A 260,860-nucleotide genomic window follows, 5' to 3' on the forward strand; every position below is an offset into this window, starting at 1 on the left:
GGCGATTTTCTATGAATGCATGATTTTAGTTTTGGGTTTACTTCCATTGTTTTTGAGTTTTGTCCTCGGGAGACCAATGAGGTGGCGCATAAGATAGCTAGGCATAGTTTTGATTTAAAGATATCTTGTATTTGGGACCATAATTCTATAACTTTATTTTACCTGCTCTGATAAAAGATGTACAGTAACTATTTTTGATAATCAATAAAGCTTGCCACGGTGGTTTTCCGTAAAAAAAAAACTGAGTCTCAATTCTCAAGGAAGGCGGATTTCACGGTCCAGACTACTGCCACATCTCCAACGCGGAAGGCAAGGCAAGGCAAAGCCGCCCACGTTGACTCGTTGAGCGAGACAAGACAGGTGGCCGAGCGAACACTACCCGGCCGTAGAGAGTGGACTAAAGTACGGTCCAAGACCTGGACCCGACACCCGAGTGCAGAGCACAAGTAGAAAGCGTGTGCGATTCATGTGTGGGGTTGGACCCCCCCCGCTTCCTCTTCTAGCTCCCCAATTTCTCCCATCTCCTGAATTATCAATCGTTCGAAACCTATCGGATCTGAGTACTGAAGCGGGAGCTAGCGTCACACATTTGTCCGTAGACAACCAGTCCCGTACCATACCGCATAACTTGAATCGTCGAGAGATTAAATATGTAGCCACGTGCGCACAGACATTGGGAGTGCTTGCCTCCCTACCCTGGTTGGTGCACGCACGATCGCCCGCGCGCACGCGCCAGTGATTGGATTCAACTAACACACAGCACTAAGCTAACACTAGAGCTACGTGGAATGCATGTGGCATGCAGTTATTGCAGCAGGTATAGCATCCATGCATCCAACAACACGACCTCCGTACCAGACTACCAGTGCGCGCGCCTGGCTTATCAGACACACAGGCATGTAGCCACAGGAACGAAGATAATGCTTCAAGTCTTACCTTGCGAGAAAATAAGACATTCCTTTGAAGAAAATGAAAACGTCCGAATCCATTGATTCTGTGCACTTGTTTTGCTTACATTATACGCTAACGTTATTAAGAAATTATTATTACGGCAGTACGTACATCCTTTAAAACAGAGAAAGTTCATACCGTGTCAATTTAAATCATCACCCAAGCTAGAATTTCAAAAAAGAGAAAAAGTTTTGCTTTTGCGCATGTTACCTAGGCCGGCCGGGTAAAGGAGCACTAGCTAGCACAAACCTTTAGAGCACCATGGCATATGGCATGCATGAGTGTGTTGGATAGAATAAACAATCAAATCCAACATCACAACTCATGGATCCCACATCTCAGATATCAGCCATACGGCCCTTAATTAGCTAGCTAGCCTCAAGTACAACCCGTGGCCGATCGATCGACGAGCACACGATGAATCTAGTGTCGGTCCTCCTCCTCTTAACGACAATCACCATTACCGTCCCGGCAGGCGATCACCGTCATCATGGAGTCAGCGCGAGCCCCCCACCGGACCCCGTGCAGTGCGGCACGTCCGGCTGCACCGTGTCGAGCGCCTACGGCGTGTTCCCGGACCGCTCGACGACGTGCCGGGCGGCCGCCGTGGCGTACCCTTCCACGGAGGCAGAGCTCGTCCGCGCCGTGGCCAACGCCACGGCCACCAAGACCAAGATGAAGGTGACCACCAGGTACTCCCACAGCATGCCGCCCCTGGCGTGCCCCGGCGACGGGAACGGCAACGGCATCGCCATCAGCACCAGGTGGCTGGACCGCGTGGTGTCGGTGGACGCGGCCAGGACGGAGATCACCGTGGAGAGCGGCATCACGCTGCGGGAGCTCGTCGCGGCGGCGGCCGGGGCCGGGATGGCGCTGCCTTACGCGCCATACTGGTGGGGGCTCACCGTGGGCGGCATGCTCGGCACGGGCGCGCACGGCAGCTCGCTCTGGGGCAGAGGGGGCGCCGTGCACGAGTACGTCGTGGGGATGCGGATCGTGACGCCGGCTCCGGCCAACCAGGGGTACGCCAGGGTGCGCGTGCTCACGGCTGGCGACCCGGACCTGGACGCCGCCAAGGTCTCCCTCGGTGTCCTAGGGGTCATTTCTCAGGTAAACATACATCATTTGAATTGATCATTAGTCTGCCATTCAGCCCATTCTTACTCCTGCCACCCAGCCACATATTGTTACGATACATACAGCGACACTCTTTCTTTTGTTTGTGCGAATCGCAAAACATAGGCACTTTGACGAGTCTATTAGTAACCAAAGTAGATAATAAATTGAGGAAATCGATCCTACTCATAAGCACACTGCTCATAAGGCTAAATCTGTGCTTCAGTTTTGGTGTTTGTAGGTGTTGGAAGGAAAACAGTACTGTACTGGGTGATTTACGTACCGTAACAAAATCACTTCCTCCGATCCATATTAATTGTCTGAAATTTGCCCAAATATGTATGTATCTATGCCTAAAAAACATCTAAATACATATACATGTAATATTTCAACAATTAATATGGATCGGAGAGAGTATAAAATAATAAACTGTGTAACAAAAACAAAATTGCAAGAAAGGCAGCATTTCAAACTGTTGGAGTACAATATTTTTCTTTTGCTCTACGAGAGGCCAATTAAGTGCATCTCTTCTTTTGAAAGTTCTGCACATATAAATGCTGGGCCAGTAGGGATTCCTTTCAAGACGCGTGCAAATCCAGATGCCCCAAGACACCAGGCTAGTAATTTCCATGTGAAAAGGAGCTGCCAAAGCTTGCTTGAGATTCTAGATGTTTTCGTAAGTATTTTTTTAATGAAACCTTTTATTATCCCTGGCCTCTGCGTGCAGTGCAAGAGGCATATAGTTTTTGTCACGCCATTTTACAATCGAGATACGCAACGACCAAATCCAAAAAAACGTAAAATATTATTTCATTCAATCCTAAATTTCTGTCGTGGCTTGGTCCAATTTGAACCAAAATCACAACAAAATTTTAGTATGGGAGCGAGTACGCCTCAAGCTACCTAGCTAAGGAGTCTAGCACTGACATGCCATTTAGGGCCTAATTTTTCTTAGAGCTTCTTAGAAATGCTGCATCCTACGTATGGTTAGGCTTCCAAACTAGTTAACATAAGCTAGTTCGAGGGGACGTTTTCTCTAGGACTCTAGAGAAAGACAGCTTTTCGGAAAAGCCGGTTCTGGAAGCAAAAAAAAATGCAACCTAAATCGGGACAAGCTCTCTTGTAATTCACTATAGTTTCTTCACGCCAAACTTCATCTGAACCTTGTGGTGCACCGAATATAACAAAGTACATGATCGCAACAAGCTGGTACATGAAAACAGCACCAGGGCACAAGAATGCACTCTCTTGTCAAACAAAATATAGTTAGAAATAACCAGATAGACCAAAAAAAACACAGTAACCCCAACAAAAAGAAGAGATCGCAAGGATTTTTCTAGCCCCCAAAATGTGTATTATACTAGTTGGGGGGTGATATTAAAAGCCAAATGTACCGCTATCTACACCACTCATGCCATCGCAAAATCGAAAGATTTTTTTTTTGGATCGATGGTATCCTGTTCCAAGCAAAAGATGCGGTGTTTGTCACCCGACCATCTATGTTTTGCCAAATTATCTTTCGTGGGTATGACATCTTTACAAACAAGTCAAAGGAAGACCTAAACTTTTTGCGGTAGGGGAAACCGGTACTATGTAAGTCCCATTTAAATAATCTTGTTTAGGAGATAGTTGCACAATAATTGCCATTTTATTGTTAATCTTATTCCATGCATATTTCCACATGGTGACCAATGATTAAGTATGCCTAGACTTATCCTAGACTATGCATCTGAGTGATGCGTGATGCCATAATTTATACATTTAGACTGCAAGACGTTTTTTGACGGGCTAGACTGCAAGATAACAATATTCTAGGGCTAATTTTTTTTAAATAATACGATTTTTTTAATCATTTTCAAAAAATAATACGCGTTTTTAAATGTTTTTAAAAATAATACGGCCTCGGCCTGGGCGAGACCGATTGGGCCCAGTCAGCCTGGCCCAAGCCAGTTGGCCTCGGCCAGGCCGACTGCAGGCCGCCCGTCTAGCCCGTGGGGCCCCCCACGCGCCAGTCGGCCTGGCCCAGGCCGACTGAAGCCCAGTTGGCTTCGCCCAGGCCGACTGGCCCAGTTGGTTTGGGCCAGGCCGACTGGATTCAATTCATTTTTTCCTGTTTCAAAGTAATTCCATATTTTTTTCTTCGGATCCTTCCGGTCTTTTGAACTAAAATACTCGACAACATGGATAAAAGTAACACGCCGAATCCGATTGGAAGTAATTAGTCTTCGCCGCTAGTTCGTTGCATGATCAACGCATACACGGCCGATGCCCATTTTTGTCTCGAATCCTTGCGGTTTTTTGAACTTAAAGACTTGACAACTTGGATAAAGAGTAACATATATCGAGAAATTGCTGGACAATTTCTATGTCGATTCTTGCGGTTTGTTTGAACTGAAAGACTTGATATTTGGATAAATTAACATACATCGATAATGTGCTGGTTACGGAACCAAGGCACGAGTAAATTAACATACATTGGTAATACCGCAATTGGACATAATTAAAGATAGCAAATACATAAAAACACAAGCACTACTGAGTCCACTTAGGCCATTTTCCGCTCGTATCGCCACGTTCTTCTGCAGCTTTTGCCACGGCGGCCCTTTCTCTTTGCCTCTCCCTTTCTGCCTCACGAGCATCCTTGCGCCTTCGTTCCTCCTCTTGCATCTCAAGCGCTTTCTCCCTGTTTTTCCTTAGTGCTTCGTCAATCCAACGACGTTGTTCCTTCCTATGCTCTTTCATCTCTCTCTCTTGCTCTTCTTTCTCTTGGGCTGCAGCTTTTTCCGCACGCTCCTCCACGTGGAAACGCTGCCATGCATTTTGGGACCTTGTTTTGATCTCTTCCACCGCCCAATCCGGCATCTCTGTGTCAATCCAACGATACCACATGCATAGGGGCGGAGGAGACTACAAAAAAGCCTACTGTTACAAATCTGATATGACACAAAAAACATGTTTTAGAACACCTAAATGTGCTTACCGGAGGCTTGTCGTACGGCGAAACCGGGTGGTTCATACTCATAGTTCGCGCACATGAAAAACCTCATGCCCAGCTTATCTGAAAAATCTGTCACCTCCTTCACCTTGCATAGATTGCCGCACCAACACCTGAGATGTTCCACCCCCCGAGGCAACATCGCATCTTTCATCCTCCTCGGCCTCTCGCCCTGGTCCGAGCAAGGCAAACTTATTTGGGGACACTGAAACAGTAGTGGGAAGGATGCTTGGATGACTACCGGAGATGAGGTATTTATAGGCTCTCAAACTCATTCTCCTGCCACCGTTTCCCTCCTCTTTTTCCCGCCTGGTTTTCCCGCCTCCTTTTCGTGCCACCGTTTCCCACCTCGTTTTCCCGCCATCGTTTCCCGCCTCGTTTTTGCGCCACCATTTACCGCCTCCTTTTACCGCCACCGTTTTCCGTTTATTTTAAGTTGTCGGTTTTAATTTCAGTCTTTCTATTGCATATGTATTTAAGTCCTGCCGTTATTTATATGCAAATGTAACTTGAATAAGAATGCGAAAATTAGTAACATGTCTCTCTCATACATAGGTAGAAATATGTCTCATACATAGGACCTACATCCAAATATCAGGCACGACGTCTGGGACGGCGTTCCGGGGGTGCCTGTGGCGTGGTCCAGCCATACCTATGAGGTGGCACTACGTTGCTCTAAGGAATCACGGACCCATCCTCATGATACTATGTATCCTCCTGTGTGGGGTCTGGTGGCGGAGTACTGAACATCCAGCTGTGTTGGACAGAATAGTCCTCTCCTTGAGCGTGATCCTGCTCACTACCCCACGAGGGTTCGGACAACGATGACTGATCCCCGTAGGCTCCTGCATGTGTGAAAGTACTTAGCATTTCAATTGCGTAGCAATCATGGTAACGAACACAATAGATAGAAATATACATACCCTGTGGCTGGGTCTGTGGACGAAACTCGAAGTTCCTCCTGGGACTCTGCTGGTGCTGCCACGACGAACCTCCAGCCTCAAAAGAGGGCTGCTGCTGGTGCCAATCGTCGAAAGAAGACTGCGGCTGGTGCCACGACGAACCTCCAGCCTTCTCAGGAGGAGGTCGCCTGGGCGTCGACTGCTCTGGTAGACGTGGACGCGGGTGGTGTCGGGGGTGCGGTGCTTCCTGCTGACGTGGCCGCTGCTGGTGCGTGGAGTGACGAGGGGGTCGTACGGACGCCTGGTGGTGAACAACGTCGGAAGTGTGGGTGCATGTGATAGCCGCGTAAACAGAGCGTAGCTTCTCCTCCATTCGTCTAAGCCAGGACTGGTGCGGCTCCCGTGGTAGTAGAAGTGGACCGGTCGAAAGCGAACGTCCATACGCAGCGAACTCGGCCTGTAAATCCTGTGTCAACTGAGCCTGCAATTGGCACGAAGAGTATTACATATATATGGCAAAGTACGTAACAAACACATGCATTATGTTAGGAGAAGATACTTACCGCGTGCTGTCTAGAGCCTGAAGTAGACTGGCTAGGGTACATATCTTGCAAACTCGGCTCGGCTATCTCCTAGGGGTGAGAGTGCTGAATGATGGTCAATCGGATAGCTGTCATGTACCTCTGCAAATATCCGTTGAATAGATCGAGATCAAAGGCTGCCAATGGCCCAAACCCGTGTCGTCACAGTCTCCCATTCTGTGACGTACGACTGAACCCTCTGCAGCCACTGAGTCTGGGTCCTGGTACTTCCCCTTCTTGGTAAACCTGAGATCGCAATAGAAAGTTGAACAATAAATTCTGGACAATTCTGGATGACAATCATAAATTGGAGAACTGCAGATACCTGTGGACGACCTGTGGAAGTGGATCCTCCGTCGATGGAGGAATGACCAATTGGCGTGCCCCAAACTGCCTCATGACCCTCTGCTGGGCCATCTCCTCCACGCAGACGTCGAAGATGATCTTTGATTTTGTCATCCAGTAAGCGTAATCTCTCGTGCAGACCGTGGACATCCTGCCAGGGTATCTATCCTTGATGGCGTCCTGTGTGTACGGCTCCCAGACAACCGCCTCAGAGTGCAACACGTCGAACTGCTCGTCGAATGATGGGTAGCAATTCCTGACCTGATCATGTGCAAAGCGTCTCTGTAAAAAAAAGAAGTTAGCTTCATTCATGGTTTATGTAAACTAATGTATGAATTTCACATTCGACGTACCTTGCTACGTGTCCAAATTGTCGCAAAAGTAGGCAGGTCGATGTGTTCTAAGTCAAACAACTCCTGCTCAGAGTTAGGATGATCACCCGTAACGTCTGGTCGGCCGATAGAAAACCTCTCCCACGACCAGAGCTGCAACAATAAAGGACATCCAAGTAGGGCTGACTTGGGCGACGCAAGCTGGCAAGCGTTGCACATACCTCGGTACGTAGCCGCTAAGACGGCCGAACCCCAACTCCTCTGTGTGATGTCGTCACCACAAGTTGCATTCGCGATCTCCACTGCAATAGGGATGTAGCGTGCGCTAATGGTGGTGACGTGGTTCTCGGTGAACATCACCTTCCTGAGAAGCCACATTATATATGCCTCAAGGCTCCGAGTGATCTGAGGCTCGGTCATTTGGGTCTCTGGATACCTAAACTTCTGAATCTGCATGCAACAAAAACCAAGTGTTAGTAAACCCATGCAAGTATATGAGTTAGATATATTAACTTAAAACACATCGATCTAACCTGGTAATTGAGCAACCAATCTAGCTTAGGTCCGTGAGCCTCCGAGGTGAGTGGCCCAGCTCCGGCAAGAATACCTTGAAAACGTAGGGCACAAATTAACACATAGTTCCACATAGAGTACAAACAAATTAAAACACAGGGCACGAATTAACACATACCTTGAAAGCGTAGTGCCATACCCTCCTGCCAATCAGCTGGTGCCTGCAACGGTCTTATGGGATCACCCACCAATGGTAGTCCCAACAGCATTGACACATCCTGGAGAGTAGGAGCCATCTCTCCCCAGCGAAAGTGAAACGTGTGTGTCTCGGGCCTCCATCTGTCCACGAAGTAGCTCAGCAGCGAGTGGTCAATTTGTACCCGTGCAGAGTTGAAGCCTCGTCGCTCGCCCTCTACCATTTCCGCACGAGTTGCCTCAACAAGTCGTGCGAAAGGTAAAAGGCCCTCTAACAATGTTGTTCTGATGATATTGCCATGCAGAGTCATGCCCATCGTTCATGGTCATAGCTGAAGAGAAGTGCTGATTCCATGATGCAGGAATCGGCACGTCCTCTTCGTCCGACTCATGAGACTCATCGTCATAAGAGCTACGACCATCTGTATCTTCATCCTCCATCTCGTTCTGCAAGTGACTATCTTCTTCGTCCGCATCTGTCTCGCCAGTGTACTCATCCTCTCCTACTACCCCGGAGCTCTGGCCTGATTCATAACCACCACCTCCAGCATTCGACAAGTCATAACTTGATTCACCCTCGCCTTCAGCTGGATTGGTCTCATGAGCGACAACCTGGATTAAGGCGACATGTGTAGTTCCCCTTTTCTCGCAACTTTCTAACCAGCGCACCCACTTTGATGTCCGGTCTATCGGCCTCAAAACCCAGAAAATATTTGAACTTGACTTGGTCCACAATGCTTGCACACGGACATCCTTCCAACCATTCCTGCAGCTGACTAAACGTTCATGTTTGAGGGGCCGTTAGATCCAACTCCACGTACTTAAACTGACTCAGATCAGCTCCGTGCTCGGTTGTTAAGACAGTACCGGAACCGTAGTAAAAAACAAACTTCACTACACCGGACATCTCTGATGCCTAAAAAAATGTTTAGACGCGTCAATTAGTAAGCAGTACGGCATATAAAAAATATTAATACGCGTCAAATACTAAGCAGTACGGCATATTAAAAATATTAATACGCGTCAAATACTAACTAGTACGGCATATAAAAAATATTAATACGCGTCAAATACTAACTAGTACGGCATATTAAAAATATTAATACGTGTCAAATACTAACCAGTACGGCATATTAAAAATATTAATACACGTCAAATACTAACCAGTACGGCATATTAAAAATGTTTAGACGCGTCAAATACTAAGCAGTACGGCATATTAAAAATATTAATACGCGTCAAATACTAACCAGTACGGCATATTAAAAATATTAATACGCGTCAAATACTAACCAGTACGGCATATAAAAATATTAATAGGCGTCAAATACTAACCAGTACGGCATATAAAAAATATTAATACGTGTCAAATACTAACCAGTACGGCATATAAAAAATATTATGACGCGTCAAATACTTAGCAGTACGGCATATTAAAAATGTTTAGATGCGTCAAATACTAAACAGTACGGCATATTAAAAATATTAGTACGCGTCAAATAATCACAAGTACGGCATATTAAAAATATTAATACGCCTCAAATACTAAGCAGTACGGGATAAAAAAAATCTATTCTATCAAAACATATTACTCCCAGCCATAATATTTAGATGCATCAGATACTAAGCAGTACGACATTAACAGTTGTCCAAAATAATGAGCACTACCAAACGCTAAAACATACTTCTATATATACGTACACACATATCCTCATAAACATATGCATTATAGGATAAATACGTGAGAGATTAGGATTTACCCTTGAAGCGTGCGAACCTCAACCTCGAGCAGCCTCACGGTCACCGGATGAGCACCACCACCACCACCACCTCCAAACTCCTCCAAACCACCACCATTGCCCAAACTTAGGAACACGAAATTAGCTCAAAATGTTCAACGAAAAGAGTAGATCAAGGTGTCATTGGGTGCTAAATAGTAAGGGGATGCAGTTTTGTGGGTTAAACGGGAACAAATCTCACTAATTTTGGCTAGAAATTGGGGGCATTTTTGAGGAGAAAGAAGAGAACGGCAACAACAGAAGGGAAGGGCAGGGAAGGGCGAGCTGGGCACTGGGCTGCTCGGGCTCGACCTGGGGAGGAAGAAGGGAAGGAATAAAGGGAAAAAGAGAAAAGGCGCGCGGGCCCGCGCGGTCGTCTCCAGTCGGCCCAGGCGAAGCCGACAGCCCAGTCGGCCTGGCCCAAGCCGACTGGCGCCAGTCGGGCAGCCCAGGCGCAAGCGGCCTGCAGTCGGCCTGGCCGAGGCTAACTAGGCCCAATCGGCCTAGGCCTGGCCGAGGCTGTATTATTTTTAAAAAAAATTAAAAACGCGTATTATTTTTGAAAATGATTTAAAAAATCGTATTATTTAAAAAAAATTGTGTCCTTCCATTTGAGGTAGCTCCATTTTTACATGTCTAAACTATTTTTGCATATGTATGGACTAAGAGACTAAAACAGATTTAGAGTGCAAGATGTTTTTTGACGGGCTAGACTGCAAGATGGGACAAAATTATCGGCAAACTAACAAAATTCTAGGTGTTCTTCCATTTGAGGAGCTCCATTTTTACACGTCTAAAATATTTTTTGCATATGTATCTAAACAGAACTAAGAGAGTAAAACAGATTTAGACTGCAAGATGTTTTCTGACGGGCTAGACTGCAGGATGGGAGTATGGGAGAAATACTCAGGGAAATACTATCGGCAAACTAACAAAATTCTAGGTGTCTTTCCATTTAAGGTAGCTCCACTTTTACACGTCTTGAGTATTTTTGCATATGACATTTTTTTTCTCGAAAAGGGGAAGAATCCCGGCTTCTACATCAAGCAATGTACACATCCATTTTTGCATATGTATCTAAACAGAACTGATAGAGTACTAGACACTGTTTTAATCGTTAAGCCATACTGTAGTAATGACTGATTTAGTCTTTGACATGCATGCACGTGAATGATACTATTATTGGTAAATAATGTATATCTATTAAAGGTACTATATTTATGCACACAGTGCACAACTGTGCAACGTTTATGATCAATAGACACGTACACCGGCCAGCTGGGCCTTCAGAATTAAAGCAACAATCGATGATACTTGGAGTACAAAACATGGTTCGTCAAGTGCAAAACACACAGCTAGCTGGAGCATGTAGTAATCATGGCACTTTAATTCCTTTGATATTATTTATATTTAAACGGGCAACCTTCTGAACCATTTAGACAAAGGACTGTTTTCGCTCCTTTTCTTCACATGCTTCCATGATGCAAGTATCTTTTACTTTTAGTTTATATACATATATAACTAAAGCACAGGGAAAAAAAGAACTACCTTGGACGTACGATAAACAGGCTGGTCCAATTACAAAAGTTGGTATCTTTGGCTCTTTGTCGACAATAAAAAATAACATGGGGATTTACATTAAGCAACCGATGTTTTTGTTTTCCTTTACAAAATTTGACCGCAGACGGTTGTATTTATACTTGGAAGAAGTCGTTACAGCTTGACTTCAATTTCTTAACTTGCTGTGTGGATATTAACTTGTTTGGTAAAGTTATTATGGAGCATCAAAACAAATGCTCAAAAAAAATATTGAAAATTCCTTTAGTTGTGGATTAAAACTAATTATTTTTTATACAAACGAGTCTGGGAACAAACGCACTTCATTAGAATCCTCTAATTTTAATTTTCATCTAATTTTGAGCTTAATCAAAGCAATTTTGAACCGAGCCTAAGTTTGTTAACAAGCTTTTTTGTAAACCTTACATATGTGTGCAATGGCATCATGCGGCAGAATTCAACATAATTTGATACACCGGCCCAATGATTATGCGTCCGTCTTGTCTATCAAGTTAGCTACTGGAGTACATCATCTTGAAATTTTGGTCCAGCTTTGTCATTTAACAGGAAGTAATAAAATAAGATAAAAGCGGTCATAAAAGTCACAATTAAATGGTAGAATGTGTCAAAACAAATAAATAAACGGAGATAAAAATTGTCACAAAGTGACACATTCAGTAGAAGGTTAAAAAAGAGAGGCTGAATTCACCCTTAGAAATTCAAGCGATATTCAGCATGTTTGATCTGATCTGCAGGTGACTCTGAAGCTACAGCCCCTGTTCAAGCGTTCGACGACGTTCGCGGAGCGGGACGACTCGGACCTGGCGGATCAGGTGACCAAGTTCGGGTACGAGCACGAGTTCGCGGACATCGCCTGGTACCCGGGCCTGGGGCGCGCCGTGTACCGCATGGACGACCGGATGCCCATGAACGCCTCGGGCGACGGCGTGCTGGACTTCATCGGCTTCCGCGCCACCTCCACGCTGCTCATCCGCGCCAACCGCCTGGCCGAGGAGCTCTCGGAGCGCGCGGGCAACGGCAAGTGCCTGGCGTCCAGGGTCACCCACGCGGCGCTCTCGGCGGCCGGCTACGGGCTGGCACGGAAGGCCGGCTTGCTCTTCACGGGTTACCCCGTGGTCGGCCCGCAGCACCGGATGCAGGCGTCGGGGGGCTGCCTGAGCGGGCCCGAGGACTCGCTGCAGACCGCCTGCGCGTGGGACCCGCGCGTCAGGGGCGCCAGCTTCTTCCACCAGACGACCTTCAGCCTGCCGGTCAGCCGCGCCGGGGCGTTCGTGGCCGAGGTCCAGCGGCTCCGTGACCTGAACCCGAAGTCCCTCTGCGGCGTGGAGCTCTACGACGGGATCCTGATGCGCTACGTGAAGTCCTCCTCGGCGCACCTCGGGAAACCCCCGGCCCGCGGGGAGATCTCGACCGACATGGTGGACTTCGACATGACGTACTACCGCAGCCGGGACCCGTCCAAGGCGCGGGTGCACGAGGACGTGATGGAGGAGATCGAGCAGATGGGGCTGTTCAAGTACGGCGGGCTGCCGCACTGGGGAAAGAACCGGAACCTCGCCTTCGCCGATGCCGCGGGCAAGTACCCCGGGATGCGCCGGTTCCTGCGTGTCAAGGACGCCTATGACCCCGACGGACTCTTCTCCAGCGATTGGAGCGACATGATGCTCGGCATTGGGGGTGTTGCCGCCGCGCTGACCAAGGACGCGCCCGGGTGCGCGCTGGAAGGGATGTGCGTTTGCTCGCAGGACGCGCATTGCGCGCCGGACCAGGGATACCTCTGCAGGCCGGGCAAAATCTACAAGGATGCTAGGGTCTGCACCAAAGTTTAGTCTTTTATCGTCTCGACGTCCATCTTAGAGAATATCGTAGAATGGGCTAGACTGACTCACATTGTGGTGGTCGATTGACACACTGAAACGTATGTATCTCAAGCTAGAAACCGCATGCCAAGAATATTTATACGTTCCGAACGCCGGCTTGAGTGATCCTAATTAACCATACCATCTGTTGCCATCCATCCTCCCCTATACTCATGTCATATGGAGTACCGTATCTTCCTTTTTTAGTCTGAACAATGAGAACTACCGAGTGTCTTGACTTCAGGTTTCGTCATGACATAGAACTTCTCTATGAACGCCGATGCATCCAGGCCGGGATTTTTACATGAATCCGAAACGTCAAGTGAGCATAGAAACTCTAGAAACGGAACATAATTGTTTTCTTTGCTGAAACTCCTAGCAGAAGTGGTTCAGTGGTGCCTGTGCAGGCTTCCACATCGACATCATTTTATCTTCAGACAACTCACCGTCTTTCACAACCAGTAACTAAGTGTCCCGAGGTGAGTTTACATAGTATTCTTACGAACAGAAAAGAAGTACCTGTACACCAGTTTGTTAAAGGGGGAATCCACTCGGGAGGATTACAATGTTGCCTAAACATATGTACTCCCTCTGATCCTAAATTCTTGACTCAAATTTGCCCAAATATGGATGTATCTATTCTTAAAAAGCGTCTAGATACATGTAATATTTCGACAACAATTTAGGATCGGAGGGAGTAGATGATATCTTACAACTTCTTATTATGCTTTAGGAAGAAAGAATCAATAGGTATATGTTTTCCTTCTTTGGATGACTTCAGTTTCTTCTTAGGTGTGGGTGTAGTAGACTGCCTTTCAGCCAACCTGCCAGATACAAGAATAAACTTTATACAAGCATAATGGAGACAGACAAATGTTACAACCTGTTCATCTCATTCTAAATGGTGTCAGAATAAAGGGATATAAAAAGCTATGTTTCATAGTCGTTCATTCAACTCATCTATTTTTCTTTCATATAATGGTTGGAGTTTAGGTTAAAAATTTAAGCATATAGCATATGCTTAAATTTAAGCATAATCTTTAGTATGTGTGCAAGCAAGACCCTAATGAACACATCAGTTGCTACAGCTAGTTAGATGATATTGTGGTAGCAGAAGCACAAAAGCAACAGGAAACAACATATCCGTGAGCATATGCAAACTGAGACATACCTTTCCTTTGTGAGGTGCCCGCTGCTGTCTAATGCTTCTTCCTGTTGCAACAGTTCAGCCAAGTGGAAGTCTGAATGTTCTTGCCTTTCCTCCTCAAAACACGGAGGTAGTTCGAATCCACAGAGGGAACAAATGTAGCCATCTACCCAAAATTGCTGGTTGGGTTTGCTCGATGAAGCAGAAGCTTTGCAGCTGGTGAAGTGGCTCAGATCATCAAACTTCTCACTCTGTGTAACCTGTATGAACAACAGGGTTCGATTATTTCTATCATCAAGCATCATGAACAATCTCGGTAGAAGAAATGGGTGGGGTGGGGCAATTGTCCTTTTCTCTTGGCTGCGAAAATGTCGAGCAAGATTTTAGATTAGATATTGAGGCACATACCTTCGAATTGGAAGTGTTGCCATCTAATTTTGTTCCACCTAAATCATCACAAGTAAGTAGGTTGCTTGAGACAACCTCATTATCATAATTGACCGAGCTCCTTTCTTCTGGAACAAATATGTTCTCATCATTTGAGAAGAATGTATGTTGATCACTGGAGATATCAGTAACAGCATCATGTATCAAACACTCATCCTTCGTTGTCGCACCAATATTACAGTCATCCCCTCCTGAGGCATCATTGGAACTTGCACCATTTGTTCGGTTGACATTCGAGTTATTATCTGACAAACGAAAAAACCGATCTAGTGTCTTTTGTGTTGGGATAGTTGGATCATCCTTCTCGCCACAAAGGTGAGACATGCGCAACCCTGTAAATGTATTAGCATGACAGTTAGACTGACTTCCCTGAGAAGCATGAGCAAAGACAAGCCATGTATGGATAATGCAATAAGTTCAATGCAAAACAAATTACATCGAATTACAGAGACACAAAAGACCAACATGCAGGCCTTCTGTGTTCATTGTATTTCAATTGCAAGGTAAAAAAAGTGAAACATGCACCAAGCCAGAATCACATGCCCTTGGCTGTCAGAGCAGCTAGACCAACTTGAGGATGACCCGGCCAACGTAAGTTTGTAATTATCACTTCACTGACAATGAGATTCCAGTACAGGTTTTTGTGATCTGATCTTTCTTAAAAGCTCAGAAGCCCAAAGTGGAACCGGTAGAAGCTCCTGTCAACTAGTAATCATCAAACTTGACTCGAAGAAAATATTTCAGATGCCCACACTTACCCATCAATCTTAAAGAAAGAGGCAGTTCAGCCTTAAGCAACTTCTTAGCACAAATCAGGATGTCTTCCTTGGAGCTGATGTAGCTTTGTGCAGTTGCTGCTCGCGTCCTAACCTGGTTTAGATGGTTGGTTAACTCAAAACCATCTCCTTTGGTAGACTCCGTCCAATAGTTACCACAAACTAGTCAATTTTATACACATGGAGATGAAAAACCTCAAAAGCTGCAGTCTTTAGTTTCAGTGTTAGCGTCCTTCCCTTCAAGCACTCCTTTTGCAGGTCATCAGCTAAATTTTCGGCGAGATTATCTAAGAATAGATAATAATGTGGTGAGACGAGCACTGAAGACACATTAACAAATTGTCACATCAGCTGCAGCAGCATAGGAAAAGTCCTAAACCACATTCTGTAATGTCCCTAGAGGGTTTATTCTCACAAAGATGGTTTTTATGTACTTTAAGGTATTTACAACATCAGACAAAATCATATTGTTGCCAATATTTTCCAAAGTCATGGCAACTACTCTATTCTTTTAGCCTGAAATTGCTGCAAAGACGGAACAGATTTAGTGATGCTTATTCTAGTAACAATTATAAGTGATCCATCATTAAGGAAAGTAAAAGGTACTTCCTCCGATCCTAAATTGTTGTCATTGTTTTAGTACAAATTTAAACTAAAACAACGACAAGAATTTAGGATCGGAGGGAGTACATAACATACACTTAAAAGGTTTAGGAGTTCAGGGTTGAAATTTGACGAACCAGAGAGTTCTAAGGGGGTAATATATACATTTTGCATTTAGGAAATAAATAAAACATATCATTCAAGTATGCCATTTCTAGTAGAGGATCATAAAGTATGCTATTTCTAGTAGAGGATTTTGTACACTGCATATAACCATTGAGCTAAAAGAGCAGAAAAAACTCTTATATAGCAAGAAATGGTCTTCTGTAACAAAACATAGTGATTAAGCACCAAGGATATGTGATGGTAACATGCGAAGTTGTTGAACTAGCTTCAACAATTGAAATCCAAAACAATTACATATTAAGGATATTTACCTAACTTCTCAAACTGCAAAGAATAGTCGTTTGTCGCAGAGAAAGTTCGCTCGCAACTCATGCTTTTTCTTAGCCTATGCTCAGGAGTTTCTGTACCTCCTAATCCAAGGCCAACCGAAAGAAAGAAATCTGAAATACATTGAAAGAACATATCAAGAAAGAAAATGACTTGTCTTGGTTCCAGAACATTGATTTCTGATATCCTGATTTTGATAGATATAAATACACAATATAGCTTGCTGAAAGCTTGAAACAGAACAATAAAAACTGTAGTTAGCATACGTACCAGTGGAGCCTTCAGAAAAAAGAGCACATAAGAAAGCAGCCTTTTGTAGCATCTGCTGGCATGTAGTAATTCCAAGAACCTGATGTAGCATCTGTTCTGTTACCTTACCTATACCACCTATCTGCATATAGAAATCTTCAAATAACATATCAGTTTTTGTCTTTTCATGAATTTCCAAAGAAGAACAGCACTTAGTAGCTGCTGCTAAATAATATTCCATCTTAACCAAAGATAAATAGGAATTCATAAATTTAAAGAAGTACAAATATTCTCAGGATCTATGTCATGAATTCAGGTGAGAAATTTTTGTATACTGGTTCAAGTATATCATGGGCTACCCAAGGTAAAACTGATAATATATAAAATATAAAAAGGAAAGGAAGAATACTATGCTAATAAAACACGTCCAGAACAAACAAGACCCCTTCTTGATATAGAAGTGTACCTTTCTTATAGGTAAGGTTGATACAAATGTCGTCACAGCATCCCGTTCATTTGGCAGAATAAATTGTCCATTAGGCTTGTTAATATCAGAGCAAACCTAGCAAAGAGACTCCAGAACAATTATAAGAACGTAAAAAAAATATTAAGACGAGTAAAGATGATGCGTTAGCCGAAGAAATATTCAGTCATGTGTGGTAAACAACCTTTCTGATTGTAACCTACAATGGCTACAAAAGGCAAACTCCTTGCCAGTACCAATCAATAAACCTCAGCTTATTACTTCCTTTAATTTTAACCCACTTGACACAGCATGACCAGTCCATTGCCCCTTCCAAGTTAAGCAAAAAAAGGTAGAAAAGAAACTCAGACTCTGACCTTTGCAATCATGCGGTTCGGAGCAACCCCAACACTACATGTTAGACCAGTTTCTTGGTGAATGGCACCCCTAAGCTCAGAGGCAACCTTTAAATGAAACACAGGCAATGTAATCAGCATACTTTGCTTACACGGTACTAGCATGTTAAAACAACAATGTGAATCATGGACTGCAAATCAGGTCATATGATCACATGCACTTGATAAATAAGCCACCAGGAAGTTGTGTTTATTGATAAAAGTTTAAGCTTACCTCCTCACCCGTAATGCCTCTCTCTATGCAGACTTCTGTAATATTGAGGTATGCTTCATCTAGACTTGTTGCAAAGAAGTTGGGATCATACCTCTGAAAAACTAGAAGGCAAAATAATGAATTCTGCTCAGCATATTGTATAGCACATATAACAAAGCTTGCTAAATGAACATTCTTTTGAACACCTTTTCTTGCTAATTCACTGTAATGAGTGTATCTCTCAAAATTTGGACGCACAAAAACCAAGTCAGGACACAGTTTACATCCAATAAAACCAGGCATTGCTGCACGAACTCCAAATTTCCGTGCCTGCACGAGTCAATTAATTACGCCACACATCAGATAACGGCGAACAGCCGAACATTACGTGCACTTTTGACAAATGCAGAAAAACAGCCTAGCTCAGTTTGGGATAATCAAGTACTCCCTCCGTCCCATAATTCTTGTCAAAATATTACATGTATTTAGACGCTTTTTAGGAATAGATACATCCATATTTGGGCAAATTTGAGACAAGAATTATGGGACGGAGGGAGTAGATAATACTCATTAGCATTAGACGATTCTTCATGAATCATATTCCACAGGAAAGTAAAGAAAATTTAATCAATTTGAAGTGATTACAAGAATTGTATTTATAAGAACCAAGTGTTCTAACCTCATAACTAGCGGTAGCTATCATAGACATGCTACCTACTGCCAACGGTTTCCCCTTTAAGGATGGATTTTCCAATATCTCAACAGCAGCATAGAAAGCATCCATGTCAGTGTGAAGCCAGATCTTTGAAAGATCTCGTGAAGCTTCCAACTCTAAAATTTTCTTTTCAGCAACCTGAATTGTGTTATTACATAGGAATAAATGCATAAAAGACCAAAGTAAAATCAATTGAATAAAAAACAAGCACATATAAATCATGCAGTCATGCTAGTTTATCAAACTGGCTTCAGTACAAATAAGTGATGCTAAGACAGTACATGCAATATACCATAGCTCAGACCAGATTAAGACCCCTGATCAAACAACTCATATGGACGTGCCAGGTCAAGATCAACAAACCTGGGGAAGATCATCAATGTGCCAATGCAAATATGAATATCTCTAGAGCACATAGGTATAGATGTAAATATTGATGAATTGATCATTTGATAGTACACTGCAGGAATCAAATATTTTTGCTGTATTTTAGATGATCTTTATCATCAATCGATCATCAACTAAGTTGTGGAGGAAAGAGCACAGAGGCACTCATGGCGGGGCATAGCAGGCAGTACAAGTCGGAATTCAAGCATAGTGTACAAACTAAGAACATAAGAACCAACAAACATAGTTGGCAGAAAACTGCTCCCTCGTACCTTCTGAAAATGTGATATGTCATTGTCATTTAGCTTTGCACACTGTGCACGCAGATGTTCAATTTTTTGTTTGGTAATTGCCTCCTTCTTCTGCTCATTTTCGAAATATTTTGAACCCTTGCTCATTTCATAAATTACCTTCTGCACCTTCTCTTTGTCAACTCCCTCCATTCCTAATGCGACATAACAAGAGAATAAGGACCAAAGATGTGTAACATGCTCAATCGTCAACTATTCTATGTTCCGGAAGTACAGCACGCCAACACCTTATATACTAGAAACACCACACCGTGGTCACTGCTAACAAAATGCCCGACAAAAAATGTAGATGATGCAACTCCAAATTTCCTTCACACTGCGTTTGGATGTCTGTATTCAGAGCCAGAATCGTGAATTGGTATTCGGATGGCCGAATTCAGCTGTTTGGGTGGCCTCGGTATTGACGGCTGGAAACGTTCCCGAATTCCGAGCTCCCCGCCCGCCCACCTACGCGAGCCAGCGCTCAATTCCGAGCCCTCCCGCTCTGTATTCGCAGAATTGCTCCGCTCGCTAGTTACCGGTTCGTTCTCCCCTGGAAAAGAAAATAGAGAAGCGCTCGTTGCTGCATCTGGGGAAGAGGAGGCGCGACCACCGGCAGACCTCGGGGCGGGCGGTTCTCGTGGTGCTACCTATCTCCGACGCCACGCTCCTCTCGCACTCGCCGGCGTTGCTCGCGCTCAGCCCCTCCTTCCTTCTCCTCCAGCCGCCTCCACCGGGTCCTCAACCGTCGCGGGCAACCCGCCGGCATCGCAGCTCCCCTTCCTCCTCCCCTCCCTGTCGTGCTCCTCGAGCTACCGGCAGGCCAACTGCGCGGCGCTGCTGCTGGCTACACATCGACCTTGTACAGAGGGAACTAGGGAAGGGGCTGTCGAGGTATGGGAAGGAGAGCGGCGGACACGGGCGCACGGCGGTGTGGGAAGTTGATGGATGCTTGCTGGGACTGGAAGGCGAAGAGGAGTGCCGGTGAAGGGAGGCCGGAGGCCACGCTCATTCGGTGGCAGCCGGTGATTTCAGATCGGGATAGGGATGGGGACGGGACGGGGACGAGACTCTGACATGAGAATGCAATTCAATACATTCACCATCCAAACACATCGTGGAATTGGTTGGTCTTCTCAGATTCCAACTACTGAATACATGTACATCCAAACAAAAGAATTGAATTGCAGTCCATTTCAATGCCCTGGTGGATTTGGTATTCCAGCCCAATTCAATTCCGTGGGTTGAATTCAGACATCCAAACAAAGCCTCAAGGATGTTGCTAACTGCCTAACCATGTGATAAGACAAAATGAAATTAAAACCACCAGGGTTAAATTTGTCTTTCCAAATGTGCACTTAATGGTCGCTACACATGATCGGAAAGGAAAAAAAAACTGAAACCAGGACAAATTTTGAGTAGTAGACCTGCTACAAATTTCCTAAGATAAACCGCAAAATTTAGTCCAGTGTTCTGTGGCGCAATGAGTAAATCAATACAGAGAAAACTACAAGACAGTTGAACTGATTCATGCCGTGAGATTCACACCAACGCGGCGACCAGCAAAATGGTCCAAACCCTACCGGCGCAATCTCAAGCAAAAAGAGCGGGGACGTGCATTTACCGGCTTTGCCGTTGGTGTACGCGGTGTGGTATGACTGCCACGGCCTATCTCCTCCGCCATCCGATGGCGCCCCCGCCGCGGACGACATCGCTGCGTCCCCCTAGGCGGTCTCACCCACCGCCGGCGTGAAACGAGCAAGAGATAGATAGAAACGGAGAGGCGAGCCGAGGTGTCCTTCGCCCGCGATTAGGGTGCTTTTGGGAGAGAATGGAGGGTGAGGGCCTGAGGGGATTAGGCTCCGGCGAGGCCAAAGCTCCGCGCGACCGCGCCGCCAGCAATATGGCGCGCGAGAGAAGAAAAAAGGGGCGGCGAGGATTTTCCGGGTTCTTTTTCAGAGTCAAAAGAGAACGAGATCCAGAGAGGCTAGCCGCTGGGGGTTCGACGACGGTCACTCATTTCACAGTCCACGCAAAAGCCTTCATCGGGAGGCCCATCACTGCGGAGAAAAGGCCCAGGAAGAACCACTAGATCACGCGAAACAAACAAGTTACCAGAGCGGAACGACCAGACAAAAAAGCCCAGCATTCTTTCCCTAAACCCAGAACCCGAAAATGGCGCAGTGTCTCCGCGGCAAGGGCGGCGCCGCCGCCGTCGAGGAGGCGCTCCGCAAGGCGGTCCCCTGGCGGCGCGCGGCCTCGGCGTCGTACCACCACACGATCCAGGCGGTGCCGCGCGAGACGACCGGCCCGCGCGCGGCGGCGCGCGAGCGCCGCAACGGCCATGTGCCGGCCGTGCTGCTCACGCTAGCTGGCGCCGGGCCCGGCGAAGGGGTCGCCCACCGGAAGCTCCTGACCACCGACAGGAAGCAGCTCAGTGAGATGCTGAAGCAGTCGCCCTACTTCCTCTCCACCCCGGTCCGTCTCCAGGTCCGCGCTGGCGAGCGATCCACCGCCGTCGTGCACTCTGGCACCGTCCTCCCAATCAAGGTATATCAAACACTTCTGCATTTCCATCAAATATTGAGCATGTATCCAGGATCTGATTCTTTGTGCTCTTTCATTGTGGCGATGTTCTTCGCTCAACCTGTGTTCGACGAAATGCACATTAGGGTAACCCCTCGTAGCAAATTGCTGATTGCTTCATGATAGAACAGCCATAGCCACTGTGCGGTCCCTGTACTAGCTTACAGAAATTCCCTGGACATGCCTATTATCCTGATCATAATCTCTTTTATTGATTGGTTAGTTCAAACGACTAATCTTTTGTCATGTATCTGTCTCCTGCTTATTTTGCAAGGTCTCTTATGGAAATTACTTTTAAGCTTTTATCTATTGCTTTTTCACGTCCCTGCTCATAATTTAATTCTGCACTTCCTCCGTCCGCGAAAGAGTGTACGTTTGATGTTTTCCAAGAAAATTAAGTATTGAGCTAGAAAATGCATTGGGAAGATGCCAACCACCAATGAGCTAAGTGTATGAAGAAATGTTATTGGGTTTGATTTTCTGTGTAATGAGAGAAGCATTTTTTTCTTAGTCTAAAGTGCTTTGGATAGTGAGAGATACACTCTTTTGTGGACAAATTTTAAACCCAAAAGTACACTTATTTGTGGACGGAGGGAGTATGTTTAAAGCACATTTGGAGAAATTGGTTGGATCAATAATGAGGCGAGGAGTTCCATACCATTTGGCATGCAGATCATCGTGGATGATATGTGTGCTCTTGTGTATGCAGGTGCATACAGATGAATCAACAGGGAATATATTGAACTTGGTGATGGTGCAAGCAGATGAGGGAACAATGATCAAGGTGAATTTGCCTGTGGTGTTCAAAGGAGAGGATGTCTGCCCTGGATTAAAGAAAGGTATCATCCCTCTTTATTGTTTTGGTAACATACCAACCTAAGCATGCCCATTTCTCAATATTGAAACACATGCAAAGAATTTCCATAGTATTAGCTAAATACCACACCTTTGTGGAACATATTAGCCATGGCAGTAAGCAATTGGTGTGGTTTTAAAAACAGGCAACCATTTTTTTGTGTGGTTACATTAATAAACTCTGCAATTTTTCATGTTTTCCTGCGGAGGATCAGCAAAGAGTAAGAACTTGGGAAATACCTAGTGTTGGTTGCATCTGATTGCCTAAAGGGGGCAATTCGGCTGGATAGATGAGGCAAGAAGAGAGAATTGGTGATGAGATATTGACTAACTTCTTGATTTCTTTGTTCAACTGAGAGGCCAAGCTAATGCAGCTGCTTACACAGGAGATAAGGATACCCTGAGGATCAAGCCTCATACTAACAAAAAAAATCTAGGAATTTACCTGCCAACTAACAAACTAACAAACTAAATCTATCTCTCTTTGCCGGTTGCATGTGCACCTGGCCCTTGCGCTGGTGCCAGCGGTGCCATGCTGCGGTGCTGATAAGCACGTCCCTACATGACAGACCCCCTTCTAAAGGCAACTTGTCTTCACGATGCTCAAATAATCTTTGGCATCTTCTCAGGCAACATTGCATGGAGCCATGCCCTCCCACTGGACCAATAGCTGCCATTGGTCCCTGGTAGGCTGGTTGCGAACGACACTTGCCAGGGTTGGCAACACCTTACCGCACGCGGGACATCATGAGTGCTGTATGGGCCATAGTTCTAAGGAGACAGATTGTCGTGAGGCACCTCCGGCAATGACAGCTTGTAGTGTGGTGAAGGAGTTGGAGCTATGCCCGCTTGCCAACCTTATAGGTGACACGGCGGTGGTTATTTTCGTAGTATAGCTTAGTGTAGCCTTGTGCTTCAAGTAGTCTTTCACGCATGTCATGAAGGAACTGGTCATGGTTCAACAGCGGCCACCCGACCGCCTACATTTGCGCCTCCCCTTTCCAAAGGAGCGAAGTGATGGAGACAAATGTCCATATATGTCCTTGATTGGCGCAGATGATGTTAAAGTGGTAAACTCGTAATCAGCCCATGGCAGCCAACGCATCCTTTGATGCAGCTCATCTCTGATGAGACTATGGCGGCTGACTGGCGGCCCATTTGAGGAAGGATGGAAGGCTGAACCTGTGCACACCGGCAAGCTTGAAGAGCTCCTTCCACAAACTTACTAGCAAAGACTGGTCTCTGTTGCGCCTCCTCGAAGAAAGTGTGAGCACTGACCTAGCCATGTTATGCATCGCAACTGTCCGGTTAGAGGATAATATCTTCATATATGGGATAAGATCCCAGTTGTTGCAAAAGATAAGATTAGTTTCCTAAGGTCCAAGTTTTTTATCTCTGATTCTCCGTATATAAGAGAGGACTTGCACCCCTTATCAATCAAGCAATAAGTCATGATTGTACACTGCCGAGAAGTCCAAGCCCATCAGTCTGTTGGCCCAGCAGTGTTGTGGATCGTCAGCAACCACTGGTACAACAAGAACTTGAGGCAGCAGCGGTCAGTCTTCATGACAACCAGGCGCCCCAACAGGCACAGCCCTGCTGTATGCATGAATCCGATCAAGCTTCTAGAGGCTTCAAGCTTATGCTGTTTGTTCTCTTCAAGCGAGTAGCGTACTGATGTATTTTATGTGTGGTTTTACTTATGTCCGCTGGTCTTAAGGTTACAGTTTCTTAGTGGGCCATTGTTAAATCATAAGTTAGACCTATTTCGTATGTCACCATAACTTGGCAAAGGTCAATTTGGTCATATTTAGCTTTACAAGTGAACTATCTCCAATTGTCTGAACAGATGTACGTGCAAGCTACTATTTCACTGTGAATTCCTGAAGTGTGGATAAGTCTACAAATGTCTGTTATCCTTTAATTTACCATTTATGTTTTGTTAAGATGTTGGCCTTTACATACGAAATTAGTCCCTCTGTTCCAATTAGATAGCGTTTAGGATACCGAGACATTCTCCATTAAGCACCTCATGCACCTATTCTTAGTATATAAAATTAAAAAATAATGGCACTGAAGTGTTCTGGATGAAAAAATATTTATGCCATTACTTGTTGAGAATTCTGAATTTTTGTGTGTATATTAGCAGTCAAAGTTCCAAAAGGTCGCCCATGTGCTTCTATTTGTCAGTTTATTTAAGCAGGGGGTATCTATTTCCCTACATAAGGTAAAAATAAACTCTGCAATGACAATTTCGAATAGTGAGGAATGCCTATGAGTTTGATAGTAACTACCAACCCCGTTCAGAAGTGGATGACGTTCTATAATGCATTAGTCAAACGTCTATTTGACTATAAACTATTTTGTTTGGTCAAGTGAACACATCATCATTAGATTTTTAATTATGTTTTCGTAATATCGTTTTATATGAAGAATAATTGCCAACGTTGCACGTGGAGTCCTGGGAAAACCCCAAAATGACATGTATTGTTTAAAAAATGGAGTACGTACAATTTACTGTGGGCATTCCAGCAGATCTTCCAGAATTTTGGAAAGATGAATGTTGAGCAATATGAAATTTCCGTAACAATGTACTACTTAGTTTGTAGGCATTCTAATACTGCAGTACACTAGGGTTGATGATTTTGAGATTTCCATTTGTTTTTGACTTTTTGTTACAGGGAGCACGTGTGTGTTCTCTATTATTTACTTTCACATCATCTGTGGGTATGTTGTCCTGACCTGTTATTTGTTGCTGGTTGTATCGAACCCTCTCGTCTAAAGAATCAACCACAACTTTGCTACTTCTGCAATGATAAATCCATTGATTAGGTGCCGAATATGCATCTGATCGAGGTCGATCAATGATAGGAACAAATTTGTGTTTACTGTCTAAATACCAACTTCAATTAGCTTATATTCCTCCAGAAGCCAAATAACTCAAAAAACTTGGTGAGTGTGGGATTGCATTCCTCAGTACAAATGCGGTTTGAAGTTTTCACAGAACCCATCCTGTAAGCACCATGTTTATGATATCATAAGCTTATAACAGCTTTCAAATTTAGCATATGCTCGAGATCCCCCAAGTTCTGTCTGTTAAGGTGACAAACTGACAGTAGTTTATGAAAACATGTCAGAAAGCATTCATCTCAGCGGAAAACAAATATAACAAACTACAGCAGAGTATTATGGCATGTTTAATATCTGCAGCACTCCTTACCTTTATGTATATCGCATAGCTCTTTAGTGTTATTTGATGTAATTATCTGGTTGCTGAATTATTCTCCTGCTAGGCTTGACCTAACCCTCAAATTCAATTGTAAATACAGGTGGGTTTTTGCAGAAAATAAGGACCAGCTTGGTGTATCTCTGCCCAGCTGAGCACATACCTCCGAAAATTGAGGTGGACCTGACAAATCTTGACATTGGAGATAGAGTATTAATGAATGACATCCCCGTCCATCCATCGCTCAAGTTACTGAGTAGAAACGAGACAATGCCTGTGTGCAAGCTCTTGGCCTCAAAGCCAGTGGAGTAGGAACCAATGCGAATGTTTAGAGTTGATGATGATGTACCTACCTTAGGTGGCACAGCTGCCTAAGAATTTCATTCCTCTCATTTTGCTAGTGAATGAACAGGGTGAAAACCAATCCCATGAGTAACCTTGGCTGTAACGTCATAAAATAATATATCTTGGCTTTCTCGCTTCAGTGACATACAAAGACAAATATTGGTTGGGGTGAGTCATGCATGGCTTAAATTGCTCACCAGTCCTGTTAGGCTGTTACAACTCTTTGTCGTGATCAATCTTTGGTCGTCGCACGTATTGAATGCACGAACTACTGGAATGAAAAGATCATTCTTTGGTTCTCTCATGGAAACATTCATGGCTGTGGTGGTTTTCTTCTTTTCCTGTACTACGTGCTACTGCTACGTGCAACCTTTTCATATTTATCTGGTCCTGGAATTTGAATTGAATGGGCCGTGTTAGGTTTCTCCAGCAGGCCAGGTCCGGTTTCACGATCTGTATCTCCAGTCACCGACCATCTGGACCTTTCTGGCCTGGCATTTGGACCACATGAATGATGTGACCATCGCGCAATTCTGCATTTCCTCACCTCAAGTTGATAGCATCTGCAAGAGTGCAACCGTTAGTCATGCTTATCTCTAGCTAGCTATAGCTTACTGAGGCGATCAACACTGCATTTTTTCCCTGAAAGGCAGATTTTTCTTCATCGATCGTTCTGGGGGAAATTGAACTGTTTCAGACTCAGAGAGTTGTAGGTGGCCCACGGAAGGACGACGCTGTGGTGTTAAAACGAGCCAGAGTGGAGAAAAGAGCGCTAACTTGTCTTTTTGGACGAGTCCAATGATTGAAATGGCACTGAAATCTTGGACGCTTGGAATTTACCATGCATCCATCTGCTGATCTGCACACACATACACACAAAGCCTCAAAATCGTACAGTAACAGACAAAGTGGGTGAGGAAAGCGAGACAATTCCGACTTTGCGCCTCGGCTGCAGACGCACAAGAACAAGACCGGTGTAGCTAGGAGTAAGTAGCTAAGCAATAACTCAAAACGCGCCCAGGAGCAACAACAATTCAGAGGTCCCCGGCCGGCCAGGCCTCTGCTGTTAGATAGCTAGAGCCTAGAGCTGCGCGGTGCCCCATCTGGATCTGCATTCAAGATTCATCGGATTTCTCCAGCCAGCGTACAGTACAGTACGTACGAACCACGTTTCTCACATATCTGTGCAAATTAATTAGTTACTCCCCATTGTGTAATGAACACGAATGTCCATTTGTCTACGTAAAAATGACAGTTATTGTCTTTGACAAAAAGAAAGTTTCAATATTCTATGCAGACTCTCAGTCTTGAGAACAAGGACTCTCGGTAGCGGCTGTCACGCGCAGCGAAGTTGGAGTTGGTTACTGTAGGAAAAACATGTGCCGTGGTTTGGGTGATGGCCTTCATCATACTAGAATACTACTACTCCAGTATGTACTTGCAGATTTCATTTCTCCTCTTATCTTGAGCCATAGTATATTTGGCTTTATGTACGTAGTTTGAGACCTTTTAAGTAAACTTTACCTGTGTGCGTTCATAACGAGGCCAGATCAAATGGAGCATATATTTATATGCCCTTGCTCTGTTGCCCAACGACGCGTCCCTTGCCAAAAGAGCATCTAGGGATCGATCTATCTTTGCTTATTCAGTCTCTGAACATGATTAGTCCTACTACTGATGAAGTCATGATCCTACTATATTGACGTGAGCCTGATCCTGTTCTACCACATATTGGCAATGACGTGGACATTAATTGATTGTGATACTGTGGATGCATGCATGCTAACATGCGTTGCGCCAGCCCCCCGTTTTTTAGCCTCTGAGCTCTCTGGGAATTTCTGATGTGTACGAACGCAACTAGCTATAGCCCAGCTACTCTATAATGGGTCAAACGAGGCTACTACGAACCATGGCCAGCGGGCGGAAGGCTAGCTTTACATGGGGACAACTGCGCGCTTTAATTCACTCGCACGTACACCAAGGAACCCTCTTGGTCGGCACGCGCACGCTAGATCAAATTGAAGCTTCATTGTCACACATGCCTGATGCGGTGATGCTCTACAGGGTCTGAGTCTGAGTGTCTGACTACATGAACCCAGTGGCCGGCTAGGTAGGTCATGTTTTTATCCATGCACGGGATCATTAATTAAAAAAGTAAATTTTAGAAAATTGCAGTTTTTAGGCAGTGGTACCACCGAGCCACACTTATCAAAGAACCATCCGCAGAATCACACATTTTGAGACCTGTCTCAAATAGTCTAAAACCGAGTGGTTTGATGGTTTCACGTGATTCCTTATAGGTGGGCCGGATGCCACGTCGGCATCGATCCGCCCCATTAACCCACGATTAAACCCCTCGCTCCTTCTCCTACCTGCGGGTTAACGGGTCGGGTTAGGTCGATCTCGATGTGGCATTTGACACTGGGCCCCACATGCAAAGAATCGTGTGGAACTGCCAACCACTCGGTTTTGGGCTACTTGAGACAATCTATTCAAAATGTGTGGTTCTGCGGACGATTTTACGATAAGTGTGGTTCGGTGGTGTACGACTGCCCCAAAAATTGAGGTTTTCTAAAATTTTCTCTTATTTAAACAATGATACGAGCCATAAACTATCACTGGCAAGAAACCAAGGACTCGCTCCCTTTTTTTGCGAAAACCAGGGACTCTCTCCGGATTCAACCATCATGGAGGAGGCAAATCTCTTACAAATAACTATATTTAATAAAATTCTATGTGAATTTTGCTAATTTTATAAGGGATGTGCAATTGGTTGGGAGGGACGAGTGCACTATGCACCCTCCCTTAAATTCGTCCCTGAGAGAAATTCTGCGAGTACTTCCTCTGCTCGTCATGCAACTCATATAGATTTTTTCTACTTTGTTCTATTGTAATTCCTCCGTTCCATATTTCGTGTCTCAAATTTGTTCAAAAAGGGATGTTTCTATTCTAAAAAGCATCTAAATATGTGTAATATTTCGACAAGAATTATGAAATGAAAGGAGTACTTCATAACTTTTTTTTGCTCATGTACTCGTCCAACAAATATGTATGTCCATTTATTTTTAAACTAATATGAGTGACAAGATAGAAAATGAAGAAAGTATTAAGTTAAGGCCCGCTTGGTTGGGGACATGGGAAGTCAGCCTGGGTGTTAGCAAACGCTCGCATCGGTTTCAGCACAATCCATGGCCACTGCTAATGGCAATCCCAACGAAAATACGTTGTTGTACCACATGCATTACTAGTGCTATCCGGAAAGCATAGGAAGTGGAAGGATTTCCGAACATACCAAGGGCCTCGTGAGAAAAGATGCCACGTAAGTCCAACCTTATGAATTTCATATACTCCGTAGAACATTTCGTATCATGTACAAATCCCTTAATTAGTTTCACCCTTAGCTCTCCCCTGAGCGAGATTGTGATGTGTTTGGGTGTGGGGTTCGAAAAGGGATGTGTTAGAGAGTGATGAGATGATCAGGATCAGCAGGCAATGTGTACGATTGGTGGATGATCAACATCGTTGGCAATGAAAGGGATCTGACCATGACTAGGCTGGATGTTGGTCATAGGGAGGGCCGGGGGCACAGCACACACACATGCATGGGAGAATGTGAAGCTGATCATGGAAGCGTACCGCTGCTTCCACTTTGCATGGTGATGATTTCAGCATCAGCATATGCATGCCTAGCTATAGCTAGAGTATATTGCTATTTGCTAGGAGTAGACACTATATATATCTCCGCATGCTGCTCCAGCTTGCATGGTTTGTATCTTTCTGAAGAAAGGACACACACCTATATAGAATCGTGACAGTGCATAGCACAACACTGTGCTTATGATACGTAAGGGACACTATAAAATATTTATAGATTTAAGTGAGCTCAGGTTTTGTCTCTTATTACTTATTACTGATCCAAAATCCAGGTCCTCTAAATTTTTTACCAACCAAACATGTCTAAGTTTGGCCATTAATTACCTCAAATTAATATTACTCAATTATAACGTATAACTATTTTCATGTGAGGCAATATGTTTGCATAGAAGTTGATGGTCAGATTAAGTACCATCTCAAAGTAACCATGTCTAACACTTAGTCTTGGATCTGGTCAAGTAATTAATTAATTGAGTAAAATACACCACTAGTCCATGAACTCGGCAAAAATGAACATTTTTTCCGTGAACTCGGAAAACGCACACTTAAACCCCTATATTGGGATTATTGTGTCACTTTAGTCCAAAAACGGTTCGGTGCGGCTTCAACACGCCATGTGGCCGCCACGTCGGCTTCGGCCAGGACCGCGCGTTGCTACTCTATATTCTCAGGGGAGGGGGAGGGGGAGGGGGGGGGGTTTGCAAAATTACCGCGGAATTATGCAAAAATTAACCCTAATCGATCCAAACACTCCGGTTCAGCCATGCCGCCGCCGTAGGAGCGGTGGTCCATCCTTGCCCGTATCCCCAAGGTTGTTAAGGATAAGAAGGCGAAGCACACCTTACCATCGGGCACCGATGTCTCTGTCGCCTACGCCGACCCCCTGCGTCCCTCCCTCCTTACCGTGTCGTTCCGCGCCTCCCGCCCCCCGCCCCCCGCCCTGCATCTTCAGGTACCCCTACGTCACTGCCACCGACTCCTCCGGCCTGCTCCTCTACACAACGGAGCCCGCGGGCGAGGTCACCTACCACCTCTACCACACGGGCACGGGCGAGGCCACTTGTCTCCATCCGCAGAACTGCCTCATGGTGCGCTGCCACGACGCCAATGTCGGCCTGATGGTGCTCAGCGGTTGCGTGGTGGTCGCTGAGCTCCAGCCCTTCAGCGATGGCTTTGGCCGCGCCACGGTCCTCTGCTACACGGTGGGGAACTACAACAAGTGGGTCGTCAAGGAGCTCGCCTACTCGCCCCCGCTGCTCCGACAATGGTTCTGCGAGGGGGGTCGTCTCCTACGGGGGATAGTTCCAGTGTGGAAGCCGAACGGTTCGTCTCATGTGAGTGTATGACCCACCAGCATGGTGATTTTGCAAAAAGAACCTTGAGAAAATAGAGTAGCAGCACGCGGTCCTGGCCAAAGCCGATGTGGCGGCCATGTGGCGAGTTGAAGCCCCGCCGAACCATTTTTGAACTAAAGTGACACAGTAATCCCAGTTTAGGGGTTTAGGTGTGCTTTCTTTGAGTTCATGAACTAAAGTGTTCATTTTTGCCGAATACAAGGACTAGTGGTGTATTTTACTCTAACTAATTTGCATAGCAACTATTATAAAGGAAAAGGGCTTTATTTGACCCTACTCTTTTGTTTAGAAATATATATCTACTATAACATTGCATACATCGCATAAGATCGAAGATGTATGTCATGGAGCGTCTTGAGATTGATGAAGTCGGCGACTCATTGTTGCAGGGCATACGTCACTTAGCATTGAAAGAAATCCATCTGAAATGATACACACATTGCGTCAAACCTCAGGTCCAATCTTTTGATTCGGTAATGGTTTAGACAAGCTCTATGTGTACAACAAATATTTATATTCTAACAAACAAACAATTTTAGAATAGATGGATGAAACAAGGAAAATAGGGGTGCAAACTAAATGGCACTAATAACTTTATGTTTTTTTCAAGTAATAATAACTTTATGTTTAATTACAATAGATCCAGAAGTGGACAAAAGATATGTTGTCAAACTGCACTAATTAAGTTTAAAATGATAATACAGAAAAATCAAAATCCGAAACCGTTGCTGCTTTTTCTCTCTCTCAACTTTCTAGTTTTATTTATGCTCATGCTGCTCCCTGACCGTGCACCAGCTGCATGCAAGCTGCTTCCTTCACCATTTGCCCGTCCCCCTATGACCAATACCACACTGTCTCGCTCTTCTGTCTACGGTCTACCTCTCTACTTTCTCTATCGATCTGCACCGGCTCCCTTCATATATTTCTTTTTGCTACTCGTACCTCTGTTTCTGGCCTGCATTTATTTGGCTCTCGCTCTTGTGAGGGATAAAGGCAGCTGATGAAGAGCCTGACAAAGCATATTTCCAGTAGTATGATGTGTCAGTGACTGAAATTGATAGGGTTCAGGAGTTATGCATATGCCCATGTCAAAATCGCTGGGATCTGCAGAGCAGCGGGGTCATAGCTACAGCTTGCCCGGCGAGAGACATATAGTAGCTAGATAGATGAATATATTAATGCATATGCACGTACATGTCCAAATATCATTGTTTAGTTCAATACTGCTAAGCCCAGTTCACTATCAACCTAAAGTACTATACGGTTGATTTGCACTCAATCATTTATTTAAGCCAGTGTACGTAGTGCAGAATGTATTACGTGCTAGCTATACTTGCAATTTCATTTATTATATTCTATCTACTTGTTGAAAGAAACCAATAAGTGCCTATCAGTCAAAACAACATATAAATTCGGCTTGATAACGAAAAAGAAAACAACTCAACGTTTTTTTTGTCTGTGTGTGGGAGGGTAAATGAAATTAATGTTAGCATATTGCGTATTTTAAACATGGCAGTATGCATGCTCTGCAGGTCCTGTCTTGATGCTGCCTTAAGCGTAATCTAAAACTTCTGCTGACTAGGCACATAGCTAAGCTGTAGCAAGCTGTGTATTACTCCGTAATGCTTGAGAGTCTGTAGCAAACCAGGCATGAGCCCAGCCAAGGAGTACTGCTTCTCGTGCAAAGAGTAATTTTATTATTTAAGCGTGAGAGTCGTTTAGAATCAGAGACTATCCAGTCCTTAGCATGCCCCAAAATCATCATTTGTAATGAAAATAGTGTATTATTGTCACAATCAAATGATCAACGTAGTAATGCTCAGAAGGTTTTTAGCAATACGTACACTTGAATAAAATGTACTCCTCCGATCCAAATTAATTGTCACAATTTTATCTAAATTTACATGTATCTAAACGCTTTTCAATCTACATGGGTATCTAAACAAAATTACGACAATTAACTTGAATAGGAGGAATTACTATTCTTACAACTTTTCTATACCCAGATCCCAAAATGGAGTTGATTCTTACAGTTTTTTTTAGACGATCAATATTTTCATCTTGAAATTTCTGTGATATTTGTGCACGTAAAGTTGACTAGTAGTCTTGTAAATGTACAGGTCAAAACAGTGATTAAGATATAAAGTGCCAGTATTGTTGGAGTTAGCAAACAACTATTTAAATAATTAACTGCTGGCACACACCCACACACAAACAAACAACTCGATCGGCTCTTGGAAGCTTCATTAGTACTGTAGTATACTTTCACTAACAAAATCACCAGTATAACACAAAAGCCATGAACATTGCATACTTTTGAGAATCAATAAACTCGTTTCAAGGAATCAATTAAACCAAAACATATATCTTTCTGCTATTTTTATGCACCATTGAATCGTTTCAAGGGAAAAGAAAAAGTGTTACAATCAGAAAACTACAAATGGAACGAAGAAATCGTCCGAGCACTACGAAGGATCGAAGAATACCTTGAGCAAGAATCACCAGCTTGTCCGCCTCCGGGAGCCATGGATGTGCTTTCCGGGAGCAATGTATGGACGCCAGTTCGATATCATATGATCAGCAAGAGCAAGACACACTCATGTCCAACAAATTAAGGAACAGCAAAGAAACCATGAAGAAGAAAACTAGAGGAAAAATTAAAGATGAGCATGGACACACGGCGAGAAGGGACTCGGATGCAGGACATAGATCAGGTCGGCGGTGGAGGTCCGCCGCTCCCGTCGTCGCTGCCGTCGGTGTGCTGCTGACGATGATGCGGCATGTCGACGTGGGAGTGTCCCGAGGACTGCGGCGGGGGTGAGGGCTCCATGCGGTACGACGTCATGGCGGAAGGATGCGGTTGCTGCTGCTGCTGCTGGATGAGGAACGGCTGCGCTCCACCCTCGTAAGCCGCGGCCTCCGGAGCCACGACCGCCACGGTGGGTCCGCCGGCTGCGGGCATGAAGCCGTGGTGCATTATCATGTCCTGGTTCCCTCGCGCGGCCACCTCCACCGCGGCCGCCATGTGTTGCGCGTCCACGATCTGCTGGTGGTGGTACGGCCCCTGCTGTTGTTGCTGCTGCTGCTGCTGCTGATGCATCGCCGCCATCAGCTGCTGCTGGTGCTGCTGCGGATGCTGCAGGAGCCCCATGCCGGGGACGAACTGAGCGGCGTGGTGGGGCTGCTGCGCGGGGAGGAAGGGCGCGTACGCCGCCTGGCCGACGTACCCGGCGAGCTCCTTGCGCGTGCTGACGATCTCCTCGCGCACCATCTTGATCCTGTGCTGGAGGATGGAGATGTAGGCCACGCAGCCGTAGACGGGGTCGCGGAGCCGGGCCTCGGCCTCGTAGGCCAGCGAGTTCACGGCGTCCTCGCGCTGCGCCTGCGGCAGGTCGTTGAGGAGCTTGGACACGTTGCTTGCGCCGAACACCTTGTGGACGTTGGCGAACCGGGCCGGCTGGTCCGGCGGGAAGTAGGGCGCGAACACGCACCCCTGCGTGCACTTGCGCCGCAGCAGCTTGCACGCCGCGCACGGCGAGCTCGACGACGACATCCCCTGGCTTTGTCCCCAAGATCGATCCACACAGATGAAACGAACCCTAACTGCCTCCGTCGGTCTCTATCTTCTCCTTCCTGTGACGCTGCTTAATAACAGAAAACAACAACAAACTCAGCACATATCCTAACAGAAAAATGCAAATTAATTAAGAGCCGAAAATAGATTGGCCTTGGCCGGCCACCCAATTATATGCAAGTGTGCACTACTCCTGCACACACGAACGGATTAGCGCGCGTTATTAATACCTACCATCGACATCGATGGCTTCACTCTTCAGTGGCTTAATTAGTGCATGACGAGATGACACAAGAACACACCTGATGTATCTGTCTGTGGCGCCGGACGGGATGGAGAGATCAGAATTAGATCCGGAAGGCGTCGATCGCGGCCGCGGGCGCACGGATCTCGCTGTCGCAAGGCGGCTGCGGCTGCATCAGAAAAAAGGAAGTCGCGGTCAGGATTATTCACGCAAACGTAGCACTCAGAACCACGGATGGAGGGCCGCCCTACCTTGATTTTGGCCTCAATCACGAATTGGGGGAAGATTAAGGATATGAAACGGGGATTCCGTTCGTGGGGTGATGGGAGGGAGAAAGGGCCGGGAGCGAGAGAATCGAAGGGGAGATCAACCTGCGGTGGTGGAGGCGCTCGCGCGAGGAGGAATCGAAGGCGAACTAGGGGACTGGGGCGCGAGGCAGCGGGATGGGGAGGGAGGGGTGGCAGCGCTCCCGCGAGGAGGAAGACGAGAGCCACGGAGCGAGGGGGCTCGGCCGCTCGATCGGCAGCGGGATGGGGAGGAAGGGGTGTATAGGTCGTCAATGGCCCACTCCGCTACTCAGGCGGAAGGAAGGCCCACCAGCCCAGCGGGGTCGGGCAGGCCCTGTTTAGCCCGACGCCCATAAAAATACAAAGGAACTGTAAAAAAAATGTTAACCGGGTGGGGCGGACATTTTTCAAAAAGCCCGGTCGGGTGGACAGCTACGGAGAGGTGTGAAGGAAAATAAATGAGGTCTGCTCCATGTAAAAAAAAGAAGATAGTAATCAGAATTCATCTGAGTAAACAAGAATTTGTCTTTTACTTGTAGACTCGTCTATTCTCCTAGTCCTTTTGAGCATGGCTCATGAATCGTTTCTTTTATAAATTCTTCAGGACCCAACACAGCTCTATTAAACTTAGTCGCAGCGAGTTGGACCTCTTATGGTGATGCAGTCGAAGAGCTCTCTGCATTCTGTACTCACAAGAGATGCAACTCTTTATTTTTCTGCAAATCTCGCTGAGTTGTGTCACATGTTAGTATGGTCACAGTCAATAAGGTCGGTCATGATCATCTCCTTGATCTAAGATGCAAATCCTCGGTACAACACAGCTGACTCCTCCGGATTTTCAATCACGTCTCACATGAGTACCAAGTTGGTTGGAACGTCAATTAGAGTAGCTAAGTTATTTCTAAATAGTACAGTCACATGCTTAAGAATACATGGATGAAGAAAGTATAAACTCGCGTTAGATGCCGCAATTGTTACGTAATTATTGGCTATTTAGAATAATTCTAAGACAAGTTAATACAATGTTGTTACATGTGCATTGGGCCTTTTGGGTTTCTATCCGGAGAAAAGTTCATTTTAACCCTTAACCTTGTAGACCTCGTCCGAATCGAACCCTAATCTTCTAATCCCGGGTTTCCGGATCCTAACCTAATAAATCCTGGTCATTTAAACCCTTGATCTTGAGAAAAGCTGTTTGGCCACGCGGGATCGATGACATGTCGGCGATTTGCTAAGTCAACAACGTGTGTGGGTCCCATGTAAAATCTCTTATACTGGTTCGTCCAAAAGCAAAAAAAAAATCAAAGTGGATCGGATTTCTGTAGGTATCCTGAGTTTTTTTTTTGCTTTTGCGGATAGATATCCCGAGTTTCTGCCGCACTCGTCCGAGAGTTTGCTGGAGTTGCGCTCCCCACGGTCAGAAAGCTTCGGTGTTGTGCATGGTGTGATGAAGATTAGGAGGGATAGAAACGAGAGAGATATCAAGGATGAAGATGTATATAACACATGGGTCTAGAATGTAAGTGAGAGTAGTGAGAAATTCTGATCAGGATTATCCTTTCCCCCGGTGTGCCAAACGACTCTAAGGTTAAGTTTGACCGGGATCAACAAAGTCAGTGTCTCAATTTCAGGGATTGTGAGGTTAGGGTTCATTTCAGACTTTCTTACAAGATCAGGGTTGAAAATAGACTTTTCTCTTGTATCTGCATCTTTGTATAAAATGAATCTGACAATCTAAGAAAACAATTTTTCAACTAATTTTAACTTTGAATCATGACAAGCAATCACGACGTGTCAAGCTATGCATTAATTTGGACGGGTCTGAGAAGGGCGTCATAGGAGAGGTAGGGACGACGATCAAGTGTAGCCTACTTCAGTGTCTACTTCTTTTTTTATGTCTTTTCAGCGTCTACTTCGAGATGGCGAGGCGGTGGCAACATCTTGCAGTCAGAATAAGGTCCTCCCCCTGTCCACGCTCCGGCGGTATGCCTAGCATTGGCAGAGAGCACGTGGAGCTGTGTGTCCAACAAATTCATTGGGATTCGATCGGTTTTTCGGGTTTTTCCGACGAATCCCTCGAGATCCGATTGGCTTTTGGGTTCTTCTGTGTGGTTTCGGGTCTGGCTCTTCCGCTCTATGGTTTTCATCTTTGGCGATGGTTGTTGCGCTGCTGCATTGATCCTATGGGGTTTTAGCACGACGACTTCGCCACCGTTTGGTACTGCAAGCGCTCCTTTGGCAAGCTTTGCCCGGCTCCGATGATGGAGGGGCGAGGATGGTGGCCCACTTTCAGCTCGTTTCATTGCTTGTTGCGTCGCGACGTGGTCCAAGCACATATTTGTTATTTTTTATTACTTCTATGGCTCTTTGTATTAATGTTGTTGACGGTTATTAGGGCATGTACAATGGTTAATAAGAATGTCTTCTCTTATGTCTTCCACGTCATTTGTATAAGACAACAAAACATGTTGTACAATAGCTCATCTCTTAGTGCCATATTTTACAATTAATGCCTAGATGCATAAACTTAATCAAATAAAAGGCGAAATCTAGTACAATGTGGAGTTTGCCTTTTCTTTGCCTTATACTTCTTGTGAAGAGATGATCTCTTAGCTAAGAGAAGGCTCATGCCTCTCTTCACCCTCTCTCCTCCACATCAGCAATTATCCTATGCAGCAGCCTTAAGAAAAGACCGACGCCACCTCATTGTATACGCCCTTAATAGATTGGCAGGACCTTTAAAAGAAGACGCTATAATTGGACCATTTTTTCTAAGGGAAGTCATCATGTTGTGCATTAGATAATTAATAAAATCCCAAACGGCGAAAGAACATACATTTATGCAGACGATCTGATTAGAGAGTACTCATTCCTTCTTGTAAGATATAAGATTTTAGCAGTGCCATGCAAGGTTTTCGCTACCGAGCAGCTTATTTTTACCGTTTGGGGGTGGTGGTGGTGGTGGTGGTGGTGGTGGGGGGGGGGGGGGGTTTCAATTGGACGAGTGACCATTGAAAAAAAAAGTTTGTCTTCTCTTAATTAAAACATAATCGATTTATTCATCAGAAAGATAATATTTTTTCTCATTATACAAGATTTCATGCTTTATTGATGAATTCTAATCATCATGTTGTTTTTGTATTCATATGGTAATTAACTGCAAGAGATTGTACCAAGAGATGCCACCTATTGTAGTTTTGTAGTAGGACATGTTGCATATTGTCTTCTCGAAGTGATGTGGTGCACATAAAAGAAGATAGTCTTCTCTGCCACTGTAAATGCTCTAAGTTTACATTCCCTACCTACATACATTGTTTCTTAAATTATTTATGCCTTTTTTGCTTTAGGTTTGACAAAATACCAGTGTTAACATCTAAAATGGCAGTTTTATGTATATATCTATCTAATCTTTTCTCGCTTCTGATGTGCATGATTCAACAAGACACAAATATCATGTTTCCAAAAAGGCCCGGGTTTCTCAAAAAAAGAAAGAGGCCCCGTGGCTTCCTTTTTACTTTTCCCCTGACAAAAGATCGAGTGTACATTCACAAAATTGCAGTATATTCAGGAATCATCTTTTTTACTTCGCCAATTTAATTATTTTAAATGTGATGGCCGATATGCTATATTTCGGAATTCGGATGTGTCGTCCAAGAAAGCTTCACTGCTATTTGTGTTTTTGTTGGCTCATGCTCAAGCATACATGCAGTATATCCTACACTACAAGGTTTTCACCCTTGTGCCACGCAAATGTTAGCCACAAGATGAATTCGGATGCAATAGATAGGGTATACTGCAACATTATTCGGTGTTGGTTGCGATATGGGGTCTGGTGGTTGCAATAGCGGGTAATGTTGCAACGGATTTGTATTGTTGTGTTTTCAATTATTGGGGTTGCGATAATTATCCTGATAGATGTTTGCGTTGCCTTAAGTTCTGCGTTATTGCCACTTGTTATGTAAGGGTTGCAAAAGAGCATTTGATACAGCAACAACTGTTGGGCGTTGCGAAGGACCTATTCGATATAACAACACCAACGGTACTTGCTGCAAAAGGATTTTCTATGGCAACCGATATTTCCTGGTTGCGAACGACCCATTAGAAATAGCAACGTAAAGCTGAATGGTGGCAAACGCTTATTGGATATAGCAACCAAAATCAGAATCGATGCAAACGTGCCATTGGAAATGGCAACATGACGTAGTCGTTGCAGAAACATGTTTTTTATAGCACGCAACCCTTAATGGATGCAAGAGAGTTTTCGATATAGCAATCAAAATCAGAATCGATGCAAACGTGCCATTGAAAATGGCAACATGACGTAGTCGTTGCAGAAACATATTTTTTATAGCAACGCAACCCTTAATGGATGCAAGAGAGTTTTCGATATAGCAACCATGCTCTTACTGGGTTGCAACAATCGAAGTTCTATTGCAACACATGTAAGCGGCCGCTATTTTGTAAGGCAAAAAAAGAAAAATTCGCAACCCTTTTTTTTATATGGGACCGAATCGAGTTCTGGTGTCCACCAAGTGGAGAAACGGCGGGAGATAACGGAGACAGGCGCAGTGTGCCGACGGAATTATGAATTAGTTGCACATTTGTGAACATGACATTAATTTGATCTGCGAAGGCACGTATTTATGAAGGTCATCCCGTTCGTGTTTGCCGGAAGCCCGCAACTGGCCCAGCCCAACTGACGCACAGCCCAGTTGAAACAAATGTTCAAGAACAGGCCCAACGATGTAAACAGGATAAAAGAGTTGTTTTCCCCTCAATAGCAAGCAAGAATTGATAGCTCAAGTGGCTAGCAGGTGCATCCTTGTGGGGAAGAGTTAGGTCGTGAGTTTGATCTGTGCTTCTCGCGAATTATTTAGTTGTGGGTCTTCATTTTTCCAGAACAGCAGCTGAACCGGCCAGTTTGGCCTAAACTGTCCGGTTCGCCGGTTTTCAGTAAAACCGCCCGATTCACCCGGTTTTCTCCGGTTCATTTTTAAAGAACAGCACTTACAAGGCACGCACACAGCCTTCTTGTCTAACCCTGACTATACAATGTGTGTCCAACACCTATTAGGATTGCTCATGTGAGTATACCTAGGTGCAGACTAGAATTTGTGTCCAACACCTATTAGGATTGCTCATGTATACCTAGGATGCAATTTGTGTCCAACACCTATTCGGATTGCTCATGGTACTGCATCTATATATATTGGACAAACTTGCTTGTAATTAAACAGCAACCCAGAAAATCGAGAGGAGAAGAAAAGCAGACGAACGTACGATACGTGAGACGACGCCTCTCGCAGGAATCGCGCGCCCAGGTATGAGATCGATTATCCATATATGTTCTTGAATATATGATTACAGCCCTCTTCGGTTTACAATTCATAGGAACAGGAACCGAATAGAATGCCCGGACCACTCAAATCCTATGGAAACGTACAGGACTTCACTAGCTGTTAGCACCTTTAATTAATTGCCTCAACTAGCAGTTAGCTTTGAACCCAGCTCACGAAGGAGTAATCGAAGGGGCTTCATGAATCGCTAGAAGGGCTTCACAGGTACCCACCGGACTAGATGTAGCCAGCTTAACTTTGAATTAGCACCTGAAACCGCCCCCAAAAAGAACATCTTGGTCAAAACTGGATGCTCCAAATATATTCACATCTCCCTTACTGAAAGTAAGTGGCAACTTAAAACTACTGCTACAATTTTGTCTAATTCAATTCCTACTGTAGCCAGGTAAATCTCAGCAACCAATTTTACATCCAATAGCATTTCGCCATGTTTGGAAAACACAAAGTTCAGATAAAAAAGCGGTCTGTCTAGTTGACAGGCGCCTGTTTTTGTGTTTGAAAACAGGGGCCTGTTTTCAGTGTAAAAACCAGGCGCCTGGTTTTGTTACTGAAAACAGGCAGATTCCCTGATCCATAGATTTATAATCTAATGGCCAAATACAAAAGACACTTCCTGTAAGTCCTCCCTCCAGCCTATTACTACAAAATAAGCAACACATACCCCCACGTGTAGCCCCAAGAAAATATAACTTCAAAATTTGTAATAACGGATCCCCAGCAGCATAATTATGTGTATGTTATCATAACAAAGACCCTCAATTCTGGTTCACCACATATGTCACAAAACAGAATAAAACTAAGTACCACATGACTGATAGAAAAAGAGACTACGGTGGTCTTGGAAGGATTAATTTTTCTGAAGGCATGTTGCCATGCTGATGTTGGGCTATGCAGGTAAAAACAGAGAAATCGATGCCAGATGAGCCTAACCAAGTTACCTCTTAAATCTCAGCTCAAAGAAACACTACATCACTCCCCTGCATTTGTTACCCAAGACACATTTTAGGCTTGGTGGGCATTCAGCAAAAAGAAACATCATTGGTTACATATACAAATTAAGTTATAGAAGGTATGAAAGTGTACTGCTCAAGCAGAAACATGCATGTATCATTAGCAATAAAAAAGCTTCCATGATCTATGAGATGGCAATATAAACAGCTTCCAAACAGACTATAAATGAATATACAAGCCACAGTTTCATAAAACTTGCAATCAGTAAAATATGGGCGCAATTTGAACTTAACGGTAGTGCAAAATTAAACAGATTACATAAAAATAAATTACATGCCACAAATTAGGACGGGTAGAACTTGAATTAAATGGCACTACATATTCAAACAATTTTTTTGCTTCTAAATTGAACAGATCAAGGTAAGAAACATAACTCTCTACAGAAATGAGTTATAATTCACAGGAAAAGAAAAGCTAGCACTAAGACAAGAAACTGACCAGGTCTATGAATTTGCTGGACTGATACATTTCTCTCAATGGTAAAGCAGGTTGTTCAGATAGTATCGCCCGTAAAGCTGGCTGTTGAGAGAGTGAATTAACAGAAACTCTGTCCATTTTTCTTTACCAGCACTATGAGTTTCAACCCAAATAAGTATCAACCCAAATAAGTTTGTCAATATATATATGGTTAATTTACATATTCACATTCATTAATTTGAGAAGAGGGAAACATTTGTTTGGCATGTGTTAAATCAGTTGGTCGCTCTTTTTCCATCGCTGCAGGAACTGTAAATTAAGATGTCACACGATGCTGATAGGAGTTGGATGCTATTGCCACATACAGATGAAGCGTGGCAAGCCGGTTTCCAGCAATTCATTGAGAAAGAACTTCAAGGGAACTATCCAGGCCAGACTGCGGCATGTCCATGTCGTAGGTGTCGTTGCCTACTGTACATAACAAAAACAGAGGTTGAACAGCACTTGCTGACGAAAGGGTTTGATAAGGATTTTATTAAACAGAAACGTCGCATTGCTGAACCTATGGATGATGATTGTGACTTCAATGAAGCCGAAGCACGAGACGATTCAGGCTCTACCAAAGATCTTCTTACATCACTAATCAGTGGTGCTATAGATGGAAAAATAACAGGAAGTGGTGATAAGGAGGAGCCAAATGAATCTGCAAAGAAATTCTTCAACTTAATGCAAGAAGCGAAGAAAGAATTGTACCCAGGTTGCAAGGAGGCTACCAAAATATCTTTCATTGTCAGGCTATTTCACATTTAAATTCAAATATTCTTTCACAACATGACCAAAATTATGAAACGCACTTGTTTCTTTCCCTCAGTTAAATGCACGCGAAAAGTTGGGTGCGACAAATTCAGAAGAGTTGCTGGAAGGAGAATCAAGAACGATGAGGCTCACAGCAGGTGAGGAAGACATTGTTTTGCAGTCTGCATACAATGAGACAACAGGAACCAAAACAACCAAGTTACATGGTCGTGGATATTTGTCAACCTATCCAACCAAAAACCAACTGCTTCAAGAAAGACTAGAACTACAAGCCCGTGAGGTTGAAATATTAAAAGAAAAGCTTGCAAAGGAAGCTGCTGAAAGGGAAGCAGAGAAGGAAGACCTAAAAAAATCCATTAGAGAAGAAATGATGCAAGAGGTTCATGCTTTGTTGGCTCAGCACGGGTTATCAACACTTTTCCAGAAGGTAATCAACTTTAATTTATTATGGCAATGAACATATTTAAATAGTTGTGATCCACTCCTATCCATACGAAAGCTATCTCACCTGCCCTTTTTTGTAAACATGTAGAGTGCCCCTGAAACCAACAATGCAGAACATGAAGCTGCAATCATTCATGAAACAGAACAACACACACAAGAACCATTGCCGAAGGTAATGAAATTGAAAAATGTTTGCAACAATCGTGGATTTATGCATTTCGTTAGAGCTAACAATCTGCACTGGCTATGTAATTTTGAAATCAGCATACGATTTTTAATAACTGCCATCTTGTTTTAAAGCGTAGAGTACCCCTGCAACCATTGAGGCAAGAGACCCTGCAACTATGAAGACAACAGATACCTATGATGCAACACAACTTGAAGTTACAAAGACTAAGGATATAAATGATGCAAAGACAACAGGAACACACCCTCAGGTAATGGCATATAACAATGCTTCCAAGCATCAAGGATATATGCATTTCAATATACAGTGCTAACATTGTTCCAACAACTTTAAAATGCCAGAAGCAGCCAGCAATCACTGCCAAGACACAAAAAGAAAATACGCCACCCACAAATCGCAATACTAAATCTTCCAAAGCTAAAGGTCTGGCGTTCTCTAAGGAAGCAGCTAAGGGGCCACATCAAACATACATTACTCCACAACATTTGGCGTTACAGCGTGCTAAAACACGATCAGCAAGCAAGTTAGATCAGGTAACTAGAACTGTGTTTTCTAATGCAAATCAAACTTTGCATTGCCACTTCAGTTTTAAATTTTGCTGCTACTTAATTGCAAGACATGTTCTATTTGGTTCATGTATCTCTTCAACAGGACAATGAAGACCTAACGGGGCTAGATGTTCCACAATCACAACACTCAAGATTGGTGATCCCATGAAGGCTGCCATGTTGTTCGATTGGATGAGTGGACAGTAATTGCTAGGTTCCATAGCTTCATATATACAATGTATTTATTATGGATATAGATCGTTGTGTCCATGAGATTGTAAGAGTGAATGCTGGATTTATTTCAACAGTGGAATATATATTTTTGCATCATTTCTATTATGGTCGTATAATTGCAGTTGAATTACCAGTTAAACATCCAAAACAATGCCGTTGCACCAGTCCTAGATCGTACAACGTCGTGCCATATTTCGTTGCGATGTAGAGCTTGTAGCAACGTCACATTTTTTTGATGTGCTATCGGTGATCATTTTTTGTTTGAACCTGTAGCCACTCCTATGATTTTGTTGCCATAGCCCTTAGGGGCCTGTTGCCTCGCATCCCTCAGTTTGTTGCCCTAGCCTTTGCGCCTGTAGCCACTCCTATAATTTCATTGCCGTAGCCCTTTGGGCCTGTTGCCTCGCATCCCGGAGTTCGTTGCCCTAGCCTTTGAGCCTGTAGCCACTACTATAATTTTGTGGCACTATCCTTTGAGCCTATAGCCAGACTCTTAGAACGTTGCGTTAGCCCTTCACCTGTAGCGACGCCATGTTCCTCGTGGTTATAGGCAGTCAGCCTACAGCAACGTGTCATATGACGTTGCGACGGCACATGGTCTATGGCAATACCCTTTAGGCTAGTTGCGATGTGCGATGTGTCGTTGCCATACTATGTAGGCATGTTGCTACCTCTTATGGGTCGTCGCGATATTCTTTATACCTCTAGCCACGAGTCTTATTTCGTTGTGATATCCTATACGACTATAGCCATGACTCTTGTTTAGTTGTGATATCCTATGGACTATAGCCATGCCTCTTATTTCGTCGTGATATCCTATACGACTATAGCAACACCCAAGAGGGTTTCGTCACACCCATATATCGTTGCAAATTACTGTATTGCTACCATACTCTGGCGTCGCAATAATGCTTTTTCACAACTAGCATGGGTTGTTGCCATTAGATCTATAGCAACTCCGCAATACAACTTATGCATCGCAAAGATCGTTGCATAAATACCCTATTGTCACGCCTCCCTTAGTTGCAATAAAGCATGTGGTATTTCGACACCCTAAATTCGGTTGCATTACCATATAGCATCGGTGTTTCTTGCCACGCCTACCAACGAAAATATTTAGTTGCGATTGCGCACTATTGCAACGAAAAACCACTTATGGCAACTAAAACCGGCCGTGGCTCCAGGGTGTACGCCTTGTAGTGCTACCTGCATGTCACTGTGCTGAAGCTGGGGGTCGGTGTCATGTATTCCGTATGATTGTTTGATGTAGCTTCGATTTATATCCCCATGTATCGTCTCATCATTGCCGGTCCCGGTATAACAGTTAGGTATATACGTGCAACACTTGAAAGTGACTCAACATTATATTTTTTGTTGTTGTCTCGATCGACTTGTTTGCATAATACTCCTTCTGATTTATATTAAGTTTTACAACTTTGTCTAGATACATATGTATTTAGATGATTTTTATTTTTATTGTGTAGGTACTTACATATCTAGACAAACTTGTGCACTTGAGGAAGTATTACAGAAATGTCGATTAGGTTTCAGATTTTGTAGCCTGGTTTCGTTGAGATTTAACTTCTTTAGATGTCACATTAACATTCATGTTTCTCTCGTGACTCCAACCTAAATAGCATAACCCGATAGAATAAAGTTATCCTGGTCACTCAAGTTATGGTAGCTTGGGACGATATGTTTTAAAAGTAACCCTATTTTTAGCAAAGCCAGGCTGGTGGAAAGCCTCATCTTCGATGGGGTTTGTCGAGAGCTAGTAGGTAGTCTGCTTATTTTTGTACTCTGCTTTTGTCCGAGTCTCGTGGGGGGTGATTCATTGATAATCTTGCACTGCTGGGCGTTGGCACGCAAGCTGATCGTTGTGTATCTGAGGCAAGCTTGGGCCTTGCAGCTAGTTTCTTCTGGTTTAAGACTCGTCCCTTCTAGGTCGTTAGTCCTTGGCAATAAGATGTCATGGAAACCATGGCATGTATGCTTCACTGTCCACTGCCTATGGTGACTGTACGGGCTGATCCGGAGCCAAAGTGTCCCTGATGCATTGCTTCAACATACCATTAAATTTTCAGGTTTGCGGCCCTCCGAACTGAAATCCTTATGCACTTTTCTTAGCCTAACCTGATGCCTTGGCCTTATTAAGCTCATAATCATTATTAAAACAAAATCTTCCACAGTGATGCCTGTGCATCAGGTATGCTACACCCAGCCCCGCCCGTCTGGGTGAGTATATGCATATGTAAACCCTGGATTGCTTCGGACGTCACCTTTGGACCTGGATGTATCACTGTGTAGACTCTCTACGTCCATATTTAAGAGAACACCATATGAATAGTTGCAATCATCTCCCGCAAAAATAAAAATAAAAATAGTTGCAATCTCATAGGTGTTTGAAGGAATCTGAAAACCGCTGCAGTTACACTTCCTCTACGGCTGCCACAGTTTCTTAATTTCTCCATAGAAAGACTAATCTGCATCTCTAGTCGGCTGCCAGAATTTCTTAATATCTCTATAGAAAGACTAATCTGCATCTCTAGTACTTTCTTCGTGTGGGGATCCATGGTCACACCCACACACGGGTCGGTGCTAGTACCCTGATGCATCTTGATGTACTTCTTCCGTATCGAATTAACCGACGTGGATTTGCATAAGAATCTATACAAATTCATGTCAGTTATTTCATGACCGAGGGAGTAGTAGTTTTGTACATGTGGCTGTGTATGTAAGCTTGTGGACCGAAAAAAACAGATGCATTATTAGTAAACTAATCCGATGCACTAAGCCATAGAAGTCAAAGCATTAGTAAAAAAAATCTCAGTCTTGTATGCCTGGGCATCAGGGTGCTCCCATTGAGCTCCGCCCTTGCGTCACACATGTCTGGATGTCGCCGGATCATGTGATTTGATGATCGATTTTGTATATCTTTATGGCCGGGTGAATCTATTTCTTCCAATATTATTATCCGATGAATATATGACGCCGATGGAAGCTGCTTGATCAGTGATACAAGATCAACGGAAGGTGTAATATTTATAGGGGTCTGGTTCTTTTACGGTACAAATTACTTGTCCGGCTGAGCAGTAGTATCGGCGTGGGTATTTTCGTCATTTCACATTATGGCATTTTAATTGTTTATTTTTCCCTCAGAAGCCCCAGCAGAAGCCCTCCCGTTCAGAAGCCGGACCAGAAGCCGTTCCCTGTCGTAATCTCGTCCACCCATCTCGTAGCATCGCACGCGCAAGACGCTGCCCCCGACCCAGAGTTCCTTCGAAGTAAACGGCGCCGTCAGCCCTTCCCGGCCGCCGCCGTCAGCCATCGCTGTTCCCGGCTGCCGCCGTCGCATCGCCGTTTCCGTCCGCCGCCGACCGTGCGGGCCGTCCGCCACGCTCACCCGTGACCCTACCTGGCCGTCCGTCCGCCGGCGCTTCTCCCTGCTCAGTCGTCGCCGTTGTTGTTCAGCCCAGCGGCCCGTCGATGGAGTCGTCCCTAGAAGTCACGCGCGCCTAACCCTATAAGCCACGCAGCAGCCGTGCGGCCGGCCGAATAAGCTCCGCTCGCTTCTCCTTCCATAAAAAAGGAAATACTTGGACCGTTCGGGATATGTTTGCCGATTCTGTCCCGCTCGATCGGTACTTTTACCGCCAAATACTACTCGTTTAGACTCGTAGTATTGGGTTACCTCAGCCCTTAGATCTGCTCAATGAAGGGCTCATATTTATTTGTCCCTGCCGTAAAAACCCCTATTTATATTGTTAGTAATCCATTTTAAGTACTCGTTCTGTTCCTAAATTGAATTGAACAACTAAAAAGCCGATCACGACAGTATTCCTCCGTGTAATTGCTTCGGTATGTCAAAAACACAGGATAAAATCTGCCTTGGTTATGCTATGCCGATTTGAGAGAACAACCCAATAAACCGAAACGGAGGGGGTACGTTTTTCTTTGAGAATTGAGCAAATGTTTACTTTACTCTTTTATCAATTTTTTAGCGAATTTTACTATTTTATCGAACAAAATGAAAAGTTGCGACTTGCGAGGAGGCCCAAATAAACCAAAAGGCCCACCAGGCTTCTCCAAGCAGAACCAGTATTCCTCACAGGCCGGGAAGATGCTGCCGCGATCCCTCGCGGCCGCGGCGCGCTTGCCGGCGGCGGCGCGCAGGCGTCTCCTCCACCGTGGCAGCGCCGGAGGCGGCGGCGCTGAGGAGCAGGTGGAGAGCATGGCGTACCGCATGTCGATGCTGCGGGCTCCTTCTGTTGTGAGGAAGAAGGGGATACTTTCCTGTAACTCTTGCAGCCTCATCGGCCGCCTCGACGCGCCGGTGCGCCCGTGCAAAGGCAGATCCGAAGAAGATCCGTTGGCTTACACTTTCCTCTCCGTTCGTCACTCTTCGTCCTCGTCGTCATCGAGGTCATCCGACTTCCAGTTACGTCTCCCTAACTCACCACAAACCCCCTAAATAGGTAGGTTGCAGCTTTCGTTGCTGCTTACTTGCTGGCTTGAAGCAGAATGTCTTCAACATTCATGGGGAAAAAGTAGATGCCTCGATTGCCCTGTTTGATCAGTTGGTTAGATTTGTGGTTCCTGTTCTGTAGAGCAAAGGCAACTGGGTTGCCAAGCTTGGCTAAATTTTCTAAGATTTGTTACAACACATTTGTGAAAGAATGGCTGGGAAACCAACTAGCTGGAGAAGTTTTTAAGGTTTACCCGCAAGCCAAACACGCCCAGTAACTAACAGGCAGAACACAAACTCAATACCCATCTCCAGCAGGATGAGACTCCAAGCTTCTAGGCTACAATTTTTTCAGTGCCTGGGCACGCATAATGCATGGCTAGTGATCTAGTCCGTCTCTCTTGTCCTTGTTGGTCAGCATCTGCAATTGCTCCCCATTTTGTAAGTCGCTCCAGTTAGGTGGCTGATGGAGATGTCGTAAGTACTTCCTCCGTTTCATAATTCTTGTTGAAATATTACATGTATCTAGACGTTTTTTAGGAATAGATACATCCATTTTTGGGCAAATTTGAGACAAGAATTATGGAACGGAGGGAGTACAAGCTTATTCCTGATGTTCATAAGATAGGATTCTGTTATTGAGGTAATACATGATGAATCATTTGATTGTGAGGTTTGTATCCTTTGATGCTAAACTAGGAATATTTATCTGCCTTCCTGAGTTAGCATGAATGTTTACTGTAGGAGCAAAGAAGTGTTTGTTATTTTGGGTTTCATTTCATTTTCAGTGTTTGAGATCGTTCAAGCTGTTACCCTAATTGTGGCTAAAATCGACCGAACATGGAATAGAAAATTTAGTAGCATCAAAACCAGCTTAACAAAGACCTGTTTATCTTCTGATCTAAAGAAGAGTTTGTCTTTCAAAGAAAAGTTTGTTTTTATAAAATGTGCAAGACAATCACAAGCCCACAAGGTACAATGTTTATAAAAGTTTCATTGTGTTCTTTTTCTAGAGTGTGAGTTATTACCTATATACCTTGCTCAAGTCATGATTATTTCAATTACAGTTAATCCAAATTGACATTTCACCATAACCATGCTTACAATATAAACAACTTAAACAGGGTGACATTGAATTTCAGTGGTGATCTCGCAAATGTAGGCCTCAAGTATTTGAAGCACGACGACCTTGTTTATGTATACGGTTTTCTGAGCTCTTATCATAAAGTCAGTCCACGGGGTGAACGGCATATTTTCTATAAGGTTAGACAGTAGTACCTTTTATTTTGTATGTGAAAAATATGCTTTATCACTCTGAATATACATGTGTCTTCATAAAATAGTTTTTATTACTCTATCTGAACGATCATATAATTCAATTTTCTTATTAGTCAGTGCCTCAATGGTGTGTACCGTAGACAGATAAATTTTTGCTAGTCAAACATTAATAACCAGAATAGTATCTTATCAATTGATCTTTTTTGGTTGCTATGTTGTTACTAAGCTTGAAAGTACATTTTTGTGATGTGCATCTTCAATAATATTATAATTTGAAATCCATCATTCACTAGATTCATGTCAAGGAGTTGAATTACGTTCTTGATCACAACAAGAAGTCCAGGAATTCTGATGACTCGGTAGATCCAGCATCAACACCATCTGCTGACAGTATGCATATCTCATTTGACTTTGTGCATCCTTTTCTGTCTTATATTTGTTATTAATATTTGCTAATCTTGTGCCATCTTTGTTGCATAATTAGCTCAAGTACTCGAAGAAGATAAGTACAAAGACCGGCTTCGTTTGTGGCAAGTCTTCTTTGCGAGCCCTTACGAGTGGTGGGACAACCGACAATCCAAACCACACGTCAAGTACGCTGATTTCAAGCACAGAGACACTCGTGAGAAGCTATGGCTTCATCCAGATGACCCTCCTTGGGTAAGAAGACAGCTTGAATTGCACGACCAGGAAACAGCAGTGAGTGGTCGCAGGGACGCCAGACGGCGTGTCGACCGTGGATGGAACACTCAAGATTTCAGCTACTCTGATGAGTGGCACAATGACGAGCAAGAAACACAGCGCCAGGCTAATGCATGACTGGATCCTGCAATAAATTTGGACTGATGATGTGGTTATCCTGCTGATTATTCTTTGCTTGACTGTAAATCTGACTGAAGTGTATAGATGGTAGAGAAGTTGATCACAGCGATGGTCGACTGCCTGGTTAGTATTGTGGGTTGCAATTTGTGTACATGTAGTGCTGACACAAATTTCTGGCGATGAAAAAAAAACTGCCAACGTGTTTGATCTTTATTATCTTTTCCATGCATTTTCCAACAGTATATCATTGTCTACGTCTGTAACGCGGACGGTGGATCCGTTCAGTAAACCTCCTAAAAGCCTTGCCTACCTGTACTCTGTTTTGTTCGTGAAGTTGCTGCTGATAAACAGAGAGAAGACCTCTGCAAATGTACCCTCCTGCCAAGTCCGAGATGCGCCAAATCATCAAATCCAATTTTGAACTAGCAAGTCAATTAACTGGGATAAATGAGATCCTGCTTAGCCGACCAAGGGCAGCTACAAGGAAGATACAGTTACTTTGCCATAGCATGTGCTATGTGAAATTGTGACTATTCTGAACTTGTCAACCAATGGAACATGAGTTCGGATGCAACCAGGGTTTACGGCAGTCAACACAGGAATTTCACAACAAACAGCTCTGTTCCCGGAGCAAACATTGGAACTCCTTTTTTTTGACAGCGCCCACTGGGAACTCCTTGTTTTTTATAGCACCCATTGGAAACTCCTTTGATCCGACAGCAAACTGTTTGCTGGGTTTTTGCATCTCCTGAGGATTGCTCTTTTCTCTATCAAAAAGCTAAAACACTAACTAGAGGACTGCTGGGTCTCTGTATCTCTTGAAAATGGTCTCGATGTCGTCGAGAACTTGCGCCGGCAGAGGCCGTGGAGCGCCGATAAACGCACCGATGTTTTCCTTCAGCTGGTCCATGGAGGTTGCGCCGATGATTGTGCTAGTCGTGAACGGGCGGTCACGCACAAAGCCGAGCGCAAGCTGGACCGGAGTTAGCCCATGCTTCTTTGCAAGCTTGACATATTCTGTGGTTGCTTCCTGTCAAATCAAGACAGCAAAAAAGTAAACGAGAATGCACTTAAATTTAGTTTTGAATGCTTGCTCTTAGTTTTCTGGCGTACTTTAGCCAATGGTGCTTTGTAACGCTGCATGTATCCAGGAAAGAGATTTAGCCTGAAACGGTCTGCATTGCCGGAGTTGGCATCAAGATACTTCCCGCTGAGAACACCGCTAGCCAAGGGGGAGTAGGCAAGCAGCCCAATATTGCAGTTGTTTGGGTGGCAGACTTCAACAAGATCAACTGTGACAAACACACACACACACACACACACACACACACATGTTGGCTAATAAATTACCAATTGAGTATAAGGCAATGGGAAATACTTTTCAGGTGCATATATATCTGAGATCAAGAAAGAAGGAAATTAGCTGGCAGCATATGGTTATCAGCAGTTATTGCTTGTTCGATTGCAAGTGAAAACAAAGATAATTGTCAATATTTCTCATTTAGTGAACAAGGAGCATTGGCTAATGGGAATGGAGATGAGAGTTCAGTGAATCAAGTGAATAGATCAAGGCCGTCTGTTTCACCTTCGAAGCTGCATCTCACAAGTAGACTATAGCCGTTCTGGATGCTCACGATCTTTGGAAGTCCATGAAGCTTTGCAGCCTGTACAAACTGCATTACTCCATATGAGGTTTCATTGGCAATACCGATATAGCGTACCTAGGACAGAGATCAAACATAAGTTAAACTGGTTAACAATCTGCTATCTCGTATTGTCATTTGTGCTCCAAAATACTTGTGTGCCTGCTATCGCAAGAAAATACACATCATTTAACAAAACGTACTCCCTCCGTCCCGAAATAAGTGATATGAATTTGTATAGATTCTTATACAAAGATTGCTCTATGTCAAGACCTAAAGACACAGAAGTATCTCACTTAATTCTAGCCCTCTCTGACAAAAAAAACTGTTATCACCATGTACTTTGCTTGTTTGGAATATCCTTATCGGCTATAGAACATACTACCTTTCCTTCATCAATTAGCTCCTGGAGAGCTTTCAGTTGATCCTCAATTGGGACGCTTGTCCTCCATTGGGTTGAATTATAGCTGAATTCGCCATATAGTGCTACATACCTATCTGGCCTGAAGACATCAAGAAAACCTTTGGAGCCAGTCTTTTTGTTGAATAGATAAGCAAGAATTTTAGTTGAATCAGATCAACCTTAGATAAGCAAATTATGTTCAGCAAGAACAACCTTCAAAATAAAAACACTAACCAGTGTATCTGAAGCAAATCAATGTAGTCTGTAGATAAGCGTGAAAGGCTCTTTTCTACACTTTCCTTTATATTGGCAGCATCAACACGCACTATTTCTGCATTGTCCCGAAGAAAAGTGCGATCTGAATAACCAGAAACTTTTGTGGCCAAAATTACCTGGTTGGAAAGAAACAAAGTGGTCGGACACGGTGTTTCCGTGACACCATTCGAACATGTCATCTCAACTGCGAAATTCAGATAATTGACCATAGTAAAGCCTGAGCTGTGCCCTATACGTATTCTTCGATATTGCTATTGTTATAGTGATGATGTCAACATACTAGACACTGATAACAACTTAAAGGAAATAAATCAGTGTAATTTTAGAATATATGGGCTAGGCCCGTTAACTTAATTCCCGTGAAATCTCAAAGACATATTTAATTGCATGGCATGTGTCTAACACTTTAGTCCCATACCGCCTGGGAGGATGAAAAAACCCACCGTATAGTGATGTGTTTGACCCCCTTGTCCCTTGAGGCACCGGGAGAGGGAACAACAACGCGCCCACACACTCACTCGCCACACTATGCCCGCCGCCAACCCGAGATTGAATCGGTTCGGATATGTTTTATCAACGCACCAATCACCATTCCAATTTGTTGCACTGCTTAGACTTCTCTACCCCCTTGATCGCATGAACGGTTGTTTAGAAGAGTAGGCCTCCAGAACCTCGTCCCTCGAGAAGCCACACTGCGGAGTGTCCTCGCGTGGCTGCTCGTACTCGATCGACTTTCTACAGCATCCTTTTGTTAGAGTTGAGTTTGTGTTGTATCGTTCATGAAAAAGAGATAGATATGCTAGCCTATTAGTTAACAATTGGGAGTGTCCATTTCTCAGTTGACTTATAAATAGTTATCTTTCGGTTGACGATCACAGCTATCCGATTGAGATTTTCTCATCATTTGTACTTGTATGAATCTCAGTGATTAGATCAGACGGTTGTTTGCATCGAGTTAGAAATAGTCATTTCTCAGTCGCCTTAGAAATACCAAAACGGTTAACAATACGCCGCAGTTTGCATTTGATGATTTGCTTTGGCACGCATGCATACCATGATAGATATGCTAGCCTATTAGTTCGAGAATTGCCAATATATTCAACATGTAATACATGCAAATCATTAAATCATTAATCATGTGCAAATAGCAAAAAGGTAACTAAACAGGGATGAGTCTCATGGCTGTACAGCACTATATGGATTTAGTATGAGATAATAAACTATATTGCCGGACTGGGGTACCTGATCTCGAGGCTTGGATTGCATCCACCTGCCTATATACAAATCACTCCTTCCCTGAGTCTCTTTCTTGGGTGGAATTGGGTACTAAAGGCATACAAAATAAGAAGGAGAGTTCAACAACGACAAACTATATCAATCACTAATGCTTGAGTTCAGTTAAAATTTGAATGGCCTTCGCGGCAAGATAAGAAAACGATTAATGAAGGGAAGGAAGGAATCTGTACTTACAATTTCCGCAGTGTCAAGCATGTTGATGCCCTGATCAAAAGAATAAGAGAGCATATCGTGTGCTTCCTTCTCTGTGTTTTGCTCCCCAAAAGTCATCTGGGAGAAAGACAATTAGCCTGGGTTATAAAAAAGGAAACGTAACAACAACATAACCATGTAGAATTCAGCTATGTACATACTGTTCCAAGAGTTATCTCGCTGATAAGGAGATCTGAGTCTCCCAGCTTCCTGTATTGCAACTTTGCTGGTTTCTGCACCGACCGAACTTGGCTGCTTATGCATGTTCTGTGCCATCTTCGAGACTGATGGGCATTCAACCCTGATAAGGTTTTTCTATAGGATGAGGAGGAAATTGCAGAGAACGCAGATACGACCATTTGTTGCATATAATTTTGTCTAACAATTTGTTGGCTATACTGAAATCCCTGTCCTTGCACATTCAGACAAACATATCAAGAAGTAAACATTGGCCCATAAGCAAACTAATTTTAGTTTCCGATTCATAGATACTCCTTTTAAGTTTAGTAGGCACATCTCAAAAATGCAAAAAAAAAAGTTTGTAAGCCCATTTGTTTTGGGAATAAGAAATTTAAATTAGTACATCCATATTAACTACTTTGTGATTTTGGTTTCCAATGTGAAAACAAGCCAATGCACGAAGGAGGAAGATAGACATGCATGCTACATTAATTCTTAGTCTAGCTTTTAACTAGGCACTTATTGGTTATTGTGATGTTGAGATAGGCCTAAAGACACTCCTCTCGTGCTCGCTGGAGATCGCTTCTGGAACAAGCATTGTTTTTTTGGCGAAGTATCCGGTTAAAACTCTATCGAAAAAAGTTCAAAAATTCTAGAAAAAATAAATTGTTAGAAAAGTGATATTTTATACATGTGTAAAATTTCAAGTCCAAACTCAATTTCATTTGGTAGCAGCAAAATAAATAAATTCTGCATGAATAGTGATTTTTTAGTGTTTGACATTATTCATTATAAATTTTTCTTTTTAATTCCTTCCAAATGCTTTTAATTTTGAACTTGAAATTTTGCAGGTTTGTAGAACATCACACTCCCAACATATGGTATTTTTGTAGAATTTTTTTGAAACTTTTAAACATGGTTTTTATGAGGTTTGCACCGAATGAGAATTTTCAGCGGATACGTCGCCTTGTTTTTTTGTGAAAACCGAAACAAGTATTGCTAATTGAGAAGCAGAACTAAACCTCGAAATACTTAGGCATCTTACAATCCAACGTATTCCCTTATATCCATAAAAAATGTCGCTCATTTTATATTAAGTTAGTACGCGTACTAATTAGGCGACACTTATTTTATGGATCGGAGGGAGTATTATTTGTTGCCAAGAAAGTCGAAACGAAATCAAGGAAGAGGTACAGAAACACGTAAACGGATACAAGAGCTAGGGAAAAGGGTTCAGACAAGGAAGAACGAAAATCGAGCATGGGGGAAACACGTAAACAGATACAAGAGCTGGGGGCAGAAGAAAAAACAGGTTGATCTGACAAGTCCAACCCAGTCAAATAATACTCCCCCCAGGATCTTAAACTTGTTGATCTGACAAGTCCAACCCAGTCAAATACTGGGGCATCGGAAAAGATAAAAGTGCATCGCTCCTGCAAGCTGCTATTTGGAGCACCCATGTCCCTAAAACCGGACCATGCGGTCATTTTAATCTGGCAAATGTTTGGAAACCTTGGCATGATCTGCTTCAGAAAGGGAACCGGAAAACCAAAGAGAAGAAACAGAAGGATACCTACCTGTGTCAATATTGTTTGGAAAAGAAAAGCGTTTCTGATCGATCCTTGTTCAGTGGACGTACGTACTCCCTGGCCAACACAATCTTCTTCAGTAACAGCGGCGAACGAAAAGAAGCACCTGCAGTGTCATGCGGCAGAGAGAAAGGGGGAGGGAGGGATCTGATATGATATGAGAAGAGAAGAGCTCTCACGACGAATGGTGGGAGGGGACACGTGGTTTGCGAGTTGCGACTGACGCCGATGGACAGCAGCAACCTGCGAGGCTGCGAACGAGACACAGCTGGGGCGAAAACTCGTGAAAGCGATAACTCTTGCGGAGAACCAGAAAATATTCAACGTACATCTCAAAAAGAAAAAGAAAAGAGAGGGAGATGGCGAAAATGTTCAACGTGCTTCTAAACCGTGAAAAGATATGTCGAAGGTTTTAGAACCGCACGTACGTAAGGGACTGTCGACAGACCAAATATGTCTTTCTCGTCGATGCATATATGCATCATGCGAGGATCTCCACAAAAATAAATTAATTTATCCAGAGCAAATTTGGCTTACTGGATAGTGAAATTCGCTAAATATGGAGAAACATGCTAGGACTTGTCCATCCCGTTGATTAGACCAGAGATATTCCGTGTACTAAAAAAATCTTGAAGGAATACTATTCACGCAGGGACTTCTTTTTTCCACGCTGCCGTTTGGATCACATGAAACGTTCACAGTATTTCAAAGGAATTCTTCACTAAATCACTAGTACTGATTCCATAGGATTGAAAAAAATCCACTCGAACCCCATGTCAAATCATTCGAACTACTCCCTCCGATCCTAAATTCTTGTCTCAAATTTGCCCAAATATGGATGTATCTACTCTTAAAAGGTGCCTAGATACATGTAATATTTCAACAACAATTTCAACAACAATTTAGGATCGGAGGGAGTACGTCCCAAGAACCACCCAGCCAATGATTTGTTCTTGATCTTCACCAAGCTATTTGATTTTAGTCTCAGACTTGGATGAATTTGTTTCAAACATTTGTGAGTTCTAAACACTCAGGACACATTAGATTTGACAAGCTCGTTAGAGCGGTCAAATGTCAGTCGCATTGTGCTGAAATTTTGATAGCGGACTCCATGTACATATCTGCCAAGTTTCCGAAAAGAAATCAAGAATACTACATATGCTGCACAAGAAAAATATATACTGCTCCATGCACGTCCAGGAAGTATCATCGTGGTGGCATTAAGCAGTAGAGAAGAGACAAAGCAAGCTGTCAAAAAAAAAGAGAGGAGAGACAAAGCAATGTGCCAAATTGCTGGGTATTTGTATGGAGATCTCTTTTGCATGTCTTGAGGATTGCTGCCCTTTGTATGAAAAAGGTGAATAAACACCTAGAGGATTGCCGGATCTTTGTACTTCTTGAAAAGAGTCTCAATGTCGTCGAGGACTTGCGGTGGCAGAGGCCGTGGAGCGCTGGTAAATGCTTCTATGTTCTCCTTTAACTGAACCATGGTGGTGGCTCCAATGATGGTGCTCGCCATGAAAGGACGGTCACGCACAAAGCCAAGGGCAAGCTGGACAGGGGTTAGCCCATGCTTCTTGGCAAGCTTGACATATTCGTTCGTTGCTTCCTGTGAAAACAAAAGCAAAGATAAGCCCTCATACAAGTGGGAAAGGACAAACTTAATTCTCAGTGGTTAGTTCATAGTGTTCAAAATCATACTTTAGCCAACGACGCGTTGTAGCGCTCCATGTATCCAGGGAAGAGATTTAGCCTGCTCCGCTTGGTATCCCCAGAGTTAGCATCAAGATATTTTCCACTGAGAACACCACCAGCCAATGGGGAGTAGGCAAGCAGCCCAACGTTGCAGTTATTTGGGTGACAGACCTCAACAAGATCAACTGTGACAAAACAAAACATGCAGTTCAAGTCCAGCATATCAGGCACACTGCTATACACTAAAGAATGAACACTCTGAAACCATCAACTAAAAAAAACACACAACATAATAACAATTAGGTAGAATGCAATGGTGGTGACACCTACTATTATTTTTAGTTATATCTGTGAGCAAAAAAGAAATGTCTAAGAAGTAAATTAGTTGGCAGCAAATATTTATCAGCAGTTTGTGTTTATTTGACATAAGAGGCAACTGATTTCAGAGGAAAAGAGAATATAAGATAATTCTCAAATGATCTTAGAACCAAACAGAATTCTGATGAATCAAGCACCTTCGAATCGGCATCTCACAAGTAGACTATAACTGTTCTGGATACTCACGATCTTCGGAAGTCCTTGAAGCTTCGCAGCCTGTACAAACTCCATTACTCCATATGAGGTTTCATTGGAAACACCGATGTAGCGTACCTAGAGCAGACACTAAAAGTGAGCTCAGTAATGATTAATAATCTGGCATTCTTTACTGCATTTCAAATATGCTGAGAGTGAATGACACAAATGTGCCTCTAAACACAAAACAATCACATGCTCATAAGTCATAAGCTACTTTTAGGAATAAGGCATTAAGCCCGGCTTTCATTGAAAGCCCCACAAGCAGTCTTACACACAGGTTCATACTGGGACACCAGCTTCCAAGAGGAGCTCAAACAGGTTATGTGCAGTGCAGCAAATATAATGACAGCATACATAAAAGACACAAGACCACTAACAAAACAATCTTCGCAACTCCAGTAAGAACGAGCATGCCTGACTTGCTCAAAAGCTATGAGCACTGCAACTCCACAGTAAGAATGAGCATTCCTGACTTGCTCATCAGCTATGAGCTCACGAATAATTCGATAGCTTACCCCAAGAAAATAACACATTAACAAATATAATTACCAAGTTCTTTTGCTAGATGGCTCCATACCAAAAGAAAATATGTTAAAATTAGCTTTCTCCAACAAAAAAAAACATACACCGAGTCCTTTTTAATAATATCAACTAAATAAAAATATTACCTTCCCTTCATCAATTAGCTCCTGGAAAGCTTTCAATTGATCCTCAAATGGAACGCTTGGCCTCCATTTGGTTGAGTCATAACCAAATGCACCGAATATTGCTACATACCTATCAGGCCTGAAGAAATAAAGCAAACCTTTGGAGGAAGAATTTGATAAAATTAAGTTGAGACAGTATGTTTATAAACAAGTAAACACCTGACAACGGAAATGTAATCTAATGAATATTAATACTTTCTGAAACTGATTGTCTGCCATTAAAGCTGGAAATGGGCAGATTATGCTGAGGAATAATAATCTTCAAAATACAACACTAACCAATGTATCTGAAGCAAATCAATGTAGTCTGTGGATAAGCGTGAAAGACTCTTTTCAACACTTTCCTTGATATTGGCGGCATCGACACGCACCACTTTTGCATTATCCCGAAGATAAGAAGATCGCTCCGAGTATCCAGAAGCTTTAGTGGCTAGAATTACCTGGATGCACATAATCAAAATGGGCAAGTGTCATTTTTCAGTGATACTACTCAAAGATGCCATTGCAAGTGGCAAATTTGTGGTCTGTTGATAGTAAAGACTGAGCCCTAGTTATCATCATTGTCAAACACTTTCGTTCTTATTATTACAACTATGCTCTCTAGATCCTAAAAATTATCATCAACTTGGACTGCGACTCAGCGTAACATATGCAAATCACAAAATCACGTACATGTAGCAACAATTTAATTAAACAAATATGAGTGCCATGCATATGTAGTTGTCCTTAACCTGAGCAAGCTGGCATGACTTGAACAAGTAATCACAAATGGTTTAGTATAAGATAATAACAATAGGGCCTGTTTAGGGTACCTTGTCTCTTGGCTTGGATTGCATCCACCTTCCTATGTACAGATCAGTCCTACCTTGTGTCTCTTGCTTGGGTGGAACAGGGTACTAAAAGGCATAAAAAGAGGAACATAAGTTAGTAACTGAAAAGTGAAAACTAGATCAATCACTCATGGAGTTTTTTAGATAATGAATCGTGCATGGATGGATTCATTGATACTTGAAATTATAAAGTGAACTTCAGAAAAAAGGGGAGGAAGAAACGTGTAGTTCTACCATTTCAGCGGTGTCAAGGATATTGATGCCGTGATCAAACGAATATGACAGCATATCATGGGCTTCCTTCTCTGTGTTTTGCTCTCCAAATGTCATCTGAAAGAATCAAGGAAAGAATAATTAGCCTGGAGTGTAAACAAAGTGTAACAACAACAGCAACATGATCAGCACTGTATACACATACTGTCCCAAGAGTGATCTCGCTGATAAGGAGGTCTGAGTCTCCCAGCTTCTGATACTGCAACTGTCCTTGTGCCTGCGCCTGAACTTGGCAGCAGTTGCGCCTCTTGTGCCAACGTTGGGACCGACGGGTACTCAACCCCGATAAGGTATTGCTACAGGATGAGGAGGGGGTTGCAACGAATGCAGATAGCGCCATCTGTTGCATACTGAATTCCTGTTCTCGAACATGCCAGAAAACAATTAAAGAAGTAAACTATAGGCAGTTTTTTTTTATATAGAAAAATAGGGTCTCCCCCCAGCCCCATTTTATAAATGAGACCAAGCATGTCATACAGATAAGTCTAGGACGAAAGGAAAACATCAAAAGCCAGCAATTCTGCCAACAGTGGCACAGGTTTGAAGCAAAGGCGCCCGAGGCCGGAAAAACGAACAGAAGCTAAACATTCAGACTGCAGAGACATCAAGCCGAGACGCATCTACGACTGAGAACCAATTAGTAGTTGCCAGCTGACTGTTCAGTTCCTCCACCGTCCGTGCCTCAGAGCGCGGCCACACTAGTCACTAGGTGCCCAATCTTTTGCGTTAGTAAAAGGAAAATCTGGCCACTGCAATCCGCACTACGTATACTCGAAGTCCCAAACCTTTGCTTTTAATGTTCTTTGATTTCGCGAGGTATTGGGAACCCCAAGAGATAAAATTCAGGACTCCTACAACGTATTTGGAATTCCTACCTCTAAAGAAGACCTACTAGAGGGTATTTCTAGACTTGCATTCTTGAGATTTTCCGGAGAAAAGACATAGTGGGAAACGAGAACCCAAGAGGATAAGAAACAGGAGCATTCTACCTGTTACTTGGTCGCCGTCGAATTGTCTCCCCAAGTTCACCGGCGAGCAGCACGCCAAACCCTTGCCAGCCTGAACTGGGCGAGAGCACGGAGTGGGGGGGTGAGGGCTCCGGGCAAAGCAGAGCGGCTTCGCAAAGGGCGACGAAGGCGAGGATGGATGAGGCGGCCGACCCGCGGCGGCGAAGATCAGTGGTGGCAGCGTGGTTGGGGCCCTGCAATGGTTCGTGGAAGCGGCACGCCCACCCGGCCCAGTTAGTCAGGATTTTCTATTTCTCTCGAGTATGGTTGGACAGTTTGCACCGGCCCGGCCCGGCCCCGCATTTATTACAACGCTAAACTAAAAAAAAGTTTAACGTTCTAGTGGACCGATTTTTTCTTAGCGAAGTTGGATTATGGAGCGAGACTCGCCGTCCGATACCTATGGAGCGGCCGATTCGACTTTCAACCCGTCGCGTTGCGCTTTCCAGTCCGAGCCTTTCACATACTCCCTTCATTTCACAAAGAATGGCGTCCACGTTTTTCGAGGTCGAACTTTGACCGATGATTAAACCAATTGTATGTAGATTATATGTTACAAATTTTATATCGTTGGAAAGGTTTTTGAAATACGAATCCAATGATATAATTTTTGTCACACATAAACCTCAAATTATTAGTCTAATTGTCGGTCAAAACAAAATCTTAAAATGCGTGCGTGCCATTTTTTGTGAAATGGAGGGAGTATTTTCCGCCTCCCCCTGTCCCCTAAACCACCGTCCTACCGCGCCACTGACATCCGGTCCCACGCGGATATTAACATACCGCCATTGACCCACGCTGTTTCCGGATGACATCTGACTTTTGTCCCCCCCAATGACCAGGCCGACGTGTGGGACCAGAATTCCGCGACCCACATGTCGGTTTCTTCCACCCCTCCATATGCTCGCTCGTCTTCTCCGGTGCACAAGAAGAGAGACAAAAGCAGTGAGTACTTGTTCCATTAAAAAACATCACGGGCATACTCAGAGCGGAAACCAGAGAGAAAATTTTATTAATAATAAAGGCAGCGGGCGAGGTGGGGGAAAGGCAGCGGGGCGAGGCAGATTGTGAGAGATATCACGAGGTGGGTTTCCTCCTCCGCCCAATCCCCAACCACACCGAATCCATTCCACCCTCTTGGGAGTTCGCTAAACGGGGAGGACTCGTTGGATCGCGAGGTCACGGGGAGGCGCGCGGTGTGTGTGGGGGCAGCGCGCTGAGCTCGGGGAAGCTTTCTTCGCCGGGCCGGCGAGGCGAGGGTGGGGGAAACTGAAGAGGGACGATGGACCGGGCGGCGCTGACGGTTGGGCCGGGGATGGACATGCCGATAATGCACGACGGCGACCGCTACGAGCTCGTCAAGGACATCGGCTCCGGCAACTTCGGCGTCGCGCGCCTCATGCGCAACCGCGCCGACGGACAGCTCGTCGCCGTCAAGTACATCGAGCGAGGGGAGAAGGTACAGTACTACTTTCTTTTTCTTCCTCTGTGGAATTAGAATTTAGTGGAACGCGTGCTGTTGCCTGCAGATTGACGAGAACGTGCAGCGGGAGATCATCAACCACCGGTCGCTGCGCCACCCCAACATCATCCGCTTCAAGGAGGTCATCCTCACCCCGACGCACCTCGCCATCGTCATGGAGTACGCCTCCGGCGGGGAGCTCTTCGAGCGCATCTGCAACGCCGGCAGGTTCAGCGAGGACGAGGTCGCCACCCTGCCTTCCTTCCTGCTTAAAATTGATTTTGTTTTCTCATCAATCACCACCACCATGACGTACGTCTTTCCGTTTCTGTATGTGCGGGCCAGTAACGGTAACGAATTGTCAACGCTTCTGCCTTTTCAGGCCCGTTTCTTTTTCCAGCAGCTGCTATCAGGAGTCAGCTACTGCCACTCCATGGTACTCTTTCCTTTTTCGTTCAGCTTCTTTGATTAGGAGTGCTAGAGCTGTACAAGGGGCTGCACGGTTACGGTAATTACTAAAATTGTCCCGTCTTCTGTTAAGCAAGTATGTCATCGTGACTTGAAGCTGGAGAACACCCTGTTGGACGGGAGCACAGCTCCTCGCCTCAAGATATGTGACTTTGGCTATTCAAAGGTAGTACTAAATGAACATACCTTTAGTGATGTTGCATTCTTATTTGGAATAGTTGTCAGCAATCAACATGTTTTTACTCTGTTTTCATGCCCATTTTGGAGTTAAAGTCTGTTGTCTTTGCACGCAATTGTAGTCTTCTAGATTCAGTGTGGGGAACTTGTCTTCCCTGGAATCTGTTACTTTATCCTGCTTATCGCGGTTATCTACATTTGCAGTCTTCGGTTCTTCATTCACAGCCAAAATCAACTGTTGGAACTCCAGCGTACATTGCTCCTGAGGTCCTGCTGAAGAAGGAATATGATGGAAAGGTATGCATATATATTGGGATTCTCTGTTCGATGCTACTGCTTTTCCTGATCACCTGATCCTATTGTGCTGCCTAATGTTCGCTCCATTTTTCTATGCTTGAGCAACCATATTTGCATTACGATGCTTTTCCATTTGTGTGAGATGCAGGCTGTATAATAACGTGGATACTGGACTTTGTTACTAATTCAGCTAAATTACTAATTCCTTTTTTCCTCTTTGAAGATTGCTGATGTGTGGTCGTGTGGAGTAACGCTTTATGTTATGTTAGTTGGTGCATATCCTTTTGAGGATCCTGACGAGCCAAAGAATTTCAGGAAGACAATTCAGGTTTCCGTTCCATCCATCTTAGCTGCATGTCCATGACCATTGTGATCAGAAAAACTAATGATTTTGATTTGCCAGAGGATATTGAGTGTGCAGTACTCTATTCCAGATTATGTCCACATATCAACCGAGTGCGGAGATCTTATTTCGAAGATCTTTGTTGGCAATCCAGCTACTGTGAGTACTACTTCCTTAGTTGTGTAGCATTTGAGTTGGTAGATATTTCCTTCGAGATAAATAACTACAGATAATAACATACAGAGAATCACAATCCCCGAGATAAGAAACCATCCATGGTTCTTGAAGAATCTCCCAGCTGATCTAATAGATGATAGCACAATGAGCAACCAGTATGAGGAGCCTGAACAGCCGATGCAGAGTATGGACGAGATCATGCAGATCCTGGCTGAGGCCACTATACCGGCAGCTGGTTCTCGAATCAACCAGTTCTTGAACGATGGTCTTGACCTTGACGATGACATGGAAGATCTTGATTCAGACCCTGACCTTGACGTGGAAAGCAGTGGGGAGATAGTATATGCTATGTGATGGTGTGAATACTCCTAGAGAAGCAGTGTTTTCCAGTGATGGTGTGAGGATGGCCAAGGTATTAAAGAGTGAAGACACTCGAAAGGGATACATTTCCAGGATACCGCGCTAGTTCGGCTGCTCATGCTTGATAAACTCCCAACTGTTCCCTTGTTATCACTGTTGGTTTCTGTAGTTTCTGTGTTGTGCTACGGTTAAGCCTTTTGGATGTAACCTGTATGGCTGTTCTCCTTAACTAAGGGACAGCAACGTCGTTGTGGTACTCTGTTGTATTTTTGTATATGTACTCTGTTCATCTGTGTGTTTGTATTGTGTGTTTGCGTTGTGGTTCAAATCAAAACTAGTTTTATTTAAAAATTCCATAGAAATCGACAAAGCTCAAATATTCCAACGATGTTGAAAACCTTGAAAAAATAATCATTTGTTTTGAGAAGTTACATGTGATACAGTGATTATTGTTACCTTTTCCGGTCTTCAAGGCTATGGAAGATGAACAAAACTTGTTTTTTTAGGTTGTGAGGCAAAACTGAAGAGACGTAAATAAAGGAAGGGATGGTACAAAAAAGAAAGAAAATAAGTAATATATGGAACTCCAATATATATAGTCTATGAATTGCATCAGAAAAGACTGATAAAGAATCAACATAATAAAGATAACAGAGAATTCGAAATCAAAACTTGAAACAAGAAGTTAAAATTTAAAGCAATAACTGAAGAACCACCTTGGTTAATAAAACCGAGAAAATTAACTCGGTATGAGGAAGTAGGAACCCGGGCAGCTAATGCAAAGTATGTACATGATCATGCAGATCCTGGCAGAGGTGAGATGAACATATATACTACTGTAGTAGCTGATTCTGAATAAGCCATTTCTTTGGACGATGTTTTGTATGATTCCGTTGCGTTTGTAGGCTCGCTCGCTCGGTTCTGTAAACTGTTTGTTACTTCTTGCAGCCAGTGATACATGCGTATATGCCAGGCAGGGACGGAGGCAGGATGCGTGTGATTTTGACCCCCTTGAATCCGTGGCTGATGCCGGGGGAACGTCCTCCTTTTTCGAAAGAAAAAAGGTGATCTATACATGCGCGCTAGATCACTTTTGGTTCAGATTAGTTATTTCTGCGTGTTAGTCTCTCCCTGATAATCAATGAACGCAGATCCATAATACAGTAGCTGGACAAGGTTAGGCACACATGACTGGAAACATAGGGCCACGCAGAAGATGACATTGCTATCAGCCACTTGTCAACCAAACCCAGTGAACACAATCAGGATCAACAAAACAACCCCGATTAACCACCCAACTCTCTAAGGGCCAATGCTCATACTTCATCAAGCCGCCTTTGAACCGGTATACAGCTCCACGGCAATTCTGGATTATTGTCATTTCATAATCTTACATACTTCAAAAACAAAACATTTATTCGATTTGTTGCACATGCAGCATGGTCAAACGGTCAAACCCTTCACTTACATACGACAGATGTGGTCGCTTGCATCAGGACACTGGTTCAAAGCAAAACACGTTACTGAGACAGGAGGGGATTTGCCACGTGACCAACAAACAGCACCACACCAGTCACGTCTTCACGTATCAGGAAGAGGAAAGGATGATCTGCAACGAAATCCAGTTTCGGAGGCTCTACTGGGATTGACCTAAGCGTGACCACTGCAGCAGTTGCTGCAGCAGCCTCGGTTCCTTCTTCATTCACTTCGACAAACGACTTGTGGAAAACGGACGAGACATACAGGCTATGTGCCATTGGCGAATCCACCATCTCTGAAAGATCTGCTTCTGCGCTGAATGGCAGCTGGAGGCCCAAACCTTTGAGCAAATTGGATGCTTCAAATCCAAACGATATCTTGAACTTGGGAAGCTTGAACTGTCCAACCGGAACCTTCTGCGTTGGGATATGCTTCTCCAGGAACTCTGGCTTGGAGGTCAACATTTCGGCCAAGCTCCAGAGACCATTCTGTGCTTCTGGAAGAAGAATGTACATGGAGAATTGCCTCTTGTCCCCTCCTTGCTGGTAAGGAAGCTTAAGTACCTTCAAGCCATCAGAAGACGAAAGGTATTGCTTCTTTGTACTGGACATGAATGGTGCTTGAACTGAGCTTCCATCAAGAAGGTGGAACTTGTCGACCTTCGTCTTAGATGCATCAAACTTCTCAGTCCAAGCTCCCTTGAAATAAAGGGCATTGCCAAGAACCAGTCTAGTGGTATTGTCAACAGATCCTGCAGGGAGGATCTCTTTGATGAGACCTGCTGTGACTCTGTCTACCCATGAGTTCACTTGACCCGCAACTTCAGCAGCCTGGACCAAGGGAACATACATCAAGACTTAGTACAACTGTCAAAAGCATAATGCATAATTTAATTGTAGTTTCTAGAATGACAACCAAACTTTTCACAAATCAGAAGAAAATTTCATCCAAACAAGATTCAAAAGGTAATGTAGTTAAAAAGTAGCATATAACTGATATTAAAAGACAGTTCACATGAGCTGATGAGCATACTCAAGTAAATGGTCATTACACCATCTAGACTCTAGAAGCAACGCTGTTCCATACTAACATTTCTACAGTTCTGATCACTAGTTGATTTTTTGTGACGAAATTTCCATGATGATATTAAGTGATATCCACATAAGGAACTAGGCCATCTCACCATCATATCAGATTCACAAATATCTTGTGTCAAAAAAAATCATGCTGATTAACAGATCAGCACACATCATTCACATGCAAGATCCAAGGTGTTTATCCACATGAAGGTATACTGTAAAGAGCAACTTTTACCATAATTTATAGTATGCCTATATGCTACCCCAAAATGACACCACAAAGAGTAATAAATCAAAAGTTCAATTCATTCATACTAGTCAGTGAACACCTACACTTCAATAATAAAGTTGGACAAAAATGGCGAGGTATTAATAAGCTTACCACAAGTTTAATCTAGAAATGGAATGAAATAAATTGCACAAGCTTGGATGCTATAACAGTGAAACATTCATAATTTATATGCATCCATTCCCTTGTACCAAAAATAACTGAAAGACTAGAAGTTTCAGGGCTGCTATATGGCTGCCTACGTATGTTGCAATAGAACAGTGCTTAAGGTCATAGTGCTACAAAAAATTGTATGACAATAACCACTGCATTGCAGTCTAGAATTGTTAAAGGATTTAGCCAAATCTAACCAGATTCGATATTCATCTCTATATTACTGCAGCAATCAGCACAAATCAATTACTTTTAAAGAAACGATGGCATGACATGTCAAATAACAAGTAAATAAACTAGTAGTACTAGCTAGTTATCTCCGCAGATAATTAGTACTCCGTATTTACATTCTTTTTTTCCCGGTGAAGAACCTTGCAGTGGTGACAAGAAGTAACTAGACAGGGAAGAGGGGGCACCTTAGTTTGGAAGTCTACGGAGTGGGTCTCGGCCTTGTACTTGCCCACGGCGACCTCCTTGAAGGAAGGCTTGAGCGAGAGCGACGCGTCCACGAAGACGCCATCGGCGAAGGCGACCCGCGGGCCGCCGACGCCGGAAGCGTCGGCGAGCACGACCTGCACCACCTGCTCCGCGAGCGCGTGGAGGCCCTCCGCACCGCCTGGTTCCTTGGCTCCGAGTGTAGCGGCGAGCTGGTCGCGGGTGGCGCCGCCCGCGCCGGCGGCGATGAGACTGAGCGCGACGTGGAGGGAGAGAGGGGAGAAGGCGGCGTTGCCCTTAGCACCGTCTGGGTTGGAGGGGGTGGATATGGCGGAGGCGAGGCGGAAGCCGAAGCGGGTTTGGTGGGAGATGGAGAGGCGGATGTCGGCCGTTGCCATGGCTGGGGACTGGGGTGGTAGTTCGTCGGAGTGCGGGTCTTCGGTACACTGAACAAGAAGAGGGGAATGAACGGGAAGGGCAAATTGAAGGGTTTTTAGGGTGTTTTGTGGTTACTAAGAAGAAAGATCAGGAATGGGAACGACCGAACGAAGTAGGCTTTGTTTTCTGCGAATTAAGAAGTTATTAAGGGGTACCTATGTAAAAACGGCGACGAAAAAACAGGAAACCGCGTGTGCGGTGTCGCGGGGCGTCCCACTTTCCCAGCCGATGACCGAGTGCTGTTGTGCCCAAGCCGACCTCTAAAAAGAATGCTTTCTCCTATTCAAATTACAAGATATCCGTAGTCTTATGCAAAATCAAAATTTAACCAAATTTGTAGAAAAAATTATCAATGTATCTACAACTGTAAATTACTTTTACCAAATAATGTGTAATGATATATATCTTCGTAATATACTTATTTGATAATGTAGGTATTGTATATTTTTCTATTACCTTGATCAAATTTTAAAACTAGTTTGAAACGGATGGAGTATTTCCTTATGAGACAGCGATGAAAACTATGCAAGAAAATGTTGTGTTGTGGATACTAGACTATTGGGGTTAAACACATGGATCATAATTCATAAAACATGTACTATGATATACACAGTATTCTTTTTCTCTATGATAGAAATAGTTCTCATTAAGTGAAAATTCATAGGTTCTGCAAAATATAACATAAATTATTTTCTAAAATGTACCGACATTGTCACGTCAAACACAACATCTGTTTGTTACAAATAGCAACGTTAGGAATCAGTCATTGAGGCCATCAACTGATGCAACCAACGGTTTTTTTTAAAGGTCATTGAGGCTAAATCTGCAAGTGACTTGAGCGACGTTCTATATTGTCTAGTTTGCAACTTTGTGTGCTGTATGCAAGTCAATTCAAAATTGCCCAACTAAGCACATGCAGGAGATCAACAATGTCCAGAAACTTTATCAAACCTTTTGGGGCTTGTTTGGCACTAGTGTGTTTTTACTTTCTCTGATTCTAAATTCTTGACTCAAATTTGTCAAAATATGGATGTATCTATTCTTAAAAAACGTCTTGATACATGTAATATTTCGACAACAATTTAGGATCGGAGGGAGTAGTTACTAATGTTTTGGTATTTGGGGGTGGTTTTTGTTGTTCACCCAAAACACTTAAACAAAACCCAAGAAGTGTTTTTAATCGGTACAAAAATGCGGTGTTTTGGAGGAAACTAGGGATAATCCCCTATAATCTCTCTCTAGCAAACAACCATTTGGAATGTTTAGTGTTTTCCAATTTGAGTGCATAATATCACAGAAAACACTACAAAAATACTGGAGTAGTACCAAACAAGACCTTAAGGCCTTGGTTTGAACCCAATCCGGTAATGGCACTGATTAAGAAGGATTATGGTTCATTTTTCACTCGGTCTCTCCCAGTCCTCGCCAATATAAAGGAAATGGGAGTGAACGGAACCAGCCCTAAGGATGGAACGAGGCTCGGTGACATGTAGCCTTTTATGTTCAAATCTGAATAAACTAAAATAAGCCGTTAATTTCTTCTAATCTAACGGACAGATTTTATCTGTACTCCAAGGTAGCAACCGGGGAGTACCATCGATCAAATATGGGGAGTACCATCGTTTGTGGGGCTAAAATCATAATTACGAAGTCAATTAACAGGGGATAACCGGGTAAGTGCTAGATGGACGGACTTAGCGCAGTTAATTACGGCGGCCAGTATTGAGGTGGCGAGATTTGGCTCCGATATCTAGGAAATTTAGTCCAAGCAGTAGCACGCCGGCCGGCCGAGCCTGTCGTCAGCCCAAGCCACTGATGGCAAACTTGATCGGTCCTGTACTCTCGTACATGGAGCATGGAGTTCGATCGATCAGGCGGCGGCATGGTGTGCAGTCAGGAGGCGCTTGTGAAAGTCCAAATCACCCTAGGCAAAAGGTCTAAACTACCCTAACAGATGGACGGACAGATTTGTTTGGTACTCCTGACCCCTTCTGAAAAGTACCAAGGTACCATAAAAATTCTCCAGATTTGAGGCTCAAAACCTTGGGTAACAAAGGACGAACTAATAAGAGATGGCACTCCTTTTAAAAAACAGAACAAAAACTAAGAGATGCCACGTGAGCAAGACTAGCACGATAACTGTGGAGCCAGAGACTAAAATTTACACTTCATTTTTAAGAAAAAATGGTGTATTACCATTTGTCCAGATATCAAATCATGCATGCCTGCTCTTTTCTTGATGGTTCAGGTCAACAAAAACACAACATGAAAGTAAACGGACCTCCGCCACATTATCGCACGGTCGAGTAAAGATCGCTGTGACTACGAGATTTTGTTTTGGTTGGTTGCACGGACGACGCATGCAGCTAAAAGTGTAGTTTGACCGGTTGATCTTGCTAGACAGCAGGCAGCACAGACAGAATCAAGAGCTGTTTTGTTTGCCCCTCTTCCGGCAGCAGGTGCCACGTGCAGCGCAAGGAACAGCACGGATCTGCGCGGGAAAAAAAAGAACACCACGGAAAATGCAACTACAGTTAAACAATTCAGATTAATCGGTGGTTATGCACAGGGCTGATTCACATACTTCGTCACGAATTTTAGAATTATGTTAAATATTGTGCATAGAGTTGTAGTCTGTCTTTGTGTAGCAGTGTAACAGTTAAGGTAAGTGTTTGAGGCACCGTGAACATTCGTGTCACAATTGGAAGAGGATCACTATAGTCAGAGTCGTGGGCTCGTGGCATATGAAATCTGACAAGATATTTGTACGAGATAAGAGCATGGTAGGATTATTTAAATTGTACTCTCTCGTTGTTTTAGTGCAAGTTTGCACTAAAACAACGACAAGCATTTAGAAATGAAGAGAGTATCTCCTGGCAGACCGGCCACACATAATTATACCACTACGCGGCAGCTCACCGGCGAGGCAAGCCATTATTGGAAAACATAAACATCATACGTCAAGCAAGGCCATATACTATGCACCAAGTAGAGGATTGACCACATGGCCAACGAACAGCACCACCCCGGTCATGTCTTCTCGGAGCACGAAGAGAAAAGGGTGATCCGCGATGAAATCCATTTTCATGGGCTCCAATGGCATCGAGAGAAGCACGAATCCAACAGCAGTTGCTGCAGCAGCCTCGGTTCCCTCTTCGTTCACTTCGACAAACGACTTGTGGAAAACCGACGAAACGCACAGATTCTGTCCCACGGGTGAATCCACCATCTCCGAGAAGTCTGCTTGTGCACTGAATGGCAGCTGGAGCCCCAATCCTTTGAGCACATCAGATGCTTCAAATCCAAATGTTATCTTGAATTTGGGAAGCTTCAACTGTCCGACTGGAACCTTCTGTGTTGGGAGATACTTCTCCAGGAACCCTGGTTTGGAGCTCAACTTTTCGGCCAAGCTCCAGAGACCATCCTGTGCTTCTGGAAGAAGAATGTACATGGAGAACTGCCTCTCGTCTTCGCCTTGCTGGTAAGGAAGCTTGAGTACATTAAAGCCGTCAGAAGAAGAAAGGTATTGCTTCTTTGTACTCGACATAAATGGTGCTTGAACTGAGCTCCCATCAAGAAGGTTGAACTTGTCGTCTTTCGTCTTGGATGCATCAAACTTCTCGATCCAAGCTCCTTTGAAATAAAGGGCATTACCAAGAATCATCTTAGTGGTATTGTCAACAGACCCTTCAGGGAGGATCTCTTTGATGAGACCTGATGTAACTTTGTCTACCCATGAATTCACCTGACCAGCAACTTCAGCAGCCTGGACCATTGCAAAGTACATACTTAGTACAGCTGACAAAAGTATCACATAATCAAGTTGCAGTTTCTAGAACTTCTGGCAAACCAGAAAATGTTTTCTTCCAAACAAGATTAAAAGACAGAATGGTGTCACTGATGACTGCTAAAGAGCATTACTGTTGTAAAATAAATCACCAACAACTGATGACTGAAAGACAGTTCACATGAGCTGATGAACACCGAAGTCAATGGTCATCACACCGTCTAGAAGCACCACTGTTCAATACTAGTACTCCCTCCGTCCAACAAAAAATGTCTCAACTTTGACAAAATTTGAATGCATCTATACATTAAGTTATGTCTAAATACATTCAAATTTTAACAAACTTGAGACATCTTTTGTTGGACGGATCGAGGGAGTACTAACCTTTCCACGGTTCTAATCACTAGTTGATTTTTGGTATAAATCTAAGATATTTCAAGGATGCTAATTGGTTCTAAAAGTGTGAAGTAGTAATGTCCCCAAATTCCCCAGGCTTGAAAACACTTGGATTGCATACTGTGAGAATTAGACATCCAAAAAGGTCCCTTCATTAACAAAAAAAAAATTGGCTAGCTATCAAATCATGCTCTGATTAACCGAACAACGCACATAATTCACAATGTAGATCCCAAGTGTTATTCGGACGGAGGTAAACTCTAAGGAGTAATTTTCACCATGATTTGACAGGAGCAGAAGTGTAGCACCTAGTGTTAGTGTTTAAACAAAATTGTATGAGAAATTTGCAATAAGACAATAAATTTAGACTGGTTAAGGGAATTAGGCAAATATGACAAGATATTCATCGGAACAAAACAACCACATGGTCAGCCAGCGAGGTATGCTGGCAGCCCACCAGAAATTATATATCTATATAAGGTTTTAACTTCAAAAAGAAAAGATCTACCTGACGACATGTACAAGGACAAGTAAAATAGTGTACAGTATTGTACTACAGTAGCTAGTTATGTGTAGCAGAATTTTACTCTATTTTTCTGGTGAAGAACCTTGCCGCCGTCTGAAGAACAAGCTAGAGAGGGAAGGGGATGATTACCTTAGTTTGAAAGTCCACGGAGTGGGTCTCGGCCTTGTACTTGCCTACGGCGACCTCCTTGAAGGAAGGCTTGAGCGAGAGCGATGCGTCGACGAAGACGCCATCGGCGAACGCGACCCGCGGGCCGCCGGCGCCGGACGCGTCGGCGAGCACGAGCTGCACGACCAGCTCCGCGAGCGCGTGGAGGCCCGCCTCGGCATCGCCTGGTCCCGCGGCCCCGATTGTGGCAGCGAGCTGGTCGCGGGTGGCGCCGCCCGCGCCCGCGGCGATGAGGCTGAGCGCGACGTGGAGGGAGAGCGGGGAGAAGGCGGCGTTACCGGCAGCAGCGTCGGCGTTGGAGGGGGAAGAGATGGCGGAGGCGAGGCGGAGGGCGAAGCGGGTCTGGTGGGCGATGGAAAGGCGGATGTCGGTGGTGGTTGCCATGCCGGTGCCGGGGTGGTGCACTGGTGCTCCGTTGGACTTTGACTAGACCGGAGAGTATGGAGTATGGAGTGCGAGTTTCGAGAGTTTCTGGGTGCTCTGAGGTTATTTGATGGGTAAAAGAAGAAAGAACAAGATAGATTCTGGCCGACTGATCCCGCGCACCGTTCCGCCTCCTTCCGTGCTCGACACATGGTACTTCCGTGGGGAAAGAAGCTGCCTAAGGCTGCTATATACACATGCCACGTTATCTATAGAGCCAATATAAATACCTAAAGTGCTTATGCACTTACAAGACGGGTGCACAGGCTTCATCGCCATCCGTTTTCTCCTGACACAGCTAACCCGTCCGATCCTTTTGTTTTTACCTGGTACACGTGACCACGTGGAAGCCTTATCCCGTCCTTCCTCCTACCTCATTTCTCCCCAGAAATTCTCCGCCTCAGCCCGTCTCTTCTCTGTCTCTGGCGACTTCCTCTTTGGCGGTGTGGTTCTCGGCGGCGCGGGTTGACGGAGAAGAGGGGCGCGGGCGAAGGGAGCGTGGTCGACGGGGTGGGTAGGTTGCCGAGGAGCTCGAGATGACCGTCGATTTCTTGCCGCGGCGTGGGGCACCCTGCGGCGATACAAGGGTTGCGGTCAGTCGGCACGGGGGAGGGCATCTGCATGCTGCACGACGCATTGCTGTGGGTTGAACGAACATGGTTCGACTGCTGATTCAAGAGCGGCGGCTGCATCAACCACGGTGGGTGCGAAACGAGCTCGACAGGCGCAACGAACACATCGTTTTCACCCAATTTCACAGTTAGTCCCCTCTCCCAACCTGCTATCTACGCATGCATATACGACACGGGGGCTTCTGCATGTTGCAGGGCAAGGTGGCGTGGGATGCGCGAAGGCGATATGATTGTTGAATCTGGGCACGGCAGGGCGCAACGAATTCGGCGGGCACATCACCGGGGAGCACGGCGGCGGATCGAGGACGGCGAGTGCATCGAGCATGGCGGGGAGCATCTGCTCCTTCATCAGAGTTATCATGGTTAGATCCTCTCATATCCTTCCCAAAACCAGCCTAATCTAAGCTATTTTTCTAGGAATTTTCTGTCATTTTGGGCTCTAGGTTTGCTCGCCGCAGCAGAGAGGCTAGGAGCTAATCTTGTCAGATTTGCTTTGCGATTTGTATCGAGTGAGACCCTGCAGATGCATAGGAATTAGACTAGTTTAATCTCATAGGATAAGCAATTTTGGGGGCTATAGGTTAGCTTGCACTTAGCATCAGTTGGCGCTAGAGAACTAATGCTAACTGCAGTATCAGTTAGCATCAGTTAGCGGAGGAAGCAGCCTCGTTCTCTTCCAGTATCAGTTAGCATCAGTTGTGTGCAGTTTCTGTTGCTTCTAGACAGCACTGTTGGTGCCAGCATCAATTAGCTTCAGTTAGCAATAGACAGCTTCAGACAGCAAGAATTAGAAGTACAACAGTTTTTGCCAGCATCAATTAGCATCAATCTTTGGCTAGCATCAATTAGAAGATTGCAGATTACAAAATAAGCCTAATCGCGATGATGATAATTTCTCACAGATTCATATACTATCTCACAAGCTTGCATTCACATTATAATGTCTCACCCAAACTGAGAAGAGTATAAAAACTGCATGGTTTGTAGACCTAAAAACTCACCTCTAATTGCAAGATAATATTTCTCTGACTTGACTATTTCTATGTCGATATGCACACTAAAAATCTGATTTGAACCAAAAAGGCAGGTCACCATCAAACAACATGAGCTGTTCCTAGTGTATCACGCAACCTGTCCATATCAACATCACTAGCCTCTAAGTAGATGAATCTGATGCATTTGGAGGGATGCCATAGCGTCGATACCTTGATGCGTTTGTGTGTGTGGCAGTAGGAGCATAGGACCGAACAGGTTCTATGTGTTCACGTGGTTAAATTCATTATTCATGCCGGGGAACTATTGATTTTAGGACTCGTTTTGAGGACTGTCATACTTGGTTGCACTTTTGCTAACCATCTAGGTTATTGTTTTGATCATAAGTAGCTTCGCATTTAGAAAATTAAGCTCATATAAGCTGGCATAGTTGCTTATTGTCCTATAGTTCCATATTTTCCAAAAATTTAAGCTCGCATAGATGCTTGATACAAGTGCATATCAGTCAATATAGTTGCTTTTCTCTCTTTTTCTGACACATCTGCCCATAATATAGTTGCTTTTTTTGTCTGATAGTAGTTGCTTTTTTTTTCTGATAATAGTTGGTTTTTTCACATATAGTTGCCTGTTATAGATGCATAGTAGTCGATATAGTTGCCTTTTGTTTTCTAATACATGTGCATGTTTTGGGAATTTTGCTAACCATCTAGGTTATGGTTTTGATCAGAAGTAGCTTCACATTTAGAAATTGCTTAGCGGTTCAGGTTTTTTGAATAGGAAGTTGTATGACCAATTTGGCAAACTATTGACTAGGAATTGCTTCACTGTCCACCTTTTGGATTATAACAGTTGCATGATTGATTGTGCGAATAATCGACTAGGAGTTGCCCCCACTATCCAATTTTTGGATTATAAGTTGCCTTAGCTAATCGATCTACTTTTGAATAGCATTGCATGACCGATTAGGGAAACTATTGATTAGTTGCTTCACTGTCCATTTTTTGGATTATAAGTTGCCTTGGCTAATTGAGCTCTCTTTGAATAGCCAAGTTGCCTTAGCTCATCGAGCTACTTTTGAGTAGCTACTCATTGCATGACTGATTAGGCAAACTATTGACTATGAGTTGTTTCATTGTCCATTTTTTTGGATTGTAAGTTGCCTTAGCTAATTGGGCTAGTTTTAATATCCAAGTTGCCTTAGCTAATCGAGCTACTTTTGAATAGCATTTCACGACTAGTTAGACAAATTATTGACTATGGGTTGCTTCACTATCCAATTTTTTGGATTATAAGTTGCCTTAGCTAATTGAGCTCTTTTGAATAGCCGTTACATGACTAGTTAGGCAAACTATCGACTAGTAGTTGCTTCACTAATTCATTTTTCTGACTATAACTTGTCTTCGCTAATCGACCTCTTCTTTAATAGAAGTTGCATGACTGATTAGGCAAATTATCGACTATGAGGTGCTTCACTGTTCTTTTTTCTGGATCATAAGTTGCCTTTCGACATATGAACTATTTTCTGGATAGGTATTGCATGACTAACTACGCAAATTAGCGACTAGCAGTTGTTTCACTTCATCTTTTTTTTTTATTACATCGCCCTTTTTTGCATGACCGGTTAGGCAAATTAGCGACTAGGTGTTGGTAGCAATGCATGACAACTATTTTGCAAATTACATCTCCCTTTTTTTGTATAGGTGTTTTTATCAGGGATTTTGTACAGATGATAAGAGTAACAAGAAGCAAGATGGACTACACGACAAGAAACAATGTTCGTAATAATACATCAGTATATGTGTTTTTGGGTGTTCTTTTTGCCAAGGAACAAAGTAGTGGGGGCACACAACATGTGGCAGCAAGTCCCCATTATGTAGTAATGTTTGTTCTTTGTAGCTTCCAGCAAAGGGAGAGGGTGGATGGACAGTCCAGAAAATGCCTTGGTTTTGTAGTAAACAATCAAAGCACCTTAATATGCATCTTTTATTTGCCCATCAAAGGGTTTGCAATACTTAATTTGCTCCTAATTTGCTTTTGTTGACACAAATTTCTCGTGAGCATAAATACTAGGAGTATGGCCACTTGTTGCCTGACCCAAATCTCAATGCTAGGGGTTTAGGAGTATGGATCCATCCCACATTTTTTCTAGGCATGTGATGGTTTATGAGTTGTCCTCCAGAAATTGAGTGCCAAAACAAAGCCCAAGTAATTTTGACTAGATTTTGTACAACAAAATCAAGGTGGGGATTTTTCAATACCTTCCCAAATCCTTTTGGGGAACCTTCTTTTTGTACTGGATCAGGATGCGACCCGAGGCAGATGGTGCTGTGATGGCACTGCAGGAACGGAGCAGCCCGGGCAGCCGGCCGGAGGTGCTACGTCGACCTGCGGCTCGCGCTGCTGATGGCGGGCAAGGCTGGTGCGACTGGCGGCCCGAAAACCTAAAAAAACCGAATCAATATAAAAGCTATGGTCCGCGTAATAACAGATGTGATGCATTATCCCTGTGGTTGTACTGAGCTTGTTGGCTTGCTTGTTTGCTTGTTGGTCGTGACTCGTGAGTTCGAGTGTCTCCGCATTTTTTATTTCATTTTTCCTGGCCAGTTGGGCCGGCTACAGGGCAATATGGGCCATCCTCTCTAGACTAGAATGCAATATGGGCCATCCTCTCTAGACTATAGTGCAACCAGCTATGCACTGTTGACAGTGCATTTTTTTTGGTTATAGGAAGGAAACATGTGTGTAAACAATTATTTGTTGTTCAAAAATTCGCGTCAACTTTGGTTAATTTTGTTATAACAGAAACCAACCCGAAAATAAATGGTTATAACCAAAACCGAACCGTATTGTTATACGTAACCATATTAACCGAAGTATGTAAACCGTATTAACCGAAAAACAGTATTAACCGGACCAAACTGAAAAACCGAACACACACCCTGACTCATCTTGTGCAAAACCGAACCGAAAACCAAACCAAAATTTTGGTTTTCCGGTTTCAGGAAAGCGGAACCGATTGACTTTCGGTTTTTTCGTTAGGAACCGAACCCTACCGCAGCAAAGGAAAAATATGCGTGCCTGGGAGTTGGACTCCAACCTCTGCCTCCCTGCTGCACCAAGGAACCATCCGGGCTGAGAAATGTTTGTTACTCTACAATGGAAAAATGGTTTTAAACTGGTTAATCGGTCGGGCTTCCAGTCTTGAGTCTATTTTCCCTTGGGCTGTTCTATTGGGCCTATGTTCAATTGGCAACTAAGCACAGAACGTGGCTCTTCCTCAAAACAAAAAAACAGAGAATGTGACCCATAATCTTTGAATGGTTGAACTGAACGTGCATTCACAATTTGTAAGTAGACTACCATTTGCTGGTGTACAACATTTCGTACTACCATGTGTGTACACAATTGAATGCTTGGTGATCTTTTCATAGACTAAATTAAACATTGAAACAAGTCTATAAAATTTATGCGTTGCTCAAAAATTCGTGTCAACTTTGGTTAATATGGTGATAACCGAAACCGAACCGAAATCACATGGTTATAACCAAAACCGAACCGTATTTTTATACTAACCATATTAACCGAAAGCAGTATAAACCGGACCGAACCGGAAATCCGAACGCAGACCCTGAGGCGCATGCATGTGCAAACAAGGATCCGCTCGCCTATTCCCGCTATCTTACGTATGGTTCTGCCCGGAAATTCGGAGACGATCGAGTTCCACGGTCAGCCATTGCTGGTACGAACATATGACTAGCTAGTTTACAGTGGTGATCTTTACCGGGCATGCATGGATTGCGCATAATCCGGCCGCCGTAAAGTGTAGCAGAGCAGGCCAACAGTTGCACGGCGCCACGGGCCAACCGCCACGAAGTCGATCTCTCGATCTTTTCTGCCTGACGGCACATTTCGATCCTTCGGTATTGCCGTATTGGTTTCCAAATCATAATTATCTGACAGCGCACTTGGGTCTAATATTTAGAATGGTCATAAGCATAAAAAAACACATGGACAGACGCCGGCGAGAAAAGTCGACCAGGCAAAATCAAGCAACGTGTACATACTTAGCATCGAACACGCTAATGAACGCACCTAAAAAAAAAGTACTGCAGAGACAAGCAAGACTCTATTTGTATTTGAGTTGCCCGGTGCCCCAGCTTAATCGAATTTTGCTTTACATGAAAAGTAGGCCTGCCTTTGAAAAGAAAAGAAAAAGGTAGCGCGTATATGTGCTTGCCTAGTTCCACTTTGTGTCTTTCAACGCATATGTCGATCCATGCACCAATCAATTTCCAAACGATGCAAGGGTATTGCTTAGCTACACGTCTACACCCGCCCGATCGGTTGGTACGTAGTAGCCGAACTTGGACGGGATAAGCAGGAAGAAAGAGAGAACTAGCACTGGCCGGTCTGATGACATACTAGTGGAATTTAGAATTGTGATCCAGCCGGTTTCAACGTACGTACAACGAGTTGCCGTATTAATCTGAAAACATGGACCAGGAGAAGGCATACGCGTGTGTGAAGAGATGTAAGCGGTGACATGTAACGTGCACCGCGAAGAAACGGTGGTGAGAGCACACGTGGCGCCACCGAATCCAGGTTGTTTCAATTCTAGAAAGTCTTCTCTACGTCCGGCTCCCAAATGGAAAGCCGTGGAAGCCGACACGGTTGCCATGTGAGAGCCCACCCCAGCCGATCGATCCGCCCTGAACTTTCGGGCCCTTTATTTTCTTCCGCGCGGCAGCTTCACAAACGCACAACACAAGCCGGCCGTCGGCCACCACAAACCAACGTATACTCCACTACTCGCTAGCTTGTCGATCACTTCCCAGTGGCCGACCTCGCAACATCGATCCCATGTAGCCGTGTGTGTACTTTACTTTTCCTCGGAGGAGGAGCACACAATAGAATTAGAAAGTTGGCAATGAGGCCTTTACATGTGAGTAGGAAAAGGGAAATACGCCGCACCCAACAGCTGTTGTGGCGAGAGATACTTAATGTTCTTTCACGGCAGTGAACTAGACTAGATCACTGGACAGCTTCGCATTATTGGTGCACCCAAAAGTTTATTCGAATACTATCGAGATTAGCCCAGACGGATCGAAATACAACGAAAATTAAGTTGTTTTAATAAGTGCAGGAGGCACCTCGTGGCCCAACGCACATATGCTAGCTGCTCATCCCATGACATCACGTACACATCCATTTGGCACATACGCATCCCACTCCATTTCCGGTACCGGCATTCATGATTGGTTCGAGCAATATTCTACCCTCCATGCGTATCATCCGTGGCGTGTGGACTGCAGAACAAGTCCCCACTTACTCTTCTTCAGTCCTCACTGACCATGCAATGCATGAGTCTTTACACTCCATCTGGACCGCCGGATATCCAATTGGAAGTCGCCTCCTCCCTTCTTTTCTCACCACTTGGAAGCATCCTCTCTCCCTGCTCTGTAGTTGACCAAATACAACTCCTCTTCCGTTGCTTAGCTTGGTCCCAAAGAACCAACCACCACTCGCTCAGTCAGTCTCCCACACACACAAACCACTACACCACCACCAACGACTTACTTCCCGGCTACTCGCTCACCTCTCTTCAGTTCCGGCCTTGTATAAAATCGCCACTCGCACTGTCTACTCGATCATTGTACACATCTCCCTCACTTCCTTCCTCAACCCACTAGCTAGCTAACTACCACTACTCCTGCTCTCTTGTAGCGAAGGACGTACAAGCAAGGCAAGACACGCGTTCTTTGGATCGATCGGCATGGCAGTGGAGGCAGTTCTCGACGCGGCGGCGATACCGTGGCCGGCGGCGAGCGATCAGCAGGAGGAGACCACGACGCAGCATGGTGGTCTGCAGTACTGCGCCGAGGGGTGGGGCAAGCGGAAGCGCACGAGGCGGCAACAACAGCAGCCACCCACAGAGGAGGAGCACCTCGCGCTCAGCCTGCTCATGCTGGCGCGCGGTCACCGCGACGGCACGTCCTCGTTGCAGGCGCAGTACACGTGCTCCGTGTGCGGCAAGGCGTTCCCGTCCTACCAGGCCCTCGGCGGCCACAAGGCCAGCCACCGCCCCAAGGCATCACCCCCCTTCATCGGCGCCGTCGACGAGCCCGCCGCTAATAATACGCCATCGCCCGCCGCGTCCTCGTCCACGTGCAGCGGCGCAGCTACAGCAGGGAAGGTGCACGAGTGCTCCGTGTGCAAGAAGACGTTCCCGACGGGGCAGGCGCTGGGCGGCCACAAGCGGTGCCACTACGAGGGGCCCCTTGGCGGCAGTGGCAGCGCCAGCCGCGGGTTCGACCTGAACCTGCCGGCGCTGCCGGACATCATCGTCGCCGAGCCGCGGTACTGCGTGCCGGCGGCCGAGGAGGAGGAGGTGCTCAGCCCGATGGCGTTCAAGAAGCCCAGGCTCATGATCCCGGCTTGAACTTATCGTCAATTGAAATTCTTGGGAAGAAGTTCATCTCCGGCCTCGTGTCGTTGTATTCTTGGATTGCTGCTTGGAGTGGTTGGTTTGTTCATACGTAGATACCTTTGCCAGCGATGTATGTAGAACGAGCTGGGTGTCTTCCATTCATGTAGTTTCGGTGTATATTTTGTATCAGTATATCTTTGTAGAATGTTTCTTTCATTAATTAATTTGTTTTCTGTATCACAATTGAACGACTTGGAGATATGGTAGTACAAAAGATTTTGTCACTTTAATTCGTCTCGTGCTCACACTTATCTGTTGGATTTATGTATGCCTGACTACACTGCTGTACTGCTAGTTGGGTAGTGACCAACTGTCAGCTGACCAAGGTGTTGTAGCTTGCCGTGTCGGTTACTCTCCGTGTGCCGTGTGTGCACCTAGCTAGTTAGCGTTGTCCAGGTAACTCCGGTCCCAACTTCCCAATTCAATGTAAGTGGCCAACTTATTAACACCAAAACTCTCTCCGTTTCATAATTTTTGTCTCAAATTTGATCAAAAATGGATGTATCTATTTCTAAAAGGTGTCTAGCTAGATACATGTAAGATTTCGATAAAAATTATGGAACGAAGGTAGGGAGGTATTTACACGTACTAGTAATTATTAGAATCGACGAGGGCTCTTCGGCAAGGAGAGAGAAATAAATTGGAAAAAGGAAGGAAATAAATTGGAAAATGATGTATACATGAACATAGCGTGCGCGATCCACAAAGCGGCAACCACCACGCACCGGCACCGGACGGCTGGTATACAAAGGGGAATGTTGATGGAAGATATGGAGATAGACTTGAATTGCTTCTCTCAGAAAGTTATATACGGAGAATAGACAGCGGAAGGTGCCACAACACACGTTGCGGCGATTAGGGTGACCGTCCGGGCTCCGGCCATGCAGTGCATGCATGCTTGCTTGCCTGGAAGAGTTATTCAAGGCTCAAAGCGTAGCGGTGATTTGATAAAGTCATATCGTCATATCCGGGGATCTATCACATGCATGCACCGATTGGAGTCCAACAGGCAACAGGTCGTGTTGAGTTGGAGCGGATTCCACTAGTCACGGCTGGTTGCCAATTCGCCATGTTCAAGAGTCGACCGCCAATCAAATCAAAGCGGGCGTTGTATTTTACTTCAACCGTTTTGGGGAGATAACATTTGACAAGCAATTTCCAATTTGTCAAGTCAAGTGGATCATACTCCCTTTCTAAATATAAAAGGTTCTAACTTTATCCTATAAAAATATTATAATGAAGAATTTAATAAAACTAATTTGAATTTATAAATTTTGATAATTTTTCTATAAACTTTATCAAACTTGAAGAAATTTGACTTAGGACAAAATTATGACTTATTGTATTTAAGAATGAGGTAGTAAAAAAACATATTTACAATTTTCTTTTATTTGCACTTCTTCTTAAATGAAAACTGGAAATTCATTTCTCATATTTTTTTAGATAAGTTCATATTACAACCCTAACCTAAACACAAAGTTCAAATTATCCCCCTCGACTCCAATATAGGTTAGAATACAACCTCCAACTACTCATATCATTTAAATAACCCTTTGATGCACCCAATAGATGGTTTTCTCATATGTGACATGTTCTGACCGAGTTGACTTAAAGGGCTGAAACGCAAAACTGCGGATTCCTATGTCCTGTTCAATTTGGGCCTTTCCTTTTTCATCCGACAGCTTAGGCGGATTGGGCGCACGGGTGCACCTGATATGCTCTCCGCCCCACAGTCCAGGGTATATGGGTCTACAGATGTCCACCCATTAGGACGGGGCTTGCCTGCCCCGCAGGCCTGCTCCCGTCGGTGCTCCCATCTTCATCCGACGGTCAATTTCTTTTCTGGCACTATTTTCTTTAATACTCGGGAGAAAAACCAGCTGGAAAAAAGAAACCGATCGCCTGCCCTCGCAAGGATAACTAACCGCCAGAGCCACACGCAGGAGCAGTACAGAGAAGTCACTGCCGGAGTTGGAGAATTGCTCCTCGACGGCGACTACCGTGACGAGGATCTGCGCCGGGAGGTCATTGGCTAGGTATCACATCAAAGTCATCTGCAAGTTATCCACAGAACCCGGCAAGACGAGGCGTGCTTTGCCTCATTGCCTGGAAGCAAATTCCTCTCGGTGGTTCCCTTGTTGATCCAATAGTCAATGGAGAAGTCCAAATGGGTCAATTCATGTGCAAATATAGAGCCATTGGAAGGAAATGTGAAGGCGGAGGAGATGATGGCGGCAGGGCCCCCGGCAGATGGGTCAATTCGTGGTGCGATGGCGGCAGGGTTCGGCAGCTCGAGCGTCTAGCAGGGCAGGGAGAGGAGATCGGAGCTGCCGGTTCTGCTGTAGCTCCAATCGAGTACACTTTTTGGGCTTTGATGTGTCACATATGGGCTTACTCTCCTCGCTCACTTCCCCAACAAACGCGTATTAAGCCCATCATCATCGCAGTAAAGCCCAATCAGCTGCTCCTGACTTCCTGAGGGACGGCGCCGCATTGTCAGAATCCTCGTCGCCGCGGAAAATGCTCCGCCGCGCCCGCCACTTCCTCCCTGCCAAATCCCGCCGCCGCCGCCAACCCCAACCCAAAGCCCCCGCCGATACCCCCACCCCGACCTACACCCGCGACATCGTCCGCCGCGTCAACACCATACTCCGCGACCACCCCTGGTCGGAGGCGCGGCCGCTCCTCCTCTCCCTCCCGGGCCTCATCTGGGACTCCCACACCGTCGCCCGCGTCCTCAAAACCCACCCGCCGCTCCAAAAGGCCTTCTTGTTCTTCCGCCTCGCCTCCTCCCCGGCCGCCAACCCCAGGGCCACCTTCCGGCATGACCGCTACACCTACACCTCCATGCTCCACCTCCTCGGCGAGGCCGGCCGTGTTCCCGCCATGCTCCGCCTCCTCGCCGAGATGCTCCGAGCCAGGGTGGACCCGGACGCCGCCACGTTCACGACGGTCATGCACTGGCTGGCGCGCGCCGGGGACGTTGACGCCGCGATGCGGGTGTGGGAGGAGATGCGCTCTCGGAGGGGGCGGTGCCGCCCCACGCTCGTCAGCTACACGGCGTGCGTGAAAATCCTGTTCGACGCCGGGAGGGCGGCCGAGGGCAGGAGGGTTTTCGAGGAGATGGTGGCCGAGGGGCTGCGGCCCAGCTGCACGACGTACACGGTTCTCATCGAGCATCTTGCCGACGCAGGTGAGGTGTTCGACAAAATATCCACGGCTTTCGTTTACCTGTAGGTTTTGCAGTGCGTTCTCGACGTAACCTGCTGGCTTGCTGTTCGATGGAATATGTAACGGATGCTCTTGTAGCTTACAAGTTTTTTTTAGGGTACACATAAGTGATCGTTAGCTGATATTCTTGCCCGATCTATTTAATTTCTTAGTGAAGTCCAGTTTCTTCAACTGCCTAGTGTTTGTGGGTTTTTGTTCGTTTTAGTTTAGGCAGAGCAGCAATGGGATCTAATTTAAATTGATAATCCCCATACTGGATTTGCATGCAGTGCTATGTTTATCATGTATTATGTAGCTTTTGTGTTCTGTTAGGGTGTGAAGTGAAATTAACTCAGTTTCGTCCACTTTTAAATCCATCACAGGCCCTGTATCTGCAACTGTTTCTTGGTTCAGGCATTGATCATACTATTCAATCGTGTTATATCCATTGAATTGTTAGCATGTGTTTTTGTTGACGCTAGTTAATTTCTATGATTATTTGTGTTCATTTGCACTGCATTTAGTTGTAATCTTTGTCATACACTGACATAAATCTAGTTGTGATCAGGAAAATTCAAGGCTACTCTAGAAATTATGAGTAACATGCGAGATGCTGGCGTAGAACCAGACAAACCACTCTGCAATATTCTAGTCCAAAAGTGTTCCAGGGCTCGCGAGATATCAGTATTGACCTTAATCCTTCAGTACATGAAACAGAAACTCATTGTTCTTCGTAGACCTATTTTTTTGGAAGCACTGGAAGCTCTAAGAGCTAGTGGTGAGAGTGATAGTCTTCTTCGGGAAGTGAATCCTCATCTTGCATTCGAAGGCATTGAATATGATCCAACATTTTCTCATCTAGGCTACATTACTGACAGAAGTGTGATTATATACTTTTTGGCTGCTAAAAACTGGTCTGCTATCGAGCACATGATAAACGAGTTGAACACAAGAAATGTGAAGTTTGAATCGCAAATCCTATCTGATATTATTCAGGCCAGCTGCGCAAATTGCAGACCATCATGTGGACTCACAGTTCTGTATTATAGTCTAAAAGTAGGCACTGAACTTGACAGATCTGCATATAGTTGCCTCCTTGGTCAATACATCAGAAACGATTCGTTCGATTTAGTGTTCAAGATTGTTGAAGGATTGATTAAATCTGGCTGTGATCTTGGATCATATCTGTTGTCTGTCTTAATACTCAGATTAGGTTGTGCTGGGCATTCTTCATACGCGACAAATATTTTTAGGTTATCATCTGCAGATCAGAATGTGATTACGTACACTGCACTTATGAGTGCCTATTTTCAAGTCGGTGAAGTTGATAAGGCTCTTGAACTATTCTCACAAATGATAACTAATGGAATATCTGCTTGTGCGGGTACATATGAAGTACTGATATATAGCTTACAAATGGCTGGACGGAAACGTGACTCTGAACATTACCGAAGAGAAAGAATGGAGATGCAATGGAAGCATCAGTATTGTGATGAGCATTCCCTTGAAGATAGCTTATGTAACCATCTTTTTTGTGGCTTTCATGGTTAGAAGATGGTTTATTCGGTGATATTCTATATCATGGTTTTCACTAGCTCAATCCATCCAGCTTCATGTTTTATCCCAGACTAAAGGTATTATACACATGGATCTCTTGATATTTGATTTGATATGTTGGTGACGCTCAAATGTGATTCATTTTCCATAGTATGAATCAAAAAAGTAGAACAGGTTGATCTAGCCTGCAATGAAATGATTAAGGATAGTAGGCACTGCCTGATTTTTCCCTTGGGTTCAGAAATGGTTTTGGTTTGAGAGGCCAAAATTATCACAACAAGATTTATGACAGCCAACTTCATGTTTTACTGATCTAGATCGTGCTAGGTTAATATGCAACTCCTTTACATACGAAATGTCTGTTGTTACAAAGGTAGCATATGTCACCTGAATTGCCTTCTGTAGTGCTGGGGCAAGCTGAACCATAAGGAGAAGTAGAACCAGACGAGGGGCAGTGGTTCTACTTCCTTAATGGTTGAGGTGGATGGGTTCAATTATATGTTTTGTTTACCCTCTCTTCCTCCTGTTCAGGATTGCGTGTGTCTAATCTGGTGTTCTTTGGCCTATGTTGTCTTTCGGTGCATCATTTAGCAATCTGCTCTTGGCCTCTTGCATTCCAGGGTGACTGATTATGGTCTCATCCACCTCATCTGATTGGTTGAGTTTAATTTTTATTTAATGTATCATTCATGCTCTGCTGGTTACTGTTGTAGTCATCGATTGGGCTATTGATTTTTTGTCCACATGTTCGCTTGGTAGCTAGAGATTTTGTCTACAATTTTATTACTCGCTCCATCACAAATTATAAGGTGCATAAGTTTTGTCCTAAGTCAAACGTCTTTAGGTTTGACCGAGTTTGTAGAAAAAATATAACATCTACAGTACGTCAGTACCAAATCAATATCAAATATATCCATCATGAATTATGTTGTCATATTATATTTATTTGGTATGGTAGTTGTGGATGTTGATATTTGTTTGTATAAACTTGGTCGAACATGAAAAAAAAATGATCTAAGTCAAAACTTATATGACTTATATTTTGGGAAGGAGGGAGTAGGAAGCTCAAGATAATGGGTGCGTTCTTTTTGGCTTCTTGGACCGGCTTCTCCTAGAAGCTGGCCTCACCTAGCTTCCTGGAGAAGCCGCGTCACAAATTTAGCTAGACTTTCAAAGTAGTTTAGGCCAAACTAGTTTGGTAGCCTAATCAAATTTAGGTGGCGGCTTTTCCAAAAAGCTAGGAGAGGACAGCTTCTCAGAGAAGCCAGTCCAGAAAGCCGAAAAGAACTGGCCCAATATGTCTCTTGTGCATGGTGCTTGCTCACTTTTCAGCGAATAACTGTACTGTATGTGGTTGCACTTTCTTTGATGTGTGTCAGCAATATACTTTATAGTTTATTTTCAGATAACTGCTACAGAAATCTTATACATTTTTATCTGTTTGGGAATTTCCAAATTGGTATCATGTGACCATGTAATTGGCTGTACTTCAAAAAAAGCATGATTGTAATATTGTTTGCTTTTAAAGCCCTTAATCTATGATAAAAAGTATCACAATTGAATCTTTATAATTGTCTTGAACTTTGTGTCCTTTGCAGCCTTGCCGAGCCTATCAGCGAGCTATGTTCAAAGATTTGCTTCAATTTGCCGGTTCCTGATTTGCTGTTGTTGAGCTTAGTGGTATTACACATGTGGTTAATTATGGTAATTCTGCTTGCTGTCGATTGGATCTTGTTGTCCTTGCGGTCTTAGACTCTTAGTTAGTCGTCATATATTTCTTATTGCTCTTGTTATCTTAGTTCTGATGATTGTAATCGTGTTGCAGAATAAACTATTCAGGTGCAAGATCAATATTAACAGCATAGCTCCTGACAAAAGCTGGTGGTATTTTTCATGCGATGGGTGTTCACATGGAAGTCTGTCCCGAATGGCACTATTTTGTAAATGTACTGAAGGTTGCCACAACAAGACTGCTGGTCTAATGTAATTTCTGAACTCTTGAAATGCTTTTCCTTTTGAAGCCATATTTTTTGGTAAAAAAATGAATAAATACTGTTGTTTTTGTACAGATATAAAGTGCCGATTATAAATTATTGGAGCCGTTGAGATGGTCTTCTTTTCTGGAACTGAATATCTTATTGGAAAACCAGCTGTTGTCGTCTGTGAATTGTTCACCTTGGAGGAATATGGTGGCAGATGTTACTGTGTGTCACGGATAATAGGCCAGGCTTCTCTAGAAAAGCTTTTAGTTTCTGTACCCATAGAAACTGCGGTGAGGACAATCCCATGAGGAACTGTATTCCAGCTCTTTTCGGTTGTAGTCTTTAAGCTTATTGTCTGTTTATAAAATGTCTGTAATACCCGTAGATTGAAATTCTAGCTGAAGTGGGTATTGTTTGCTACTCACTTGTCGAAGATAGATTCTCCTCGCTGCTATGACATTTATCATCCTATATTTCATCCATACACAAACGATAAATCCTCAAAAGAATAAGCGCATTGGTTTTTCACTACAACAACGTTACAGATAGATGGGTTGAGGCCCGGGCTTGGGAAAAAGAGATCGACCGAATCTGAATCTGTTTGGGAAACTCTTGGATGGCAATCTGCTCGTAATTAACTATATCTACCAGTACAATGTCTGTGCGTTGCAACGGATAAGCAGCTTAAATGAACTGAAGCCTCTTAGCTTGCCTTGCGCCATTCTATCCTTCACACCCCCTACAGTTGAAGGCTTGGGATCCATGTCGCGCATCGCCTTCTTGCTGCTGAGATATCAGTGGCCACATGTTCTAGAAGTCTTTGCCACTGATTGCAACAAATACTTAAGACGCCATAACTTAATAAGTGACAGTTACCTGTATCAGGATCAAGACATCCATTAGATCGGTGTCTTCACAAAGTGTCCTTAGAATGAAATCATAGTTATGAGGATAATTCAAGATACAACTGATGAGTACGTAATTCCGTAACATAACATAACATAATAGCACATCATGGCATAACATAATGGCATAACATAATAACACATTTGCATTATGATTTTTCAAAAAAAAAGGAAGCAAAATAAGCTCCAACAATGAGTACATGACGCAATCAAACTATCAAAATTATATAGCACAATAACATAAGTAAATTATGTTGGTGGATACTTTTCATTCATATGCAAGCACACTAAATAAATATTAAAGCAAGTCATGATCTTGAAACGAAAGTGATGACCAATTAGCAAGAGATCCTGTAGACATTACCCATACCGTTACTTCGCTTATTGTCAATCTTGTTTTCTTGCCAAGCTCATATTTTACTTTGCTTCCCTTTGTGTTTTCAACAACCTGTGGTGTGATAAACTGATAACATACAAAAGGCACAGTCAGGGATCAACTATGGATGAATCTGCAAGCATCATTGACAGAACAACCAAGATCACCTAATGTACTCCCCTGGAGTATTTGTTTGTTACTGGGTACTGACAAGCAGGTTTGAGGCCACCATAGTCAACATCGCAGCACTCCACATAGTCCACTGTCCCATTCAGAGCCGCCAATTTTAGGGCGAGCACTCTTCTTCGGCTCCGACGAGGCGAGCCTTCCTCTCCTTCTACCTACCACCGGACATCCCCTCTGTCCGAGAGATACACCACACAATCCACGACGTTTTGATCGTACTCTCCAACCCTCTTGTATGGTGCATCCCAGCAAACTCGAGCCGTGGACCCAGCCACCCGCCGACCACCGCCGCTCTGCTCTACCCCCACTGCCAACCCGACCGCCTGAAGGTCCGCGGCGACACCCTGTAGAGACCCCAGCCTCGTAGACCCGATTTGCGCCGCTTGTCGCCTACGTTGAGGACGCCGACCACCCTCCCCTGCCTCGGCTCACTGCAAGCCCGTTCCCCCCAGCCAACGGCGAGGAAGCATGCCACGGTCAGGAACCACGCGCCCTCTTCGGATTCAGCCGGAGTCACGGAGGAGCGTCGCCCCCTTCAGACCCTGCTGCCGGCTACCCCCTTCGAACTCAGGGCCACCACAGCCCCTCTCCCCCGCCATTATCCCCTGAATCTCCATGCGTTCGAGCGGACGCCGTGGTGACAATCAGGACGTTGTTCCAGCGACCGGAGTTCACCGTGTACGACACCTTGGGCTGGTCGCACTCTATGTACGGTGACGGTTGCTCGTGGCGGCAGCCATATATGGAGCTCGTCTGCACGGAGAGGGAGGTAGCACGTGAAGGATGGAGTTCGTGCAATGCGGAGAAGACACAGAAAATCGTTTCGGGTGAGGAGGTATTCCGTGACTCGGCGGTGGCAGTCGGTCGTAATTTTGACTAAGTGACATAGCCTGTACCATCACCACCAACTTCAATTTAATATATTGGTATAGATTGGGTAAAGATGGGATGTTTGAGAAGTACAGAAAGCTAGCTTTGAATTGAGGGTTGCAATGATCAAGGAAGTATTCTTTTCGGAATCGGCAGCGGTGGACCTAAAAGTTGTTGTAGAAGCCAAAAAGTATTAGGCCAAATATGTAGTCTGTGTACCACTAGGTTCAACTTTGACCAGTAGTTAGACCAATAATATGTAGTTTATATACCACAAAATCCATGTCAATGAGTTTGTATTTCTAAAAATGATTTGCCACATCATTGGAATAATTGATGTTCAAAGCAAAATTTTGAAATATGTGCACATCAACGTTGTGGGTGGGAGGGAGCATAAATTCACCATGTTATGAGGTGTCATAAAAAAAATCCCTATGTCATGACAAAAAATGGATGAAAAACATATATGATTTTTTTTTTCTGTTTGGGTATGTAAAGTCGTATGTTTCCGAGATTATCAATTGGATCAACAAATTACACGTTATACTGTAAATTTGCGCCCATTTTTTCAATGACAATATATAGCTGATAATTCATTAATCAAATTGATAATTAAAAAACGTGAGGTCTTATAAACCGATGGAGGAGTACCTCGTTCTGTCAACCTCACATATCACCTGCGGGAGACATGGAGAAATTAATCTCGGCCGTGGTGGTGCCGTTTATTGCATGCGATAAAAAGGGTCTTTGACTCTAGACCACTCGGTGTACACGAACGCGGACGCGGTTTGCCTGTTCTGCCGATATGCTCTCATCGGTGCCTACCTCCGTTAATTAGTCATCCAACGGCCGGGTGCATTTTTGTCTTAGGCCCACCGTTATCTCTTGTTTTCTTGCGTGCCCCCTTCATTCTCTATCCGAGCAACATGCCACGAACAACAGAAAACTTGGTGCCGCAGCTGCCCGCTAGAGAAGACACCGACGAGATCACGGTCGACATCTTAAATCAGAAAAAGTTCTAATTTGACATTTCAGCGCCATCAGTCTTGCTCCGTTGTTTGGTTACTAGTACTAGCTAAGGGCGGATCCAGTACTCAGTGTGATATCCATGGATCGGTCGATCGATGTATGCATTAACTTAGTTCATGGTGTGATGACATACTTGCTACCTATATATATGCAGAATTGAAGCCGAATCTTCTCTAAATTAATGACTTCAAGTCCATGCCAACATATAATTTGCAGGACTTTATTTTTGTAGATTCAACCGGTCCGGTCATAGTCGTAATCTACTAACTGCTCGAGTCGCAATTGTTGTCCTCGAAATCAAGTATCAGTTGTTGTCCTCGATCGATCAAATATATGATCGGTAAGGTGACCGGTACTCTCAGTCAAGAGAATCTCTGCATATTCTCAAAAAAATTATGTGCTTATACATTATATAAATTGTGCTGATATATTATCTACTATCTAATGAGTTAGTACAAATTAAAATTATGTGTTTCACGAGTTGTTTTAGTGATTATACATTACATAAATTGCTTAAGTGTTTGTGTTCAATATTAATTATCTCATATTATATGTTAAATCAAACATAATCGATAGATCGTGATATAAATATTTAAGATATAGAATATTTAAATATTTTTCAATTAATATGATTTGCCAACAGTTCTTCAGTGGAGTGAAAAGATGACCAACGACTCAAATCTTTATAAGTGTATAAAAATAAGCTTCCAAAAATATCTCCATATTTCCAGACCTAATAATATCATGTAGATATTTGGCATAATAGGCCCTTTTTGATATTGCGAGAGATATGCTATCCTATCAGCAAGAACTACACGATCTGAAACATGATCTGTCACAATCAGAACTCACTAAGAGAAAAATACACCATTGAGCATGATTATCATATCTATTGTCATTAAGTAAGATCTTGCGGATTTTGAGTTTGTGTCCTCGCGGATCCGTTCATATGGATTTCATGAGTTTATGCTAGTGTGTCATGCTGATTTTGTCATGTGGTCTTGTGTGGCTTTGGAGTTTTTTCGTGTTTTAGTGAATATCTTGTGGTTCAATGACCTGTACCTTTAGTGGATCATCTCCGGCCCAAGTACATTCAACGCTCATGTCTTCCCATCTCTTTGGATGGACGACTCTAGGCGCTTTTTTCTTTATTGAAGCATGGGCATAATTTCGTGTTGCAAAGATTGATATCATGGAGAAAATGTCTTCAAGATATTTCATTATAATTTCTAGTTATAATAGGAGTTACTTTGTAATTTGATCCAAAACATTGTAACTGTAACGATTATGAATTCTGAATAAAGATACATGTTATTCTAAAAAAATAGTAAGATGATTTCCATACCAACTTTCAATAAGAAAGAAATACATGTAAAGAAAGACAGTCTAGACAGCAGTGGGTAACCGTACATGGACATCAACAATAGATAGCCAAAATAACTAAGAGAGCGATAAGTTGCATCTCCCGAAGACTGGTCGATTGCATGAAGGCACGTTGGAACACTACGCGCACCGTCTCATGCGGGATCCGTCATCGCCGTCGAAGACTGGCCACCGAAGTAGACGACAATTGACCCGTCATCGCTGCCTCCTATGACTCCCTTCTTGGACCCTTTCCTAATTTATAACTTGGTAAATCATCGTCATCGCCGCCTCTAATAATTCAGAGTTAATTTAGTTAAAAATTTATAGATTTATTTTATACAGAGACACATGTACAAATCCTAAAGGTCCAAACAAATGTACATATAACCACGTTTATTGTCTTCAAATTAATCCAAATAGCCAACAATTTGTTGCAACAATTGCGACATCTAATATGAGTTTGTCCTTTCATCAATATATTCTTAAATAATATCACTCGTCCAGTTTAAGATTTTATTTGGGTGTTTTGTAAGTTTTTTGACTAAACTGTTAATACTCCCTCCATCCAACAAAGGATGTCTCAAATTTGATTAAATTTGAATGCATTTATACCCTAATTTATGTTTAGATATATCTAAATTTTGACAAGTTTGAGACATTTTTTGTTGAACTGAGGGAGCAGTAAATATTAGTCGCGTATTTTACTCGATCGTAAGACTAAGTTTTCTTTTTTCAGATGGACTCTAATTTATTTATTTTCATTTTCCTCGGCACTCTCGCCCTCGGCAGTTGGCCAGCTATACACTCCTCCCTCCCTCTGCGGCTCTGCCCCGTCTCGTTGCCGAGCGACCCAGCCTCCTCGCTCCGTGGATCGCCTTCCTCCTCGCGCGAGCGCCGCTACCCATCCCGCTGCCGAGCGCCCGAGCCCCCTAGCTCGTCTTCCTCCTCGCGCGAGCGCCTCCACCGCAGGTTGATCTCCCCTTCGATTCTCTCGCTCCCGACCGTTTCTCCTCTCATCACCCCACGGACGGATTCCGCCCTTTAGCTCCCGGTTTCATAATCTTCCCCAATTCGTAACTGAGGCAAAAATCAAGGTAGGGCGGCCGCCCTACCTTTCCCTACTGGGTCCTCCGCCCGTAGTGCCAACCAAGAGGAAAAGAAATCCATGAGGTCTCTGGATTGCAATTCTATAATCACAGTTTGACTGCCTGCATGTGCTAGATCCTTAAAAAATTATCATCTTGTAACCTGTCTTGCCATTCATGTTGCTTGCTTGCGATTTTAACCAAGATAAGATTCCTCCCCTCACTGGTGCTTGTTCCCATGGTCTCCCAACATTGCATCACCGATTATTCCCACTGTCCCCTCACCTCAAGATGCTGCCCTTGTGCTTTGCAGGTTCTGCCCCTTCCTCTGCGTGTGTGATCCAGCTTGGAGGAGGAGTTCTTGGTCTTGTCCTGTTGGCACTGTGCTTTCCCGGACCCAGATCTTGATGCAACTGCCGACTAGTTTACTGATCTAGAGGGTGGTCTGCTTGTGTTCTTGACCTGATTTGGTGGGGCTCTGGGCCTCTGGCACGGTGCAAGGGGGACAGTTCGGCGTGGATCTTTATCGCTAGTTGTTGGCCATGTCCTTTCACATGCCAGTGGCTACCGGTTTGGTACTTTCTTGATGAGTCAAGTGTTGTGGGTTTGTTGAGGTGTTTCTTCCTGGCTCCTATTTGGTGGTGACCGGTGACCACGAAGGGGAAGCAGAGGGGCCAGATAGAACAGAAAAGAGAGAGAAATTTTGCAGGTTATTTTTAGTTGTGGCACAATGAAGCATATGAAGCTTGGGTCCAAGGCGGATGTCTTTCAGACAGAGGGCAGCAATATCAGGTCAGTTAAGTTTCTGTTCTTGCTCAGAGGTTTTCTCAGATTTTATAGACATTATTACTTAGGGTGCTTGTGTTGGATATTGCTCTTGTTGGTTTTTTACTCCAGTTTACTACCTGGCTTTCCGCACAAAATGGAAGTTCAGAAATTAGTCTAAATTTTGTGGTTGGAATTGTGAGATCTATTTCACTCGATAGAAATTGGGCTTCAAGCAATTTTGCCAAGTTTGAGGGCACCTTCTTTTGATTGTTTCTTGAAATAAATTCCAGATCAATGAAGTTGCTAAAGGGGGCAATCATACCGGTTACTATTCATATAAGATCAGCAATTAATTTGGTCTGTGGTGGGGAAGGGGGTCTTGTTCTGTAATTTCCTGGGCTCCAGTTCTTAAATCGGGAGAAAAGGTAGTGGACATATAACATTGGTGCCATTTCTCTCTTTTTTTAGTTGCTAGTATGAGTTTAGGAGTCTGTATAAGACGTCTAATCATTCCGAAGTATACTATTACAAGCTTGCATTATCAAATGTTTTATTTTTGGACAATAAATTGCCAACAAAGATTTTCAATTTATTCATTGTTATAAACATATGGTTGATTAGTTTGATCATCTCAAAACTGCACAAGTACATAGCTATGTAATAGCCTCTACTTTTTTATCTGTATCATGTGTACCAACTAATTTTAAAACATATGCATATTCGGCAGGAGTTAGAATTCTTTCTCATTATAACAATCGTTACAAAATTGGTTGCCTAGCATGCCAAGCAGTGCATCGTATCATGACATCCAGATGGCTAACTATCCAACTGACGATCTTTATAGGTTAATTTGTCCTTGATTCTTGCTAGCAGCATATGTTCTTAAGTTTCCTCTGTACTTTGAGGGCATGTGCAAATTTAATGATAGGAATGCCTTTCCCAATTTGTTTAGTGTTCGTTTTTATATGAGTGAATTGGTTGTTGTCATTGTGGTCCATCATGTAGATTAAATCTTTAAGTTCTTCTTGCCTTGCTACGTCCAATTGGTTATTTAATGATTGATACATCACCAGTTATCAGTTTAATTAGTTATACTTGTCATACACACAGTACTACTTGATGTGAAGTTGCTTTCCGCACCCTTTTCTAGCATTGCTTTTGCTTGTGGTACTTTACTTAGGTACATGGTGTGTCACTCGCTGTCTCACTTTTAGCTGATTCGGTGGGTGAGGATTTTGTTTTAATTTTCATTTCAGCTCTCTTTTCTTTTGGATAATGTGATTTTACCTTGCCATCTTTGTGATCTATAACAAATATTTTGTGAAGTTGAACATCTTAATCAACCATTATTTTGGGCCCACTTCTATGAACTGTGCCACCTCAACACAGTGTGTGATAAACTTCACCATCCAATATCTCCACATACTGTCACCTTTGCTATTCTCTTGCAAGGATGTACATGTGTCTTCATGTCATGGTGGCATACTGTTCATTAAATCTGCTATCATCCGAATACCCTTGTATGGTTCAACCCCAGGAAATTTGCTAGTTGCATATTCCAGTTATGACATGTGCACACATCAGAAGAGGGATGGAGGTCATGAAAAAAAATTGTACAAATGGTCATATATCGATAATGTGGCCTGGAATTTGTTTATTACTGGGGGTGGGGGGAGTTAAGTAAAGCTGACCACCTTTTCAGATATTGCACCCGTTTTAGCTAGAAAATTGATTTGTGTGTTTTCACATCTTGCTCACTTCTTTATTGTGTTTTGCCTTTATTTTACTAAATTATGATGCTAATATTGTGCTAACATGCTATCAGGTTTGTTGCAACGGAGCTGGTAACAGACATCATTATCTCCATAGGAGATGTCAAGTTTTATCTTCACAAGGTATCAACTTCATTGTCTGTACACATTAGATTTTCAACACTGGAAATGCCTTGCCAAAAAAATTAAAAAGAATCTTGGAAGTGCTTACAGTTTATACATATGCTTTATGGTGTATGAGTATTGTTTATTTGCTCGGCGGCTCATTATTTTCTAATGCAGCTTTGCTCTATGTTACTTAACTAATTAAGTTGTGCACATCATTGGCAGTTCCCTCTTCTGTCAAAGAGTTCACGCTTGCAAAGATTAGTAGCTTCAAGTAATGAGGAAAACAACGACGAAGTGGATATATCTGACATTCCTGGTGGACCTTCAGCATTTGAAATTTGTGCTAAATTCTGCTATGGCATGATTGTAACACTCAATGCATATAATGTTCTCTCTGCTCGTTGCGCAGCCGAATACCTAGAAATGTTTGAGACCATTGACAAAGGAAATCTTATCTACAAAATTGATGTGTTCTTGACATCGAGCGTATTTCACGCCTGGAAGGACTCAATTGTAGTTCTACAAAGTACAAAGTCGTTACAGCCATGGACTGAGAATTCGAAGGTAATAAACCACTGTATCGACTCTATTGCGTCGAAGGCATCAATTGATTCGTCGGAGGTTGAGTGGTCATACACCTACAACAGAAAAAAACTTCTATCTGAGAATGGTGTCGGTTCTCATTGGAATGGAGTCAGGATGCAACAGATCGTGCCCAAGGACTGGTGGGTTGAGGACCTATGTGAACTCGAGATAGATTTGTACAAGCGTGTGATCCTAACAATCAAGGCAAAGGGAAGAACACCTGCTATAGTATTTGGAGAAGCATTGAGAGCCTATGCATTCCGATGGCTTCTTGGTTCACTAGAAGATGCTGTGAGCAATGGAATTGATTGTGCAAAACGTCGTGCAGCTCTTGAAAGCATTGTATTTCTGCTGCCTACTGAGAAAGGTTCAGTGTCATGTGGTTTTCTTCTTAAGCTACTAAGGGCTGCATGCTTGCTGGGATCTGGGGAATCTTATCGCGATAACTTGGTCAAGAGAATAGGCATGCAACTGGATGGTGCTTCAGTTGCAGAGCTTCTTATGCCAGCAACTAGCGGTGAAAACACTGTGTATAACGTCGATCTGATCATGGTAATAGTAGAGGAGTTCATGTCATATCATAGGGAGAATGGTAAGATGACTTTTCAAGATGATGATGAAGAAATCATGGAGGTTAAGAACTTTGCTTCTGTTTCTAGCATGTCAATGCTGGCAGTTGCAAAGCTGATCGATGAGTATCTTGGTGAGATTGCTAAGGACCCTAGTTTACCTCTTTCAAAGTTCATTGCACTTGCTGAAATGGTCTCTGCCTCATCCCGGCAAATGCATGACGAACTATATCATGCCATTGACTTGTATCTTAAGGTAATATTCACTTATGCATGTCTTGCTATTTCCACTTAGCATTTCCATTTGTTAAAGTTTGAAACTTACAGCCCATTCCACATTTACAGGAGCACCCCAGCCTATCAAAGAGTGAAAAAAAGAGATTATGCGGATTGATGGACTGCAAGAAGCTGTCCCAAGATGCGTGCATGCATGCTGTCCAGAATGAGCGCCTTCCCCTGCGTGTGGTTGTGCAAGTTCTCTTCTTTGAGCAAGTCCGAGCATCGGCTGCTTCTGCAAGGGGCGGCTCTGCAGCTGAGCTTTCATCTGCTGTTCAGTCACTTCTTCCCAGAGAGAATGGCAACTCCTATGGCAGCTCCAGGTCAGCTGCCACAACGACAACCGATGAGGAAGGTAGTGGAATCCCAACATCGAGTGACATCAACTCTTTCAGGTCGATGAGGCTTGCCAACAACTGCGGTGGCAGTGATAGCAGTCTCAGCAGCGACATCAACAAGAATGGCGAAGACAAGAGCACCGCTGGTAAGGCGAAGGCAATGTTGATGCCAAAGAAGATACTAAGCAAGCTCTGGTCCGGGAAGACAAACGTTGGCGAGAACAGCAGCTCAGACACATCGGAGAGCCCCGGTTCAGCCAATCCAGAGGAGTTGAAATCGACACCGTCACGGAACATGAGGCGTTCAATGCCCTAGTGGCCGGTGTTAACAGTTTCTTTTTGTTCTTGCTTTGATTTTCCTTTACACATGAGAGTAGTTATCCTAGAATGTGGAATACTACTTACTGACTTGTCCGATCGCCAATGATGTTTTTTGTAGCACTTGTGCTAGTAGTTATTTCCGTAGCCCGTAGAGGCTCAGTCATTGGTGTTGAGGAACACGTTTCATGAGATAAACCTGTAATTGTTTTGGTTGCAATATATATAAAGGAAGCCTCTTCTGGAGGTGCAGTAAAAAGGAAGATCAGAGCTTGATCACTCATGTCAAAATGTTTCATATCTCAGGTACACTAGCAGGAGCAGATGGATAGCACTTGAATTTTTGTAAGTTGGTTACTTTTCTTAACCTGAAGATACAAATCTAACCATTCACATCACCTACCCCTCTTTTTACATGATTCACCCACAGGATGAAGGAATTATTCAAAGACAGATACAATAAATTTAAAGTTCAGTAAAATACAAAAGCAACAATTTTCTTTGAAAAAAAAACAAATACGGTTTTGCTATTGAAAAGTTGACTGATTTGTTAGAGAGCAGTTGACGTGGAAGAGTAAGGATGACCCTCAGATCTTAATCCAACGGTTCTAATTCATCAACTTCGATTTAAGACATTTTTTTTAAAAATCACGCAACTGAGAAATACCACGCCCAAACAAATGTACATATCCAAGGTAGACTAAATGTACACCTTTGTATGACCTGCACATCACATGTGAATGCAAATTTATGCTCATATCTACTGTACAATTTGGTGAATAAAAATTCAGGAAACGAAGAATTAACACTGGTACCATGAAATTTGCACGGGCTCAATTACTCGTCCGAGCATACAATTCGTCGACGCTGTGACCCAGCTGGGCCTTGCCTTGTGCCAGGCCGGAAATGAATGCAGAGCCCACGAAGTCACGAGCCCCCCTCGAGAAAAAGGAATATCAAGTCCCAAGTCTGCCCACGACACGTACTGTGGTCAAACCGAATCCAGTTCTTGTGCGGCTCGCGTGGTCCATTTGCCACGGACACGCCTCTGCGGCGCAGTCAGGCGGGGATGTGATTGATCGATGTATCATCGCCTACCTGACGGGCCTGGAAACCTCCCATATATAAATCCCATTTTCCATTGCCCGACGGCGCACGTCACGCCGCATTTGCTTGACCACCACCAACAAGAACCACACCACGCACAGGCAGGACAGGCCCACTACTCCAAACCAGCTATAAAGGCATCTGAATTAACAAAATCCTCCACTTGTACCAGTATCACAGAAGAAATAGCCCGGCCGAAAGGAAAAGCTCCATCTCTTTGTATATCTAGCTAGTTGTACCTTGGCCAGATACGTGAGAAGAATGTACGAATGAATCAGGTCGAAGGGCCAGGCATACTCGCTGGAGCCGGGGTTGGTTTTGCCGGGGATGTTGGAGGACCAAGAAAAGACGCCTTGGATGCCGGAGCGACCTCGGCCCTTGGCGGCAACCAAAGGACAGGGCCAAACAAAACGAGTTCACGACGGCCACCCGCCCCCGGCCGTAGCTTTCGCTCGACCCTCTCTTTCTGCTTTGCCTCCCCCCTGTAGTCTCTAGCTTGTTCCTATCCACACACAACCCTTCTTCCTTGGCTTAAATTAATCAAGAACCCGCATTGAACTCCGCTGCTGCTAGGATTCTCTCTGCCTCCGCTGAGACATGTGTTTCAGTGGAAGCCTCCATCCCATTCATGCATGTGATCGACGCATAACATATGCATCAACGCTCGTTCTCTATCTGTTACACACGTTTTATTCGTTCCTTAAATGCAACGATAAGTAAAAGTGGACGGAGAACACATGCTGCTAACATGTTAATGTTAAAGAGGGGGGAGAACACAAGATCTACCAATCACATGGAAAATTGCAGCAATGAGTTCATAATCAAAACTATTTCCCTGCCATTTATTTTTAGTTGTTTTGCAATAAAGTAATAACCAACTCCACTGGTATTCAAGACAGCAATGGTGGAGTGTAAACAAAGGGTTTCTCAAGCTCAATTAGCAGAGTACCGCAATTAATTACTGATACCGCAGGAGGCCACCAGACTCCATATTGAACTGCATGCGCTAGTCATCTGAACCAAAAGTCCGAACTGATGAAAAGAGGCTAGACAATTAATCTTCTTTGGCTATTTTGACGTTTATTTTGGGGAGCCGCAAATATTTGTTTAAAATACTGCGTTGGTCAGAAGTCGAACTTAAGAGCTCCTGCTCTGATACCATATTGAACTGCACGTGCTAACCATTTGAACCAAAAGCCCGAGCTTATGAAAAGAGGTTAGACAATTTACTCCAGATCTTAACTGCGAGACAGAGACAAGAACAAGGGAACGAAGATGGCAAGCAGGCATCGATCAAGAAGCAAGACAGCAAGTAAAAGGCACTGTTGTGTGCGCGCGTAGAGGATCCCGGGGAAGCGAGACTGTTGCGGAACAGAGGCTATTGCGGCAACACGGAAGCGCCAACCGCCCATGTCATTGGAACCCCAGTACCAACCAAATACTCCTGCGGCCCCCATCCCCAGCCACTTGGGAGTCCCCACTGCCCCCGCCCGGACACATCATCGCTGCATCACCCCTCCCGTACCTCTGCCTGCATATAAGCGCCTCGCCCGCTCCAGCTCTCCAGCTAGCTAGCCAGCCCCCTCTCTGCCGCATATCCACCGACGACCTCCAGCCCCAGCACGTACTACTGCCAATCTCCGTCCCCAGCACCTACACACATCATAGGGATCGATTGAGCCGGCTGGCCGGGCGTTTTGGGTTGAAATCGACCGAGATGAGCTGCAACGGGTGCCGGGTGCTGCGAAAGGGGTGCAGCGACGCGTGCGTGCTGCGGCCGAGCATCGAGTGGATCGACGGCGCGCAGCCGCAGGCCAACGCCACCGTCTTCGTCGCCAAGTTCTTCGGCCGCGCCGGCCTCGTCGCCTCCCTCGCCGCCGTCCCGCTGCACCACCGCCCAGGTGCATACATATCTTACTTTAATTAAGCATCCGCAATTCCATTCCTTCACGCGTGGCAGGTAAGCTGTCAGTTACAGATTTTATTAGAATGTCAAAAACGCAAGGCAGCTCTTCAAGCTCTGCAAGGGACGGCCGGCCTAGCTTTGTTGATCACAGTACAGTGATCGTCAGCAGTTATCTTATCTTGTGCTAGCTAGCTTTACCAAGGTGGCCACTGGCCAGTAGTAATATACTACGGAGTACAAGCGTCAGGGCGCCACCTGTACGAAAGGTTAAAAATTTGCTAACATTGGTTTCGTCTAGACGAACAATGTTACCGGCCTGATGACACGAGACCTGACCGTTCCACGTCGGCCACTACAAACGGGAGTATTTTCAAATATTCTTTTGGACGGTACGCGGCCTTCCGACGCACCCATGGGACAAACAACAGAGAGAGAGGAATCTTCCGCCCATGCCCAATTGCACCTTGCCAAACACACCCTTTTGTTTAACTAAACTTAATTAGTACTAAGAGATATGCTAATTAATCATGACGACAACTGCCTTCCGACCTTTGTTACAGAGGTCAATTAATATCTTTAGTTTGGCCCCTCCGATGTTGAACAAGTAACCCATATTCGTGCTTGCCCCCATGCATTCCCACTGTGCCTAGTATTCGAAGATCATTTAATTTGGGCTATTATTCTCTAGAAACTTCTATAGATTATTAACCCAATCTTAATTACTAGTCCATCTTGAAAGTTGAAACTAAATAACTAACGTGTTTACGATGGGTTATAATATCTGCAGCGTTGTTCCGGTCGCTGCTGTACGAGGCGTGTGGGCGGACGATCAACCCGGTGAGCGGCGGCATCGGGCTCATGTGGACGGGCAACTGGGACCTCTGCCAGGCGGCCGCCGACGCCGTCCTGCGCGGCGACTCCCTGAGCGCGCTCTCCGCGGTGCCGGCCGCATTTACCGACCGCGACATGGCCGGCCTCTACGGCTGCGCCAACAACAACAACAACAACACCGGCAGCTCCTCCTCGCTCCTCCACCACGCTTCATCCTCGCCCGAGAACTCATCCTCCTCCAAGCCCTCCAGGAAGCGGATCAAGCCCAGCTTTGGCGGAGCACAGCAGATGAAGCCGCCGCGGGCGCTGATGCAGGCCTGCGAGCTGGACCTGTGCCTGACGCCCGTGTCGCCGATGGGCGGCGGGAGGCGGCAGCAGGGTGCAGGCGGCGGCGCGTCGGACGAGTACTCGACGACGACGTGCGACGAAGCCAGCGGCGACGCCGAGGCTGGGGCGCCGGCGCTGCTCAACCTCTTCAACTGATCTGATTGTGTAGGGGCGCCGATTGTGTAAGGTGTAATTGTACACGACGTCTCCAGAGGCAGGGTTTAAGGGTCATCTGGGGGTGGAGGTTAATTAGCTGCGTGAAGTTAATGAGGCTCTTTGGGACGTTTAACCTGGTTTTGAAGTAATTAATCCGTGCTAAATGTTCGGTTTCGGTGAATCAATTGACAAGTTGGTTTTGTAGAGCAAAATATGGTGGTGATCGCAGTGAGTGACACAAAGATCCCGCAATTCATTTAAGATGAATAGATTGGTCCGGTTTATGAGAAAAATTAGGCCGAAAACCATGCAAGAAAGGATCAACCTGCATAGCTCAACTAGGTCCAAAGCCCGACACACCCACAACATAAAACTGTCCCGTCATCCACATAACACAAGAACAGTAACGGTAGTACAACAAACACATCTTTGGGGCTGCTGCCCCGGCATCCAACCGCCCAAAAGCGCCCCGCGCAAACCACCTTCACCCCCTTCCAGGGCCGCCGTCTTGACATCCACCGCTCGCACAGGAGCTGCAATGCCGCACAAGAGGGGCTCTCCGTAGCCCTAGCCGTGCAAAAGCAACCGCTCGCAGACCTCGGCCGTCGCACCAAACCCGGGGCCGCCACCCCGACATCCAAGACAACCAATTCCCAAGGAGATCGCATTGACCGGGCCGACAATCTCACTGACCCAACAGCACAAGATCCACACCCTCGCCGTGGCAAACCGCAGCCCCACACCATAGAGCTACAGAAGCAACGGTTTCCGGGGCCGCCGCCCCGACATACACTGTAACCAAACCCGAGGCTGCTGCCCCGACGTCCGCCATCCACGACGACCAAGCAAAACCACATAGCATCCTGAAGCTCATACATGTCAACGATCTTGGCCTGCAAGGAGGAAGCGACGTAACCGCCGCCATCGCCCGCTTCGGACAAACCGGAGCTTGGGTTTTCACCCGGAAAGCCAAAAACCCGCTTTTGGAAGGGAAGAAATCTACGACGACGCCTCCAAGGAGGGATCCGACGCCAAAGAGCGCCGCCGCCGTCGGCTCTGAGCACATCGGAGCAAGTCTTTCGCCTAGCACAGCCCATCCACCAAAAGGAACAACCAAGTAGGCTGCTGCCGACCAGGGCACAAGACCCAGCACGCCACGCAAAAATTGCATTTGTCATCACCACCACCACGCCCAGCAACCACTGCGGCACCCCAGCCACGATGCAAGTCAGGCCTGGCGCCCTGAACGGCCGCCGGGTCCCCTGTCACGACCCTGCCGCGCCGCCGTCCCAGATCTACGGCACACCGTCACCACCGTAGATTAGCAGCCGGGGCTCCACCAGGACCAGAGTCCACGTCGACCCACCACCTCGAGCTCCCCGTGAGGCAGCAGCAGCAGCTCACCGAGGTGCTGCCACCGTCAGATCCGAGCGCAGGCTCAAGACCGACGGCCGCCCGTCCACGGCGCCGCTCCCTGCACGAATCCTCGCCGAGAGCCCAAGCCAACGCCGCCATCTTGCCGTCAAGTGCAAGCGTGCATCTATGGTGATGCCATTTGACGGTTCTTCCCTTCCAATGACATATTTAGAAATTAGAACACGTTTTTTCTTTCGTGCACTTTTCATCATTATAAGTAGAAAAATAACCGACCAGTTTATAGTAAGAAAAGCTAGCCAAAAACTATGCATCCACGACACACATAAACCAACCCTTTGGCACAACTTTCAAACTGCTTCATCTCGCATATCGGCCAAGGCCGGCGAGCCAACATTCAGGACGAAGGCAGCCTACGTGGCCAAGTCACGGGCAAAACCGACCTGATTGGCGGCAATAATGCTTCAAGCAGGACGAAGGGCCAAGATTATCAATTTTATACTTAAGTGCCAATTGGAGACGAAAATATACTTTTCTCTACAAAATATAATATAAAAAAAGATACAGCTAAACATATCAATACGGATCTAGTTTCAAAGATCAGTTTCAAAGATCTTGTCACGACAAACACAACAGTTATACTAAGGTACCTAAACAAATTTTTATTGCATACGACGGCATGGCCTTTTTTTTGTAAAAGATATCATGGCCTTACTACCAAATACTTACCTCCCAATGCACTAAAACAGCTGTGTGGCAAGTGGCAACAACAGAAAATAAAAACAATACCGGTTAACAAGAACAGACGCAACAGTACTTTTTATGCTTTCAAGGCCTTTGTCACACCGGAAGACTATGTCTACATAACCTATCAATCCTATTATGGAACCCATTTTCCTTACTAGGGTGCGACAACAATTAGTATGCCAAAATATAGTACGATTTCATGAAGACAGTAATATGAGACCATTCTTCTAACTGCATCAAACTAATTGGCATCCAACCTTAACAGCTTATTTTCTTGCATAAAGATCAAATCAGGCAGCACAACATGACTGATACAGAACAAAGACAATGTCGTGGCCATAGCTTCTTGCTTACTGCATCAGTTAGAAAATGGTCTTTTGCGCCTCTGAACATCAAACTCTACATCAATGAGGTCAGTTATACCAGCTTTGATCTTCTGTCCCACTCGGACGGGACCTACACCATCAGGAGGAGTACCTGCAGAGGATTGCATGAATGAAGCACAAACTTACCTCCCAATGCACTAAAACAGCTGTGTGGCAAGTGGCAACAACAGAAAATAAAACAATACCGGTTAATATCACATCGCCCTCCATTAATGTCATGAAGGAACTGATATAACTGATTAGGGAAGGAATCTTGAATATCATATCACTTGTGAGTCCCTTCTGCCTAAGTTCATCATCTACCTGGATATTGTTCCTCAATGCTTGTTAGTGGTATGCCATTAATTCAGGCTGCAACAAATAAGACTCGGTATATATTTGCATAAATTACCTTCAGCCAGAGTTCTAGATCATAGGGATCAGGGACAGCTGATTTCGGAACCTATTTACAGAGAAACCGTCATCGATGGTAGTGAAAATCGTTGATCATGACAATGGAATTAAATATAACATGTTCAGGCATAGGAATTGTTAAGTATATGATATCTCCTCTTATCAGATCGGTCTTTTAGGCTAGATGGTTGGTTGCTATATCTTAACAGGGATGACACAGTCAACATTCAAAGGTCAGCATGAAAGCCATAAGCCCACAACAAACGGAGGAAACAATTCGTTACCACTACCTATATTTTTTCATCCCCCAACTTATTTCCATATTCCTGACTTTTCAAATTCCATGCATTTTCATCGAGAATGAAAATGAAGTAGATATCAAGAAACAAATATTTACAGATCAAACAAAAAATGATCCGATCTCAGCGTAAGAGAAATCATGGCTTACCACTGCACTAATTGGAGTAAAGGTGTCCTGTACTTTACCCAAAGTCCAAGGAAGACCTGCACGCTACAAATTTTCATTGGTTATAAGTACCAGAAAGTTCTAGAAGAAAAATATTTTACATTACAGAACTGTGCTTTTACTTATAAGGTCATGCTGATCAGTAGTTACTACAAGTTTCGCACAAAGCTAGTACCAAAATCAGTATGCCATACTTATCAGATAAGAAATTGTAGGAAGTAACAATGTGCCAAAACAAGAAGTACCTGGTTTGGTATATTCACGTGATTGTAGAAACGATGAAACATTTTAGGATCGATACAACATCATGTTTGTTGGTGAATTTCTTTACGCTGGTCAAATGTTCATATCCATATTTTTCAACTACTATTCGACCTGGTAACTAGGAGTCTAGGAGAAACTTCTGAGAGCACAATGACAGTTTTTTTTGCTAATTTTAGTTTTGGAAGTTGAATGTCCTATCCACATTTTTGAGTTTAAACAATCACCATTAATGGCGTATGGCATGTAGCAACAATAAAGAACAGGTCAAGATCTAGAACAACTGAACAAGACCAAAGAAATCTACAACTGCTAATGCAAACCTTAGCAGTGGATTGGAGATCATCTGATGACATGTCCAAAGCAAGCGCATAACCTGGGAAATGAGACGATGTAAGCAGTTAGAATAAAGTTTATTATGTCCCAGCTGGAAAAAAAAATGAAAGGCTTCACATTGACTCATCTAGTTGATGCCTGCAACGTTAACAGAACACACATATAATAACCCCAAAAGAAGTTGTTTTCCTTGGGAGTACTAGAAGAAATAGGGAAACCTGCCAAACAAGACCAGAAATAGCTAAATACTAAACGCTCATCAACACAGATAGTCAAACATTGAAAGCTTTTCACTGAAGTTCCACTCTAATAAAAAACACATATTCCAAATAGATGTGAATTCAGGCCATTCGCCACAACGAGTCTCCTATAAAGATGTCAATAGGTGGCGGCAGTCCGTTGACCTCCTCCCCTCTTAATCGGAGCCATTAGATCTGTTGAAAAAGGCTGAGATGGTAGTCTATTTTGCTATTAAAGTTGGAATAAAATTACCCACACGTGCCACTAATATAAAATAGTGAATTATGCGCATGTCAGATAGGCTAAGCTTGGATCACCATTCACCAGTATCTCTCTCTGATGGGTTGTCTAATTAGTTTTATCAAAGAAACATATTACACTGCATGTTAGTTAGTCTAATTTGTTTCATTCGTAGCAAATCACATATTTTAGATATTGTTGAGAAGAGAACACATCCAACACCCAACAACAAGACAATAAAATGTCATTTAGTTCAGCACAACAGGCATTTAAGATTGAACAATAATGATAACCAAGAACTTGTTTATTGTAGAATCCCTATTTGCATTTTTTTTCCTGGAGGCTTGTTAAATATCAAAAGATTAATACCTAATCGGAATTGCTAACAGATATTGCTCTTATTTTGTCAAACTGATGCCCACATCTTGCCGAATCAAAATTCTCACGGTTTGTTTCTATATCCTAGTAGGTTTTGCAGGAATTTTTTTAACAAACATACATTGCTCTTATTTTGTAAAACTAATGCCCAAATCATTTGCAATTGCTGAATCAAAGTTCTCCCGGTTTGTTTTTATATCCTAGTAGGTTTTGCAGGACAATGAGTAAAAAACTTTGCAATTGCACTAGTTTACCTCCACGGACACGAACGCAAATCTCTCGTGTCGCACAATTCTTCAGATTACTTGTTGCAATAAAATTCTTAAGAGCAGTACCAGTAAGCGCAGGGAAAAAATCTCACTGATCTCAGAACTCTGGCTCTTAATTACCTCCGACGAAATCCATGGCGGAGGCCTCGGGGACGTCGCGCGCGCGCCGGGAGATGACGACGGCGAGCTCGACCTCGTGGTGCAGCGACTCGAGCGGCTCGGGCACCTCAATGGCGCCGGCGTTCGGGCCCGCGTGGAGGAATGACGACGTCGGCTTCAGGAACAGCACCGGTTCCTGCAATCAGAGGAATAGGGCCGCGGCCGGCACCGAATCAGAGACCGCGTACGAAGAAGGGTGCCAAGTGTCTTGCCCTCTTGGGATCGGAGGGGGTCGTAGGGGCATGGACCTTGAGGACAGGGTTGGCGAGATCCTTGGCGTGGGCTACGTAGTTGCGCCCAGCTCCGACGATCTTCGTGCTAGCAGCGAGGAGCCTCTGCGCCGCCGCCGCCGCCGCCATGGCCGGCGGGAGAGCTGCGACTCCGTAGTTGAGTGGGCGTGCAGGTGCAGGTGGTGCGGTGGGTGAGTGGTGACCGGAAAGAGCAAACAGAGGACGAAAGGTTTTCTGTTTTTCCCAGCGAGCTATAGACCTGCCAGGCGGCTGTTTGGACTGATAGATATGACAAGGCTTTAAGGCCCAGACTACAGAGCTACTGGGCCATTACCTTTCTTTGCGACAGAGGACTAAAGGCACATATTGGCCCAATCTGTAGCAGTGTAAGCTAGCACTACAAAATTGATTATGCTAAATCCCCTCAAATTTTTTTTTTGATTATGCTAAAAAAAACAACGAAAAATTGAATAGTACAATTAACATGTATTTTTCCTTTTTTCATGGAAAACGCAAAACTTCTGTCTCGTTCAAAATAACCATTGTTCCAAGTTCCAACTATAAGCATGCATAGTTGAAACTTGGAACAATGATTATTTTTTCCTATTTTTTCCCTGAAAAAAAAAACTATAAGCATGCATGCGCTGCTTCGAAATATCGGACAATTGTGGCTCACAGAGTTGATCGTACTGGGTGCTACGTATCCAGGAATTAACAGGACGTTCGTATAAACTTAGTGGAGGTGCACGTTGCACATGATCTCGGTGTACATGCGGTGCATGTATGTGTTAGTCAACCAAACGTGCAACAGAGGACGGGAGCTGCCTGCGAATCGGAAGCCGGAGCTGGCAAAAAGACCAAACAAAATACAGTTGACTTTGACTACTGGGATGCATGTACACCATACATTCATGCACCGACATGTATGACGACGACACCACACGTACGAGGGGCGTGGTATACGATCACTACGACTCGATCGGGCTATATAAATAGACTGCAGCTTATGGGGTAGCTCATCAAGATCAGAGCTAGGCTCAGAGCATCACGAGTTCACGACACTATATTTACAGGCACGCAAAGCAAAACTCCTGCACGTACACGACAGAAGGGAATAATCGAAATGGCTGCTGCTTCTGTCCCGTCCTCGAGGAGTCTGGCCACCACCTGCCTCCTGGCCCTGCTCCTCACCGGCTGGATGGCCGTCGCCGACGCGCGCCGTCTCCTCGACACGCACACGGCGATGCCGATGCCACCGGCGGCGTCCCCGGGGCTCGCGCCGGCGCCGGAATCGGGCGCCGATTACTACGGCGGCAGGATGCTTTTCGAAGGCCGTGGGCTGCTCGCCGGTGGCTTCCGTCTCGCGGGAAGGTTGCTTCTTGGAGTCGGATTCTGAGGGCAAAAAATGCTTATTCTGAATGCATCCACAGCGCGCGACGATTCGGTTGCCCGGCCTATTTTGCCTTGTTTGTTGCATTGACCAATGGATGTGGTTTTCGATCTACTTTCATATTGCATTATTTCATTTTGAAATTTTTGAATTCGTTTTCCTTTTGGGGAGCAATTGCGTGGATGTTCACGCGAACAAATCGATCTTGTTGAAGAGTTTGTTGCTGTGTCACCGTGTCTATGTAAGCATGTATTGGCTATTCCGTATTTTTTTTCTTTGAGATACATTTAATTTAATTGGTCAGTACTACCTCCGTTCCACAATTCTTGTCTCAAATTTGTCCAAAAATGAATGTCTGTATTCCTAAAAAGCGTATAAATACATGTAATATTTCGACAAGAATTATGGAACGGATGATGTAAGTTGCTATCTTTTTAATATAAATATCATTGAACCACGACTGTCACGGCCTTAATATTTTTTTTTGCGAAAGGCCCACCAATTTATTAATAATCATCAGTAGCAGTACAAAGAAGTCTAAAAGTAATAAAAATTACAAGTAGGTTTTTGGAACAGGGGCGGAGCTATTGTACTGGTGTCAGCTGACACCGATGGCCTGGTGTAATCCCTTTGTAAATTAGCAAAGTGTCTTATTAAATTGTAATAAATGACATCCGTCCACCAAAGATGACACCAGTAGTTTTACGTGCTAGCTCCACCCTTACTTGGACCACCTAGCGATGCCAACAAGCACTAGAACGAGCCGAAGGCGGGCCACCGTCCTTACCTGAGGCGACCCAGACCCGTAAGGATCCGGACCTCTGTGTAATCTGTGCTAGTCCCTGGATCAAATGCTAGCACACATAGTTTCATTGATGAAATATCATACATATGTCTATTACATCGGTTCGAAATACAAATCCAGAGTACTTAATACAAGCCAAGCGGAAGTCCAAATAAAACAAACTGATAAAGAGGGAGTCACATCAACGCCACAGGCAAGTTGAGTGTAGACTAGCGCCCCTGCGTCTTCTTCTTAAGCGTCACTCTCTGCACATGATAGGTGCAGGTCAGTACATTGAATGTACTTGCAAGTCACACCTGTGTGGTTAGGAGGAATGCATGGAAATGATGAAGGATTTCCTAGTTTGGCTACTAGGGTTGTTTTTTGCAAAATGCTGCTTTTGGGGTTTTGAATTACTCATAGTACTTTCCTTTAAAAATCTCTAATCCTGGAGTTTTGATAAAACAGGGTTTGATCAATAGTATGGTCATTCTGTGGATGTTCACTCCACGACCTAGCTATGCACTCTGGGTCAACTGACACTCACATAACATCCCTTTTACCTGACTCATCCTGTGGAATCTTCCATCGAGTCAAAACAGTTTTGAGGTTTTTGAAAACAAAACTTGAAGATCTCCACTTCTCCTGACTTAATGACTCAAGGTCGCCCATAACCAGGGGCATGGCTAATCGATTAGATTGACACTCTCGAGAGGTTTGTACACTTTACCCACTTGACACAATCAGTCCAAAGTGTTGCCTGACGACAAGCGTGCGCAACAGGTAAAGATTGTGACGAAGTCTTTCACTAGAAGCCCCCTGATACCTAATTCTGGCACCGCCCGCCCCATATGAGCACATTGACCCCTCTCCGGATGGCGATACCCAGGTAAGGGTTTCCCGCTAGTTAATCGACCAAGCCAGAGCCCATAACAGCAAGTGGTCACACAACAAGCCTTTGGGTACATGAGAAGGTTTGAACTCTTGGATTTCTGGACGGCGGTCCCCACCTTCTCCTGAGCGTGTACCCGTTACGGGGTTACAACACTTGCCGACAGCCAACTGGCCTCTATCATACCACTCCATCCAGATTAAACATTTTGGTTTTATTTCGAAAACATTTTTCCAAAAACATACTCGCTCATAAAGAGCACTTAATACTTTTCAATATAGTTTGGGTCCCGGCCCGTTATAATAGTATAGCATATTTTGGAAAATGTAAATACATAACCTATGGTATTTGGTGGCATGGCAATAAATCCTATAAGCAATCTACTAGGAATAACTAAACATGTTGAAAACGCATTTGATAAATACTTCATAAAGAAATAAATCTAACATGCGTCCCTATGACATTGTAAACAAAATAGCATAAGCAAAAATATAGGTACTACATGATCAATAAGTGTAACTTGCCTGGATCAGAAAAGTTGTTGCGGTCGTCAACTCCCTGGCACTCGTCGCAATCACAGTCCGAATAATCTAACGCGAAGAACGAAGCAACAATAAATGCATAGTTCCAAACATATATCCAAATCCAAATATAACTCCAAAAGAATTTCGAATAAAAGAATGTATCACAAGCAATCAAAAACAGAACCTCAACTTCATACAAATAATACTATAGTACCAACAAACAATGTTCTAAAACCTACAGCCAACCCTAGAGTGGCCAAGTCTGAAAATCAATAATCTGCTACTGTTAACAGGTTGCAACTAAGCTTAACAGGTAAAAGGTGCTAAAGTACAGAACATGGCATGCAACGTTTGCTACAGTACACTACTAAGATTGTACTAACTAACGCAACAGGTTTCAGGTCAATTGGATAAACAGATCAAAAGTTACTGGCTTGCAAAGGTGGCTAGTCAGATTCTGACAGATATAGGATACTAACTTCTACTGAAAAGCTACTGGTGCTAAACTATTCCAATGACAGAGAACTAAACATACGAATCCAAGAATATAGTCTACTCTTCCAAATGTAACTGGTTTTACGAACTAAGGGGATATGAGGCAGTAGCTATGAACAGATGAATGTGGCTACTCTAAACAGAACAGTACAGGATGCGAACTTCTACTGTCGTGCTACTAGTGAAGATAAATTTGAAATGGTCCAACTAGGTAACTACTGTGTAGGCGAGTACCTAAGGTTCGAACTACAGGAAGACTCAACTCAAATGATGCTACGGACAACAAGAAGAACTACTGCGAATTAGGCCACTCGGTAAGAATGGTGCTACAACTTCCTGCCGCGGCAGAGATACGGCAGAGAGGCTGCTAAGAATTCAGTTTTGCAACGACGATGCAGTTCTCAAGATGAACCATCTACGGCTACTATCTACAGAACAATTATAGATAAACATACACTCTACAAAATGGTGAAACCTAGAGCACATAATGATCAGTGGTTTGATAGAAATCGATGCCTAAACATGGCTACCCAAAAAACATTCGATGCAGAGGGAAGATGACATGTTCATACCCAAATCTCTCTAGAGATGAACGGAATTGAAGAAGGAAGGCTCGGGAAGGTCGAAGAAGAGGTGGATGAGGTTCGCAGCTTCACGGGAAGTCGAACGGTGCAGGCGTCGAGGTCCGGCGTGGTCTCCAGCGGTGGGCGCGTCGTGGTTCCGACGACGACGGCCTCGGTCGTCGATGTCGAGGGTCCTCCGGCGCTCTAAGGCTTCGCTGCAGTGGCGTCCGAGGTTCGCGGCGGCACGGGGATCGAGAAGGTGTCACACCAGTGGCACCTGGGGTACCACCGCTGCGCGACGTGTGGGCCTCTCCCCCGGGTTCCTGGGAAGGTCTCATCCCGGGGAGCGCCGACGAGCTTCCCGACAAGCTACCAGCCCGAAAGGGGCTAGCGGGGCTTCGGGGAATATTCCCGCTTGGGCACCTCCCGGGAAGCTGCTTCCCGGGAGGAGGTTCCCGGGTGCTTCCCAGGGTCGACTTGCGGGGACTGGAGGTTCCCGGGTGCGTGCCCCCGCCTCGCGCGTGGGGTCCGGTGGACAGCGCCGCGGGCGCGTGGCGAGCGCGGGACGCATGGTCCCACCAAGGCAAGGAGTAAGGCGCGCGGCTCAGTATACGAGCCGACCGACGGGTAGTTACCCGTACGATCCAAGGAACAATGGTTGTCTAATCCTACCCTAGGGTCTTAGGCCCCTAGCAGCGGAGGTGGCACCCATGCACGCCACCAGCTCACCGGGGGGAGTTGCATGCCTCCCCGTTGAACACTTGTAGCCCATGCACCGTGGCGCATGTGGCATCCCCTTGTGTATAAAAGGAGGACCCATGCCAACGGTCAAGGGGGTTAGATGGTTGGCGGGTTAGGCAATTGGTAAGTTAGTGAGTTGGTCAGTTGGTTCCGGTAGACAGCCAACAGAGAGTAGTAAGGAGTACTTAGACATTGAGAGGAAGCCCGAGAACTGCCCCGGCAAACTTGTAAACACTTGATCCGCAATGAATATCAGTTCAGACCGGCAGGACATAGGGTTTTACACCCCCGGGTGGCCCGAACCTGGGTAAAAAACGGGTGTGCATTTGTTCTAGTACTAGCGCGCACCCTTAGCACTTTGTCTCACCGGCCCCGTAGGGTCTCATCGGCCGTGCCGACGATAACCGGGTCTTCGCCCCAGACGCCCCTACCGAACCTAAAAGGGGGACGTGGCTGCACGCCCCCGGTGTCGGAGTACCGAGCGATGACATCTGGCGCGCCAGGTAGGGGGCGCGGGAGTGGAGAAGTGCGCCATGGCCGAGGAGGGGCGCCTAGCGCCCGAGCTGGCAGCCCAGGCTGCCGTGAGCCCTGGTGAGGGCTCGCAGAAGAAGGGTTCCCGTAAGCGCAGCGGGAAGCAAGTCCTCGCTGCGGACTCGGGGGTTCCTGCTGCGAGGCCCACGAAGAAGGGCTCACCGAGTGGAGAGTCTGGCAGGAAGCAGGGCGACGCGCCCCGCTGCCCTATTCAGAACAACTCCAACCACGATGCGCAGAGTTGCCGCGTCCTGCAAGGGATCAAGCAGCGGCGGGAGCAACGCCACGAGGAGCGCCGCGCCGCCGGCGCCTGCTACAATTGTGGCGACATCGGGCATCTCTCCCGAGATTTCCCGAACGACCCCAGAGCGGGTCCGAGGCCGACCGGCGGTGGTGCCGGCAGGGTTGAACCCCAAGGGGGGCGCAGCCAGCCCCTCGCTGCACGGGAACGCCCTCCTCTGGGGCGTGACAGGGCGAGCGCCGAGGAGCAGCGCGAGTCCGACTATACCGGCGGCGACGAACCAGGCTTCCAGGAGTCTCGTGGCGTTGCCTGCATCCATGGGGGAGCTTACGCTCTCCCATCCCATGCCACGGTGAAGCGCCTCACCTACGCCGTGTGCGCGCTATTGCCGGATGCGGAGCCGCAACAGCCGCTGAGGTGGTCGCACGTGCTGATCACCTTCAGCGCCAACGATCACCCAGCGCGACAGTTGGGTTCCGGGGTAATATCCTTCGTCGTCTCACCGATCATTAGCAATATGACGGTGACCAAGGTGTTGGTGGACAACGGAGCGGGGCTTAACCTCCTGTCCGCCAGGCTGGTGGAAAAGCTCCAGCTGCCGATGGAGCAGCTGAAGGCCACCGAACCGTTCCGGGGGGTGAACCCCGGGATCGTGCGCCCGCTGGGACGCATCACGCTGCCGGTCACCTTCGGGTCCCGGGAAGCGTTCAGGACCGAGCACATAGTGTTCGACGTGGCGCATACCCCGTTGCCCTACAACGAGATCCTTGGTCGGCCGGCGCTGATCAAGTTTATGGCGGCTACGCATTGCGCCTATGGCGTGATGAAGATGCCGTCCGTCTATGGAGTCCTCTCCATCAGGTGTGATCTCAAAGACGCAGCTTGGTGCGTTGGCGAGGTCGTCCGGGCCGTTGCTGCAGCTGGCGCTGGCGATGAGGGTGTCGTCGAGGACGACGCCTTGCCGGGTGACGCCCCGACGGTGAAGAAGGCCCGCGCCACCCTGCAAGGGCTAGCCGGGGGAGGCGCAGGCTCGAGCTCGCGCCCCGGCAAGGGGCAGGGGCTTCGGGAGGAGGCCGCCAAAGTGAAGAAGCTGCCCCTCCAAGCCGGCGACAAGGAGCGCACCGTTACCGTCGGTGCGAACCTGACCGCCGAATAGGAAAGCGCCCTCGTCACCTTCCTCCGGGAAAACGCCGACGTGTTCGCCTGGAAACCGTTGGACCTTCCTGGAGTCCCCAGGGAGGTGATTGAGCATCGGCTCGCGGTGCGCCCGGATGCGCACCCTGTCAAGCAGAAGATCCGGCGGCTTTCGGGTTGAAGAACGCAGGCTCCACATTCCAGCGCGCCCTGCGCGAATGTTTGGGGCCTCAGCTAGGCCGCAACGCGGAGGCCTACATGGATGACATCGTCATCAAATTGAAGCGTAGGGACTCGCTGATTGATGACCTGCGGGAGACATTTGACAACCTCCGCAGGATCAAGCTCAAGCTGAACCCTGATAAGTGCACCTTCGGTGTCAACTCCGGGCAGCTCCTGGGTTTCTTGGTTTCACACCGGGGGATACAGGCCAACCCGACCAAAATAGAAGCCATCGAGAAGATGGAGGCCCCCCGCTAGGTGAAAGATGTCCAGCGCCTCAACGGCTGCGTTGCCGCACTGGGACGTTTCATCTCCAGGCTGGGCGAGCGTGCCTTGCCTTTCTTCCGGGTAATGAAGAAGAAGGGTCCAGTCGACTGGACTCCCGAGGCCGAGGCGGCACTCCAGGAACTCAAGCGATACCTGAGGTCACGGCCCATCCTCGTCGCCCCCAAGTTGGGCGAGCCGTTGCTACTCTACTTAACGGCGACTGACCAGGTGGTCAGCTCGGTGTTGGTTGCCGAGAGGGAGGAAGATGTCCCGAGGACTGGGGCTGCGGGGCAGGGGGCTGAGCGGCCTCTGGCAACCGCCTCAAACCCGGGGACCACCCCCGAGCCGGCGACCTCAGCGCCGCGGAAGCGGTTGGTCCAGCGCCTGGTGTACTTTGTTAGTACGGTGCTGCGCGACGTGCGGACAAGGTACCCGCAAGTACATAAGCTACTTCTGGGGATTCTCCTTGCGTCCCTCAAGCTGTGCCACTGCTTCCAGGCGCACCACGTCACGGTGGTGTCCGGGTTCTGCCTCGAGCGGTCCCTCACCAACCGTGAAGCCACCAGGAGGGTGGCCGAATGGAGCATGGAGATGTCGGAGTTTGACCTCCACTTCACCAACTCCAAAAGCATCAAAAGCAAGGCCCTGGCGAACTTCGTCGCGGAGTGGACGTCCACGGGCATAGAAGAAAGTGAGTCGGAGACCGACCTTCCCGGCAAGTTGGACGAGGGCCACTGGGTCCTCTACTTCGACGGTGCGTTCAGTCTCCAGGGAGCGGGGGCCGGGGTCGTCATCGAGTCACCAACAGGGGACCAGTTGCGGTTCCCCGTTCAACTCGGCTTCGCTAACTCCACCAACAACACGACGGAGTACGAGGGCCTGCTTGCCGGGTTGCGGGCAGCGGTCGCCTTCGACATTAAGCGCCTGGTTGTTCGCGGCGATTCCCAGCTTGTGATCAAACAGGTGAACAAGGACTACGATTGCCCTCAAATGGCGCCGTACGTGGAAGAGGTCCGCAAGCTGGAATGAAAGTTCAAGGGTTTGCGCTACGAGCACGTCAAGCGGAAGGACAACTTTGCTGCTGACGAGCTGGCCAAGATGGCAGCAGAGCGCCGGAAGCCTCCGGCGGGGGTCTTCTGTCAGAAGCAACTGGCTCCTTCAGTCGCCCCCAGCCGGCTGCCGGGGACGCCCCCCGGCACCCGAAGGAACCCCTGCAGCAGCAGGGGTCCATGCCGCTGATACGACGGCATGCGTTGGCAGGGAGATTTCTCCCTTGGCGGAAGAAATCGCCCGCTATTTGAAAGGGGAGGCTCTCCCGGAGGATGACGTCGCCGCGGAGCGTGTAGCGCGGCAAGCCAAAATGTACACTGTGATAGATGGTAACATCTACCGCAGGCGTGCGAATGGTGTCAAACTCATCTGCGTGCCGCAGGAAGAAGGGTGTGCACTGTTGGAGGACATACATCGAGGCACATGTTCACACCATGTGGCCTCCCGGGCTCTAGCCGGCAAGGTTTGTCGGCATGGCTTCTACTGGCCCGCGGCCCTGGCTGACGCAGAGCGGCTGGTGAGGACGTGCGAAGCGTGCCAGTTCCACTCAAAAAAGAGCAACTAACCAGCCCAGGCCCTGCATGTCATCCCGTCCTCATGGCCGTTCGCGGTCTGGGGACTGGACATCGTCGGCAAGCTACCAAGGGCGGTTGGCGGTTATGAATATTTGTTTGTGGCCATCGACAAGTTCTCCAAATGGGTGGAGGTGGAACCAGTGCGCAAGGTGATCGCCCAGGCGGCCATCAAGTTCTTCAAGGGCATTGTGTGCCGGTTTGGTGTTCCTAACAGCATCATCACCGACAACGGCACGCAATTCACGAGCGCGGCATTTCAAGCCTACTGCGAAGACATGGGCACTAAGCTGCGCTTCGCGTCCGTCGCTCACCCAAGGAGCAACGAACAGGCGGAGCGAGCCAACGCAGAGGTTTTGCGGGGGCTCAAGACGAGAACCTTTGATAAGCTCAAAGGCCACGGGAAGCACTGGATCGAAAAACTCCAGCCCGTGTTGTGGTCCGTCCGGACCACACCTAGTCGGGCAACGGGCGAAACTCCTTTCGCCCTTGTCTACGGGACAGAAGCGGTGCTGCCCCTCGAGCTCAAGCATGGATCTCCCCGAGTACGCGCGTACGGCGACACCAGCCAACACGAGCAAAGGGTCGACGAGCTAAACTTCATCGAAGAGCTTTGATGCCGGGCTGCTGTGCGAGCCGCACGCTACCAGCAGGGACTCCGTCGTTATCACGACAGACGAGTCCGTCCCCGGGGGCTCGAGAACGGAGACCTTGTCCTGCGCCGGATACAAGGAACGAAGGTCGGGAACAAGTTGACTCCGGAATGGGAGGGCCCCTTCCGGGTAGTGCAGGTGACCAGGCCAGGGGCTGTCCGCCTGGAAACCGAAGACGGCTTGCCGGTGCCCAATAGCTAGAATATTGAGCACTTGCGCAAGTTCTACCCGTGAAACGGCGGAGCCCGACCCTCAGGTGATGCCTCCGATGCATACCTCTCGAACTAGTGTAACCGGGCAGCCCCCGTGTGTAAACCGCTGGTTAACCGTGAATAAAGATAAGTGTTTCACCCCTGAGCTTTGGTTTTGCCTTGTTCATTCGCGTGTTTTCCCCCCTCTTGCCTCCTGCTTTAAGTGCACAAAGGTGTCTTTACATACTTGGTTGTGAGCAAGGGGCTGCCGTGGCCCCGAAACGAAAACCCGTTGCCGGATCGTTCCGGCACGGGTCATGCTGTTGGCGGGCTTCCCGCAACGTGCATCACTGGGCATGCCATTGTCGGGCTTCCCGCAACGTGCATCACTGGTCGTGCCGTTGGCGGGCTTCCCGCAACGTGTATCACTGGTCGTGCCGTTGGCGGGCTTCCCGGCCTCCTGCAGCCTGCACCGCGCAGTCGCTGCGCCTGGGAAAGGAAATGCTCACACCCAAGTTTGGCATCGACCCCTTTGTGCCGGGGGCTGGGAAGCAGGAGAGATTTATCTGATTTACCTGTGTTACTTGTTTTCCTAAGTTTCGAATTTTTTTTGCAGCACCTTGGATCTGGTAAGAGTCTAACCTGCAGGAAAGGGAGGAATCTTGTACACTGTGGTGCCCGTGAGCTGCCCATGGGTCGCACCATACACCGGTGCCTTGTGGTGCGGGAGGACCGCAACACAAGGAGCTCACCGCACTCGAAGGCTTCTGAGTTGACAGGTTGCCGCCACGTGTACCACGGTTGCCTGGTAAACATGGCGGCGGAAACTGCGCCGCGTTCGAGGGTAGGGTGCCACGGTGCTGCGCGGGTCCGTCGCGCGCGGTGGCAAACCCCCCTCCCGCGTCTATAAAAGGCACGCCCCAACCATGGAACGGCTCAGAGCGAAGCCGGGTTCGGGGCCGTGAAGGCAGGTGGTGCAACGGAGGCGCGGAGGTGGTGCTTCCTCAAGGGGGGCGGCTCTGCTGCATCACCCCATCGAGCCCACCCCGAGGGGCGCCACAGAGGCACGATGGTAGTGCATGCCATCGGCGTCCTGCGCCGACGGGTGCACTGCCGTTGTGCCCCTGCTGCGCTTCCTCAAGGGGGGCGGCTCCTGGGCGAGGGTCGCCGCAGAGGCACTGTGGTGGTGCATCCCATCAGTGTCCGGCGCCGACGGGGTGCATTGCCATAGTGCCCTTGTCGCCCCCCTCCGTAGGACACCTCCGCAAGGAGCAGGGGCTGCCGCGGAGACTCTATGGTAGTGCATGCCATCCGTGCCTTGTGCCGACGGGTGCACTATCATAGAGACCCGGCCGCATTCCCTTTGAGAGAGCCTTTTTCGGGCGCGGGTCGTTGCGAGGACGCTGTGATGGCGCTGGTGCCGGCGCTCATCGCCCGTTCCGGCCCATCACCGCGTCCCTGCCGCGGCCCTCGAGCAGTTTTGCTTCCGGGTAACAAGGGCCGTCACCTCCCTTGGGACGAGTTCCCCAGAAAAAACCCAGGTCTCCCTAGTTGCGGGGGCTGTCGCTGGGAGGTTATAACTTCCTCGCCACCCGTGCCCACCGTTCGGGGTGGGGCGAAGCCGGCAGCGAGGACGTTATAGCCGTCTCGCGGCTGCTCCCGTGGTGGAGTCCTCCTAAGCCAGGGTTCGTCCCTGAAAGCCAGGGTCCGCCCCTGAAGGCGAGGGTTGCCGCGTGAGCGTGGTGGTAGCATCGTCGTCGGCGGTTGCCGCTGGCGGCGATCCTGCCCCCGCGCTCCTGCCGCATCCCTCCGAGATCGTTTCCCTTGAACAGGTACCCAAGATGGTTTCCTACTGAGGCAGTGCCCCGTCTGCACTCTACTGCAGAGCGTTGCGAGACATTGGACCGAACGGAAAAGCTAAGTATCTGAACATGAACGCTGAATTCGCTAAGAGCTGAAAGAAACTGAGCACTGTCCTGCTGGGTGCGGCCCCGGATCCCGCGCGTAGCCGGAGTGTTAAAAGGGACGCTTGCGGGGGGAGTGCGCTCCCTGTGTGGCTCCCGGGTCCGCCCCGGGAGGACACGGCCCGGAGTGGTTACCCCGCAATCGGAGTGGCTCCCCGCTACCGCTTGGCCCCAGGTCGGCACCGCGGGTCCGTCCCGGGTCCCTGGTCAGGTCAAGGGTGAAGCGTGCGCGAGTCCCCCGCAAGACAAGGCAAGATACGCAAAGGCTAAGGGAACCACCTCGCGAGGCGGCCTCGGGAATAAGGGACAAAAATTGAGCAAACTAACAAGCTTGATTGACCAAGTGTCGAATGGTTACATGGACTAATCAAGAGGTCATTGTTCAAACGGTGCTAAGCGCCATACTTGCAGGGAAAGCAAACAAGAAGATGGTACAGTGGAAGCAACGAGTATAGCTGGGGGCGGGGGCAACTAGCTGGCGCCGTCTTCGGCCGGGGGGTCGACGGGGGGATCAGGCTCCGGCTTCATCTGCATCCGCTCGACGACCTCGTCAACGAACTCGCGCACTGCTTGGGTGTGCGTGGGCTCATCCTCACTGTCGGACCAGGCGTCCAGCAGGGACTCGAAGGGAAATTCCGGGTACCGGAGATGAATCCGCGGGAGGATTGTCCCGGCAACCTCCCGAGCGTAGTTGGCGACTTCGTTGGCGCCATACTTTGCGATCCAAACATCGAGCGCCCCGAGCTTCCCCAACAAGTCGGAGAAGAAGGGGATCAGCGTCGTGACGTCCGTGCCGTCCACCTCCACCGCCTGCAGCTCGAACTTGGGCAGCAGGTCGCGCAGCTACTGGGCGATCTTTGCCAGCTTCTCCGTCTCGAGCTGCGGCTGCCCGATCAGCGTGCCGTGATGAAGTCGGGCATCTTGCGCGGCCTTCTTGGCCTTGCTGACGCGACCCTCCAGCTTCGCGAGCTCTAAGGCCTAGGTCGCGTTGGCCTCGCCGGCCTTGGCAAGCTCTTCCCGGACGGCGGCCAACTCGTCCTCAAGCCCGGCCGCTCTGCCCTTGGCGGAGTTGAGCTCGGCCTCCTGCTGAGCCGCCGCTCTCGCCGCATCCTCGGCAGCCTTGACCTGCACCTCTAACAGGACACGGAGGCCTTGGATTTCGCCGCGGTAGTTGGCGATCAGCTCGCTCTTCTCGTCCAGCCGCGCCTGGGCCGTCGCGAGCACCTCGGCATGCTCCTTCCGGGACGCTTCGAGAGTTGCCGCCATCGTGTCAAGCCTTCCCTGGAGCTCCGCGCGCTGGACCTCCAGTTGCCGACGGAGTTCGGCCTCCGGGACTACCGGCTCCCGGGCAGCCTCCAAGGCTTGCCGGGCCAGCCGCGTCTCCTCTTCGGCGAGACGCGCCTCCTCGCGCAGCAGGGAGAGTTTGCGCCGCTCTCTCTCCACGGCCTCCCGCAACTCGCCGAGCTGATTCTTCGCGGCGGTATGGCGCTCCCTCACCTCGTTGTAGGAGGTGACGAAGGCAAACTGTTGGTCCCGGACGGCGTCCAGGAACCGGTGCCCCCGCTCGAAGACGCTCGGATACCAGGTAAGAGGGTTCCAAGCGACCCCGGCGAGGGTGCCGAGGTCGGTGCCGGGGAGAGCCCCCGAGGATGACGAAGCCCCTGCTGCCGAAGTGGGGCTAGGCGCAGGATCGCTGACTTGCTCCCGGGGGCCTTGCCGTCTTTCCCCGACAGCCTCCCCCGCGCCTGCGCTCGGGGACACCGGGGTTGGAGAAGGCTCCCTGCTCCCGGCAGGCGTTGCCTCCTGTCGGGCGACAGGTGAGCCCGAGCCTGCCAAGCCTGCGGCTTCGGGCGCGTCTCCAGTAGCCGTCGCGGCGCCGACGGTATCCCCTGCTGCCGCAGCATCCGTCACAGCGGGGCCGGACGTGAGAGCCGGTTCCGCCTCCACCTCCGCCCCCGCGGCCTTGACGAACGAGTCGGGGTCGACCACGGCCGCACTTGTTCTGGGCGCGGGCGCACTTGTGCCTGCAACCATGAAGAAGCATGAGGGTCGACGATGGCTGGTGCTATCGAAGGCGAACAAGGGTGACCGGGGCGATTACCTTGTGCGGCCGTCGGGCTTGCCGGGGCAGCCTCCCCTACCTCGCCTGCCCGACGAGAGCGTCCAAGGGTCTTGCCGCGGGCAAGCTGCCGCTGGCTGCAGAAAGAGAAGGTATGTTCGTGAGTTTGGCTAACAGGAATTGCAGTTGCAGAGAATCAACGAAGACATACCCGATGCCAGCCCTGTCTCCGTTGGGGGTGGGTCGCCAGGGGACGCGCCCGCGCCACTGCTGGCCCCCGCGGCAGCAGGATCGGTGGCGCCGCCGGCGTTAGCGCGCGTCCTCTTGCTTGGCGTGCCGGGCGGAGAATCGTTCCTTGCCCTCTTGCTGGCGCCCGCCGGCGAGGAGGACTTCGGAGGGTTGCGCCGGAGCGCGAAGCCCGGAAGACCCCCCGAGCGGGCAATGCCGTGGGCGCCCGCGGTGTCGTCGTGACCCGGAGAGCTCCGGGTGTCGATGGCGATGCCGCCGCGGCGCCGGGGGCCAAGCTCGCGGAGGCCCCCGCTACCGGGGCGAAGGCCGTCGCCGGGGCGCCGGTGACCCCCGCGGGTGCTGGCGTTGCCAGGGTACCGGCGGGCACCCCGGGACCGGTTCCCGCCACGAAGCTGGCGGCCGCCGCCAAGGCAGGGGCCGCCATCGAGGCACTTGTGGCCCCTGTTGCCGCGGCTGCCGTCGGGGTACCGACGGCCGCCCCAGGAGCGGCGGCGGCCGCTAGATTGGTGGGCGTTGCCGGGGCGGACGTCGCTATCGAGGAGGTGGCTGCGGCCGTCGCGAACGCCCTCGACCTTCTCACGATCAGGGGCGCGCTATCGCTGCTTTCCTCGTCGTCGTCCTCCACGGCGACGACTTCCGGGGACGCAGCCACCTGGCCCGCCTCGTCGTCCAGCGACCGGAGCGAGGGCCAGCTGGGCTCGGACCCGCCCTCGCTCTCCTCGAGCACCTGCTTCCCGCGGGGTGCTTGAAGGGGAGCGTGCGGGACCCGGGTGAGGGTGTCGTCCATTAGCCCCCACTCCTTGCAGGGCGGGAAGGCGCCGACGATGTCGCTGAGCGCCCTGGCACCGGCATGGAGAGCGGAGACCCCCGGCGGGAACTCCGTCGACTGGAAGATCTCGCCAGAGATCCCCCGCACCCATGTCCTGAGGGACTCCAAGTCCATGCCGTCCACCTGGAGGCGTGTCCTGTCCCCGGAGCCCGTGTACATCCACGCGGGCCGGGAACGTAGCTGCAGCGGGGCTATGCGCCGATGGACGAAGGTGCGGGCCACGTCGACATCGGTGAGCCCCGCTAGCCGCAGCGCCTTGATCTTCTCCACGATGGGGAGGATGTCGGCGTCGTGGTGGTACCTATCCTGCCAGCCGTTCTGGGGTACCGGCAACTCCGTCGGCGGCTGGATGAACTCCTGGGGGTCCTCCACCCGGACCCAGCACCAGTCGGCCCGCCATTCTTTTTCAATCTTCTTCCTCGACCGGACGATGAACTCCGACTTCATCTGGTCGCGGGCGCGGAAGACCACCCCTGACGACATCGCCTTCGCGTTGTCGATGCGCGGGTAGAATGAATGGCGGAAGAGCCCCACCGACGGCATCACCTACACGAACGCCTCGCAGAGGAACTGGAAGGTGGCGAGGAGGAAGAGCGAGGTGGGGTGGAGCTGCGCCACCCGCAACTGATAGGACTCCATCAGCGCGTGGAGAAACAGAGAGAAGGGCGGCACCATGCCTCAGAGGAGGAAGCGCACGAACACCCGGAAGTCGTTGTATTGGTGTTCGACGCCCGCCGGGAAGATCCGCGTCTCCCCGTGCTCGTTGAAGTTGGAGGCGACGGCGTGCCGGAGCTTCCCCAACGCCTCGCCGTTATAGCCAGGGCGGAAGAAGGCGACTGTGACGCACATCTCCCGCCTCTTCTGGTCCTTGGCGGCGGCCGCTTTGAGTGCTGCCTCGGTCTTGCTGGTCGTGGGCTTCTTCGAAGACGGGACCTCCTTCCCCTTCCTGGTGGTGGGGGGCGCCATGGGGGACGAGGGCGGAAGCTGGCAGGAGCGCAGGGATACGAGATGCGGAAGAGGATGGAGGCGAAAGGGCAAAGTGTTGTTCCCTTGTTGGCAACAGTGGAGGCTTTATGGTGCCCGGTCATTTGGTAACGGACGGTTCCGTACCCTACGGGTGCGCGGGGATAACTCCTAATTACTGGGAGTAATGCGCGGAGTGGCCTTAACTACCCTATTTGGGGGGCGAGTTAGGGCGGAAAAATCGCACGTCCACTGCTCTGCTTTTAACAGCGCCGTACACGGGGCAGCGAAGGGACGCGGGCCCACGACTGAGCGGGGGCCCACACGTCGGTTAAGGGCGTAGCCCGGCAACCAACTAGAGGGAGACCCTTCCAGGAACAGGTGATGCCGGCCCACGCCCGGGGGCTACTGTCGCACCAGTGGCACCCGGGGTACTACCGTTGCGCGACGTGTGGGCCCCTCCCCCGGGTTCCCGGGAAGGTCTCATCCCGGGGAGCGCCGACGAGCTTCCCGGCAAGCTACCAGCCCGAAAGGGGCTAGCAGGGCTTCGGGGAATATTCCCACTTGGGCACCTCCCGGGAAGCTGCTTCCCGGGAGGAGGTTCCCGAGTGCGCTGGGCCCGGGTGCTTCCCGGGGTCGACTTGCGGGGACTGGAGGTTCTCGGGTGCGTGCCCCCGCCTCGCGCGTGGGGTCCGGTGGACAGCACCGCGCGGGCGTGTGGCGAGCGCGGGACGCATGGTCCCACCAAGGCAAGGAGTAAGGCGCGCGGCTCAGTATACGAGCCGACCGACGGGTAGTTACCCGTCCGATCCAAGGAACAGTGGTTGTCTAATCCTACCCTAGGGTCTTAGGCCCCTAGCAGCGGAGGTGGCACCCATGCACACCACCAGCTCACCGGGGGGAGTTGCATGCCTTCCCCTTGGACACCCGTAGCCCATGCACCGTGGCGCATGTGGCATCCCCTTGTGTATAAAAGGAGGACCCATGCCAACGGTCAAGGGGGTTAGATGGTTGGCGGGTTAGGCAATTGGTAAGTTAGTGAGTTGGTCAGTTGGTTCCGGTAGACAGCCAGCAGAGAGTAGTAAGGAGTACTTAGACATTGAGAGGAAGCCCGGGAACTGCCCCGGCAAACTTGTAAACACTTGATCCGCAATGAATATCAGTTCAGACAGGCAGTACGTAGGGTTTTACACCTCCGGGTGGCCCGAACCTGGGTAAAAAACGGGTGTGCATTTGTTCTAGTACTAGCGCGCAGCCTTAGCACTTTGTCTCACCGGCCCCGTGGGGTCTCATCGGCCGTGCCGGCGATAACCGGGTCTCCGCCCCAGACGCCCCTACCGAACCTAAAAGGGGGACGTGGCTGCACGCCCCCGGTGTCGGAGTACCAAGCGACGACACAAGGTGGCGGCGGCTACGCGAATAAGGCGGCGGTTCTCCGGCGATTGCTCGCCTGAGTTGGGCGGCGGTTTGGGCGCAGGGGAGAGGGAGAGAGCGCGGCGCGGGCGGGTGCGGGCGAGAGCGTGCGAGAGAGGGGTGCGGGGGCGCTTTAAAGGGGTCGAGGGCGTGGGGGCGAGGTGGCGGCGGGTGCCGCGCGGGGTGGAGGTCGTGGCGCCGGCGGCGGTTCCGGTTTGGACGGAGGTCGGGGATGACAAGTGGGGCCCTCCTGTCGGTGAGAGAGAAGGAAGAGAAAAGAGAGAGAAGGGAGCCGGCCGTTGGATCTGGGATGGATGGTTAGGATTAGAAGATATCCCTTCGAGATTTTAAGTGAAAGCGTATTTCGCTGAGAGTACGATTTCCTGCGGAGAAAGCGTACTTTCAGAGAAAAAGGAAAAGAATAAAAGAAAAATACTATTCAGGGATCTATAATTCACCCGAAAATCGTTTTAAATCATTTAAAATATCAAATGGGTTCAGAAAAATTCCCAAAAATTCTGTAAAATAATATATTTCATTTAGAGTCCAGGTCAATTATTCCCACTCAAAAATAAAATAATAAAAATATTTTTAATGCCTTTAAGCTTTAAATAAATCCAAATAAAATCCTAGAATGCATTTTTAAATTCTAGAAAATTCTCAAGTAAATTTCTACCAAACTAACACATTCTAAAACACCAATTTAAACACTTTCAATAAAGCATCATAATGAAACACCAAAATTTTAAGATATGATCAAGGTGATATGCATGAGAAATGAAAATGTGTGAACATCGGAAATTGAAAATTTGGGATGTTACATTACCCCTCCATCATGGGAGCCAGGCAGAGCTTGCCAAAGGATTGTTTGGTAGTGGTTGATGAGGTAGTCGTCGTGCTAAGGCACCAAAGGACTAACGCATCAAAGCCGCAACCATCGCCAAAGAAGAGAACCGTAGATCGGAAGAGCCAAACCTGAAACCACACAAAAAAACACGAAAGCTGACCGAATCCCATGGGATTCGCCGGAAACACAACTCCACGCCAGGCGTAATGCCCAACGATTGACTCGAAACTTCAGCCCGTCGACGCTCCTCGAGGAAGAACATCGGTCTGCGGCGAGCTGCAAGACCTTTATTCCCATCGCCGCCAATGCCCCTACACAACACAAAGGCTCCACACAGACCGGTCATCAGATCCAAGGTCCCCCCACCCTTTGACTGCCGTAAGCGGCCGGCGAGGGCAGGGGAACCAACGGTGGCGGCGCTGATTGCGGCCGAAGGCAGGAGCAAGTCGCTGGACGCTGGAGCCCTAGGAAAACGTTTCGTCAGGATGGCTTACAGCCTTAATATCCATTGACCATAATTTGGGAGAATTTTTCACATGACCACTCATCGGGTTCGGCCTTTTCGATTGTCCACATGTGAGACTTCGCTGCTCCTAACGATGGTTTTGACCGCACGGGTCCACATTTAAGTGTTAGTTGAACTTAAAATTGTCATGTTGAACTGTTGATGTGCACTCACTTCTCGACAACGAAGACCTGAGGCAACATCAAGGAACTAGCAACATGTGCAGGTCTGGCCTCCTTCTGCTTGCCATCTTGGCATGCAACTTCTTTCGCCAGCTTGCTCTGTCTTTCGCTTCACTGTGGTAATCTTCTCCGTTTGCACCTATTAGCATCCAACTCTTTTTTTGCTTCCCTACCTGAAAAATCAGAATTGATGAAGCCTTCCCAGCCAATGTCAATGCCACGCAACGCAACACATCAGGGGTGACCATCCAAGTTAGTTAACAAAGCGAAGCTCACCTGCAAATTCAGCATGTCCCACCTGTAGCAAGCTCTGAAGTCTGAATATCAACAATAATATGAGAATGAGACGTACCAGTTGGTACAACGTTGTACTAATGGAAGATAATTGAGACGAATAAGGGCAGCTGATTGACTTGTCAAACCTCAAAAGATAACAAGAAAGTAAAAGAAGTTACAAAGATGCCTAACGCTACCTGCAACTTGATATCCAGGAACCTTTCTCTAAAGCCATGTCTACAAACCTCTCTTTACTGTAACTACAACTCTCTAAATACTCCTATATCACTTTGTCTCTTGTCAGAGACCGCAAGGAAACTTCATCTCACCTAGTGCAATTTTCGAAAATTATCAGACTCAGAGCCTTGTCGGCGTTGTCGCTTGTCAGATACTTTAACGAAAACAGATACTACTGAAAGTTCTTGTCCATGATGTTCAGAGTCATCTTTGCGCCTTGACAGGTCCGGCCTTCAGGGACCGGCCGTCCATGTCGCACTGCGATTGGCAAGCAAGCATGAGAGGACAAAGAGGGAGAGACGTGCCCAATTCGGACACACAAGATTGAATTTTCAGAAAGCATCATGGAAGCTTATCAAGTTCCCAGCAATATTCTTGTGCACTCCATGTCAAACAAACAAACAGGCAAAGCGTTGCAAACTAAGATGTGACCTTTTGGTATCTGGAACAGGAGGAGCTTCCTTTGGAGTCATCTTTGGTTGGTTGCCATTGTGGCCAAACTATGTCCAAGAAATAATCATGACAACACATGCACTTGACAAAAGATATTTTAGCACGATTTGCCATCATAATTAGGCATAATAGTTTCTGCAAATTGCAAGAAATATTGCCAGAGCCACCTTTCTGTTCTTGCAAAAAAAAAGTAAGTGCACCTTTTTACCTACTTGTAATTTCGTGACACTAGTTACCTTCATTTTGTTTTTATATGTCAGGTCTTACCCCCACTTGCCAAAAAAAAAAGTAAACCCACCTTTTTACCAGCTACTTGTAATTTCGTGACACCAGTTACACCATTTAAATTTCCTTTGCATGTTTACCCCTCATTTTGTTTTTATATGTCAGGTCTTACTCCCACTGTATAATTTTCATCAAATCTGACAGTCCTTGTTAGGTCCATGTGCCATGTCACTGGATGTCAACTTGTATTTACTCCTTGTTTGAGACCTTCTCGACCGCTTTGGCAATGAAAAACACGCTATGCTCTTTTCGTCAAAACAAAATTGGATAGGTATTTTTTTTTTCCGAAGTTAAACCGTAAGAGTTACACGATTGCAGGCCGACAGTATATAGATATATAATTTTTACAAAGTGAGACACCAAAGGGCGACCTTCAAGGATCGAACTCTAGTGGGCTGCTAGCACACCTGGCTGGGTGACCACCCAAGCTATGCTTGGTTCTCATTGGATGGGTATTTCGCTAGTTTGTTTCATGACATAGATGAGAGACTGGATCCCCCTCTTGGGCACCATCGTTGAAGCCCTCTTTGCCACTGCCGTTATTGAATCCTAAGCATTGCCATCGTGACCGATGTCAAATGCCTTCGTGTGCGCTGGTCAAACAGAAATGTGGAAATGAGAGGGGAGTGAATGGCGAAGTATCTGCACCTGGTTAGGCTTAGCCGTGTTCAGTGTTCAGGTCTTCCCTCCATGTTAGCCTCGTCCAGGGACGAAGCTAGCATGTAGGCACATACGGGGGTAATTTTGAAAACCCTCGGTAAATTAATATAGAAGGTGAACCAATTACATGAGAGGTGACTCTGTAACCTTTTTAGTCCAACTTCGTCCCTGTCGCACCAGTGGCACCCGAGTACCACCGCTGCGCGATGCGTGGGCCCGTCTCCAGGTTCCCGAGAGGATTTCGTCCCGGGCAGCAGCCACGAGCAGCCCGACAAGCTACTAGCCCGGAAGGGCTAGCGGGGCTTCGGGGAATGTTCCCGCCTAGACACCTCTCGGGAAGCCGCTTCTCGGGAGGGTGGTTCCCAGGTGTGTTGGACTTGGGCGCTTCCCAGAGAGCGACTTGCTGGGAGGAGTTCCCGGGCGCAGGCCCCTGCCTCAAGGGTGGGGCCCAGCGGACAGGGCAAAAGCGCCACGCGGGCGCGTGGCAGGCGTCGGGTGTGCGGCCTCGCCAGGGCGAGGAGTGAGGCGCACGGCGCATTAAATGAGCCGACACGAGGGGCGTTACCCGTCCAAATCAGGTGAACAGTGGCTGTCCAATCCTACCTTTAGGGTTTTAGACCCCTAGCAGCGGAGGTGGCGTCCATGCGTGCAACCCGCTCACCGACAGGGGGTTGTATGTCTCCCTGCTCGACACTTGTAACTCATGCGCCGCGGCACCTGTGGTATCCCCTTAAGTATAAAAGGAGGACCCCCGCCGGCGGTCAAAGGGTGTTGGTCTGTTCGGTTGGATGGTTGAACGGTTCCACACTTGTTCTACAGTTGGCGTCGAACTCACAGTTAGCCATTAGGAGTAGTCTAAAACAGCAAAGGGCACTTAGCCCAAAAGAGAGAACGCCCGGGGACCCTCCCCCCGGAAACGTGTAAACACTTGATCAATAGCTAATTACCAGTTCAGACAGGCAGGACGTAGGGTTTTACACCTCCGGGTGGCCCGAACCTGGGTAAAAACGTGTGTGCATGTGTTCTTAGCTTGCATGCATCTGGGGTACATTACTTTGCAGGTTACGTGGGCTATCGGCCACGCCGGCGATCGACGGAGCAATCCTCGACGCCCCTGCCGAACCTAAAAGGGAGCGTGACCGCACGCCCCCGGTGTCGGAGCCCCGTGCGACGACATCTGGTGCGCCAGGTAGGGGGCGCGAGAGGAGAGCTCGCTGGTGACCGCCGGTAGCAATGTTTGCGTCGATGCCGGCTTCATCTTCTTCGCCGACGAGACCGGCCACCATGCCCCCCCAAGCAGGCTGGTGATCCTCGGATAGACTCACGTGAGGCCCCAGCGGCGCACACGTGGTCGCATGATGTGCGACCCGCATCGGGGGCTCAGGAGGACCCGGAGCCCTCGAGAGTGCAGCAACCACAGCTGCCTCCCCCACCTCCTCGGCCGTCTGCAGACAATCGGCTGAGAGGACCGGCGGCCCCCAGTGCCGGGGCCAGCCACGCGAGCGGGCATGGTGCCGTTCCCAGCGAGTCGAGTCGCGGGCCGAGGATACGCAGCGACAACGGCAACACGAGCATACCGCGTCGCGAGCGACGCCCAGGGGCTCACACCCCGCGCACCCGGAAGCGTCCGGGGCCAGAGCGGATAGCAGCCGCTCGGGGAATGAACCGCAGCAAGGCACGCCGGCGCACGAGACGTGGGGCGAGGAGTTGGACGCTCTCCTCGCTCTGGCCGCCCAGCAGCCGCAAGGCGAGGGCGCCCCGGTAGGCTCCGGCCACGGGCAAAACCCGAAGCATGGAGACGCGCCCCGCGCCTCGCGACAGGGCGAGAACCCTCCTCCGCAGGGAGGCCAGGGAAACGGGGGCCCGGAGGGGTCCAAAGACTCGTCACCCACCGTCACACGGGGTGACGCGCGCGGCATTTTGAATGCTCGCCAGCAAGAGGATCTACGCCGGCGCTTAGAGCGCCAGCGACGGCACGAGGTGGAGCGCCAACGCCCGTAGGAGCAGGAAGACGCTCCCATGAGCCTCGAGGACGGCTGCACCGCGTTCACGCGCGAGCTGCGGCGGGTGATGTGGCCCCGTAAGTTTCGAGCGCCAGCGCTCAGTACGTACAACGGGAGCGTGAAATCCCAAGGATTTCCTTCTTACCTACACGTTGGGGATGCACGCCATCGGCGCCGACGACAAGGTCAGAGCCAACTGGTTCCCAATGGTCCTGAAGGGATCAGCGAGAACCTGGCTGCTCAACCTGCCCGCCGGGTCCATCGCCACTTGGGCGGACCTGCGCGAACAGTTTGTGAGCGCGTTCCAGGGCGGCTACAAGCGCCCGGGAACCATAGCGGAACTGCACACCATCGTGCAGAGGCCGGGAGAGACGTTGTGGAGGTTCGTCAACCGTTTCTCCAATCTCTCCTATTCTATCCCGGAGGCGGAGGGGGCTGCCATCGTGAACACCTTCGTAATCAACGTCCGCGATCCCAAGATGCGCGAGAAGCTAAGCACGCATCGGATCCGGACGACGGGGGACCTATACGCCTTGGCGCACAAGTGCGCCATGGCCGAATAAGGGCGCCTGGCGCCCGAGCTGCTGGCCAAGACTGCCGCGAGCCCCGGCGAGGGTTAGCAGAAGAAGGGTTCCCGCAAGCGCAGCGGGAAGCAGGTTCTCGCTGCGGACTCCGGGGCTCCTGCCGCGAGGCCTGCGCAGAAGGCCTCGCCGGGTGGCGGGTCTGGCGGCAAGCAGGGTGACGCACCCCGCTGTCCCATACACAACAACTCCACCCACGACGTGCAGGACTGCCGCATCCTGCAGGGGATTAAGCAGCGGCGTGAGCAGCGCCATGAAAAGCGCCGCGCTGCTGGCGCCTGCTTCAACTGCGGCGACATCGGGCATCTCTCCCGAGATTGCCCGAACGACCCCAGAGCGGGCCCGAGGCCTGCCGGCGGCGGCGCCGGCAGGGACGAACCCCAAGGGGGGCGCGGCCAGCCCCGCGCGGGACGGGAACAACCTCCCCGGGGACGCGACATGGCTCGCGCTGAGGAGCAGCGCGAGTCCGATTGCACTGGCGGCGACGAGCCGGACTTCCAGGAGCCTCGCGGCATCACCTACATTCATGGGGGAGCCTATGCTCTCCCATCCCACGCCACGGTGAAGCGTCTTACCGTGACGTGTGTGTGCTGTTGTCGGACGCGGAGCCGCAACAGCCGCTGAGGTGGTCGCATGTACCGATCACCTTCAACGCTGACGATCACCCAGCGCAGTAGCTGGGTTCAGGGGTAATACCCTTCGTCGTCTCACCGATCATTAGCAATATAGCGGTGACCAAGGTACTGGTGGACAACGGAGCGGGGCTTAACCTCCTGTCCGCCAGGCTGGTGGAGGAACCCCAGCTGGCGGTGGAGTAGCTGAAGCCCACCGACCCGTTCCGGGGGGTGAACCCTGGGATCGTGCGCCCGCTGGGGCGCATCACGCTGCCGGTCACCTTCGGGTCTCGGGAAGCGTTCAGAACCGAACACTTAGTGTTCGACGTGGCACACACCCCGTTGTCCTACAACGGGATCCTTGGTCGGCCAGCGCTGATCAAGTTCATGGCGGCTGCACATTGCGCTTATGGCGTGATGAAGATGCCGTCCGTATATAGAGTTCTCTCCATCAGGTGCGACCTCAAGGACGCGGCCTGGTGTGTTGGCGAGGTCGTCAGGGCCGCCGCCGCAGCTGACGCCGGCGATGAAGACAATGCCGGGGACGACAGCTCGCCGGGCGATGCCTCGGCAATGAAGAAGGCCCGCACTACCCCGCAAGACCTTGCCGGGGGAAGCGCAGGCTCGAACTCGTGCCGCAGCAAGGGGCAGAAGCTCTGGGAGTAGGCCGCCAAGGTGAAGAAACTGCCCCTCCAAGCCGGCAATAAGGAACGCACCGTCACCGTCGGTGCGAACCTTACTGCCGAATAGGAAAGCGCCCTCATCACTTTCCTCCGGGATAACGCCGACGTGTTCGCTTGGGAACCATCGGATCTTCCTAGAGTCCCCAAGGAGGTGATTGAGCATCGGCTCGCGGTGCGCCCGGACGCGCGCCCCGTCAAGCAGAAGATTCGGCGGCAAGCACAAGAGCGTAAAGAGTTCATCAAGCAGGAGGTGGACAAGCTCAAGGCTTCCGGGGCTATCAAGGAAGTTATGTACCCCACTTGGCTGGCTAATCCTGTAGTAGTACCTAAAGCAGGGAATAAGCTTCGCATCTGTGTAGATTTTACTGATCTTAATCGCGCATGCCCCAAGGATCCCTTCCCTGTACCCCGTATCGATCAAATAGTTGATTCTACCGCTGGTTGTGACTTGCTGAGTTTTCTGGATGCTTTTTCCGGCTACCATCAAATTAAAATGGTGGTCGAAGACGAGGAAAAAACAGCGTTCATCACCCCGGTTGGCTGCTATTGTTATACATGCATGCCTTTCGGGTTAAAGAACGCGGGCTCAACATTTCAGCGCGAACTGCGCGAATGTTTGGGGCCCAGCTAGGCCGCAAGGCGGAGGCCTACATGGACGACATCGTCATCAAATTGAAGCGCGGGGACTTTGTGATTGATGACCTGCGGGAGACGTTTGATAACCTCCGCAGGATCAAGCTCAAGCTGAACCCCGAGAAGTGCACCTTCGGTGTGAACTCCGGTCAGCTTCTGGGATTCTTGGTTTCACACAGGGGGATACAAGCCAACCCGAGCAAGATAGAGGCTATCGAGAAGATGGAGGCTCCCCGCAAGGTGAAAGATGTCCAGTGCCTCAACGGCCGCGTTGCCGCGTTGGGACGCTTCATCTCAAGGCTGGGCGAACGCGCCCTGCCTTTCTTCAAGGTGATGAAGAAGAAGGGTCCGGTTGACTGGACTCCCGAGGCCGAGGCGGCATTTCGGGAACTCAAACAGTACCTGAGGTCGCCGCCCGTCCTCGTCGCCCCCAAGCCGGGCGAGCCGCTGCTACTCTACCTAGCAGCGACGGACCAGGTGGTCAGCTCGGTGTTGGTTGCCGAGAGGGAGGAAGATGTTCCAGGAACTGAGGCTGCGGGGCAGGGGGCTGAACGGCCCCCAGCAACCGCCTCGGACCCAGGGACCACCCCCGAGCCGGCAGCTTCCGCACCGCGGAAGCGATTGGTGCAACACCCGGTGTACTTCGTCAGCACGGTGCTGCGCGACGCGCGAACGAGGTACCCGCAAGTACAGAAACTCCTTTTGGGGATTCTCCTTGCGTCCCGCAAGCTGCGCCACAACTTTCAGGCGCACCGCATCACGGTGGTGTCGGGGTTCTGTCTTGAGCGAGCCCTCACCAACCGTGAAGCCACCAGGAGGGTGGCCGAATGGAGGATGGAGCTGTCAGAGTTTGACCTCCACTTCACAACCTCTAAGAGCATCAAGAGTGCGGCCTTGGCGGATTTCGTCGCAGAATGGACGTCGACGGGCGTTGAAGAAAATGAGCCGGAGACCAGCCTGCCCGGCAAGCTAGACGAGGACCGCTGGGTCCTCTACTTCGACGGCGCGTTCAGTCTCCAAGGAGCTGGCGCCGGGGTCGTCATCGAGTCACCGACAGGGGACCAGTTGAGGTTTGTTGTCCAGCTCGATTTCCGGAACTCCACTAATAACACGGCGGAGTACGAGGGCTTGCTCGCCGGGTTGCGGGTGGCGATCGCCCTCGACATCAAGTGCCTAGTTGTTCGCGGGGATTCCTAGCTCGTGATCAACCAAGTGAACAAGGACTACGACTGCCCGCAGATGGCACCGTACGTGGAGGAAGTCCGCAAGCTAGAACGTAAGTTCAAAGGTTTGCGATTCGAGTGCATCAAGCGAAAGGATAACTTCGCTGCCGACGAGCTGGCCAAGATGGCAGCAGAGCGTCAGAAGCCTCCGGCGGGGGTGTTCTGCCAGAAGCAAGCGGCTCCTTCAGTCGCCCCCAAGCCGGCTGCCGGGAACGCCCCTCCGGTAACCGAAGGAACCCCCGCAGCAGCAGGGGTCCATGCCGTTGATATAGCGGCATGCGTTGGCAGGGAGATTCCTCCCTGGGCGGTGGAAATTGCCCGTTACTTGAAAGGGGGAGGCTCTCCCGGAAGATGACGTTGCCGCGGAGCGAGTAACGCGGCAAGCCAAAATGTACACTGTGGTGGATGGAAACCTCTACCGTAGGCGTGCAAACGTTGTCAACCTCATATACGTGCCGCAAGACGAAGGGCGTGTGCTATTGGAAGAAATACACCGGGGCACATGTTCACACCATGTGGCCTCTCGGGCTTTAGCCGGAAGGCGTTTTGGCACGGTTTCTACTGGCCCACGGCCCTCGCCGACGCGGAGCGGCTGGTGGAGACGTGCGAAGCATGCCAGTTCCACTTGAAGAAGAGCAACCAGCCGGCGCATGCCCTACACGTCATCCCATCCTCGTGGCCATTCACGGTCTAGAGGCTCGATGTCGTCGACAAGCTACCGAGAGCGGTTGGTGGTTACGAATATCTGTTCGTGGCCATCGACAAGTTCTCCAAGTGGGTAGAAGTGGAACCAGTGCGGAAGGTGACCGCCCAGGCGGCCATCAAGTTCTTCAAAAACATTGTGTGCCGGTTTGGTGTGCCTAACAGCATCATCACCGACAACGGCACACAGTTCACGAGCGCAGTGTTCCAGGCCTATTGTGAGGGCATGGGCACTAAGTTGCACTTCGCGTCCGTCGCTCATCCAAGGAGTAACGGGCAGGCGGAACGAGCCAACACGGAAGTGTGGCGGGGGCTCAAGACGAGAACCTTTGACAAGCTCAAGGGCCACGGGAAACACTGGGTTGAAGAACTCCAGCCCGTGCTGTGGTCAATCAGGACCACACCTAGTCGGGCAACGGGCGAAACTCCTTTCGCCCTTGTCTACAGGGCAGAAGCGGTGCTGCCCCTTGAGCTCAAGCACGGATCTCTCCGGGTACGCGCGTACGGCAACACCAGCCAACACAAGCAAAGGGTGGATGATCTAAACTTCATCGAAGAGCTTCGATGCCGGGCTGCAGTGCGAGCCGCGCGCTACCAGCAGGGACTCCGTCGTTAACACGACAGGCGAGTCCGTCCCCGGGTGCTCGAGAACGGAGACCTTGTCCGGCGCCGGATACAAGGAACGAAGGCCGGGAACAAGTTGACTCCGAAATGGGAGGGCCCCTTCCGGGTAGTGCAGGTGACCAGACCGGGGGCTGTCCGGCTGAAAACCGAAGATGGCTTGCCGGTGCCAAATAGTTGGAATATTGAGCACTTGCGCAAGTTCTACCCGTGAAGCAGCGGAGCCCGACCCTCAGGTGATGCCGCCGATGCATACCTCTCGAACTAGTGTAGCCGGGCAGCCCCCGTGTGTAAACCACTAGTTATTGTAAATAAAGATAAGTGTTTCTTTCTTATTTGTGTGTTCCGCCCTTCTTCTGTCTCCTGCTTTTCGTGCACGGAAGTGTCTTTCCATACTTGGTTGTGAGCAGGGGGCTGCTGGAACCTCGAAAGCGATAACCCCGTTGCCGGATCACTCCGCCACGGGGCATGCAGTCACCGGGTTAACCGAAACGTACATCAAGGGACATGCAGTTGCCGGATCTCCCGAAACGTGCATCACGGGGCGTATAGTTGTTGGGCTCCCCGCAACGTGCGCCCCGGCTGGGAAATGGAGTGCTCACGACAAAGTTTGGCATCAACCCTTCCGTGCCCGGGGGCTGGGAGGCAGGAGATTACTCGTGTTGCTTTATATATTTTCGTGAATTTCGAAAAAAAAATTGCAGCACCTCGGGCCCGGTAAGAATCTAATCTGCAGGAAAAGGTGGAATCTTACGCATTGTAATACTCGTGGGCTGCCCACGGGTCGCGGCATGTAGCAATGCCTTGTGGTGCGGGGCGACGGCAACACAAGGGACTCACCGCACTCCGAGGCTCCTGACTCGGGAGAGCGCTGCCACCTGTGCCACAGCAACTTGGCATGCAGGGTGACGGAGACTGTACCACATTTCAAGGGAGGGATGCCATGGGTGCTGCGTTGATCCGTCGCGCGCGGTGGCAAGCCCCTCCCCCGCGCCTATAAAAGGCGCGCCCCGGCCATGGAACGGCTCAGAGCGAAGCCGAGAAAGGGGCTGTTAAGGTGGGCGGTGACGTGGAGGCACGATGGTGGTGCATACCATCAGCGCCTAGCACCGACGGGTGCACTGCCATCGCGCCCTTGCCGCATCGCCCCATCGAGCCCACTCCAAGGGGCGCCGCAGAGACACGGTGGTGGTGCATGCCATCGGTGCGACGCGCCGACGGGTGCACTGCCGCCGTGCCCTTGCCGCGCCTCCTCAAGCAAGCGGCTCCTGGGCGAGGGCTGCCGCGGAGGCACTATGGTGGTGCATTCCATCGGTGCCCAGCGCCGACGGGTGCACTACCGCAGTGCCCCTGCCGCATCCCTCCAGAGGACACCTTCGCAAGGAGCAGGGGCTGCTGCGGAGACACTACGGTGGTGCATACCATCAGCGCCTCGCGCCGACGGGTGCACCATCGTAGTGCCTCTGCCGCATCCCCTTAAGAGAGCCTCACTTTAGGCGCGGGTCGTTGCAAGGACACTGTGATAGCGCCGGTGCCGGCGTGCGCCGCCTGTTCTGGCCGATCACCGCGTCCCTGCGATGGCCCTCAAGCAGTTTTGCTCCCGGGTAGCGAGGGCTGCTACGGGAACATCGTGGCATCCTTGCCGCCCGCTTTCGGCGGTGGTGGCAAGGAAGCCACGGTGTTCCTGCCGCGGTCCTCAGGCGGGTTGTTCCAAGCAGCGAGGGTTGCCGCAGCGCCCCCACTGCTTCCCTTTGTCAGGCACTTTGCAGGGATAACGAGCCAGGAGTGCTCCCCCGGTGAACGCTTCGGGCGCAAGACTGAACGAAAAGCTAAGTACTGACACCTAAGTGGCGAACTCACTAAGAACTGAACGTAATTGAGCGTTGTCTCGCCAGGTGTGGCCCATGACCCTGCGCGTAGCTGGGGTGTTAGAAGGACGCTTGCGGGGGGAGTGCGCTCCCCGTGTGGCTTCCCGTGTCCGTCCCGCAAGGGCACGGCTTGGAGTAGTTACCCTGCAAGTGGAGTGGCTCCCCGCTACCGCTTGACCCCAGATCGGCACTGCGGGTCCGCCCCGGGTCCTTGGTCTAGTCAAGGGTGAGGCGTGCAAGTCCCCGGTAACACAAGGCAAAACACGCAAAGGCTAGAGGGGTCGCCCCACGAGACAGCACCGGGAACAAAGAACAAGAATTTAAACAAGTTAAAGAGCTTGATTGTCTAAGAGTCGAACGGTTACATAAGCTAATGGAAAATAAATTTTTTAAACCGCGCCAAGCGCCACGCTTGCAGGAAAAGAACAAACAAAAGAACATACATCGGAAAGCAGCAAGGATGGCTGGGGGCTGCCGCAACTAGTTGCCGGCGTCTTCGGCCGAGGGCTCCGTGGATGGCTCGGGGTCCGGCTTTCGCTGCATCCATTCGACCACCTCGTCGACGAACCCGCGCACCGCTTGGGTGTGCGTGGGCTCGTCCTCGCTGTCCGACCAGGCGTCCAGCAGAGACTCGAAGGGAAACTCCGGATCTCGGATGTGTATTCTCGGGAGGATTGTCCCGGCAACCTCCTGGGCGCAATTGGTGACTTCGTTGGCGCCGTACTGGGCGATCCAGACGTCGAGAGCCCCAAGCTTCCCCACCAGGTGGGAGAAGAAAGGGATCAAAGTGGAGACGTCTGTGCCGTCCACCGCCGCGGCCGGCAGCTCGAACCGGGGCAGCAAGTCGCGCAGCGCCTGGGCGATCTTCAGCAGCTTCTCGGTTTCTATTTGCCGCTGCCCGATCAGCGTGCCGTGATGGAGCCGAGCATCGTGCGCGGCCTTCTTGGCTTTGCGGAGGTTGTCTTCCATCACCGCAAGCTCCGCGGTCTTCACCGCGATGTTGTTGTCGGCCTTGGCGAGCTCCTCCCGGACGGCGGCCAGTTCAGTCTCAAGCCAGGCCGCTCTGTCCTTGGCGGAGCCAAGCTGGATCTCGTGCCGAGCCGCTGCTCCCACCGCGTCCTCGGTGACCTTGACCTGCACCTCCAGCTTGACGCGAAGGCCCTGAATCTCGCCGCGGTAGTTGGCGATCAGGTCGCTCTTCTCGTCCAGCCGGGCCTAGGCCGCCGCGAGCACCCCGGCGTGCTCCTTCTTGGTCGCCTCGAGGGTTGCCGCCAGCGAGTACAGCTCCCCCTGAAGCTTCGTGCGCTGGGCCTCCAGCTGCCGGTGTAGTTCGGCCTCCGGGACCACCGGCTCCTCGGCGTCCTCCAAGGCTTGCCGGGCGAGGCGCGTCTCCTCGCGCAGCCGGGAGAGCTCTTGCCATTCCCTCTCCACGGCTTCCCGCACCTCACCAAGTTGGTTCTTGGCAACGGCGTGGTGCTCCCTCATCTCGTTGAAAGAGGTGACGAAGGCTTGTTGTTGGTCCCTAACGGCGTCCAGGAACCGGTGCCCCCGCTCGAAGATGCTCGGATCCCAGATGATATGATTCCAAGCTAGCCCGGCGAGAGTGCCGAGGTCGGTGTTGGGGAAGGCAGCCAAGGACGACGAAGACCCCGCTGCCGACGTAGGGCTGTGCGGGGGGTCGCCCGCTTGCTCTGGGGGATCCTGCCGTCCCTCCCCGGAAGCTTCCCCTGCACCTGCACCCGGGAACCCCGGGACTGGAGAAGCCTCTCTGCCCCCGGCAGGAGCCGTTCCCTGCTGGGCGGCAGGTGAGTTCGTGCCAGTCGCGTCCGCGGATGCAGGCGCGTCGCCAAGCGTCGTCCCAGTGGTGACGGTGGCACCGCTGCCGCTGCCGCCGGCACGGCAGGGCTTGGTCCGAGAGCCGGTTCCGGCTCTTCCGTCACCCCCGTGATCTCGACGACAGAGTCGAGATCAATCACGGTGGTGCCCGCTCCCGGTGCAGGCACACTCGTGCCTACATCAATAAGAAGTGTGAGGATTGACGAGTCAGAGAGCGACCAGAAACGGACAAGGGTGGCCGGGGTGGTTACCTTGCACGGCAAATGGACTTCCGAGGCGGGCCTCCCCCTCCTTGCCTGCGCCGGCGGGAGCCCCCGAAAGGCTTGCCGCGGGCGAGCTGCCGCTTACTGAAAAAGAAGGTACGTTTGTATGATTAACTAACAACTGAAAAAATGCCGCAAAGGAGCCGTACCAGTTGCCGGCCCCGGCCCCGTAGGGGCTAGGTCGTCGGCGGGTGCGATGACGGCGCCGCGGACCCCTGTGTCGGTCGGGTCAGCGACACCGCCGGCGTCCGCGCGCGCCCTCTTGCTCGGCGTGGCGGGCGGGGAGTCGCTCCTCCCCCTTTTGCTGGCACCCGCCGGCAAATTGGACTTCGGGGGGTTGCGTCGGAGCACGAAGCCCCGGAAGACCCCCCGAGCAGGCGGCACCGTAGGTGCCCGCTGGGTCACAGCGTCCCGGGACGTCGCGGGGGACGGTGGCGAAGCCACCGCGGAATCAGGGGCCGACCTCGAGGAGGCTGCCGGCACACCCCCGGCGGCTGTCGTTGCTGAGGCCGTTGCCGGGCCGCTCATGGCCCCCGCCAAGGCGTCAGCGGGTGCTATCGGAGCAGCTGCCGACGCGGTGCCGGCGGCCGCTGCTAGGGCGGATGTCGCCGTTGTGACTCCGGCGAACCCCACGGACGCGGACGTTTCCGAAGTACCGACGGGCGCCCCTGGAGCGGCGGCCCCCGCGGGGTTTGGGGACGCTGCCGGGGTGAATGTCGCCGCCGAGGAGGCAGCCACGGCCGCTGCGAACACGCTTGATCTCCGCACGATCAGGGGCGCGTCGTCGTCGTCCACGGGGACGACTTCCAGGGACATTGCAGCCTGGCGCGCCTCGTCATCCAGCGACTGGAGGGAGGGCCAGCTGGTCTCGGATTCGCCCCCGCTCTCCTCGAGCACCTGCTTCTCGCGGAGAGCTGGCAGGGGAGCGCGCGGGGCCCGAGTGGGGATGTCGTCCATCAACCCCCTCTCGTTGCAGGGCGGGAAGGCGCCGACGATGTCGTTGAGCGCCGCAACGCCGGCATGAAGGGAAAAGACCCCCGGCGGGAACTTTGTTGATTGGAAGGTTTCGCCGGAGATTCCCCTCACCCACATCCTGAGGGTTTCCAAATCCATGCCGTCCTGCTGGAGGCGTGTCCTGTCCCCGGGACCCGTGTACATCCACGCGGGCCAGGAGCGCAGTTGGAGCGGCGCGATATGCCGGTTGACGAAGGTGCGCGCCACGACCACGTCGGTGAGCCCCGCTAGCCGCAGCGCCTTGATCTTCTCCACGATGGGGACGAGATCAGCGTCGCGGTGGTACCTATCTTGCCAGCTGCTGTGGGGTTGCGGCAGCTCCGTGGGCGAGAGGATGAACTCTTAGGGGTCTTCAACTCGGACCCAGCACCAATCGCCCCGCCACTCCTTCTCAATCTTCTTCCCCGACCGGACGATGAACTCAGACTAAATCTGGTCGCGGGCGCGGAATACCACCCCCGACGACATCGCTTTCGCGTTGTCAATCCGTGGGTAGAAATAGTGGCGGAAGAGCAACACCGACAGCATCACCCCCACGAACGCTTTGTCGAGGAATTGGAAGGTGGCGAGGAGAAACAGCGATGTGGGGTGGAGCTGCGCCACCCGCAACTGGTACGACTCCATCAGTGCATGGAGGAACAGCGAGAATAGCGGCACCAGACCGGTGAGGAGGAAGCGCGCGAACACCCGGAAGTCATTGTCCTGGTGCTCGGCGCCCGCCGGGAAGATCAGCGTCTCCCCGTGCTCATTGAAATTGGAGGCGACGGCATGCCGGACCTTGTCCAGCGCCTCGCCATTGTAATCAGGGTGGTAGAAGGCGAGCGTGGCCCGCATCTCCCGCTTCTTCTGGTCTTTAGCGGCGGCTGCCTTGGTTGCCGCCTCGCCTTGCTGGCCGCTGCCTTTTTCGAGACCTGCACTTCCTTTCCCTTCCTGGTGGTGGGGGGCGCCATGGGGGATGAAGGTGGAAGCTAGCAAGAACACTTGGGGGCGAAATGCGAAGGAGGGTGAAGACGAAGGCTGCAGGGGGGCAGAGTGTTTTTCCCTTTTTTGGCAACAGTAAGAGCTTTATAACACCTGGCCGTTTGGTAACGGCCGGTTCCGTACCCTACGGGTGCGCGAGGATAACTCCTAATCGTAAGGAGTAATGCGAGGAGTGGCCTTAACTCCCTTGTTTAAGGGGGAAGTTAGGGCGGAAATCACGCGCCCACTACTCCGTCTGTAACGGCGTGGTACCAGGGGCAACCAAGGGACGTGAGCCCGCGGCGAATCGGGACCCACGCGTTGGTTGTGGGCGTAGCCCGGCAACCGACCTGGGAAAGGCTCATCTGGGAATAGGTGATGCTGGCCCACGCCCGGGGGCTACTGTCGCACCAGTGGCACCCGGGGTACCACCGCTGCGCGACGCGTGGGCCCCGTCTCCGGGTTCCCGGGAGGATTTCGTCCCGGGCAGCAACCCGGCAAGCTACCAGCCCGGAAGGGCTAGTGGGGCTTCGGGGAATGTTCCCGCCTGGACACCTCCCGGGAAGCCGCTTCCCGGGAGGGGGGATCCCGGGTGTGTTGGACCTGGGCGCTTCCCGGAGAGCGACTTGCCGGGAGGAGGAGTTCCCGGGCGCAGGCCCCCGCCTCAAGGGTGGGGCCCAGCGAACAGGGCAACAGCGCCACGCGGGCGCATGGTGGGTGTCGGGTGCGTGGCCTCGCCAGGGCGAGGAGTGAGGCGCACGGCGCATTAAATGAGCCGACAGGAGGGACGTTACCCGTCCAAATCAGGTGAACAGTGGTTGTCCAATCCTACCTTTAGGGTTTTAGACCCCTAGCAGCGGAGGTGGCGTCCATGCGTGCCACCAGCTCACCGAGGGGGGGTTGCATGCCTCCCTATTCGACACTTGTAACGCATGCGCCGCGGCACCTGTGGTATCCCCTTAAGTATAAAAGGAGGACCCCCACCGGCGGTCAAAGGATGCTGGTCTGTTCGGTTCTGTTCGGTTGGATGGTTGAACGGTTCCACACTTGTTCTACAGTTGGCGTCGAACTAACAGTTAGCCATTAGGAGTAGTCTAAAACAGCAAAGGGCACTTAGCCAAAAAGAGAGAACGTCCGGGGACCCTCCCCCCGGCAACGTGTAAACACTTGATCAATAGCTAATACCAGTTCAGACAGGCAGGACGTAGGGTTTTACACCTCCGGGTGGCCCAAACCTAGGTAAAAACGTGTGTGCATGTGTTCTTAGCTTGCATGCATCTGGGGTACATTACTTTGCAGGTTACATGGGCTATCGGCCACGCCGGCGATCGCCGGAGCGATCCCCGACGCCCCTGCCGAACCTAAAAGGGGACGTGACCGCACGCCCCCGGTGTCGGAGCCCCGTGCGACGACAGTCCCTGGCCTTGTTGTTACATCATCTAGTCAAGCAACATATACTGATAGGTAGGGCCAGGTTGTCAGATTTAAAAACATGGTAAAATGAGGTAAACTCTGTTTTGAAATGGAGGCAAAAGCTTTACGTCATCTGGTTAATAAAGAAGTTTGTATGCATGGTTCATTAATGGAAAACTGTGCAAAAACTTTTGTATCCACACCCAGAATACTATCATGGAACAGGACAGCACACAGGGCACCACTATCCGGTCTGGCTACCAGCACGCACTCCACACATGCCATGCGCCATCAAGGTTGCGTGCAGGTGTAATTACAAGGGGTAAAATTTTTAATAGGATAACTAGTTTCACAAAGTTATAAGTAGGGGGGGAGGGGAGGGGTAAAGTGGAGTTACTAAAAAAAGACCACCATGAACACCATTCTGCCCTCTCATTCGTGTGATGGGTCGTTGATCTTGTAGAAGGGGTAAGCAAAGTGGCAGACAAGGGTAGCCATCACCCCAAGAGAAAAGCAGTTGTCTTTTGGACTTGGAGATCGATGTCATGGAGCTAATCTCAGTCACATGTGATTCCAATTAGGAAGAGTACTGCTCATTTATCACATGGAATTGTCTAATCTGGTGGAAAAATAACAGGATGGCAAGTTTTCGTTTTACCATCAGTATGTTGAATGAAAGGAACTTCTGTACAGATCGGATTCCTGTCTGTCACATTCAACTTGGAGTTCAAGGGATAAGGTCAAAACAATAACTGAACTATAACTCAGGTTGGTTGCTACAAGTACAAGATTGAGGCCTTGAGGGCTACTGTCATAGGGAAGTGACACCACCACAGCACCTGTAAGGCTGTAACAGGGTACGTAAACTCTGTGTCCCCTGATGACCTGATTGCTCATTTGTCGCAATGGCTAGCTAGCTTCTAGTTGTCAAATCATCTTGACAAATTGTGCTATATTGCCGTCTCCGTTAAGGAAGGGGGTAGCTGCACAAGTAGGACTTCTCACAATCTTGTTCAGATTATGGACCTCATGAGGGTTTAAGAGGACAGGTCAACTCAATATCTTAGCTGGGGCACAGATCTAAAGTTCATGATTTAAGAACTACTCCATACCTAAATGCCATGATTACAGCACCTGTAGTATGTGCTCCAATAGAAGCCTTTATTTAACATTTTGCAGGACAAGACAAGTAGAAGCAAAGGATGATTTTGCCATAGCAGAACCTGATGCCCATGGGCCCCTGTTCGATTGTGCTTGTGAAATGCATGTAGATATGCAAATCCCACCGAAAGCGACGGATGTTGGAACTGGCCCCTGCAGATATGGCTAACTGTGTGGAAGGAAGCCAGGTGCCTCTCCTTTTCTATCAAGTTGACTCAGGATCAAGTGTAAAGAGGCTCCCTATCTATCTTGCACCAATGCTAACATCATCTCACACTTTCGCAAAAGGATGGGAAGCGAAGAAGAGTGCAAGAACTGTCCCTTCACGGACATCCGATAAAAAAAGGAGTGCAAGAACTCGGCTACACAATGCCACCAAAAAGATCCATCGATCTGGTTCTTTATCAGTGCACTTGTGACAACAACAGTCTCCCACTACTGGGAAATAAAGATCATAGAGTTTATGCCTCACAACTTTGTGTCTTCCTACCCAACCCATTGTTGGCAACTATTAAATTGAACCATGGTTGTACCATTTGCTTAGTCAAAACAAAATGCATGCATAAAACATGATTGTTCCATTGACTTGGTCAAAATAAAATGCATGCATGCATAAAACGTGAGGAGGATCCACTCTCTCAGTCTCTCTCCAATTTTGTTCAATATCGGGGTAGTGTTTCATCTAGTTGATGACAGCTGATCCATCTTACATTATATATCCCGGCGCGGCGACACAACTCTTTTTATGGATCATGATCTTGAAGATGCAATAAGGAATGTAAAGCTGCGCCATAGTGCAGAGCTAGTAAACATATTAAATTTTTTTTCGAAACGGAAAAACATATTAAATTAAGATCGACACGAATGAGAAACAACGGGAGAAATCGAAGGAGGGATGTCCACTGGTATGTAAACATCGATCACATCACCGTTAGTTCTCCGACAAGGGTTTCCAGCTAGCAGACGTGCGTGTATGCAACTTGATCGTAGGGCTCCCGTTGCGTGGTACTTTAACTTTCGCTAATGTGTTGGACAAGATTACCGCATGGACATGGCTTTTCGACCGAGACCTTATTAATCAATCCCAATCATTTCAAGTTATCCAGAGCTAGGTTGGATCGGAAGTTAATTCTCCTGACATTTGTTTTATCGTCAAAGAAGATTGATATTACAAGCCCTGCGCCAGTATTCAAGCGACACCTACCCACCGGAACCAAGCAACCTTGTCGCGGAAACTCCACACCAAGTGGTACTACCTAGGTACAGTACGTACGTTCTTTCATCAGAAATAAGAAGAAGAAAAGCAGCGCTACAGTGACGAGGTCTCACAACTCGATCAATCACAAAGACACTACGAGAGTTTGTAGCCTGGCATAGGCAATACTAGTATGAATCTAGCTAGAGAGATATCCATCGCGCCCATGGCGAGCACAGGAGAAGCTGACGTGAGCAAGCACTGCTCTCCCCGAATTTTTTTTTGCTGTTTTGGCCCCTTGTGTTACGGAATTTGCAAAACTAGTCCCTCCACAAAACAATTGGCAAATCTGGACTGGCGGAATACCTTAGCACCTTTCTAGTGGACGGAACGGAGTAATCAGCGGCAGGGGTATTTATTAGGCTGGAGAACGAACGTGACTAGCGTGCGAGTCTCGGCCAATCGATTATCTAACTCAATCAACGAGAAACTTGGGGATGACCTCTGCTTAAGGCATGGGATCCAGTTGCTTTCTTCCCCGCGCAAAGCCCATTCCGCCAACTAAAATGGCACCAAGGCCTTCTTCCTTTGCAATAGGCGGAAAGGCCCACGTGTCGCTTAATGGGCATTTCACCGGGCCAGATTTGTCAATTGTTTCGTGAACGGGTTAATTTTGGCAATTCCGCGCCAGAGGGGGTCAAGACGGCAAAAAATTCGCTCTCCCCGGGGACATGCATGGGCCCTGCTGACCGATCCTGATGGGAAAGGAAGAAAGTCGAGGGGGATTTGGGAAGCGGCCGGAGTTGTCTAGCTGAGTTGCGTACGTACCTCCGGATTCCTCGCAAACACCATTCACAAGCCTCCCCCGTTAACTTGTCCCGGTTCCCGGATCCCCTCTATAAAGCACAAGACACCAACCGGAACCAGGCGCGCGCAGATAGATATATGGCACAACAACTAATTAAGCAATAAGCTAGTGCATGAGCCTGAGCTCACCAAGCTCGGGACGGCAGGCAGGAAATTGAGAGCATAGTTGTTGCATGAGAGATCGGGACATGGAGCAAACGGACGAGGCGTCGGCCAACAAGGGGAGCCCCGTGGCCGGGGAGCAGCAGGGCCTCGAAGACGGAGGCCCGGCAGCAGTGACGTGGCTCCACCTCACGCTAGGCGTCAACAGCTCGCAGCAGCCGGTGGCGGCGGACTCCTCTAATTCGTCCTTGGACAGCGAGCCACCGCCGGCCAGGACGACAACCCCTCCTTCTCCGGCTCCGTCGAAGCCGCCGCCGCACAAGGTGTTCTCGTGCAACTTCTGCATGAGGAAGTTCTTCAGCTCGCAGGCGCTGGGCGGCCACCAGAACGCGCACAAGCGGGAGCGCAGCGCGGCAAAGCGCTCGTCCTCCTACCACCATCACGCTCACTCGTCGCGCCAACACCAGAGGATGGTCATGGCCGGCTTGCCGCTCGAGGCGCACGCGGCCATCATGCGCGCAGCCCTGCGGGTCAATCCGGTGATCCACAAGCAGGCGCCGCTGGCCACGCAAGATGCCACGGCGCCGAGGTTCCACGACGGTGTCGGCGTGGTTGGCCCTTGGGCGGCGCCGCCGCTCGTCTACGAAGATGCGCTCCGCTCCACGACGACATCATGGCCCGGGAGCTTCAGGATGAGGACGCAGTCCGAGCCTCCTAGCTCAGAGGAGCATCCGCCATCAGATCAGCAGAGTAAGAAGATGGACTTGAGCCTCAGGCTGTGATATATTGATCGGTGGTGATAATAGACGTAGAGCTAGCTAGTCGTTTGTATAATTATCTTTGATCAGCATGCATGTAACTATTGAGTGTCCAATTCTGAGTTTCTCCTCGCTTCTACTCCCTCCGATTCATAAAAGATGTCGTTCATTTTGTACTAAGTTAGTACAATTGCTCTTCTTCTTTCAAGGTCTAGAATGTTATTTCAATATTCCCTCCGTCATTAAAGTACTTGACTTTCTAGAAAGCTTGCATTCAAACTTATCTAATTTTGAATATTGATATGTATAAAAAGTTTAGACCGTTAAGTTGACATTGTAAAAATATTGTTGCACTTTTAGTTTATAAGTTATACCGAGTGAGTGGAAATGAGAAGGTTCCACTTAAATGGTGACCACTGACCAAGGTCTGAGAAAGTTCGAGACAACTTCCTTTTTATCCAAGGATGCATGAATCTTAATAAGAAGCTCAATTTGTATCCGTGAGGACTGGAATCTAGGTGGCAGGGTGATACATCTACTTCGCCAACCAAGTGAGCTATGCTCACTTCTTAGTTACAGGCAACTTAAAAACACACAAAGTTAGTAAGAAATATGTTGAGGAACACGGTAATTCCCTTATATATCGGACATGCCTCTAATCGGACATGTCAATATACCAATTCAATAGAAGTCTTCGTCCGATCAAGGTGCCACAAGATAGCCAAGCCATCTAGGCAAGTCAACAAGTCAAAACAAAAAGGACCTAAGTATGAAGAAATATGACTCAAGCATAGGAATGTGTTAAAAAGAATTGGCGGCAGGGCTCAGATAATTTCTAGAACTTACCTCCCACTTTTCATCCCAAAAGGGCATTGATGGACATTTGTCAAGGACAACGACCCAAGCTATAAATAACCACCCCCCCTTGGTCCCTCCCACTTTTCATCCCAAAAGGGCATTGATGGACATTTGTCGAGGACAACGACCCAAGCTATAAATAACCCTCCCCCCTACCAAGGGATGTGTAACTCGTCCATCCATCTTGAATAAACTCAAGGGGATCGAGAGCACATCTTCCAAGGATACGGATGGAATAAGCAGATATCCGTTAACCTGTCTCCTTGGTAATTGGTCTTCACTGGCATGAAGTGGGTTGACTTTGGTCAATTTGTCAACGATAACTCATACCGAGTCAAAACTAGTCTTCGTCCTTGAAAGTCCCATGATAAAGTCCATTTGACTTCTTCCCATTTCCACTCTGGTAGGAACAATCATGCAGGCTTATGATATTGTGTCTTCACGCTATGAGAGAGCAACATACTCAGCGATCTCAAGCGTCAAGCTAGACCACCAAAACGTATCCTTGATATCTTGATACATCTCTGCAGTCCTAAGGTGGATGGAATACGCAAATTCATGAGCCTCATTCATGATGAACTGCTTGATGTCAGGTTGGTCGGGTACAAATAAACAATCCTGATATAGGATATTACCATTCTCATCTTCCCTAAATCATAGTGTTTTACTCTTCTTCATGTCCAGGCGGATCTCTTTAATTAAGATCTTCATCGTCCTTCTAGGCTTCTTGGACTTGATCCTCTAATGTAAACTTTACTTCGAACATCTTTTTATTTTCAGCAAGTCACATGTAGATTTAATTTATAATATTCTTTGTGTAGAGATGGCTGACTCTCTGCTATCATGTAGCTATCGCAATAAGCTCGATGGCTTAAAGCATCCGCTCCAACATTGTCCTTTCCCGAGGTGTAGTTGATTCCAACATCATTGTATTTGATCAACTCTAGCCATCTTCTTTGGCTCATTCAGATCCGATGGCAGCGTGAAGATGTACTTTAGGCTCTTATGGTTACTATAAAGCTCACATCGGTTAACAATTAGGCAGTGTCGCCAAATCTTTAGGGCATGTACTACTACCGCCACTAAGTCCAAATCATGGGTGAGGTAATTAACCTCATGAGCTCATAGCTGTTGTGAGGGATAGACTACTGCCTTTCCCCATATGGATCAGTACACATCCGAGGCTTTGGCGAGAAGCATCTCAATATACTTCCAAGTCCTTTCTAATGTTCTGTAATAACAACACCGGTGCAGATGTCAGTCTTCTTTTAAGCTCTTGGAAACCCTCTTCGCAAGCCTTTAACCAGCCAAACTTGCTCTTTCTTTATCAGTTGTGTGGTTGGTCTAGCAATCTTGGATAAGTTCTCAATGAACCAAGAGCAATGACCCGCGAGTCCAAGAAAAGTTTGAATCTGAAAAATTCTTTGGCTGAAACCAATTGTGCCCTGACTCAACCTTGGCCAGGTCCACAATAGCTCCTCCAAATACCACATGACCTAAGAAATTAACTTCTTTTATCGAAAACCTGCACTTATTGAACTTGGCATAAAGTTGATGTGCCTTTAACCTCTCCATGAGCTGAGGTGCTCTTCATGTTCTTTCTCACTCTTGGAATATATCAGCACATCATAAAGGAATACTGCCACAAACTTGTAAAGGCAATCCCTGAATACACATAGGATCAAATGCGAGAGATAATAGAGTACTCCCTCCGATCCTAAATTCTTGTCGTTTTTTTAGTGTAAATTTGCACTAAAACAACGACAAGAATATAGGATCGGAGGGAGTAGCAACTATTTTAATCAGGTGACGTGTACAATATTAATCTGACATTTTCTAAGCTATACAATGCAATCCAGAATGCATCTTAATGCCAGGCAAACAAGGTGAAGCATCATCTACTGCACCTGCAAACTGAGCCAGGCTCTACAGACTGAAGACTAACACGACAGGAAAATCATGGCTCTCTGTGGTGATGGTTGGCGGCGCTAGGAGGTTTATGAATGGCGGGTGATGGCTAAAATGGAACCCGTAGACCTCTAGGAATGTGCCAGCAGCTACAACTTGGCCGGCGGTGCATCGGACAGCCCAGTGGGCAGTGGGATTCACTACAAATTTTTGAAAAATTGTTTGCAGAGAATTTAGATGTGAGACTACCGTGTGGAGAAATTACCTCGCTGGAGAAGATGAACGGGGCAGCAAACAGTGGCCGGGGTGGAAGGAAAAAATGCAGAAGTCGGGCGATGTAGTGGACGGAGCTCCAAATGGTCGGAGGCTTGGGGCGTCCTGCTCCGGGTGGTGTGGCGGTGCTCCGGTGTGAAGGAATCGAGCCGGTTCGTTTCCGGCGGCGACCTTCGAGGCTAGCAGCAGTTTCGGAAGAGGATTCTCGGGTGTTGTTTGGGGAAAGGGAGAGGGGAGGGGCATAGCAGCAGTTCGGTCGCCAGAGCGTGGCGTCGTGGTTGTGGCAGTTGCCGCCGGCGCCGCCACGAGAAGCGTGCTGATCTGGGTTGAGGGGAAGAAATGGGCCGAGCCTGGAGAAGGAGAAAGGGATGATGGGCTGAGAGATTGGCCCAGTAAGAAAAGGGAAAACAAATACCATTTCGAATTGAAGGAATTACAGAGAACACCAAAAAAAACAAAAACTTGCTCTAAAAAAACAAAAAAACAAAAACTAAGGCGAATAGCGATATGTGCGATACTACTCCATCTCCGAGAGTCCATGACCATAAGGTCCACAAGGATTGTCACACAATGCGCATGTTCATAAAAGGTTTTTTCACGCTTAAGAGCTATGATGGAGTTATGGTCTCATTTCAGAGGTGCAAGACTTGTCACATTCAGGCTAGGCAAACATTAGTCCGCCAAGTCAAGTTATCTCTTTAACAAGGTTCCATACCATGTACAAATCATTATTTTTTCAAATAAATATTACAAATTAGGAGTAAGACTTGACGCCAGTGCAGTGTTACGCTATTCAAACAATTACACAGAAATAAATTTATAGATTGCTACTGATCTGTTATGGGGAGAAATCAGATTCCCATTACCACCATATCTGTAAAAGATCTCATATATTTCCAACAATTAGTCACTGCAGTGCCTAGTGCATACTGCACACTAAGTTATTTCTATACGCTCCTAAATTTACCTCTACAAATAAAAATAGCAGAAAAATAAGAGCTACAACCAGGGGATCAAATATAGTAATTGTCGATTAACAGGAGCAAGAGGCATCAGATTGTAATGTATAAATATGATACAGGTACAAGTCTCCACTTGCCTAGCCTCCTACTATGATAAATCAACTCCGAGAGCACCTAGCTGAGGTTTGACAATACCAGCATCTAAGGATCTCACAGTACCCTAACTGGACTGAAAGCCAATTCTCAACTTCAGTCGTCATGTATCTCGGTTGAAGAAAGCTCAAGAGTGTTCATCCAACTACATCATCATCCAGGAACGCCTACTCCTTGAGATCTTCAAAGTATGATGCAGGGATATGAACCGGAGGTAGCAATGCAGATACACCCTTGAACTGTTTCAGATATGATTATGCAGTTAGACCAAACAGCATACTGATGTAAATGATCACATAGGTAAACTGTGATTTGTGAAGATCCATGCTTACCCTGGGTTGCTTGTATTTGTCCCTGATTGCATTCCAAGATGATCCTTTCCTCCTGAGCTGCAAGTCATGTATGGTAGTAATGCAGTCCTTCAGCTCAGATGCCTTGTAGCCGGTCACTGATTGCAACTTCTTGCTCTGCAACAAGACAGAAGAAAATGAGATGCCATTTCAGAACAGATATTTCAAAACTAACACTTCGAATGGAGTGGAACAATTTCATACCCAAGGGTTGGTGTCTGGATCAAGGGTCAGCTTTGCAACGAACACTGCTGAAGCTGCAATGGCTGATGGCAAGAATCGGAGACAGCTGTACTCCAACAGACTAAGCTCGGAAAGGTAGCTCCCCATGAACTCCAAAGAAAGGCTGGGATACTGTTACAAGCATCAAACGACTTGAGATGAGAAAAAGATATACGTGAAAGCTATTACGCAGGAGCGGAACTCAAATGTACTAAGTGAGATTTGTAGATTGTTACCTTCTTGTCTTCTTGGCTAGATCTGATGAACATCCTAAACAAAGGAAAAGAAGGCACACAGAAGAAGATTTAGCAACAGACTCATACGGGCAAACAAGGATGGCAACAATAATTCAGAGTTTCAGACTAATTTGTTTTGTGATGTACCTTAGGAAGGTCTTGGCAGTAGGATTGCCCATCTCAAACTTGAGAAGGTTAAGTATATCACTCTCCATCTTAATTAGCTACACGTGCCCACAAGAAACAATCAGAAATCTAGCATCGACCAATTGGAGATCTGACAGAAAATAAACCAGGCATGCAAGAAAAGGACACCCACCTCTTGCTTCATGTAAGTATTGTCAGTGATGTAGCAGAAATCCTCCACATTAGGGGGGCTGATCTCCTCGTACTTCCTGGATCCACAGGCCAGATCCAAAATCAGACCCAATTTTCAAACAAATCGAACACTCTGCATAGCGAGAAATAGAAGGAAATGGGTGCTTACGAGGCAATGAGCATAGCGGAGACGCCAAGGAGCTGCAGCTTCTGGCGGTTGAGAGAGTTGGCTGAGAGGAAGCGGTCGATGTAGGAGATGGTGAGGTAGAGCGTGTCGGAGACGAGCTTGTACTCCTCGGCGACCTCGACGAGCCAGTCAACAAGGATGCCACGCATAAGGGACGTGACGTCCTTCTGCACCGTCTCGATGTAATCCGCCGCCGGCCGCCGCTTCGCCTCTACCTCCATGGATCGGAGGTAGGAGTAGATGTCGGACGCGTAGGGCGCGCAGAGCTGCGGGTCCCCGATCTCATCGGCGGCGTCAGGCACGGGCACGGGCGCCGTCGTCGGCTCGCGGACGGGCAGGGGCTTCTTCCGCTTGGAGACGTGGGAGGACTTCTTGGGCTTGGTGTGCGACTGGACCACGGCGTTGGGCAGCGTGGGGAGCTCGCTGAGGGCGACGCGCTTGCGCTTGGCGGCGACGGCCACGGCGGTGACGGCAGCGGCGCGCTTGGCGGAGGCACGGGTGAGGCGGGGCGCGGAGGCGAAAGCGGAGTTCTCCTTGTCAGCCATGGGTGGCGGCGGCGTTGGCGGCTGGCTGCTCCTCCTCCGACTCCTAGCGCGGCGGAGCGGTAGAGGGAGGCGGGCGGTGGTGGAGGAGGGTAGGAGGAGGAGCCGGAGGTGGGAGAGGATTTGGGCAGGGGCGGGTCGAGGCGATTATGTAGTAGATTGGGGAATGCGAATGGGAGGGAGAGGTGGCCGCCATGGGTTTTCGATTCGAAGGTTTGGAGGGAAGAGGTGCCTCGGGTACCATTTCGGCAGCGATTTAGAAATTCAATTCGAGGCTTTCGGGAGAGACTGGGGAGGGAAAATTTGGGCATATTTGGGAAGATCTGGAAATTCGAAGTGTTTTCAGACGGGGGAGGGGCGGGGCGGCGGAGAAGGGATCGAGCGGCCGAGCACAGGGCGCGGGATTCTCTTTTTTTGAGAGGGTGCGGAGTGGCGCAGGCGGGTTCCGTTATTTCGTTTGGGTTTTCGGGATTTGCGCGTGCCGGCGCCGGCGCGGGATGCTTTGCCTCTCGGGCCCGCGTACCAGCGGGCGGGAGTTTTCGAAACATTTTTCGCTGCTTTATTCAATTATTAATTATTTTTTCCTTTTGAGGCAAATTCGATTAATTATTCTGCTGCTCCCGTTGACGTTTTCTTTGCTGGGTTTATTTCAGGGGAGGGCAGTTGATATTTTTATCCGATCCATCGATTTTCCGATTATCGTAGCATCAAAGGCTAGTAGAGTATGTGGGTCTCTCGAAGCACAATCTAAAACTTTGCAATATTTTAGTCTGTCCATGTAGCAAAAATATACTCCTGTTAGGAGTATATGTGTTTGCAACAAATTTCTATTCATTATAGCAAAACAATTAGAAAAAAGTGATGCAGCATATTTATATACCGCATTAAAAACAATGTTTGCAACATTTAGAAATAGTGTGTACGACAACAACATGATAAATTTGCATCATCAAAACAACTCCTCACACCATGTTGCAACATAATCCCCACAACCATGCAGCTCCTCACACCATGTTGCAACATAATCCCCACAACCATGCAGCAAACTTATACGCGATTGTAGCATGTTGAAATAATCTATGCAACCTTAAAAATCTCAAATAATTGCCCGTTCGTGTTCATATGCCAGTGAACTGTTCTCGCTGATTTAGGACCTCTTTGGATCGAAGGAATGTCATAGGATTTTGGCAGGGTTCTTACCCATAGGAAATTTTTCTATAGAGATTCTTTGGTTCAAAGGAATTCATCCTCCCAAAATCCTATGGATTGGTTTCCTACACCCTCTTCCTATGGGAATGTTAGCAAGAGGTCTAACCTCTTGGAAAAATTCCTATGTGTCAGTGACAAGTGTGGCTTATACTAATGCCTATACAAGATTCCTGTATTTTTCTTATGCTGCAACCAAACAACTCGTACTGCTAATTCCTGTGTTTTGAATTCCCATAGGTTTCAATATGTCATGGCATCCTATTCCTCTGTTTTACAATTCATATGATCCAAAGAGGCCCTTAGGTTCGTTGAAGTCCCCTTAGAGCCAGATCTCGTGGGTCCGAACTCAATCATAATGGTCTATCATCTTCTCGAACTTGTCAGCATGGGGATTTAATTTGAGCTTCAACACGAGTGCATGTAGAAGGAAGAGGGTGCGAAGAACTGACACGTAAAGAGGCCCATCACATTTCCATGGCACTCTCATGATTTCTAAAGTATATTTGAATGGTGACAAATATGACTTCAAGACAAATTTGAGATAATCACAGGATTTGTATTCATTCACCTCGTAAAAATCTAAGAAAACTCGAGAATTGTCTACGACCCAACCTTATATTATCCTACCAGAGGAAAACTATTTTCCTTTGGTTCGCAATCTAATTTCAGAGGAACTTCACTCTGTAACATTGCATTTTCTTTTTCTTATTAAGCCTTCCCTCGTGTACCTACGGGATGTAACAACCCAAAAATCCATATGATGCCTTACATGGTTAAATATTTTTTTTCTCAAGATAAAACCATGCTTAACTTGTGGCATTAATGTATCATATGTCATCTGCATCTAGTAGAAATTAGTTTGTCAACCAACACTCCATTCGCATATGAAGTAACTCAAATATGAAACAATATAGTGTGATCAAGTTCGTTTCACCGAGTTGGTCAAGTTGGAATATTCGCTCATTGGTTTCCGACCCCAAATGCTTGGATTAGTATCTTCTCCTTTTTTTTACAATTGGATTATGGCGACGTTTCGGGTGAAACCCTCGTTCGGTGCAAACTTGCAAATTATTTTTGCTGCACATTGGATCGAAAACACACTGCTCATATCAAAAGGTGAAAATTCCACCAATTGCTTAAACAAATCCAGTGGCCTACGATGATAGTTTACAAGTTTGCATCCATTGAGAGTTTTCACCTCATACGTCGCTTCAGCATATTTAGTCCATCATATATTGACTTAGAGTGTGTTCAGCCCTAGCTCCACATATTTGGTTGAAGCTAGTCACTCATCACTTCTCTATTTCATGGAACCGGAGCTTTGCACACTTGGGAGATGTTTTACAATCTTATCTTGTGGCATTCCCTAGGTATTCACAGCTCCATATTCACCAAATAAAGCTGGAGCTATCAAACACACATACAAAAAACAGAGACAAGACAGCTCTAGAAAATCCAACAAACGGTTCTAGTACTAAGAACGAAGAGGAAAAACAATATTTTAATTCATCACCAGTAACATGCCCAATAAATCATTATTAAGAGTTGGTGCTAAGATTAAAAAACTAAAGTTGTGTGATATGGTCAAGCCACAAAGTAAGTCCTTTTTATATCTTGATAAAAAAGCCTACACCCTTATGATTTATGCTTCCCGACAATAATAAGACGGGAGTAATGTCGAAGAATCTTTATAAGACTCAACAATATAACATCATCAACCTAGTAAACATTAGCGAAATACATACAAACTGTAAGTACAAAGGATGCCTATCTACAATGCTACCACAAGATTAGCAGCAACACCATTGAGTCCGTTCTTTTACAACACAATAAATAAAAGGAAGAAAGCAAAATCAATTGTTCGCATGGATATGTAACGCTAACTTTACACCACTGTTTTCTGACTTTACAAGAACTACAACAGGATTACAGGAACGATAGCTCAGAGCTCCCTGCTTTAGGGCCCCTTTTTGACAGGAAATGCAGCGCAACAGCCATCTCTCGGCCAGAGCATTTCCATTCTCCTCGGCGAAGAATCTCAATAAACCAATGAAGCTTTCTCAAATAACATAATCATCGCCAATGGTGAAAGACCCCACATCGCTAGACATTCTGAGAAGCTGTGCCAGCTCTAATCGGTATTCCAGACCTCGGATGTAGTGACCCAGCAGCATACACCTGAACAGCATACAAAATGTAATGTCAAACCCAAAATTGCTATGCTCGCCAACAAAGAGAGCCAGAACAACACAAGCTCGCGAGTGTGCTTTTTATTACCAGAATAATAAGCGTGCAAGATAATCACGGGGAACAGATATTAGGGGCTGAAACGGGAGGGAAGTATTCTCCACAAGCTCCGCACAGTCATCATCCTCACCCCCACGGTTTAGCACACCCCCAGCAGCATTCCCTAGTGGCGGAGGGGACTTCGAGTATATCTTTGGGGAAAGAGTAGCAAGCAAACCATGCACAACAGACTGAATTGCCTCTTGCACACCGGGACAAGTGGACTCTGAGAGTTCAGCAACCTATCAAAAACAGCTAGTCAGTCATCAACTATAAAGAAACCGAAGATCAATCTCTGAATTTTGTTTGTTGCTTGGGATTTGTAACAAGAACAATGAATCTCGTCAAGCAGTTGAGATGTGACCAGAAATGGGTTTTTACATGAACCAAGAGAACATACCTTCTCTGGTGTTAGGGATCTTAGATAGTCCAACAGATCATTTTTTTCCTCACCAACAAACTGTTGCATTTGCAGGGCAGAATTTTTCCTCTTCAGATCATGTAATTCCTGCAAGATTATAAAAAGCAACAAGCCTTCATATTTGAATAAATAGGCCAAATACAGTGCATATTGCAGCTGCAAAATTACCAACTAGGAATTTATAGAGCAGTTTCACAAAGTGGTGGCCATAATACATTTTACATATAGCAACAAAGATGTTATATAGGCCCACCCCTAGGTGCACTGAGGTCAGCAAGACCACACCAGCTAGGGGTGCCCCTGCAATAACGCCCCTGCAATAACCTCACCCTCAAGATTAGGTCTCTTTGTAATTTCCAAAGTTTTCTATTTCCTTATTTGAGGGTGTCTCCATCTATATAAGGAGAAGGTTATTGAATAAAGTAAAAGAGAAGTAATCAATAATTTCTTTCATCTCTTCGGCACCACCTCTCTTCCTAATCACGAATACAACATAAGATATTTATAACAGCTGCACACAGTGGCGGACCTAATGCATATCAATGCAACTGTAGTGAAACCAGAATGAAAAACATATCAATCCACAATAGGTCAAATCTAAGGCACCTCCTTCACTCTGCGGGGTAAAAGTTCCCATATAATCAGAAGAAAAATAAATAAATTCCCATATTAAGAAGAAATAGAAAATATGTCACACAGCGCCCCACATATAACTATGATTAATAGTAAGATATAAACATATCATATTAGGAAATAAGAACTCCATGTCTTCTTATCCTGACATGATCCAGATACTGTTCTGGGTCAGAAGAAATAAAAGGTTCCACACTATTGTTCAAAAACACGAGAGCCAGAATAATTTCCCTCGCAAACATAGAGGCCAGATGCCGGCCGAAGTTTTGGTTGTTTTGCCCTTTTTAAAGGAACATAAATCCATAAATAAGGACAAAATTAAGCGTACATGAAAAGAAAAGGATAACCAAACTAGTACTCCCTCCGTCCTATATTAAGTGACTTTCTATTACATGTATCTAGATGCTCGCTCACTCACTCACTCACGAGCAGTTCAGATAAGAAAGTTGGAGCTGCTCAGGCTGTTTGGTATGCATGCAACTCATGCGCATGAATGTCATCTTCCACTCCGGTGTAGTCAGTAACAATGTGATAAGGCATTAAGTTAAACAATTTCAAGGCAGCTTGCGTTAGCGGTTTGCAGTTTCACACCAATGATAGTAGAATTACAAGAACACCAGCAATTTTATGCATACCTAAGTTTGTTCATTTAGATATTTACTAATCATATATCATTGTTACCATTGAAAAATAATCAAAAGGATATATCTAAATAACTAATCCATGCAGTAAACTATTTGACCATATTCAAGTTGGTTGTTTATCTGATCTTTAGCAGAGTAGGGACCAATGTTTGTTGAAATTACATGCACATATATTCCATCCCTATGCTACTTTTAACTTATTGTACTTTTAACTAACTTATTATGAGCTTCATGGATAGAACTAGAGATGTCTTCTCATCTCAAGAAACAAGTTTATTGACGGAAGAAAATATTATGTCAGGGCTAGCGGTGTCCCAGTCAACACCTAAATATTAAGAAAGATATCAAAGTCCTATTCTAGTTACAGAATTTGAAGCAAAACTAAACACAGTAGAGAAACTCCCATCACAAATTCGTAAGCATAAAATCCCACCTACAACAAGAAACCCATAAAAATGAGATATAAGATCACTCTCAACAACTGGAACACAGAAGCTAGCCGCACAAACTGTGTGGGGGCCCTCTTCTAGTTCAAATAATCTCAGATTAAATCTCAAGTCTCAGTAATGGAGAGCAAAATACAAGTGAGATGGACTTCGTTAGGATGTTCTTGTATGAGATTTCACTTTGCTTGTCATATTAGAAAACTGTATGGAAATGAATCAGGCGATACTTATACTAGATAAATGTCAGGAAGAGCAACAATGATTAAACCAATAAACAATAAACTTATAAAACCAAAGAAGTTTGTTCACCGTTACTTCAGAATCCTAATTAGGACATCAGATTTGAGACTGCTTTTACCTTTTTCATGGCATCTAGACGAGATTGCAACCGAATAATGTGCTCTTCCGCTTGAGGTGTCAAGTCACCTAGGTCTTCTCCCATGCTACCACCAGGTGTAAAGTTACCTAGGTCCTGGAGCATGTCATCTTCTGATAATCTGAAGATTGTAACAGGCCTACCCAAATTGATGTCGTGATGGTTATCTTCAGTGATGTCTCTTTTCTGATATTCACTATCTTCTTCAGGAAGTTCTAGGTTCCTTTCAAAAGAGAGCCTGTATTCAGCATTACGTAGGGTATACCTGCAAGGAGAAATTAAGCACTAAAGCCTCCAATCACATCAATACATGTACGCTCTGTTATTGAAGACAATTATTTTAAAAACTCACTGTGCAAGCCACTGTGTTTTGAATACTAATAACAAATATGTCTAGCAATGCATTGCTTCTTGTTAACTGAGTTTAGTATTGTTCTGCTATATAGCTATCATTAAAAAGGTACAGCAAGAACTATCACATAGAGATAGGTCCTTACAAGTTAGCACAAAATAACAAGAGCTATCAGTTATCGCTAAAAAATGGAAGACGGGTAGCTGAGATTGTAATTTTCATCTGCCCCTTTACAAAAAACAGTGAAAATCAGAGTAACTAACAAGTAACAACCAACTCAAAGTCGCTATTGAGCAAAATAAATATGGGAAGCGCCTTTTAACCCCAAAACACAAGCCTAAGCAATTAAAACTAACCACACTCTGCTAACAAAGATAAACAGATGAATCTCAACATGCTGAAAAATAGAAAACAGCAAATACTTTGTGCAAAAGGGAGCTATCAGGCAGGATGGACTTCAAAAGTTAAAAATGTGCTCAAATAGTCAAATGTGTACTTAGGCTCAAAGAACAAACAGGGGAACCACCATGAAATGGTACAGATGCAACATACAAGAAATCACTTTCCAGGAATGAAAACCAAACGCCATTAAAGTGTATCCCCAATCCATCATATTAGTTACGGTAGCTTATACCATAGACATACCATACCATTGGTGTGCCACTACCACAAACTTGGCAATGTTTTCCATATCTGCAGTTCTGCACGCTTTATTATTTACTAATGGATAGTCAGAATTTTTTTTGTTTCGCAAGAGGCCATCTAGTAATGCCACATACACTTCTGAAAGGTGATCATTGTTGATTGAATATATTTAAAAGAAGTAGAGCAAAACAAAATCACGTGTATCACGAAAAGCCAAGTCCCAGAAAATTCCTTGACAATTAATAAGAAAACCTTTTTTTCAACCAGAAAGCATACCCAGTCATGATTGAAGATACCAATAACTTGAAGAATGGATTCCAAAGGGCCTCTACCACAACACGGAACTGATCAGACGGAAGCAGACCCAACATGCCAGAGATGGTCCTCTTCATTGCATCAACCGTTTCAGGAGGAACATCTTTCTGAATAACACTTAGATCCAAAGGTTCTATATCTTGGATCAAATTCCACAGGATAGATTTCTACAAGGAAATCAAACACATAGTCATAAAATGTAGCATTGAGCGGTCAGAACAATTTATAATTGGACAAGTTGTGTTCATGAGAGACCGTGAACATATCTTCTTAAGCGCTTAAAATCATGCAAGCTTTTATAAATGTACTCCATCATACAAAAAATTCTGAACAAAGTACAGCCTTTTAAGGATAAATTCACCCATTGCAGCCAACTAGTACATGATAAACATTTTAGATGCATATTACTCTCATCCGTCATGTTCACCCAGTGTTCAGGGCCTGAAATGCCACTACAACATTCAGAAAGGGAAAGCCCAAGCAAAAGCAAGCTTTATTAACTTTTTTCTGCAACATCATAACTTGCCATTCTCTAGAATTGCTTCTGAATTGATTTAGTGAAAACACATTGTTTATCATAATAGACTGTTTGATAAGTAAGTGAAAGCCATTTCATAGCAAGAGACTTCAAGTGCTTGCTAGGTTTCTACATCCACAGACTTGGCTTTGCTGTAACAACTCGGCCCAGCGTTAATCATTTAGTCCCAGGCTTCATTTTGACCTACAAATTCAGGATTTAGTTGATAATAATAATGTTCTACAAAAAGTATCTGTGGATTGTACAGCCATTTAAATCACAAGTTGAAAAATTGGCCTTGGTAATTAACAAAAGAAAAGTTTATGCAAACATCAGCAATCTTTGTCACTCTATGATAAACCTGGATAAGTGTATGTTGGGCCTTGAAGCAAACATCCAATTAACAATTACAACGGTTAGGCCACATGCTTCTTACTAACTTACCAAGGAGAAAGGCTACATTTGTATTTTGGAATACTTTATTCACAAAAATAAAAGAAATAAGAAAAGGACTGAAGTAATAAACAAACAAAAAAGAAGGCTGATAACAAAGACAGGAACCAGGACAGAGCCCGGGTCCACAGCCCAAAACAAGAACAACGGGCAAGCAACCATACCTACACCCCAGGTGCAGGCACAACCAGCAACAAGGAGAGATTCCCTGCCAAAATGGACTCAGATGTGGCAAGCGTCAGCTTTCTTCCTGCAATGCGCCTTGTAAGGGTAATTTCCACAATTGCAGTAGCATGGAGTTCCCTCGCCTTGTATATGCAGCGATTGCGCTCCTGCCAGATCTCCCAAATCATGAGATTCATAGAGGAAGCTTTTTTTTTTTGAAGGTAGGGTTCACAAAGAGCTACATGTTGACGAATGAGGAAATGATGCCAATGGTGTCCAGCAAGGAGGTTGGCTGCAGATGCAACCTTGGTGCATATGCAGAAAGTTGTTGTCAGAGGATGAAAAGGTGGGTACCAGTCTCAAAGTTCCTGATACACATGGGGCAGAAGTAGGAGTCTGTTAGGGCACTCCCTAGCCACAGCCGTGTAAATGCGCCGTTGGATCAGTATCCAGGAAGAGCTGACAACGCGTAGGTGTCCAACTGAACCAGATGATATATTCTTGTGGTCAGACCTTGCCGTGCCATGAAACTGCAGCAGCTACACTGATGGAGTAACATATGCACCTTGGGACGTGAACCATATGGTGAAGACATCACCGTGGTCAAGATTCAGCACTATCGCATCAAGGAGGTTCCAAAGGTGGATGAATTCTAGCAGATGTCCCTTGTCAGTTTGTTTAGGCCATGAGATGCCACCATGCTCTTGAGGCCTAACAGGCCAAAGATGTCAGGAGGAATTATTTTAGGCAAGCAGCTATGCCACCAAGAGTCGTGCTAGAACTTGGCAACCTGCTCATCAAGCAACGGTTGAAGCTCGTCTTAAGTTCTATCGGGAACAGGGGCAAGCATAAAGATTAGCACAGGAGCTGACCACCAATCAGACCATTGGAGTGGATGTAATGTGAATGGTGGAACTCTTGGTGAAATTGATGATCAAGATGGCCGCATTGACAAAATGCTGCAGGATGTCATGGACCATGGACATCTCCACTTGACTGGGCTGAGGAATGATGGCATCGACATCATAAAGGGTGATTTGCATGACCACATGTGCCCCCGCAATCTTAGAGATGTATCACTCTTCACACACAATGTCGAACAGACGTTGTAACAGATCAATCGCCAGGATGAGAGGAGGGGAGAAAGCAGGTCTCCTTGCCTAAGGCCACAGGGGTAGCGAACTTCACTCTTCACTGGTGCCCCTTCTTGCAGACCCTTACAATAGTAATAGTCCACCATTTCTCAACAAAACTGACACTTGAGGTAAACTAGATTCACCACCGTTTAGGAATCTGATCAGACTACACCGAAGATTCAGATGGTAACAATCTAATCTTGCTCACAAGTTTTAATTGGATTAATTAACATCCACAGCAAAGCACAGTACATGACATGATCTCATAATCAAAAGATTAATATTTGGACGCGAGCGCTCCATCCTCCCGATTCGCCACATTGAAACACCACGAATTTATAATCAACATAACAGTTCCCGCAAAATCAATACTGCTATTACAAGCAATTAAACTATTCAATTTGGGGAAAAGAGGGGGCTGGGCGATGAGCCCGAGGAAGGCAAAGGTAAGGAGGACAGGAGGGCGCCCACCTTGGAGGAGCCGTGGATGGGCCTCCCACGGGCGTAGAGCTCGTCGAAGGGCGAGGCGGAGGCGGCCGCCACCCCGACTCCGGCAAGCCGCCTGCGGCGGCTCCCAATCGCCAGCCCCGCCGGGTACAGCTGCGCCGGTGGAGGCGGCGGAGGGAATCTGAGACGCCGCGCGGCGGACTTGGGGAGCGGCGGGCGGAGGCAGGAGGCGGTCGGCATGTGGGCCGTCGCCGGCGGGTGTGGCGCGGCTCTCGCTCCTCGCTTTGCTGCACCTGCGGGCGGATTCCTTTTCCCTCGGCGACCCGGTGTAGTAGCGATAGGTCTTTTTTGCTGTTCCGCCCGCGTCACGTCGCGCCCGCGTGCCAGACTAGCAAACCTGGACTAGATTCCGTCTCAAACGAAAAAGGAAAAACTGACTGGGATTCTTACCTCGCTTGCACAAATCACTGACGTGTGGCCAGTACGTCAAACTCGTGTGCTAGCCCGGTGGTGTCAGCGTGTGGATGGAAAGTTAACGGATATTGCGTGGTGCGTGGACGACACCGTCAAGTGTCATGTCGGCCGGCCCAAGCATAGTTTCTCTGCGACGACACAAGCATAATTTTGACGGTCCTGGTTGTTAATGAGCACCTAGGGAAAAATAAAGTTAATCAAAGTATCCTCAGTCGGAGCATCTCCAACTGACTCCCGAAACTAAATAACTGTTTTTTTTCTCCTCCAAGCTGCTCCACCAGCTCTCCAAAAGCACTTCACAATGAGTATATTTTTTGGGAGGGAAGAAAAACCTCTCTCCTCCACCCTCCAAATAGGGAGGCAACATCCCGAGGAGAAAAAACCTCTCTCCTCTCAACTGCCATCGACTTTTTCCTGTCGCCGTCAAATCCTCATAAAAAATATTCGGAATAGTGGAATAAGAAATGCAAAAATGAAAAAAAAGGAAACCTAATCTCACCTCCTTCTGTACCATAAAGAAAAGAACCAGAGATTTTTACCCACCCTTTTCTGAAAATAAAAGGCTCCGCTTTCCAACACGATGTCTTTTCCCAAATTCAACGGCGAGCATCCGTGGGTGTGGCGCGACAAATGCCAGCGTCGCCGCCCGGAGGTCCCCGCCGCCGCCCCGAGTGTCGCTGTCGGCACTGAGTCCCTCACCGATCCCGGACCGGAGGTTCCCCGACCCTCCGTCGCCCTCACCATGGCCCGCCCCCGCTCGCGGAACCCGGGCTGGGCCGGCCGTCGCTAGGGCTATCTTCCTTGATCCGCCGCCCCATCTTCCCGGCGGCTGTCCCCCGGCTTGCTCCCCGTCCTCCCGACGGCTAGCTCCATCCCGACTCCCTCCTTCGACCTCACCTGAAGGTGTTTTTTTTTAAAAAAAATCATTCATTTTGCATATGAATTTGCACCCGAAATATATTTGAACTATGTCTAAAACTGTATTCAATGGATTTGGTAGGTTTGATTTATCATATGTTGAAATGTGAAGTTTATTTGAGGCAAATATGTGCAATATGACAAGAGTTAGAAAAATTTAGGGGCCAATTTTTCTCATGCTGGTGGAGAGGAAAACTGTGAAGGAGAAAAAACTGGGTTTTCTCACTCCCAAAAACCAGTTTTTCTCCTCTAATTTTTCTCATGCTGGTGGAGATGCTTTTAGGGCATTTCTAAGGTCACTAGCCCAAAGGACATGACATCCGTCCGTTTGTCCACTGTCCGGACAATTTGGTAATTGTTCATTTATCACATCGCCCAATGGACACAAGTTAAATGTCCGTCTTCTAAATTGTCCACACCTATTTCTCAATATATTTTATTATCAAGCAACTATGTATTCAACAATATAAATGCAATAATAAATAGTGGAGTGCAAATTAATTAAAATTACATGGTCCAAGTATCTCAAACGACAAAGTTGAAATATCTCAAAAAGATCAAATGGCATTGTGTGCCAAGATTTTGTCTCGAAGATTTACGTGTCACACCTAGAGAAAATTTTGGAAGGAGTTTTTGTTACATTTTTTTGGCGGACGTTGTCCGCCAAGCCGGTTGACAGTATTCCTATATTCCCAAATTTGCCAACAGAAAGTATAGGAGCATTCCCTCCCAGATCGATAAAGGAAGCGATGGAGGCGTGGGACAGTCCATCGTGACGAAGAAACAACAAAGGAGACACCGATTGCAGACCATACTTGAGCACTGGCAGGGCATCCGAAGAACAGATGGTGACAGTTTTCCACCATGTTTGGTTATCGAGGACTGGGCGATGTTCTTGCTAAACAAATTCGGCACGGGTGTTCAATCTATCTTTCCGAAGAAGCCAACCGAAGATTTTGACATGGCTTGACCAGATGAGAGCCGCATCGCTGTCCACCGGCCCCGAGCATAGGATGTTGTAGGCGTTTTTTGTGCTATGAACGATCGGATTCGCTCGAGAGAAAAACCATATTTTATATGACTAGCAGAGTGCCCATGCGTTGCTACGGAAAAATAGTTTGAAATATTGAACAATCATTTTTTCATGAACTTGAGCGTGAAGTGAGCACTGTTTTTTCTTTGCCAACATGTCTTTTTAGCAAATCATCCAGCTATGGTGTTTTTTTTATTCTTGTTATGTACTCCGAACGTTACATAATTCTTGTCTCAAATTTGACAAAATGGAATTTTTAAAAGGTGTCTAGATACATGTAACATTTCGACAAGAATTATGGAACGGACGGAGTATATTCTTAATCCACAGACTCTGCAAAAAGATGTCTTTCATCCCTTGCTGCCTACCCCTTCACATCGACTCCAGTACTCTTTCGCTGATTAAATTCTCAATATAAATATATAATTATACCATGCTACTAAATGACAAGTAAATTTACTATATAGATGGAACTTTCATAACTCCTTGATGAATGAAAAAACCAACAAGGTTAAGTACTCTGCTGATAGGAACGCCCACAGTCATTAAAGAAAATATATATGTAGGATACTCACTTTGTTTTCAACAATACACACTACGGAAGATTAGAAGCATTCATGGTGCTATTGAAAAGAAGCAGGGGTGTATCCCAATTTAAAAACAAATTATGAACTCTCTGAAAGGAATATGCCTGAGAGGAGTAATAAAATGGTTATTATCTTATTCCATGTTTATAATAGATGTTTATTTCTTATGCTAAAATTGTATTAACCGGAAACGTTAATGCATGTGTGTCTAATAAACAAACAAGAGTTCCTAGTGATGCCTCTCATTTAACTAGTGTCGCACAAGTGGCACCCGAGGTACCACCGCTGCCTGACGCGTGGGCCGTCTCGCACTCTCCCCGGGGGGATCGCACCCTGGGCAGCGCTAAATGAGCTGCCCGGCAAGTCACCAGCCCGGCAAGACTAGCGGGGCTGCGGGGATGCCTTGGGGGGCAGCAAGAGGAATCCCGCTCGGGCGCGTCCCGGGAGGCAGCTTGCCGGGAAGAGTGTTCCCGATCAAGAGTATCTGTTACAGGGGCAGGGTTGAGCGGGCAGGACAACAGCTCCACGTGGGCGCTCGGCAGGCTCCCTGTGCACAGGGTTCGTCAGGACAAGGAGTGAAGCACACGCCGCATTAAATGCTCCGACAGAAAGGGAATTCCCCGTCCAGTCAAGTACACAATGATTGCCCGAGTGTAGTTTATAGGTGCCTAGACCCCTACTCACAGGGCTACATTTCTTGCATGCAAGCCAGCGCAGCAGGGCCGAGCTGCCCTGGCTCTTCGTTTGCCATTTGTCACCCATGCACCATGGCACCTGTGGTATCCCCTTCGGTATAAAAGGAGGACTCCCGCCAACGGTCAAGGGGTTGGTTGGTGGGTTGGTTGGACCAGCTCACAGTTCACTACTACCAATAGCCCAAAGTGGCAAGCAGTACTTAGCCGAAAAGAGAGGGAGCGCCTGGGGACTCCCCCCGGCAACCTATGAACCCCAATTCTTTGGTTAATAACAAACTCAGAAGCAGGACGTAGGGTTTAACACCTCAGGGTGGCCCGAACATGGGTAAAAGGTGCTCTCGTGTTTCACACGCTTTGCATTGGTCCCGCTGGCGATCGCCGGGGCGATCCCCATAGCCCACTGCCGAACCTAAAAGGGGGTGCTCACGCATCCCCGGTGTCAAAGCCCCGTGCTGCGACAACTAGCTTGTTGATTAACACATGATCAAGGTTTCCTGATCATGAACATTGGATGTTGTTAATAACAGAGTCACGTCATTAGGAGAATGATGTGATGAACACACACCCAAAGTAGGTATAGCAATACGATCAAGTCATTAAGTTTACATTGCTATATCAAACACCTACGAAGTAGCCCTAATCCTTAGACCATGAGATCATGTCAATCATTGACACCGGAGGAGTGCTTTGATGACATCAAACGTCACACCGTAACAGGGTGACTATAAAGGTGGCGTTGGGTACTCTGAAAGTATTAGTTGAGGCTCATGGATCAAGAGTGGGATTTGTCCATCCAGATGACGGAGAGATATACTCTGGGCCCTCTCGGTGATATCACATCGATACCGCTTGCAAGCACGTGACTAGGTCACAAGGATGTCATATCACGGCACGAGTAAAGAGTACTTGTCGGTAACGAGATCGAACTAGGTATAGTTGATACCGATGATCGGATCTCGGACAAGTAAAATATCACGAGACAAAAGGAATTGGTTACGACGTTTTTGGTTCACGCGAGATTCATCGTTGAATGAGTGGGAGTCATTACGGATCTCCAGATCCCGCTGATGATTATTGATCGGAGATATGTCTCGATCATGTCCACATCATTCACGAACCGTAGGGTGACACACTTAAGGTTCATCGACGCTTTTGAGTGGATACGGAACACCGAAGCAAAGATTGGACAGCGCGGCGATTGTTTTCAAGGAGCATCGAAATTGTTTCGGGATATCAGAATAGTTCAAGAGGATAAATGTTAATGTTTGTTGATTAAATAAATTGAAAAATATTAAATAAAAGAATTAAAAATGTTTTATTCGTTTATGGGAGAAAAACCCCTTCATTTTGAGTGGAGTTTTACACCCATTACGGGGACCTTTGAGTTTGAGTGGAGTGTCCACTCACATGAAGAGGAGAGAGATGGGGGCACCCCTTGGGCTGCTGCCCTTCCACTCCTATATATAGAGGGGTGGTGCTCCTCTCTCCATTACACACTCATTTGCACCTCTTGGTCCTTTCCTCCCGCTGCTCCACCTCACGAGCCATGGCTTAGGCGAAGCCCTGCTCAAATAGTTTCTCCACCACCACCACCACGTCGTAGTGCTGCTGGAGTTCCCAGTGGATCCACTACTTCCTCTGCCCCGCTGGAACGAGGGATCGAAGGTCGTTGTCGAGCCGTACGTGTGACCGAGTGCGGAAGCGCTGCCCGTTTGCACCGCTCATCTTCGCGATCTTGAGATCGGCAAGTGATCTTCTACAGCATCCACGAGAACCGTTCTCGTTAACTAAGCTTTTGGTCTTCGAGGGTGAGTCCTTCTAAGACTACGGTTTACCCGTTACTTTCATCTCCTAGATATGATCTTGACCCGTTTGTGGTTTCAACCGTAGGAAATTTTTTTGTTTTCTATGCAACGAACCCTTCACTCCCATGTCATGTACTATGATGCCACGCAATAATTATACAGATTTACTCCATTAGAAGCATCCACCAAAAGTTGACATTCTCTATGTGTCAAGAATAAATTACTTCCCAGTAAAAAAATATCCACCTATGTGTGCATCATATTCAGTGGTTTTTTCTAAAGGATATTCAGTGGTTTAGATTGTACATATCATCCCATGTGCATAGTACTACAAGAATCCACATGACACGGTATCATTTTCCAATGCAGAACTTGCTGAATATGCCACTCAGAACTTCTTTAGATATGTCCTCCCCATTAATTGTTGCTAGAGCCAATGCAACGTCTCTCAAATCGATAGTCGAAAAGTCCATTGGCAGTTTCTCAATGATTGACGACTCTAGTCTTTTGAATGCTTCTCGCGTCCTCAGGAGTTGTTCCAATTGCCTATGAATAATATAATGGAATTGAAAGAGTCAACAACCTTTCATGTTACATTTGGAGCAACACTAATTCTCAGAGCAGAACTACCGGGGTTCTGTTGATGGCATGCTGAAATGTATTTACCTGGTTTACAGTCCACCGTCGTCCACCAGCATGCATGTCCACCAGGAAGCACGGGCTCAAGGCCTCTCACCTCTATTACTGCACTCTCAAAATCAGCAATGACTTTACCACTGACTGCACATGTGTGTACATTTTTTCTGAAAACCCCACTAAAGAATAGTTCTCCTGAAACAAATGGTACACGATCTACCTTGTCGATTACAAGAATCATTGGCACTGCAGTACCTGAGAATTTCTGGTCACCAAAGAATAGTCACCGTCTAATTTATTAATTTCTGAAGGGAGGCAACGACTCTCAAACAAAAGACCTGTAACAGTAAGCACTTCTGAACACGGCAGGAAAACGATTAACCAGGCATCATCAACAAAAATGGTGTGAAACTGAAACAGAAAGTACCTTAAAAACAAATTAGTTACTCCCATCTCATGACAGTCATGTACTATGGTCCTATGCAATATATAGTATACCAGTTTCCTCGATTAGAAGCATCCACCAAAAGTTGGCATTCTGTATGTGACTATGTGTCAAGGACAAATTACGCCCGGTAAAAAAGTCCAACTAACAAGTAAACGTTGGTACGTTGGCATGCCAACTGCAGCTTTGGCCTATGCCTATATGTATCCGCGATAAATTTTCAGTTGATTAGTACAGGCTAAACAATGTGATCCCTTGCCTTTATTATTTCTAACAAAAACAATGAAGGATTCTGCAGAGTCAGGACTATGAGATCAGTGCAGGAAGAAACAACAGGAGCGACATTACTGCCTACAACATCTGAATCAGCAGTTTTGAGCATGGTCAAACATTTGTTAGTCATCCTATTTGTTTGAAAAAACAACTACCAAACGATGGCAAAAAAAATACCGTGAAACAGTGCTTAACAGTCTGCAACTTTCAGCTAAATAATCAATTGCTCAAACAAAATTTATCTTTCAGCAGCTTGTTCAGTTCTTCTGGAATCCTTCTCTACACATTTCTTCTTCCATCAGATGAAGCCTGAAGGAACCAGACTAATAGAACATTGCCATTGGACAAGTTTTATGGAAGCAAAAAAACATAACACATTATTGTTTCAGCAATTTCATTCTCCACCTTTCCTACCTTTCTCTGTAAGTTACAAATCTCATAATTAAGCATTACAATTAAATTCACAGTTCACTATAGCTAGGTAGCTAATTATAAACCTTGCAGTTCAGGTGATATCTTAATTGACATGCTGTGATCGATGGTCAATTATTTTCTAGAACAATTAAGACATGCAGAAGTTCTTCACGAATCAACAGTGGGTTAGGTTTATACCTCATTTGGAGGAACAAATCAGTGAATCGCCAGAATAGTGAAACTGAAGTAGAGGAGGTGCTGCTGCCGGTTTTGCGACCGCTAGCACTCGTCGCCCTCGCCAGGAACTTGCTTCTGCGGTCGACCCCCGCCTCGCGCCTACCTGCGCCGTCACGCCCCAGCTCAGCCGCCGGCACGGTCTAGCCCAGCTGCGCAGGGTTGCCAGGCTCCCAGCAGGACAGAGAGATATGGGGAGATCAAAACCCTAGCCCATGGTCGGCGTGCGCCGCCATGAGACTGAAGGGGACGAGAGAATGCTCACAAATCCGTTGTTCCACCGTTGATTTGCGCGAAGAAATCTGCAAGAGTGGTGTGGACAAGAGGGGGAGAAGGGTTCGGCGGTGAGGGGGAATGCGGCGACGTTGTGGGTCCGGCGGAGGAGTTGGCGGAGGTTGCGACGCAGTTGAGGGGGGCAGAGGAGATGGATGGGAGGGATGCAGCGGCGCTGGAGGTTGAGAAGGGAGGCGGCGGCGTAAATCCAGGTGACTGGAGCAGGAGGATTCTTTTTGGTGGAGGAGAACGCTCGAGCGAGGGGAAAGACAACGTCGGGGTGTTTTTATTTCGGAAAGCCCACTAAGGGAACCGCACGGAGGGAAGCCCACGAAGGGAACCAGACGCAGGGAAGCGCACGAAGTTTTCGCTCGTGCGAGGGACGTGGACGAGGTACGATGGACTAATGTAAGTGTGGCTTAAGGAATAGTAAAGATTACCAGTAAGATGACCGTGCGTTGCTACGGCTTAACAAACTCTGTTATTTCACTACGTACAACTCACCCCTGAGCAAATATAATATAACAAGCGGATCAAATTATCAGCTCATACCAAGGAGGATCAAACAAATGTACAGGTAGAATCAAGTACTCACCTCGTCCGCCGATCCTCCTACTGTCCCAACTTCATTTGCACAAGCCGATACAAGTTTCCTCCACAAAAAGAAATAGGAGTAGTAAAATCTGGGATACATGATACCACTGAAAATAAGCATTCATGGTATCACTTCGCATACCTGAAAGTCAATGCTGCGACACACCATGAAGGAATGCAATATTGCAGTGTCTGATTTCGGCAGAAGAAGAAAGGTGCAGCCGTGGGAACAAGCCGGGGTCTGAAAGGAAGGGAAATTCAAAGGTGCAAAGGAGATGATCGGCAAATGAGAACAGTTGCTACAGCACTACACGGCCATCTCAGCTTTTCTTTTCCCGCAATCTGGCAACTGAAATTCAAAAGATGACATGAACACTCAAATCCAGCAAGCAGCAACAGACGCACTTCTACCCCTTCTTTCCTGTCACATTAGACACAAGCTCGAAGAAGTCGCCCTGGGGTTGAGAATAAACCGGCGCATACAACAACAACCGCCTAGGTTGTGTGTGGGTGTGCTGGAAGCGGTGCGGAGGAGTTGACGATCATCGGAGGCTCCCTCCGAGGCGCACCCGAAGGCATCCGCGGGCACCGGTAGCCGAGCAATTAGTGGGGTTCAACGACGTCCCAGGTGGAGGCGGCTGCGGGCCTGGCATCTCTGTTCTCAGCAGGACGACGCGGTTACGCTTGGCTTTGCCCTCGAGTTGCCGCTGTCTTCGCTCGCTCCTATATGGAAAGCGGCTGCCAGCGCGCTATCAAGGGCACGGTGACGAGGGAAGGCGGCGGGCAGGGCAGTAGGGTAGGGAAGGTCGGCAGGAGCAGCAGGAAACCCCGCCAACGCCTGCAGCAGCTGCTCTGCCGCTGCTTCGGCCGGAGTTCACGAATCTAGCGGAGGAAGGAGATGGGGCCCGGCCACGGGAGGAGGAGGGGTGGAGGCAGGGACCGGCAGGGTGGAGCAGGGGGCCGGCGGCGTCGGGCACGGGATGGCCGCCGGCCACCGGAGGAGGAGCAGTTGACCGTCGGGCATGGGAGGGGCGAGGGCGTCGGGCACGAGAGGAGGAGGGCTGGAGGCAGGGGAGATTTGCAAAAAGAATCCCGGATTTTCATAAAATCCCAGTTCCGTCCTCATATTGGATTGCGCGTTGATTTCTGAAAAAAGGAAGGACCAAAATGCAAAATTTCCGGGACGAAGACCAACGACGGTGCATGACTTCTCAAATAAGCCTCAGGTTACGTCGTCCACCCTTCGGGTTTCTTCCCCTGGCTCTGGTCCTTCTGGACTGTTGTATGGTCACCAGGCACGGCGACATTTTCGGACCGGGGTCCAGTGCCTTGCCAGAGGTGGGTCACGCCATGCTTGCCGTCCTCTATCCGCCGTCCATACAAATCAAACGGTCAGCGGCGGTTCACAACCCATATGAGTAACTTTGCACGTACAGTTTACGCCTTCTTCGTCGATAGCATGGCTCTCTACTGTGAAGCGTGCCTTCCAATAGCGGTCGTCTAAAGAGGATTGAATGGCTAGACAATCGACTTATACTTCAACACTTTCCTCGCGTGTGGCTCCCTCATGCTTGAACATGAACCGAAAGTGAACTGCAATTTAATTGCGTCAGCCGGGTTTCGAACTCGAGACGGCTCTGATAGCATGAAGAGCTTCATGCGGTAACCAGCGCAACATAAAAACCGATTTAATTGAAGGGTTTAGACAGTCCCCTTATATTTCAACGAGGACAACACCGCCAGCAAGTCCATGCGCCTCCGCGACCACGACCATGACCGCCTCCAACGACAAACAGCTGCTTCGTCGGCGAGCACTACGCCGCGATCCTCGTCCAGACCGCCTTCTGAGGCTATCCGCTGACATTGTTTTCGATCTCGTTCTTGCCTGCACGTGCCCCGAAAGATATTTGATGAAATGTGCAGGCGACACGGACGCCGCGGACGCTCACGGAGCTGGTGAAGCTGCAGGCACTGGTCGGTTGAGCCCTGCGGCGTGCTTCTCTGCGACAAGGCGATCGTGCTGGCTCTGAGGAGCTTCTCCACCGGCGAGCCGTATCTCAGCTGCAGCGGATGGGCGTTGGCCGTTGGGCGGTTCTTCATGGCGCTCACACTACGGCAGCCGCGGCGCTCGTGGAGATGAAGCGGCTCTGAATCACTTCCGTTGGATTAAAATGAAGGGTGGATATGAGGGCAAGGCACTGGATCTTGGGTGTCCTTGGAGATGCAATGGTGTGCCTCGCGTGCGCCTGGTAGAGCAACCGCGTGGTCGTACGTATGCGAGTAAAAGAGCGCCGCTGGAGACCTGGAGTGGAGCCACGCGGTTTCGGTTTTTCCGGAGTTTGTATCTCCATCGATGCCAAGCGATTTGCCAAAAACCGTCATTTACTAGTTTGCGCTACGAGGATCATATGGCCGGCATTCTCCAGCCATAGGACTCCCCGAAACATTCGCCCACGAACGCCGGCGCCCGGTTTTGCGCACGAGCCGCATTTGCGCATCCCGCGTCACCCCCCGTCCCATGGCCTCCGCCGGGGACCCCCCGGCGTGCGCCGCCCCCGCCCCCGACGGCGAGGCGCGCGCGCTCCTCCGTCCGCCCCCCGAGGAAGAGGCCTCCTTCGATCCGGCCGAGAAGATCATCGTCTCCATCTCCGGGGCCGACTCGGACGCCGACGACGAGGACCGCTTCTCCGCCACCGGCCGCGTGCCGCCCTTCTCGTGGCGCAAGCTCTGGCTCTTCACGGGGCCCGGGTTCCTGATGAGCATCGCGTTCCTCGACCCGGGCAACATCGAGGGCGATCTCCAGGCTGGCGCCACCGCCGGCGACACGCTGCTCTGGCTGCTCCTCTGGGCCACGGCCATGGGCCTGCTCGTGCAGCTGCTCGCCGCGCGCCTCGGGGTGGTCACCGGAAAGAATCTGGCCGAGCTCTGCCGCGATGAGTACCCGGATTGGGTGCGCCGCGCGCTCTGGCTCATGGCCGAGGTCTCCATGGTAAGCGCCGACATCCAGGAGGTCATAGGGAGCGCCATTGCCATCAAGATCCTCAGTCGCGGGTTCCTGCCGATTTGGGCCGGCGTTGTCATCACGGCTTTGGACTGGTAAATTTTGGTCGCTCTTTTGTGCTATTGAGATGTACTGGTGCCTGGTGGGTAGTACGAGTTATCAAAGGCTAGTTGGTAGTTTGCACAAATGAGGTGTTACTTCACAAGATAGTTCCAATAAATTGGTTCATTAATCTAGTTATTGCAAATCTGTAGGATGATATCATCCATGTTCTGCAAAAAGCAGGTGATTTGTATAGAGGTGCAAACAGTGAATTGATCAAGTTGGTTTCAGCTTGTAGAATCGTTTTGGTCTATTCCACCAGTGCAGCACTCAGAATTCTTAAACAGTATGCATTTGCATTTCCGTAGTGGGGATACAAGACCTGCAAAGAAATGGAATTCGTTGAACACTAAACATTTTTTAATACACTAGCGTATGAGCAAAAACAAGAGTAGGTGATTATATATGACAGAACATTTCGCAAAGAGATCTCACAAATGTGAAAGTAATTTTATCATTATGTTGTCTAGGCACCCCATTCATGAACACTAGCGTCTGAGTAACATGAAAAATGAAGTTTATGTTATTTACATGTACCAAATTACTGCATGCAGCACCTACCAGTACATTTGCAGAATTGCTTGCTTCCACCATGAACATTTATTTTGTCGTGGTCATTATTTGAATCTCCAGAAAACTGCACCTCACTTATCTTAATACTCCTTTTCATCAGCTTTATTTTTCTTTCCCTTGAGAACTATGGAATGAGAAAATTGGAGGCTTTATTTGCAGTTCTTATTGCAATAATGGCCTGGTCCTTCGCATGGATGTTTGTAGAAACCAAGCCCAGTGGGAAAGACCTAATTAATGGTGAGTATATTTTTGCTTGACATTATAATATGTTTCATTTGACAAACCTTATTCTTATCCTGTTGACCGGAATATAATTTCTGCACAATAGGTATTCTATTTCCTAAGCTGAGCTCGAGAACACTAAGGCAAGCAGTTGGGATTGTTGGATGTGTTATCACGCCCCACAACGTGTTCCTCCATTCTGCTCTTGTCCAATCAAGAAAAATTGACCCGAACAAGGAATACCAAGTCCGTGAAGCGTTGAGGTATTATAGCATTGAATCCACCATGGCGTTGGTAGTGCCATTCATGATAAATTTATTTGTCACAACAGTTTTTGCAAAAGGGTTCTATGGCACAGAAGAAGCAGGCACTATTGGGCTTGAAAATGCTGGACAGTATCTTCAGAAGAAGTTTGGGGGAGATTATTTCCCTATCCTTTCTATCTGGGGAGTTGGGCTGTTAGCCGCTGGTACAAGCAGTACCATAACTGGAACTTATGCCGGACAGTTTATAATGGATGGATTTCTGAATTGGCAGTTGAAAAAATGGATCAGGGCAATGATCACTAGAAGCTTTGCAATTTTGCCAACCATAACGGTCGCTCTGTTCTTCAACACATCTGAATCTGCACTGGATGTTCTGAATGAGTGGCTCAATGTGCTCCAGTCAGTTCAGATCCCGTTTTCACTCATACCACTGATAACATTGGTATCCAAGGAGCAAGTCATGGGAGTTTTTAAGATAGGTCTAAGAACACAAGTAAGTAATGGTTGCTAAATGCTAATGCTAACATCTAGTAGTTTCTCTCTTTTTTCTTCTGTAAGAATGTGGCACATGCACTCTACTTCGCTTCAAATATTGCTTTGTCAAAGTTAATTCAGTTATGGAATATCATCACTCGGTTGAGCTCTGCCTGGATTAACATTTGCTGCCCTGGAAACATAAGTGCTGTTGTAGAAGTGTATAACTAGGCCTCCTTGTGTCCCTCCCGAAGTGCAAGTGTGCACTATCGTGCACAAACAAAATTGCAAACATGGTGATGGATTGCACAAAAGATATCATGTTCCATACATCTAGGGTTGTATGCTCTTATTGGGGGCCTGATTTCAGGTGTTGTCGGTGAAAGGTGTTAGGTCTTATTGATTTTTCCTCACAAGGATATGATAAATGCAAGATCATGGTGCTGTATTATATTTGCATTTCTCTGTAACTGTTTAGGGCTATGCTGATGATTTCCTGTTTGTCTGCGAATGTGTGCTTTGCTGGTATCTAATGAGGTCCTCTTCTTTTCCTGTGGGGAGGAATCTGCAAGAACTTATCAATGACTGCTCCAGTGTCTTAGTTATCTCAGTTCAGCCGAATCATTATAAATTAGCACGCTAAAGTAAATTTTTTTTGTATATACACATTGTGTAGAATTATCAACTAACATTGGCATATTTGCGCAGATCGTAACCTGGACAGTTGCATCTTTACCGATCATAATCAATGGCTATCTCTTGTTGGATTTCTTCTCCTCGGAGATACGAGGCCCGATATCTGGCATGTGCCTCTGTGTGGCTGTGCTTGCTTATGGCACATTCCTATTGTATCTTATCCTCCGGTTCACGGAGCGATCTAACCATGGTTTTACAGTAGTGAACAAGAACAGCCTAACATGAAAAAGGGCAGGGTTAGCGGTATAACCAGTTTTGTTCTACCATAGCTTAATTACATACTGCATAGAGGATTCCATGACAGAAAACACACACAGTGTACAGAGGAAAGAGGACGTTCATCTGTTGAGAAGAATTGTTACTACTTACTGTTGGGAAACAGAGTCTGCAGCTGGACGCAGACACGCAGTAGACGATTAACATGGTGTTGTAGTATGTATATCTAGTAATTCTGTAGTCTGTTCTGTGAAGTGATAAACAGTGGAACAGAAACACGGGAATGGAGTAAAGGTACTCTGTTTCTGTGGACAGACTGACCCCCAAGTATGGAAACTATACTATAGTGACGATGATATGCACCTGGAGAAGAGAAAAAGGTGTTTAGGTTCAGCATATGTTAGCATTTCAGATAACTCTTTTTGTCCATATGTGATACGGAAGATGCATGCTTTTCTTCGTAGCAAAAATGTATAGAGGATAATGCTATGTTGTAGAGTGATCTTATCTGGTGTTTCTGGTGTTTGCCTCACAGTGATCCACTGTTTGGTTCGTGAGCTACGAGCCCACGAGATCCAACAAAGGAGCTGTTCATGTGGATCCACTGTCTCTGATTTATCGTTACCTGCACGGGTACTTGTCCTCTCCAATTCTCCATGCCATGCCCGGCCGATTTCTCGGAACCATGCAGTGCGAAATGCCAACAATCGTTCCCCACTGATAATCAAACACACACGGTCTAGCGCGCCGCGGTACAGACCACAGTGTTTCACCTGCAGCAGCCGAGAACCCTGAACCCGGTTGTCCGTTCTCGGCGGGCAGCATTAACACCACTCAGGGCACCCGGCATCAACAAACAAACACGCCCATTATTTTTTGTCGCAGGTGCACGTGAAGGCGTGACACGTCGTTCGTTCTCTAGAGGCTTCCCCGACCGGTACATAAAGTGCCTTGCCGGACCTGATCTGCATTTCATTCCTCGCTCACTCTGCTCACTCACGCTCATACTGTGGCCGGCGCCTATCTAGCTCCTCCTGCTGGCTCTTGAAAGCATCTCAGCTAAAGCCTGAAGTTTCCAAGATGAACAACAAGAACAAGCCGCCGGCCGTCTCGAGGCGCAGCAGGGCGCTGCAGGTGCAGGTCGCCCTGCTCCTCGTTTTGCTCCTTGCTGCTTCACGGCTCCAGGCTTGCGGCGCGGCTTCAGGTACGTACGTAGTAGAAGAGTGAGAAGGGGAGAAATCTACTCGTAAATCACACGGAGTAGAGGTTGCTGGATGGATTCTGTAATTCTGTATGTATGGTATGCGTTGGTTGATCAGGGTTCTGCGCGGGCAAGTGCGCGGTGCGGTGCGGGCGTGGGACTAGCGCGCGGGCGAGGGGTTCGTGCATGAAGTACTGCGGGCTGTGCTGCGAGGAGTGCGCCTGCGTGCCCACGCGGGGGAAGGGCGGGAGCCGCGACGAGTGCCCCTGCTACCGCGACATGCTCACCTCCGGCCCAAGGAAGAGGCCCAAGTGCCCCTGATCAAGCCCTGATCGACCCACCTGGAAGAACGATCGTATCAACGCTCCTCTGCTGTAGCTATGATGTAGTACTAGCTTCCTGTGCCATGTTGTAGTAGTAGTAGTAGTCCGTACCATGTTGTTGTGTGATTCGCGTGGAAGTACCGTATATGCTGTCTTCGTATTGTACCCACCATCGAGTTGTACAAAAGGTATGAGAGGAGCCAGGGGTTATGGAGTGATCCGGGGCCTGTAAATTCTTTCCCATCAGTGTGTTGCTATCTAGCCTAGCTAGTGTGTGCCACGTGTGAGGGTGTTCAATTATCAAATATAAGTACGTGTGCTTGTAGCTAAGCTATTGTTGTTCTCAGTTTGTTACTCCTTCTGTTCCATAATTCTCGAATTGTTTAAAAATAAATTTATCTATTTCTAAAAAGCGTCTAGATATATGTAATATTTCGACAAGAATTATGAAACGGGTGGAGTACTGGATGGTTGAAGCGTGATACCCTTGATGGCAGGATTTGGTTTTCTTAGGACATCTCCAAGGGTGAGCCCCAATTTGTCTTTGGACAAATGGGATGAACAAAATATGAAGTTGTCTAATGACAACTCCCATTTCTCTTCATGAGTCTTTAACATGTGGACCAAAAAGATGAGTCTTTAACATGTGGACAAAAAGACAAGTGGATAAAATTTGAATGAGTTCTACGCAAATGGGGACTCTCCATGCTCTCCTCAAATTTGGAGAAGAAATGAGGTGTGAACCACTTTTGGACAAATGGGTGTTACCATTGGGTTATGTATTTTGCTTATGGGCGGATTTGGACAAATGTGAAGGATTTGAGGATGCCCAGCAGGAGCGAGTTTCTGCTGTTCGCAAACACTAAGGGTATGTTTGGATGGAATGTTTGGATGGTGGCCAAACCATGCCCTACCAAATTTTTGGTCATTGACCAAGATTTGGTTCTTGTTTGAATCAAAACCAATTTTTTGGCAAGCCAATTTTCCACTACCAACTCTAGTTCATTTTTTTGTAAAAGTTGGCCAGATCATGGGCAAGTAAAATCTCAACCAATATTTTGGCAACCAAATATTTAACAAAGCAATTGTGGGCTCAAACCAAACAGCCCATAAAACGCCTTCCTCCGCGCACCAGTTGTGTTTGAGTGGACCAGCCCATCAACCCTTGTTGTGTTCTTCGTCATTGTCGCGCCAATTCAAGGTTCGACCTCACTGATGCCTCGTTAGGGAGGATTGGAGAGTGAACTAAAATCCCAATGAATCCTGTCAATCCTCATCGGTATCTTTACAACCGAACAGGGCCGAGGGCTCTTCGGATTTGAAGAAGATTTTGATATTCACTTTCGATCTCATCGCTTAGGGATTGTGGACGAACTAAACTTCAATTCCATTATTCTCTCTTCCCCGCCTGGAACGTTGAACCGAACGAGCCTGAGGCAAAACAGTTTTTTATTTTTTGTTTGTTTCATAAAGATTGTCGTATTTGGTTTCGTTAAGAAAAGTTGGCTAATTTATATGCTAAGAAACTATAATTATCAATAAGAACTTTTGAAGATCTGAACAAAATCGCCAACCTATACAACAAATCTCGTTAAAATAGTTTTTTATTGTACTCCCTCCGTCCAACAAAGAATGTCTCAATTTTGATAAATGTTGAATGCATCTATACACTAAGTCATGTCTAGATGCATTCAAATTTTGATAAACTTGAGACATCTTTTGTTGGACGGAGGAAGTACTAGACATTTTTTTTGCTAAGAAAAGGATTATCTTTTTATTTATTTTCTTGATAAATTGTTTTGAAAAAGATGGAACATTATTGTTTAATGTATGAACTTTTCTTATAAACGTTGGAACCTTTTAATATCACTTGAACTATAACTATCAGCTTAGTCTGATAGCAAGAAAAACATATTGCAATTCAGACCTGTAGTTTGAAAATATTCAATTTATGAATTGTATCACGTGCTAGTACAGAATGAACGGGATAGAAGCCCGTTGGATCTGGGCCGTGATTCAGCGAGCGAGGCATACAAACTGTAATAGTTTGATAGGGCCCAATAGCCATAGCCCAGGGGATAAGGCACTGCAAGCCTATAACCGCATAAATTTCGCGAACAAAGAATAAAAGCCCACACAGCCCAGTACCTCTTCGATCTTTTCAGTTCTTCCACGGACTCCCCTAAAAAAAAGTTCTTCCACGGACAAAACGAGCTCTCGTCTTTACTTTTTAAAAAGATTGAGTTTCACTCCTTGGTCAAAAAAAAAAGATTGAGTTTTCACTCTATTTTTTTTTGAGACTATACGTCTATACCTCAGCATACCCCAACCGACCGTGACGATGCACATGTATGCGGGTGCTATATACTTCCTCCGTCTAAATAATTGTCGTGATTTTAATACAACTTTGCACTAAAAACATAACAAGTATTGAGGAGTGAGTGAATCAGTACTAGCACTGAGCTGGTACTCAGCAATCGATCAGGGATTCAGGCGCGCGGCCGGACCTGGGCTTGAGTCTACACTGGTAGCCGTTCACGCAGCCTGCACCATCGACGTGCACCCTTTGGGCGGCGCCGTTGACACTTGAGATCCACTTCTCGTGCATGCCTCCTGGCCCTCAACAACCGACCAACAACCCAGCCAAAAACCCAAGTCGGCCACTGCAGTCGAGCATTCAGCGCGTCCCTGCAGTCACTGCCATTGCCACTGCGCGCAGAAGGCAGTGCAGGCTTGGCACCCACTCCACTGAACGGTCGAGCAGTCGAGCATTGCGGCCGCCACTACCCGCGGCTGCCTGAGCTAACTGCTCTGCTCCCGGGCCGACCGGCCGCCCAGGCCCCAGGGTACGTAATTAAAGTACGTACCACCACGTAAAAAGAGAGTACATATGGAGAGCTCAACTCGCGTGCTGCAACAGAGGAACCACCTGGACGTACCCGGGGTGGCGGCTGGCCGGTAGGTAACACGCACGGCGCGGTACCGGCACGGGATACGGGCAGAGCTGCACAAGCACAGAGCAGAGCTGCGAAAAGTTTGTTTCTGCCATAGCGTCCAGTCCCGACGGTGCGCGGTACTACTGTCTACCGGTACCTGGCTACCTTCTCAAGCCGGCCTTAACGTTGCTTCCACCGCAAGCACCCATGCCAATCAGAGGAAAAGGCAAGTCATGCATGCAGAGTAAAAACTAAAAAGGGGCACCATTAATGAAAGTAACATTGGCTGATTTGGCTGCACATGCGATCGAAGCTAGCTAGGATATACCCCGCCCTTAATTTTTCGATATGCATGGATGGATCCCTCGATCCCTACTCCTCCTACAGTAACCAGGCATGTGTGAGCCAGGTTGCTTCACATATACACGCATGTGTGTGTGTGGTGTCACACCACCACCGGTCTGATGATCTCTTTTGCTTTTTCAGGCAGCTACCTAGCGCTGCATGCATTAAATCGGGCACTTTTTGCTTTGTTGCACGGCACAGTGTTGTGCCGGTCGGTTTGGTGCGCGCAATGCATGTAAGCAAGTAAGTACACAGCGTACGTACGGCAAAGTTAATCTCGGTTGTCTTTCCTATTTCTGACCGTACCGTATGCACCGCTGGTCTCACCGTATACCTAGGGGGTCCAATGATCAAACTAAACATGTTTCAGGGGTGCTTGTCTTAACATCGATCAGGGCTTAATTAACCTCTCAACGTACAGTACACGCGCGCTTCGGATCATCTTTAATTAATTGGGCTAGCTATACTAGCATAATTTGCATGCCCCCACAAGATAGGATCCCATAAATTGCATGCAGGCATGCACTCCACGCCAAGCGGCTCCAACAACTTATTATCGGTTGTTTAGATCATCATGCATGGGCTTAACCTTCAATCAATCCTGCTTTCGCACCGGCCTTCTCCAATTAGCAGTTCTTGCAAAGACACAGTAAAAGTCAATTCCCCTGTTTTTGCAATTCCGATTCCAAAGGATCCAAGTATTGACAAACACCGGCTCCGGAAGGCAATTACCAGACGGTGCGTGCAATCAGCTAGGCAAGGTATAAGCAAGCATGCGATCGACATGTACAAGGTACTGCATGTAGTACCTAGCAGCCGAAAGCATGCATGGGGTGAATCATGCAATGGGAGAAGCACGCATGTACGACAGCCGTGGCAAATCATGCATGCATGCATGCATGGGGTGCATGGAGTAATTGGGATATGGGAGAGAGGTGTACATGCATATCATTATCATGCTCCTGGTTACGAGCGTGGCCATTATGCTGTTGGATGTACATACTGATCCAAGATTTAATTGGGTTGGCCTCTCTCTTGGTCATGGCCGGGCCCATATTCAATTCCTGCGCTAGCTCTTCCTTGCTTACGTACGTGTTTTGATTTACTCATGTTAACTCCGACGTCTAAAAAAGACAAATATTCTTCATCATCAGGTTAGACATCAAGAGGGGAGCAAGAGCTGCACACCGTCGATGACCTTTGCGAGATTGCTTCTGGGAGGTCTTTGTTTCACACAAACTCTTCGAATTCAAGAGGCTAAGACGACATTCCGTGCTTGCCTTTCTTCACATTTGACCACCTATAGTCGGCCAAGTTGGCCTTCATACCTAGAAAAGGGCATGCGGTCCACCTATAGGCGTCGTTCCTTGTTTGCAAGTTGACCGTCTAGCTTGATATCTAGCTTGACGTAGAATTTGTGGCGCAACACACATATATGAGAATGAGAGACTTGAATTTGAAGTTAAACATGTATTTATGTACTTATAGACCTAATGCGATATCCGGATATACTAGTAAAAAGATCTGAATCTTACTCTTTCCCTATAGATAAGAGTAGCTAGGGCCATGCGCAGCTAGACTCGATGGCTGGATCATGACGCGCCCACGGGCCCGGTCCATGCACGTTGGGGTCACACCTCGAGGGAGCTATTAGCCGGTATATATAGCTTTTGCGCTGAAATTAATTCTGCTTCCGTGCGTGTCGGATGTACGCACAGGACCAGCTTAGCTTATCATGTCGTGCGCGCGCGCCGGTGGTGTGGTTGCACTCTCTGCACTCCCCATAATCAATCTGTCGGTTCATTCAGCTAACCTAGCGATTCTATGGATCGGCACGCCAAGGGGAAAAACACACGGATAACTAAAACAAGCTTGTGTTTTTAATGAAGAAGATTTCACTTAAATTATGTACTGTGCACGCCAAGATCGTACGATACTACTAATTGATAGTAATTGGATCGGTTAATCCTGCAGGTATATATGTTCCAATTCGTCGTCTCGGCACGTACATAGCTTGGCGAGATCAAGAGCTTGGGTCCAATAATTAGTGTACATGCCCGATTGATTGATCGGGGGTCTTCACTGTCCAAAATTAAACCCGTTTTCTAGATGGCGACCTATCAGCAGGCTAGCTACCTCGCGCCCACACGACAACTTCAATTCGAAAGTTGGCTCAGCCCCAGTAATCGGTTGAAATCGATCGGCCTGGGCTGGTACCGGTACCGTTAGTTTCCCAGCCGGCCGCGGGGTTGGTAAAAAGAAGAGCTAGCCAACATGTTAGGGCACCATCGGGGATGCACGCATGATTTGTACGGATGTCAGAGATTGGCACCAACTAACTGTACGTCATTAGCCGGTTGGAGCATTGCATTAGCGAGTACGGGCAGTGTAACATGCACGCTAAGCGGCCTCGGAAGCCTGGAAAGGGACCTGATTAGCCAACTGAAAGTGAGAAATTTAAAAAATATATAGATCCATGCATGTTAGATCACTCCATCAGTGGGATAGCACTTCCATCGCTCTGTCGATCCACAGAGTAACTATATATAGTTGCTGATGCAATCCATTTGCTGGTTAAGTGTATCTATGGTACGGCTTCTTTTGCTATTTTTAACAAAAAAGATTCCCTAGATTCATACCTTTAACATAGGATCAACATGGCATGTTCAGTACACCACGGCACAGCTGTGGTGAAGGCAATTTGGACAATATAGGAAATAATCGATCGATCTCGGGTTCCTATTCTTGGTAATTCTTGGCATATTTGCACAACCAAAGTTATCATAATTAACTCTGTTGAGATATGTTTTTTTTAGTGCAACCAAACAATTGATAAGCAATGCAAAAATAATACTACGACACCACGGGCATGTTAATGTTCAGACTAATGTCTTTTCTGTACTACTGACTTGTGGGAAGAACAACAAGCGTGACGGAAAAACTGGTTGATATAACTATGGCAGAGATCCACTAAGCACAAAAAAAAATCCCCACATCTCTTTCATCTCCTAAAGACTCTGTGGTAAGAAAAAGAAAAAAAATACTCCATTAAAAACACTAGCAGATCTGTCCGTTGAGAAGGAGAAACAACGTTTTTTCCTTTCTTTCTGTTGACTTTCTACACACTGACCTAGTTTAGTTTGGTTGGAGCAGTAGATACAAAATCTACCCAGCTGAGATTAATTAATTAAATTCTCGTGGATATGAATTTAAAGTCCTATTTACGTTGTACCTAACAGTCGTCTTACCGTTTAAATTAAAAAACAATGATCCTCCGTACATCTCTTCCAAAAAATAAAATAATCAATGACACATTCCCGTACGTGGACAAAAACACGTGTGTACATAGTAGATGGGTATTAACGTCACATGCATGACGTACGTCCGCAGGTAGCCATACTGTACAGCCCGGCATAAAAAAAAAATCTCGTGTGGTTCAGCCATGCGCGCATGCATGAGCCAGATCTTGCTGCAGCTCGGCCATACGTACAGAGTAGCTACATGCTGTCATGCACCTACACTGTTTGCCTACTCCGCAGTAATCCCAGATCAGACGGATCAGGTTACACGGTGAGGAGTACCTTAAAGTAGTAGCATGGTTATGTTACTAGTTTAATTTACTATTTTAATAGTGGGTAATTACTTATCCGTGGTGTCATGTATTATGTCATTTATTAGGTTGTAAACTCATCTTGCCTTGTTTTGTGTGATGTTATGGTAACATATCTAGATAAATAACACTATGCATGATATCACATATATGTTACTTTCCACTATGCAGATAGTAATTTAGTCTAGTAACATATATATATATATATATATGTTAGTACTCTAAATTGCTTCCCACTGCCCAGGCTGAGCAGCCTCATGGTACCCGTGACTGTTATCGATGCATCCATTCATGCCATTGGAGACGATCCATCAAACAGCATCAACATATATGCGGCTTCTTAATTACTCCGCCTGTGAGTTGGGGTCTAGCTATTCTAGACTAGCTATAGTAGACTCTGCTACACGAAGTAAACTCTATACTCCCTCTACCACCGATATTTTTGCGACTGTACAACACTAGGTACGTACGGCACCAATAATCTCGTCACGGAGGCTGATCGATGCTGCATGCAGAGTGAGAGCTAGAGTACACAAGAGCTTGCTATATGCTGCAAATAGCTAGCTGCCGTTCGAACTTCGAAGGCATATATAGGTTTGAAAACTGAGTTGTCGAAATAAAATTGTTTTTCCTTGCGAGGAGTCGATCAGGACACGTATCTCTTAGTAACATTAATTAATTCATCAAGTCTGTGCCAGTGTGCTCATGTTTTCCTTCCGATTTGCCATGTCACGGCATCCTGGATTTCCATATTCAGATAGATATAGTATTCTGTATTCAGCTCAGGGTCAAACCAGTGCACAACACTCGTGTATTATCAGTCATACGCCACACGTGATTAATGCCTCATTTCTGAAATTTTGTACCGCTCTGACCGGAATTACTTGTCACTCATTTATACAAATTTGTATTCAAGTAATTGTAAGATTTTTTGTGTCCTGCAACTTTATTATTTATTGAATTGTTAATACTCGATTACCTTATATATGGAATCACGTTTAGAGTGCGTAATTGATGAACTATATCGTGGTTGGTAGTTTAATATGGACTCTATCTGGAAACTAGTTTAATCTAATGATTTAAAATTAGAAGTCTTATATGTAGATGCAGTATCAGAAGGTCCTTACCCTCTAACCTCAGATTGCGGAATTGTGAGCGACACCACGGAAAAGCACAGAGGAATAGAAGGTAGACCACCAAAAAAATCCACCAGTAATATGGGTAAGAGGGAATATCACCACAAATGGTTGTCTTGATGTGTCGCGGAACAATAATTGGCAGTTTCTTTTCTGGAAACAGTTTTGACATCCAGTTTCACCGCGGCCATCTGAAGACAAGGCATGAAATCTTTCTATCACAGCATGTGTATTATATATGCCCTAATTAATATGATTTTGCTATATCTAAGTCTTCTGATTTTTAGTTAGAGATAAATTGATTCCAACTATTGGATATGATTTATGCTTAAAATTAATTCGGAACGAACATGGAAAGAGGAGAGTGGAATGACGTATACTGCCAACGGTTATGATACATCAACTGAGATTTAAACCTTTTATTTAAAAATCAGGCGTCTGTCACATCCTAATTAAGTTCGGCTTTCTATATTAAGTCGTCTGATTTTTAGTCAGATTCCTCGGCCATTTGATATGGCTTGTGCTTTAAGATTCCGATCGAAAAATGAAAAGAAAAGAGTAGAACAACGTCCAGATATTAATTCAACGGCTATGATACGTCGATTGAGATTGATGTCTTTTGCTTAAAAATCAAGTGGCTTAGATATAGCCGCACCCAATTAATATACTCCCTCCGTCCAACAAAAGATGTCTCAAGTTTGTCAAAATTTGGATGTATCTAGACATGACTTAGTATATAGATGCATTCAAATTTGATCAAATTTGAGACATCCTTTGTTGGACTGAGGGAGTACACAAGATCTCAGAAAATTGATGGCCATTCCAACAACCAATTATGTAAAGAGTATTAAGCCTGTCAGGAATACTTATGGCTTGCATTTAAACCATGACAGGAACTTGTATACTAAATGGGGAAGTCGGACAGCTGCGAGTGCTTGGACAAAATCGATGGATTTCTAAATATTCACGCGTGGTTGGTACTGCATGAAACAAAGGGAGCAATGGCATTACTGATAGCTTACTAATTATATATGGTACTTACACATGCAGCCTTTTAAAGACAAACAGGCAGTTTTTAGTTACTTATTGATGCATAGCAATAGCCAATTAATCGGGCATGATCAATTTAATTTGTCCGGTCTGTTTGGTTGCTAATTTGCTCTCCGCAGTACTGCAATACGCACTGCGAGTGAAGTTGCCCATATTATACATGCATGCACTCGAGTGATGTCAAATTACTTATACGGTGTATTTTTAAAAAAATTACTCACTCTGTAAAAAGCCAGCGCCTGTGATGGAAAAAGGACAGTCGAAGGTTCCAGGTTATTACCATGTGAGTTTACCGGATTTTCCGGAAGATGTTACCCGTCGGACATAAACGCATGTCAATTTAATGGAATGCATGCATGTTTCCATATGGAGAGAGAAACAAAATAATAGAGAAGAGACCTATCTTGAAATTAAACATCAATTAATTAAAACATCATCCTCGGTTCTTTGGGTCATTTTCAGTCATCAATGTGCGAGGGAGACCAAAACCTGCACATGAACACACTATCACAATATATGGTTGCGCGCTCACTCACATGTGCATGCATGCTTGAGAGGGACTGTTAACTTTCATGGATTATTGCCCCTGCTTGGGTAGCTGCAGATTTGTTAACTTACCGTCAACCATTAAGCTAGTATAATGCTGGTACGTAGAGTACTACGAGTATAATTTTCAACTGAAGGTTCACTGACCTATGTATAGGATATAAAATATCTGTTGTGAAACAACCGAGTCCAAACAGTCAAACCTCCGCGTGATGCTCGTCGTCTGCTACGGGGGTCGTCTCCGTTGTCCGGCCCACTCTCTCCCACCTAACCCGAGTAGATCCAAGATTGCACACCGCTGCTGGCTTCAGCTGCTATACGTGTGACCCTACATCATCCAGAGCATGCCCAAAGTGCGATTACCACTTAGCGGTCACCAACCGAAGGGACTACGAGTACTAATCGAGAGTGGGAAAGAAAATCATCCTTGTCTCGGTCAGGCCCTGTATTTATGCCACAGTTCGAGCCCATTTTGCCATGCAATGAGGGAACTTACGGAAAATAATTGATTTTTTAGGTCCTCGGTCCCAAATTAAATGACGTGTATTTGTATAAAAATCTTTACGAATTCACGTTAGTTAATTCAAAATGGAGGAAGTACTTAAACCGCACGGCCCACCCAGTGAAGTGACGCTAAGCAAATCCCACTAATGTGCTCTCACGTAATCATATCTCATGCAAATCTCTTTTCCTAATCCCAAGCTTGGAATTATTCCGTTAGTCACTTGCGTGACATTGGGCTAATAACACATCACAAAGTGCATACCCCGAAGAGAGCAACGTGATCCGTAAATGATAAATGATAATCTCTATCCGATGTTCGAGAGAAATCTAACGCGTCAGTATGTAGATAAAACTGAAAGCCGCACGCAAGATATGATCGATCGATATCGGTTTCACGTTAACTTCTCCCAAAAGAAATTAAACGACGCGATAATTATGATGACTCACTGACACGAACAAACGTCCACGATATCTCTCCTTTTGACGCGAGCCCTTCCAATTTCCGTTTTACGTTACCCGTTGGGCAGCAAATACACACATAACCTTACGCGTCATGGGTCGATCATCATCGTCAGTACATATCTAGATCAGACCCGAATGCCGCACGCAATTAAGCTGGTAAGATTGGTTCACGTCTCTAACTTCCATCGGGCAGCATAGAGAGAGAGATGTCGGGATCCTTCCAAACTTTCGCACAGCTGTGGGCGGCGACGGATCGAGCTGTTCCGAAACCGAAACTGACGGGGCAAGCGTCCAAATTAAACCAGAACCCACGGTGGAGAAGGACCCGGCTCCATCGGCCACACGTACGACAAGCTAGCTAGCCGGGTGACATCGATTCCGTGGAGCATACCACGTTGTAATCCTTGGTCCTCTTCCCGTGTGCGAGCGCGCGCGAATCCGTCCGATTCTCCTTTATTGCTTCCGTTCCGTTCCGTTCTCCCTCGCGCACGTCCTTCCAGCCGTGCATCGCTGTAGATGGGTTTCTTTCTCCTCACCGCAGCCCACAGCACACCAGCAGCAGAAACAGAAAAGAAGAAGAAGAAGATGTCAGAAACCGTTGTTGCCTTTTTAACTCGGAGCGTCTGAAGGTGAACCGGACGCTACCACGCTGCAGCATGCCTCTCTTGCTCGCTCGCCCTTTTCCGTGGGCCGCGCGACGGTACGATCACAGCCGCCGATCGAAACCTTCGACTTAACGGCGCCGTCGCGGGATCACGCGCGCGCCCCAGGATCTGCTCACCGCCTTTGGGGACTCACCCATTTGTTATCTCCCCTCAAGATATCTTTGCAGCCGATCTACTGTTCATTCGACGACGAAGACTGTCGTAAGAAAAGAAATGGACGGCGGCGATTCGGCTGGGAGATTTCTTCTCGTATATCTTTAAGATGATTTTTTTTAAAATCTGGAGGTTGTTCAAAGATGGAAAACATATATAAAATTAATACTTGTGTACATATCAAATCGTTATCAACTGATGTTATCAACCGATGCAGAAGCCGGGGGTCCTCCTCCTTCTCGATTTTTTTTAATCAAAATGTGTGATTTCTTCAACGAAAAAGTGAGACGCAATTCAAGTGTCGTGGGCAACAGATACTTAATGAGCTAGACACCCACCATGAGTCTATCTTCGCATTAATAACGTCTTTGCATCGAGAAGATCAAGACTGCCACCGAACTCAAAGCTGCTCATACGACTCGAGATCTAATGTTTTATTGGAGGTGCGAACACGAGGGAACCAGATCTAAATTGGAAAGGATGTATTAGATGTTACCTGGTGAAGCCAACTTGTAGAAATGGATTCCTTGTCGGGCTATGAGTCGTCCTGTCGGAGAAGCTGCAGGGAGCATCAACAAGGGATACCGTCAATGGAGATAGGGCACCGAGGCGACATGGGAAAACTACCTTGGCAACTCTAAGGGCACGAAAGCCTATCTAGGTGATGAAGGCGATGCACGGACCCCTTACTGCTCCCCTCCGGTTAGCAAAGCTGACGGAGAATGGGTGAGGAGGAGGCGAACAAGGGAGGAGAAAAGGGACCACTCGGGATGAAAAACATATGCGAATGCAGGAACGAGAGAATAGATGTAGTGCAGAATATATTTAAGCTCCATCGATTTCTTTTCTCGATAGAGTTAGCGTCACCCAGTTGCTTACGGTTATCTCTGTGGCGTATCCAATAGCATCGGTAGGTTGGCCAACAGTTTGTCTAGCATACACGCAAATTCGTCATCAATCTTTCCCGAGCTTGCAGGGAGAGCACATCCATTATAGATTGCAGTTAGAGTGTTACTCTTACCGTTGTAACTAATAAAACCAACACGTCATATCGCTTTTGGACTATCGACCTTAAAAACATGTATATATTAATCACTTATTTAATACATCTAAAGTAGTGTTGTATTATTGGTACAATATTTATTAGTATTTTAATCTATCAGGCATACAAATAACATTTGATGAATGCTATTTTTAATGCAGTTTCCAATAATAAATAAATAAATAATGCAATAATATTTGATAACGTAGACGCACAAAATAAATAGTATGCATGCAATAAATAATTTATATTGAACCACACAACATTTGGAAGTGACTTTACCTAGTTATACTAATTCCACTATGCAATTCTACTATCATCCAAACATTTGAATTGAAGAATTTATTTCTTCAAACCAAATGGAGTCTGGTTTGTGGCAAAGCATGGGTACCAAATTCAATAGAAATGCGATACTTATTTGACAATTGTTGCCCTTGTCGGCTTCACAGACTCCATATTCGACATGTTACCAATAGTCGTAGTGATGTTTCCCGTATGCTAGGAAGCATTGACCTAGCTTGGTGCACCACCCATATTGTGGGTGAGGTAGCCACTTTTGTCGTCGTCGAACGGACATCCAAATTAAGTACTGGTGACGTATATGCAACCGACAATGCTACTATTCTTTAGCTAGGTTCGTCGTGTAGTATCTCGTCATCACCGTTGTCGCCACGTGAAATATTGCGAAAGCATGCACTTCGCCAGCTCATTAATTTCCTTCCCTTCTTGACCTAAATCTCTATCACCTCATCCATTTTGTAAAACCATTTTTTTTTAATTTCAAACATGGAAAGCAAAATAACCCCATGAATCGTCATATTTTAGGAACAAAATCGTGCTACCATTTTACCATGGCGAGTAACACAGGCGAAGGTGAGGGGTGAGCGAGTGACCGTGGCGAAGGTGAGGGGAAGCTGCAGCCGACCGGTGAGCATAACGCCCTCTCGCTGTCACGCACAAACACCAACGGAACATCGGCGCACACACACACACGCAGCGGCCAGCTTGCCTTCCTTCCTTCTTGGTCCCCCTGAGTCCCTGACCCACCTTTTTTTGCCCCACACTTCCGTATAAATTCGCAATCCACCCCACATGCCCCCCCCCCCCCCCTCCATCCTCAGCAGGCAGCACCACAGCACAGCAGAGCCCAGACTCCAGAGAGAGAGAGAGAGAGCTCTCGTCCGCCATCCCGGTGGTTCTCGCTATTTACCAACAGGTCCTTGTCCATGGAAAGGAGGCAGGGCTTCTTCGCGGCGCTGAGGCAGGAGGTGTCGCGCGGGCTGTCGCCGGCGAGGGCGCGCCGGAGGTCGGAAGCCGCGGAGCTGGACGCCGCGCTCAGGTCCTCCGCCGCGCCCGGGGGTGGCGAGATGCTGGCGCCGCTCATGGAAGGGCCCGATCCGGAGTCCGGCGACGGCGACGGCGGGGGCGCGGGAGGCGCGAGCGCGAGGAAGGAAGGGTGGGGGCAATGGGTCCGCGGCCAGCTCGCGCGGACGCCGTCCTCGGTGGCGGCCGCGGCGGCGGCCGGCGCCGGCGCGGCTCGCAACGACCTCAGGCTGCTCCTCGGCGTCATGGGCGCGCCGCTAGCGCCCGTGCATGTCTCTGCCGCCGAGCCGCTCCCGCACCTCAGCATTAAGGACACTCCCATCGTAAGTGCTTCTTCTTCTTCGTGCTACTGTCCTTTTCGCCCTCTCTTAGATTTGGTCCAGTCGTGTGTGTTCGTCGAAATGCCCGAGTCAAATTTTTTCTTCGATGTCCATGTCTGGGTTCTCTTAATCTTGAATTCATGGTCCTGCATACAGTAAATACTTGGTAGTCAGGATTACGGTGCTGTAAAAAATAATCCCTCTTATTTTGTGTCTACTGTGCTGTCCAATACGTATGTGGTCTACTAGTAATCTTGTTTCCTTAGGATAAAGGAGCGTAAAATTTTGTCGCCGAGGAGTTTATTTGATTCTGGGATGTCGTATATGTGCAGTAAAACGTGGCTATTTACTGTTGTTAAGAGGTGTGTAATTTTTTTTGTTCTTATTGCGCTTTTACATGTACAGGAGACCTCGTCGGCGCAGTACATTCTGCAGCAGTACCTGGCCGCTTCTGGTGGGCAAAAGCTCCTCGCGTCCGTACGCAATACCTACGTCATGGGCAAGGTGCGCATGGTGGCCACCGAGTTTGAGAACGCCGGCCGCCTTGTCAAGAACCGCAACGCCGCTCGCGGTGCCGAGCCAGGCCGCTTCGTGCTTTGGCAGATGGCCCCTGAGATGTGGTACATCGAACTAGCTGTCGGTGGAAGCAAGGTGCATGCTGGCTGCAATGGCAAGCTTGTGTGGCGCCATACCCCGTGGCTCGGATCCCATGCTGCCAAGGGCCCTGTTCGCCCGCTCCGCCGTGCACTTCAGGTACCATAACTTCACTGCCCAGCCCACACCTTGTTTGCATCTGTGACCGTACAGCCGTGAAAGTAGCTTCAATTTTACTCAAGTGTTTCGATCAATGTCGTTCTAGGGCCTGGATCCATTGACCGCAGCAAGCATGTTTGCTGGTGCACGGTGCATTGGGGAGAGGAAGGTGAGCGGGGAGGATTGCTTCATTCTGAAGCTGTGCACTGACCCTGAGACCCTCAAGGCGCGGACTGAGGGCCTCGCGGAGATCATCAGGCATGTCATGTTTGGGTATTTCAGCCAGAGGACTGGCCTTCTCGTCCACATTGAGGATTCACATCTCACGAGGATTCAGTCAACAACTGGCGGGGATGCGGTCTACTGGGAGACAACCACCAATTCTTTCATCGAGGACTACCGGCCGGTGGATGGTATCATGATTGCGCACTCTGGGCGCTCGGCTGTGACCCTGTTCCGTTTTGGCGAGGTGGCCATGAGCCACACCAAGACTCGGATGGAGGAGGCATGGAGCATTGAGGAGGTTGCGTTCAATGTTCCTGGTCTGTCCATGGATTGTTTCATCCCACCCACTGATATCAAGTCTGGATCTGTTGGTGAAACTGTCGAGCTTTCTCATGGTGAGAAGAGTAAGTTTGGCCCTCCCCCAGGTCATCGTGCCAAAGTTGCCGCATTGGAGAAGGCAGATGATCGCGACTGATTTGTAAACCTTTCATACTTGCTTGTTACATTGCAGTTGACCGACTTTGATAAATTTAGTGTAGGAGACTAAGGAGAGAGTCGAAGGAGAACTTTGAGTTTGGAAATTCCAAATGACCTCTGTATATAGGAAGTAGCATGAGAAGTTCACAAGGTCTTGCATATCCTTGAGGAGGTTCTATGTCAAGAATCTGGCCTAATCTCATCCGGAGTCATGGTAGTAGGCAATCTTGTTTGCTGCTTCAGGGTTTTTGTCAGTATCATGTGGAAGAACTTGGTGCGTCCCCCATTCTAACCACCTGAGAAAGGTCATCGAGGTGATGCTGTTTGTTCTCTTTTAGCAATTCTAATTAGTCACTGGCGTCAGCAGGAAGAAGGATTTCCTCGCCGGTAACTGACAGTGATTTAGTCTTCTGTCATTGCATACAATTGACTGTTCAGTGTGGTGTGCTTCGTGATGGTTCCTGGTCAAGCTAACTTATCTGAAAAGTAGAACCTCTTAATGGCTGTTACCTCTTTTGTTTTCAATATTAGCAAATATATTTGTGAGAACCTTCCTTCGCATCTCTCTTATTTTTCATGAGATGAAGGTTGCATTCAACAGCAGTTTTTTGTAATCCAAAACATCTAATGAGTGCCATCGGTTGAACTGTTCTGTGATGACCCCTGTTTTGCACACTCCAGGAATGATTTTGGCTTTCTGGACGTTGAATTGCAACAGTGTGACATCAATGTGCCTTTTCGGCCTGCTTGCATTTTACTTCGGTCTGCAGTATGTTGGAGGAAGTAATGATCCATTACTATGATAGCATGGCCCCCATGTGCTTCTTCTATTTCACCTTCCCCAGTCCAGGTGCTGCTGTCAAAGTGTGATACTGTGATAACACACAGAGATTGATCCTTTTTATAATCTGTACTGATGAGGTTTGTAACCAGGGTAGTAGCACCCTTTATTTTTCTTTTGGTGAGCTCCATTCCCTGAAGCAGTGAAGCTTCAAAAAACAACGCTGCCATCTTGCCCTTGGCATTAATGGCATTGCACTCCCTTTCTTGATGTGAGGAATAGTTTTATTCTTGGGGCCGTGTGTTCCTCCTGGGAAGAAGGGACCAATGTCTAAGCTGAAGAAATACTAATATTCTCAAGTCCACTGTCTTTAGTACCTCCTCACCTATTGGGAACTTGGAACTCACACACCAATTCTCCAAGGTCAAATTCTTGTATAGTTTGGAGTTTGCAACAGTATTCCTGTCCAAGATTGAAAGCTTAGGGTTTCGGAGTTGTTTATTGTCCGTTCCGTAGACGGACTTTCGTTGCTCTTTCTTCTTCTTTTTCCACGGTAAGTGCGTGGAGCATGTGCATCCGTGACGGTCTATTACAAAAGTGGTAAGCCAGTACTCTCTCCTTTTCAGTTTCCGTCTTCAAAATCCCGAAGTTTTAATAGTATAAAAACTCATTTTCTCCTCCACCAACTCTGGTCTCAAACTAGTTACTACATGTTCCCTTGAGTTCTTCACCGGCCGATGCACGAAGGAGAGAGCTAAATTAATATATTTTCTCCGTTCAATATGGGATGTCTCAACTTTGACTAAACTTGAATTGCTAGATATATCCAAATTTTAACAAACTTGAGACATCTTTTGTTGGACGGAAGGAGCATGTGAATTAAAGTTTGGTCATCCTCCTTGGTTAAAGTACTCACTCCGTCCGAAAATAAGTGACGTAAATTTATATAATAATCTTACAAATCCAAATCACTTATTTTCAGACTGACTGAATAGGTTTTTTTTTCAAGTAAATGTTCAACGGACACCGCATTGCTCTGCGAGCTATCTCAGCTGCACATTTCGAAAGGGAATGGAGATTTGCTAACTACAGTCTTTAAGCTCAAAATCAAGAATGTGCTGGATAATTATGATGAAGCTAGGCTGGAACTGTACTGTATTCTGTATATGTGAAAACTCAAATCAATCAAAACAAATACTCCGTAGCTGCATAGTTTACCTGATGTCCTTTGCTCCTCAGTGTGAAATGAAATGAAGCAAATCGAGTGAGAGAGATGCCCTTATCATCTCTAGCAGCGCAGCCACAGCTGGTAGCTAGTTTGACACTGGCACGTAGCTATCTTGCACTAAAAAGGCTACAAAAGGTTGCTACGGTTAACAGATTAAGCAAGCAGGAGAAGCCTACTAGTACTGCGTACGTACACTCTCCATGCTACCGCGAGCAGCAGGCCAAATGATTGCTGTTCCTTGTGCACCTCCTCCACGCGGTCTCTCTCGTCTCAAACTGGACCTACATTACCCAAAAACGGAGGAAAAATTATACTATCACCGGCGTTGCTGATAACCTATATGATAATATCTACTCCGTTTGGCAGGCAGCTTTCTGGGCCATTTGATATGTCCCTATAAAGGGACCACACCACACATCATACGTATAGGAACAGGAGTACACTAGCCTCTAACCATTTTTCTAACAGACAAAACTTGGAACAGTAACAACCAATCATTGTCTGTGTTCCTGCGTGCTGCTAATCTTGCAAGCAACACCAGCCAAAACATGCAATTTCCGTGTAAGAAAGCTTTTCGATGAATTGGTTGGTTTCTGAAGCTAACGTGTTACAAGACACCAGAGAAAAACAAGAGTTCGTAAAAGAAAATCACTGGTCAGGAAGAGGTTGGGGAAACCTGAACTAGTTCCTGGCACCTGAAAATTGGAGTTGAACCCAAGACGTTGTCGAGCACAAGGATCCTATGTTAGCAAAGGAAAGAAAATAAAGCTAGGATGAAGAAACATCTTCTGTGCCCCTGCAGAGCCTTGTCTGCGAAGTACACGAGCGGCCGGGCAAGCAACTAGCAGACGTTGCTGAAAAGCCGCTGGCTACGTTTGTGTCTAATTACTGTACTACAGTACGATCTTTCGGCGGTCCGTCGCGACAGTGTAAACAAAGAAATTTCTCCTAATGAATAATGAAGGGTTTGTTTTGGAGGGACTTCATGACCCTGCCAAACACCGACTGATCCATGAGAACATTCGTGAGCATCAGCTAGCTAGACTTTATTGCTTTATTTGAGACATGGCGTTCTAACTTTACTGGTCTTTTTTAAAACATCTGGCAAGCGGTTTGGCCTATGAGTGGTATGTGTTACCGCCTCATGGTCGCTCTGGCAGTATTTTGGTTGGTTTTAATATAATTAATCTCCAAGTCAAAAGAGTTGATACGGAGACTATTGTATTAAATTTCACCCGCACTCAAAATTTGATGGATTTGAGTGGGTTCTGGTCCCGGTTTACGGGGCGGCTCAAGACGTTCATAAGCCGGATTTTTTGGCGGAGCTTGTGAGGATTTGTGAATCTGAACCGTTGCCCTTGGTGGTCGGGGGTGATTTTAATATTATTCGGCGTCAAGAGGAGAAAACTAATGATAATTTTAATGCCAGATGGCTTTTCATTTCAACGCCATCATTGAGAGCCTGAATTTAAGAGAAATAGTTCTCTCGAGCCGTCAATATACTTGGGCGAGTCGTCGGGACATCCCAACATATGAGAAGTTGGATCGTGTTCTGACTAGCGTTGATTGGGAGCAAAAGTTCCCCTTGGTGACGGTTCATGCTCTGACTCGTGCGAGTTCGGATCATACTCCACTTCTTCTTGATTCCGGGGATGAGGCACACCTGGGTAATAAAGCTCAATTTTCGTTTGAGTTATCCTGGTTGCGGCAAGAGGGCTTCTACGAGATAGTGGTAGCCGAATGGGCTGTATGCCGTGGAGGCTCCTCGCCCATTGAGAGATGGCAAAATAAAATTAGACATCTTCGTTGCTTCCTTCGTGGTTGGGCAAAGAATCAAAGTGGACTTTATAAGAAAGAGCGTGATCGTCTGCTTCATATCATTGATACCCTCGACATAAAAGCTGAATCCTCTCCGCTCTCTGCTACTGAGCGAGCTGCCAATGATTTTGTGTCCAAGCTGCGTCGGGATGAGGAATCCAAATGGGCGCAACGGGCAAAAGTCAAGTATGTTCAGGAGGGTGGAAGCAATACAAAAAAATTTCACCTTGTTGCCAATGGTAAACATCGTAAGAAAAAAATATTCCAACTCGAGCAGGATGAAGGTATTATTGTGGGACAGGATAGCTTGCGTGTTTTTATTACAGATTATTATAAGAAACTATTTGGAACACCGGTTTCGAATTCTTTCTCGCTTATGGAAGAGAATTTGCAGGGAATTACCCGTGTTACGCCAGATGGAAATAACATTCTGGTAGCTGACTTTACTGAAAAGGAGGTTCATGATGCGATTTTTCAGATGGAGCATAATAAGGCTCCTGGGCCTGATGGGTTCCCAGCAGAGTTCTATCAGGTTTTTTGGAAGGTTATAAAAGTTGACTTGTTGGCCCTGTTCATCCAACTTCAACATGGGGAGCTGCCATTGTTTAAGTTGAATTTTGGGGTTATTACCCTTATTCCTAAAAAAGAAAATGCGGTCCAGATTCAACAGTACAGACCCATTTGTTTGCTTAATGTTAGCTTCAAGATTTTCACGAAAGTCGGTACAAATCGCATTTCTAGGATCGCCCAAGGTGTGATTTGACCGACTCAAACGATCTTTATGCCCGGTCGTCATATTCTTGAGGGGGTGGTTGTTTTGCATGGGACCATTCATGAGCTTCATCGTAAGAAAATAAATGGTGTTCTCTTCAAAATTGATTTTGAGAAAGCATATGACAAGGTCAAATGGCCTTTTCTCCAGCAAGCGTTGCGGATGAAAAGTTTTGACCCTAAGTGGTGCGAGTGGATTGCCCAATTTGTGCAAGGAGGAAGTGTGGGAGTAAAGTTTAATGACGACATTGGTCATTACTTCCAAACTCGGAAAGGTTTGAGGCAAAGAGACCCTCTATCCCCAATTCTTTTAATATTGTCGCGGACATGCTTGCTATTCTTATTGATAGGGCTAAAGATGATGGTTAAGTGGTAGGCCTCATCCCTCATTTGGTGGAGGGAGGAGTGTCTGTCCTCTAATATGCTGACGATGCGATTATTTTTATGGATCATGATTTAGAAAAGGCTGTTAATATGAAGTTGATCTTCTGCTGTTTTGAACAGCTGTCGGGCCTTAAAATTAACTTTCACAAGAGTGAAATTTTTTGTTTCGGTCAGGCTCAAGTGTGTGAGGATGACTATAAACAGATTTTTGGCTGCGTATGTGGAACTCTCCCATTTCGTTATCTGGGGATTCCAATTCATTATAGGAAATTACTCAATAGGGAATGGAAAGCTGTTGAAGACCGTTTTGAGAAAAAGTTGGGGAGTTGGAAGGCCAAGTTACTCTCATACGGAGATCGACTTATCCTGATTAATTCGGTACTTACGAGCATGCCTATGTTTATGTTATCCTTTATTGAAATACCCGTTGAGGTACGACAACGATTGGATTTCTACAGATCGCGCTTTTTTTGGCAATCTGATAACCAGAAGCGGAAATATCGGTTGACAAAATGGAATATTATCTGTCGCCCTAAAGATCAGGACAGACTAGGCATTGAGTTGTTGGACCTCAAAAATAAGTGTTTACTCAGCAAATGGTTGTTTAAACTACTTAATGAAGATGGTCTGTGGCAGCAGCTCCTTCGTAATAAGTATCTTCATTCTAACACCATCTCCCAAGCCAAGTTACGATCGGCTGATTCCCCTTTTTGGAAGTGCCTAATGCGGGTTAAAAATGAGTTCTTTAACAAAGGCACATTTATTTTAGGGGATGGTCGTGGTACTCGATTTTGGGAAGATACTTGGTTGGGGGATAGTCCTCTTGCGCTTCAATATCCATCATTATTTAACATTGTGCAACGGAAAAATGTTCTTGTGGCCGATGTTTTATCGACAGTGCCCCTGAACGTTGAGTTCAGACGTTTACTAACTGGAAATAAGTAGACATCTTGGTTGCACTTAGTCCAGCGATTAATGATGGTTAATCTTTCCACCACGCCAGACAGATTTTGGTGGAAGTTAACTCCCTCTGGGGTTTTCTCGGTTAAATCTATGTACAGAGATTTAATTTATAGCCCTATGGGTTTCTCACGGTATTATCTTTGGAAATTAAAAATTCCCCTAAAAGTTAAGATTTTATGTGGTTTCTTGACCGAAAAGTGCTGCGTACGAAGGATAATCTAGCCAAAAGGAACTGGACAGGATGTATGAAATGTTGTTTTTGTGACGTCGAAGAGTCCATTCATCATTTATTCATCACTTATCCCTATGCCCAACTCGTGTGGCGAATTATTTACTTTGCCTTTAATTTGCCTCCCCTACCAATATTTCTAATTTGTTTGGGAATTGGTTAAATGGGATTGACAAAAAGACTAAGACTCACATTCTGATGGGAGTGTCTGCTGTCTGTTGGGCTATTTGGAATTGTCGAAATGATATTATTTTTAACAGCGCTAGAGTTGTTCACTTTTTGCAGGTTATTTTCAGGGCCACCGTTCTAATCCGTCTTTGGTCCCTCCTCCTCCCTGTGGACAAGCGGGAGCTTTCGGCTTCTGTGTGCACTCGGCTAAAGACGGTCACTCGAGATATCTCCAACCTAGCTAGCTGGCGGCCTGTTGTTAGATTGCAAGATGCATAAGAATTATCTTCAGGATCTTTGTTTTATTTGGCTTATTTTTGTCTTCACTTTGTGTGATTCGTGAATTTTGTACTGAGATGTTTTAACTTTGTAATAAATTGGCTGTGTGCATCGGTTCGATGCAGAGGCGGGGAGCCCCCTTTTTAAAAAAAAAAGTAGTATAAATGATGGGAGACGTGAAGATACATGGAAGCTATGATTGATGGCGGTCGCTGCGCGCTGCTGCTTAACTAAGCTAATTAAGCAGCTGCATGCGGCAAACTGGACGAAGAAGAAGGGCTGACATGAGACGAGGGAATGATTAGGGGAGTCGACAACGAAGCATGCAGTTCCTGAACCGAGTGACGGGAAGAGAAAGATTGACTCGATTGCTGCTTTACGAGATGGGCGGCCTAGCATGCGTTAGCAGCCTGCCATGCCAGCATCCAGTGCTGCTGGTGGCAGCAGCAGCCACAGGTTCTGCTTCTCTTCTCTTCTTGTTTGCGTAACTCAGATGTGCAGCACTACCCTGCAAACAGGAGTATTGCGGGGATGGTCATTGGTCAGACGTCCTCTTAACATTTTTACAACTAGGATGATACCCTGATCTATAAAATCCGTGAGAACTTGGATTCAGCAACTGCAAATTATTTAGGCATTACTTCGAGACAATGGGAACAATGTTTGTTAGCAGTTTGATAGATACTCGTCATATTCAACAACAACAAGCCTGGTGGAAACAAATATATGCAGATGTGGAAGCTGGAATAAACAAACTCTTGCTAATCATCCTTGTTCAATCTTAATTAATACCTGCAGTGCCGGGCTAAATCACATTTTCTTGTGTTGTTACCTGTCATCGATTGTATATTAGTAGCACGCGTGGATTTTAAAATTTTAATTCCAGCATTGGTAGCAAACAGGACTGCCATTTCAGAGAGATGCTTGAATTGGTATCTATTATTTATTTACTTTCAGAGAAAAGCTTGAATCGACATCTATTTATCATCTGAAAAGTTTGCAGTGTTTGACTATTCTGTTCATAAGCTTTTAGTATTTAAATATTTCTGGTTTTATTTGCTGGGTTTCCCTATTTCTTTAGTATTCCGAAGGGCATTTTTGGCGAACATGCAAAATGGAGATCATGAACATTAGAGCTGAATTTTATATAAATAATTCAATAACCATGTAGAAGGAATCAGAAGTATTAATCAATCAAAAGCTATTCATTTTTTTCAGCTGTGGCATAATAAGTCTTGTTTTCCAGGTTAATTAAGTTCTTGCTTTTGACATGTTATCAAATGATCTACAATTCACCGCTAAGGTTTGCAGTATTTGTTTTTGAAAATAGAAGTCTATTACTCCGGCCTCTACACAAATGATGCATATTGAGCCCCATATTTCCAGCCTTACCAAAATTTTGGCATGACCAAAATATTGGCAGGTATGAATTGTTCGGGTAGCCATTAGAGTCTTCCAAGAAATTGGCAAAACAGGTGGCTCACATTTGATTCGTAACAGAAGGACTTGCCAAAAAGTTGTGAATACTCCGTAAGAGACTATCCAAAGACTGTCAATGCCAGTAGTTGGGACTGATTTGTGGCCATATTATCCGCTGCTTTACTTGCAGATCTTTGTTGCATGAGTTGGATCTAGATTGAGTGGCATGCACATCTTCTTATGCTAATGCTATGTATCTATATGATGGCTGGCACTTAGCTTTGTCCATGTTCTATTTTGTGTCCAACATCAGTAGCATACGTATACAACAGACTTTGTAGAGACGCTTGCCCCTAAGTTTTAGCTCTACACTGTTAACAGGAAACAAGCACGTTCGTTGCTCCTATGCAAACAAGTTTTAACACCTTTACATGCATACATGATGTCCAGCATTCCGACATCCACTTGTAGCCTTACGAGTTGCAGTGAGGGGGCAGTTCTATTTGCTCAAGCCGTCTACAGCGACATCTGATCGCCCTGCAAAACGAAAGTTCTCCTAAAACACCAAGAACAAAAACACAGTAACCTGTCATTGCTAATATTCCAGGTCACCCTTTCTGCGTTACCACAACACTGGTCCTACAATACGGGGAATCGGCGCGCAGGCTTTATGGAAGATGTGCCCTGCTTGCACCGCAGCTGCATCAGCCCTTCTGCAGCACTACTGCATCTTTCCAGGCATATTGAGCAGTCCACAGAAGGCTCGACGTCATCGCCTTCAATTGTTCCATCCAGAGTTTCTCGTCCTACTTTGGAGACAGGTCTCAGATGCGGTGCTGCAGCTTCCATATCACTGAAAGAGTCTGCTATGGTTTATTTAACCCTCTGGGTTGGCAGGAAGGCGCTGGAGTTCGAGCTAATAATTAGGTTTTATCCAATCTCTCATCCTTATATTTGCATATATCAGCTTCGGAAGGAAGATAGGTCCTGCCCCAGTGCCCATAGTTGACACTGTTTTCCTGTAACGAATGGAAATTAATGATCGATGCAGAACTGTAAATATGTACGTAGATTTGGTAAAATACACCAAAGTTGTGAGCTGAACGTTGTGCAGACCTTCTTCCTGGAAATTACTCCACACTTCTGAGTCTCTGATGAAGCCTCTCCTTAGCTTGTTGCACAGTCAGTCATTCGATACATTGGTGCTAAGTCTAGAGCTGAAGAGCATGTTGCTCATTGGTTCAATTATGCTTCCGCTAGATTCCCCACATTCTCTCTGGCTTCCCTGAGCAACTTCATAGCCCTGCATTCTGTAAATTGATATATGAGAAATTGGCATTCGAGAGTTACTGAAGATATTTTTATTATTCATAGAAGTTGGTACTGCTAAGAAAAACTAAATTTAGAAAGTGTTCTATTGCATCTTGCAAAGCGGACGTTCATTTAATCATGCATTGTTACAATTATATACAAAAGAAACAACAATTTTACTAAGGAAAATGAGGGTGCCTGTCTAGAATAACTTCAACAGAGCATTTCGTGCCACAAATGATTATCTGCCATCCGTGGAACCCCCATGGGTTTTCAAGTCTAACATAAAACTTCCTGTGAAACATTTTCTCACAGAAGCAAGTTGCACACATTTACAATTAGTATAAGTTTCTTTTACAGGGGTTTAGTCATTTAGTGGCAGTTTATGCATTTTAATGGTCACAGTTTCACAATAAGCTGGGCTATACATTGGCACACTCAAAAGGCACAAGCTATTAAAAAATTGACTGCCAAAAGGTACAAACTATAATGCACATTTTAATTTAACCCTTGTTATTATTATGGTAATGGTAAGTAATAAGAAATCCAAATTGACACTGTCAATTAAATAAATATCACATTGTTTCTCAAAATAAACACATTATCAGATTAAATGCTAGTTACAAAAGATATTTTGCTGCAGGCACTGATGGTTAAATATTGGTGGTATAAGTAACAGCTTCCCCCATATGAGCACATGTTAGAGATTGACCATTACAAAGCAGGAGCAGACACCCGTTTCTTCATCATAGGCACGCTTTGGGTGAAAAGAAAATGTAGGGCACCCGTTTGTTGTAGTACACCATGGCAGTAACTTAACACTATGAACATGACTAGTCTTAGATTGGGCAAAAGAGTGGCAATGGTTCTTTCCTTTAAAATGTTGAATCAAACAAATCAATCATATAAGAAGAAACAAATTCTTTGGTAGCTCTGTATCAAATCCTAATACCACGGTCTAATCAAATTGGTTAGCCAAAGAATGATAATGGACCATTTTTGAGGCAGTGACCGTTTTGTTGTTGTTGAAAGAAACAGGAACTTGACAGAATATGTACAAGGAACTGCATGTTCTTTCTAATTGTCAGAAGTAGACACCCAAATTAATGTTCCGAAGATTTGAACTTGGGATGTGAATTGTACATCTACTCGTCGTAGCTCATATCCTCCCATAATCTGTAGTACAGAACTAAATTGTCTTGAATGCTGCACCAATCACTATTGACGAGAATGCATCACTTGTAATATGCATTTGTTTCATTATACCTTACCACATCCACACACGAAGGAGGATTTTCTGTTAGACCATCTAGAATACATTACTTATTGTGCCACAGACAAATTCGTGGTCTCTTTTTTGGATTTCTAGTTCCCTCAAATAAAATGTAACAAATTCTGATTCACGGTTGCTATCCATATATGCCATATGGTAAACTCGTGGCCTCTCTGAATGCACGACAAACTGATGATAGCGTGCTCCTGGTCACTATCCGCCTACCCATAACAACTACCTCCGTTCCATAATTCTTGTCTCAAATTTGTCTAAAAATAGATGTATCTATTCCTAAAATGCGTCTAGATACATGTAAACGACAAGAATTATGGAAGTAAGGGAATAATCAAGTGCAGCATTTCATCAAACACAGAGCACGCATCTCCCTCGGTGTTGTACCAAAAGGGGAAAGCAGTGTCCCTTGCACCCTCAAATTTCTGCTGCAAGAGGAAGAGGATATGGGCACCTCACCTGCCTGGGGTGGGCGGAGCGATGGGGATGGAGCCGGCGGCGGGCGGCGAAGGGGTCTCACGGCTCAGGGCTTCGGCGGGATCCATACAAGTCACGGAAATCAGTGTTATCGCCTCGGCATTCTAATCAGGCAATTTTCAATCACGCGATCACCTCTCCGATCAGTACGAATTCTGATTTCTCAACCGAATAGACGCTGAGACGCAAGCACCGGCAGCTGCCGGACGCCAGTTCACTGTTCACGCGAATCCAGTTCGCGGATCCAGTTCGCATCTCAGTCCAGAAAGGACCTCGACACGAGTACACGACCGGAAATGAATCCGCGGTGCAGAGGTCATTTTCCGGTCGAGTAAGCCCAACAACAGTCACCACAAAACGGCCCAGTCCAAAATACCACATACCAGCCAACGGGCATGCAGGGTCTCTGAAAAAAAGGCGACATTAACTGGAGCCACATCGGCAAGAAGCCCGTGCGTTGCTACAGAATAACGAAAAAACAAAATATGCGGGCTTAATTTTTCACGAGTCATGTTTTTTAAATTTAAGTGAAGTTTTATTATATATTATTACTTCATTTTTTTTGTACACGAGGGGAGTTCTCGAGATGGCTAGATTTTTGGTATGTTGAGAGTCGTACCACTCAGGTAACCCCTGCCCTGCTTTAATTAACTACAGGATATTGAGCCAGCTTACGTAAGATTGTTTTCTTTATGGTTACAACCATCTTCCTGGTGTTTCTAGGCAAAAAAACCTTCTTATCTTATACTAAAATTCGACGAGACGTTTACACCATGTAGAGGTTGGATTTTTTTTCGACGAATCATTATCACCAACACAAATTTCGTTATCAAATTATTATTTCTTTCGATCCATAAAATGTGTCATCCACTTAGTACAAAATTTGTACTAACTTAGTATAACATAGGCAGCACTTTTTATGTATCAGAGGGAGTATTAACTAATAAAATATTTGCATCAATTAATAATTAATATTCTCATGGGTTGAAGCCTTGGAGGCAAGCTAACTTGTGTATTTTGTACTCCCTCAGTTCCATATTAAGTGACTCAAATTTACCAAAATATGGATGCATTTATACCTAAAAAGCATCTAGATACATGTAATAGAAAAAACAATTAATATGGACGGCGGGAGTAGAACACCAAATATGGACTCAAATTAGCAATTAAGCTAACCTTTTTTACTTGACTCACTCTCCGAGTCATGCCATGTGGGTCAGGATGGCAATGGATAGTCAAAATGTGGATATTCATGGATATCCAGCCCATGGATCGTGGATATGGATCGGATTTTCGATCCATGGTCCACACATGGATACCCGCCAACTCGTGAACCGGGCACGGATATCATATTTGATCCATGGATATTCATGGATACCCGGTATTTATTAAAATAAATAAATAAATTCACATGTGGATCCACTACTCGATAGATGTATCTTCCGTTACTGCAATAAAATACTCCCTCTGTTCCGAAATAAGTGACGTGGATTGGTATTATTATTTTGAGCAGGAATATCTTATTTTTGGAGTATTATTATTTTTGTTGAACACAAAGTAATATATATGTCTAGTAATCCAATTGGCTTTCGCATAGTTATGCATATGATTTTTCCGTGTAAACTCCGTCACACCTTAAAATTTATCCTGAGTCCACCACAAATTTGAGTCACTTATTGGACGGAGGGAGTATATTGCATGGATATGGATAATTATGAATATGGATATTGTTTTGCATCAACAGATATTTTCGTGGGGATAGTTGGTCCTGCGATGGATATGGATATGGATATGGATTTGGTCGACCCGTCCAGACCCGCCCCGTTGCCATCCTGACATGTGGGCTGAGAAGAAGAAGGACAAATGGACAATAGTTTTTTTTAGAAAAAAAGGAGAAAGCCAAGCTCGAACCGCACCGCCTAGCAGGCCCGACGAACAGTGAAAGGGGAATCTCTTGGTGTTGCTGCTGGTTCTGTGGCGTGCCACCACGGGACCGTCTGCCTCCGCCTTCGCCTCTGTTCTCCCTAAACTCCAACCCCTCTCGTAATTGTCGATTGTTGCCACACCCTCAGAGGACTCAGCCCACCGTTGCGCCACATACGCCCCACCTCCGTCCCATGCCGTACGCCCGAGGCAGGCGACCAGCGGCGATGGCATCGTCCTCGTCCTCCTCTGTTTTATTGGCGGCAGCGAGGAGGTAGACCCAAAGCACCGCCACGACGGCACCTCGCCGCTCCTGCTCGGCATGAACTGGATCCCACCCCCGAAGCGATGGGTAAGCCCTCCCCCGCCTCGATTCACTCCCCTTCTCACTCCGATCCCGCTCGGGGCTCCAATCCGGAGGTCATTCGTGGCACCGGCCAGCTGCGGGGGGTCGTCGTCAGATTCAGTGCTGCTATGTTCGAATTCCACCGGGGATTGGATTGGCTTCCAGGAACCTGAAGTAGGATGGGGATGCGGTGGTGGAAGCGGGGTTAGCGGAGGAGGCGGCGCGAGGAACGCCAAAGCTTGGGGGGGGGGGGGGGGCTAGCTCGAGCGAGGTGGATGCGGGGGAAGAGGTCCGAGGAGATATTTTTGCTTGGCGAGGAGACGGGCATAGGCTGGATCGTGAGACTGCTCGAGGGACAAAGAGGGAAAAAAATACAGGACGGATGCCCGCCCGTCCCATCACCAGGACTTTTTTGGCAGACGTCCGCCCAAAGCAAGGTAGTGGACGATTTTTTTTCTCTTTTTTGGCCATTATGGAAACATTTATTTTTTCATCTTTTACTTTTAAAAATTTAGCTTTTAACTTTTTGAAATTTTTATATATTATTTTTGGCCTTTAAATCTTTGAAAAATTTATTTATTGCACTTTAATTTTTTTTAAATTTACCTTTTAGTTTTTTGACTTTTCATTTTAATTTTTTGGGCTTTTAATCTTTGAGGTTCTTATTTTCGGAGTAAAATGCACTCACGGTCGCTCAACTTGGTTTTGATGCTCAGTTTACTCATTGTTTTCCAAAATCAAAAATTACGGTCCAGGAACTTGACGAAATATCCCACATACGGTCACCGGTACCTTATTTTGTACGTATGGTCCATAGGTGTACCAATTTTCTTTAATAAAATTGGAGGGAGGTCTCTATTCGTCAAAAAAGTAAAATACGGTACAAGTGATCGTACGTGAGATGTTTCGTTAAGTTTATGGACCGTAACTTTCGATTTCCAAATTATAGTGACTAAATTAAGAATCAAAACCAAATTTAGTGACCGTGAGTGCATTTTACTCTTATTTTTGAGTTTTTGATTTCTTTTTTTTTGCATTTTATGGTAAATTTATAATAAAAACTCTCCTAGGTCTCCCTCCCGCGCGGCGCGATGGCAGCATCTGGGCGGCACAACGGCGGGAGCAGCTGGGGGAGTGGCGGCGCGGCTAGATCCGACCGAGAGGGGGGGGGGGAGAGGGCCATCGCCAGGGAGCGGGTGGGGGGATGGGGCGGACGACGCCGTGGCTGAGCGTGATGAGGAGAGTGGGGTGGGCGGCGAAGCCCCATAGAAGAGGAAACTCGCATATCCATTTTGAATGTAATCTTACAACCATGGTAGGATACAATTAAACCAAGTGTATAAGAGCATGTAGACTCGACCCCCCGCCCCACCACCCCCAAATGGGCTTCAAGCGCGCCAATGAGAAAAAACCGACCCAACCACGACCCCCAATTTGATTTTAGTCCGGCACGGCCCCACTTCTCATCTGGCGCCCTATGCCGAACCCAACCCACGAGGGAAGGAGGAGTGGGCCCGCCCTTTCAGTGAGATATTAATCGTCTTCACCGGCTCCCTCTCGACTCTCGAAGCGAGTAATGGCGCCGCCGCCGGTCAAAGGCCGCTCGCCTCCCGTCGATTGACACGCGGCGCGTCCCTGGGTAATCCCAACGCACGCTAGGCCGAACTCTCGCTGCATTTACACAGCCCTCGCCCGCTCGCATTCCCTGCTCTCCTATAAAAGCAGTGCATCCTGGTGGTGCTCACCATTGCTCGTCCGCGTCTTCTCGCCCACCCACCTCCCCCCACCCACCCATTGGACGGCGCGGTGGCGCACGGCTTCCCCGCCGCTCCCTCAACGTGGAGGAAGCCGAGGCCGGTCCTCCATGCCGCCGACTACCCTTGCCTGCCGGACACTCGTTGTCTTGGCGCGTGGCGGCTGAGCCTCGGCAGCATCTCAACGGCACCGTTGCCGGGTGGACCGATGAAGCAGGCGTCCATCACCGAGCATTTCTTCAGCGGCCTAACGCCGGAGCAGCGGCAACTGTAGAAGTGGGACCGCCAGTTCAGCAGCACCTAGACGACGTTCTTTGCCGACCCCATGCGCATGATCTCACCACAACAACACCGGCCGGCAGACCTTTTGGGGGGTGTTGTGAAGGACCCTGGCGGCGTTGATGGACCACATTGCTGCCGGTGACAACCCTCGCCTGGAGTACCGGCGCCCCTCGGTCGGACGCCACCGCTGGCCGGTGCGCTCCAGTGGTTCCTTTTCCTCGACGAGGTCGTCATCAACGGTGGTGCGCACGCAACTAGCCCTCCGGGCCATCAAGGACAAACCCGGCTCCTCCCGTGGGCTTCTGGCACCATCGCCGCCCCGCGGCCATCTCTGCCTCATCCGGCTGAAGAAGGAGGAGGAGACTCGGGGGTGGGCGCCGCTGCCAGTGTATGAGCGGACGACGCTCGAGCTTCGCCTCGCCGAGGGAAGGTGAATTCTGATACTCCAGTTGTGATGTTTTAGTTAGGATCCGGAGGAGCACCCAGGCCGGCCCGTGGCGGAGCTGGCCAGCAAGGATACCGCCGAGCGCGCGTGCCGCCTCAACCTTGACCTCAACGACGACGAACTCCTCGCCTGGTCGGCGAGGGAGCACAAGAATGAGCATGCCGAGCGCGCGCCGCCTCGGCCTCACTGTCGAGTTTGACGATGAAGAATCGTGGGACGACGGCCGGCAGCGACTACGACGACGAGTAGGCTAGTTTTTTTTCCGTATGTTGTAATAATTTTGTCCGAACTAGTTAAATTTCGCTGTGTTTCATAAATTTATCCCTTTTTTTTGGATTTTGTATCGAGGGCACGGCTGGAAGCCCGTGGATCTCCAAATTTTATTTTGCGCTGACACCACTCAAACGGCCTCGCGCGGGCTGCGGAATGGGGGGCGCGAGCCGAGACGATCTAACCTACGCTTCGACGAGCCCGTCATTCCGACACACCCACACGAGTTCTATTTCTAGAAGGCCAGCAAAGGGAGATAGCAACACGGAGACACTAATAACAACAAAAGCGCACATGAGTATTTGTTAACTCACGGGTCCATACGGATGCCAAACACAAGACCGTGAAGAACATTTGTTCTTTTCTTTATTCATTCATGTCCATCTTTACTTCTCCCTCTTTTCTGTGCACTCCGTTCCTAAAAGAGAAATGTCACGAGGACGCTCCAGCTTTCAACCCCTTCCACAAAGTTGATAGTGCAAATTAATTGATCCTCTTTTCCCTCTTTGTAAACAGCAGAACTCTACCGGCCCAACCGTGCAGCTTTGATCCACCTGAAAACCTGCTGCTGCTGTCGCCTCTCTTTAGCTAACACGTCTTGTTTAATGGTGTGCTCAATTTCATAAATTAGTGGTTGCAAAAAGGCAAAAAGCTTATACAACATCTCTTGTTTTCTTGTCCTATTGGCGCAATCAAATCGGTGCAGGCTTTGTATTATTCATTCAACCATTTTCTTACAAAATAACATAAATCATTCACTGACCAAAAACCCAAAGTAATGCAAAAGTAAAGAAATGCTAGTAATGAACATCTGCAGGGAGCATTGCCGATAGCCCACACAATTTCCATCCGGCTGCAATAGAACTGTCCTTGGAGAGCTGCAATCAATCCTGATTCAACCCAGGACCCAATCCAAGCTAGCCAAGACAGATAATCAAGAAAGCAACATCCCCCCAACCATCACACAAATCCCTTTCCATCATCACCATTTCTCCCCCAAATCCCATCTAAAAGTTAAGACCGATCTTATTAACACTTTAAGATGCCACCAAATGTTACCCATTCCTCGTGTCCACCCAATTTTTTTTACACGGCAACCCGTTGAATAAATCCCACCATTCAGAAATCCACCTATGGTATCATGTAACTTGTGTATTCACGTCCACGTAACCGCAATAGGACTGGCGACGGTGTGCTTACCGTCGGACCAGACAAGCCGGCCGAAGGCGGCGGTGCCCGACGGTTGCGACTTGGCCGCGGTGAAGCTCACCGTGTAGCTCTTCTTCTCGCCGGCCACAGAGAACGCCAGCTCCGTCGGCTTGACGTCTACGGTCACGCCGGGAACGGAGACTGGAGTGTCCACCTTGTACGTGCCCGCGGCGCCGACGTTGGTGACCGTGCGCGTGTGCGTCACGGTGGTGGCCGCAGCAGAGCCCGCCGCGTCGCTGTTGGCCGTGGAGTAGACCACGGAGAAGGACGGGTAGTTGAGGCTCGAGACTGAGTACGTCTTGTTCTCGGCGCAAGCGTAGCTCTTGCCTCGCGCCAGGGCGGCGATCATGGCGGGCGTGTACTTGAGCGCGCAGAGGAAGTCCACGTAGTCCCTGGCGCCGAGGTCGTACACGAGGCCGGGCTCCACGGCCCGCGTCGGGTCCACGTGGCCGGCGCCGTAGTCGAACGGCGTGGCTGCCGCGCCCGTCGCCGCGTCCAGGATGGGCGCTCCATGGCCGCTGTACGTCGAGTAGGCGGTGCTCATGAGCGCCGAGCGCACGGCCGCGGGGCTCCACTCCGGGCGCGCGCCCCTGAGCAGCGCCGCGAGCCCGCTCACGTGCGGGCACGACATGGACGTGCCGGAGATGATGTTGAACTCCACGCGCCGGGTGTCGGCCGCGAGCCCCGTGGGGCCGGCCTTGCCCGTCCACGCCGCAAGGATGTTGACCCCGGGCGCGATGACGTCCGGCTTGAGGATCTCGGGCGTCACCGTGTTCGGCCCGCGCGACGAGAACGCGGCCACCAAGGGGGACGGGTGCACGTCCACCTGTGTCCCGGCGACCACGATGGTCGCCGTGGGCTTGGGGTCGGACGCTACATAAGACTTTATGGCGCTGCCTTCTTTTTCGCCAACGCCGGCCGCAGGGAGGAGATGTGCATCGGCCACGAGCTCCTGGCCGTTGGCGGCCGTGTTGGCCAGCACCATGCCCGCCCCGCCGGCGTCGCGCACCACGAAGCCCTTCTGGACGCGCGCGCTGATGCCGCGGTCGCACACCACGATCTTGCCGGACACCTTCTCCGGCAAGAGCGTCCCGGGCATGCAGAGGTTCCCGCTGGTGGAGTTGGAGGCGTTGGCCGCGTAGACGATGGGGATCGGGGTGCTCGGCAGCGGCTTCCCGGCGTAGAGCGACACGCCCGTGTAGTTCTTGCCGTTGCCCAGGACGACGTACGCGGGGAAGTCCCGGTCGAGCGTGCCGGCGCCCACGGTGGTGATCCACGGCGCCACGTTGGAGAGCGTGGCGCTCCCGGGCCCGGCATTCCCCGCGGAGCAGGACACCAGCACGTCCCGCTCCATGGCCGCGAACGCGCCGATGGCCACGCTGTCGCGGGAGTAGTCCGCGGAGCCGCCGCCGAGCGAGAGGGAGAGCACGCCGCAGCCGTCGGCCACGGCGGCCTCCATCCCGGCCAGGATGTCGGAGCTGAAGCAGCCGCCGAGCCAGCACACCTTGTACACGGCCACGCGCGCCCTGGGCGCCATCCCGCGCGCCGTGCCGGACGCGAACCCGAAGAGGTTCGCACCCGCCACGGGTGCGCCCGCGGCCGTGGACGACGTGTGCGTGCCGTGGCCGTCGTCGTCGCGCGGGGAACGCGACTCCCTGCTGGAGTCCATGGGGCCCATGGCCGCCTCGTAGCCCCGGTTGAAGAAGCGCGCCCCGATGAGCTTCCGGTTGCAGGAAGAGGAGTTGAAGCCCGTGCACGCGCCCTTCCACGACGACGGCACCTCGCCGAGGCCCGCGTCGTCGTAGCTCTTGCTCTCGGGCCAGACGCCCGTGTCCAGCACGCCCACGACCACGTCCCCTTTCGTGCCGGACTGCGGGAACAGGCCTTCGTTGCCGGCGAGGCCCAGGAACTCGGGCGTCCGCGTCGTGTGCAGCTGGTACCGCGTCTCGGGGTTCACCGCCAGGACGCCGTCCATGGCCGCCATGTCCCCAGCCTCACGCTCCGTCAGCCGCGCCGAGAACCCGTGCAGGAGCGTGTCGTAGGTATATATCATCTTGGCGCCGGACACGGAGCGGAGGGACGCGCCGTACCACTCGCCGTGCTCCGTGTACCCCGCCGGCATCGCCGACTTGGCCATGTGGACTATGTACGTCGCCCGCAGCTCCTCCGTCGCAGCCGAGGCCGCCACGGCGAGCGCCGCCACCAGCAGCAGCCTCATTAGCATCCTGCTGCTACTGCACCGGCCGTAGCGCTGCATCGTGGTACACATATATCGTTTGTGAAATATAAACACACCGGGTATTATCTGCTACAAGGACGTGCGCTTATATATATACACGGTCTTGCTGATTAAGAGATGAGTGGAAGAGTGTGAACAAAAGATGGACGGTTGGTTTGTGTGTGCTGCGAGAGGGGAAAATAAGAGAGAAGATCTAGGTGAAGTATCTCTGTGGTTAAGTGATTTCTTAGGGGTAAGTAGATGGAAATTGAGGCTGGAGTAAAAGATGATCTATATCCATAGCACACAACGAAAAGCATGTGTTCGTTCGCACGGGAGGCCAGGAGAGAGGGTGGTGGCCTGGTCGGGTTGGAGGTGGGACGAAAGAGCCAAAGAGGTCACATGGATTTGTTTTCTTCGCTACCTTTGGGACTTTGCCACTGCCAATAGAGGTCTGTCCTGTCCAGCTAGCTGTGTCGTTCGTTCTCCCCTTTTTCGTGAGGCTTTCAGAGTACGTGTGTTTGTGCTGCTGTCTCGCCGAGGGGATTCTATCGCCAAGCAATCACACGCCTGAGTTTGTTGGTTTTTCCGGTGGCATTTGAATGCCCGAACAACGTCACGGTGCTATTCCGCGACTTCGACGATCATTAATTACGCTAGGGAGGAAATTTATTCACGGACGTATCTCTGCATTTTGTCTCCCTCGCATTTGTCAGCTCTTTCGGGGAAAAGGTGAATCCAGCATCTAATGACAGTACGCGATATCAATTCCAACTGACTTTACTTGTAGCAGACGTGGTTAGAAAGTCCGAAGTCGTTTTTGCTCAAGGAGCTGTGTAATTTTATTTTTGTTCAACTGAATATAGTAGTGTAGTTGGTTGCTTTAATATATGACATTTTGTTTTCGCAAACAAAAAAAGGTTGCCAAAACAGACGTCAAACGAATTTGTATCGATGAGTCTATCTATTACACCGTTTTCACTACTGCGAATTTTTGTTTTTGTGAGTGTCAAGAAAATACACTTTTATTGATCAAGCAGAATGTTTCATTTTATCCATCAAGATGTTTCCCTCCCATAAATCATGGTCCCATCGTGAAAAAAAAAATGCATGCATTTTTAAAACACAATTTTTTATTGATTGTGTAAATTTATTTTTCAGAAAGAAAATTTATCTTGGAAATCATGTCAGACGTGATTAATGCAAACATATAGCTCCAGTTACAAATCATGACCGGCAACTACCTTGCACCCGTTTATTAATATGTAATTGCTATATGCGATGTTTATTTCTATCCCATCAATGAAATCAAATATGCTATCTCATGATGTTTATTTGTAGAACATCAATCAAATCAAATATGTCATCCTCATTAAATCTTGACCAGGTTTCCATCTTCTTCGGTTCCCCTCGTCTCCGATAACCTATTGGACGTCTGGCGGTGAGAGAAACCACAGATCAACGTATGTCCATTGTATTAGTACCTTTTTTTGGGTAAGATTTTGTGTGTCCTTGGTGGCAGCGGCCTACGGTGGAAGCGACGACGCACGGATTAAAGTTATTCCGACTCCATCCCAGTTCTGATGTTGCTATCATGGTATACTACATGAAGTTTTTGTGTCTCACGGCTCATGATTTCGTGGTTTTTTCCTCTTCCTCATCGGTCCGCGACGATTCAATAGCCTGCCAACCTATCTTGCGAGGGGTGTGTCTCGGCCACCGCACGTTCAACGATCTCAAGTTCTCACCCGCTAGGGTGGGAGGCTCATGCGGCTTAGTAAAACCTAAAAGGGTAGTCTAACTTTGGAGGTTTGGTCTTCTAATGTCTCGTTACCTAATATTTGGAGAAATATCAAGATGTGAATGGCGCAGTTAGAGAAAGTTGGCTTCAATGATTTTTTATGTAATTTTTGATTGGTTTATCCAAAGTCATTGTTGTGATTTTAGTTGTCTCTATTTTTAGAGAAAAACATTGCTTGTTTTTGTTATGGGGAGCATTGCTTGTTAGTCAATTGCAGCGAGAAAAAGATTATCCGATCTGCTGATACGTGGGACGCAGGGTCGATCTGGTATTGAAACCCCATATAAAGAACCTGATGTCACATGTTTTCTTTTACCTAAAGCAAAAAGCTAACGTACGCGGGATTCGGCCTCTGATGTAAGTATGATTTGGTTCCGGTTCAGTTTTAGCAAATTTTTTTGCCAATGTAGCATGTTTGGACGTAGGTACGTACCGCAGCGTAACATACATAATGTTTTCTATCCTCAGATATCAAATCCAACGATCAAAAAAATTGTGGTGAAGTGGATCAACATGAAGTCTGCTCTCGGTACCTCTCATATTACTTTTAGTATATAAAAGATATGATCTAATCGAATGATGATTAAGAGATTTATAACTTTTTTTTGTTGGTTTGCATCAACACTATTTAGGATTCATCCGGTCTCATTGTCAACGCTATGCTACATAGACAAAAAGAAAGGCGTGGACAATTAGGATACCATGCCTCCCATGAGCATCGGGAGAAGTCTTAAATAGATTTGTTTTCGATGATGGCACAATTACATGTAACTCCAACGATTATTTTTCACATGGAACTATTAATACAAATTGTACACTTTATAATATTATGAAAGTGGATTGGAAAACGGAGAAAACCAAAACCCAGCTACAGCCCCTGCATTGTTCTCTCCAGCAGCTACCCTAGCCACCTCTACTAGCTATCGCCTACCCACTTCCTCTTTGCCATCACCACCAAGTGAAGCTCGCGTAGTGGACAGCGGTGACATGATCTCTGTAGGTTGGCAACCATCGGATTGGAGCAGCAGCGTGCCGGCACTGCGGTTTGGTGCTGCTAGCTTCTCCGAATCCAGTGCTGTAGGCGGAGACGTTGTGCTGATGTGTCGTCTATTCTCCTCCTCCAATATCCTTCCTTGTTGTCACTGTCGTTGCTGTGAAGGGATTCCTCCACGAGGCATTTCTCGTCGGAGCATGGGTTGAAGGTGATATAGTTGTGGCGATTCCTCCACGAGGCATTTCTCGTCGGAGCATGGGTTGAAGGTGATATAGTTGTGGCTTTGGTATCGACCGGCAATAATGTGTGTTGTTGATCCTAGTTTGCCGGATGCAACGTTTGGATCCTTGAGTTGAAATCTACACTAGCCCCTCACTAGAGAGGTGGGGTGGTGGTGCGGCCTTTGGATCTAGCTAGGTTGGGGTTAAAGCGCTTTCAACACAAAACATCCTCGCCCGACAACAATTGGATGTGGTGTAGGTAGGGTATGGCGACATTTTGGCATCCTAATCCGGCACTCAGTACTTCTCTGCCAGAGCGAGTAGGACAAGGGCTTTGTGCATATCAGGGGGCGGTCGGCCGAGAAGGAAGGTGGACCGTAGCATTGCAAATGAAACAATAAGTATGGATTTGCTCGCATAAAAACTTGTGATACTCACCTCTCTTGCTTGATTAGGAAGCAAAATATTGTCAAAATTGGCTCCCGGATCGACTTTGGGGATGATAATTCAAAGTCAACCATTTGGTTGGACCCAACAATATCGTTGCAGGAGCCACAATTCATTCTCTAAGACATTGTCTTGGAGTTCGATGCTCTTTATTTGTTCCCATGTTATCATGACGGCATATTTGGTCTCCACCAAAGGACTGTCGTAGATGATGATGAAAATATTTGTTGCGGGGCTAGAATATGGTCTCAGATTTGTTTTTTTATAAGCCGATTTGTTCGGTCTTGTTACTTGTCATCTAAGAAAGCAGGGATCAGTAGAAGTTGTCTTATCGATCCTTTATACCCCCTCCGTCCTATAATATGAGACACGCACGCATCCCTAGATCATCAATTTAGCTAAGGAAATATAAATTAAATAGTTAAATAATTATATCATTAGAATGTTCTTTCGAAAATGATTCTAATGGTGTACTTTTTGTTAAGAAACATACGTATTTAATTAATTAAATTGAGAATTTAGGGTTGCGTGCGATGGAGGGAGTAAAAGATTCATGACAAATCTATTGATAGTATCCGACCAATTCAAATATTTTTTTCATCCTTGAGTTTGGTCTCCTTGTCGTGTCTTGATCTGTGACCAGAGTCAGAGTTCCGCTGGTGTTTATTTTCGTGTGAGTTTTTTCACCATTGTTTTTCGTTATTCAGAGCTTTGCAGACTGCAATATTTGGATGGTGTCAACTGAAATCGAGGTCTCTGCCCAACCAGAGCCTCTTCGATTCGGGAGATTGAAAAAACACATGAATAGAAAAAAATTTAGAATGGCAATGTAATGTCCACTTGAATCCGACAAATGGAATTGTATTTGCACCAGAGTTTGTCTGATTGAACACATTGAGCAGAAGAAAAATAAATCTTAACAGAAGGTTTGAGTGGATGTGAAATTTCCTATATAGTGCAAAGAAATCCTTAGAGAAATTTTATATTTAGTTCAATTTAACAAATCAAACTGACTCGCATAGGAAAAAAATCCTAAGGACTTCAATCCATCATCCGATATTCCTACAAAATCATTTGAATCAAAAAGAGGCCCATAACTTCTGGCTTAGATAGAAATTAACTATAGTTAGATTATCTGGGCTCAGGTAGACACAATATAATTTCTGGAGTAGTTCGTATTGATCCAGATGACCTTAATTTATAGTCTAGATCTGCCGACATAATAACAACGTGTGACAGCCAAATAGGATGGTTGCTTACAGTAGTATTTAGATAGCCATTTGGCGTTTCGTTTCTTAAGGAAAAAAAGAAGTAACTTGAGCCCTGTTAGAAAAGTGTACAAAGGTGACCTAGTAGGGTACGATCAATCAATCCATCTTTCATCTAAACAATTGACCAATACGATTGTTTATCTGGTATTCTTGACGTGGTGATGTAACCAACCTTGTGGACCTCCTTGTTACTATGCTGACACCATATCTTCTGAAAATTAGAGAAAAGAAGGGGAGGGAGAAAATCCAACCAGCAGCTCGCAATCATGCATGCATCATGGAATTGATCGGCATAACATAATACTCCTATGAGTATACTTAATAAAGAAAGTTAAGGGGCCAGCCAGCTTGTGTAAAGAGAAGGCCGCTTCTTTCTTTCTTAGGTACTCTCTCCGTTCAATAATTCTTATCGTGGTTTTAATTCAATATGGAACGGAGATACTTTATAGATTGTATTTACACGATACACCGATGAGGGCGATTGATTAGCACTTGGAGAAATGCTGGTTCTCTTCGTCCTGTACGAGTGAGTGTACTATGAACGGACAGAGAGATGATGGGGACGCAACACATGCTAATTGGAGGAGGAGCGCAGAGAGAGGGGAACTGGCACGGAAAAGTAGTGACATGATTAGCCTAACATGGGGAATCCCTGTGCTGTTATAGCGTGGGGCTTTCGAAGATTGTGGTCCTGGAATTTTCTGTCACGGCCCGTGTATATGTGCAGCTGTACAGTTTTCGTATTGTTTGGACAGGGATGACTGGATAAGATATATCGGGCATCTGCAGACTGCAGGCTACGAGCAAAGAATGCCACTCGTGAAGTCGTGATGTAGAGGTGATTCCTTTGCCGTGGAAAATATCACAAGAGATCTCGGGGAAGCGGAGCCTACAAAAACAAGTGGTAACTACTGTTTTCCCATAAAAAAAACATACACTCGTCAAGTTATTTTGTTTTATTTGCTTCTAACAATTCTCAATAGTTCCCGATGTACTTTTACTATACGTGTCCGTGTGCGTCTGTCAGCGCGTTTTTCTGTACCTACAAACGAGCAACGGCAGCGGAGTAACACTGTACCTCCAAGCAGGTTTGGGGTGCGCGTGGCGGTCAGTCATCGGCCGTTCCGCCTCTTCCTGCTGCCGCTAGCCAGGTCTCACACCACACCACGTATTCCACGGCGAGTTTTGGATCTACTTTTAAGTTGCACAAGGCAGCTGGCCGATATGGCCGACCTCTGGATGCATTTCTTCGTTTCCTGACTTCTTTGTCCGTTTGCTCACCCGTGCATGTTCGTGTCTTGGAGTTACCTGCCATGTCGCATGCGTCCATCTCCAGCTACCGAACATTCAGCGCTATTCGCACCACACAGCTACAGGACGCAGTCAACGTAGAGTGGATTAGTCAGGCCATTTTCTTCTATTACCACCCCACAGGGTACCAATTTGTGGGGAAAAAAATTGCAAACAAGTATATTTGCCATGCCTAACAGGAAAAGACGGACACTGAGACTGACAGAGAAAGAAGAGCGGCATACTGTACAGTGTACACCGGTCTTTGCAAATTCGGAATGCCCACCTGTATTTACTCCGAATTTTTAATATAAACATTTTTGTATTTACGGTAGACTTTTTGTTAGAACATCTCAGTGCCTCTAGGGATCACAAGATATTAAATACCAAATGAATGCATTATATGAAAACAGATTTCATGATAGATCTAGCGATCATGATTTGGCAATGCAATATTCTTAATCATGAAATCTGCTCCAAATGCACCCCAAACTCTCCCTGTTTGTCCATTTGGTGATTCGTGGAAAAAAAGGAACCCGGTGATGACCCCCTATTTGTCCAAAAAAATGTCCACCTTTTCCATTTATTTCTCAAATTTGGGAGAGAACAAGAAGTGTGCCCTTGTGCAAAATCTGTCCAACACTTGTCCACTTGTCGGCCTGTTGCACACATCATATGCTAATGATGAGGACGAATTGAGGCTCTGATTGGACAACAAGGTATTTTACGCATCCTCATTTATCGAAACACGTCCTAAATGGACAATTAGGATGGACAAATGGAGGCTCACCCTGGTTGGAGATGTCCTAAGATATTTATTAACTCAATCCTCAATGCCTGATTCAGGTAGCCAATGCAAGTAGCTAAAATGCAGTCTATAGACACCTGGCCGACATGGATCTATCATGCAAGCAGGAATGATTCGTTGGTGCCATGATCATCTATTTGCAATGATAACATGAGAAATTAATCAAATTATACACGGGCGGTATGGACAGCTGCCATGGAGAAGGAAAGAGTCGAAGGGAGCAAGGAAGAATCGGCCAGTGGTTGGCTGAGCGCCTGAGCCGATTATCATTCAGCCTAGAGTAGCTCACCTGGTAGCGAAAGGCGACGGAGAGACTCGTTGCAACGCCGGCGGGCAACATGCATTTGTAGTGTTGTGATGGCGTGAACTAACTTGCGCCGGGCTACTTCCTACTGGTAGGTGAGCCGTCGAGGTCTCGGCCCACAATTTCGTGGATCACTGTTTGAGGCGTTCGTTGTCCGTTGGTCGTTATACGGCCTTAATTGCCTTCGCCCAAGTACTCCTAAAGCTGTCACTACGTCTTTAATTTGGACACAAAACACATCCTCTGAAGTCTACATACGGTGATTGAGTTCCAGCATAAGCAGTGCGATGCAGGATGTTTCTTCTGTGACGTTAAAATCCAATAATCCCACAGGATTCCTTTCTGGCGCTCCACTGATGGATATATATACAATGACCGGGCGACCGCCTGATGTAATACTAGGTCAATTTTTTAAGTCACTCGTGGCCGCTGCAGTTTTACCACCTGGCTGCAGTTTCGGGCAGGTAACGTAAGCGATTCAACGCCACAAGACCACAACAGGCACCTAAATTAACTTGTTCGTAGGAGCTAAGAGCATCTCTGAAAGAAAAAAAAAAGGCAAAACCGAAAAATAACTGTCACCTTAAAGATTTGGGAGGAAAAAATGGGCTAAATAGATACGGTAAAACCAATCTGAACCCGATTTTTTTTTCGGTGAACAGAATCCGCGAGGCAAAAATCCCAATATACTCGGGATGTAGTTCAAAAGTTCTCGGTACCCAACATCTCGTGAAAACGGTTGGGCGGGCTGAAGTTTCAGCCCGCACTTTCTTCCTCTCCCAGCCCCTCCATGGCCGTCGCATGCCCGCGCGTCCTGCCCCTTCTCGCGCCGCCGCCCCTGCCCGCACGCCGCCCCTGCGGCCCTGCCCCTGCGAGCGCCGCCCATGGTGCCCCGGCTTGCCCCCGAGCTCGCGCCCTGGCTCGCCCCCGCCGCGCCGCCGCCCTGCCCCTACGCGTCGGCCCGCGCGGCCGTGCCCGCTCATGGCCCCGCCCGCCCTGCTCGCGCCCATGGTCGACGCCCGCCGCACGTTGCTCGTCGATGCCAGCCTGACTGCTCGTTTCTGGTTCAGTTTTCGGTTTTGCGAGGACTCCGGCAGAACATATACCCAATACTCGTTCTCGTTTCAGTTTTCGGTTTCTATTCTGGCCGCGTTTTTTCAAAACCGAAAAACACTGATACCGAATACGCGTTTTTTCGGTTCAGGTTTTTCGGTAACCGCTAGAGTTGCTCTACCATGCACGTACGAACACCACATGCATGTACACCACATGCATGTGAAAGACAATTTTCTGCTGAACCATCTCAATTAATAACGACGACCAAACACATTGGCGTTTGGAGCTAGCAATGCATCCAATTGGTGCGCGGTGCTGCCATGAATTGTTTTCGTCCGGTCGACCGATCACCTGATTGGCGTTTTTCTGTTACTACCATGCGTGTTAGCTTAGCTTAACCATTAATGTAATGGTATGTACGTGAAGCATAGCAAGGCGCTGCGTGGTTTGCAAGATTCGCGGCCCCATTGCTTACTTGCTGTAGACTCCAGCCTCCTGCGGAGCAGTTCGTGTACTGTGCATTAATGTTTTTTGAAGATTTTTTTTAGAGGAAATGTTTTTTTTAGCGAAGGAAATGTTTAAGATGTGCATCAATGAAACTTTTACACCTAGGACCAAGGCCCAGCCAGAGGCAACCTGCCCTGGCCCCTGGGCCGCCGGGTGGAAGGGGGCCCTGCCTTGTTCTTTTTCGGGTAAAAAGTAGTTCCTTCCGCGAATGGCTGACCACATCCGCATTTCAGTTTCAACTCCGTCGACATTTCACAACAACAACAACAACAACAACAACAACAACAACAACAACAACAACAACAACAACAACGGCTACTTGCCGTCTTCTCCCCTCGGTCTTCCATTTGAATCCCAAATTCCCAACCCTCTTCTCCTCCTTCGCCCCTTCTTCTCATCTTAGATCTCCGATATCGCGATCCGCCATGTCAACCTTGTCTCCCACCTCATCGTCCCCTCCCCCTTCTCATATGAGATCTTCGATATCGCGATCCGCCATGTCAACCTCGTCGTCCCATACCACCATGTCCGGCGGCAATTCATCCTCCTTTTCGAAAAAAGGAAAAAAAGAAGAAGTAAAATGCAGAGGTCTGTCTCCATGACATTTTTTGTCACATAGCGTTCAGGTTCAATTTACTAAGCTTCAAAGAAGCCCAATTAAGCATTTTCCAATAACCATTTTTTAGTTACATTTGTACAATTTGATAATCTGTCAGTAATATTCCTCATCAAGAAAAAGTACCGGGGATGCGAGGAAAACTGGAAGGTCTTTTTTTTTTAGGAAACATAGTACAAACGCAGACGCTTACAAACGCGCACTCACACTCACCCCTATGAATGTATGCACGCACACTCTACCCCTATGACATGATAATTTTAGATCTTGAGCCACATACTCATGAGAGGGCCTTGCTCAATTCAAGGGTACTCAGCTGAATAACAGTTATGTATTATAAACCATATATGTATTATATATGATGCATGGCGACGTATCTGGTGAAAACCCCTGTTGGGTGCAAACTTGCAAACTTTTTCTAGTCCGTCATTGAATCTATAACGTGTGGCACAGATGAGAGGTAGGAATCTGTCCCACCACTTAAACGTACTTTCGAAAAAAAAAGGACGGACGTTTAAGTGATGGGGCAGATTCCCACGTCTCATCTTAAGCACATGTTTTTGATCCAACGACCGACGAGAAAAGTTTACAAGTTTGCACCCAAGAGAAGTTTTCACTGAATACGTCGACTTTGATGCATCTATTATATACTAAAGTTGCATGACGGAGCAACCACAAAAAAAGATAGGATGTTAGAAAATCTCACAAAAGCAAAAAAATTGGCCGTCCATTTAGAGAATCAACCAATCTCAGCCGATAGATCAGCGAAATAACCTTTCCAACACTAAAGTTGAAAGAAATTACCCACCTTTTTGATTTTCTTTTTTTTTGCGGGGAAAGAAATCTATTACTCATGAAACAAAACAAAGTCACTGCGCAGCGCGCATTGTACAAACTCAGGTTTCTCTCCCAACCATCGATTAGTACATCTATCAGATCTTCCTACATTTGCTAGAATATGGCTAACACTATTTTGGCTTCTTGAGCACTTCGTAATTTTAATGCCAGGGCGTTGCGCCATAAGCTCCTGCAGCACCTGCACCTTGTTGCCATACATGGAGAGTTTAGCTGAAGTGTCGTGGATCAGGTTCAAAGCTTCAGCAGAGTCAGTCTCCACAGTGAAGGGCTCGTCAGGCATGTTCATCGCAAGTTGGACGCCATCAAGAATTGCAGAAATCTCAGTGTCAACAGGGTTCAAACAGAACTGCAAATGGTGGCAGGCCAGGAAGATAGGTTCTCCACTGGCATCCCTAAGAGCCATGCCGGTCCCTCCTTCACCCGTCTCATAGCAATAAGAACCATCGACATTGAGTTTTAGTAGCCTAGTTGGTGGCGGAGACCACCTGGCACTAGATTTTGGCGTTCTCACCTTTGCTGTCGAGGAACAGAAGGCTGTGAAGTTCACCACCTGCTTTCCTTTGTCACAGTTCTGGCCTGGGTGTTGTCGGATGAGCAGCAAGGTCTCAATATAGCTATTCAAAAACTTCCGAGAGGCTTCCACCGGAGGCGCCGGTTTGTCATGTGTAATTTCGTTGTGAACATCCCAAATCCGCCAAATAGTCATGAGGATAACAGACCGATGGTTCACACTAACACTTTCCAGAAGATCGATAAGCCAATCTCTTCTTCTCAACCAAGCTTCAGGGTTCGGCAGTCCCCAATCAGAGCACATCGCCTTCCACAGACCCCGGGCGTGCGGGCAAGCAACCAGGGCATGGAAGATAGTTTTAGACTCATTACCACAGATAGGACAATTAGGCAGAGTATCGATGTGTCTGTCCTTGAGGTTCTGTTTTGTGGAAATGGCATGGCGGGCCGCTTTCCAGGCGAAGATTTGGACCTTTTTTGGCACGGCGGTTCGCCAGATCAGGTCCCAAGTTGAGCTAGAACCATCAGGTCTGGCACTAGATGCTCCCACGTTTTCATCACTCATACAAGTGCCAACTGGTAGGCACTTCTCACGTTGAACACCCCTTTCTTATCTGGGTGCCAGGCTATACAATCAGAGCCGATTCTTCTGGAGGGCGTAATCTTCAGATGTTCTTGAGCATCAAGCGGGAGGAAAATTTCACGGACTTGTTCCTGGTTCCAGCGCCCTGCGGTAGCATAAGGTCAGCTACCCACTTCACTCTACTTCTTCCACGCCTAGTGATGGGCCGAAGGTTGAGATTTCTTGGAATCCACAGGTCACGCCAGATTCTAATAGACGCACCATCCCCAACTCTCCAAATAGCACCTTTTTGAACAACTCTAGGCCAAACTCGATGGCCTTCCAAGATGAGGACGGATTTCCAGTAAAGACAGTATTGATAAAGACAGTATCGATAAGGTTTCCGTTGGGGTAGTATTTGGCTTTCAGTACTCTAGCACATAAACTTTCAGGATTTTGCAGCAGTCACCAAGCTTGCCAGGCTAACAATGCTTGGATAAACAAGTGGAGGTCTCTGAAGCAAATCCCCACACAAGATTTCGGTCTCATCATAGTGTCCCAAGCGATCCACTGCATTTTGTTCTTGCCGTTTTCTGTCCCCCACCAGCACTCTCGCATGATCTTTGTGAGGTCTTCGCATAAGCCAATGGAAAGTTTGAAGACCCCCATGACATAGGTCGGAATTGCTTGCCCAACCGATTTGATCATAACCTCCTTTCCCCCAACAGATAAAGCACTGTCTCCCCATTGAACAAGTCGCTTGGAAACCTTATCTTGAAGCTCTGAAATTTCCCTTTATTCATCCTACCCTCCTGTGTTGACAAACCGAGGTGTTGACAATTAAACCTTATCTTGAACTATGGCTGTGTGCATCGATCGATGCAGAGGCCGGGGAAGTCCTTCTTTTCGGAAAAAAAGAGGTGTTGACAAACCGAGGTATTTAGCTTCAAACGTCACCTGCTCAACCTGAAGGATGTGCCGAATATCATCCTGGATATGATGTGGCTCTTTGATTTTCCACATCGCTCAGATGCAGGCTACCTCCTCGGCCGCCCCATCTGCTACACGGCCGGTTCCCTCGCCAAGTTGCTCCTCCTCCGTTGCCCTCGCCAGGTTGGTCCTCCTCCGTGCTTGGCTTTCACGTCATTTTGTCTCTGCCTGTCCCTTATCTGGCTATCCGTGCCCAGGCCCTCACACTGCGGCTGATACACTACGCGTGGGCACCGGCGCGCCGCCAAGGACACCTTGTGGGCGTTCACCGAGCACTACGTACTTTGGGTGCCGGCCTGGCCATGCAGCCGCTGCGACCATAAAACAATGGCATATAATAAACGGAAAGGTTATACCAACAGTTTGTTTTCTACTACTGCAGGATTAGCAAGCTTTCTTTTTTTGACCGAAAACTGTAGGAGAGGCTCTGACACCTGCTCTATATATATTCAAGGTTTCTTCACCTGCTCTATTCCTAGAAGACCCTTCCCACAAGGCTTAAAAGATCCTACGGAAGGACCCTGAGAGCCAGACTCGCTGCTAGCGATGGCGGCACGGCCAGAAACTAACTAACTGAGTCAGGCATCTAGACAGCTGGCCAGAAAATAGGAACAAAAAGGGGAGGTCATGGACTCATCGTCAGATTTTGAAGGAAATTTCAGTTAAGTTGGTTGGTTAATTCTTCCTGCTTCTATAAGCTTGATAAAATTAAATGGTACTCCGTATTAAATATATATAGGAGATTTGTTATTTTGTGAGGTAATTCCTTGTGACTTGTGAGAACATCATGTGTTTCAACATCAGAAGTTCAGAAATACTGTGCACTGAGATGATTTTTTTCAGATGAATCCAAGTGTGTACACCGGAAGGTTTAATTGCAATGGATCCTTGACCTGGTATAAGTGTAAGTCTGTATGTATCCTAGCATGCATTAGCTGCAGAAAATGTACAAGATACTACATCGAAATAACCCTTAATTTTGTTCAGCTATTATATAATTAAGCCCTGATGCTATGAAATTCACATTCTTGAAACAGATAGCAGGAAGTTTTTTGTTCTTATATTTACTAATCTAGCAGAAAGCCTTGCTTATCAAAGCGTAACATCTGCAATAATTTTCCTGCCTTATTATTTTGAAATGCAGGGGAACCAGTCCTAAATGGATTCTGGTGTTTTCAGTACAGACGATTGCAAGCAGCCTGTGTATATACTTGGTTTATGCAATTTAAGAGTTAGAAAATATCCATGAACAGATAGGTAATGGCTTTTCTTCTTCTCATTTATACATTCCCCCCTTTTTTTTGTTACTCTTTAGCTAAACTAAAGAAGTAGAGATGAATTATGTTATGCTTTGCTATATAGATGGTTGTGTAGGAAAAGTTGGTTTGAGTGGGTTGCAAGATATGGCTGCAAAAAAAAACATCTCTTAAGTACAAATCTTGTTAGTGGTCTATGTTTTCGTTCTAACAACTGGTAACCCCAGACTTTATGCATTTTGCATGGATTCAGTTTGTTTCGTACAGATCTTCTCTTTTAACAACTCTCAGTTTACTGTAATTACTATGAACAACAGATATACTGCAATTCCTTTTACTGAAACTTATCAGAAACTACAACTACAACTAGCTAGCCCAAGACAAGGAGGTGCCGAAGGGAGTAAATGGAGAAAGAAATGGTATGGACGCCTGCAACCTCTTTCTAATTTCAGTTATCAATCTCTTTCTGAAGGGAAGGGAGTACATGGAGAAGGTAGCATATTTCACCTTGTCTTGAATTTGTGCTACGAGTGTTGTAGAGTTCATTCCGAATCCACATAGATAAAAAAGAGGATTCCATACAAAAAATGATTGATGCGAACAAAAGAACTTTATGTTGATTCTCATTGTACATCTGTCATTGCTCAATGCATATTCCATATGTTGGTGTGGAAGCATCTCAGTTTATGTTCAACAAAAGTCATAATGAGGGAGAGAAGCACGCAGTACCAAGTAATGATGTTTTGGCCGGGTAGTAATATTGATTATTGAAGTGATTGGTGGTAAATAAACATGTATATTCTGCAGGGGTTATTAACGCTGAAGCGGCTATGCATGGTTGGTGGGTACTTATGGTTGGAGCGGAACTGAAGTCAAAGTAGATAAAACATGAATATGCATGCATATGGGAAATGAAGTACTCCCTCTAATCCTAAATTCTTGACTCAAATTTGCCCAAATATGTATGTATCTATTCTTAAAAAACGTCTAGATACATGTAATATTTCGACAACAATTTAGGATCGGAGGGAGTAAAACAATTCACATACTTACATGCCTTCGAAAACAGATGCTAGAAATTGTAGCTATTTATTCTGCAATTATTGGAAGATTTCAAGTTGATCTAAAATGAAGGGTAGACTCGGCCCAAACGAATTTGGATAGTCAATAGTTCACAACTATTGAGTTTTAACCAATCAGATTGCTCAATGGGTGCACTTGATTCCTTTTTTAAAATTTAACTCTATACTTTGGACAAGCTGAATCAGACATAATGTGGTGATCGATACCGTGATAGACATTAGTTGCTACTAAAAATAAACAATATTCCCTATTATCAAAGAAGCAGATGCCATTTACTACCACCCACCTATAATGCAATCATTTTACAAATTTAGCAATCACATTTTTTTTCTCTAAAGAAAGATCCAAAATATCAAATTCCTATTACTAGATCCATAAGTACGTCCTTTTAGAATTTTACCAGTCACACATTTTCTTCTCTAAAGAAAGATCCAAAATACCAAATTCCTATTACTAGAGTCGTTATGAATATGCTTTTATACTGTACAATTATTTTTACATGAGGCAACATGTCTGCACAGACACTGATGGTCAAGAATCCATCTTCTTGAAGTCTGACACATCCTAAAAGATTTACATTTTCAATTAAAAGAACTACAATCCTTGTTAGAAAAATTGTAAGCCTCTTTTGATCCATTTGTAGGCATTAATTTAATTATGATCCAAGCACTACGCATTTGCAATCTCAATTGAGTACTTTAAACTATACATCCAAAACTAGGTGGTTTCATGACTACTAAGTGAACGTTTTCAAAGCACGGAACCGCTTGCTCAAGTATGTTATTTAACTATTCCTATATCTTCTGTAATAATCGCACATACTGAAAAAAAAATAGTACACAATTCACTATTAATATATTCTCTTTTTAAATAGCATTTTACGTTAAAAATAGCCGATTGGCTCTTGGGTGAGTTATGTTTCAATGGTATAGTAAGAATAATTTATTTTCAAAATATTTAACGAACATCAAAAGCGTTGCCTGTGCAAGTATGCAGGCCTCTTTGCTAGTTGAGCGTAGAAATGCACTAGCACATCTCTCTTTTCCCTCCTCTGAGTCGGCCCAATGGGCCAAGGGGCCAAGGATTTTCAACTGCTGAAAACCGAATCATCTGTTCGATATACTTGTAGTCTCGTACGACTTCGCAGACCTATCCCCATGATTACTTCTCTACCTCCCCATCTGCTCTTCTCCCAGGTGTGCCCACCTTTGGGTACTCGCTAGCTTGGCAGGCCATAGCCGCTGCTCCGCGCTTCGGCGCTTCTGCCGTTCAACGGCTGTACACATGCATGCGCTGCGCACAAGAGGACAACCTGGCCTCAACGATCACTCGTCTAGAAACGATAGTAAGTTGCCATTTTTGCTACCAAATTTTCAGAACAATTTTGATTACCAATTGTCAAAATCCTGGGTCCACTCCTACACATACTACAATGTTATCAGGCTTTTGTTTTGCCAGCCACAACCTCAATACATTTAATAAAAGATTATCCATTTGCGTCAAAGGTCCCAGATGCATAACTGCTCAAGATATCATCTTACCACCTTCCGTAGAAGTCGTTGATATGGCACAGCCTATAGCTAACTTGACCGAGCCCATTGATTTCTGTATTCAGTTACAAATCAAGAGAGATCATGGATATCAGACGGAACTTAGAAAGAACTATCAAGATGGAAGTTATCCTATAGATGCTGTATCCATGCCTGTTAGAAATGTGAATTATAGTCCTACTAAAGTGCAACGATGTTTCGGCAATACATCAGCTTGGCGGTATTTCTAGATAGTGCATATTTTATTTCCATGTCACCAATACAAGAGTTTCTCCTCACCATTACATTGGAATGCACACAACCAAACAGAATAAAAGGAAAAATGTTCAGCAAACCTATATGGACAATAGGTTCATACAAAATAAGAAGCCAAAACGATGAAATGAAGCTAACATGACGAAGTGGCGTCGAAGCTAGCCACCTCAAGTCACGCAAAGATGGTGGGTAAATATCCACTTATGCAGATTCTTGTCTCGAGGTATCCAAGAGAAGATGTGAAAAGTGTCTATTTGGTGTACTCAATGGCCCAGGAGTTGGCATAGATGTAGGTTGTCCTAACGCTCGCGAACCTTGCGCCCTTGGCAAGCACTTCAAACTCCCTCTTGTACCTCTCCTTCCCCCCTGGAGTGTAGGTTAGCATGATCATGTCATCTTCAAATGCCATCCGTGCCCTAGGCGTTGCTTCTGGGTTCACTGGCAGGATGCTCTCGATGATGATCAACTTGCCACCCACAGGTAGTGCGTCATAACAGTTTCTTAGCAGCATCATGCAGTGATCGTCGGTCCAGTCGTGGAGGATCCACTTCATGAGGATAGCATCACCAGAGGGCACCTTTTTGAACATGTCGCCGCCGATGTGTTGCACACCGGGGCACGTAGGGGCACTAGAGATGACATGGGGGAGGTCAAAGTTGACCCCACTGATGTGTGGGTACTTTGAGATGATTGCACGAATGGTAGCCCCAACGCCGCCGCCAACATCCACGAGGGTCTTAACATCATCAAAGCCTGTGTAGAACTCAAGGAACTTCTTGGTGAGGATTGTGGAGTGGTTCTTCATGGCCTCGTTGAACACACGGTCAAATCGTGCATCTTTGCCGTGGTACTCGAAAGCTATAATTCCATGCGCCTTGTTAAATGGGAGACCGCCGTCAAGAACCACGTCCTTCAAATGGTACCTAAAAATTATTTATCAATTCTAGATTTCAGTTTACAACTAGCTAGTAGTTACATATAAGTTCCAAGAATACATCATGTGAAATTGATATTAACATATCGGAGAGATGCTTTACTATTGAGCTGTTATTTTATATATTCGCGCGCTTGTTACAATGTTCTACTCCCTCCGTTTCATAATTCTTGTCTCAAATTTGCCCAAAAATGGATGTATCTATTCCTAAAAAGCGTCTAGATACATGTAATATTTCGACAAGAATTATGGAACGGAGGGAGTAGTTTACTTGTATGAAATTGCTGGTTGCCACTAGTTTCAGTGATATTCCAAAAGGAAGCTAGTGCGTCACCAATCGTGCCATGACATGAATGCATGCATGCAGTCAAGCATAGGAGCTCTTGGGTGAAGATGGCCCAATAATGAGAGTACTATAAGTAATGATGCCATCAATAGTGATCTTTGGAAAATTTTGCCTTTGTTTCCTGTGTGCATTTAGCATGATCTTGTCTCATGTACATGTGCTCACGCCGCTGCATGCAAATCGTTGGTGCGTTATGTCATCGTGTTTTAGGATTATTAAGATTTATTTCAGCACTACACAGTTGCGCGATACGGACGGACTCCCCCACAAGAGCCAGCGAAAGGCAAAATTACTGTATAAATGAAGAAAAGGTAAAAGGACTTACTGTATAAATGAAGTCAATCAGGCTACTACGTACGGAGTGAGATTAGATGTGAATGAGTAGTGAATCGATATATATTTATGCTTGCTCACCAGCTCTCCATAGAAACCTTGTCTTGGATGAGGAGGGCCAGCGGGTCCATGGAGACGCCGTCGTCGTTCGGGGTGAGCCACTTACACACCGGCGCTGGGCCGTAGCGGCGGGCGAGGAGACCCTCCTGCCCCTCCTCGACCTCGCACGACACCACGTTGTACGAGGCCAGGAGCCGCAGCATCCGGTCCAGCATGGCCGGTGCGTCCGGGCCGGGCTTCGCCTGCAGCCGCTCGGCCACCTGCGACGGAGACAGCGTCTTCCCGGCGGCCACCAGGATCTCCAGCATGCCCAGCTCGATGGCGTTCTTCAGCGTCATCGGCAGGATAGACGACGCTGCGAGCTGTAGCGCGTACATGCACGCCTCCTCGTCGCCAGCGCCAGCCGCGCCCGGGACGACCATTTCGGTGCGGGCAGAGCCCATTGCCTCTTGCTTTTCGGAGTTTGATGCCGATCGATCGAGCTAGCTGTAGACTGTAGTACGTATGTCGCTGCCGGAAGTGTTCTTAAGCGGGGGTAGTGCTATAGATGCATGGGCTGGAGGAAGGCTAGGTTATATAGACTCTTATCAGAGATTCCCTAAAAAAACAATAAGACTCTCGTCACAGATCGGGCTTTAATATTCCCTAAAAAACGGGGGTAGTGCTATTGATGCATGTGCCGAGAGGGAGATGTGATTCACATGGGTATATATACAGCGTTCATTAATTGCCGGATCTCGATCGTCGTTGTTTTCTGTGTCCACTGATGCGAACATTAACCCTTTTATTAAACTACTCCTATATATCAAGCGTATAAAATATCGTAAAACATTGCCGACCAAGCAATGGAAAAAAAATACAGTCCATCAAACCCGGGGCTGCCCTCCCTCTAGGCCTGCAGGCCTGAACGAGAAGATCGAAATTCGACAATATTAAACAATCGCTGACTCGGTTCGTTAACTAAAGAATCAAACCGAACTTTCTTTTCAGATCGTTAAGCTTAACGATCTTAACGAACAAGCTCGGCGAGCGCTCGTTAAGCTTGTTAACGAGCTCGTCCCGTACATCACTTGTAAGTGGCTACTGAAACTTATTTTGCTGCTAGAATTGTGCTATTATTTCTCTTTTGTTGTGTTTCAATCTTTATAGCCATGTTCAGTTTCTGATATATTTTGTTTCATGTCAAAATTTATCCCAAGCAAACACGTCACGCCAAAAAATTTAGACTAGAATGTCTTTTATTTATCTTAACGAGCTTTTAACGAACCGAGCCAAACAATCGTATTAGATCGTTAACGATAACGATCTTAACGATCCGAGCTCTTAACGAACTGAGCGTGCTCGTTAGCCAGCCCTACCTCCCTCCCCCCAAATCCGGGGTGTGATTCACACTACTACAGAATCCGTTACTCTAGAAAGCTCTATTCGGACTCAAAAAAAAAAACATCAGACTTGATCGTTATTTGTGACGCTTCTTGGACGGCATGTCAGCGAGCACACACGAGAGGGCGCGTAGCAAGTAGCTCGTCTCTGACATCCGCTTGGAGGACGCGTCACCTTAGTGACATCTCCTTTGACACAACTCTTTTCTGACACTTCTCTACTAGAGACGTGTCAGAAGTTAGTACTGTACCGCGAACTCACCTTCGCTGAGACGTGTCACAAATTTGGAGAGTAACTTCTCTGACGGTTGCTATGTTCAAGTGTCAGAGTAGAGTTTCTGTAGTACACCATTGATGCTTTTTCTTACGCTCGTCTGAAGTGTTTTGTGTTCTGTGGTGTTGTCCTGTTCTCTGACTGTGGTGTGTGAATAAGCGTCAAAGAAGTTGCTCTCCAAATGTGTGACACTTCTTACCGAAGGAGGCAAGGGGATATGATGCCACACTCTTGCATTACTATTTGTGGTGTTTTTTTTCAGCTTTTACAAATTTAAAACTCTGTTTTAATATTTAATTAATTGCGGGTCAGTTCTGTACAAATTGATCGAAATGATTGAATCGAAAATTGAAAATACATATATAGCCAAAAGAGCCAGTATAACCAACCTCCCCAGTGCCCGACAAGAGAAAAAACAACTAAAGAGAAAAATTATATTTCTATATATATATAGAAATTGAAGTTAAAAAACAAGTAAAGAGGAAAAAAAATATTTTTCGGCGCTCATGGTTATCTTCTCCAAGGCCTCGGTACACTTCTCAAGTGCACCGATCAAGGATCGGAGCACCTGACGTGATACCGGAACCGTTGGAGACCCCAGCGGAGGAGGTGCTGGAGGAGATGAAGGCGGCGGCGGTGGAGGCGCCTAATCATGAGCTCCAGCAGGCGGAGACGGAGCTGGAGGAGACGAAGGCGGCGGTGGTGGAGATGATGCTAAAGGAGATGATGCAGGTGGTGGGTCGTTCCGGTGCCTTTTGCGGCCGCCAGAGTGGGCATCGGTGGCGGTTTCGGGAGGTGGCGGCGTCGGGGTTCGCCGTGCAGACCGGCGACGACGATCGTTCTTTCGGCGCCGCTTCCTCCGACGAACCTCCTCCTCGTCGGAGGAGACCGGCTCCGGCGGCCTCCGGTAAGGGCTGTCGCCGTCTAGCTCCCTCTTCTCCGCCTCAGTGGACGAGTTTTGGAAGCTGTCCCCAGGGCATGTCTGCATGTAGAAGCTATCCATTTTTCTCTATCGATCAAGGCCGCCGGAATGATCTTTGCAGGGATCACAGGCCAGAATATGTATAGGCATACATAGATCGAGTTATTGATTGGGAATTCGAAACGATGAAGCCCAAAGGATACATTCGGTTTGCATGGGAAGACGAAATGATGAATATAAAAGGGCGCGCAGGAGATGATCACATTCAAACACAACCAAACTTCTGACGCGTGCCACACAAACAAATTAATTAAAGAAAAACCTACGTGTCAAAGGTGGACATGCCGGACGTGTCAGAGGTGCTCAACTCCTCTGACGCATTGCTAGTATAAGTGTCATGGGAAAATTTGTCAGGTTGTGTTAGATGGAAGAATGTTTTATGACACGTTTTATAAGTACGCGTCAGAAGTAGTTTATACAGTGACACTTCTGTTTTGGATGCGTCAGAGGAGTTTCCGAATCTTATAAAGGTTCACGGGTTTGCCCCTCGTTTTAGAGACGTAGCGTGTTTCAGGAATCAAGCAGAGTATGAGCCTATAGCCATGGCGCTCCCGGCGACCCGCCTCGGGAGTACGCACACACACCTCTTTATCCAGTCCATGGCCTCCTCTTCCGGTCCATCGCTTACGCCTCCGTTCTGTTTCCCAGCGTCACCCCCGCCTATAAATACCCTCAAACGGAGGAAGATGATGAACTACGAGCTAGCTCAACTCTTATATTTTAGCTCCATCCACCTCGCCATCGTTCATCCAGAAGGGTTTGTCTTGAGAGGATTTGTAGATCCGCTTCGTCCCACTGCTCCGACTACGGCTGCTGCTCTGCCGACGACTCCTACACCGTCTTTGTCGAGGCCGCTGATCCGGCCAGGGGTGCGGCGTCTGCTGGCACCTCCGTTTCGTCCGTCTGCTACACCTCTGCAACCACTGCCTTCATCGACGGAGGACTACATCGCACTCTCCTCTGACTCGGACACCCCTTTCGGCTCCTTTGTGGTCGGCACCATCATCTGCACGGCGTCGTCGGAGAGCGAGTCGGTGGAGAGCAGGCTGCGCCCGTCAAGGCTCCCCATCCGGACCCCTGATGCCGCCGTCGATGAAAGGATGCGGTAACGACGCCGGCCTTGAAGTGCCCACAGGCGCTTCACTTCCGTCCACCACCGCTCTCGTGCCCGCCATCGCCTCCTCCACGATTCTTCTACTTCGGCAGGCCTTGATATCGTCCCCCTTCGTGGCTGGCTTTGACATCGTTCCCCTCCGGCTGTCTTGACATCGTCCCCCTTCGGCTGGCCCATCATCCCTCATGTTGCTGCTCTCGGTCGTTGCATCGCCGTTCACCATTACTGTCTTCAGCGCTTCCTCCTCCGACGGCATGCAATGGCACGGTAACCATCACCAATGCAACGATCATCTATGGCACGATTGTGTTAGATATTGTCTTTCTTAGTGTTAGATCTTGTGCAATATGCAATGTATGTTAACTTGGATCTTGTATGTAATGTAAATGTATTATGCAATGAAAATCTTTGATACCGCATTGCAATTAATTTAATTTAGTTTTTGCAAAACTGGATGCTGACTACGTGAAGAAAAAGCGTCAGCGGGTGCAATTTTTTTTTGAAACCGCACAAACGTTCTCTGACTCATCTTCGCTAACAAAGTGTGAGCTAAGAAATCTCTTTGACGCTTGTTCTGTTAATACATGTCAGAGAAAACTCCATCTCTGACGCTTCCCCGACGAGGAAGTGTCAGAAGAGTCACTTCTACGAGCAAGTACTCACCTCGCGCTACTTCAGCTGTGACACTTCGCTCCTGAGAAGCATCAAAACGTAATCCATATCTCTGATGCGTTCGAACGTGTCAGCAGTGTTTCGGTTACCTCTGACACATGATCAGAGACGCGTCCGCTTTGCGTCAGCATAGAAGTTTTCCGACGTGTCAGAAATAAGTGATTCTGTAGTACTGTCAGCCTCCCCTCATCCCCACACCTCCATCCCCAGCCACCCACCGTCTGCAATGACGACGATATTTGTGGCCATGATGTTGGCTTTGCGGGACATCGCACGATGCCGACTTATATGATCTTGAACGTCTGATTTGAGTCATCTATAGTATAGTTCATACAGATCTGACATTCTTTATATTAGTAGAAATACCGATGGATATGGATATGTAACCCGTGTTTTTTTTTTGTGTGTGTGGGAGGGGGGGGGGGGAGGGGTGTCGACTCTGTTATGCCTCAATGGTTGGCTTTGCCTGATTTTTATAATATATAGTTTTGGAAAAAAATACCCATAGATACGGTGATGTATCGCGTGTTCTTCTTTAAAATACGTGGTCGACTCTGTTGGGCCTCGATGGCTGGCTTTCCCTGATTTTAATAATATATAATCTCAAAAAAATAAAAATACCCATAGATACGGAGATTTATCGCGTGTTTTTCTTTAAAAATTTCTATTTTTATGTACTATACTAAACATGCCGTTCCTTCAGAGAACTGGTAGTCACAGTATACCTGGCTCAGCATGGCCAGCTCCGCTGCTAACCGGGCCTGGCATGGCTCGTAGGCCCGCATATAAACGGGTGGGGCCAGCCCGCTGCGGCGAAAGCCATGGCTGTGTGCCCAACCAGGCTGGCCTAGGCCCGTTTAGCCTGCGGCCCGCAAAGAGTATACAAGAAAAAAATAATGCTCAATAGGGCAATGTCGTACTCTCAAAAAAAAAAGGCCAATCTCGTGCCGGCTCACGGGGTCGAGGATGAGGCCCAGGCACAGCCCAAGCTCTGTCGCGGGCCTGGCACGGTCCGTTTAACTTTATGTTGGGCCGGGCCGTCCATGCTGGCTAGCTTTTTGAAAGGCTCGGTCCAGTTGGCCAGCTCTAAGTCACACCCGCATTTCTGTTTGAGACAACCCCGTCGTCGGCATTCGGCAGCAACAACGGCTACTTGTCCCTCATCCCCTCGTCTTCCATTTGAATCCCAAGCCTCTCCTTCTCCTTCGCCCCTTCTTCTCATATGAGATCTCCGATATCGCGATCCGCCATGTCAACCTCGTCTCCCACCTCGTCGTCCACTCCCACGGTGCCCAGCGGCGGCGGCGCGGCCCGCTGCCTCTCGGCGATCTCCTCCCGGAGGAAGAGCCCCAACCGCAGCGGCGGAAGCTCCCGCAAGGTTCGCTCGACATCCCGTCCCCTTCCTCCATCAGGTGTTGCTGCGGTCTAACTCTATCTCTCCTGGGACTCAATTGGAGTTCTGCGATTCTCCTCGGTAGAACTGCGGGTGGCTGCTGAGGGTTAGAGTACCGGATTCGCATGGAGAATTTTGGGTGGGTTTGGGCGGTAGTTTGGTGTGATGTGGATTATTTTTCTTCGCTTCGGGCTAATTTTTCTACCTTTAGTGCTTCGCAGCCTTTCTCCGCACATAGTGCTTCACAATAGCTACAACCAATTTCTCATGAAAACCCTAGTTCTCATTTGGCCTTCCGTGGTCATTTCCTCTAATTACTCTGCATCTCCGATATATGCAAGCCTTGATATAGCAGCAGGACTATGTAGGATTTGTTGTTTTACATGGATCACTTCAACTTCTAGCTATAGATGCTTGCAGTATTTTACTCATATCATGCCAATGTGATTTCGTATAGTTGTTGAATTGTTTGTAGTATGTTAACTTATGCCATGCAGATGCGATTTTTCATCATGTAGTTTGTAGAAAAAATTTATGCTTGGTTCCAGGTATGGTGTTGGGGTAAATGCATTATGCCTGATTCTTTGCTGATTTCAGTTCAAGTTGATGTCCAACATTTCGGATATGTGCTCTGTCAGTAGTTGATGCAATTGCTACTTATTTATTCCTCACAAATAATGTTATCACCTTGTCACCATCCAATCCTTAGCCTCATGTGCTCTGTCAGTAGTTGATGCAATTGCTACTTATTTATTCCTCACAAATAATGTTATCACCTTGTCACCATCCAATTCCTTAGCCTCTAACTTTTTGAGGGAGTTTGAATCTGGTGATTCATGCTGATTGTTGTGTTGAGTTGGCATTTGAAATGATAAGAGTCAAGGACTCTGGCATGTTCTGTTCATTGCTAGGGTGGACCAGTAGTAGGTCACAACTATAATGACACAAGATGATGAAAGTGTCACCAAAGAGTTTTAATCTTACCGGCTTGGAAGGTGTAAATTGTTTTCCTGTTGTTTTTTTTATATGTAAAGCATAACGCCACATGTGTTCTAGTATTGTTAACTCACCTGATATTCTTAAATCAAAAGTTGATAGTGGAAAAAAAATGTGAGCATTTATATCTTATTTCTAGCCTATCATAACTCAAAAGTTAATAAAATAAAAATATCCTTCTGATCAGAATCAACCATCATCATAAACTTATTATTATAAGAAGGAAAAGGAAGAATGTGCCCTATGAAAATGTGTCAAATGATGTTCATGAGCTTATACTCTAGGTGAAATCTTCATCAGGTATAGTCCTGACCACTCAATCTTATTAAACAATTAAAAGTATCCAGAAATCAAAATCGCTATTCAAGGTTGTTGCATACATAAAGAGTCCAGTTTACGCCATGTGCCTGTAATTCTTCCATTAAGAGGCTTGAGGTAGGCTGAGTAGAGATTAAAGATGGCTCTTCAATATGTGCAAGTTTATAAATAAATCATTACTCATGGTTTGTCTTTGCATAGGACAACTTTACAGGCAACCAATGTGGACAAAATCTACATATGTGACCCTTAGATTGTTAGCTTCTTAGGACTGTCCCTGTAAAATGCAGGGGTTTGTCTCCGTTACATTTTTGTCACATAGCATCCAGGTTCAATTTACTACGCGTCAACAAAGCCCAATAAGCATTGCAAGAATCTCTTTCTTACTTGTCAGGCCTACTTTATTTGAAGAATTTAGCTGACAGTGTTTTCTGCATTTTTTTTCTTGCAGAGTTCAGGCTCGAGAGAGTTTGGATGCTCAATTTTGAATTCTGTGAATAAGTCGATGTCCCAGTTCAAAAAGTCCGTAAATCACAGAAGTGGTTCTCCTATTGATTGGTTCCCTAGGAAAAAGACTGAATCTTACCTAAAGAGAAAGATAAAGCGTCTTCAGGTACTTGATAGATGGTACAAAATATTTGCTACTCTTTGGTTATTGTTTTCTAGAGTAAATTGCAATTGTACTAGGTAAGGTGACATAGTTTGCACTTTGCACCAGCTGAGGCAACAACACGCACATTATACCAGTGGGTCCAAGATAATTGCACACTGGGTCACGTTCCGTCACACTCTGTTTGCAACTGACGGGATATTGCAGGATCCCAACTATGTGTTTTCTTCATGACCAGGAACTCACAAGTCATTGCTACCACAAAAAAAATTCTCTACTTGTTACATGAAAAGGTGGAAATCAGATTAAGAATTATTATCTCAGGATGATAATTATAGTTATGCCTTTTATCTTCTGCAGGAGACTGATGGTATGACCGCATCCCTTCATGACACTCTTGGAAATGCAAATCCTCACTATACTAGGATGGCGAGGGAGAAAATTGCGGCTAGAGAAGCAGCGAGAAAGGCAATGGAAGCTCGAAAGGCTGCTATGGTTGAAGCTTCATGGTGTAGAATTCTTCAAACAGCTAGGTGAGATTATGTCTATCTGATTCTATCATGTCTTCTCTTGTGCTTACTGCACTTTATGTGTTATTTAATACTTTTGTGTCCTTATGTGTTACTTTTAATTCATTTTTGTAACAGGATCCAAAACAAACAAGCTGAAGACCTTATGGAAAAGGCCAAGTTAAATGCAACTGAAGCATTTGAAAAAGCTAGAGTAATAGGTGTGATGATGTATGACAGACCTGATTGTCCAAGTAAGCAGTATGAGGTGGAATCATCACATTATGCTGATGAAAGATCAACTCACAAGGTTACAGCTTCCTTTCAAACTGGTTTTGAGGTTGATATGGAGGTTGCTGCAGCAGTGAAAAAGGCATTTGTTCGACTTGCAAACTCTCCCGATTCGTCAAACCAAGAAGAGTTTAAGGAGCTATTATGGAAAATTAGCCGAAATCCTGCCGTTTCAGATATTGATGTGAATTCTGAAGCTGAACAGCACCTGGGTGATTGTAACAATGAAGAAACAAATAATTTCGAATTCAGTAACAAAACCTCCAGAACCAGCATCTTTCCATCTGATTTCAACACCACGAATGTAGTACATCAACCCAACGATCTTGTGAACATTATGCTTGAAAGGATAAAAGCTCTCCATGAAGATGACCTTGCCTCTTTGGCCGTCATTGTTGCCACATCTGGCCTAAATGCAGCGCTTCAATGTGATAGGGGCAAATATTATGAAACGAAGCCTGCAAACTACACTGCTGCTGCATCACACAGATCACAATCAAGAAGGTATTCCACTGCAGCCAGTTTCGTTGATATACAAGGACCAAAGAAAGAAGTCCCGTCTGAGTTACCAAGTCTGGACAAGTTTCTTGTCAAACATCTTTCAAAACTCGAAATAGAAGTTCAGGAAGCAAGAGAAGCAGACAGAAAAGGTACCACAGTAAAACCTGTTGAGCAAAATTTCGAGAACCAACTTAGAAGCAGCAACACAAAAGAACTAGAATCTGCTTCTGGCATAGGTAGCATCCTTGTGCAGCATCAGCATGTGTCTATGCTTGAGAAAGATACTTTGGAAACCAAGAAGAGCAACCAATGTGTTAATCCTTCAGGAGGGAGTAAGGATATTAAAGCGTATACTATGAAAGATATACAAGCCAGCAACAGAGAATGTGGATTGTGCAATGCTGAGTCAGAAGCCTTGTGTAACAGCGATTTGAAGGGGAGTTGTGCTTCCATTGGATCAGGTGAAGAAAGCAATTGCATCCATGCCTGTTGTAATTCTTCACAGGAAGATAAGGAGAACAAAACTGTAATTTCACATCAGTTACCACCCTCAGGTGCAAAGCGTAGCCAGGGTGGTAAAAGATTGACTCGAATTGAAGCTGCCAAGCTTGAAGCGCTTCAAGCTTTCTGTACTAAGGATAGTAGTGCATTAGATGTTGGCCTCGATAAGGTCTTTGTTAAGCCAATTCATAGATTGGAGATGGAAAAGAGGAAATCACTCGAACAAGAACCAGCCAACACGCAGAAAGATAAACAGAAGAATTGTCACAACACCACAGTTAGTTTAGATGAAATCTTGGTGAAGCACATATCTAGACTGGAAAGGGAAAAAATGGAATATGAAAAGAGGATTGCCTTGGGAGAAGAAAAGAGTACTGTATCACATGATGTGCGGAAGCATGGTAACAATGTGACAGCATCAGAGAGTTTGGATCAAGTCTTAGTAAAACATGTCAGTCGACTAGAAAGAGAGAAGATGGATTATGAAAAGAGAAATCCATTAGGGCAAGGAAGGACTGTTGTGCATGATCAGAAGAAGCATGGTGACAATGACATAGCATCTGATAGTTTAGACCAGATCTTAGTTAAACATGTCACCAGGCTTGAAAAGGAGAAGACGAAACATGAAAAGGAGGGTGGTATGTTCTTTGTAAAGAAGAGTGATAAACAATGTGCTGAGGAAGCAGTCGGAGGTCTGGCTGACATCTTTCTCAAGCGTCCAACAAAGCTTGAGCAAGCCAAACAGGCTGCTGCTGCTGAAAAAGAAAATCTGACAAGTGGCTTCAACCCTGCTGAACAGCGAAGAAAAGCAAGGGAAAAAGAGCTCCTGGATGCATGGGGTGGAGAGGGGCTGGGGAGCTCAGCGAAGCCCTACCTGTCCAAGATTGACAGTGACAAGGTAATTGATTCAATTACACCAACCTAAAAGTGCCAAGCATGCCAACCTTACAAATCTATCAACTGCTTGCCAGGCTGCATGGAGAAAATCAGAGGAAGAACAGAAGCAGGACCGCAGAAGAGCAAGAGAGAAGGAGCTTTTGGATGCATGGGGAGGAGTAGAGCTGGGGAACTCGATGAAGCCACATCTCTCCAGGATTGAGAGGGACAAGGTAATATATCACACGAACCCATCATCTAAAAATATCCAAATTACCAACCCTTACATTTTTTTGGACCGCGAGCCAGGCTGCATGGAGAAAATTAGAGGAAGAACAGAAGCAGATATGTGCCACAAGGGAACTGTAACTTTGATGAATAGGTACAAGTCTTTTAATGTTTGCCATTTTGTATGTATGTACGCTTCATGCTCAGGAAAACATGGATGCCATCATAATCTTTTTCCTGTATATTGTTTGCTGACAAAACGAACACTGTAAAACTTCCATGTCAGAGGAAAGCAAGATCTGCAACTTTGTGCCTAACATTGTATTTTGCATTTTTGCTACTTTCTCGTGGTGCACTAGCTTCCGCTACGTCTCTTTGTTGTGATTTATCACAACAAAGGAGTAATTGAGACTGACTGTTACTGGGAGATACGGAGTAGGTCTTATGGAAATTGGAAATGCTTCAGTTACGTCTCTTTGTTGTGATAATCTGATCGGGTATAAAATTTCTTGCACTCACCGATCATAACATAACATAGATTGATATTTATACTGTTGTCTGTACCCTGTTGTATAGTTCTTTATTTATCTCTTGCCTTTTTCACCACACACACAGGGATGAATCAGCTACAAATTGACCCACTTTGTGCATTGAAAATGTATTCTACTCTTTTTTTATCTGGTTCCAGTTGGTCATACTTGCTTTGCTACCTGTTGTCAAATAAAAAAGATGCTTAGCAACCGGAGGTTGCTTTTCGTCAAAATTTACTTCAAAGCTTTGCGGTTTGTAGTCAGATATCTGCTTGACATCTCTAACAATTACTTTTGCATGCATGTCTTAACTTCTGCTGCAAAAGTTTGGTGAAAAGATTAATCATGAGAGTCACTAGGTACCGATTCTTCGTTTTTTTATTCAATTTTGGACCATATTTGTAGAATTATGGCATTGCTTGCTACTACCACGGGCGCTACTGCTTGCAATCCCCCATTTTCTGAAAGCTTTCTCCATATAATATTCATGAGCCAGTGTCAGATCAAGGAGAAGAAAACAAGACACCAACACTGGTGATCTAATTTGCCTCAGCCTTAGGATGGCTTGATCGATGGCATTTCAGGCTTTCAGCATGCCTGCTATCTCCTGGTCCGCTACTGCTTGCAATCCCCCATTTTCTGAAAGCTTTCTCCATATAATATTCATGAGCCAGTGTCAGATCAAGGAGAAGAAAACAAGACACCAACACTGGTGATCTAATTTGCCTCAGCCTTAGGATGGCTTGATCGATGGCATTTCAGGCTTTCAGCATGCCTGCTATCTCCTGGTCAGATTGCTCAAATCGATCAAGCCATCCTAAGGCTCAGGCACTTCAGGAGCCATGGCGGCTGCTTCGCCATCATCCCTTCCCGGAGATCAAACGCCATCGCTCTCTGGTGGTACGGCACCGGGAAGAGCTCGCCGTCCCGCCGCTTTCTCTGTCTGCCACAACCGACGGCCAGCGTGAGCTCCAGCTCATCTTCCCTTTCCCTGGACGTTGGGCTCAGGACTGTGCCAGTGCCGACGAGGTTCAGCTCCGGCGGCCGGGGCCGTGGGTGCCGGCGGCTCTGCCCCCTGCAGGGTCGTAGCTCTGGCGACAAAGTCGGGCCGCTCATCAGCTGCTTCTGGATGCGGTATAGCCGGTGCAAGTCATTCACCTTGAGATAATTATACAAGAAGGTTATTGGCTTAGGAAGAAATCCGGATATGATGCAATCGTAGGTAGATTAACCAAGTCGTTTGTTGAGATCTACCTGCTCCCTGAAGGTCTCTTCATGCTTGAGCATGGCCATCTTCAGCAGCTCCATCTCTGACTGCTGCACAAGATTATCCATCTGGATCATCTGATCTTGCTTTTGACTGGTGCTTTCAACAAAGTGATGATACTCTGTAGAAAATATGATAAATTGAAATACATGTGCCGATGTTCTAGGATCAGAAAGCTAAATTCGTGCAGCACAAAGGTATTTATGAGAAGGAAATCAAGCAGCAGCAACAAGAGCATCCCAAGGAACTGACCTGAAACTCTGACCAGTGACCACTCCTAGCAAAACGTGAACAGATTCTAGCTTGGCTTGTCTTTTTCTCTCGGTTATATGTTCATGTCTTTCTTCAGGGCTTTACACTTGCATGAGACAAATCAAATGAGAGATGGCAAAGGTAAGTTGTGTTTGGTTGCCTTGCCACTGCTAGAACGGGAGGCTTTATAAACATTGCCCGAAGATAGTGGAATGGAGTGAGATGGAATGGAATGCTAGCTGCAATGATGCCCTCGAGAGAATATTTCACATGCCCCTTTTCGCATGCCAAACAAACTAGACAGTGGCGAATGGATTTGGGGTACATCCTTTGCATGAGATGCTCCGCCCAGAGCAGACAGCTTTGGCAGGAGCTAGTCTAGTTTAGGCTCTCGCCCCACCCAGGCTTTGGAGCAATTCTCTGCGTGAGCAATGCGTGCAACCACTGACAGTACTGCTGGCGTGCGTACATGCGCATCGCTGGACCTGCTCGACACTGCATGCAGGCTTTTTTTTTTAGGGCACTGCATGCAGGCTTTGACACTAATTAATCGCACATCTGTTTCAGGTTCGTAATTGAACTGTTTAATTGTTGGTTCTATCCATTGAGAAAACTGAGCTCAAATTTTGCATATCTAGTTTAAGGGGTTCTTGTATAGTTGTACTGTGTTTTAAACGAGGCAAAAGCTTAGTTTGTCTATTTCATATTTTCATTGATAAAGCATGAGTTCAAAAAATAAAAAATACAAAACAAACTGCAATGCCAGAGCCATTGCTCAAACAGCCACGCAAACCACAGGACAGCGTTGAAGACGAATGCACTCAATGAGCACTTCCCAGTTGGGAAGCCAAAATGCGCCTCCTCCCTCATCTCCAAATGTGACACCTCACACTCGATGAGCACTTCCAGGTTACATAGCACCGACGTTGCTCTCACAATTTTTTTTTCTAAACGATATAGGATTTTTTATTGAAATCTTATAGGATCATAGACACACAATTTGTCAACTCTCTCTCTCTCTCTCTCAAAAATGGAGCTTATTAATTTGTTGGTAAGCACTGATATGTAATTCCTCCGTTCAGTTCAAAACCGTGCCAATCTTTATGAAAAGAAAGAGACTATGTCGTAGTTAACTCGGTTCATTAAAACTTGTAGAGGTGGCTAACCATCGAGTCAATTACTACCCCTATCCTTTCCTCGTTGCTGACAGCATTTACAAAATTATCACATGGTTTGACTTCTTTTATCATAGTCCAGCCCGTTAGCCCCACGAACAGTATTATTAGATCAGTATTGCTTGCTCATAAAATATATATTTTTTGTATTAGTATAAGTACGCATATACTTTAACAGAAGTACGTGCAAAAACCACATCAAAGAAGAATGGGCAGGGGCTGAGAACTCATGATACGTTTTACAGAATTGGATGCACTTTCCACTGTACATAACTACATACCGTACCCTTGTCAGTTGTCACTGAAAACAAGTAGTATAAATGGTGCCCGCGCGCATGCACATGTATTATAATCGGGCCTGGTGTGTACTGTATCTGTATGTGTGGATTGATATTCATTGGGGCGACACATACACGCACATCGTACACGCAAGCTAGGGTGCATGCACTCATATGTACGTGGTGTGCTCACAAAGCGACTCTTTTTACTTAGTGCTAGGGAAAAATTGCTTGTTTTGTTACGAAAACCAAGCAGCAAGAGAGCTAGCAAAAGTGAAAAGGGTTGCGGATGCATGCATGCAATTAATCATTGCTTTGGGAGCAAGCAAGCATCTGTATGTGTCCCCTTGGCCGGCATATTTTAAGGATCATTTGCTAGCCCCATCAACCAAGGTAAGTTTAGTCTATACCATGATGTCATAACCTAAGTACCCAACCACATGGTCCGGTGATCTTAATCAGGGGTTATTGTGTACTACATCCACGCAGAATTTTACATACCGGTTCAGTCAACGAGCGTAATTCTAGGACACAACGTGGTCTGATATTGTCTGCAGAAATGCGAGAAAAAAAATAGAAGTCTTGATTATATTGAAATCCATTCTTTACTGTAAACAGGACAAAATGATCAATTTTATCAACTAAAAAAACACCGCTTGATCAATCTCTCAGCGTAGATGCTATCTCCTTGTTAGACTCCTTGTAGATCTGAGACCCAAGGGTTAGAACCAGAGTCATCGGTGCCGAGCTCTGTTCTGATTGGTGCTGAATTTGCCAACACTGTGTTGATCTCTTAATTTTCAATCACTCATGAATCTGTTAGGTTTTTTTTTCACTGATCGATGCAGAGGACGAAGTGTTTTCGCCTTTTTGAAAAAAAAGGCGCCAACATTGACAGGTTCTTACCAAGATAATTAACCTCACATCGACTTGGCTGGCGCCGAGTAAAACGGTCAGATTCCGTTAAGTATTTCAAGGTAAATTAATTTTTGCCTAAAGGTTCCTAAAAAATGTCAGGTTTATCTGGTGAAATGGGAAAGGCTAGGAAAGAACAGATGGGTTTGAATCATTGAATGGAAACGGATAAGAGCAGCAGTAGAGGTGAGCTAGTCCTCGGGGCCAAGACAGTAGCGCACGCGCTGCCGCTCGCCGGCCGGTGATGGGAGGTGCAGCCGTACGAGGTGGCAGCCCACCACGGACGCATAGAACCAACCCGACGGGACCCTTCTCCGCTTTCTCTGCTGCTGGACGGAAAGATACTGTGCAAAGGCGAAGATGCCCTCAGCTGTCAAAAAAAAAAAAGGCGAAGTCCCGTAGTACCTCCCGCACCACATGCTCCATCATCTATCTACAAGGAGAAATGCACAATTTAAGGCAATAGCAACGCCTAAAGTAGGATTGGAGATTTTGGCTGCAAACTTAGCAGATATAATTATATTTTTGTAATTCGCAGATGATGTGTTTTCCTCCATTCTGATGGAATATTTATTGATAAGTGGTAGTTCATGGAAGAAGATTCTTGGCTATATATTTACAGGTCGTATTTCTCTGTGCCTATCTCCCGTCTCTCTTAGCGAGGGCCTTGGCAAAGAAAAGCTACGTTTTGTCATCACGGCTTCGGTTTTTCAGAAAGCTCGTGTGCTTTTTTGACTTGTTCTATTCAAAAATTGTATTGAGAATGTCAACTCGATAGTCTAAGGCGGTGTGTGTGTGGTGTGGGTCGGGTACCGGAAGAAATCCTTGGTCGGCTAGTCCGACCACGACGACGAGGACGTCCTTGGACGTCTCTCTCTTTCTTTGAGCGTTGTTGAGGTAACTACACACCACCCCCGCTCTAGGTTTCCGGGTGAAAAAGCTAAGTCCTCGGACTGGACAATGGTGGCGCTCGTGGTGCTGTTTTCCCCCTTGGGGGCATCGTTTGGGAATGTTAGATTTGCGGTGAAGGGTGGCGTCAGATGCTGGGATCTGGTTTGCGTCGTCGTCGATGGCAAGCCTGGCAAGTTAAATGCTCCGTTCTTTGTCCTGAAGATGGGTTGGTGGAAAATGGTGGTTGCTGATTCTGGAGCGTGCGCAGTCGACACACGATAAGAATTCACTTGCCCGTTTGTGTTCTTTGTGTGGCCTCCGGATTTAGATGTTGGGCGGTGGTATGCGGTCAGGGCAGTCGCCCCCGATAATGGCCACATCCTTCATCGGACTTGTAGGAATAGATTGGTGGCTTTGGGCCGATTGATCGTTGTATTCTCGCTAGACTTGTTAATAAATCAATAAAATTGGTTGTGTGCATAATTTTGATGCAGAGGTCGGGGGTTTCAACCTCCTTTTCGAAAAAAAAAGTCTATATATGGGCACCCTAGCGTCCTAGCCGAAGTCCCATGCATCTCTGATGTATGCATTCAGCCCTGACTGATTGATGCATAGTAGGGTCCCTTGCATCGGGCACTCGTTGTATCGCATGGACTTCGCGAGGTATTGGCGTTCTTTTTTTTTTCTTTTTTTCTTTTAAGAACCGCGGTTGTGCTTTTTATTTTTATCTTCCCACGGTTGTTTTCTGACCTTTCATTTTTCTTTCTCACATTTCACTTTTGGTTTTCTTAATTTTCAAACTTTTAGGATAAATTTTAGATTTATTTAAGAACTTTCAATTTCTCATGAACTTTTAATATTTTTTATCAACTTCCATTATTTTGAACTTAAAATAAGTACACACACAAAGCATACATACATTCGTCCTGCAGGCCGCGGAGGGGCCAGGGTGGTGGTTCACGAAAGAACAGGCCCGCCATGGATTTAAATCCTTCTTATGGCAACACCACAGGAAGCAACCACGAGATTCCTGACAAGAGGATCACATGTGCTCGAACGGTGGTGATCGCCACATGATCATTTAGAAAAATGATAATTATCGACACCTATTTTTAAGATATATATCTTCTTAATTGTTAGATAAGTATGCTGGCATGTTGTGTTTTGACAGGGAGAGTTAGATAAGACGGGGCAACCTATATACAAAAATATAACAGCTTGTTTGGTAGCCTGATTTTATTTCATTGAGTACAAATTAAATTAATTTTTTATAGTATTCCATTTGGTTGAATTGAAATTCGGATTCAAAAATCATGTTTGTTTGTCCCATGGATTTGTAGAATGGGAGGCAAATCCAGAGAAATGGTGACTTTTAGTTTTAGAGAGGAATTGGGGTAGTATGATTCCATGAATTTTCAAACTGAATTCTTGTACGCAATCTCATGCAGCCAAACAAGTTGGTTCCTATAATCCATAATGAATTTTAGAATTCTATACCAAAATGATAAGAGCCAAACGAGGTCTAAAGATTTTTAGCTTTTACATATTTTATGTTTTTTGACGGGAGTGATACGGAATAGAAATTGCCGGGGATCTTTCACCTTTTCAAGAAAAACGGAATAGAAATGTTTTCTTTCTTTTTTACACGAGAGGCTTGCTGCTTTTTCTTTTTAGGGGGTAAACCAACTTCTTTTCTTGTGCCAGGAGTGGCAGGAGTCAAGTCGGGCTTTTGTTATTTTTCTGTGATTTCTGTTGTGCATATGAGCCCATTAGGTCGGCGCTATATTGGAGCACATACAAGCCCGCAATGTCCACACACACACAACAGAAAGATCACTGGGTAGCCCACAGGAAATGGAACAATGGAAATAAAACACGCACAGCCCATAAAGTCCACTAGGGACATCCAGCTCATAGGCAGGCCGAAATAACCCACACAAGCACATTGCGTGATTTCTCAACAAAAAAAAAAGCACCCTGCGTGACAGAGGAAAATCATGAATTATGTAGCTTCCCAAAATTCGCAAAAAAATTAAAATGAATTGCGCATGTCAAGTACCATTACAATTTCATAGTCATTTGCCACAACACACCACCTGGCCCTAAACGTACGAAATTACCATCTTGCGTACTAACACGACATGACATTCATACGCACGGAAGTTTGTACTCCTCCTACAAATGAATTATACAGTTTTTAAGAGTACCATATACTCCATCCGAGAAAGTGGTATATACAACTTCGGGGGGGGGGGGGGGGGGGGGGAGTAGTACAAAAGGAGAAGATTTTAGCCGATATATACTACTCCCTCCGATCCTAAATTGTTGTCAAAATATTACATGTATCTAGACGCTTTTTAAGAATAAATACGTCAATATTTTGGCAATTTTGAGTTAAGAATTTAGGATTAGAGGAAGTACTTTTTAGCCGTTCGACCTTGACATATTCTTTTTGAATTCAGCAACAAACGCTTTTATTAGAAGCAATATATAGTATATAATACTTTTCAAATGGAACAACATATATGTCGTACCAGTGGCCCACTGGGTACCATTGATACGGGACGCGTGGGTCGCCAGTGACGAAGCCCCATCAGGAAGGACTCCCGGGAAGGCTGCCTCGAGGAGACGACCCTTAGTGAAGCTAAAACTAAGGGTCGAGTACAAGATACTCCCGGGAACCCCGGTCCCGGAAAGCCGAAGGAACGCCTCCCGGCAACTAGCCGGTGCGCTAGCTGGGAAGGTGCACCACAGCAACCCGCGCTCGGGCATGCAAGCGGGACCCGCAGAACAGTGAAGACAGGACAAGACAGCGGGCGCAGTGCATTTAATGCACCGACATGAGTCTTATCGGCAGGCCTAGGCTTGCTTAGCAAGGCTAGAGCGGCTACCCTGAGAACCATTTTTTCTACCGTGTACAGTGGACCGGGCGCTGCATGGCGTCCAGCGTGGATGAGCAAAAGTGTATTCCGTGTGGCTGCGACACGCGTCTAGGCAACGTGTCACGCTGCATGCATTGGCACCTGTGGTATCTCCTTGTCTATAAAAGGAGGGCCATTGCCACCGGTCAAAGGGTTCAGCTCAGTTCGAACCCGAGTGAGTAGAACATAGCACAACGTTCACCTAAATAGCCAGCCCGGAAACTCCCCAGGTGATCTGTACGCACTCAAACTTGTGAATACAACTCAAAGCAGGACGTAGGGTATTACACCTCCAGGTGACCCGAGCCTGGGTAAAACTCTTGTGTCTACACTTCGTGTCTATCGCCACGCCGGCGATCACCGGAGCGATCACCTCGCCGTCCACCGAAGAAAAAAGGGGGTGCTCGGCATCCCCGCTGCATAAGAGATGTGGCAGGGCCGCGATGGTGGGAACAAGCCTGCCACATCTCTTATGGAGCAAGCCTTGCCGGCAGATTGTACGAAGGTACTGGATCATGTACTTCGACGGCGTCTTCTGCTTGCAGGGCGCCAGTGCCGGAGTGGTGATCGTGTCGCCCACCAGAGACCAGCTCAAGTTTGTGATACAGCTCGACTTCACCAACTCCAGCAACAACACTGCAGAGTACGACGGACTACTTGCCGGGCTACGCGCGGTGATCGCTCTCGACATCAAGCGCTTGGTTGTTCGCGGAGACTCCCAACTCGTGATCAACCAGATAAACAAGGACTATGACTGCCCCCAGATGGCAGCGTACATGGAGGAAGTGTGAAAATTGGAGTCCAAGTTCAAAGGACTTCGATTTGAGCACGTAAAGCGCAAGGACAATTTTGTTGCGGATGAACTGTCCAGGTGGGCAGCGGAACGCAGCAAGGTGCCTTCTGGGGTGTTCGTGCAGAGGCAGTCTAAGCCCTCTGTCAACCCCAAGGCAGTTGCGGGGAAGCCCCTCCGGCAACTCAAGGTGACTCTGCAGCTGCAGGAGACTATGCCGCCAAATTGGTGGCATATACTAGCCAGGAGCCACCACCTTGGGGGACGGATATTATTCGCTACCTCAAGGACGTGACTCTCCCGGAGGAAGACGTTGCCGCGGAGCGAGTAGCCCGGCAAGCTAAAATGCACGCCCTGGTGGACGGAGAACTCTACCGGAGGCGTCCTAACGAAGTCATGCTCCTCTGTGTGCCCCAAGAGGAAGGGCGCGCATTGCTGGAAGCACATGCTCACACCATGTGGCCTCTAGGGCACTAGCTGGGAAAGCGTTCCGGCACGGCTTCTACTGGCCGACAGCACTAGCCGATGCCGAACAATTAGTCAAGACCTGTGAAGCATGCCAGTTTCACGCCAAGAAGAGCAACCAACCAGCGCAAGCCCTGCAAGTCATCCCGTCCTCATGGCCGTTCGCGGTCTGGGGTTGGACATCGTCGGCAAACTACCGAGAGCAGTTGGCGGCTATGAGTACCTACTGGTGGCCATCGACAAGTTCTCGAAGTGGGTCGAGATGGAGCCTGTCCGAGCCGTCACGGCGCAGGTAGCCATCAAGTTCTTCAAGGGCATAGTGTGCCGGTTTGGTGTGCCTAACGGCATCATCACCGACAATGGCACGCAATTCACTAGTGCGGTGTTCCGAGCTTACTGCGAGGACATGGCACTAAGATTCACTTTGCCTCTGTTGCTCATCCGAGGAGCAATGGGCAAGTTGAGCGAGCCAACGCAGAGGTGCTGCGGGGGCTCAAGACGAGAACCTTTGACAAGCTCAAAGGCCACGGGAAACACTGGGTTGAAGAACTCCAGCCCGTGCTGTGGTCACTGCAGAACCATGCCGAGTCGGGCGACGGGTCAAACTCCGTTTGCCCTCGTCTACGGGGCAGAAGCTGTGCTGCCCCTCGAGCTCAAGTACGGCGACAAGAGCCAACACACGTAGAGGATTGATGACCTTACCTTCATCGAGGAGATTCGATGCCGGGCTGCTGTACGAGCTACAAGCTACCATCAGGGACTCCGTCGTTATCACGACAGGAGAGTCCGTCCCCGGGGGCTCGAGGTTGGAGACCTCGTCCTGCGCCGGATACAAGGAACGAAGGCGGGAACAAGTTGACTCCAATCTGGGAAGGCCCTTTCCGGGTAGTGCAGGTGACCAGACCGAGGGTTGTCCGGCTGGAAACCGAAGAATGCTTGCCGGTGTCCAATAGTTGGAACATTGAGCACCTACGCAAGTTCTACCTGTGAAACGGTGGCGCCTTACCCACGGGTGACGCTGCGGCAGCGTGCCTCTTTAAGCTAGTGTAGCCGGGCAAGACCCGATTGTAATCCGCTAGCACAAAGTTGGATAAAGATAAGTGTTGCATTGGTAAATATTGTGCTTTGCTGTCCGTGAATGCTTCTGTCTCCTGCTCCAGGTGCACAGAATAAACCAAGCTCGTTGCCGGGACGCCCGGAACGAGGCCTAGCAGTTGCCGGACCCGTCCGCAACGTGCTACATGCCAGAGAGGCACCGTGGAAATGTAGAGATGCTCACACGCATGTCTGAGGTCGACTCTTCTATGTCCGGGGGCTGGGAGGCAAGAGGTTATCCAGTTTATATTGTTTTTCGTACATTTTGAATTTTTTTGCTATGTACCTTGGGCACTGCGGGAATCTGACATGCAGGATAGGGATGAGGCGAAGGCACACTGTGACGCTCGTGGGGCGGTCACGGGTGTCATCGTCTTGCGAGTAAGTTGTACATATATGGCAATTACTTCGAGGCTTGATGTAGGAAACTGAGACAGGGCCAGTGCCTCCACGCGGTGACTGGTGGTCCCGGGCGTGTGGAGGCAAGAGCAGCGCTTTGGCTATTTAAGGAGACCAGGGCAAGTGCAACACCAGCAACGGGCAAGAAAACAAGAGATGTCACAGAGAGGCGATGGTGGTGCATCCCTTTGCGCTTGTCGCTGAGGGTGTTCCCACCATCGCGGCCCTGCCACATCTCTTATGCAGTGGGCGAGGGCGTCGCGAAGACGCTGTGGTGGTGCATGCCTCCGCGCATGTCGTTGGAGGGTGCACTGCCACAGCGTCCTTGCCACGGCTTTCAGCAAGGAGCTACAAGTCCAAAGGGAACGGGAAGCTAAGTATCTCATTTTGGGTCCTTGGTTTTTCCCCTTTAGTAACGCTGGCTTGCTGAGGTAAGCTCTGTCCCCGTGTAGCCGGAGCGTAGGAAGGACGCTTGCGGGGTGAGGACGCCCCCCGCACGTGGCTCATGGGTCCGTCCCGGAGGCGTGCGCGCTGGGGTAGTTAACCCGCAGGCAGAGTGACTAGCCGCTCCTGTTTGGTCCTAGGTCGGCACCGCGGGTCCGTCCCGGGTCCCTAGTCTGACCAAGCATGAGGTTGGCGAGTCCCCGGGTACGCAAGGCTAAAACACGAGAAAGACAAAGCTCCTCCCCGGCAAGCTAGTCTTAAGCAAAGAAGCAAGTAAAAGTAGCATTGGATATATACCAAAGCTTGGACAAAACAAGTTGACGAGTAACACTGATAATGACAAAGGAAAGCTAACATAAAAAGTTCTAAGGCGTCACGTGCCACTTGCGGGGAAATAAAAAAAAAGAGCAGGAAGGGAACTACGCGGGAGGTGCTCCCGGGCGGCTGCGTCGGTGTCAGGGGCATCCTCGGCATCGGGGGCTTCTCCGGCAACCTCCTCAGTAGCGGCTTCGTCGACCTTGCCCTGCATTCGCGCCACCATCTCGTCCACGACGTCCTGCACCGCCTCTAGGTGGGTCTTGACCTCTTCGTCGTCCGAACAGGCGTCGAAGACCGACTCGAACGGAAGTCGGGGTGGGCGGAGTGGACCCGGGTGAGAATCTACCCGGTGACCTGCTCGGCCGCAAGGTTGACTTGCCGGTCCCCGAAGGCCGTGACACAGCTCTGTAGGCCGCTCAGTCGGCCGACGAAGTCTGCGAAGAACGAAGTGAATCTTCCCATGTTTGCCCCATCGAACGAAGCCACAGGGATGTCGAACCCCTGCAGCGCCTCCACCGCCGAGTCGGCCAGCTTCTTCAGCCTGGCCACCTCCCCTATCCTGCAGGCCCGCAGCTCTGTGCACGCACCGCGAGCCTCCTGGGCCTGCAGCTTGTGCTCGCGGCACTCGGACTTCAGCCTACCGATCTCCGACGCCTTCTTGGTGTTGTCGTCGTCGATCAGCCAGAGTTCCTGCCGCACCATGTCGAGCTCGCCCTAAAGGGACGAGCTGGCATCTTGGGCGGCCTTGAGCTTCCCCTCAAGCTTGTGCTCCCGGGAGCGGGCCTGGTCCTGCAGCTCCTTCTCCCAGCGCGCTGAGGCTTCGGCTGCTGTTGCGCCCGCCGTCTCCAGCTCTCCGACCTCACGGCGGAGGCGCTGGATCTTCGGGGAGTAGCCTGACAGTAAGTCCGTCTTCTCCCGAAGATGCCCTTGGAACGAGTCCAGAGCCGCCTGGTGCTCCTCCTCGCTCTTGGCGTGTGTGGCCTTCACCAGCTCGAGCTCCCGCTGGTGCTCTTGCTGGAGATCCCACAACTGCTGGAGGACCTGCGCCTCCGGCACCCCTTGCACAGCAAGCGTAGCCCCGGCTTCCCGCGCCTGCTGGAGCTCCTCTCAGAGCCGCTGCAGCTCGGTGCGCTGCTCCTGCGCCTCCCGTCGCGCTGCGCCCAGTTCTGCCACTACACGGGCGTGGTGCTGCTGCGTGTCGTTGAAGAAATCGACGAACATCGGCTGCTGCTGCTGGATGTTGTCGATCACTTGGTGTCCCTGCTGGAACACGCTGGGGTCGAAGGTGATCCGACCCCAAGTCCGCCCGGCGAGCTCCCGTGCTCCTAGGCTGAAGGCGGCTCCGGCGGAGGAGGTGGACCCCGCCGCGACCGTCCGTGACCCCGAGGGCGCGTCGGGGTTTGATGGCGCGCCCCCGGCATGGCTGAGCCCCGCTGCTCCTTGCTCGTCCGAAGGGGTGAGCTGGGGGCTCGGGGGCTTCTCCAGGGCACCACCGCCTGCCCCGGTTGGCGGAGGTTGCTCTGTGTCGCCCACCTCAGATGGCGCCCCCTGCGTGGCGTCACCTATGGCAGCAGTCACGGCCCCGGCAGGCCCCGTGACTGATTGCTGAAGGGCTCCGACGGAGGCAACCTCCGCCGGAGCATCGTCATCGACCTCGCCAATAAGGTCGATGAGCCGCACCTCTGTAGGCGCGGGCGCAGCCGGAGCCCCTCCTGCAGCTGCACGAACGGCACCTGCGTCAAGCATGGGATTGACGGGAACAGGTAAAGGAAGTGTCCAAACTTGCACGAACTTGCGTCAAGCATGGGATTGACCATCGAGCTCGAATCGGGGACGCTTGGGTCCCCAAGGGCCGCTGCCGCCGTCGAAACCGCAGCGTCAGCAGTGTCTTGGTCGCCGCCGCCCGATGCCGGGCGAGGCTTCTTGGTTGGGGCTGCCGGCGACACGCTGGCCTGCCCCCTCTTCCTTGACGAACTGGAAAATGCAAAAATAGATTAGTCAGGCACAAAATAATTTCGCGAATGAAAACTGTTCTGGACAACATTGGACTTACCCCGCCGGCTTGAGCTTGAGCACCCTGTCCACCAGGATGCTCCTCGCCGTATGGCCGCTTCGCGCGGAGGGAGCTTTCGGAGTTGCCAGGGTGGTCGGGGCGGCTGCTGCAGCCGCGCCACTGCCGCTGGAGGTCCCAGCCCCCGCGTCGCCGTGAGGCTCCTAGAGCTGCGGGCTGGCCTCCCACCTGCCGCCCGCTCCACCACGGACCGCATCACCAGGGGGACGTCATCTTCCTCGTCGTCCTCCTCTGGCAAGACTTCTCCGGCTGCCGGGGGAACGTCGTCGTCGCTGAGGTCTCCCCCGACGCCCAGCGAGGAGTCATCGGAGTCCGAGCCCTCTGCCTTGGCAGAGGCCTTGCCTTGGCCCCCTTTCCCCGAGTCGGCAACCGGCTCCTTGCCCTTCCGGGACCTGGGCTGCGGGGGTGAGGGTTGCGCCGAGGGGTCCTCCACGATCCCCCACTCGTCGCAGAGTGGGAGATCCCGGGCTCCCGGGTTTGGGATCCCGACGTGGAGCCAGTGCGCTCTAGGCGGGAGCAGCTGGTAAGGTTCGTCCTCGCCGATGATACCCTTCACCCAGAACTGCACTTTCTCCAGGAAGAGGTTCGTGCGCTGCAGCCGGGTCCGTTCGCCGGCCCTGGTATACATCCACGCCGGATGCGAGCGCCGCTCCAGGGGGGCCACGTGCCTCCCGATGAAGGGGCGCGCCACATCCGTGTCCATGAGCCCGTCCTCACGGAGCGCCTTGATCTTCGCACAAATTGGGGCCAGCTCCTCGTCCTTCTGGTCACGGAGCGTTCAGTCGTCAGAGCCCTTCGGAGGCCCGAGCGGCTCCTCGTGGAACTCCTGGAGCTGGTCGGTGCGCACCCAGCACCAGTCGTGCGCCACTCGTGCTTGATCTTCTTCTTCCCCAACTCGATGAATTCCGATTTGATTCTGTCGTGGAATCGGAACACTACCCCCGAGGACAGCGGAGCCTTCTTCTCCACCCTCGGGTAGTAATAGTGGCGGAATAGCGCCACCGACGGCATCACCCACACGAACGCTTCACAAAGGTGTTGGAAAACAGCCAATGTGAAGAACGGCGTGGGGTGAAGCTGCACCATGATGAGCCCGTAGGTCTCCATGATGGCCGAGAGGAAGTAGGAGTGCGGTGGCACGAACACGGCAAGGATGAACCTCCCAAAGATCCGGAAGTAGTGCCCGTCGCGCTCTGCGCCGACGGGGAGGACCCGCGTTGGCCCGTGCTCATTGTGCTTGGTGGCCAGCGCCAGGACCAGCTTGTCGACTCCCTCGCCGTTGTACCCGGGGGAGAAGAAAGCGAACTTGGCTCACATTTCGTCATCCTTCCGGGCTCTGTCCGATAGCTCCTTCTTGCCGGCCTTTTAGCGCTTTTCCCCTTTGCTGGTGCTCCCCTTGGGACGGTTCTGGCCCTTGGAAGACATCGGTGGAGGTGGGGAGGAGATTTGGTCGGAGTTGGGGCTCGGGGAGCTTGGGAGGAGGCAATGGCAGGAGCGAGAGACAATGGGGAGTGCCCGCCGCCGGCCTTGAGTATTTATCGGGGCTGGCAGATTACAACGGACACCCCCACGATCGGCAATAAAGTGCCCTAAAGAATCGGAGATTAAGAGGGGGGGGAGGTGCGCGACGAGGCCTTAACTCTCTGGTGATTAAGGGGGATAAGGCACGAAATCGTGCGTCCGACTGTTTCACTCGGAAAAGTGGAACTATAAATGCGGCCCACGAGGTCGGGTGCCAGGAGGTTTCCCCCTTGGGACCCACGCGTCGGATAGGGCGTAGCCCGGCAACCGACCGAGAATAGCACTTGCTGGGAGCTTCAAGGCTACCGGTCCACGCCCGGGGGCTACTGTCGTACCGCGTGGCTCGCCAGTGACGAAGCCCCATCAGGAAGGACTCCCGGGAAGCGACGAGTCCGGGAAGCCTACCTCGAGGAGACGACCCCTACTGAAGCTAAAGTTAAGGGCCGAGTACAATATGCTGCCGGGAACCCCGGTCCCGGGAAGCCGAAGGAACGCCTCCCGGCAACTAGCCGGTGCGCTAGCTGGGAAGGTGCACCACAGCAACCCGCGCTCGGGCATGCAAGCGGGACCCGCAGAACAGTGAAGACAGGACAAGACAGCGGACGCAGTGCATTTAATGCACCGACATGAGTCTTATCGGCAGGCCTAGGCTTGCTTAGCAAGGCTAGAGCGGCTACCCTTAGAACCATTTTTTCTACCATGTACAGTGGACCGGGCGCTGCATGGCGTCCAGCGTGGATGCGCAAAAGTGTATTCCGTGTGGCTGTGACACGTGTCTAGGCAACATGTCACGTTGCATGCATTGGTACCTGTGGTACCGCCTTGTTTATAAAAGGAGGGCAATTGCCACCGGTCAAAGGGTTCAGCTCAGTTCGAACCCGAGTGAGTAGAACATAGCACATCGTTCACCTAAGTAGCCAACCCGGAAACTCCCCGAGTGATCTGTACGCACTCAAACTTGTGAATACAACTCAAAGCAGGACGTAGGGTATTACACCTCCGAGTGGCCCGAACGTGGGTAAAACTCTTGTGTCTACACTTCGTGTCTATCGCCACGCCGGCGATCGCCGGAGCGATCACCTCGCCCTCCACCGAACCAAAAAGGGGGTGCTCGGCATCCCCGGTGCCGGAGACCGTGCTCCGACAATATACTATATTTGTTTCCTAAATGGGCAGTATATACTACTCTCTCCGTTTCATAATTATTGTCGAAA

At 47.1% G+C, this 260,860-nt stretch overlaps 25 protein-coding genes and 9 long non-coding RNA genes across 45 annotated transcripts; 15 read left to right on the top strand and 19 right to left on the bottom strand.

Moving 5' to 3' along the window:
- Window positions 1–1,111: 1,111 nt before the first annotated feature.
- LOC100839560 (L-gulonolactone oxidase 2) lies at window positions 1,112–13,383 on the top strand. The gene is made up of 2 exons (XM_003559629.4): window positions 1,112–2,061; window positions 12,021–13,383. Exons 1-2 carry the CDS (start codon window positions 1,369–1,371, stop codon window positions 13,113–13,115), a joined length of 1,788 nt encoding a protein of 595 aa, XP_003559677.1. The 5' UTR covers window positions 1,112–1,368; the 3' UTR covers window positions 13,116–13,383.
- A 180-nt stretch (window positions 13,384–13,563) lies between these two features.
- LOC100839865 (DNA polymerase kappa) lies at window positions 13,564–21,258 on the bottom strand. The gene is made up of 14 exons (XM_010234339.3): window positions 20,909–21,258; window positions 19,267–19,439; window positions 18,572–18,745; window positions 18,099–18,222; window positions 17,914–18,014; window positions 17,661–17,747; window positions 17,287–17,382; window positions 16,842–16,962; window positions 16,556–16,684; window positions 15,711–15,802; window positions 15,498–15,609; window positions 14,701–15,071; window positions 14,317–14,552; window positions 13,564–13,969 (listed from the first exon to the last, which is right to left on the bottom strand). Exons 1-14 carry the CDS (start codon window positions 20,994–20,996, stop codon window positions 13,855–13,857), a joined length of 2,019 nt encoding a protein of 672 aa, XP_010232641.1. The 5' UTR covers window positions 20,997–21,258; the 3' UTR covers window positions 13,564–13,854.
- A 155-nt stretch (window positions 21,259–21,413) lies between these two features.
- LOC100829366 (50S ribosomal protein L25) lies at window positions 21,414–26,504 on the top strand. Its single transcript, XM_003562232.4, has 3 exons — window positions 21,414–21,834; window positions 22,580–22,709; window positions 26,055–26,504. Exons 1-3 carry the CDS (start codon window positions 21,460–21,462, stop codon window positions 26,261–26,263), a joined length of 714 nt encoding a protein of 237 aa, XP_003562280.1. The 5' UTR covers window positions 21,414–21,459; the 3' UTR covers window positions 26,264–26,504.
- Window positions 26,505–31,441: 4,937 nt separating this feature from the next.
- LOC100840164 (LOB domain-containing protein 36) lies at window positions 31,442–35,635 on the bottom strand. Of its 4 annotated transcripts, none has more exons than XR_002963544.1 (4): window positions 35,375–35,635; window positions 35,182–35,292; window positions 33,792–34,946; window positions 31,442–31,727 (listed from the first exon to the last, which is right to left on the bottom strand). XR_002963544.1 is itself a non-coding variant. In XM_010234350.3 (3 exons), exon 3 carries the CDS (start codon window positions 34,856–34,858, stop codon window positions 34,016–34,018), a length of 843 nt encoding a protein of 280 aa, XP_010232652.1. In that variant the 5' UTR covers window positions 34,859–34,946; window positions 35,182–35,292; window positions 35,375–35,635; the 3' UTR covers window positions 33,655–34,015. The 4 variants fall into 4 exon arrangements, 1 of the variants encoding a protein (XP_010232652.1); XR_730987.3 differs by lacking the exon at window positions 31,442–31,727 and adding an exon at window positions 31,869–32,314; XR_001406736.2 differs by lacking the exon at window positions 31,442–31,727 and adding an exon at window positions 31,869–32,314 and having other exon boundaries at window positions 33,792–34,949.
- A 5,075-nt stretch (window positions 35,636–40,710) lies between these two features.
- On the bottom strand, window positions 40,711–42,996 carry LOC104582915. Its single transcript, XR_730991.3, has 3 exons — window positions 42,217–42,996; window positions 41,706–41,744; window positions 40,711–41,016 (listed from the first exon to the last, which is right to left on the bottom strand). It is a non-coding gene; the product is annotated as an uncharacterized LOC104582915 (long non-coding RNA).
- A 5,510-nt stretch (window positions 42,997–48,506) lies between these two features.
- LOC100840472 (protein OSB1, mitochondrial) lies at window positions 48,507–51,205 on the top strand. Of its 2 annotated transcripts, none has more exons than XM_024456895.1 (4): window positions 48,507–48,861; window positions 50,032–50,152; window positions 50,461–50,557; window positions 50,652–51,205. In XM_024456895.1, exons 1-4 carry the CDS (start codon window positions 48,545–48,547, stop codon window positions 50,984–50,986), a joined length of 870 nt encoding a protein of 289 aa, XP_024312663.1. In that variant the 5' UTR covers window positions 48,507–48,544; the 3' UTR covers window positions 50,987–51,205. The 2 variants fall into 2 exon arrangements, with proteins under 2 accessions (XP_024312663.1, XP_003559680.1); XM_003559632.4 differs by having other exon boundaries at window positions 48,508–48,861; window positions 50,014–50,152.
- A 191-nt stretch (window positions 51,206–51,396) lies between these two features.
- On the bottom strand, window positions 51,397–56,794 carry LOC100829984 (protein tas). 2 transcript variants are annotated; one of them, XM_010234363.3, is made up of 9 exons: window positions 56,557–56,794; window positions 54,961–55,211; window positions 54,782–54,877; window positions 54,554–54,637; window positions 53,270–53,427; window positions 53,018–53,135; window positions 52,575–52,710; window positions 52,103–52,281; window positions 51,397–52,019 (listed from the first exon to the last, which is right to left on the bottom strand). In XM_010234363.3, the coding sequence occupies exons 2-9, from the start codon at window positions 55,165–55,167 to the stop codon at window positions 51,780–51,782; spliced, it is 1,218 nt and encodes a 405-aa protein (XP_010232665.1). In that variant the 5' UTR covers window positions 55,168–55,211; window positions 56,557–56,794; the 3' UTR covers window positions 51,397–51,779. The 2 variants fall into 2 exon arrangements, with proteins under 2 accessions (XP_010232665.1, XP_003562282.1); XM_003562234.4 differs by having other exon boundaries at window positions 54,961–55,206; window positions 56,557–56,793.
- Window positions 56,795–57,567: 773 nt separating this feature from the next.
- Window positions 57,568–61,886, bottom strand: LOC100830287 (protein tas). The gene is made up of 9 exons (XM_003562235.4): window positions 61,639–61,886; window positions 60,795–61,007; window positions 60,611–60,706; window positions 60,359–60,442; window positions 59,826–59,986; window positions 59,508–59,625; window positions 58,779–58,914; window positions 58,270–58,448; window positions 57,568–58,177 (listed from the first exon to the last, which is right to left on the bottom strand). Exons 2-9 carry the CDS (start codon window positions 60,996–60,998, stop codon window positions 57,938–57,940), a joined length of 1,218 nt encoding a protein of 405 aa, XP_003562283.1. The 5' UTR covers window positions 60,999–61,007; window positions 61,639–61,886; the 3' UTR covers window positions 57,568–57,937.
- A 1,052-nt stretch (window positions 61,887–62,938) lies between these two features.
- LOC100830593 (serine/threonine-protein kinase SAPK10) lies at window positions 62,939–64,934 on the top strand. Its single transcript, NM_001317868.1, has 8 exons — window positions 62,939–63,115; window positions 63,186–63,362; window positions 63,501–63,554; window positions 63,660–63,752; window positions 63,968–64,060; window positions 64,284–64,388; window positions 64,464–64,562; window positions 64,647–64,934. The coding sequence occupies exons 1-8, from the start codon at window positions 62,939–62,941 to the stop codon at window positions 64,932–64,934; spliced, it is 1,086 nt and encodes a 361-aa protein (NP_001304797.1).
- Window positions 64,935–66,157: 1,223 nt separating this feature from the next.
- Window positions 66,158–68,863, bottom strand: LOC100830902 (serpin-ZX). Its single transcript, XM_003562237.4, has 2 exons — window positions 68,357–68,863; window positions 66,158–67,249 (listed from the first exon to the last, which is right to left on the bottom strand). Exons 1-2 carry the CDS (start codon window positions 68,771–68,773, stop codon window positions 66,461–66,463), a joined length of 1,206 nt encoding a protein of 401 aa, XP_003562285.1. The 5' UTR covers window positions 68,774–68,863; the 3' UTR covers window positions 66,158–66,460.
- A 2,712-nt stretch (window positions 68,864–71,575) lies between these two features.
- LOC100840775 (serpin-ZX) lies at window positions 71,576–74,255 on the bottom strand. The gene is made up of 2 exons (XM_003559633.4): window positions 73,652–74,255; window positions 71,576–72,579 (listed from the first exon to the last, which is right to left on the bottom strand). Exons 1-2 carry the CDS (start codon window positions 74,072–74,074, stop codon window positions 71,791–71,793), a joined length of 1,212 nt encoding a protein of 403 aa, XP_003559681.1. The 5' UTR covers window positions 74,075–74,255; the 3' UTR covers window positions 71,576–71,790.
- A 209-nt stretch (window positions 74,256–74,464) lies between these two features.
- On the top strand, window positions 74,465–77,765 carry LOC100841080. Its single transcript, XR_731004.3, has 2 exons — window positions 74,465–75,107; window positions 77,439–77,765. It is a non-coding gene; the product is annotated as an uncharacterized LOC100841080 (long non-coding RNA).
- Window positions 77,766–81,167: 3,402 nt separating this feature from the next.
- LOC100831213 (zinc finger protein 1) lies at window positions 81,168–82,455 on the top strand. Its single transcript, XM_003562238.4, has one exon. It carries the CDS (start codon window positions 81,512–81,514, stop codon window positions 82,175–82,177), a length of 666 nt encoding a protein of 221 aa, XP_003562286.1. The 5' UTR covers window positions 81,168–81,511; the 3' UTR covers window positions 82,178–82,455.
- Window positions 82,456–84,160: 1,705 nt separating this feature from the next.
- Window positions 84,161–89,421, top strand: LOC100831512 (pentatricopeptide repeat-containing protein At2g01390). Of its 4 annotated transcripts, XM_024457433.1 has the most exons (6): window positions 84,262–85,418; window positions 86,004–87,069; window positions 87,524–87,626; window positions 88,591–88,696; window positions 88,818–88,975; window positions 89,062–89,421. In XM_024457433.1, the coding sequence occupies exons 1-2, from the start codon at window positions 84,746–84,748 to the stop codon at window positions 86,984–86,986; spliced, it is 1,656 nt and encodes a 551-aa protein (XP_024313201.1). In that variant the 5' UTR covers window positions 84,262–84,745; the 3' UTR covers window positions 86,987–87,069; window positions 87,524–87,626; window positions 88,591–88,696; window positions 88,818–88,975; window positions 89,062–89,421. The 4 variants fall into 4 exon arrangements, with proteins under 4 accessions (XP_024313202.1, XP_024313201.1, XP_014752489.2 ...); XM_024457432.1 differs by lacking the exon at window positions 87,524–87,626 and having other exon boundaries at window positions 84,271–85,418; window positions 89,062–89,411; XM_014897003.2 differs by lacking the exons at window positions 87,524–87,626; window positions 88,591–88,696 and having other exon boundaries at window positions 84,263–85,418.
- LOC112269919 lies at window positions 89,204–91,469 on the bottom strand. The gene is made up of 2 exons (XR_002962180.1): window positions 90,244–91,469; window positions 89,204–89,850 (listed from the first exon to the last, which is right to left on the bottom strand). It is a non-coding gene; the product is annotated as an uncharacterized LOC112269919 (long non-coding RNA).
- A 3,016-nt stretch (window positions 91,470–94,485) lies between these two features.
- On the top strand, window positions 94,486–99,783 carry LOC100831812 (BTB/POZ domain-containing protein NPY4). Of its 3 annotated transcripts, XM_024457014.1 has the most exons (6): window positions 94,487–94,674; window positions 95,104–95,582; window positions 95,849–95,983; window positions 97,384–97,453; window positions 97,661–98,848; window positions 98,938–99,783. In XM_024457014.1, exons 5-6 carry the CDS (start codon window positions 97,799–97,801, stop codon window positions 99,520–99,522), a joined length of 1,635 nt encoding a protein of 544 aa, XP_024312782.1. In that variant the 5' UTR covers window positions 94,487–94,674; window positions 95,104–95,582; window positions 95,849–95,983; window positions 97,384–97,453; window positions 97,661–97,798; the 3' UTR covers window positions 99,523–99,783. The 3 variants fall into 3 exon arrangements, with proteins under 3 accessions (XP_010232704.1, XP_024312782.1, XP_014753084.1); XM_010234402.3 differs by lacking the exon at window positions 95,849–95,983 and having other exon boundaries at window positions 94,486–94,674; XM_014897598.2 differs by lacking the exons at window positions 94,487–94,674; window positions 95,849–95,983 and adding an exon at window positions 94,737–94,875.
- Window positions 99,674–101,120, bottom strand: LOC112269805. Its single transcript, XR_002961943.1, has 2 exons — window positions 100,340–101,120; window positions 99,674–100,247 (listed from the first exon to the last, which is right to left on the bottom strand). It is a non-coding gene; the product is annotated as an uncharacterized LOC112269805 (long non-coding RNA).
- Window positions 101,121–102,106: 986 nt separating this feature from the next.
- Window positions 102,107–104,063, top strand: LOC100832110 (LOB domain-containing protein 37). Its single transcript, XM_003562241.4, has 2 exons — window positions 102,107–102,532; window positions 103,325–104,063. The coding sequence occupies exons 1-2, from the start codon at window positions 102,349–102,351 to the stop codon at window positions 103,849–103,851; spliced, it is 711 nt and encodes a 236-aa protein (XP_003562289.1). The 5' UTR covers window positions 102,107–102,348; the 3' UTR covers window positions 103,852–104,063.
- Window positions 104,064–105,984: 1,921 nt separating this feature from the next.
- Window positions 105,985–109,577, bottom strand: LOC100832416 (probable acylpyruvase FAHD2, mitochondrial). Its single transcript, XM_003562242.4, has 7 exons — window positions 109,349–109,577; window positions 109,062–109,236; window positions 107,802–107,854; window positions 107,200–107,262; window positions 106,750–106,800; window positions 106,544–106,661; window positions 105,985–106,449 (listed from the first exon to the last, which is right to left on the bottom strand). Exons 1-7 carry the CDS (start codon window positions 109,457–109,459, stop codon window positions 106,331–106,333), a joined length of 690 nt encoding a protein of 229 aa, XP_003562290.1. The 5' UTR covers window positions 109,460–109,577; the 3' UTR covers window positions 105,985–106,330.
- Window positions 109,578–148,094: 38,517 nt separating this feature from the next.
- LOC100832734 (zinc finger protein 7) lies at window positions 148,095–149,265 on the top strand. Its single transcript, XM_003562243.4, has one exon. The coding sequence runs from the start codon at window positions 148,313–148,315 to the stop codon at window positions 149,021–149,023; it is 711 nt and encodes a 236-aa protein (XP_003562291.1). The 5' UTR covers window positions 148,095–148,312; the 3' UTR covers window positions 149,024–149,265.
- A 370-nt stretch (window positions 149,266–149,635) lies between these two features.
- LOC112270201 lies at window positions 149,636–152,649 on the bottom strand. The gene is made up of 2 exons (XR_002962591.1): window positions 152,031–152,649; window positions 149,636–151,522 (listed from the first exon to the last, which is right to left on the bottom strand). It is a non-coding gene; the product is annotated as an uncharacterized LOC112270201 (long non-coding RNA).
- A 262-nt stretch (window positions 152,650–152,911) lies between these two features.
- Window positions 152,912–155,232, bottom strand: LOC100833039 (cyclin-A3-1). The gene is made up of 7 exons (XM_003562244.4): window positions 154,449–155,232; window positions 154,281–154,356; window positions 154,109–154,185; window positions 153,962–153,995; window positions 153,708–153,857; window positions 153,486–153,620; window positions 152,912–153,392 (listed from the first exon to the last, which is right to left on the bottom strand). Exons 1-7 carry the CDS (start codon window positions 155,009–155,011, stop codon window positions 153,321–153,323), a joined length of 1,107 nt encoding a protein of 368 aa, XP_003562292.1. The 5' UTR covers window positions 155,012–155,232; the 3' UTR covers window positions 152,912–153,320.
- A 2,653-nt stretch (window positions 155,233–157,885) lies between these two features.
- LOC100833355 lies at window positions 157,886–165,391 on the bottom strand. Its single transcript, XM_003562245.4, has 6 exons — window positions 165,078–165,391; window positions 162,297–162,502; window positions 161,006–161,288; window positions 158,904–159,011; window positions 158,495–158,745; window positions 157,886–158,395 (listed from the first exon to the last, which is right to left on the bottom strand). The coding sequence occupies exons 1-6, from the start codon at window positions 165,291–165,293 to the stop codon at window positions 158,278–158,280; spliced, it is 1,182 nt and encodes a 393-aa protein (XP_003562293.1). The 5' UTR covers window positions 165,294–165,391; the 3' UTR covers window positions 157,886–158,277.
- A 5,324-nt stretch (window positions 165,392–170,715) lies between these two features.
- On the bottom strand, window positions 170,716–173,115 carry LOC100841381. 2 transcript variants are annotated; one of them, XR_001405277.2, is made up of 3 exons: window positions 172,532–173,115; window positions 171,232–171,739; window positions 170,716–171,111 (listed from the first exon to the last, which is right to left on the bottom strand). It is a non-coding gene; the product is annotated as an uncharacterized LOC100841381 (long non-coding RNA). The 2 variants fall into 2 exon arrangements; XR_731017.3 differs by having other exon boundaries at window positions 171,232–173,112.
- Window positions 173,116–175,753: 2,638 nt separating this feature from the next.
- Window positions 175,754–179,480, top strand: LOC100841687 (metal transporter Nramp6). The gene is made up of 4 exons (XM_003559636.4): window positions 175,754–176,530; window positions 177,211–177,347; window positions 177,439–178,091; window positions 178,781–179,480. The coding sequence occupies exons 1-4, from the start codon at window positions 175,953–175,955 to the stop codon at window positions 178,991–178,993; spliced, it is 1,581 nt and encodes a 526-aa protein (XP_003559684.3). The 5' UTR covers window positions 175,754–175,952; the 3' UTR covers window positions 178,994–179,480.
- LOC112270216 lies at window positions 176,537–179,278 on the bottom strand. The gene is made up of 3 exons (XR_002962615.1): window positions 179,138–179,278; window positions 178,763–178,984; window positions 176,537–176,859 (listed from the first exon to the last, which is right to left on the bottom strand). It is a non-coding gene; the product is annotated as an uncharacterized LOC112270216 (long non-coding RNA).
- A 469-nt stretch (window positions 179,481–179,949) lies between the features above and the next one.
- On the top strand, window positions 179,950–180,838 carry LOC100841991 (peamaclein). Its single transcript, XM_003559637.3, has 2 exons — window positions 179,950–180,188; window positions 180,304–180,838. The coding sequence occupies exons 1-2, from the start codon at window positions 180,065–180,067 to the stop codon at window positions 180,504–180,506; spliced, it is 327 nt and encodes a 108-aa protein (XP_003559685.1). The 5' UTR covers window positions 179,950–180,064; the 3' UTR covers window positions 180,507–180,838.
- A 13,224-nt stretch (window positions 180,839–194,062) lies between these two features.
- LOC100833659 lies at window positions 194,063–196,713 on the top strand. The gene is made up of 3 exons (XM_003562246.4): window positions 194,063–194,603; window positions 195,006–195,353; window positions 195,460–196,713. Exons 1-3 carry the CDS (start codon window positions 194,184–194,186, stop codon window positions 196,051–196,053), a joined length of 1,362 nt encoding a protein of 453 aa, XP_003562294.1. The 5' UTR covers window positions 194,063–194,183; the 3' UTR covers window positions 196,054–196,713.
- Window positions 196,714–204,360: 7,647 nt separating this feature from the next.
- Window positions 204,361–207,472, bottom strand: LOC104582929. Its single transcript, XR_731026.3, has 3 exons — window positions 207,151–207,472; window positions 205,212–205,405; window positions 204,361–205,114 (listed from the first exon to the last, which is right to left on the bottom strand). It is a non-coding gene; the product is annotated as an uncharacterized LOC104582929 (long non-coding RNA).
- Window positions 207,473–212,871: 5,399 nt separating this feature from the next.
- LOC100833972 (subtilisin-like protease SBT1.7) lies at window positions 212,872–215,973 on the bottom strand. Its single transcript, XM_003562247.4, has one exon. The coding sequence runs from the start codon at window positions 215,664–215,666 to the stop codon at window positions 213,345–213,347; it is 2,322 nt and encodes a 773-aa protein (XP_003562295.2). The 5' UTR covers window positions 215,667–215,973; the 3' UTR covers window positions 212,872–213,344.
- A 5,102-nt stretch (window positions 215,974–221,075) lies between these two features.
- LOC112269812 lies at window positions 221,076–221,968 on the top strand. Its single transcript, XR_002961948.1, has 2 exons — window positions 221,076–221,253; window positions 221,438–221,968. It is a non-coding gene; the product is annotated as an uncharacterized LOC112269812 (long non-coding RNA).
- Window positions 221,969–231,675: 9,707 nt separating this feature from the next.
- On the bottom strand, window positions 231,676–234,196 carry LOC100842290 (tricetin 3',4',5'-O-trimethyltransferase). The gene is made up of 2 exons (XM_003559638.3): window positions 233,689–234,196; window positions 231,676–232,917 (listed from the first exon to the last, which is right to left on the bottom strand). Exons 1-2 carry the CDS (start codon window positions 234,108–234,110, stop codon window positions 232,245–232,247), a joined length of 1,095 nt encoding a protein of 364 aa, XP_003559686.1. The 5' UTR covers window positions 234,111–234,196; the 3' UTR covers window positions 231,676–232,244.
- A 5,025-nt stretch (window positions 234,197–239,221) lies between these two features.
- LOC100842601 lies at window positions 239,222–244,631 on the top strand. Its single transcript, XM_010231233.3, has 6 exons — window positions 239,222–239,469; window positions 241,250–241,411; window positions 241,769–241,941; window positions 242,056–244,108; window positions 244,182–244,319; window positions 244,396–244,631. Exons 1-6 carry the CDS (start codon window positions 239,314–239,316, stop codon window positions 244,453–244,455), a joined length of 2,742 nt encoding a protein of 913 aa, XP_010229535.2. The 5' UTR covers window positions 239,222–239,313; the 3' UTR covers window positions 244,456–244,631.
- A 569-nt stretch (window positions 244,632–245,200) lies between these two features.
- LOC100842907 lies at window positions 245,201–246,646 on the bottom strand. The gene is made up of 3 exons (XM_010234464.3): window positions 246,364–246,646; window positions 246,099–246,232; window positions 245,201–246,002 (listed from the first exon to the last, which is right to left on the bottom strand). The coding sequence occupies exons 2-3, from the start codon at window positions 246,186–246,188 to the stop codon at window positions 245,652–245,654; spliced, it is 441 nt and encodes a 146-aa protein (XP_010232766.1). The 5' UTR covers window positions 246,189–246,232; window positions 246,364–246,646; the 3' UTR covers window positions 245,201–245,651.
- Between the last annotated feature and the right edge of the window lie 14,214 nt (window positions 246,647–260,860).

The sequence above is a fragment of the Brachypodium distachyon genome, chromosome 1 (genome assembly GCF_000005505.3).
Source record: "Brachypodium distachyon strain Bd21 chromosome 1, Brachypodium_distachyon_v3.0, whole genome shotgun sequence".
NCBI lineage: Eukaryota > Viridiplantae > Streptophyta > Magnoliopsida > Poales > Poaceae > Brachypodium > Brachypodium distachyon.

Excerpts from the sequence above, each read along its gene's own strand:
- LOC100839560 (XM_003559629.4), top strand. The coding sequence starts at position 1,369 with ATGAATCTAGTGTCGGTCCTCCTCCTCTTAACGACAATCACCATTACC. Across the intron at positions 2,062-12,020 it reads TCCTAGGGGTCATTTCTCAG|GTGACTCTGAAGCTACAGCC; the intron begins GTAAACATACAT and ends TCTGATCTGCAG.
- LOC100839865 (XM_010234339.3), bottom strand. The coding sequence starts at position 20,996 with ATGTCGTCCGCGGCGGGGGCGCCATCGGATGGCGGAGGAGATAGGCCG. Across the intron at positions 16,963-17,286 it reads CAACCTTACCTATAAGAAAG|ATAGGTGGTATAGGTAAGGT; the intron begins GTACACTTCTAT and ends TTCTATATGCAG. Across the intron at positions 15,610-15,710 it reads TAAAGACTGCAGCTTTTGAG|GTTAGGACGCGAGCAGCAAC; the intron begins GTTTTTCATCTC and ends CATCTAAACCAG.
- LOC100829366 (XM_003562232.4), top strand. The coding sequence starts at position 21,460 with ATGGCGCAGTGTCTCCGCGGCAAGGGCGGCGCCGCCGCCGTCGAGGAG. Across the intron at positions 21,835-22,579 it reads GCACCGTCCTCCCAATCAAG|GTGCATACAGATGAATCAAC; the intron begins GTATATCAAACA and ends TTGTGTATGCAG. Across the intron at positions 22,710-26,054 it reads CTGCCCTGGATTAAAGAAAG|GTGGGTTTTTGCAGAAAATA; the intron begins GTATCATCCCTC and ends TTGTAAATACAG.
- LOC100840164 (XM_010234350.3), bottom strand. The coding sequence starts at position 34,858 with ATGTCGTCGTCGAGCTCGCCGTGCGCGGCGTGCAAGCTGCTGCGGCGC.
- LOC100840472 (XM_003559632.4), top strand. The coding sequence starts at position 48,545 with ATGCTGCCGCGATCCCTCGCGGCCGCGGCGCGCTTGCCGGCGGCGGCG. Across the intron at positions 48,862-50,013 it reads TCGAGGTCATCCGACTTCCA|GGTGACATTGAATTTCAGTG; the intron begins GTTACGTCTCCC and ends CAACTTAAACAG. Across the intron at positions 50,153-50,460 it reads AACGGCATATTTTCTATAAG|ATTCATGTCAAGGAGTTGAA; the intron begins GTTAGACAGTAG and ends ATCATTCACTAG.
- LOC100829984 (XM_010234363.3), bottom strand. The coding sequence starts at position 55,167 with ATGCAACAAATGGTCGTATCTGCGTTCTCTGCAATTTCCTCCTCATCC. Across the intron at positions 54,878-54,960 it reads GCGAGATAACTCTTGGAACA|ATGACTTTTGGGGAGCAAAA; the intron begins GTATGTACATAG and ends TCTTTCTCCCAG. Across the intron at positions 54,638-54,781 it reads TGCTTGACACTGCGGAAATT|TACCCAATTCCACCCAAGAA; the intron begins GTAAGTACAGAT and ends GTATGCCTTTAG.
- LOC100830287 (XM_003562235.4), bottom strand. The coding sequence starts at position 60,998 with ATGCAACAGATGGCGCTATCTGCATTCGTTGCAACCCCCTCCTCATCC. Across the intron at positions 59,987-60,358 it reads AATCCAAGCCAAGAGACAAG|GTAATTCTAGCCACTAAAGC; the intron begins GTACCCTAAACA and ends ATGTGCATCCAG. Across the intron at positions 58,449-58,778 it reads TGTGAGATGCCGATTCGAAG|TTGATCTTGTTGAGGTCTGT; the intron begins GTGCTTGATTCA and ends GTTTTGTCACAG.
- LOC100830593 (NM_001317868.1), top strand. The coding sequence starts at position 62,939 with ATGGACCGGGCGGCGCTGACGGTTGGGCCGGGGATGGACATGCCGATA. Across the intron at positions 63,363-63,500 it reads GCAGGTTCAGCGAGGACGAG|GCCCGTTTCTTTTTCCAGCA; the intron begins GTCGCCACCCTG and ends CTGCCTTTTCAG. Across the intron at positions 64,563-64,646 it reads TTGTTGGCAATCCAGCTACT|AGAATCACAATCCCCGAGAT; the intron begins GTGAGTACTACT and ends AATAACATACAG.
- LOC100830902 (XM_003562237.4), bottom strand. The coding sequence starts at position 68,773 with ATGGCAACGGCCGACATCCGCCTCTCCATCTCCCACCAAACCCGCTTC. Across the intron at positions 67,250-68,356 it reads CCGTAGACTTCCAAACTAAG|GCTGCTGAAGTTGCGGGTCA; the intron begins GTGCCCCCTCTT and ends CCCTTGGTCCAG.
- LOC100840775 (XM_003559633.4), bottom strand. The coding sequence starts at position 74,074 with ATGGCAACCACCACCGACATCCGCCTTTCCATCGCCCACCAGACCCGC. Across the intron at positions 72,580-73,651 it reads CCGTGGACTTTCAAACTAAG|GCTGCTGAAGTTGCTGGTCA; the intron begins GTAATCATCCCC and ends GCAATGGTCCAG.
- LOC100831213 (XM_003562238.4), top strand. The coding sequence starts at position 81,512 with ATGGCAGTGGAGGCAGTTCTCGACGCGGCGGCGATACCGTGGCCGGCG.
- LOC100831512 (XM_024457433.1), top strand. The coding sequence starts at position 84,746 with ATGCTCCGCCGCGCCCGCCACTTCCTCCCTGCCAAATCCCGCCGCCGC. Across the intron at positions 85,419-86,003 it reads CGAGCATCTTGCCGACGCAG|GAAAATTCAAGGCTACTCTA; the intron begins GTGAGGTGTTCG and ends AGTTGTGATCAG.
- LOC100831812 (XM_010234402.3), top strand. The coding sequence starts at position 95,521 with ATGAAGCATATGAAGCTTGGGTCCAAGGCGGATGTCTTTCAGACAGAG. Across the intron at positions 95,583-97,383 it reads ACAGAGGGCAGCAATATCAG|GTTTGTTGCAACGGAGCTGG; the intron begins GTCAGTTAAGTT and ends ACATGCTATCAG. Across the intron at positions 97,454-97,660 it reads TCAAGTTTTATCTTCACAAG|TTCCCTCTTCTGTCAAAGAG; the intron begins GTATCAACTTCA and ends CATCATTGGCAG.
- LOC100832110 (XM_003562241.4), top strand. The coding sequence starts at position 102,349 with ATGAGCTGCAACGGGTGCCGGGTGCTGCGAAAGGGGTGCAGCGACGCG. Across the intron at positions 102,533-103,324 it reads CCCGCTGCACCACCGCCCAG|CGTTGTTCCGGTCGCTGCTG; the intron begins GTGCATACATAT and ends TAATATCTGCAG.
- LOC100832416 (XM_003562242.4), bottom strand. The coding sequence starts at position 109,459 with ATGGCGGCGGCGGCGGCGGCGCAGAGGCTCCTCGCTGCTAGCACGAAG. Across the intron at positions 107,855-109,061 it reads CGCCATGGATTTCGTCGGAG|GTTATGCGCTTGCTTTGGAC; the intron begins GTAATTAAGAGC and ends CTCATTTCCCAG. Across the intron at positions 106,450-106,543 it reads GGGCGATGTGATATTAACCG|GTACTCCTCCTGATGGTGTA; the intron begins GTATTGTTTTAT and ends AATCCTCTGCAG.
- LOC100832734 (XM_003562243.4), top strand. The coding sequence starts at position 148,313 with ATGAGAGATCGGGACATGGAGCAAACGGACGAGGCGTCGGCCAACAAG.
- LOC100833039 (XM_003562244.4), bottom strand. The coding sequence starts at position 155,011 with ATGGCTGACAAGGAGAACTCCGCTTTCGCCTCCGCGCCCCGCCTCACC. Across the intron at positions 154,186-154,280 it reads ATACTTACATGAAGCAAGAG|CTAATTAAGATGGAGAGTGA; the intron begins GTGGGTGTCCTT and ends GGGCACGTGTAG. Across the intron at positions 153,621-153,707 it reads ATCCAGACACCAACCCTTGG|AGCAAGAAGTTGCAATCAGT; the intron begins GTATGAAATTGT and ends GTCTTGTTGCAG.
- LOC100833355 (XM_003562245.4), bottom strand. The coding sequence starts at position 165,293 with ATGCCGACCGCCTCCTGCCTCCGCCCGCCGCTCCCCAAGTCCGCCGCG. Across the intron at positions 159,012-161,005 it reads GTCTAGATGCCATGAAAAAG|GAATTACATGATCTGAAGAG; the intron begins GTAAAAGCAGTC and ends ATAATCTTGCAG. Across the intron at positions 158,396-158,494 it reads CTTGCACGCTTATTATTCTG|GTGTATGCTGCTGGGTCACT; the intron begins GTAATAAAAAGC and ends TATGCTGTTCAG.
- LOC100841687 (XM_003559636.4), top strand. The coding sequence starts at position 175,953 with ATGGCCTCCGCCGGGGACCCCCCGGCGTGCGCCGCCCCCGCCCCCGAC. Across the intron at positions 176,531-177,210 it reads GTCATCACGGCTTTGGACTG|CTTTATTTTTCTTTCCCTTG; the intron begins GTAAATTTTGGT and ends CCTTTTCATCAG. Across the intron at positions 177,348-177,438 it reads TGGGAAAGACCTAATTAATG|GTATTCTATTTCCTAAGCTG; the intron begins GTGAGTATATTT and ends TCTGCACAATAG.
- LOC100841991 (XM_003559637.3), top strand. The coding sequence starts at position 180,065 with ATGAACAACAAGAACAAGCCGCCGGCCGTCTCGAGGCGCAGCAGGGCG. Across the intron at positions 180,189-180,303 it reads GGCTTGCGGCGCGGCTTCAG|GGTTCTGCGCGGGCAAGTGC; the intron begins GTACGTACGTAG and ends TTGGTTGATCAG.
- LOC100833659 (XM_003562246.4), top strand. The coding sequence starts at position 194,184 with ATGGAAAGGAGGCAGGGCTTCTTCGCGGCGCTGAGGCAGGAGGTGTCG. Across the intron at positions 194,604-195,005 it reads GCATTAAGGACACTCCCATC|GAGACCTCGTCGGCGCAGTA; the intron begins GTAAGTGCTTCT and ends TTACATGTACAG. Across the intron at positions 195,354-195,459 it reads CGCTCCGCCGTGCACTTCAG|GGCCTGGATCCATTGACCGC; the intron begins GTACCATAACTT and ends ATGTCGTTCTAG.
- LOC100833972 (XM_003562247.4), bottom strand. The coding sequence starts at position 215,666 with ATGTGTACCACGATGCAGCGCTACGGCCGGTGCAGTAGCAGCAGGATG.
- LOC100842290 (XM_003559638.3), bottom strand. The coding sequence starts at position 234,110 with ATGGGCTCTGCCCGCACCGAAATGGTCGTCCCGGGCGCGGCTGGCGCT. Across the intron at positions 232,918-233,688 it reads AAGGTTTCTATGGAGAGCTG|GTACCATTTGAAGGACGTGG; the intron begins GTGAGCAAGCAT and ends AATAATTTTTAG.
- LOC100842601 (XM_010231233.3), top strand. The coding sequence starts at position 239,314 with ATGAGATCTCCGATATCGCGATCCGCCATGTCAACCTCGTCTCCCACC. Across the intron at positions 241,942-242,055 it reads AGAATTCTTCAAACAGCTAG|GATCCAAAACAAACAAGCTG; the intron begins GTGAGATTATGT and ends TTTTTGTAACAG. Across the intron at positions 244,109-244,181 it reads CCAAGATTGACAGTGACAAG|GCTGCATGGAGAAAATCAGA; the intron begins GTAATTGATTCA and ends ACTGCTTGCCAG.
- LOC100842907 (XM_010234464.3), bottom strand. The coding sequence starts at position 246,188 with ATGATCCAGATGGATAATCTTGTGCAGCAGTCAGAGATGGAGCTGCTG. Across the intron at positions 246,003-246,098 it reads AAGAGACCTTCAGGGAGCAG|GTGAATGACTTGCACCGGCT; the intron begins GTAGATCTCAAC and ends AATTATCTCAAG.